General features: G+C 37.1%; 2 protein-coding genes across 4 annotated transcripts; both read left to right on the forward strand.

Annotated features, from left to right (window-relative positions):
• The first annotated feature begins 20,385 nt into the window (after positions 1–20,385).
• LOC131066943 (phytyl ester synthase 1, chloroplastic) lies at positions 20,386–210,527 on the forward strand. 3 transcript variants are annotated; one of them, XR_009358911.1, is made up of 15 exons: positions 20,386–20,933; positions 21,319–21,945; positions 22,993–23,101; positions 23,304–23,359; positions 39,931–40,089; positions 40,295–40,399; positions 68,766–68,872; positions 89,921–90,042; positions 111,281–111,389; positions 140,883–141,016; positions 141,315–141,684; positions 142,422–142,535; positions 185,594–185,674; positions 209,725–209,834; positions 210,131–210,150. XR_009358911.1 is itself a non-coding variant. In XM_059211128.1 (15 exons), the coding sequence occupies exons 2-15, from the start codon at positions 21,492–21,494 to the stop codon at positions 210,319–210,321; spliced, it is 2,226 nt and encodes a 741-aa protein (XP_059067111.1). In that variant the 5' UTR covers positions 20,391–20,933; positions 21,319–21,491; the 3' UTR covers positions 210,322–210,527. The 3 variants fall into 3 exon arrangements, 2 of the variants coding, with proteins under 2 accessions (XP_059067111.1, XP_057857827.2); XM_059211128.1 differs by having other exon boundaries at positions 20,391–20,933; positions 185,594–185,679; positions 210,131–210,527; XM_058001844.2 differs by having other exon boundaries at positions 20,396–20,933; positions 23,050–23,101; positions 185,594–185,679; positions 210,131–210,527.
• A 15,245-nt stretch (positions 210,528–225,772) lies between these two features.
• On the forward strand, positions 225,773–227,384 carry LOC131066942 (divinyl chlorophyllide a 8-vinyl-reductase, chloroplastic). Its single transcript, XM_058001843.2, has one exon. The coding sequence runs from the start codon at positions 225,866–225,868 to the stop codon at positions 227,147–227,149; it is 1,284 nt and encodes a 427-aa protein (XP_057857826.1). The 5' UTR covers positions 225,773–225,865; the 3' UTR covers positions 227,150–227,384.
• The last annotated feature ends 51,030 nt before the right edge of the window (positions 227,385–278,414 follow it).

Here is a 278,414-nt window from a genome sequence, read left to right on the forward strand (position 1 = left end):
ATCTTGTAGACAACGTTACATAAAGCAATAGGCTTGTATTGATCCAAACTATTAGTCATCTCCTTCTTCATAATCAAATCCAAGAAGGTAGAATTCATATTTTTGAGATTTTGTTTATTCCTATAAGATTCTTGAACCACATATAGAAGATCATACTTTATAATCTCCCAAAATTCCTGAAAAAACTCAATAGGAAACTCGCTAGGGCCAGGAGCCTTGCCTTTTTTCATTTGAAACACAACCCCCTCAAGTTCAAACAACAAAATGGGGTGAAAGAGAGCATCATTCATTTCAACATAGACAAGAGGGGGAATACAGTTCAATATGACCCTCTCTTCCACCATAGCTTCAGGATCCTCTTTGGTAAACAAATTAGAAAAATAACTGACAGCTTCCTTAGCAATTTCTTCTTTAGATGAAAGATGAACCCCTTTTGAAGATATGAGAGAGGTAATAGAGTTACCATACCTCTGAGCCTTATAAGAATTATGAAAAAAAGTTATGTTTCTATCACATTCTTGGAGCCAATCCACACGAGACTTTTGTTTCTAGAAAATCTCCTCACGCAACTCCCACTCTTCTAAGTCCTTAATAGGAAGGGACTCGATAATACTGATCTCCATAGTCATCCCTTGATCCCTAATTTGATGTGTAACCTCATCCAACTTGGATTGAGCTACCATCTTGTGTTCATGCAGATTCCTAAAACATTGTTTATTCCACCTCTTCAACATGTATTTCACATGTTGTAATCTCTTCCCAAAGGTGTACATAGCCCGCTCGTGGGTAGGCACCCATTCATACCACCAATAAACCATAAGATCCTTCAATGACTTATCACAAAGCCACATCAATTGGAATTTGAAAGAGGGATTTTTGGAGGTTGTAAAAGATGTAATAGAAAGCTTAATAGGCCAATGATCAAAACCCCTCCAATCAAGAATTTTTGAACTGGTGGACCATGTTGGAAACCAATAACATTGAGAGGGGGGGTGAATCAGCGTTATACTGGAATAGTAGATTTTAGCCTTATTAAAACATTCATACACCAACCTGTATAGAATATTCATACACCAACCGGTATACCGGTACATACATAATTGAAAGAAGTAAAGCAACCAATAAGCCAAACACATAAATGAAAATCATAACACACAGATTTATACGTGGAAAAACTCAAAGAGGAAAAACCACGATGGGATTTGTGACTCACAATATCAATCCACTAGCCATAAGAAGAGATATTACAAAATATGAGGGGCTTGCACTTGCAAGAAGGCTTACAACCTAGAGCACACTGCTTAATCACAATAGGAGCCTCACTGACTACATAAAATTCCAAACAACAATCCGGAGAAGTGTGAACTGCTTAAGATAACATCTTCTATGCCAGAATACAGTTCTGGTTTAAGCTCTGTTTGTTCCAGTTTGAAACCCTAAACCCCTTTACCGTAATAACCCTTACAATAAATTCTTCACATACATAATCTCTTTGAATAATTTCGTATCATATTAAATTTCAATATCCATAATCTCCTATCTCATGTCTATATCTATATATCAAAATGATCTATCAAACTAACCTATATACCCTATACAACTTTTATGCCTTATGTCGGCTTACAAAGATATATACAATATCAGATTACATGTCGGCTAGATAACATAAACATTAAAACAAATTGTCGATGCCAAATCTAAGATATGTCAGCCTCCAATACCAATAACCTTTATTATAGCATGTTGACCTGCATTGCCGGTGACCAAAGAAATCCTCCTGACCTGTCGGTGCCAGTGTAGAATCTGTGAAGTGTCTGCCAGTATACCATAGAATCAAAACATGAAATCAGAACACAAAATCATGTTGCCATTAATGACAACATAGAGAAACCAACCAATAGAGTGTCAATTGCAAACAATCTCCCCCTTTGGCATTAATGGCAACACTCATGTGAAAAATAGTCAAGGTTTCATCTGTCGGTTTCATCCTGCCCTGCTCCCCCTGAGCTGAATAAGAAAAATACTCAAAATATCCAAAACTCCAAAAGTCTACAACTCCCCCTAATGTATGCAACTCTTTTACTCTTGTTCACATCTATACTACTCCCCCTTTGACATCAATGCCATTAAGAATTCTAAAAATAATGTCAAAGAATAAGAACTGTACATTGAATATCCCCAAAAATGTCTTACCGGAGCTTAACCAACTTCAAAATTTCTGGATAAGCCTTCTCCAGCAACTCCACATAAGTATCCTATCCGGTTTTAAATGTGCCAGAAATAGATACAAGTCCACTCAATAAATGTGCCCAAGACTATTTTTCATTTACCTTTGTCGGTGTGGTCTTTCCCACCATATTCATGCATTCTTTCTTGTGTACACAGAGTGAATCCAATCGTGGACTTACCAAGCCTCTCAGACTTCTGGATCTTCGAATTATTTTGTCTCTTTCCTTCTCGAGAGCAGAAATTTGGTTCTCCAAGATCAAAATTTGACCATCAATTGATGTAGTCAATGAAATTAATCCATCAAAAGAGTTAGCAATCCTTGTAATTTTCTCCAGAATCTCTTTTATCTTTTTATCTACATTTGTTGTAAGTATTTCAGTATTACAACATACCCTATATATTTGTACATTGTTTAAAAGAATTTTATATTAGGATTAGCTTCTCCTCAATCTTTTTCTTCTCTGTTTCAATTACCTAATCAAAAGCGCCTCTCTTAGCCTGAGTAAATCTTTCTAGTGCTTGCCGGTTTGAGATTTATTGTAAGGATTGAAAGTCTTTTGATATGTGCTCAATGATTACCTTAAGCTTGTTAGAAGGGATTGCTTCATTTTCAATCTTACATTCTGGGACCAATCTGTGTAGAACAGTGATTGATTGATCTATAATCCCATTGTTTGTGGATCCCTCCTTCATTAGTTTTTGAGTAGTCATCATCATCAATTCGGTGGGACTCATCTTTGTGATGGTTTTCTTTTCTACCTAAGAAGTGTCAATTGACAATAATGATGGACCAACAACTGGTTCCCTTCCAGATACCCCTATTTTCTCTTATGATGTTTTATCCTTTATAAACTCCTCACTTACACCGATGGCTTCACCACTTGGTGCAGTTTGTGTAACTATCGGTTCCTTTGTAGGAAGAGTATCCTCAACCTATACATTTGTATTTGGAGGATAATTGTCCTCAATATTAGTATCGTGTGTAATGTTAGCTTGTTCATTCTCAGTATTAATCGATATCTCAGTATTTGTCCGTACATCTGTATTTATCGGTGACTCAATTTCCACTATCTTAATATTTTTCAAAACTGATGGTGAAGTGCCCATAATCCCCTTTCCTTTTCCTTCAACCGAGGTATCTACAGTGTCTATCTTGGTTTCTGGTGAAGTAAAGAATTCTTTGTTTTCTCCCAAAAATTTGACCCATGCTTTTTAAATTTCCTTTATTATTTTATTCTCTCTCCCTAGCATCAAACTAGTTATCCTATGTTTGCTATTGAAAACTTTTTTGTCTGTTGCCTCAATTGTCTTTTCCATTTCATCAGGAGCTATAGTAACATAGATAGATAATAGTTCTTAAATTTTAATGTGTTTATCTTCTTGTAGAGCTAATAACCTTCTAGCATCTAACATGTTATATAACTTGGGCGGTATTTGATTTTCTATCTCTATTAAGGCTTTCTTATAGATATCCAAGTATAATAGGATTGCTTCTTCTACCTCTCTCTATTCATCATCCTCTAAGTTTTCATAATAAAATTTAACATTCTTCAACATGCCATCTTTAGTGATTTCATCTACAATTTATGCACAAGTTTTAGGTGGTATGATAGTTACATTACTAGTTTCAATTGCTAAGTCATTGTCACTCTTCTTCTTCCTCTTGGCAGTACGGGATGTAGCTGCAGGTGTGGCTTTAAGTGCTTGCTTCTGTGCCGATAGCTTGATTGTGACCTTCCTAACCAGTTGCTTCTTTGCTTATGCCTTTGTTTACTCTGGTTTCTTCCTAACAACCCTCTTAAATGCTAATGGTGTGTCATTCTCTGATTCAGATTCTGTAGTAACAGGCTTAATATGAACTTCCAAATCCTTCCTCTTTTTGCCTTTCTTTGGGACAACATCAAGTAGTGCCTTGATGTCCTTTGAGACCTTCTGCACAAACTTACTTGCTTTTCCTTCTTGTTTCTCCCTTTTCTTCCGGTTGAACTTTGTTTCAACCTCTTGATTCTTCTATTGTGCAGTACCATAGGGCTTCTCTGCCTCATCTATTGGTGCATCAATTAGCATTTTTGGTAGGCATCAACAATTTGTGCATCTACCTCATAGCCCATTTATTCAATCCAAATATTCCAGGGCTTAACTGCTTCCATGAGAGTCTCATCCTTCTTTACCATGAATCATATGTTGGTGGAGTATTTCTCTACAATATGCTCAAGTACTCTTACCCTAGACTTTATAGATTTTTGAAATGCTTTAGAATACCCCCATATCTTATCATCTCTTTGGCATCCTAATGCAACAATTGACTGCTTCAATTGTCTTCCTACCTGAATGTCAAAAGCCCATTGTCTCTTACCAGAATTGGGCGTATCATTCAGAAATTATAGCATCAAGCAGACTAACAAGTTCCCATACCAGAAAGTACCCTTCTTCTCACCCTTAATCTTTCCTAAGTTGATTAACAACTCATCAAGCATCCAACCACATAGATCTAACTTTACATTATCTCTCAGCATTTTGTATGCAACCAAAATGCATGAACTAGAAACAAAATTTAGTTGGTTTGACCGAGTTACCTTATATATGATAATCATGCTACCAAATTTGATGTTTGTGTCGGTGATAGTGCTCACTTTCGTGGATCTTTTGTCAGATGTAGCACCGGTGATCTTCCTCACAAATTCATTTGAAACTTTCTTGTCTGGATGTTTCCCTACCGATGACAAACCAATGATTGCCCAGATGGCTTCCTTGTTGATTTTGTAAGGTCTATTCAGCCATATGAATTCCCCATGTACTTTTCTCGATACATATATGATTATCTCATCCTCAAACTCCAGAATATCGAGAATGTCTATAAATTCTAGTTCTTCAATATGTTGATATATCGGTTTGATCTTTCTAGATTCTCCCATTAGCTCACTCATATACATTCCCTTAATTTTTGAAGTTCCCAAGTCCTTGATATGATAGTGAATATATACTCTAATATCCTCTGCATGCACAACTCCCTCTGGAACGTGAGAAAACATTCTAACCGAGTCTCCTAGGGTAGCCACATGTGGATACCGCTTGAAAATTGGCCTGGGGTGGTCCTTGACCTCTATGATAGTTGGGTTTGCAACAAAAATAGGAATAGAAGATGATCCCGCTTTCATGTTTAAAGATAAATACCTCTTGATTGCTCTCGATGAAAACCTTCAACAAATTCTTCCAAACGTCAGTGAAATTGCTCAAGAAGAAATCTGATTGCCTTCGAATAGCCTCTGATCGCACTTAATCTCTCTGAATCCTTCAAAAATCACTTTGAATGCAAGGTGATTAACAATGAAGTGTATTCAACCTTTTAACCTTTGAGAAAAACCCTAATCATCCATTGACATAAATGATGTTGGAAATTGACACTCTATTGGTTGGTTTCACTATGTTTTCATTGATGGCAACATGATTTTGGGTTTCGGCTTCATATGGTGTACCAACAGGCACTTCACAGACTCTACACTGGCATCGACAGGATAGAAGATTTCTTTGGTCACCGGCAATGCAGGCCGACATGGTATTGGAGGTCGACACATCTTGTATCCGACATCGACAAATTGTTTAAATGTTTATTCATTTATGTTTCATGACTGACATGTAATCTGATATTGGATATACCCTTGTAAGCTGACATAAGGCATAAATTTGTATAGGGTATATAGGGCAGATTGATTAGATCATTTTGACATGATGGTAGGGATATAATGTAATGGATATGTAAATGTGATATGATGCAAAATATATCAGAGAGACTATGTATGTGAGGAATTCATTGTAAGGGTTATTCCGGTACAAAGGTCTAGGGTTTTAACTGGAAGAAACAAAGCTTAAACCAAAATTGTATTTTGGCATAAAGACGATATCCTAGCAGTTCACTATTCTCTGGATTGTTGTCTGGTATGTTATGTAGTCAGTGAGGCTCCTATTATGATTGAGCAATGTGCTCTAAGCTGTAAGTCTTCTTGCAAGTGCAGGCCCATTATATATTGTAATATCTCTTCATATGGCCAGTGGATTGATATTGTGGGTCACAAATCCCACTGTGGTTTTTCCTCTTTGAGGTTTTCCATGTATAAATCTCTATGTTATTATTCTCATTTATATGTTTGTCTTATTGGCTACATTACTTCTTTCAATTCTGTTTATATCGATATACTGGTTGGTGAATGAATGTTTTGTTAAGGCTAAAATCTACTATTCTAGTATAACACTGATTCAACCCCCCCTCTCAATATTATTGGTTTCCAACAACTGGTATCAGAGCCTTATGCCTTGGAGGAAGTTTAACAACTCGAGGAAGATCTTGAAACCGAAATCATTGAACTTGAAGATTACGATGCTGAAAGATTGAAGAACTTAAAGCTACAAGATGAGTTGAATTCTACTAAAGAATTTATTCTTGTCCTACAAGAGAGATTATCATTTGTTCAAGCTAGAAGGAAGGAACTTTTGCAAAATTAGGATGATGAAGAGAAAAATACACTTAAGGAACAATGTCAGAAATTGAGTCAGGAGAACATAGTTATGAAGAATGAAATGAAAGTTATAACTATGAGGATGTCTAAAGAAATTAAGGACAGAAAGAAAAAGCAAGAAAATCTTGTTCTATCCCTGAAGAGCAAATTTGAAGAATGTGGTAGGTTGGTACTTGAAAATGATACGTTGAGAACTGATTTGGTACAATCCCAAAACAATAAGCAAGAGCTTGAGAGACAAATGATAATACTAAGAGATGATTTAACTGCTGCAAGTGAGTACAAAGAAAAATTCAAGATCGGCTCAACACAACTTGATAATTTATTGAAGAGACAGAGGCGGATTGGAGATTCCAGTGGACTTGGATTTGAGAAAGGACAGAGTTCTGGTACTGCTAATGAAGATAAAAACCATAAGGCACCGGTAAGGCAATTCAATGCTTGTAAATTCAATGGTAGATGTTTTGTTTGCAATAGATTTGGACACATGGCTAGGCAATGTAGAAACAGAGCAAATCAGAACCCTGATTCTGCTCTCGATAAATGTTCTAAATGCAATAAAATTGGTCATAAGACAGAAGACTGCAGAATGAATGTAAAATGCCATGCTTGTGGAAAATTTGGACATATGGCTAATTAGTGCAGGTCAAGCAATTTCAACGGTTTTAGCAAGGCAATTCAAAAGAATAATGTTACATGTTATGCATGCAATGAAGTTGGACATATTGCTAAGTTCTGCAGAATAAAAAATCCACCGATTGGCAATGGAGGATCAAATGAAAAAGGAAAAGAGAAGGTTAATGAAATCCGACAAGATCATACTCAGAGATGGGTGAGGAAGATTGAAGAGAAATCATCAGATGGGAATGTCTAGGTTACTTATCCAACAGAAGAGGTTGCTCCTACACTGACAGTGAGCTCATCTAGTAACTAAGGCAGATGCCTTAAGGGTAGGTAAAATTTCATGGAAGATGATGCATATGCCCCTAGAGGAGATTCTGGAAGATGTTCTAGATATTGGAAAGGATTATCCTGCATTGATATGTTCAGAGTGAAATCCAGTATCTTTCACCAGCAGTCATTTATGTCAATGAAAGATTAGGCTTTTCTCTTGATGGATAGAAGGTCGAATACACTTTATTATTATTCACCCAACATTCAAAGCGACTTAGTGCAATCAGAGGCTACACTTCATTATTATTCACCAAACATTCAGAGCGATTCAGAGCGACTTAGTGGAATCAGATGCTATTCAAAGGCAATCAAATTTCTTCTTGAGTGATCACATCGACGTCTAGAAGAATTTGTTGAAAGTTTTCACTTGCAACAATCTAAAGGTATTTTTCTTGAATCATAGAAGCAGGATCATCTTTTGTTCCTATTTTTGTTGCAAATCCAATTGTAGTAGAGGTTAAGGACCGCCCCAAGCCAATTTTCAAGTGGTATCCACATGTGGTTACCAAGGAAGATTCAGTTGGAGCATTTTCTTGCATTCTGGAGGGAGTGGTATATGTAGAGGATGTTAGAGCATACATCCATTGTCATATAGAGGATTTAGGCACTTTAGAGATCAAAAGGATGTATATGAATGAACTCATGGGAGAATTTGGTAAGATCAAACCAACATATCAACACATTGAAGATCTAGGGTTCACAAATATTTTGGATATTCCAGAGTTCGAGGATGAAATAGTCAGATATGTACTAAGAAGAGTACATGGGGAATTCATATGGCTGGACAAACCCTATAAAAATAATAAGGAAGCCATCCGGGCAATTACTGGCTTGTCATCAACAGGGTAACATTTCGATAAGAAAGTATCTAACAACTTCATTAGGAAGATCCCCGACGCCACATCAGACAAGAGATCGATGAAGGTGAGCACTATCACCGACACCGACATCAAGTTTGAAAGCATGGTTATAGGCTACAAGGTAACTCAGTCTAACCGTCTGAATTTAGTTTCCAGTTCATGTATTTTGGCTACATATAAGATGATGAGGGATAATATCAGGTTAGATCTTTGTGGTTGGATGCTTGAAGAATTATTGATCAACTTAGGGAAAATTAAAGGTGAGAAGAAGGGCACCTTACGGTATGGAAACCTGTTAGTCTGCGTAATGCTATACTTTTTGAATGTTAATCCCGATTCTAGTAGGAAGCAATGGGATTTTGACATCCCGGTAGGAAGACAACTAAAGCAATCAATTGCTGAATTGGGAAGTCTGAGAGATGATAAGGTATGGGGTTACTTTAAAGCTTTTCAAAAATCTATGAGGTCTAGAATAAGAGTACCTAAGCATATAGTAGAGAAATACTCTATCGACATATATTTTATGGTTAAGAAAGATGAGACCCTCATGGAGGTAGTCAAGCCCTAGAAGATATGGATAGCAGAAATGGGCTATAAGGTAGATGCATTAATTCTTGATGCATATGCAAAAATTCTACTAGATGCAGAAATAGATGAGGCAGAGAAGCCCTATGGAACTGCTCAGCAGAAGACTCTTGAGGCTGAAATTGAGTTCAACCAAAAGAAAAGGGAAAAACAAGAAGGAAAGGCAAGTAAGTTTGTACAAGAGGTTTCAAAGGACATTAAGGCACTCATTGATGTTGTCCTAGAGAAAGAAAGTAAGAGGAAGGATCCAGTAATTCACATTGAACCTGTGACTGCAAATTCTGAGTCTGAAGATAACACACCATTAGCTTTCAAAAGGGTTGTGAGGAAGAAACCAGAAGAACTTAAAGTGGAAGCAAAGAAACAACTAGTTAGGAAGGTCACCATCAAGTTACCAACACAAAAGTAGGCACCTAAGGCCACATCAACAACTACATCCGGTATTGCCAGAAGGAGGAAGAAAGAGTGACATTGATTTGGCACTAGAGACTAGTAATGTGACTATTATACCATCTATGACTTGTGTTGAAATTGTTGATGAAATTACTAAGGATGGGATGCTAAAAAATGTTAAGTCTTATTATGATATATTAGATGTTGATGAACAGAGAGAGATAGAGGAAGCAATTCTATTATATTTGGATATCTATAAGAAAGCAGTAATAGAGATAGAAAATCAAATACCGATAGAGTTATATAACATGTTGGATGCTAGAAGGTTATCTGCAATACAAGAAGACAAACACATTAAGATGCAATAACTTTTAGGTATTTGTGTTAGCATAACTCTAGATGAAATGGATAAGACAATTGAGGCTGCAGATAGGAAGGTATTCAATAGCAAACATAAAATAACTAGCCTGATGTTAGGAAGGATGAATGAGGTAATAAAAGAAACACAAAGGCTTGGATCAAATTTATGGGAGAACACAGATGATTCTTTACTTCATTGAAGACCAAAACTGAGACTATAGATACACTGGTTGAAGGGAAAGGTAAAGGGATCATGGGTACTCCACCCTCACTTTTGAAGAATATCAAGATAGTGAAAATTGAGCCACCGGTAAATGTACATACAAATACAGAGACACCCATTAATGTTGAGAACATTGTACAAGATACTAACATTGAGGACAATTTTCCTCTGGATACTAATGTATAGGTTGAGGATACTATTCCTAGAGAGGAACTGACAGTTGCACAGACTGCACCAAGTGGCAAAGCCACAGGTGCAAGTGAGGAAGTATTAAAGGTTAAATCATCAGAGAAAATAGGGGAATCCGATAGGGAACCAGTTGCTGGCACATCATTATTGACAATTGACACTTCTCTAGTTGAAAAGAAAACCATCATAGAGATGAGTCCCACAGAACTAATGATGATGGCTGCTCAGAAAATGATGAAGGAGGGAACCATAAACAAAGAGATTATAGATCAATCTATAACTGTTTTGCACAGATTGGTCCCAGAGTGTAAGATTGAAAATGAAGTGAGCCCTTCCGGCAAGCTTAAGGTAATCACTGAGCACATATCAAAAGACTTTTAATTCTTATAGCAGATCTCTAACTAACAAGCACTTGAAAAATTCACTTTGGCTAAGAGAGCCGCTTTTGATCAGATCATTGAGAGAGAGAAGAAAAAGATTGAGGAGAAGCTAATTTTGATAGAAAATTCTTTGAAACAATATACTAATAAATATCGCGTATGTTGCAATACTGAGATACTTACAACAAATATAGATACAAATATAAAAGAGATACATGAGAAAATTGCAAATATTGCTAACTCTTTTGATGGACTAATTTCATTGACAACATCTATTGATGGACAAATTTTGACTTTGGAGAACCAAATTTCTGCTCTTGAAAAGGAAAAAGATAAGATCATTCGAAGAGCTAGAAATCTCAGAGGTTTGGTGAGTTCAAGATTGGATTCACTTTGTGTACATAAGAAGGAATGCATGGATATGTTGGGAAAGCCCACACCGACACATTCAAAACTAATTACTGAGTGGACTTGTATCTATCTCCGACACATTCAAAACCGATTGGGATACTTATGTGGAGTTACTTGAGAAAGCTTATCCAGAAATCTTGAAATTGGTCAAGCTTCGGTAAGACATTTTTGGAGGTATTCAGTGTACAATACTTATTCTTTGACATTCTTTTTACAATTTTTGGGGCATTGATGTCAAAGGGGGAGTAGTATACATGTGAAAAAGAATGAAGAGTTGCATACATTATGGGGAGTTATAAAGATTTTGGAGTATTGGATTACTTTGCATATTCAACTCAGGGGGAGCAGGGTAGGATGAAACTGACACTTGAAACCATGACCATTTTTCACATGAGTGTTGCCATCAATGCCAAAGGGAGAGATTTTTTGCAATTGACACTCTATTGGTTGGTTTTACTATGTTTTCATTGATGGCAACATGATTTTAGGTTTCGGCTTCATATGGTGTACCGACAGGCACTTCACGGACTCTACACCGACACCGACATGATAGAATATTTCTTTGGTCATCGACAATGCAGGCCGACATGGTATAGTAAAGGTCATTGGTATTGGAGGCCGACACATCTTGGATCTAGCATCGATAACTTGTTTTAATGTTTATTCATTTATGTTATATGACCGACATGTAATCTGATATTGTATATATCCTTGTAAGTCGACATAAGACATAAATTTGTATAGGGTATATAGGGAAGATTGATTAGATCATTTTGAAATGATGGTAGCGATATAATATAATGGATATGTAAATGTGATATGATGCGAAATATATTAGAGAGACTATGTATTTGAGGAATTCATTGTAAGGGTTATTCTGGTACAAAGGTTTAGGGTTTTAACCGAAATAGACAGAGCTTAAACCAGAACTATATTCTGGCATAAAAGATGCTATCCTAATAGTTCACTATTCTCTGAATTATTTTCTGGTGTGTTATGTAGTCAGTGAGGATCCTATTGTGATTAGTCAGTGTGCTCTAGGATGTAAGCCTTCCTGCAAGTGTAGGCCCAACATATATTGCAATATCTCTTCATATGGCTAGTGGATTGATATTGTGGGTCATAAATCCCACCGTGGATTTTCCTCTTTGATGTTTTCCACGTATAAATTTGTGTGTTATGATTCTCATTTATATGTTTGGCTTATTGGTTACATTACTTCTTTCAATTTTGTTTATATCGGTATACCTGTTGGTGAATGAATGTTTTGTTAAGGCTAAAATCTACTATTTCGATATAACACTGATTCACCCCCCCTCTTAGTGTTATTGGTTTCCAACAAATGACTATTGGTGAAAGATACCGGATCTCGCTCAGAACATATCCATGCCGGATAATCCTCTCCAATATCTGGAACATCTTCCAGAACCTCTTCCAGGGGCATATGCAACATCTTCATGAATTTTGCCTACCCCTAAGGCATCTGTCTTAGTTACCAGATGAGCTCCCTGCCAGTGTAGGAGCAACCTCTTCTGCTGGATAAGTAATTGAGACATTCCCATTTGATGATTGTTCTCTAGTCTTGCTAACCCATCTCTGAGTATGATCTTGTCGGATTTCACTAACCTTCTCTTTTCCTTTCTCATTTGATCCTCCATTGCTAACCGGTGGATTTCCGCTTCTACAAAACTTAACAATATGTCCAACTTCATTACATACATAATATGTAACATTGTTCTTTTGAATTGCTTTGCTAAATCCGGTGAAATTGCTTGACCTGCACTGATTAGCCATATGTCCAGATTTTCCACAATCATAGCATTAAACATTCATTCTACAATATTTTGTTTTATGACCAACCTTATTGCATTTAGAACATTTACTAGGAGCAAAATCAAGGTTCTGTTTTGCTCTATTTCTACATTGCCTAGCCATGTGACCAAATCTATTGCAAACAAAACATCTACCATTGAATTTATAAGCATTGAATTGTCTTATCGGTGCCTTATTGTTTTGATTTTCATTAGCAGTATCGAAACTTCGTCCTTGCTCAAATCCAAGTCCACTGGAATCTCGAATCTGTCTCTGTCTCTTCAATAACTCATCAAGTTGTGCTGAGCTGATCTTGAATTTTTCTTTGTACTCACTTGTAGTAGTCAAATCTTCTCTTAGTATTATCATTTGTCTCTTAAACTCTTGCTCATTACTTTGGGATTGTACCAAATCAGTTCTCAACATATCATTTTCATGAACCAACCTACCACATTCTTCAAACTTGTTCTTCAGGGATACAATAATATTTTCTTCCTTTTTCTTTTTGTCCTCAATCTCCTTAGACATCCTCATAGTTATAACTTGTATTTCATTCTTCATAACCATGTTCTCTTGACTCAATTTCTAACATTTCTCCTTAAGTGCATTTTTCTCTTCATCATCCCGATTTTGCAAAAGTTCCTTCCTCATAGCTTGAACAAATGATAGCCTCTCTTGTAGGACAAGAATAAATTCCTTAACAGGATTCAATTCATCTTTTAGCTTTAAGTCCTTCATCCTTTCAGCATCATAATCTTCAAGTGCCATCTCAAGCTGCTTCTCCAAAGCCATATTCATGGATTTCGGTTTCAAGATCTTCCTCAAGCTGTTAAACTTCCTACGAGGCACAAGGCTCTGATACCAATTATTGGAAACCAATAACACTGAGAGGGGGGTGAATGAGTGTTATACCAGAATAGTAGATTTTAGGCTTATTAAAACATTCATACACCAACCGATATAGCGGTACATACAAAATTCAAAGAAGTAAAGAAACCAATAAGCCAATCACATAAATGAAAATCATAACACACAAATTTATACGTGGGAACCCTCAAAGAGAAAAACCAAGGTGAGATTTTTTACCCACAATATCAATCCACTGGCCATATGAAGAGATATTACAAAATATGAGGGGCCTGCACTTGCAAGAAGGCTTACAACCTAGAGCACATTGCTCAATCAAAATAGGAGCCTCGTTGACTACATAAAATTCCAGACAACAATCCAGAGAAGTGTGAACTACTTAAGATAGCATCTTCTATGCCAAACTACAGTTCCAGTTCAAGCTCTGTCTGTTGCGGTTTGAAACCCTAAACCCCTTTACTGGAATAACCCTTACAATAAATTCCTCACATACATAATCTCTCTGAATAATTTCCCATCATATTACATTCACATATCCATAATCTCCTATCTCATGTCTATATCTCTATATCAAAATGATCTATCAAACTGACCTATATACCCTATACAAATTTTATGCCTTATGTCGACTTACAAAGATATACACAATATCATATTACATGTCAAGCAAATAACATAAACATTAAAACAAATTGTCAATGCCGGATCTAAGATATGTCGGCCTCCAATACCGATAACCTTTATTATACCATGTCGGCCTGCATTGTCGGTGACCAAAAAAATCCTCCTGAACTGCCAGTGCCGGTGCCAGTGTAGAATATGTGAAGTGTCTGCTGGTACACCATAGAATCAAAACATGAAGCCGAAACACAAAATCATGTTGCCATCAATGACAACATACAGAAACCAACCAATAGAGTGTCAAATGCCAACAAACCACCTATCATGCACCCAATAGCAGGAAACCAAAAATCTATCAAGCCTTTCAGAGATAACCTCAACACCACTCCTCCTATTATTCCATGTAAAAACACCATTAATTGGCTTCACATCAATGAGATTCAAGAGACCAATATTATTCCTGAGTAAATTTGAGGAAGGATCAAGCCTGAATAACCCACCTCAGTCTTCCTCCAAACTAGTAACAACATTAAAATATCCAGCCAAAATCCAGGGGAGAAAAGGATCTTGAGCCCGAACAAGATTGATGTGAGCCCAAAGATGTGACTTACCCATAGGATTAGTAGGAGCATAAATATTAGAGAAGAGACATCTTTCTACTAGAAAACCACCACAAAGGGGAAACTTTCCTCGGGTTCCAGAAACAAGAAACCCTCCCTGAACTATCATGAGAGCTCACTCCCTACCAAAGGCCCTGGGTCTAGACACACAAAGCGCAAATGGCCAAACCATCTCCTAAATAAAAACAACATCAGGAGTCTCAGAGTCAATTAATTTGCAAACAACTTTCTGTCTAGGGATGTTGTTCAACCCCCTTACATTCCATGAGAGCACAATCATTTATGTGGTTGAGAGAAGTGGGAATCAATGGGCTTCATAGACCTTGATTCAAACAAAGTATCACCAATAAGCTTAACCTTTTCCTGATCCGTTTTTTGTCCACTCCTTAAAGGTTTGTCTAAAGAACCCTTTTCGAGGGTCTTCTGCTGCAAGCCTAAAACAGGCGGGGCTTTGTTACTCTTCAAAAAATATGAGGCCACTATAGTGGAAGGAGGAGTAGATGCCATGACCATTGCACCTCCAGGGACCTGTGACCCACTAAGATCTCCGTTGTTCTAAATATGGGAAGGAAAAACCATAACCATTTGAACATCCTGTTGATTCTCCAAAGATAGGGCCCAACCCTCTTTCTTGAAATCCCCATCCAACACCTCATGCTGAAATTAGGCATGCAAGGACATTTCAACTGGAACTCCTTATTCTTGGACCAAATCATCTAGAACATCAAACCTATTTAGGGTGACATCATTTTGCCTATCCAACCAGGTTCGCTTCTTTCCTTTGCATTTATTCTGAGGTTTGACAGGAATGAAGCCATCTTTATCAGCAGGATCATCAGGCATAGGGGCTTTCCCCTTATCTTCCCCCAGAACAGAGTGAGGAGGATCAAAAATGACCAATTTAGAAGATTTATTTCTAGGACATCTCCACTGTAAATGACCATATTCATGGCAAATTCTACATCTAAATGGCAGTGTCTCATAGTCCAAATGTTGGATCCAAGAAGATGTCCCCAAACAAATTTCCATAGAGTCTGGCAAAGGATTATTTAAATAAACTTCTACACATATACGAGCGTAGGAAATTATCTTTCGATCTTGAGTTTGTGAAGCCAAACCCACAGGTTTACCAAGAAGTGGTGAGATTGAGTGAAGAATATCTTCTCTCCAAAATTCCAATGAAAGCCTCGACAATCGGATCAACACAGGCACACGAGAGGGAAGCTCCTCAGCAAAATTAAAGCCAATATTCAAAGGTTTGATAAAGAGTCACACTTGGTTGAAAAAATAAGGGCCACCCTCAAAATCCTTGTTCCTGTCTGTCAGGTTGGAAAAAATAACCAGAAAATAGTTATTGGCTTCCATAAGTAGTTCCATATCTCCTTCAGGATTCCAGACACGGTGTGCCCAAGACTCTAAAACAAGTATAGAGAGGCAAAGACCAATAAATTTGCATATGAGAGCATGATTACATCAATATTTAACATCCTTCAAAATTTGCTCAGGTTGAATAACTAGAACTGGACGATCTTGGGATCTCTCCAAACAACCATTCACCTTTTTCATGCAAAAAAGGGTCTTTTGAAGAAGAGATGCCTGCCCCTAATCGAGAATTACTAATGCGTTTCTTTCCACATGCATGCATCAAATGAGACGGATCCGCCATATCCAGATCTCCAGAGATCATCTGAGAAGAGGATAATCCTCTATTCTCCATGGACCCAAAGAAAATTCCAAAAAAAGAAAAAGAAGAGGGGCAAAAAACCCAACCCCAAAACCCCGCACATCCCCAACGACAACTCAGAGAAAAAGAAACATAAAAGGGTTGCAAAAAAAACCCTGCCACAACCTAGAAAACTTGACCACGAGCAAGCAAAAACCAACCCCCAACAAGCAAGGAACACCCCCGCAACGAAGCAAGCAGAGCGCAAGACATAGGCTAGGGCATGTCGGCCCTAGCACAACACCCACGCAAACACAGAGCCATCCTCCCAATCAGTGCCATCTTAGCAGAACCAAAACCAATCATTATACATAGATTTAAAATATTTATATCTATTTATTTTTATACAATAATAATGTATCATAACGAAGTATTTTAAAAAATCATCAAAACATTATATATGATGATGTTAAAACATAAAGTAGGTGGGTATTTTAAAAATTATGTACTGTCTAAGATTTTTTTAAAATTGTTTATTTAATTTTTTTTTAATCGATAATGTTTAATTTTATTAATATAAAATAAAGTAGTACATCTTCAAAAGGAAACATCTTAGGTCAAAAAATAACCAACCACCTTCCCACCACACCACTGTTTCAAACAAACCACTACCAAAATATAGAGTTGCAAACCCACCCAAAAATCCTATTGTATCAAACTGCTTATCATACAATTGATACATATACAGGATCAAAATTAAAAGTTTAACTCTAATGAGCAGAAATAAAAGCCTCAATTGAACAGAGGCAAGAAACCGGGAACAAATTAACTAGCACTACCTGGAAGAATTGCCAGAGGCGCGCTCACTTTTGCCATCTCTGCAGTCACGTGTCTGGTCCTCGGGCATAGCCTTCTCCCACTTGCTTCCACATCCCCTGCTTCCTCATGGGCCTGGCTTATAATATCTTCCAATTCCATTATCTGCATGTACATTTTCAGTGCCTCCCACCCTCTTCTCGTTGTCTCTCTAAACCTGGTCTTCACCGCTTCTCGCCGTCTGAGTAAAGGAATATGTCTACCCCTTAGATCTTGGTGGTACTCCAAAATATTATTAGAGACATCAAACCCCTGACTCGGTACCGCCCACTACAACAATGACTTCAAATTGTTCAAATATTTTGGTGGCACAATTTTCTCCATTACCCTGCGAACTTCTGCACACGAAGAGTCCAATTCGAGCCCCCACGCCATAATAAGGGAGTAAATATCCGCCCTTGTCCGATATCTGTGGCCAATTACCTCCACATCTTCCCCCAAAACCAACTGCACATGAGCGGAACATGCTCTTCAAGCGTCTCTCCTAAATCGGCTCCAAGAATGTCATCAACAATTTGGTAGTTTTCAACGTGAAGTTGGCCTCCATTGCACTTGCCAAACATGAAACCAACCTCACTTTGTTGATAATCCACTTTCGGGGACCACAAAAAACTCCCACCAGACACATTGAATAGACACTCATTCCCATTACTTTTATTAATGGGTTCGTCCCAGCCTCCACCGCCACTGCAGAGAAAATCAACATTAATTGGCAATATCAACTGAGCCAACCTAATGTCTCGGGCAAAGAAATAAACACCCTTCTCACACACTTCATCTTTTCTCATAAGTACAAGACAGTATAGATCGTTTAAGCTTGCTATTGTATTATGGCATCATCTCTTCCCCACCACCTCCTCACACACTTGTCCAAAGCGCATGCTAGGTTTGATAACACATCCACTATCGCATTCCCACCCCTTCTAATATGAGATATGCAAAAATCTTGAATGTTATTTAATTTTGAACAAATCAGTGCTATGAATTTATTTAATTTTCAACTCGGGGATACACCTTTCATAATTGCGTCCACCACTACCTTGGAATCTTCTTCCAAATGCACCTTTGAGACATTCATGTTAGCGGCCAATTCGACTGCTAGTAAGACGACCTACACCTCTGCTTCATTATTAGTCCGACCATGTAACCTCCACATTCCCTTGAAAAGAATTATCCCTTCCTCATCACGAGCAACACATCCTACCCCTGAGATGCCCGAGTTACCTTTAGATGCCCCATCAAAATTTATTTTGATCCACCCCTCCTCTGGATTAGACCACACTTCCTCCTTTTGCCTACGAACCTCACACAAAGGATGAACCCTTGAGAACCCATGAACAAGTAAATTGTATATTTAATTGAATAGATATGACAATGTAATTTTATGATGATGTATAGAATATTTACAAGGCATTACTTAACAAAATTTATTAAAAAATAAACAATAATTTAATTTTTTCAATGACTATTTCTAACATGAATTAAAAGAGAGAAAAAGACAAATGTTATTTTTAAAATTATTAAATGAAAAAATAATTATTGACTACTAAATCGTTACTCAAAATTTTTAATTTTATATTAGATGCATTAATTAAAAAGTTAGTTTTAATTCTATATTAGACATACTAATTAAAAAGTCCATTTTAATTCTATATTGGATACACTCAAATTGTGGGTGGCAGCATGTCAAATTGTGGGTGGCAACATGTCAAATTGTGGGTGGAGACAGTCAGAAAGAATTCAAAAGCAATTGATCACAAACAATCTCAAAGTTAAAACTTTAGTGCCTTATGATATGCTTTTAGCTGAAGCAGGTACTTTTCCGTTGGAGGCATCAACTATAATCCGGTTAATAAGTTATCTAAAGAAGGTTGAAAACATGAGTAACCAAAGGTGGCCCAAGATTGTGATGGAAGAAGGTCTTAACCGTAGGAAGAAAACTTGGATGAAACAAAACAAAAAGTGGTTGAACAAATGGAACATCCAACTGCACGAATGTCCTAATACTAATGAGGAAATAAAGAAGTTCGTCATTGAAAAGTTTTAAACTGCCATGTGGACTAATCACATTGGTCGTAAAAAGACGTATTACATCAAAGAGTTTAACCCAATCGGAGAACATGACGAGAAAACATACTTAGGGACAACTATTAAAGGGAAGGCAAAGTTGTTACTTGCTCAACTAAGGACTGGTTCACATCATCTCAGGGGTGAAACGGGTAGGTGGCAAAGACCCAAAGAGGTCTGGGAGGAGAGAACTTGCTTGTTCTGCAAGGTGGGTGCTATAGACACTGAACACCACTTTCTCATTGAGTGCACTGCTTACGATGATATACGTGCTCAATATGAATTTATCTTGAAAGCCGACATGTATCATTTATTTGATGAAGACAATATCAACCCAACTGCTAGCTATCTGATCAAGATTCATAACAAAAGATCTGACATAGAAAAGAATTCAAAAAGTCTAGTGCTGTGATTTTCTTGGTCCCATAGACTGATCAGTCTTACAATCATTCATTCATTCACTCATTAAAAAGTTGAATGCAATCTGTTACAAACTAATTAAAAATACCTTCCCAATTATTGAAAGAGGCTTATGTGGCACTTCACCCAAGCAGCTTAAATTAAAAAATTATTTGCGACTTCCTATCGAAACGTGGGGACACCTTAGTACCATGTGACCGCTTCAATAAAACATCTTTTTCCTGCAAGTCTGCAGGTTTACCGTGTTTATCACCCTTAAATGCTTGGGAGGTTCTGCAATGTCAAGAAGATATGAGAACAGAAAAAAACTGGTGGCACGGAAAGTAGAAAAAGAAGCGGCAGATGCACCTCTGCCGTACAGAGGAATGGTAATTGCATTTTTTGACGCAACCTTAGGGTGGGAGGGGCGTGTTGCAGAAACAATAAATGGAGTTACGTTCATAAGATTGGAGGTACTCGCGGACGGCGATAATGGAGTACATAATGCAGACATGGCGGGCCCGCCGATTAGATTGGGAGAATGTTCAAATTCGTAATGTTCAATGGCGAACTAACGATAGTTACTCATGAAACGTGGCTTATGGGCGTCGGGACAACTTTGAGCTTAATGCTTGTCTTTTCTGTGTTCTTCTCGTGGTGGAAAATGAGTCGTAAGGAATCTCTCATTCTTCCGGAGTGTTTTGGTTCATGCAGTTGCAGGTCGAAATATTACCAAATATGCACATTTAAAGTAGACTAGAATGTGGGCGCAATTTAGAAAGCGCTTTTGTTTCGACGATGCTTTGGTCAATAAATGTTATGATAAAGGGCCTTCATTTATTGAAATCACGCTGAATAGTTTGTTCAGTGCTGGCCAGTCCTAGGAAACTTCGGGCAGGAAGATTCTGAGGTATTATCATGAATGTGTGATCATTGATTTTTGAAGTCTGTCTGTACATTGCAAAGGTTGAGTTCACTGTTTCTTTTAGAATAAAATCTGCAAATACATGCTTAATCGCTCTCAAATAGTATGATTTCTGATCAAATATCTGACACAAAGCATCTTCTCGAAACTTCGGGCAGAAAGAGTCTGAGTTATTTTCATGAATATGTGATTAGTGATTTTTGAAGCCTGTCTGTACATTGTAAAGGTTGAGTTCAGTGTTTTTTTCAGAATAAAATCTGTAAATACATGCTTAATTGCTCTCAAATAGTATGCTTTATGATCAACTAAAAAGCATTCTCTCGAGTTTGGTCTGCCGGTTTGGTTTTTAGAATTTGTTGTTCGTTTGCAGTGGCAGCTGTGGTATTGATGAAGAATATATGCCAGTCGAGGTTACAGGAAGGCGTTTCTAGCGGAGACTGAAGTCGGACGAAAAATTGAAAAAATTGAATCTGTCAGAACCAAAAATCACATCAAGTTAAATATATCGACTTTGGGAATTAAAAGACAGCGGTTAATTTAAAAATGAGGGTAAATAAGCATTTCTGCAGTGTTTCTCATGCTTGCATTCCATCCAAATCTCAAGCTTTAAATTGCGGGTCGAGATTATTGGTAGTCTCCGGCACAGTGGACCATAAATATTCGCTGAGCGGAAAATGTGGGAGAAGAAGAAGAGTTGTTGCGAGTGTTGCAACGGAGCAGTCTGTGGATAACGCAGAGGGAACGTTATCCACGGAGGGAGAAGCCTTTCTCGCCGGAAGAAGTGAAAATGGGAGCGTTCAATCCATCACGATAAGCTACAGGGATAAAAAGGTGGGGAAGCACGTGGAGGGACGGAAGTACGAGAGCGTGAGTGTAAAGGATTACATGGACAGGTCACGAGATTTTATTGTACCAGACGGCGGACCTCCTCGCTGGTTTTGTCCGTTGGAGTGCTCGCACCCTCCAAAGGATGCGCCCGTGCTGTTTTTCCTACCAGGTATGCTCCTTCATTGCCACAATCGCAACATAATTAGACATTGTTGAAAATGATCTGCCACACTCTACAGTGTCATTAAACAGCCCGTGAGTAGTGGTCAATGCACCGCCTGTTTAAGTGGGGACTCGGTTCCTCTCAATATTAGCTCTCCCGTTAAGGGCCTAAATTTGACAGGCAAATTTTTCATGACAATTATAGTCAAGCATTCCTTTTTAAAAAGAGGAAATAATATAAACTAATTGTATATGCCACAACCTTCAGAATTTTGGGCAGTTTGCAAAAAATCTTTCCTCTCATGCTTATGGCAAAAATGCGTAAATACGCTATAGTACATACAGTCATTGAATTTGGGCCCTGCATAAGTTCCCCACTTCTTACATCTTGTTACTCATACTCAGTGTTGTTTCTGATTTGAAATGGTTTCCCATGTATATCGCTGCATGATGCACCGTATTTTGGCCTTACTTTTATGAACTGATTTCCAATGTATATCACTGTATGGTGCACTGTGCTTTGGCTTACCTTTTTATAAACTGAAGTGCAATTTCTGTTAGAAAAAACAGGTCACATCTGGGCAGGTAACTTGTTTAGTCGTACCCAACATGCCAGGTCATTGGTTTAACTCTAAGTACTATTCAGTCCATGGAAATTAACACTGGTGTCAGAGTCAGACTACGACTCCAAGTTCAAGAGTATGGCTTCAGGAGGTGGTCACTTAACTGCGAAGGGGCCATGAGCATAGTCATACGAGTTCTATCTGGTCCATGTAAATAACATTTTGCTTCAAGTTGGAAATGCAAATAAGTTCATACAAAATCTTAGAAAATAGATTTGTCACAATTTAATTGTTAACGCACAAATTATAATTGTATTTTGCAATGGAGAAGCTCTGCTTCCATTTCAGCTTTGGACACATTTTTTACAGCATCCTACGCAGGAGAGTGGTAGCTTTTGGCTTCTTATAATATTTTGCAATCAAGAAAGTTTCAAAACAGAACAGAAAATTGAATTATTAAAATATTCATTTATGGAAGTTTTGGTTCTCAGGTGTTAGGAGGATTTCTTTTACAGTTATTTTTAACATTCAATTGGAAACATACACAGGAATGGATGGGATTGGGCTGGGCCTTATCCTGCATCACCAGACTCTCGCAGAGTAAGTCGTTTTTAAAGGACATTTCCTTATAGTAAGAAAATATTATTTGAATGACTTAAGTTACATATTTTTTACATTTTTCAGGTTTCATTTCATGGTTTATGCATGCCACAAATATTTATTGTCATTATTAGGTTTAGAATTCAAACAATGTTACTTCTCATAATTAGCTATTCTGTACTTCTAAAATATTTGAATGCAGCCTTTTTGAAGTTAGATGCTTGCATATTCCAGTTATGGATCGGACATCATTTGAAGGTAATTTCTTTATCATCCCGAAAGCTTCTATGTACCATCTTTAGTTATGTATGCAAGAGATTGGGGAGAGGAGGAAGACAGAGGTGACTATAATGATGCAATTATGTTGATAAATGCCTTTAAACAAACTTATGTGATGGCCTACTGGGATTTGACATTTAAATATTCCATGGAAAGATAGCAGCTTAAGTGATGCACAATAATCATGTTCAGTTGACACACATGAACCAAAATTAATTAGAAAAGTATGCCAGACTTTTTTCTTACAGATGATTAACTGTCTTCATGAACTTTGGGGACTTCAAACAACTCATTTTTGTGAAACTTCATTTTGTAAAGGAATGCGCTAGATAGTGTTTACTACAGGCTAGCGAGTTTCACTTTTGTGTATTTATTGTCACCTATCACAATATCCTCTGTACTGTTTTATCGGTTTTGAGAGTGAATACCCTAGGAAATCATGTGCTAAACTATTCTATCAAAATGCTGTCATAGAGGCTTAGTTTGCTGGGCTATATGTGCCATTGTTTTGTGGCTAAACGATTTAATTTATCATCAAAGATTCAAATCTATTCTTTATTTTTACTGTACACTATGGCCTTCTAAATCACATTTTCAAGAAGGTGATGTATTGATTTGAATTTATGTCTTCCATTGGTGTTACGAGCAGTCATTTCTGTTGCTTCTACAAGGATAGCTTTAATTATTCAAGAAGTCCACCTGTTGAGCCATATTGTGATGGCTATCCAATCATGTTCAGTTTACACAAATGAACCAAAATTAATTAGAAAAGTATGCCAGACTTTTTTCTTACAGATGATTAACTGTCTTCATGAACTTTGGGGACTTCAAACAACTCATTTTTGTGAAACTTCATTTTGTAAAGGAATGCGCTAGATAGTGTTTACTACAGGCTAGCGAGTTTCACTTTTGTGTATTTATTGTCACCTATCACAATATCCTCTGTACTGTTTTATCGGTTTTGAGAGTGAATACCCTAGGAAATCATGCGCTAAACTATTCTATCAAAATGCTGTCATAGAGGCTTAGTTTGCTGGGCTATATGTGCCATTGTTTTGTGGCTAAACGATTTAATTTATCATCAAAGATTCAAATCTATTCTTTATTTTTACTGTACACTATGGCCTTTTAAATCACATTTTCAAGAAGGTGATGTATTGATTTGAATTTATGTCTTCCATTGGTGTTATAAGTAGTCATTTCTGTTGCTTCTACAAGGATAGCTTTAATTATTCAAGAAGTCCACCTGTTGAGCCATATTGTGATGGCTATCCAATTATGTGATCTGATGACTTTGATGTTGAAATTGTAGCTAGCATGCTGCAATGAGGCCAAGAAAAAACAGTAAATTCCTAGATTATTAGATGAAGCAATGCATTGTTATACACAAAAGGCTGCGACGATCTTGTGTATAAACAGTCATCAGGCATCTGTCCAAAGATAGAACTACCAAAAATAATCATGGCTAAAAATACCAGTTTAATTCATAAATTCCCCCTGTAATTCTGATGTAGCTCCTTGTTCTAAAATTGTGGATCTTCTGAAGAATTCCGAAACCCTAACCTTTTGATCCACACCAACTTCACTAACCATCTTGGTGACTCGTATCTGATGCCTCCTGTCAAAAAGCAAATTTGTCAGTGACTAAATCTTTATGAGATGAAACATCCTTTGACGGCAATCATGCTAGGAAAAAATGATAAGATTTCTTCTTTGCATTTGACGACCACAGTCGCTGCTTCCACACCATGGCTGAATGATAACCAAACACCTGTAACAGACCCCGCTGAAAATGAAAATACTGGAAACTGTGCATGAACTGCTGCTGCAACCCTCAGATAAAGACTGAAGACTGCTCTTTTGCTGAAAACCCTAGGTTCCATCCACCAATCAGCAGCACAAATTAAAAACCCTAAGTGTTTGGTTCAATCTGCCAATGGAGAAATACTGTTGTAGAGTTGCTAGAGCTAAAAATCATTGTTCAAGCTTTCAGATCACTGAAAATTGTTACTTGGTAAACACTAAATAGTGATGAAATCCTAGGATTTTTACTTCAAATCTGCTGTACACCCTGCCTTTACAGCGATTGAAACATGATGAAATTCACCGCAGATCTTTGCAAGAAAAGTCCTTGCAAATCTTCAAAATCTAAAACCACCTTGCTGAAAACTATTCCTCTTCATAAATCTGAAAACCTTCACTATGAAATCCTAGGATTTGCATACAACAAACTAGCAACAGCTTCTTCCAGCTCCGTGTGCTTCAAACTGTAACATGAGACTCCATGCTGATTTGAAGAAGGGATGGGCTACTTTCCATGGCCTCAACCACTTTAAAAGATGATGAGCACACTTTTACATGGCTTCAGCCATTAAACATAGGTCAAAACAGGTCCAAATGCTCTTGTTCAAGGTGGTTACCGCTTAGATCTTGACAATAATAGTCCAGGCATTTTCCTGCTACCATTGAGATTTTGGCAATAATAGTCCAAGCATTCTCCAAACCTGATGCTGCCACTTAACACTTGGTGAATTGAGCCGAGGTGTGCTTCTAGTGTATTGCTGCTACTTGATTGATTACAAACATAAAAAAGGCACATTTCACAAGTAACTTTGCCCCCAAACACTTAAAAAGACTGATTTAGGCATGATATTGCAAGGTATCTGTTGGAATTGGTAAATTTCCAGGGTTTATTTGCATATTTTGTTAAATTTGAGGCTTAAACCCTACGCCCTAGAAGTCTTCATTTATGGTTCTTGCTTTATCTGTTAATTGGTTGGTGACTTGTTTGGCCCATTCCTGGTCGCGTAAGTTGTTTACATGAGCCCTTTAGAACATTCATCGACTAGCCCCCTTGGCCTAGTGATTGCTTATAGACATTTATCCGTGTGTAAATTAAAGTAACTTAAAGGCCTCGTTGCTTGTCTGTATGGTGGTCCCCGCTTATGTCTTAGCTGGCGCCAAATGTTGTATTCTTGCATCACATGATTTATGTCTTTCACATGTTCTCGTTTGTTGCAAAATTTTAACCTACGATCATGCAATATGCTGTCATGTGTCTTGGCCCGTGTTAGGGCATCTACCAGTTATATGCCATATTGGTCTTTGTTGGCACCTTTTCATTGTTATCACTTGCTCTTTGCTTGTTGTAGGTTCGTGAAAGATGAAACAACCCAAAGCTGCGATGTTGTGATGTGGTGACACTTGTTGTTGAGTTTGTGTCAGCCAGACATATTTCTTTATTTCCTCTAAAGAAATTGTCTGTTGAGTGTTCTAAAGAACTGAGCTTGACAAAGTTGTGATGGTGCGAAATGGTGACATGTGTCATTGTTAGATCCACATGTAGCTGGATGTCCATTTCCATTTGAAGGCTCTATGTTGAATGTGGGGCCACTTTGATGACATGCAAAGTTTCCTTTGCCACGGTTGTTCGTGATTGATCGAAATTTTCAATACATGATTTCATTTTCAAATAAATCAAAAGGTTGCGACTGTCGTAGATTGAATCTGCATCATTGGATGATCAATGGCTAAGATTCAAATATGGAAAATGGTTAGTCACACACCCTCTTTTCTTGCGTATGAGCAGTAATGGTGGAATTGATTGATATATGCCAGATTTCTTCTGATTTTTGCATTATAAGTATCTAGTTGAGTTAGCGAACGTCCATACAAACATCCAGCGTGAAGAATTATGGATTCTCAAGCTCCAACATTTTCAAAAAGAATTAGGGTTTTCAGTCATCCTACAAGTACTAAATTTTTGGCTCTAATCAATAAAAAATTCATCAATTTCGTGTGCTTTTGTGTTGAAGAGATTATTTAAGAAGTTTGAGGGGTTTTGAAAGGATTATAGCTTGTTGATTTTTTTAAGTCCCTTAAGTATTACCAAAACCCTAGTTGCCGAGAAACCCTGCGATGAGTTAGTACAGTTCACAACCTTCACGACCAAAGAGGGCATTAGATGAAGACCTTATGGTCCATCTTCTAGGTTACTCCAAAAAAGCTTTGCATGCCTAGGGTTCTAGTTTTTTGTTAGATTTGATAATCCCATAGATTGTAAGGATACCACAATCCCTATTAATGGGTGGGCACTCTTTGAACATTGGTATAGGAAGAGGAATTCTCATAGTCCTCTCTCAAATGTTTGGGTACGAGACTTGGGAAAATTAGTTAGTTGTCCCAAATGTCTTTGTAGTTGTGAATTTTATTAGTATTGTGGCACAGAGTTGTGATGAACAAAGTAGAATGGTATTAGGTAGCAATGGGGGCGAGATGGTAACAATTGACAAGGCTTACATTTTTGAGGTTTTAATCTGAATTTAGCCCCCAACTATGTTATTGACTTTGATTCACTTGCCAAAGAATATTAGAATGACAAAATCAACTATAGAATTAATTGGCTTCCAAAGCATAGAGTTAAGGGCATTGGTAAGAGATTTGTGAGAATATCTCAATTTGAGAATGAGCCCTTCAATATTGATCAGTTTGAAGACTATTTTATTAAAACTTACCACACTCTATGCCAAGTATTAGGAGTTGATTGCAAATGGGATTCTCAAGTAGTTGGTGACAAGAAAGGATAACAATAGGGTAGTTCATTTCAAGTGGTATTCAATATTGTGTCACTTGTTTCTATATGTATGGAGGAGTGTGTGGGATAAAGCCTTGAAAGTAAGACTCAAGGATGACAAAGATGTCCCACTCCTTGTCCAGTGTTGGACATATATTTGCAGAGCCTAAAGTGTAGGTGATGACAATTGTGAAGTTGTCTATTGTTCGTTGGCCAATTACTTGAAGTCTTTGACGATTGCAATTAGCCATTCTTTAAAGGATTTCAAGCAATCAGTTTGAGGAACCTATAGTATCAGCCACTTAAAATTGTCTTTTTGATAGAGGCATGCTTTATGAAGGACTTAGCCACTTAAAGACACATAGGTGCCCTTTTGGGAGTTTAAACCTTTTCAAAGATTACAGAGGCACATACTTCTTTAAAACATGGCAAAAGAATCATAGGTGCATGTGTGTTATGTCTTTGCCATATAAGTCTAGACTTTTTTCATGTTTGACATGCTTCTAGGTTTATAATAACCACCCTTGGTTCAAACCCAATTTTTTTGCAACTTTTTCCGTAGTTGACTATGAAGGCATTTCGTCAAATAGTTTACATGAGGCTGTTCTGAATTGTTATTGAAGAGCACATAGATATATTGAGAGGTGGGGGAGGATGGGGGGAGGGTGAATCAGTATATCTGGCAACTTTTACCTTTTCAAACTTGATTAGATGCAATAGCAATACTTTATAAAGCTTAATCAACATACATGCAAGTTAGAACACAAAAGAACACAATGTTTACGTGGAAACCCTAATGGGAAAAACCATGGCAACTTAATGCTTTTTATATAATACTTCTTTTACAATGTTTTTAGGCACCAACCCCTAAGTTTGTGAGCACCAATCCATTGGAAGCACCAATTCCCACTTTTGAATTTGTAAGTACTAACCCACTGGAAGCACCAACTCCCACACCTGAGTACCAACTCAGCAAGAGACACCAATCACTTATTTGATAGGCACTAACCTCCGAATTCTTCATTGGATGATATTGTTCTCCCTTCCTCACAAATCTGATTACAACTTCTGATCTTGAATGATTTATATTTTTCCTTTATAAATCTGATCCAAGCTTATTCTTTCTTCACAAATCTCAACGCACACAATACGATATCCTTGATCAAAACTGATCACATTCCAAACAATAACTTCTCTCACAAATCTGATCACAAAATGTGACTTTGAAAGATGCAAATCTTTCACAATGCAAGTCTGATAAAAAACATGACAATATCTTCCCTAAAATTTATGCTCTCTTATAATGCATCATTTGGTCTTCCCTTCACAACATTAATACTTTCTTCATATCTGTTGATATAAATCTGAATTGTTCTTCATCTTCTCTTCTTGAATACTTAATGATTTTCATTACTTCTATAAATCTGCTCTTATATAAAATATTTATTTTTATTACTTACTTGCACCTCTCTCACTTCATTCATCTACGTGATGATTTTACATCTCCATACACCCTTTCAAGAAGGGTGTAAACCTCTTTCAAAGACTCAAAAGACATGTCCTATTGCAACATCATAATTTGCTTAATAAAATCGTTGCTTTTTCCTTAATGAGGCGGTCCCTTATAATCTGTTTTCTTAATTTTCTTAATTTTGAAAATTGATAACCCCAATGAATCTTTCTTTAAAATTCATAGTTCCATTTCTCTTAGGTATGTTTTATGAGGTATAAACTCGTATTGGTTTGTGTCTAATTGTGCGTGGGTGTTTTTGTCATCTTTGTCCAAGTTTTGGTCATTTTTGGTTTTCGTTCTTCCTCTTTTTTGTGCAATTTCGGGTTTTGAGTTGGTCTTTGCAAGTAGTAGGAACTTTCGAAAGGCATTACAAGTAAATGCACTTCACTTGTAATTGGGTCTGTAAAACCCGATTACAAGTTACTTCATGATTTAAAAAAAAATAGAGTTCAAATTTTTTTTAATCGGATATTAAGGGCCCAACTTCAAGTTGTTTCTTTTATTTTTGCTTTACTTGCGATTGGGTGTTTGAGACCCGATTGCAAGTGTCTCTCAAAAAAGCCAAGAAAGACATATCTCGCATTTGCGTTGGGTTTCTTAGGATCTGATTCCCCTCTTCTTGCATCACTATTATCTAGTGATATTAAAGGGGATGTCTTAACTGCATTGTTGTTGTGTAATAGGATTTCTCTTCCTAGTTCCCCTATTTGAGCTTGTCATTGGGGTTTTGAAATCATATTCCAACTCTTTCATTTGGAGCTTCGTTTGGAGATTGGGCGAGTTTTCTTTCCAAATTTTAGGGTTTTCGTTTGGAGGTAAGTGCGACTTTGCGTTTTTGTTTCTTTCATTTTTGTTTTTGTGATAATATAGGGAATGCGCCTTTGCCATCGTTCTTCTCCTTGCATCGCATGTATAGTTCTCTTGAAATCGAATGCATGCTTTCCTTTCGATAAGAAGTGTATGATGCATTTTGTTAAGTAAATATCGATTTCTCTTTGCCTTTCGTCACATGTACACTTGTAATCGATCTTCAAACCCCTAATCACAAGTGTCTTGGCTGAGTTTGTTATTTACTTTGCAAGTGATCCTTTCTTTGTGTATTGCCTATGCACACCTGCAATCGGGCTTCAAACCTCCGATCGCAAGTTGTATTTCCATTACTTCTCTTTTTCGCTTGCAATTAGGGTTTTGGGACCCAATTGCAAGCTGGTTTCTTCACTGTTTTATTTTTGCAAGCCTACACATTTTATGCAAGACTTGTTTACTTGCATCTAGGTCTCCAAGACCCGATTGCAAGTGCAAGTATGAAAGTGTTTCCCTATCTCGCATTCATCATTTCCATCTATCCAAGGTCATTACACTTGCAGTCCACCCCTTGAGATCCAAAATCCTGCCCTTGTCACCATCAAAGTCTTGTCTGTAATGCATCGTTCAAGCTTATCCTTTCATTCTTTCACTTTCTCCATGATAAATATCATGATGGGTCTAAAGTCGGTCATTGTTTTTCCAAGCTCTTTCATTTAAGGAAGATATCATGGCTTCTATAGTAGCTCGTGAAGATGTCTTAACTCTTTGGAGTTTTCATTGGAGTGTTGCAGATTCTTGTTCAATGACAAAAGAGCCAGCATCTCCTTCCAACAAGAAGATGAAATATAAATATGACAAGTATCAGAATGAAATTTCCCCTTCTCAAGTGAGCTCTCCTGTTGATGAAATCAAAGATACAGACATCGAGCATGTTGACATGTCCGAATTCTTTGAGAGAGCGGAAGGATCACCAAGTCATAGCATGCTGTTGCTCTTGAATAGCCATATTCATTTGGTTTCCACTTTTCCAATGGCTGCCTTGGAACCAAAATTTGTCCTTGCTTGTGCTGCTCATTTTGATAGAGGATCCTGGATGATCAAGGATGATGATGGCAATCTTATTATCAGATTAGATGCAGAAACCATCGATAAAATCTTCAAGGTTCTTGCTGCTCCAGTATATATAAATATCTCCATGAAGAGTGCTTTAGATCACTGCAACCGGAGAAGATCAAATTGCATAAGGCATATCAATTCAAAATGGCTTAGGACTCCTAGAACCTGATTCTCTCGATGGCCTAAATTGCACCGTTCTGATTTCATTGAAGAAGTCAGTGATATGATCACACTTCTGAGCAAAATAATGGGGTTGAAATAGTCTAATGTATTTGAGATCTAGATGTATAAATACATTGTGGTCATGAGAAAAGCTCAGTCTCATATCTTATGGGGTGAAGTGATCAATGATAACCTGTGTGAGCAGCTCTCATAAGTTTCGACCACTCTCACTTTCTACATGAATTCCTACCTAGGTACATAGCAACGTCACTTAGACAATTTCCTGATCGTTCTACCAAAGGTGATAGGTCTCTGGTACTAGTATGGAAATATTATGTTCAACTTGCTTTGAGACCTAGAAGGATTCACTATAGGAGAGTGCAAGATGTCTTATTTGGCCACTTCATGTGTTTGTTTGATAAGACACTTAAGAACAAAAGAGTGTCTGAGGCAGCCTAGAAGAAGGTGAATGAGTATGGTTGCCTGTTCCTTCAGTTCCCAACTTTCACTTACATCAGAGTTGGATGTTTTGGAGGTCATCCATATATGCTTCTGAGATAGCCTACTGACAAAATCATCCTAATGGAGTTGGCTAGGCAGCTGATGATAGTTCATGCAGTTGAGTTTGCTCAGCATAAGTTAGGTATCAACATATCCTCACATAATCCATTGCAGATTGGCCGGTACTCTTTGACAAAATCAACAAGAGCCAAAGCAATGGAGACAAAACTTTAGGAAATCAAATTGAAGAAGTTCAAGGCGAGAAAGGATTTTGATTATCGAGGGATGAAAGACAAATCAAGAGAGCCTTCACTCATGTTCATCGCCTTGAGGATATCTGGGTTGATCTTCGTTCAGAGGAAGACATCAAGAAGATGGATTACAGCAGGCTCACTTTGGAGCAAATTGTAGATTTGGATCTAACCAAGATTCCAAAAGGGATGGTAGATGATGGGAAAACTCTTGACCCAGAGTATACGAAAGAAAGGATTGTTGAGGCTCCTCTTTCATCTGTCCAATGGTTGCATAAAGAATGTACCTCAATCTTTGATAGATTTCAACCCATCCTTTCCAACACCAATGCTTGGCTGAAAAGCAATAATGTTAAAACCATAAAGATTAAGGTTGGGGCAGAAGATGATTTAACAGGGCTGGTTGGGCGCAAATTTGAAGTGAGTCAAATCTAAAGAGGGTGCTTCTTCCTCCAGTACTAGAATCAAGCTAAGAGCTATTAGGGCTTTGGTTATTCCTCTAGAAGAGGTATCCTTGAAAGGAGAGGAGAAGCCTCAAGTTTAAATTTAGGCCATTGACCTCGAGGATGAACCACATGAGGATAACGCTCCAGAATCTCCTACTGCTTTGAATGAAGATTCTCCTCATATGGCCATTCCTCAATTGTCTTTGGATGTTCCTATGTCTCCAGTAGACACAAATGTGGATTCTTTCTCTACAGTTTATGTTGATTCTGTTGAGCTAAGTGTATTTGTTTGCACTAATGTGTCATCATCAGTTGCAGACATACCTATGGAAGTTTCACATGGCAACTTGGAGAATGTTTTTGATGTAAATCCTTCATATGCCATTCTATCAAGTGTGTCACTTCCTGAGATTGATACCTCTGTTGTAAGCTTTGATAGGTTCATGATTGAAGCTTGCCATGATTTGTCATTTGAGCAAACACTCGTCGTTGTCCAGACTGAGGCTTCACGTAGAATTACAACTGTGGTATAGGCAGAGCCTGTTTCTACACAAACTGCAGTTGCTATTACAAATACAAGCTCATTAGATTTACCACCATGGTTGAGCTCAATGACTCCTAAGAGGAAAAAGCAAGAGATTTCTTTTGATGTTTTTGACTTTCAACAACTTAGAAAATCCAAACCCAAGGCTGCTAAGAAAGCCAAAACAATGTCGCAAGTGGTTGTAGATAGTAACAAGATGAAGTATGCAGAGGTAGTAGAACCTGTTGCTGATAAGCCACAAGGAGAAATGCAGCTATCTGATTATAGGTTCACGAGGGTGGAACTAGGAAAGCAAACACATGCCGGAACGATGCATGATGCTCAGGACTCAATAGCTTCATTGTTTCAAAGTTATGATGAGGTCCTAGCAAAGAAAGATAACCTCAAGGAGGAAAATGCACAACTCATCTCAGTGATCCAAAAGATCACTAATTCTTCAAAAAAGTTTGCTCCCTTGACTTCCTCTACTTCCGAAGAGTCCATCAAATGAGTTGAGAAAGCTTCTCAAAAGGCCAAAGCTATTGATTCTTGGGTAGATCAACTCGCAAATCGAAGTGCTCAAGTGGTGAAGAAAGCCTTACTGGTGCTGGGCAATGTAAGGGCACCAAAGATAAAATTGAACCAGACTTTAGAATATTTTAAGCAAAGTTTGAAATCTACAGAAAGAGATTTGAGAATTTGGCATGAAATGGATCAAGTCAAATTGGAAATCCTGTGCAATCACATTGTGATACCAAACCGGGAAAGGAATATTGAGTTTGAAGAACTTATGATCAAGTCATTAGTTGTCAAGGACTTGATTAAAGATAGTGAAGCTGCTCTTGAAATGAATGCTGAAGTGGAGCAGGATATTATCTCCAATTTTGAGAAAATGTCTAGCAAGATTGTAAATCAAGATGAAGAGTTGCTTCCTAAGCATATGATATTTTCTAAGTTGGTGACCAGGCTTCATCAGGAATTGGAATCTAGGCAATTTATAGTGACCTCAATCAACAAATTTGTGGATTGCTAAGTTTTCCTTGACAAGACGTAGACTGTTCTTGAGGAACATAGAGTAGCAACAGTGAGATATTTTGATGTTATCATCAAAACTGTTGCCGTTGCAAGGCACCCCCCCCACTGGCACTAAGGTGTATTTGAAGTTTACCCCGCATCATAAGCAAGCTTTCATGGCCAGAGAAAGAGAAGAATAAGTAGTGTCTCATGACATTTGAGTTTTATTTCTGTTTTACGTATTTTCCTTTAGACAAATTACATGTAGTATCAAAACTTGTAATTACAAGTATCTCATTACTTGTAATCTTGTAACTTGTAATTACATGTAAACAAATTACAAGTTGAAATGCAGTAGGACTGAAATTTGGAATAAGTCATAGTTAGTTATAGTGCTTGTGGAAAAAGTTTGAGTTGGACTTCTCTCATTTTTTGCTCTCAGCCCCCTCTCCTATATATATTAGAGGGTGCTCTATGTAATTTTTATTTTTTTAGCTAGCAAGAAAACTTTGCAGAAATTTATAGTCATAAAGACTTTGTGTTTTATACTTGTAAATTGATTTCTCAAGTATTATCAAGAAGGCTTTTGACTTTCAGACTTTGTGTTGAAGCCTTGTTCCTATATCCATTGTGTTCTTATGTCATAATGGAATATTTTTCTGCATATACTTGAGATTCTGGTGAGATTGTTAAAAGGAGCTTTAATCTGATTTCTTGTAGACTTTGTGCTGCAAAGGATTAAATTATCGCAGCTAAGCGTCATAATAGAGAGAGATTATAAGACTTTGTGCTTGTAGTTGTTCTTATTTATAGCAGTCTAGGGGTGCATCATACCAACAGACTTTGAGCTGTTGTAAGTTGTACATTGTTCTCATATTAATCATTCTGGAAGGTAGATAGGACAGTAGGAAAGTAAAGACTTTGAGCTTTGGTTTCTACATTCCCATCCCGGGGAAGTGACGGAAGACTTTGGGCTTTCACGGAAACTTCACTTCCTTTTGTATAAGCATCTTTGTTTTTGTTAAAGTTTCTTAAGTTGCTGTATTTGTTTCTTCATTGCAATTTCTTTTCTGAAAAGAGAAAAGAAAATCATCTTTTTTGAAGAAAGAGAAAAGGATGTTGTCCCACCCAAGTTAGATTAGTGCTTATATATCATAGTTAATTTGTAATAGTAGAAAAGGGGGAGCCTTACCTTAAAATTAGGAGAGTTTTTAACTCACAGGCTGTGGCTGAAACCACAATTTGCACGCCTCCTGAGGTGTATAGAATTTTCAATCAACATAATCTTTGATAATCGCTGCTTGTATTTAATCTTTAAACCTTTGTGAAATGCCTCAAAACCTTGGCGGATATGCCCTAAAAATCCTAACCTTTCTGCTGTCGAATTTTTGATGAACTTTTACAAATTTTATTAATTTTTTATAGGTTTGCCGAAATTCAAACTTGAAGCCGAAAATTAGGCGAATGCGGTGAGTAAGGCCATATGGAAGTCTAATTTAAACTTTAATATCTCTATTCATATCTCTATCACAATTCTTTGGCATTAAATTACACCACATATGATCTTGCTTATGTACCTTGACATTAATGACGATGACTTATTTCATCTTTGATGTTAATGATAAACATTGTTCTTTTTACGTTTGACATCAATGACAACTTCGCTTTCTCACATTTGACATCAATGACAATATTTCCATCAATTGTTCTGCTTATAGAAACATTAAGAATAACAATCATACTATTGATTTTCATTCTCCAAACATTGACATTCTTTCACCAAATTTATTGGAATATATTTTCAATGGTTTAATTACAGATACAAACAATAGCTCCAAAAGGAACTTATAGAAATTTACAGTCATTAGACCTCAAAAACATCAATATTTTTATATTCCAAATGGCTGACCTGCTTAAGGTGCTTGCTTATCTTCTATTGACTAGTCAAACATTCATTTTGTGCAATGTTTAGGCCTGTTGATGTATTTAATTTAATTACAGCACCTCCTTATGCCCCCCTCAACATGTACGGTTGATTTCAAGAGGATGCCTATCTCTTGATGATAGCTATGAGTCAACCCTCATAGGTTGTGTTGACTTGAGAAGGCCCTTTAAGCGCCGATTCCTTCCTGAAATATGTGTACGACTTTTTTCATATGCTGCAACTCCCTCCTTAGAAGGTAAGGCTATTATAATGAATGATATGACAGGTTGCATAGAGGTACAACACCCTAGGTTTAGGTGGAATAACTCCTAGCAGCTGTGTGGACCTCAAACTCCCTCACAATGCTACATTGAATATTTCAAAGGCTTTAAAGCCTTCAAGCCAAAGCTTCACCCCCTTTAAATATTATTGGATTGGTACAAACCCTTAGGAAAAATATTGTATATGGCTGGAAAAGAAATTCAAACTAAAATAAATATAAACTCCTTCAATTCGTTCAACTCCCTCCAAATGTTAACATAGAGGTTGTGGTTAAGAATAGGCTATTAAGGTCATCAACATATTGAGTCACCTCTTACAAGAAAATGCATTTGCTTAGAAGATTGCTAATGGTATGGCTGGGTAAAAACTAGTGAATAAAATATTATTAATTAATTTGGTGTCCATAGCGCAAACACTGTCACAAAAATATTTTTGCCTGTAACCTGATATAAGTTCAAACCTGTTTGCAAATTGGAAAAGTTGTATACATCGTTTGCTCCAAATTCTGCAAATCCTTTCTGTGCAATCTCTAGCTTTGTTTGAGCCACATCTTAATAACGAGGGAAGATCTTTCATCACCGTGATTAATTTCCTGAGATGGGTTTTGTCCTCAAGGAGGTTGAGATGAGCCCAGTTCGATCCCACAAAACCACAAAGGGTTTCACCAAAAGTAATAGAATAATATTCTTAATGCAAATGACCTCCTTGAATCACCTTATATACTATTCGAGCCGAACTTTTCAGAAGGTACAATTTAAAATTCACCTTTTTAATTAGAACTCCATTTTGGCTCCAAAAGACTTTTTATCAAAATAATGATATTATTTGATTCACAAGGTCCCAATATTATGCATCCATGATTTAAAACTTTTTATTCATCTTTCAACAGGCTATAGCACTAAGGTGCTTTTTAAATTGTTTTAATAAAATTAAGAAACCTTAGTAAAATAATTAAATTAAAGCCAATAATACATACACTTGAGTTGCGGAAATTGTCAAAAAGCATTGGAATCGAAATTTAACTGCACTATAGTGAAACCAATGATGAATAATGAAAATTGGGTAATGATCAAGTGACTTACTTGAAATAGATTGTCTCTTCAAGAATCTTGGAGAACCCACTAAAAGTCGGAATTCATTTCAGGAAGTGGCATAGTAGTCCTCTAGACCAATTGTGCTCATTGCCAACATCAAACATCCTCTTAGACAAGGCTGATGATCATCGAGAAAGCTGAAGCCAACTACAATATTTAAGTGACTGAAAATGGGGACGTTACAAGGTTGTCTATGCCACCTGAATGATGATAAATCTTCCTTGGACATTCTTCTTGAAGGTCTGTGCCACTAACACTTATTAAATGCATGCTCAGTGCATTCTCCATGGGTTACTGCACTTACACTAGGTTGAAAGACTCCAAAAACACTCCATGATCATCCTTGCTTCTTGAGCCCTTGGTCAACATCTTGGAAGAGTCCTTCACCTTATCCTTTGCCATGGCAAATTGCTCAAATAATGTTTTTTGAAGGAGTCATGTCACTTTAAGTAGTTCTTCACCTTGCCCTTTGCCATGGCAAATTTCTCAAAGAGTTTTGCCTCAAGGATTCATGTCAGTTCTCACAGACCAACAACACATCCAAGATCACAACTTCCTTTCACTTGATTTGTGCATAGCTTAGAAAGACAAATTGTCACAATCTTAAAAATGACAACCATAATTTGGACAAGAACAACCTCTAAGAAAAAACCACGACACTTAGATTTAATCTGCAACAATTTTTGACAAGTGAGCATGATGAATGCATGAAAACGGCTTCCAAAAGATGGGTTTTATAGGGTGCAGTATGATTTCAACATGGTTTAGAGTTAAGGGGATTACTCCTCAAGGTTTATCAAGATCTTGAGAGGTTATAGAAGAGTTGATAATGCTCACAAGGTGGAGTTTAGGGTTTCAATTTGCTTGTTTGAGCTTGCCTCCTGGGTAAGGAATACATTTTTTTCTTTTCAAATTTTGTGAAACTTCTGGCATATTAGTTTTTTGAGGGTGAAGGTGAAAGTTGAGGTACTTCTATTTGAAATTGAGGTCCCGACTCTTTGTTGTGTGACTAAGAGAAAGATTATGGATTTTAATGAATACCTAATATTAGGAGTTTGAGGTAGGGTTTTGAAAACTTTCTACAAAAATTGATTCCTTGTGAAACAATTGTTAAGGATCCATTTCTTGTACTTTTTCATGGAGGCTGGATCTGTGAAGTTTGTTAAAGAAGTTCTTGAGTTTCTCATTCTGTTTTTATAACGCTGATGTAAAGGATTGAAGAGGATAAAACTGAAAAATGTAGATCAACTATTAGGAGAAAACACATTAAATATGCTAGCTCCAAATCTGTAAAACTATATCAAGTTATGGGTAGTTCCATTCAACATTTCATTTAATTGAGTCTTCAATTCTAAAAATGCTCCTCCAAGACTAAAGATCAAGTGTTCCTTAACCCTGTCAAATGGAAATACAACAATTTGAATGCTTAAAGTTAAAATTGCAAATGAAGAAGAAACATAGTTATGTCCTTTTCTGTTCTTTTATATTGCATTTTTTATTTCTGCCTCCAATGGAGGTTGTTAATTCTTATGCTTTAAAGGATACATCATCCTCACTACCTCATAATCGTGATAGAGAAATTCATTTGTGATTTTTTCTAGGACAGAATATGTGGATTCTGCAACTGTTGTAAGAGGAAACCCCACTCCATGCTTGCACCATAAATCAATTATAATCTCTAATTAATTATCAATAACGTCAAAAGATTTGCCAATGAAAACATATGTAGGAAAGAATTCAGAGATAGAGTACATTGGCCCTTATTATTGGAGTCAATCAGAGAATGGCCTCTTTCTGTTCTACTAGTCTTCAGTATGCAAAGACAATTGATATAGATGTCTCACCAAGTGAGTTTCTGGATAAAATCCAAAGTTGATAGGCCCTAATTGACTGAAACTTGCTTTTTTTTTATGCCTGTATGTGCATTAATATTATTTGCAATGCTTTTGATTTTAATTAAGGGGATTAATATCTTGAAAAATATCCGACAAGTTTTTTTCATCATACTTAGATTGATTAAGGCTCTTTAAGAATAGACAAGGGGGAGATTAGTAAGGGAGTAAAGTGTTGTTAATGCCAGGGAACAAAGAGTTTTTTGGGATGATGCTTTTGAAAAGCTCTTATATAACCAATAATAAATATGTTTGTTTCCCTAGAAAAGGTAAATTTAGTAAAGATTTTCATCTCCCTGCGTTTCCTTGAGAGGTTTACTTCTAATACATTTACTATGCTATTCTCTTTTATTATTTCTCTATTATTCGTTCTTGTGTGAAAGTTCTATTTGGTACAAACTATTTAGTAGCATAGTTCTTTGTAGAAGCTTACCAAGCTTTTTTGATTGAAGGGCTTGTAAAGTGTGTAGAAGAAACAATCAGGTTGGAGCACAAGGTTTCACCCATGAAACCAATCTATCTTGTAGGAGATTCCTTTGGAGGATGCCTTGCATTAGCTGTTGCAGCTCGCAATCCTACAATTGACTTGATCTTAATATTGGCCAATCCAGGTAAGTAATGTTAAACTTAATCTGAACCTATTACATTTGAAGAATTTACAAGAATTTGAAGTTCAAAAGTATGTTCACCAAGAAAGGGTTTTTAACCATATGCTCAACATGCTTTGCAATGACCTTAAATGTTATGATTTCGTGTTGATTCTGTATGTCCTTTTTAGGGATAGCTAATTTTTATATCTGTTTCTTTTCTTGCTAGCAACATCTTTCAACAAGTCACAGCTACAACCTCTCTTTCCACTGCTAGAGGCTATACCTCCAGAACTGCATGGCACTGTTCCCTATCTTCTCAGCTCTGTTATGGGTATGCTATCTATTTGACATATTATTTTAATAATATGAAAGCTTCTAATGTCAATTCAAATATTAGGGGATGGCTCTAGCTAAGGATTGGGATATAAAACAATTAGCTAAAACATTTTGTTGAATATAAAATATTCAGAATGATTTAGTAATATACAAAAATATAATATGATAATAAGCAGTTATTACAAGAGCGGTTGTATAAAAAATCTCTTTAATATTTATAAACCTTAACCATATAGATTATACAATGTCCAATTTATAATTAATTACGTACTCTGTTTATTCAATGGCTGGTTAAGGTTGCACCAAAGTCAAAGCACTACAACAATAACAAATCTTGCAATCTGCTATTTTTCTCTACAATGTCTGCTATAGACAGCTTCTGTTCCTTCTTCTACTCCCCCCACCTCATCTCTACAATGCTCTCCCATCTATTGTATACATTGTCTCTGTAATTCTTATCTCTCATGGTTTCCATGTCTTCTGTGGTGTGTTCTGCACACACACACCCTGTTCCAGGGGACCCCATGCCTGCAATCGTCCCGTAGGAAGGAGATAGAGGCCCGTGTTTAAAATCATGTTTGCAAAAGCCGGCAAAACCCCTGCAAATGCCAAGTGAAAATACTTCTGAGAAGAATCGTGCAGAAACCCCTATAAACCCGAAATTTGTTTTCTGTCAAAAGGGCACGCAAACACCAGAAATCGCATGAGTCATCTAACATAGCCAAATTTCAACAAGACTGAAGTCGTGCATTTCTGTCATAGGCCCAAATTCTTCCAAACAAGGGGCAAAAGAGTGTTAGAGTTATCTTGTATTAGCTAATAATTATTTATTTAATTATTAGTCTATTAAACTCTATGCTTAAGCTAAACTTAGGCATTTAATAAATATTGTAGGTATTTAATAATTATTCTAATTATTAAATACACATTATCCCTTTAGGGCTGCATATCTTTAGGGTTTCTATTATCCTTTTATAAGGATTGTATTGTACTTGTTCATTCAATTGATTCCCTTTCTGAATGATAATTTTCTACTTCAGAGCATTTATGCTTTTTTGCTTTATGTGCCTCCATTCTTCTCTTGTGACAGGTATTTGCATGCAGGTGTTCTTGGGATCTCTGAAGTTGTATTTCCTCAACTTCTTCAAAGAGAACTCGACGTTTTACCTAGTTTTGCAAGAAATCCAAAAAATTGCAAATCTAAGTTCGAGGGCGTGAGGAAGTTTGGCGTTTTTCTCAGATTTGTGAGTTTTACAAACAAAGAACAAGGCGTGAGCCCTGTGAACTTCATGAACCATTGGAAGGCGTTTTTAAAAAAACAAACCACAAATCACACATTTTCTTTGAAATGCCCGAAATAGTCCCAAGCATAATGTCTTCGTATTTGCCGAAGAAAGCCCCCGAATGCCAGCGCGAAAATAAAGGAGAAATCTCGGGCATTTGTGGTGTTTGGCGATTCACGACCTTGCCAAGAATGCCGAGAATAAACCCTCGATATGCCTCCAAAAACACTGAAATAATCTCGAGTCTGCAAATCGCCCAAAGATCCCCACGTTTTGACAAACTCGTGCATTTCTACTCTAGAAGCTGAATTTGTAAGAGCGAAGGAGTTAAAATATAAGTCGTGCAATATGTCCCAAAATGCTGAGTTAAGTGAGAAGAGGACGTTTAATAAAAGCGCACACTTCATGGTAAATGCCCGAACTTTTTAAATGGAGTTTGGAATTTTAAAAGAAATTGCACAATTAACCCCAAACAGCATTAAAAATAAAGTCTCACGCTCCAAGGTGATAAAACCGAAATTCCACAGAGGAGGGCGAGAATTAAGTTTGGTGACTTAAGGAAAAGTCGCACATTCCATTTAAAAATCGCGAATTTCATCAGGCTAGGGGGGTGTCGAAATAAAATAAAGTTTGACGTGCGTGTCATGAAAAGAAGCCGAGTTTTCAAAGTGCCTTCAAAGGGCCGAGTTCTGCTAGGGCATTTTAAATTGAGATGCAAAGTTCGTTTTTTCACTCTCAAAGCCAAGTTCTCTTCAACAAGGGACATTTAAAGGTTAAATTTAATATTTGTTAAAATTATTTAATTTTTAAAAAATGATTGATTCAGGATCAAAATTGATTGTTTGTAGATTGACGGTGACCTGAAGCTCAAATTGAAGACTTGGGCGCAATCAAAGTCGCAATCAAAGCCTAAAGAGCAAGGATGTAGACGTGTAGGATCAAAACAATAGTCCCAGGCACTGCCAATGAAGAACGCACCGCAAAGCTTAAAATGAAGCACGAAGAAATGGGCCACCACTTGAACCACAAAGTTGAAGTCCACCAGCCAGATCGAAGATAAAGGAACATTCAGAATGCAACAAGTGTATGCATTCTTACAAATACACAACTGGAATTAATTCTAGAAAAGTAGTTGCAAAACTGAATTGTTTAATGTACATAACTACCTATGGCCCTGTCTAACGAATTTAAAGTGAAGGGGGTACACAGGTTAGTTATCTCCAACTACCAAATTGACTGAATTAATGCCAAACTGTGGTCGGTAGCTGAAAAAGTGGTTGGGAGGATAACTAAGGATTAACCAGGCATGGGTTAAAGCTGCCAAGTTCTAGAAGGTAGATTGGGGCCCTTCGATGCACTCAATCCTGGCCTTTGGTTCAATTTGTAAAATCTATTAAAGGTAGGATGCCTCTCATTGTAAAAGGTTAGAGTTTTTGTAAAAGGTTAGAATTAGTTAGACTATTAGGGGTAGAATAGAACTGTAGAAATTGTTGTAATGGTAGCTGAAGCAAATATATGAACATTGAAATATGATGTTTGTTTTTGTTTTCTTCTATTTGCATGGTTTCCCTTCAGTTGGTTAGTTAGAGTTCAATGGTTTAAATGGCGAATTATGGGGGGTATTTGATGCATTTCAAGTTCATACCATTGGGGACCTCCTGATTGTAGGTCACTAGGCATGGTTAGTTTGAACCCAAAATTGTGCTTAGTTCAATTGTAGGTATTTGTTTTAGGTTGCGCTAGAATTGGGTGCCTAGATGAATCCCCATAGTCTGAAAATCTATTTATCATTTGGAGCTTGCACCGTTCTTGTCGAGTTGTGAGGATGTCTTTGGCAAAACAAGAACTGGTTTATCGAAATCTGTCTACCCGTTGCATTAGCTGTTATCATCATTGTCCTTAGGTCTCCCGAACCCTTCCCTTTTGATTTTATTTCCCAATTTGAGAATTGTAGCATCGTTGGATGCAGACCAACTTGTTGTAAATGTAAGGCCCCTTGTGTTACCAGCAAAACACATCAAACCGCTGAGTTATCCCGTAGTCATGACCTGACATTTGGAACCTTGAGGTTGTCCCCTTTGATCACTTAAAACAGTATTAGGGATTCCTTTTTCAAGAGAGCATAGAACACTCAGCCAGAACATTCTATTTGCATTGATCGGATAGAGTTGTAGCAATACTATTTTAGCCACTTCAACACCTTCCTATTTCAATATCGGCCCATTTGCAGTGCATTGTCTTCACTCATCAACCATCCACTTCTGTGCTCCATTCCAAACCTATTCTCCTTTGATAGGAAAAATAAATTTCTATGTAGAGAAGGATGCGAAGTATAAAGTTTATAGAACTTATGTCTGCTAGTTCTGCAATAATATTAGAACGTACCCTAGGACCAGGTTGCTTATCAATTTTTTTCCCACTTCTGTTAATTTTCCGAAAACCAAAAGCATGTTGGGGACATCATTCATTTTTCTTTTATGTATACATCCGGATTACAAAAACTACCAATAATATTATATCTTGACTCCATACAGTCAAATTGCGACCTAAGGAGACTGGTACAGCAGCTTAAAGAACATTATAGATCGTTTTAGATATTGCTTGTAGCTGTAAAGTTTGGTCTCTTTTCCAGACTATCTCTGAACACTCATTGGCTTTTGAATTTTGTATGTTTGTTCATATCCAAAATAGCTCATTCATTGCCATTCTTAAAGTGATAATGCTTTGATCCACAATCCCCAAGTTTCTTAACTCTGAGAAATAGCTGTTAAAGTGGGTGAAATGTCATGTTAGAGTAATGCCAAACTATTGAATGCTCTTGTTGGCAAGATATAGAAAGCTGTGAGGCACATTACAAATGTAATTCAGGTCAATTCTAGACCCAGATATTCATTATATACCACTTAAATAGTCTTAAAACACCCCTAACATGCTCAAATAAGTTGTAGAAGTGTATACTATCATAAAAGAAAAGGTAAATTGATGAGATAAGATAACTAAGTGTTATTATGTGAGGGTATGATAGAAAGGCATTATGAAAAGGCACTAAGAGTCTAAATAAAAAAGTGTAAAGTGGGAGATAAGAGAAAGAATCATATGAATTAAATATATGTGAGAATAATGAAAATGATAAATGAGAGTAAAACATGATGAGTTAATTATAAGACATGTATAAGCCATGAAAGTATATCAATGTAGCGTCCTAAAATTGCGACACTTGCAATTTTGACTGCATTTGGGTCTTCACGATGGCGGCGCAACGTTGAACCTGAATGGAGACCCCGAAACCTGTTTACAACATCAAAAACTGCATTTTTCTACACCTTGGCCTGATCCCTCCTTGCACCCTGCTGTCCCGGGAGGTGGGACCAGGGCGCCCAGCGCCCTGGTCCCCCAGGACCATGGCGCCCAGCGCCCTGGTCCCTGGCCCTATTTTGGGCCCGGTCTCTTTTGGGCATCGGGTCTTTAAGTTTGCAAATTGGAAAATAATGTTTCCTGGTCGGCCTAAGGTCGGGAAAATCAGTCTATCAGCCCTAATTGACAAATATATAAACTACATTTCCTCTCCCATTTGAGGAGGGAGAAAAAGGGAACATAAGCAAGAGCAAGACGCGGAAGCGATATTCAAACATTCAAACATTCAAGCATTCAAGCATTCCTTCAAGCAATTGAGCATTCTAAGTCTCCATTCAAGGCTAGGTGTTGCATTCAAGACAAGGATTCAACCATTGAAGAGGAGATCACATACAACATACAACATACTACATACATTACACCTTCGCATGTAAGAATACAAACATTCTTACAACAAGGTATCAGTACTTGTTTACATTACAAACATTTGCATTTACAACATTCTCATTTCTTGGTTAATTCCAAAACCGGGGTTTGACCTAAAGGCAAACCCCTCATCCCTAACCCCCCAATCGTCCTCTCTTTTCTGTGTGTAGGTTGCAGGTACGCGGCTGTAATTGAAGATTTGGAATCCTTGTGCAGAGACGAACAGATCTCCCTTCGTTTAGCGGATTTTTCGGAGGACCGTGTGCACGCCGGGCGCCATCGTCCCGTCGACTTTCACTCAAATTTGCAGAACAGCACCGTCTCGACATTTTACTGCTAATTCTAGGTCCGCAGCTTCATCCCATATCCCTATCTCTGTTTACAAACGAATCTTTCCTACTTTACATGCATTCCTAGTTCAATCTTTCTATCTACATTCTTTACAAAAGAGGGTATCCTTGATGTCTTAACCCTTGAAACTCATTTAGAATCCAATCTTGCATTGCGTGGGATTGGATCTTGTGGGTTTCAACCCCTCTTTTGAATGTAAAGTCTCTCCTAAGTGAAAACTATCAACCCTAGTGACTCTCCCTTCTCTCTCCTTGGAGTTGGGGAGGGGAGAACAACTAGGGTTCGATTTTTCCGCTTTACATTTTGGTGAACCCGACGTGAACATCCTCATTCTGATTATTCATGGTTAGATCTGAAATTTTTGCTTTCCTAATTATATTTCCATGTTTGATCTTTTGCAAATTTTAGAGGTTGATTGCATAAAAACCCTAAAATTTTCTTTTTAGTAATTAAACTTGTGAAATGTTTAATTGTTAATGCTTGTTTCAGATCTACCCTTCTATTGCAAATTGTCAATTCATATTTGTGCTTTAATTCTGAAAATTAAGTGGTTAAATGTCAAAACCCTAATTTTTAAGACCTTCTTGATTCAACCTTTGACTGATAATTTCACTAATCAAAACACTTCCAAATCGGCTGTAACTTTGGATTCCGCAATAAAATCACAATATCTTTCATCCCTGAAAATTTGGAAAAAAGTTGCGAGGACCGTGTGCACCCCGAGCGCCATCGTCCCCGACATTTTTTCCGAAATTTCGGGAGCTAGATCTTACTGTATTTTTCTGGTAAAATCCAGAATTTTGGCTGATTTTATTAATTCTAACACTTTCAAAATTAAAGTCAAAGTTGGTCTAGCGATTGCTTGAATTGAGGCTTCTAATCATTCAAAAATTGTTGAAATTAAAATTCATATCAAAATTGTGTTTTTTACAGTCCTAAATCTGAAAAGTGTGTTAGCATTCATTCGAAATTTCAGTGCTTTATTCAAATTTTTACAATTTGTGACTTTTGAAATTAAGGGTTTAATTGCAACAACCTTGATTTCCACTTTCAAAATCGAATTTTGAATGAAATCGAGTCAACTTTTAAATTTCGAAACTTGCATTGCTTTCAGCATTCCCTCTAAAATCATAAAATTCAAAATTTCAGTTTCCCTCTCTTTTCCAAAATTCAAAATTTACATTTTTCCAACAATCTTGGTAGGGTTCAATTTTGAGATTGCAACTTTAATTTGGCCTATCTACAGATCGTAAAATCACTCAATTTTTTCAGATTAGCTTTAAAATCATCATAACTTTCATCCCTGAAAATTTCGAAAAAAGTTGCGAGGACCGTGTGCACTCCGTTCGCCACGGTCCCGGACATTTTTTCCGAAATTTCGGGAGATTGTCTTGATTGCATTTAACAGCTTAAATCTAGGAGATTGGCTGATTTTATTGAAATTTGCTACCTCTAAAATTCAAAATCTTCTCTCTTTCTTTAGTGCATGAGTTTTACAACAATAAGTCCTACTTACACTATTCCCGTTAGACGAAGCCTTAGAATTAAGTCTTTCCAAGGTGTAGTTACCGAGGAGATCGAACCTAATTTGAATGGCCTTTTTAACGAGGACATGGGTAATTCCTCTAATCCTCTTAATGATGAAGAAGCTCTCCATGAGGTTTCTGTAGAACAAGTTTCAAAATTGGATAACCAATTTGATGATTTTCGACAATGGATGTCTCAGGAATACCCCGATAGTCAAGCTCTTTCATTAATTGAGGGTCTAAAACGTATGGTTCAAAGTGATAAGAATGGAATTGATATTTTGCGTGGTATTGCACACATTGTGGATTCGAATGTGATGCCTATGAAAAGTTGTGCCGAAACCTTAGGTTATACACAACCTCCTACTCAAGTTAATCATTCTATTCCTTTGACAACTTCTATTGCTAGTATACCTACTTTTACATCAAACATAATGACTACTTCAATACAAGACATTCCTCCTATGATCACTAGTCATGGGGGCAATCCTTCTTCTTCAATCAACCCTCTTCCTTCATTCAATCCAACTTCTTCATTCATTCCTTCAATGAGTGTCCCTATTATATCTCCACAAATGAACATGACGCAAGGGGGCAATTCATTTAACCATTCCATTCCTCCTTGTAGTGTTCCTCCTTTCCAATCATCTCCTATGACTAACTATCATAGTGTCCCACCACCTTACTCTCAATCAATACCTTCTTTCAATAACATAACACCTCCATCACAATCTAACATGTCTAATATGAACTCTTCGACTGAAGCAACCATTAACAATCTTGCACAAACTGTCTCTTCTTTACAGCAACAAATTTCCTCTATGAATCAATCTAAGTTTAGTGTGCCCACATTTGATGTTGCGAGCCCACTTTCTCTTGACATTGTTCGAGCTATCCCCCCTAAACATGTTGAAATTCCGCATTTGGAGCTTTATAATGGTAAGGGTGATCCTCTAACACATGTTAAGACCTTTCAAACAATATGTACTGATTTTGCTTATGACCAAAGGTTGCTTGCAAAACTGTTTACTAGAACATTAAGAGATAAAGCCCTACAATGGTATTGCTCGTTGTCTTCTTATTCTATTACTTCTTTCGAACAACTTGCAAATGCTTTTATTCAACAATTTCAAAACAATATAAGTCCTAAAGTTACTTTGATTGATTTAATGCATTGTAAACAAGGTGTTAAAGAAAAAGTGACTGATTTCATTGGTAGATATAAGCATTTGTATGCTCAAATTTCTTTTCCAGTACCTGACAATGATATTCAAAGAATCTTTATTTCTAATTTACAAAAAGATATTAGAGAAAAACTTCTGTTTTCTGAGTTTACTTCTTTCCAACAGTTGTGCGCAACTCTTCACAATTATCAACTGACTGTGAGTCAAATGGAACAAGCAAATCCTATGGCTCCGAGTGATAAGGGTGATAGTAGTCAACAACCATTTGGGAAGTTTAAACCGAACAGAGAGTCCATTAAATTCAATGAAAACATCATCAACAACAATGTGAATGCAGCATCAGGTGTGCCTCCTATTTCTAAGTTTTTCAAGAAAGAAAGAAAGTTTACTCCTTTGAATGAATCATTGCATAGTATTATGAATAAGTTATTGGAACAAAATGTGCTTACTCTTCCTCCTATAAGGCAAATAGATCCTGCAAAGATTAATTCACCCTATTTTGATAACAAATCTTTTTGTCAATTTCATCGTCATCCTGGGCATGATACTGAAAAATGTTTTGCTTTAAAGGGTAAAATTCAAGATTTGATTGATAATAATACTATCTCTGTTTCTGGTGTGAATGATAAAGGCAATACATTTGTAGCTCCTCCTAACCAAAATATTCAGATTTTTACTGATCCATTACCTTCTCATACCTCTAATGTGGTTGAGACTAATGATTCCTCTTTCTCACCTGATAGTCTTGTGTCTATGACTCCGAATGTGATTAACTTTGTAGAGCAGCAGAAAATCCCTAAAGAACTTTCCATCACCTTTGATTCTAGTGAAACTATCAGGGCACCTGATGGTCCTTTATATATAGTTGCAAAAGTAAAAAATACACCTTGCCGTGGAGTGCTTATTGATCCTTCTTGTATGGTTAATATCATTACTGAAGAATTTCTTTTTACTTTGCAATTGAATCAAGTGATCTATGATGAAACAAATGTGGTTGTGAAATTATTTGATGCATTTTCTTCTCCTGCAATTGGTTCTATTACATTACCTATTGAGGTCCATAACAAATCCCTTGATGTGGACTTTGCTATTATTCCATCGTCCGAACAATTTCGTGTGAAGCTAGGCTATCCTTGGCTGTTTTCCATGAAAGCTATTGCTTCTCCTATTTATAAGTGTTTGAAATTTCCCCATAATGGTGAAGTTGTTACTGTCAATCATAGTCTCTTTAAACCAGCTGAAAGAACTTCTAACGTTCCTATTGATTACTTTTGGCCTAAATAATTCCAATCTCTTCCTCCGCGAAGTGATCATCTTTTCAAATCTTATCAAAAGTGGAAAAAAGATATGATCCTATCTCTAAGTGAACCTAGAACACCCAAACTTGACATTCCTATTGTTCTTGAGAAGGAAGTTTTTCCTTTGAAAGATAAAACTAATGTCTTTCCTCAAGAAGATTCCCAACCCATTCCTATGAATGTGACTATGCCTATATCTAATAAACTTCCTAAAAGTAGACCTATACCTCCTCGTCATGATGGACTCGGTCTCCTTCCTAAACCAAGTATTCCTCCCTTATATGGAGCAGTTCCTCCTCCTTCCTCTTATGGAGAGAAGAGACCTTTGTCTTCTCCTATTATTCAACCTAAGAGACCACAACCTAAACACCCAAGTGATAAGGATGAGAACATTCCTCCTCCTCAATCTTCTCAACTCCCTACTAAGACTAGACAAAATCGTTCTGCACGTGAACGCCGACGAAAGCGTCGTCTTAGAGCTCAAACTTTGCAATCCCAAAAAACACCTTCAGCCAATATTATTCCATTTTCTCCTCAGCCAACGATTGAGCCGAAATCTCCTAAACATAAGATGCATGATGGTCTTGATCCTGTGCGAGTTAAAGATCCTATTTTTATAAATCTTGATGATGATATAGATGAAAATGTTATTCATGATGAAAATGTTATTCATGATGAAAATGTTACTCCTGTTCATTCTGATAGTGAATATGAATATGTTGATGTTGATAACCATCTATCTAACGAATTTTCTAAAGCACTTATCCTAGCTCCTAGACAAGAACACCGTGGCTTGGGGTATGAACATAGCCCTTGTTTGGATCTTGTGATAGCTCCATCTGCTATGTTGGATGTTCCGCCTCTAGCATGTTTCCTACCTTCCCGAAATATTGATCAGCAAGATCGGGGGGTAGATGACGTGCTAGACTAGTTCATTAGCATAGCAGACTCTCTCCTCCTCTCTTGATCTCTTTTGTTACTTCTTCTATGTGTTATTCTCATTCTTCTATTTGTTGTCCTTAGTGTTGTCTACTTGAGGACGATGCAAAACATTGAGATCTCTTTTGGTCTCTCTCATGTTGACTGAAAAGACACATGTGTTCCCTTCTTCTAGGTGACCTTCCTTGATTGGGGAATGAAGAACAATTATGCATACATACATATGATATACATGAATTATCATACAGCATATCGACCCCGAGGAAAGCAAAGTCACCTTGTGCTTTGTGTCTATTATCCTTGGGCTTATCTCACACTTGGGGGCTAAATCCTTGTGATAACGTGCTCCTTTCTCATTTCTTATATGTATCACTACCTTAAAGCAATCACCCCCGGTGAGGCGTGTGCGATCGCTTTAACGTAGGGGGGCATACAGCCCGTTCATATCTTTTCAAGATACTTGAAAATTTCTTGACAAATTTAGCTTTGCCTTGAAAATTTTTGATATCTTTCTTGCATGACTCATAGTGAGGGAACCTTACTACTGACAGTCATGGTTCTCCCTCGTGATCTTCCCTTTTACTTTGGCAATCAAAGTCGTAAGATCCTTAGTCCACTGGGGGCTTGGTGTATCTTGCCTCCTTGACGTGGTGAATGTCTCTCAATGTTGTTTCCTTGTACTTTACTGGAAGTATGAGCGTACGCTTATACTCCCGCTAAAGTGGGGGCTAAATGTAGCGTCCTAAAATTGTGACACTTGCAATTTCGATTGCATTTGGGTCTTCACGATGGCGGCGCAACGTTGAACCTGAATGGAGACCCTGAAACCTGTTTACAACATCAAAAACTGCATTTTTCTACACCCTGGCCTGATCCCTCCTTGCACCTTGCTGTCCCGGGAGGTGGGACCAGGGCGCCTAGCGCCTTGGTCCTTCAGGATTAGGGCGCCCAGCGCCCTGGTCCCCTAGGACCATGGTGCCCAGCGCCCTGGTCCCTGGCCCTATTTTGGGCCCGGTCTCTTTTGGGCATCGGGTCTTTAAGTTTGCAAATTGGAAAATAATGTTTCCTGGTCGGCCTAAGGTCGGGAAAATCAGTCTATCAGCCCTAATTGACAAGTATATAAACTACATTTCCTCTCCCATTTGGGGAGGGAGAAAAAGGGAACATAAGCAAGAGCAAGACGCGGAAGTGATATTCAAACATTCAAACATTCAAGCATTCAAGCATTCCTTCAAGCAATTGAGCATTCTAAGTCTCCATTCAAGGCTATGTGTTGCATTCAAGACAAGGATTCAACCATTGAAGAGGAGATCACATACAACATACAACATACTACATACATTACACCTTCGCATGTAAGAATACAAACATTCTTACAACAAGGTATCAGTACTTGTTTACATTACAAACATTTACATTTACAACATTCTCATTTCTTGGTTAATTCCAAAATCGGGGTTTGACCTAAAGGCAAACCCCTCATCCCTAACCCCCCAATCGTCCTCTCTTTTCTGTGTGTAGGTTGCAGGTACGCGGCTGTAATTGAAGATTTGGAATCCTTGTGCAGAGACGAACAGATCTCCCTTCGTTTCGCGGATTTTTCGGAGGACCGTGTGCACGCCGGGCGCCATCGTCCCGTCGACTTTCGCTCAAATTTGTAGAACAGCACCGTCTCGACATTTTACTGCTAATTCCAGGTCCGTAGCTTCATCCCATATCCCTATCTTTGTTTATAAGCGAATCTTTCCTACTTTACATGCATTCCTAGTTCAATCTTTCTATCTACATTCTTTACAAAAGAGGGTATCCTTGATGTCTTAACTCTTGAAACTCATTTAGAATCCAATCTTGCATTGCGTGGGATTGGATCTTGTGGGTTTCAACCCCTCTTTTGAATGTAAAGTCTCTCCTAAGTGAAAACTATCAACCCTAGTGACTCTCCCTTCTCTCTCCTTGGAGTTGGGGAGGGGAGAACAACTAGGGTTCGATTTTTCCGCTTTACAATCAATATATGATTATTATGTATGTATTTGAAGTTTGAACGTATGTGATTTATTATAATTTGGTTCATACTTATTACATATCTAAGTTCTTCCTTTTAGTGCATCACACTGAGGTTTATTACATATAATAGAATAGTAAACCTTGGACTTCAATCAAGGTATTTTTTGTCAACATTTGGTTCCATTGTCAGGAACTAGGTTGTCGTTGCATAATGAAAGAGATCATACCAAAGAAAGAAATTAGTGTTTAAAAGTTGAGAAATGCAAATTTTGGATTTTAAAAAAATTTATACATGTTGAAAATATATATTATAAGGAGGTGTGGTAATACACAATAAGCACTAGCCCTCAAGGAACAAGACAATGAAGTGATGGCATAGAGAAGGGATGAGATCCAAAAAGACATGATTGCTGAGATTAATTAGGGACAATGCTTGGTTAATGAAATGAATAAGGGATGCAGTATAAATAAAGTAGTAAAAATAATGAGTTATAGAGAATAAATTAAAGGGAGAAAAAAAGAGAGAGAAAAGGAATGAGACAGTTAGCAAAAATGTTGGGAGATCACTAGTTGGGAGAATCATTGAGGCCATGGTATAGGGACTTGTAGAAGATGAAGTGTTTGAGATTGACTTAGAGCTGCACAAAATGGAGGAAAAGCTAAAATGCACCAAAGGGGCTGCAGCTAAAAAAATGTGAAGGAAAAGTTAAAATGTGCAAGAGGGGCTGCAACTAAATGCAGGTAGAGAAAAGGAAAGATCCATGGAATTGATGGATCATGATGAAACTATGGAGATACCCTAAGGCAACGTATTATATATTGGAGATATGAGGTTATGATATGATAGTGGAAAGAGAAACATAAATAAGAGAGAAAAAGTTGAAATAAAGGGAGGAGTAATATAGTCAATTAAGATTAGAAGAGAAAAAAGAAAAAAATAATCCCAAAGGATATGATCCCCCACAGTAATATTACGCAAGTAATTGGTAAATATACTGAATTAATTAAATGAATGATCAAATGATCATTTATAGAGTTACAAGATCGATGTTTCCATTATGAAACAATCCATAACTTGAAACAAAATTAGAAACATCTAATATTTACAATAAGATACAATATTGACCATTAATAATTAATAACTAAGATATTATTCTAGTACCCTCCCTTAATGGTTTGTCTACTACACCAAGTTGCCCCCTGAACTTAACAAACTTATTTGGATTGAGAGACTTGGTGAGGATATCTGCAGTGTAGTCTGGTCCTTAGTAGGAATATACTGCAAATCCATAGATCCATCTTCAACCAACTTGCGGATGAAGTGACAATGAAGCTCAACATGCTTGGTTCGCTCATGGAAGACTGGATTTTTGGCGAGTTTGAGCACCCCTTGATTGTCACAAAAGAGGGGTGTAGGGCCTGCTTGAGACAACTAGATGTTTGAAAGCATCCTTCAAAGCCAAACTGCCTCACAAGCTGCTTTGACTGTTCCTCGATATTCAACTTTTGTCGTGGAAAGAGATACAACCTACTGCTTCTTACTGGTCCAAGTCACAACACCTGTGCCCAAACTGAAGACATACTCGGATGTGGAGTTTTTGTCATCAATAGAGCCTGTGCAATCCAAATCTGTGAAACCAATGAGTTTGGGATCTTTGGTTCGTCCATAGAGGATACCAAAGTTTGAAGTGCCTTTGACATAGCGCAAGATTCGCCTTGCTGTAGCCCAATGATTTGATGTGGGAGTTGTCATGAAGAAGGATATGTAACTCACTGCATGGCTCAGATCAGGTCTAGTGGCAGTGAGATATATTAAATTGCCCACTAGTTGCTTGAAATCGGATTCATTCTCAACTGGAGAACCAGATTTGGCCGACAACTTCAGGCCTTTCTCCATAGGTGTAGATGCAGGTTTACAGTCCTACATTCAGAACTTGTCTAGCAGAGCCGTGGCATATTTAGACTGAGAGATGAAGATGCCATGAGACTGCTGCCAAACCTCAACACCAAGGCAATAGTGTAGAAGCCCAAGGTCGGTCATGTCAAAAGACTGGCATAAATTTTGCTTGATTCCCTGAATCAAAGATGCCAAACTGCCATTGATGATCAGATCATCAAAACATTTAACCAGAAGGATGATATCATTGCTAGTAGTCTTGACATATAGATTTGAGTCAGAAGGACTCCTCTTGAAACCCTGATATGTGAGGTACTTATCAATTTTCATGTACCATGCTCAAGGAGCCTATTTCAAGCCTTGGAGTGCTTTCACTAGTTTGAGCACTTGGTGTTCTTTTCCGACAACCTTGAATCTAGGAGATTGCGTCATGTAGACCTCCTCCTGTAACTCACCATTCAGGAAGGCACTCTTGACATTCATCTGATGGACCTTCCAACCACATTGAGCTGACATGGCTAGGACTAATCTAATGGTGCTCATCTTTGCTGTTGGAGCAAAGGTCTCGTAATCAATTCCTTCACGCTGAGAGAAGCCTTTGGCAATGAGACGAGCCTTGTACTTATCCAAAGTACCATCAGCCTTGTATTTGACCTTAGAGACCCATTTGCATCCAATGGGTTTCTTCCCGGGAGGAAGATCTGATAGAACCCAAGTGTTATTCTTCAACAAGCTATGGTGCTTTGTTGTCATAGCTTGTTCCCACTCATGTATCCCTTTCGCCTCTATGCATGTTTGAGGTTCATACACACAGTGAATGTTGGAAATTAACATAATTAGGTTGTTTACTCTTTTTCTGAGCAATTCTACCCTCAATGAGCTCATCATCATGAAGATCAAGAATCATCTTAGCCCACCATTTTGGCCGTAGAGTAGAAGTGCCAACATCAGATGTAGGAGGTGCAACAGGATCAGGTTCATCAAATAGAAGATTGGATGAATCTTGAGGAAAGTCAAGTGGTGCAGTTGTGTGTCTAGGTGATCCTACAGGAGAAGGAGCTGACATAGGTGTAGGAACTGGAACCGCTGGAGCCCTCCCATTAGGTGGAACTAATGGAAGACGGACACCCAAGTCTCAAGCCTTGAAAGGCTGATCCTTTGAATCCACAACTGGAGGAGAGAGCCCAAAAGGCCCTCGTTCCTCATCAAAAACCACATCACGATTGAAGATGAGATGATATGTCTCAATGTCAACCAATCGGTAGGCCTTGTGAGTATCACTATAGCTGGCCAACATAAGCTTCTAGCTCTTGACATCCAACTTGGTGCGTTTAGTATCAGGGATCTAGACATAAGCAATGGAGCCAAAAACTTTCAAATGACTGGTTCTGGGCTTGTGGCTTGACTAGGCCTCTTTCAGAGTCTTCTTCACAGCCACAATAGGATACCGATTCAGAAGATAGACTGCAGTGTTAATTGCTTCAGCCCAAAACTTCTTTGGAATACTCTTGTGTTCAAGCATAGACCGAGCCATTTCGGTTATCGTGCAGTTTCTTCTCTCAATGACACCGTTTTGTTGAGGGGTGTAAGGTGTAGTGAGTTGGCACTTTATGCCATGTTGTTCACAGAAATGTGAGAAGGCAGAAGAACACAATTCTCCCCCATTATCAGACCGAAGAGTAACAATATGTTGACCAGACTCTTTTTCTACTAATGCTTTGAACTTTTGAAACAAAACAAACACCTCTAATTTTTGATGAAGGAAATACACCCACATTTTACTACTGAAATCATCAACAAAATGTAAGAAATACCTGGGCCTAGTAACAAAAGGAGTAGCCATAGGTCCACATATATCAGTATGGACCAGTTGTAGTACCTTAGAAGCTCTCCAGGAGTTGCCATCCAAAAATGGATTCCAATGCTGCTTCCCAGCCTGACATGCTCCGCAAACTCCGAGGTTTTGGGTTTGTATCTCTGGCAATCCAATGACAAGATCTTCCCGAACAAGCTATAAGAAGGTGTACATTTAAGTGCCTATAATGCTGATGCCAAAGTGTACTATTAGAGGAGTGCTTGGCTGCCATGGCAAGCTCTTGAGAATCACCAGAGTTAACTAGTCTGAATAGACCATGATCCTCAAGACCCACAACAACTATAGACTGAGTCTCCTGATCAATGATACTGGAGGTTTTGGGTTTGTATCTCTGGCAATCCAATGACAAGATCTTCCCGAACAAGCTATAAGAAGGTGTACATTTAAGTGCCTATAATGCTGATGCCAAAGTGTACTATTAGAGGAGTGCTTGGCTGCCATGGCAAGCTCTTGAGAATCACCAGAGTTAACTAGTCTGAATAGACCATGATCCTCAAGACCCACAACAACTATAGACTGAGTCTCCTGATCAATGATACTGCATTGATGTGAACTGAAGGTCACGTTGAGCTGTCATGCCCCCTCCTTGATCATTATATATAGCATAATGAAACACTTATTATTATTAATGAATATAATAATTATTAACGAATGATTACTTGAAATTTATCTATTAAATATTATTTAACTAATATTTATCATTAATAATATTCTTGAAATACTTAAATAAATTAAATTTAATATTGCTAACTGATGTTATACTCCCTTATTAGTGCAAAGAACAGTGACAAAATATTAAGAGAGCGATAAGATTTATAAGTCATAGAGCAGTAAGATAATGATTCTAAATTAAGCAGTAATAGACAAAGCGATTATTGGATAAGGAGCACGTCATAATCTAAAGAAAAGAACAATCTCGATTATAGTGATTGAAGGCATTGGTTATAATTGTTTAGAGCAATGATGAAAGATATAATATAAAGAATAATCAAAATAAAGGAATTTGCATCATGACAGGATTACAAGAACCACATGTGATAGATCAGCAATATGTTCTTCTCCCAAGTGCTTCGAGATAGCAATAACACAAATAGAATTACAGATTGTACAAACCTCAACAATAAGTAAGATATTGAAAATTAGAAATTAACCAACTTGTTAATAATCAATATTCGATAAGACAAAGGAAGAAGACTTTTTTATTAGAAGAATGTTTTAACGTGGCATTTGAATAAACCGATATCTATGATTTGTTATTATCAAATGAATTCTTGAATGAACAGTTCTTAATTTGGTTTTATAAAGAAGTTTTATTATCGGTTGAGATAACCGATAGCAATATTAAACAAGGCATTGATAATCGATTTAGTAATCAAAGGATATGATTATTATCACAACCTTTGGGTTACGAAAAGATGTAACCTTACTATGAATGATTACATAAAAGATATATAAAGGAAAAAATCAGGATAAGAAGGATATAGAAAAGAGAAATAAGGAGGATATATTGAATGGATAGGAAATGACTATATATAGTTTGTGCCATCGATCAGATCATATCAGAACTGTTATTAGATTATAGGCAGTAACATCCTTGTTCCTGGTCGTATGCATGGGGATGGCTTAATACGCATGCTTAATATATAAAGTCCGATAATGTTTTCAGGCAGAATTTAATACTAATATTAATATTGACTGCAATACGAATGACAATCATTCTCAATTTTCATATGCAGTGGCAGACCAGATCTGACGCATGTCAGATCTGTCTGCCCTCACAGTCATTATGTATAATATAGTAGGCAAAGGGTATTAATAACTTATATAATAGGTAATATATAAATATTTGATAATATAATTTAATTTATTAATTTATTTATATTCAAATCAGAAAATAATAATAGATTTATATATGATATTGATATCAGCAAAATATATATATATATATATATATACTTGACATTTTATCAATAAGATTATGTTTATATATTTACAAAAGCATAAATTATAAATATACATATTATTATGAATATAATAGATGGTTTTCAATAATTTATATAACAGAATTGAATATGATATAAGAAGGGAATTATATGAAGACAGAGGAATAAATCAGATAATATATATATAAAATCTATACACCAGACTGAAGACTAACCTATAAGATCATATGTAGCGAGAATTTATAACATTAAGACATGTGTGTCAAGAATTAAAATCAAGGGAAGTTATCAAGATAGGTTCTATCTTCCAAACTAGTCTTAGAATCTTAAGTTTAATATTATAATGAATAGTACTTAGTTTTGATAAAATTATATTCATTAATATTTATAACTCTCACATTAAGTTAGAATTGTTATCCCAAGACTAAATTAGGTAAATCCCAAATAGGGGACATTACACGAGCCGAGGATAATGTCTTAGAATTTGACTGATTGAGAGAAGGTTGAGTTCCATTTCTAGAACATAGTACACATTGAGGAAAATCAATTTCCTCCCTCCAGATTGAATCTGCACATTGCCCTTTCCGACAACGGTGTACTCTTCCCCTTTAAAAATAACTGAATTTGAGTAAGGCTGAAAATCAGTGAACCAATTTCGGCGATGAGTGAAGTGGCGGGAGGCACTTGAATCTATATACTAGGCAGAAGACTTCACATGGTTTGTAGATCTTTTAGCCGTGAAGGCATAAAAGGCAGACTCGCTTTGCTCAGTGTGCTCCGCAACATTTTCTATAGGCTGTGAACCACTTTGCTTGGCTTGTGCAGCCAAACATTTACGACACTCAAGTTTCATAAAACCAAACTAATGACAGTAATTGCACTGAATGCTTTTCTTCTTTGAGCCTTCTGACGACGAAGCAGAGGGTTTCTGTTGAGAAGACTGAGAAGAGTGAAATTTGCCTTTATCATTATGAAAGGATTTGGCTGTGAATGCTTGTTTTGTAGAGGACGAGCTTGTTCTGTTGTCGAACTGCTACTTCCACCGAACCTGCTATAGAAGTTTAGTGCAAAGATTAGCGAACTTCAGATCAACACCGGTTGAGGTGATGTCGAGTGTTTCGACAAAATGCTCATAGGACTTCGGTAAAATCTTCACTGTGATAACTACCATGTCCTCCTCGTCCATATTTCGACCAATGGCTTCTAACTAATCACGGATGCCTTTGTGGTGCAGTCACGACAAGAGAGTCCTCAAAAAGAACAGTCCGGACCGTGCAACAAGAGTTAAGACAACAAAAGCAACACAATGTGATGGAGGCAATGCAGAACAAACTTGATTATATCATGAAAATCAATTACAAACTACCGGCAACATGTGGGCTTATAGGATTCGGCTCATAAGCCTTATTACATACATGCTCAAATACAATATCCGAGCTCAAACAAGATTGCGAGCCAACTCCGGACCTCCTAACTTTCAGATCCATCTTCAATGTTCTGATAATTGACTTCTACATGCTTGATTACATTGATTTGTATGATTAAGAATGATCCGCGTCGGCCCAAGATGAAAGAATAGCCGATGAATCAAGATGTAACGTGTAAAACAACCAGGTCGGCCTCCGCCAAAGAGATCTCTCCAGAAAATCCATAGAATGAAGTGTGGACCTAAGGGAAGGTTGGCCACAAGCCAAGGAACATTGGAAACAACTAATTGAAGCTCCACAAGCTACATAAATGATTCGCAAGATTCGCCAAAAGCAAATAGGTCCAAGCGGTTCTGGTGCTCCAAACTAGAAAACTGTCTTAGATTTTGGAGGCGATAACTTGCCGGAAAAAGATCCAAACGTCCCGCGGACTTAGGATAAGGTAGAACATGTCCACAATCAAAATCCAGCTCCGCAAGATCCGATGATCAAATGCAAAGAAACGCAGAAAGAAATGTTGAACTGCAAACCATGAAACAAACTGAAAGAAAATGTTTTTGGTTGATGCAAGATTGCCAAGAACCAGGGATGCTCTTGCATCACTTTGATCCGATTGAGATGCTCCTAAAGGGATTTTCGCTCATCCATGACTATAGAGAAGACCATATTTTTCAAAAAGAAGGTTCTACTCTTATCAGACGTCTCATGCAGCATCTTGAGATGCTTCCATATCTCGGCAACTGTTTTGCCAGTAGGTATTTGAGAGCTTGATGAGCATGACAACTTCATGATTTTGCTCATCAAACTTGGTCTGATCAGGACCAGCTACAGAGGGACGAGTGGCCTTTCCAAGAACCAACAATCGATGACACAATACTCGAAGATAGTGAGCATCAACTGCTTCCAGGTATTGTAGTTTTTGACTTTGAATTTTTTGACTCCCCTTGAGCAAAATATTTGTCAAAGGTGCCATCACAAAAATTGAGGTCAAAGTTGGTTGACCGAATGATAGCACAAATATAGAGGCAAGAGAAAGTCAATGCATGAAATCACGTAAATGCAACGCGTGAATGAAACTGAGGTAGAAAGATTGCACTGATTTCGAGGCAGAATAAAGAATTTCTGGGCATGGATCCCACTATATGGATTTCTGAGGACCCAGAAAATTCTGAAAGAGACCTAGAAATCTGCCAAAAAAATCTAGAAAACTCACTCATAAAATGTTTTTCTGAGAAAGAATTTCGGAAAAAAAAACCTAGTCGCTGAAAAAAATACTAAGGGTCCGTAAAAACCCTAGGTGGAAGCAAGAGAGAAGAATTTGTAGAAACCCTCGTTGTTGGACATGCAGATTTAACAGAGGGTCACATGCATATAGATCACAGGCGTTGTGCAAAAAATACGAACACAAAATCGCGCAGAAACACGATGTCCCGCAAAAATATGAAGAGAAAATCACGCAACATAGAAGAAAGACGGAGTTTGAAGTCGCTGCCGAATAGAAGAGACTTCATGCATAGAAAGAAAATCGTGTTGCACCAAGGAAAAACCCTTGTTCACAGAAAATTGCTGGAAAAACAATGCGTCACGAATTTAAAAAAAAAAAGCGCAAAGAAAAGGCACTCAGGTCATGGCACCCAGAAGAAAAATGACGCCGGAAAACGGATCCGAAAATGTCCGATGTCGGATGAACGGATGCGACAAATAGAGATCGCGTGTGTATTTCGCAAAAAACGGAAACCCTTCGAACACAATTTTTTTTTGTTGGTATCGTCAGGGTATCCCTGCAGTCCCAACCCAGTGAGCCGACCTTACCCTAGTTCAGGCGGGGGGCGAGATGGGGGGTGAGACTAGTCCCTGCGACCATGGTGCAATCATCACTGCCCCCAGGTGTTCGCAGCAGAATAATTCCGAGAGAGAGAGTCGAACCCAAGACCTCGGGGAGCAAACCCGAGACTTAAGACCAACTACTCTAACCCATGGGGGCCCTTCGAACACAATTTTGTCTTACAAGAATAAACTGGAATTATTTCGAGAAAATTTTCACTAATATTAAATTCGGATTACAAAATTTTCCGAAAAAATTCTCTGAAAAAATTCTCATGTGGTCTGATACCATATTACGCAAGTAATTGGTAAAAATACCGAATTAATTAAATGAATGATCAAACAATCATTTATAAAGTTACAAGATCGATGTTTCCATTATGAAACAATCGATAGCTGAAACAAAATTAGAAACATTTTTACAATAAGATACAATATTGATCATTAATAATTAATAACTAAGATATTATTCATGTAAGTAAGATACCCATGAAGAAATGATCCTCCTTGATTACATGTCATTCCTAGTGCTATTTATGGAAAATTACAAGGAGAAGAAAACAAAGGACTTGAGAAGATATTTTGTAAGATGAAGAAAGACAAAAGTAAGAAGCATGAGAAAAATTCCATTACTACATGAAGTTTATTAAAGAAAAATCTAAGGAAAGAGTGAAAGAAACTATTGATAATGAAGATGTTAAAGAAACTAAGTTTCATAAAGAAGACCAAGGTAAAGATGAAGATACTTCCCTTAATTTGGAAGTAGAATAGGTAGCTGATATTACCAATAGTCAAATAACCCTATTTCAGACCCATACATGTCTGAAAATATTTACCAGTCTGATATAAATATATTTTAGTGTGTTTGGGTGTGTTTAGTAGCAGTTTGGAGTGCCTTGTCAGTTGTTTCAATTTTGGGTGCACTTCCTTCATTTTGGGGATTGTGTATCAGCATATAGTGTTGTTTGCAGCGTGTTTCAATTTGTATCAGACCTGATTTGACAGTGTTATCAAAGGTCTAGTGGCGTAATCAGAGTTATATCAGATTCAAGCATCATCTCTTGAGTTATACTTCAGTTGGTTATGTGTTTGGCAATTGTGGGAGTGATATTGCACGCTTAACTTGCATTTTTTGGGTTAATTTGTGTTTTTACAGCAGTCTGTTCTTATAATCAAAATATTATATCAACTTGCTTCAGCAATGTATTTCATATTATGTTAATTTGTAATTCAATCATATCTATCTTGTAGACCCTAGATGGCATCCGGATCATTTACTTGTATGCATTTGATATTGTAAGATTGGATGGGAACTGTCAATCCCTATAGGATATTATTTAGCCTGTTTTGGCATTGAACAAGATAGCATTATCGATTATTTTGGTCTGAGTGAAGCTTAGACATTTTTCTAGTGGCTTGCATTGCATTCACGTAGTCTGCTGAAGAGGTGTTGATAAGGCTGGCTCTGCTGCTTGCATGTCATTTTATGCAGTCTCCCAAAGAGGCGTTGATTAGGTCAGCTCAGTCACTTGTGTATTTTGAATGGTTTGCCACCATAACATTTTGTAATTGCATTCATTTAGAATAGTTGTGTGGTTGGAAGCTCCGTATGTTCTCACCTTTCCCACTGTGGGATCTAGATGATCAAAGATTGTTGAAGACATTGCATATACATTTACTATATTGCAAGAAAAAAAAAAAAAAAGTAGGGTGGGTTGTTACATCTCTTATTTTAGGACAATTGTCTATTGACTTTGTGTTTAATCTCAAGTTTTCAAATTATGGTTAATTGGCCATTTGGCTATTGACAACTCATAGAATAATTGCATCTTTTAGTATCCTAGCTAAGGTCAAACTAGAACATAGCCATTTGTCTTTTAACTTAACCGTTCCTCTTTGTTAATGAGATTGACAACAAAACATGCAGTCTTGAAGGCTTCAAGAAAACTTCAATAATAAATTCCTCACTTAGATATTCACACCAGTTACTGAGACATAAGCAAATATCATGGCTACATCATCATTCAGGACCTCTCTTAAATGCCAGCACATGACTTGCTATGATGTCTAGATGAGTAATGCAGGCTCCTCTGAGCCATAGACGTATATGTTTAGTTTTGATTTTTGTTTTGGTGCCATGGATTTCATATTCCATGAGTTTTGTATACATTTGACAATATTTATATATCTAAATGTGTTATTTCCTTCAGTTTAAATTTGTATCTATACTTTTTTATTGATGTATACTTGTGTATGTGATCAAAGTAGCTTCTTTTTGATGAGGTTATTGCATCTTTAGGGTTTATTTAGGAAAGGGTGCATGAAACAAGTTTTAAATCCTTAAATATATTAGAATTTATTGAGCTTTTCAATTTGCCAAGTCTTTGTCAAGTCTGTGCTGAGTCTAAGTCCAAGTCAAAAATCAGCTCGCCAAGTCTGTGGTGAGTTTGAGCCCTGTAACACTGCTCTCCACTTCATGCACATGTTAGATAATTGTCATATTGAAATTAATAATAAAAAAAATTTACTTTCAATAAATTTAATCTAGATCATTTAATTGCAATATTAAATAATCTCCAAAAATCTATGATTATGTAAAATAACACGTCTCTCAATTCTGCCCACATGCTATAATAATTAATATATTAATTATCCATTTCTTCTCAATAACCTCAAACCATTAATTTTATGCAAACTAATTTCTGGCAATACAAAATGAAGTGTGACATTAGAATCGGATTTAAAAGTATGCCTTAAACTTTGTATTTAGGATTCAAGATCTAGTGATCTCACTCTAAGAAAGTTATCCAAAATACAGATTACTGTGTAATCTAGGAGGCTAGTTGCACATATGATGATTGGGATTCAATTTTTGGCTACAACCAAATTAAGTCTTCTAGACAACTAAATTTGGGATTTTTGATATCATATTGACTTGCACATCCTTTCCATATTTGGCAGGGGTTAAAGGTAAAGGTGTATTTTAGGTCCAAATGTTGTCAACACCCATTCAAGGTGTATGAGATCCATTTTGTGGGAATAAAAGCACTTGTTCAACTTTCTTAACGTTTCATCAATTTTGTACTCCTTTGATTTTGATCTTATGACCAAGCCAAAAAGCAAATTGAGCTTTTCCAATCTACCTAAACCATTAGTAGATATAGTAAGTGGATATGCGAATTTTGATTTCGTCTGGTTTTTATTTCTGGAGAAATGCATTTTAGATTACTTCAAGGAAAAAGAATTAGACCAATTTAAGAATAGGATTACGAAGAAATTCTTCTAATAAGAAAACAAACATAATTATTGCTGATGTCCCAAGATGTATAGACTCAATCTCTCAGCAGAAAAGCATAAGTTTAGATTTTGATCAGCAGAGACATTTCCTGCTTAAGAATTTTTAACTCTACTAGACTTAGAGGTGAAGTGTTTATTGAAGGTGTCATTAAAATCTGAATTTCCATAGGAATCCAACAACGATCGATTGATGTTAAACCATAGCAATTTGAAATTGTCCTTAATCATCCTCGTACCCCCAAGGATTGGACTTCCCTAAGAGAGGGTACAATGGACAAATAATTATGTTTCTTGGAAGATGAAAATTCTGAGATAAATGTTCTTCTTTTTCTTTCTTAAGACAACTTACAGGAAGTATCTTTAACAACTTTTTGTAGCCTTGACTTGAATGCTGATCCTTGGTCAAGCCTTAACTTAAAATTTTATGCCTGTAAGAAGATTGTGCTTTGCAAATAGACTAACAGTTCCCTTGTGACTGCACTAGTGGATTCTTTACACCACATCATCTATTCAAATGTGGATTTATAACTTTGTAGGGATCCTCTCTTGTAATGTCCCCTTCTCGATGATGTGCTTTTAGTGGTCCATTGGCCTATTCCTGAGATCTGTAGGCTATGTGGAATGAAGAATTAGGGTTTCAAACGTTGGTGAGGCGAGAACTTACTATTTTTAGTAAGTTAGGGGTTGGCTGTTTGGATGATGCTGTCCTACTGAGCTTTCCATACTTTGTCACTGGGTGCGAAGATCATGCTTTTCGGAGCAGTAATTCATGACTTACTATTTTTAGTAAGTGGCAGTATGGAGTATTTCTATTTTTGGCAGTGGACAGGGTCTTGGTCCTGCAACAATTCTTTGGTCTTATTTAGTCCACTTCATTCTGGTTTTTGTTAATGATCAGTATGGGAGTACTAAGTAATTTAATTAAATATTATTTCCTTGTCAAAGGTTTAATATTTAAATATTTGCAGTTACTGATTAAATGTTGAGGATGACTTAGGGAAAAATAATTAATTGATATTCATGTATTATTTCCCAAGTCAAAGGGCGAATTTGTTGGTGGCAATTTAGGAGGATTAAACATCTTTTGTTTAATGTTTAATATTGCAAAAAGACGCCACCATAAGGCAAAGTTCGAACTTGCCTAGGAAAGGTAAGTGGGTGCCATGTTGGAGGGAGACATAAGGCGAAATGAAAGTGAATTTGAGTGGAGTTTGGGTGCCATTTGCATTTGCATTTGCATTTGGGGAGGCGTGAAGTTATAAATATGAGCCTTGGGCTCTCATTTTGGCATCTTGAAAATTTGCATCGTTATGCTGCCGGATTGGTGTATGAACTTTGAAGCTTCGGAGTGCGGCTCCCTAGTGTTTTCTAGTTTCGTACTTGAGATATAGTACCTAGTTGCGTGCTGTAATCTATGATACTTTCATTGCATATTTCAGTGTTTTTGGAGTTTGGAGTGATTTCAGGAGTTGCTAGTTTCCCTGTGGCTGAAGCACGTTTTTGATCACACCTCTCTGCTTGAGTGATTGGTCATTTTGGGTACTGGTTCAATCTTCCTTCTTGCTGTTGGCGATTCATATTGCAAGTTTGTGGCACTTTGATCTGAGTATTGAATTTAATAATGCAAATTGAAAATATCTAGCTAGGCGTGGGTTTTAGAGGGTGCATTGGGATGCGTGCAAAGTAATTTGTGGTGTTTTTGTAGTTTCCTTTTGGTTTGTCTTAGTTGCTGCTGGTCTAGTGTTGGTTTGGGAGTGATTTGGGGTGAATTGAGTGAGATTTGAGTGAGATATGAGTAATTTAGTGAGTTTATGGGTTGCTGGTTATGCATGTCCAGCTTGCTGTTTTTGATGTTGAAAGAGTTTCATGATCATTATCTCTTATGCTCAACATTATTCTTCTACTCTCACTTCCCTTTTTATTGTAAGGTTAAGTAGTAGTACTACTAACCCATTCTGGATTGTAATCTCTTATCCCGCTGAAAAGTGGAAGAGGCTGGCTTGCCGCTTACATCTGATAATTTGTAATTCAGTCCTCTCGCTGCATAAGCGGTCGAGTGATGTTGGTTGTAATGGTCCTCCCGCTGCATAAGCGGTTGAGTTGTGTAATTTAGTAATTCAGTCCTCTCGCTGAAATATTGCGGTAGAGTGATTTGTGTCTGCAGTATTGTTCTCTTGGCTAGTTCACTGCTAAGTTCCTTGCTTTCCCGCTGGATAAGTGGAAGGGGCTGGCTTGCCGCCTAGTATTGTATTTGCTTTATCATTTCTAGCAGATTCGTGAGCTAACGAACCCCTTATCACTGTATGCTCTCACCTTCCCACATTGAGCACTTGGTGATCAGAAAGTGGAAGGGCTGCATTTTCAGCAAGCTTTGAGATTATGTTTTCTAACCTTAACGGGTTATGTGTTTGTTGGTAATTCTTATTGCACTTAAAAAACATAAAAATTTATCCGGGATAGTACATCTCTCACATAATTTTAGAAGGCCTTCCTTCTATTCCACAATTTCTCCAAATAGCACCCATCCCTTAATGTTGCATTATAAAGGCCAACATTTGAGGACTATAAATGGTACGGCTCTTGTTGAAGGGTAACTTGGTATATTTTGTGGGCTATTAACAACACCAACCTTGAAATGTATAGCGAGAAATTCTTGCAAAACCATATTTAAATAGGTGTACATAAAATTTGGATATCATAAACATTCATATTGCTATGAGAAAGTAGTTTAGTTAAGTAAATAAGAGACCATGTAATAAGATGGTAGGAAAGTATAATTTAACTAGAACCAAATGATTATTTATTGGCTATGAAAAGCATTTTTTAGTTCTGTATGCAGGTTATCTCAAAACTTAAGCACATGGGTTATCTATGAGGTGACCTCAAAGGAAAAATAACTTTTCTCAAGAGATAGTTAATTCAATGGATGAAAAATTGCCATGTGGAAATGCTACACAATAAAAGCATTTTATTCGCTATGAAAAGCATTATTGAATTCTGGATGCAGGCTATCTCTAAAATAAAGCACATGGGTTATGTATGAGGTGATCTCAAAAGAAAAAGAAAAACTTGTTCTTAAGAAGATTTTTTTATTTAATGGATGAAAAATGGTCATGTAGAAATGCTAAAGATTATTAATTGTAAAGGAAGCAGTTAATTGTATGAATTTATTAAGGAGACAATGAAAGGAGCATATTTTGGATGAAATGGACTGACATATGCTTCAGAATACTTAAGTTCATATTTGCATCAATTTTTTCAACCAGGCTATCTATAATTAGTTTGTTACTTTGTATTGAAAGTCAGGAGCTCTATATTAAATATGGGGGAGGTTTCCTACAGAAAACTGGGACAGCTATGAATAACAAAACTATGAGCGTCTATCATGCCAATGTGCATTAAAATGAGCTTTATATCCACATCAGCCTGTCCAATTTAGAAAGAACAATTAAGAAACTTATGGGAGTATACATCACCAACAACATTACAATTTTAAGAAGTTCAGTTATTATAAAACTAGGTATCTATAATTACTTTAATATCAAGTACAGTTTTTGAAACTGAAGAGATGACACAAGTGACAATAGCAGAATTTTCCACTGCTTTTTTCAAGCATATTCAGTGATATGTTCAATCATGGAATATGTGTATGCTTCCTCAAGCTAATGTTATGAATTAATGTGCTTCTTGTTGTTAGTTAACATTTACACCATGTAAATGTCATCCATACAGGTGATCCGGTTCGCATGGCTATGGCTGATATTAATGATGAGCTTCCATTGTTGGATACTGTTCAACAGTTGTCTGAAAACCTTGAGGCTTTGTTGCCACGACTTTCGGTATGGATACCTGTTTTAACTTGAAGATGGGAACTATTGTTTTTCATACTTGTTTTGATGCCTTTTAAGTGGAAGAACATTGGAATTTGATGCTTGTGATGATCCTTACATTCTATAATGAAGCTGGTAAGAGTTTAACATGCTATTGTAAAATATTTTTGTTGCCTTTGGACTGTTAGGAAAATATTTATTCACCTTCATAAGTATTGACTCATACAAAATCCTGAATTCACACCATGCTCCCTTCACAGTGACACTTATCTTTTACTTTTTAAATTTAAGCAAGGGCACAGTCAATGAGAACATCAATCATCCATTATTTCATGAAGTTTCTAAAGACTGTAGAGTTCAATCCAAGAAGATTTCCAAGTCTCATTTCACAAATTTTGCATCGTAAGAGCTGAATGGAACCAAAACTTTATATAGAAACATATAAACTAACTTATAAAATATGAAGAGCTGATCTTGTGAGAATTTACCTACTTAAGCTTATTCATTTGAAGTAATAATACTACATAGAACAAATGCTTAGCAGTAAACACATTTTCCCCTCAAATATGTACTACTTTTTTTGGAGCAGATCAACTTTCTTTTATATAGTAAATGCAACAAAACATAATGGAGCAGCAGTATTTCAATTACAAAAATCAGGAAAATTGAAACAGACTCTTAGGAGGATTAGTGTAATGTCTTTTTTGTCTTTAACACTCTGTTTCTTTTCTCTAATGTATCTACAATAATTATCTAGTAAATTGAAAATTGTGGAATATGGGGCTTTAATAGATTACTTATACCTCTTAGGGAGTTAACTATTTTCAACCACTTGTTCCAATGTGTCTGTTGTTCTCAATGTTTCAACTTATATCTCGTTAGTCCTAGCTTCTTAATTGGTTCTGTAGTTTCTTTGGATTACATTTGGATTCCTGGACATATTTCTGTCTCCTCAATCATTGAGCCATCTGTAGTCATTAAAACATAATGAAGGTTGTCATAATTATTTTTCGCGATTTTAATATAAGCTTTCTAAGGGATATTATATACTGTATGATCCAAATTCTCGTTTTGGGAATGAGGAATTTTGTATAACATATTTCTCCAGCTTGAAGAGCTCATTGATCTTATTGAGCATTGATTACTACATAAAAAATCTTTACGAAACATTCTCCATGGTCTATACTCTATAGACAAGGCAATTAATCATTCTGACTGAAAAATGAGCACTACTCATTTGGTCTGTTATTATTTTCTATATCCACCTTTCAACAAAATTAGTTACTTCGATTGTTTTACCACAAACTTGGTAAATGCTTGGAGTGCACATTGCTACCAGAATCCTAGGTATCTACCATGATACTTGCATTTTCCTATTGTTTCCTGGAAATTTTAAACCTATTAAAACAAGAGAACAAATTCATACATTACAATGGACAAGGCCTAACTTCTTCTCATGGAAGTATATAGTCCTTCCAACAACATAGTAAATATGCATAACTGTAGTGGATCCACATTATATCTGTAAGAGTTTCAACAAGCTATTTTTTAAGTTAGCAAGTTACCATATTGTACATTCCTATTCTTTGTAGTCAAATAGAATATTTTGTGTTTACAGCTTTATTTTTTTAATTTTTATATTAATCAAATATTTTTTTATAGCGCAAAACTCATCTTGTTAGTTTCCTTTTAGTTATTGGTATTCGTACAACATTGGGTTATGGATAGCTTGCATGTGTGAATATGTAACTTACATTCAGAGTAAAAATTTGTGACTTGGCAAAAATTAACAAGACCCAATTTTGACTTCAAACTTGAAATCTCAGCTAACTAATATTCAAATTTCTTAAATAAACATTAATTTCATGCAAATAGAATTATAATACATATGAAATGAGCCAATAGAATGTTGGGAAAGTGCTTTCTATTGGATTGGAATTAAAAATTAAGTACAATATCACATCAAATACGTTAGCCGATGTAATGTCCCTACTAGTTAGAGATCACTGTCCTGCAAAACAGATTGTTAGAACACAACAAAATATATACATAACTACTCTAATTTGCAATTAAAGTTCAATTACTTAATTAACACTAATCTCAGTTGTTAAAAAGGATACGAGTGCAGCACTGGGACATGTCCTTAGGTGGTTGTGAAGCTCGCCTTCTTGGAACCCATCTTGGTTCCAAGCCATACCGGGAAATCGGAGTTTAATTCGATTCCTGTCCTGGATGTAATTTCTTACACCCAAGCCATCCAGGATATCGAAGGCTAATTTGATTCCTGTATTGGATGTAATTTCTTACACCCAAGCCATACCAAGGAGGACCATCATATATGATCCATTCCTTGACTTGGATGATGCATCTCATCATCCAAGTCTACTAGAGAGGACCGGTTAGATCCGTCTCTTCTTGGATGAACTTTGTCAACCAAGCCATAACATATATGCATATAGTTATTCAGTATATACTGCCTTCCAGGGATTATCATAATCCCTGAATTAGGCTACGGGAATTTCTTCCCAATAGCCTCCATCATATAATCATATTATTGCCATTCATTGATATACAACATTTCATAACAATTCATATTATGAATGTCATTATAATTCATATTATCATTATTACTTAAATTATAATCTTGTGACATACAACGTTATGCTAAAATTCTGTAACATACAACCTTGTAATAATGATGACATATTTCTATACATACATATTATAATAATTATGTCATAACTATTAAAAACACATTATAATAATTCTGCAACTATACATTATAATAATAATGATATAACTATTAAAAACTAAACGTATATTTATATGTGTGTGTGTGGTATACACATCCACACACATATACGTACCTGTGGCCCTCTGTTGTTTTCTTCTTTTACTCTTTCCTTTTTTAACGTAGCTGTAACTCCACTGGTCCTCCCTTATACCATGCGCTGATCTTCCTCTTTGTTCTTGCCTCTGCCTAAGCAGTTATCCTTTCTATCTCCTTCCTATCCTCTGTGTCTTATAGCAAGTCCGATAGGCGGCATGCTGATATGTTTTACTGGTAAATATACATATAGATGTCACGTCTACTTACTCCGGTGAGCGAGTCCACAAAGGAATGAGAAACAAGGTATCCGATTTGTAAGTGTCGGTGATTTCAGATATTCATATTTTATGGCTTATGCCCTCCATTCCCCCTTTCGTCTTCAAATTCCATATCTACATATATCTTTTCCCAATAAGGTTCATACCCTTTCTAATAGTTTCTTTATTTGAGAGACATGTCTTTTCCTTTACAAACTAATTTGAATCGCACCTCTTGATTAGGAAGGACTGATCATTACTAAGTGTGTTCTTGTTTAGACAAATCGCCACTTAGATCTATTAAACATTAGTCTAAGTTCTTCTTGGAAACCGTTGCCTTTTTTTGAATAATAAGCAATCCTGATAACTATATTATGTATCTTTCTTTAGAGTCGGGACCTTAGAGGATCGGGGCCAATTACTGTTTTATATTAATATTAATTTATTTCATTAAAAATTTCATTAATAATTATTAATCAATTAATCATAGTTTCAGATATTAATAAATAAATGAATATTAATTAGTTGATAATAATATTAAATAAACATTGATTAATTAATTAATAATAATTGTTACATTTATTTCATATTCGAATTAAATATATTAAATTAATAAATAAATATTTATTAATTAATAATTTAATTGCTACATTTAGGTTATATATATATATGAATCAAATAATATTACCTATTATATAAATTATTAACACTACCATTGCCTAGACACTAATTATTAGTCTATCTAATGGCTGTAAAGGCAGACAGATCTGCCACTATATATGATATTATATATGACTGTCATACGTATTACTGTCTATAAATATTACTATATATGATATTATATATGACTGTCATACGTATTACTGTCTATAAATATTACTATATATGATATTATATATGACTGTCATACGTATTACTGTCTATAAATATTACTATTAATATTTTATATTAATATTCATGTATTAATATTACTATTAAATTCTGCATAAAAACATTGTCATGCTTCATATATTAAGCATACGTAATAAGCACATCGTTATCCATACCACCCAAACAAGAATGTTACTCCCTGTAACTCAATATCAGTTCGGATATGATTTTATTGGTATTATTTGATTTATATATATATATATATATATATTTTTTTATATCCTCTTGTATTTTAATTGTATTATTATTTATTATTGAATATATAAATTATGTTGATAATATATAATATTTAAATCATAAATAATATTTAATTAATGAATTTTAAATAATCATTCATTGGTAATCATTATATTAATTAGTAATAATAATTTCTTCATTTAGGGTCTCTCCCTTTCTCTCCGTATATATATAACCAATGTTACCCCGAGTTTCCGGGACGGGGACGGCGGGGGACGGCGGGACGCGTTTCCGGGACGGCAAATTTTTTTGCCAAATTTGGGGACGGCGGGGGACGGCAAAGCGGACGGCTATTAAAATATAGGAAATATTTAAAATATATAGGAAAATTTCAAAATTCTAAATGTTCATATGAAAACATGGATAAAGCATGCATACATACATTATATTCATATGAAAACAATAAAACATGGAAATGGCATGTGTATGATGCTATGAAAAGTTGAAGACATTTTAGAATGTAAATTCTGAACATACAACATTGTTAATACTCAATAGACAATATGCAATTATGCATTCATAAATCAGAATTTCAATTCATTCACATTGTCAATATGCATATCATAATAGATATTAAAGAAATAACATACAAAATGTCAAAACAAAGAGGTTAAATTTTCCCTACTTCTATTGACGCGGTTTCCCCCCATATTTTTCAACGGGGGTTTGGGGGCAGCGCCCCCAAGGTGGGGTCAAGGGGCATCGCCCCTTGCGGGGTCAAGGGGCAGCGCCCCTTGCGCGCTCCGTGTCACGATACAGGGCGGGGTCGAGGGGCAGCGCCCCGCGAGGCCAAAAAAACTTATTCTTTCATAAAGGTGTTGGGTGTTATTTTTCTATTAACTCGCTGAGTTTGGCGATTTTTGGGTGATTTTCTAATCTCTGTGTCAAAATGCCCAAAGGCTACACTGCTGCCATATAGTTTCATTGTCAAAATTATGAATTAAATTAATGTTATCTTTTAATTTTTTTATTTTTACTAACAATTTGAATTAATAAGGGGCCTATATTAGAAAATTTTAAAAAAAATTTGAAAATACAACTTTTTTTAGTTTTTTAATTTTTTTTAATGGCCTTAGATTAGGGGGACGTCTAGCCGTCCCCGGGACGGATTGGGGACGTCCCAGCCGTCCCCAGCCGTCCCCGGGACGTACGGACGTCCCCCAAGGCTAGGGCAGGCGTCCCCCCGTTTCGGGGACGTCCCCTAAAAATATAGGGCAATTTGGGGATGGGGGGAAACGTCCCCTGGCCGTCCCCAAGTCCCCGAAACGTCCCCGAGACGGGGACGGGGGTTTCAGGTCGGGGACGCGTCCTCGGGTAACTCTGTATATAACAATCCAGGAGGGGACATGACAACTGATAATCTGATGTGAATCTCAATAAATGTTATGGGACTTTTTCCCTAAAGTGAAAAGAAAGGATAATATGATACCTCTATTAAAATTCAGATTAATAAACAAATTTATAAAAACCCTTTTAAAAGTGAGGAATAATTATATTTAGTAAAGGATAATTAATGGCAACCTTTGTAAAGGGTGTGATGGTTTGATTACCAAGCCTTAAGGCTTATATAAGTCATTTATGTGTGACTTGGAAAAAGGGGGCATGGAGATAATTGGAAGACAGATAAACAAGGAGAGAATAGAGTAATCAGAGGGCACAAAGGAGTGAAGGTTGAGGTCATTGGTTGGCATTGGGACATTTGGAGAAGGGGCATACAGCATGTGTCCAACTTGGGATACAACGTACATTTGGGAGTGTCCAGGCCAGGGTTGTGTTATTTATGCTGTGAGGTAGGTTGGATTCCTATGTAAGAACTGGTGGGTTTTATGTAAGAACTAGTTTCCTCTGGGGGTGCCTCCTTGCCAAAGACCTTGGACTTGCAACTATTCCTCTGAGTGCTAGATAGCAGTCTCTTTGAATTTCACACACACATATATATATGTGTGTGTGTGTGTGTGTGTACATATATATGTGTACACGCACACACACATATTTGCAGTTATTGATGTTTCATTGGTTAATTTATTGTTGCAGATTAATGTTCTTAAAGTTCATTGCTTAATTATTTTACTGCACAATGATTATTATTATGTTTTAATTTTATTCAAAATGACCAAGTGGATTAATGTATTTGTAATAAATAATTTACTCTTGATTATTTTTTTTAACAATACCCATAAACATTATAATAAATAATAAATTGTCAATCTTTGAGTAAATAAATTTACTTGGGAAAGAGGAAACAACAATAATCATCATAAAAAATGATAATTCAATGAGGTTACAATAACATAATTTAATTTTCGTTACATATACCAATACAATGGATGTCAGTGAGGTCCTACTCGATCTAGAAGGTAATGACTCCTCATCTTCAACATCATCATCAGCTGCTATGCCATCCAATCCAATGCATATTGCTTCAGCTGCACCCTCCTTTACTTGCCTTTCAAAACCAACAATTTTGTCTTAAATAAACATGGAGTCTTCTTGGGAATTTCAATCACTATATGGATCAAGGTCATCAAAGTCAATGGTCTCATGACTATTTGATTCTTCCATCTTTTTTAGTGTGAAGGTGAATGTTGTATTGCACAAAGAGAAGGTCATTGAAAAGCTTTTGTGTTAATGTGTTGCTCTTGATTATGCAAATGGCATCAAATAAACTCCAATTGCACTCACCTCTAGAAACACTCAAAATCTAAAAAAATTCAGAGGGCTAGCTTATGACAATTTGGATTTTTTTCCCTCTAATCTTCCCACCAAACATTTGCAAAGAAGATATTCGCAAGTTTGTAAGTAAGCATAGTTGCACACATCAAATTTTTAATTGAAATGAAGTGAAGATTGTGATTTTTCATTGTGGTGCTTGGGTGGTTTGGATAGCTAGTGGTGAAGACAAGAGCGTCCAATTAGCTTGCTTGTATCTTTGCAATGCTCCAATAATTAGGTTTTCAGACTCAACCTTAAGCAACTTCCTCTAAATGCATGTTGAGAGGACCTCCACAACCTTCCCATCAATATCTTTGAAGTCATTTGCAAAGAAAAAACTGAGTCGAGGTAGTATGCTACCGCATGAATGTGTTGGTGGAGTTAATTGTTTGACCTCTTATCAATAATGTTTCAAGTGGGTTCAAACCTTTTTCTATCTCTCTTGTAATATTTTTGGATGGTCTCTTTGGTCTTGACCATGTCCTCATATAGTCACTCCATTGGGTTTTTCTCTCCATCTCCCAAACATAAAATCTTTACTAAAGGCTTTGAGACCTACACAAACAAATTTAGGTTGGAATTAAATATAGAACTTAAAAAGACTGAACAATGTCTAGTAAGTAGAATTTAGTAAAATTCAACTTAAAGGATATAATTTAAAATTTAAATATAATTTTGAAATTAACTTGGTGATCTCATTAGCACTCTTCGTGAAGACATCATTGAAAACTATCTACACAATGAAAAATATCTACATGACCCTGTATTTGTCTTCTTCAAATAAGAAGAATCCACCTATTGTTGGCTCTCAAACATGTTCTTCAAAGTTGTTAGCAAGCCATATATGCTCTACTGAGTGATGATGTTAGATACAAATTGTGTGGTATCCACTTGCACAAGATCCCCCCCCCCCCCTTATATGATCTCTCATCAAGCTAAGTGCCCAAGGGTGATTGTAGGTGTACTTGGTATCCATGGTGTTTTCTACCGTGGATTTCACCCAATCAAGTTTTCTTGTTTCCTCCAATAGAAAATCAAGGAAATGGGTAGAGAAAGGGGTCAAAAAAGCTGTTGAGTGCCTCTCCTTAAGTAGTTTCCCTACTGCTACATATGCTGCTGCATTTTCTATCACAACTTGGACCACATTTTCTATGCCAACCTCTAATACAACTTCCAACATTAGACTCAAATTATCAACTTTCTTGACTTTGTTTGAGGTGTTGATGGACCTCAAGAACACCATTTGACCATTTGAAGCCACTAGAAAGTTGTTGAGAATTAAATTCTTTCTAGTTGTCCACCCATTTGATAATATGGTGCATCCATAATTGATCCAATATTTCCTTTGCTCTTCCTTAATTGTTTCTATATTTGCTATAGTTTTCTAGACCAATGACCAACTTAAGTCTTGTAAACTAGGTTTCTTGAAGCCTTTCCATACAATGGTCAAGACTCCAACCAAATTCTCCCAACATGGGCTTCTCGTCACATTGAATGAAATGTTGTTGTCCACATTTTGTGCTTCTTGAGTCATGCTTGTCCTTGTTCCAACCTATAACTTAAAGAGAAGGTTGTAAACATGGAACAAAAAATCCTTGTGACTTCATTTGGCTAGAGCACGATGAAGCGGATATGCTATGAATTAATAGGCCACAAATGGAGCCTGCAATTTTTGCTGTATCTACCTTTGATTTTGACAACATGTTTGGTTCATCATTGCTACAATGGTTGCATATTTTGTCATGTTGTTTTTTACATCTATCATACAATATTTGGTTCAATGTTTAGACACAATTTAACATTTTTTGACCAACAATCCATGCAAGGTGGTAATTAAGATAATTGATGCCTTCACTCATCTTCAACCTACAATAGTTGCAAATCATGACATGCTTCCAAGCAAGATCCTTGTTGTCAATGCTTCCACTTCTACTTGTTGATGCCATTGACAAAAGGTGGAAATCCTAGCATTGAAAAAATAAGAAAAACAAATTTAATCACTACAAACTTTAGCATTGAAATATAAAAATGTTGTAGATCCTTGGTTTTGAAAAAAGAAAATATTAAAATTTATATTCAAAAACTCTAGATTAATCAAAATGGATGTGAAACACAAATAAAAATGTAAAGGAAGAATTCACAAATATAAAATTGATTTGGAAAAACTTAAAAAAAAAAATAAGAGGGAAAAAAATCCTACGATAACCTTAAATTGCGACAAGAAGAGCTCAAAGGAGATAAAATGTTGTGAGTCTAATAACACCCCTGGTTTTCCCTCATGTTTAATTTTAATACATTGTAACAAAAACAGATAGCTTATGTTTTAATTTTCAAGCTTACGTTCTGATAGCTTAACATTGATTCTTCATTCATAAGTTTGACATTAAGCATGGAATGATAAATAACAGCAAGGGCTTATTATACAACAATCACAGTGACTGCTGTCACAGCAGAAATGCTCCAATCTGACCAACTACTTATTATTTTGAATAATTAATGTTGCATAAAGTTTAAACAATGCAGACATAAGACGTATAATCAAATATGATTATTTTAATTCCATATGGAACCTGATTATGACTGCTGAAAGCCTACTCCTCTGTCCTCTGGGATTCAACTTGCCCACAGACTCTCCCAATGCTGCAGAACAACCACATGGGTCTGTCACACTGCTGTATCCACTTGGCTGGCTTAGAAATTCCAAATCATTATTTTACAATGATAATATATTAATATTGACTGGAATAGGTGATATTTCTGCCTCATGAAATCAGTAGCCCATTCCAATATACTCATGCCAGCTGGGAATCCTTCATTTGTTCCTTTGAAAGTTGATTTCTGCAATCCATCCTTTAATTCACCTCACTCAAAACAATGGATAAATAGCACCTGGCACAAGAAAATGAATCCAGTCACCTCACCTTCCATCACGCCAACTCAAGAGCTATACAAAAAACAATGAATGGAATGTCTCTAGTAAGTCATCCAATGAATGTCATGAACATATGCATCAAACTGCAACTTCTTGAAGATATGCTGAAACAACATCAAATATGATATCTGATCCTTTAGATGCCAGTGATCTCCCAAACACCTCCAACGTCCCTTGGAGATATCAGTGATCCTTCCCAATCATCTGCAAATGGTCCTCTGTTTAAAGCGACTAACTTGAATATTATGGCAGCTTCAGACGACCCCTAAAAGACTTGTATTAATTGCTCTTTGAATTGGCCAATATTAACCCCATCTTTCCACACTAGCAAGATTGAAGTGGTCAATGCTCAACAGTCCAATCGCCTAACAAGGACAAAACCTAATGCCACAAAAGGCTCAAACCAAACTTTAGAAACAAACTTCAACTTTCACCTGGTAATAATGATATATAACAATGGCGCCCAACTCTGCTCTTAGAAATCTTTAAAAATCTCCAAAAACCTGCAATAACTGTAAAGCTTCCTGCTTCAGCTATAACTCTGAATGAGCCACACTGCATCAACCAGGGGGGATCTTTCACCACCATGGTCAATCTTCTCTAAGAGGGTTTCCGTCCTTAGGAAGGCTAAGATGGGCAAAGTTCGATCTCTAGAACCACAAAGGTTTTTCATCAAAGGAAAAAGACATAATCTGCATAATACCAAATGGGCTCTTTAATTGCCTTATATACTTTTTCCCACCAATTTTTTTGGAAAGAACAATTTAAAACTTCACTTGTTTTAATTAAAAATCCATTAAGACCTTTTTATTAAAATAATGATAATTTTTGATATGTAAGGTCCTTGTTTTATGTGTCCAAGATTTAAAACTTTTCATCTTCTTTCCAATGATCTATAACACTAAGGTGCTTTTAAAATTATTTTAATTAAATTAAGCAACCGTAGTTAAATAATTAAATTATATCCAGTAATACACCCTCATTTTGTGAAAATTGCTGAAAGCATTGAAATCGAAATTAGACTACACTAGAGTGATACTGATGATGAATAATGAGAAATGGAGCTGACCAAGTGACTATAAGTATAAATATATGTTCTCTCCAAGAATCTTGGAGAACACACCAGTCAAAAAACATTTTGGAAAGTGGCATAAGTGTCCTCAAGACTGATTGGGCTCATTGGCTACATCAAATAAGCCCTCTAACAAGGTTGACACTCATCAAGAAGGTTAGAGCCAATCGCAATGCTAGAGAACTCAAATATAGAGAACCCAAATATAGGGGCATTACAGTGAGAATTGAGGGTGAACATGGTTCAAAACATAGTTACAAGTTTTTGTTAGTACTGTTGACGTGTTTTTTATGACCGTGTCTAACACAAAATAAAGTCGCCAACGGTCACCTTATCCTCTCTTGATCAAGATTAGTCCGTATGCTAGGATTGCTTAAAGTTCAAACGACTAATTTCAAGGTTCCTTCAGTGCGTGGACGTGACTTAGATGTTTGATGGGTTTGCTGATAACCCAAGGGGCCTTACGCGTGTTCAATTGAAGAAAACTCATGCAAGCTCGAGGATTTCTGCACGGATGATTTGCAATGAAAGCTCTAGTTTTAAATCTTTTGGATTTTTTGAATTATGCAGAAAGTAAATGAGAGTAGGGTAGAGAGAACTATGCTAAAGCTAATCTAATCCTAAGAACAGGAGACGGGGTAACTCATGTAAAATCAAACCACGCTTTGTTTCGCCAGTAGAGCACAACTACACGAAGGCGGTGCAATCTTCAAAGGGTGCGTGCAAGTTTTTCAGATCATCAATATAGACCATCAGATTGAACAATCTTTACTGATGATTGAAGTTAAGCGTATACACATCAAAAGGCTCAGACTAACTTTGCACGGTACACAACAATCGGCTGCACACCAAAAGTATGAGCTCGGATTCCGCAACAAGCAATCCTATCAAATTCAGTTCTCCTAACAATATATGTAATGGACATCCCCTGTTCGGCACTAAATTTATGTCCTTTTTACTTAGTGTAATTTTGTCAAACAGTTGGCTTGCAAGTTGACTACTGGATTTTTTGGTTCTTGATTTGCAATAGGATAAATTGGATAAATTGATATTTATTGTAAAACTTTCAAAGTTTATTCAATATAAAAAACAACCAGACATATCAAATACCAAAAACAAGAAGATTAATGCTGATGGTATTTATTTAATTCCAACCCCAAGCATACAAATCAGATTTGAAGAATATTACAGACCATATGATAATAAACAAATTCAAACCTGAACTCCACAAGTATAGAACCTGCTGAAAACACTGTTCACACACTGTAGCCACACTATTCACGGCACTGTTCACATTACCGTTCACGTTACTGTTCACGACACTGTTCACGGACTGTTCACGTTACTGTTCACGGCACTGTTCACGCACTGCTCACAGCAACTCATATATCTTCACTATCACCTTCAAACTGCTCCAAAATCTTCTTAAATCTGCCCTGTGAAAATCTAATGAACCCAGTGTGTTTCCTAAATGAAAACACCATAAATTCTCCTGACTGTATCTCACAACAACGAGAAGAATGTTGACCAAGAGGGATTTCGTCCTCCAAGCCCAACGAGTCAGATTTCTCAAGAAATCCAACAACAAGATATTAAATCTTCTCCAAGCATACCCCAAAAGGGAGCTCTCAACCTCAATTTATATCTTCTTCCTGGATGCAAACACTTCATTTCCTAAATGTGGGATAATACATTTTAGAATAAAATATTATTTCCCACAATTTATGCATTAAAGGGAACTTTTAATATTTTAAACATTACTTTATATTCCCAACCTTATAATATAACGATAAAGTTAAATATTTAATTTAACTTTACACCTTATCATTAAATATTAAAACATTGTTGATAATCCCTTTAAATCATTGTCGCCTTCAAATATATTTTTTTACTGATAATTATGCCAACCAGGGAAACACTAAAAATTTCAAGTCACTGCTTGGAGACTAACTTACTATAAATAGTAAGTGTCTAGAAACCCTGCCAGAGCAGCATCGATTGGCCTGAAACTGAAAACACCTAGGCCAAAACACCTCAGGATCCCACCAATGTCCTTGTTAGCCTTCGGGACCGTGTTAGAATAGGCTAACGACACCCCATGTCATGTTGCGCTAAAAAGGGGACATCACAATATATAAGCAAATCTAATCTAATTGAAGAGAGCAAGACCATGTAGGTTGCCAAAATAGAACAAGAATACACCATCGAAATCGAACAATGTATTAAGTTGGCTACTTCACAATCCTAATGCAACAATCTTAGATAATCTCCCCTCCTTTACGAATGAGGGGGGCCACCCCTTTATATAGGCCTTAGGCCATGCAAATCCTAATTAGGGTTTCACCCTAGAAGATTCTCCACTCAAGGTGCAACAAGGTGGGAATCGGCAATTAATGACCCATTATGCCCATATACAATTAATTCAAAGCCTAGAATAGCGCCCACTAGTGCATTAAATGCGCCCCATGATGTTGATTATGCTCAGAATATAGCGAACACTCTCATGCAAGAAATAAATGTCCATCATGCTCTAGGTGACGGCGACATGCAAGGAGAATCTGTCATAAAACCATAAATGAGGAGGCTGCATGCAAGAAGATTCCTCATCCGACGACGACATGCATTGACTAGACCCACACTTAGTCAAAATACCTCCAACAGTAAATACGCCACTACTATTCAACCAAAAGATTCTCGTCCAAGAATATACGACCATTATCCCGCTCATTTCTAGCGTATGCAATGAATTTGATGACGACAGCTTCCAGCTCTCCGATGGAGACACGTGGCACATTCTCAATGTCAAATTCCATCAAGGTAATTTCTTCCTCGCTCTTGGAAAAGAAGCTCTCCCACTCCATCATGACTTCTTGTGTCTTCTTCATTATACCAGAGAATGAAGAAACATTTGCAAAATGCTCCTTGGGGAATGAACCTACGAAGAAGAATTCGTGCAACTGAGATTTCAGGGAGTTCACTGTTATTCCACCGTCATTGAGTTTCGTCATGAACAATGCCTCAATTGCACTAATGATTTCCTCCTGCACCCCTCTGATGGACTCTTTCAAAGTAAAGGAGTTTACACTGAATTTATCGAAGGTGTTCTTTCTTGAGCAGACGATGTAGAACCATCAGAGAAAGTCATAAGCTTCATTTTCCTGAATCACTTTCCCGTCAACCAGAATTTGCCTTGGAGCCTTTGTTAGAGCCCTGAGTCATGGAATGGTTAAGTCCTGGTAAATGTGCACATCCTCCCATAATCCTTCTGCTGTCTCTAATCTTCTCAGGAGGGCCACGAACTTTGAATGAAGCTGAGCTAGGTCTTCAATGAATTTTCCTGCTTCGGTATAAACATCCTCTATCCATTCCCTGGAATTTTGCGCCATTGCTCTAATAACCTCTGCATCATCAACCACATCCTTAGGAAGGGAGGAAGGAGGAGTGAATGAAGGACCTGCCTCCCTGAGGGGTCTTTTGAAACTCCGGACGTACTTGCATAGGGCTCTATTTTCTTCCCTCAGCCGCTTACATTTCGCCTTTGATTTCAGCATCTTCTCTTTCATGGCCAAGGAAGATTCTTCAAAGTTTCCCATTACTTGACCTGTGGAGGCATGGCCAAGATCAATCTGTCTGATAACATAATCCTCCTGCCTGATTTCGCTTCTGTCTTTATCTACTGTAGGCTCAGCAATGTGCAGGGTTCGAGATCCGGATTCTTCCCTAACAACCTTGGAAAATTTTCGGGGAGCCTTCCTTTTTGTTGGTTGATCCATCCTTTTCAATAATTCTTCCAACTCCCGAGCAGGATCAATTTCGCTTTCTGATTCCCTTGTCAGGCTTCCCACCAACCAATCTAGAACGGGGATGGAGTGAGTATGATCCTCTACATGCTCCTATTCCTGTGACTCTTCCTCCATTTCACCAAGGACGAAGCTATCCTAGCGAGCCTCTTGTTGATGTGGGGGACTTTCTTGCCTTTGACTTCTTGGCCTATGGTGTCCCTGTGAAGCGTTAATGCTGAGTATATCTGGTGCCAGAATGCTCTCTGGAAGCGGACCTGTGGTATGTGAAAACATCTCTACCTCTTGCACACTTGAGGAACTTGTTGGTGAATGCTCTCTTTCTGTCCTTGCTTTCTTTTGTGGAGGTTCTTCCTGTAGGACTTCCTGTTGAACCTCCTGTGGGATTTCCTGCTGGATATCCTTCTTCTTTACTGTCCTTGGTCTCTTTTGGGCCTTTTTTTCTATATCCATCCAAACTTCCCTTCCTGCCTGAACCTGCGAAGAGCCTTTGGTTGCCTCACTATGGGAATCTAGACTTCCCATTAGCTGACATGGTAGATGAACATTCCCTTCCACCAACTTTCTTATCTGCCTATCAATCCAGTGCTCAGTGAATTTCAGCACTGGTCTAGCTAAGATACTCAAATCATCCATCTCGGGCCCTGACCAATCTGGCAACTGAATAGGCTGATCGTTTACTTTCTCAAATTCAGGTTGTATCAAATCTGCATCCTCCTTCCCCTGATCTGGTACCTGATAAGTTTCACTTATCTTGATGGTGTCGAGGGGCAATCTGGAATGCATTTTCTTCCGGACCTCAAGGTCGTCCTCGACACCTGCCCAATAATCTTCTAAGTGAAACTTTTGTATGAATTTGGCGCCAACAACCTTTCTGATTTGGCGGTAAGGATCATATTGGGCCCTAGATGTATAAAACAGTAGGCGATAAAATGCCAATTCCCCTGCTGCACTTTTAGCGGCTTCCAGGCTTGGGCATATTTCCATGAAGTCACCCAAGACAATTGGGAATTCAATTGATTGCTTTTTCTTCTTCTGCAATTGATCATAGGCAGTTAACTGTCTCATGAGCTCTAGCAATACGAGCTTGTCTGATGGATATCTTGGCAATTTGTATGTCTGGAATGAGAATCCTTGCCTCTTGATGTAGCTGAATTTAAGAAATTGCAAGAACGCAACTCCATACTTCTGGACCAAGGCACTTGCTTGCGGTGACACCCTTACGTGCAACTTCTTTTGCATAAGCCGTGTCAAGTATATGGTGAAGGTGCCATTTGCCAACCTGTAAGAATTGACATTGTGAAGATGCAGCTGGGGATAACACTCATGTACTTTCAGCTGAGCTGGTTCGCAACCCATAATTCCTCTTGCTGGTAGACCATCAAATCCTCCCCTTCGCGCAAGCATATAGAACAGGTAGGAGCTCATGAAAAAGAACTGGGACCTTTTTTCTTTTAATTTTTTCAACTGCTCGTGCAAGTAGTGACTGATCAATCTGGCCCAGTTGATTAGCCCATTTGAATTCATGATCTCGCCTATGTAGAAGAACATCCAAGCCTCAAAGTTCACAGAATGTGAACACCCCATTACTCTGTTCAGCATCTTTATCAAGTCCACATACTCTTGCTTGAACTCGAAGATGGTGAGAGTTTTTGACATCTTGGAGGCATGCACCCTAGGCTTCAGCAACCACTGCTTATTAATCAAATCAGCACACCTGGCAGAACCTGCTTCATATACTGCCTGAGCTCCGCTGCTGGTCCTGTATGTCATGGAATAGTGCGAAGGAATTCTGAAAGCCTCACCAATTGACTCCAGAGTCAATGTTGCCAGCAGCTTGCCATTAGGCATTGAGATTGTCTTTCGCTCTAAATTATAATGCACTGTACATTCGTGGACCAAGTCCGGGCACTAAATAGCAGGAGGAAAACCAACTGCCGCAACAATTCCAATTTTGACATCTGTTGGTGATGGATTGTGCCCTGCTGTCCCGAATATTCTGATCTTGAATGCAACCAAATTGAATGTGCCTAAATTAGTATCATTGATTTCTTCCCATCTTGAATTCAGCTGGGAATGGGGAAGGAAACCTTTCATTTCTGCTTTGATCAATGCCTGCCTGGAGAGGGTAGCTGCCTTGCTTGATTCCGACATCTGGGAAGCACCTTGGAGATGATGAAAATAGAGACTAAGTATGACCACCCTTCACTTCTCCAGCTCTTCTTTCTTGAATCCTGCACGTGAGAAATGAAATACCTTTCCAAACTTATATAGAATTCTTCAAAACGTCTTGCTAAGTTAGGAGGCATTTAAATTAGCAATTGCATTCATGATGCATCATACTTTCTCCAATTACTGCGCCATGCAAAAGAAACTTCCCATGCGAGTGAGTTTGAATTTAGAAATTTCCTTAAATGCACTAAGTCATGCGTCATACTTGGAAGATTCTCTTCGCCAACTCATTGATTTCCACCTTTTACAATTTTGGAGGGAAATTGAAGGATTTTCTCAAGATTTGCTTGATTCCATTCTAACTTGTCGTCTCCTGCTTTTGCAGGAATTTCCACATCTCTTTTCAACATATACGGAGAGAAAGAGAGAGAGACCCTAAAAGAAGAAATTATTATTATTAACTTATATAATAATTACCAATGAAGGAATATTTGAAATTTATTTATTTATTAAATTTTATTATTTAATTAACATTATTAATAGTTATAACTAATAATATTCCTTAAACGATAAGGATGGGTGAAAAGAATACATACAAAGTAATCATATGCTTTTTCTCCAACAAACAAGAAAAGTATTTAGACTAATTGACATTAACATTTAATTAGGGATATTACATCAACAAAAGATTATTTGAAATTATTAAATATTATTTTCTAATTTATTATTCATGTGATGAACCTTATAGTGTATCTCTATCTTATAATACTACATCTTAGTGTTTTATATTATAGACATAATTTATATATTTTAAATCTAATTCATAAACACAATTTCTTATAATCTAGTTCTCACGATCCTCACGATGAATTCTTGAAGAATACATTATGTGCAAGTAAAGAAGACCGTGAGAGAAAAGGCAGATTGAACAAGACACATATTGGAACAGGTCAAATAGAGCAGGCCGCACAAGACAAGATAATAATCATTAGTGCCACGATTTGATAAAATGATAAATCTGGTGTTAGATAATTTAGTCAATATATTATTATCACCTTTAAGTGATAATTTAATCAGTTTAAGATGCCACGTTTTGTTAATAATAAAACATATTGTTTGAATAACACGTCTATTTGGAAAATCATGTACTCATAAAGAGAAATGGCCTTCCAAAGTAAACTTCACGTATTAACTAAAGATATGATTCATTTTCGGTGTTGATTAGAAATAAGATCCAATACGCTAAGGCAGAGATTATTATTAAGGAAGAAAAAGTAATTATGAAAAGTCACAATCGGTTGTTATGAGAAGATACTAATCTTCTTGAATGGGCACACAAAATCTCACTGCAGATTATAAGAAGGCTTTGATGCAGATTATAGAAAAGGAGCGGAGGAGGGTGAGGGGGAAGGAAGAGTGGGAAACAACAAGGAGGAACCGCAGACCGGAATCTAATACTGCGGGTGCAGACAGGTAAGGATATCACAAGGTATATATGAGGGAGTGTAGTTAATAAATATTCTAATATACATATTAACGAATATCAATAATGAATATTAGAATATATATATTAATGAATATTATTAATAAATATTTTAATATATATATTAATGAATATTAATAATGAATATTAGAATACATATATTAGTGAATATTATTAATAAATATCTTAATATGTATATTAATGAATATTAGAATATATATTAATGAGCATTATTAATAAATGTTTTAATATATATATTAATGAATATTAATCATGAATATTTTAATATATATATTAATGAATATTAATAATGAATATTTTTATACATATGTTGAGGAATATAAGTAACGAACATTTTAATATATATGTTAATGAATGTTTCTTAGGAACTGATGAATATGTATGAACATAAGTAATAAATACCTATCAATGAATAGTAGAAATATATGTTAAAGAAATAAATGTGAATATTTATTAATGAACATTTTATGAATATATGTTAGGGAATACATGTTAATTCGGGAATATGTACATGTGGGTTATGGAATAGGGAAATAGTAATAAAAATGCAAAAAATGTATTATAAATGTAATCACATGATGGAGGCTATAGGGAGGAAACTCCCTTAGTCTAAGGGAGGGATTATGATAATCCCTAGGGCAGTATATACTGAACATTGATATGCATATGTATGGCTTGGTTGATTAAGTTCAACCAAGAAGAGACGGATCTGGCCGGTCCCCTCTGAGGACTTGGATGATGGGATGCATCACCCAAGGCAAGGAATGGACATAGGGTTTTCCTTGGATGGCTTGGGTGTAAGAGGTTACACCCAAGACAGGAATCGAATTAACTTTCGATTTCCTGGATGGCTTAGATGTAAGAAATTACATTCAAGACAGGGGTCGAATTCACCTTCGACTTCCTGGAGGGCTTGGAACCAAGATGGGTTCCAAGAAGGCGAGCTTCACGGCCGCCTAAGGACATACTTTCGTATCCTTTTTATTTGATAAACATTGCGATTATGTTAATTAAGTATTTTAAAGTTAGATTGCAATTTAGATTAGTTATATATATATATGTCTGTTGTATTCTAACAAACTATTTTGCAGGACAGTGATCTCTAACTAGTAGGGACATTACACTTATTGGTGAAGCTAGATCTACTTGATTGAGCTCATACAAAACCTTCCTTGAATTTTTTATGAAGGGTAGTTTAATTGCATGTTTTGGACACTCCCATGTAGATAGTCTACTTTTGACACAAAAGGATACCATCAAGTAGTAATCTGTCACCATTTTTGGCGATATCTTCCGATCTTTGCAAACTTCACTAAGGAGAGCATCATACATTTACTCACAATTTTGCATCTCTGTTGAATAACATACTAAGTCATCAAGACACATTACTAATTTTGCCTTGAACTTGTATCTTTTTTACACTTGGTGAGTATGCTCACCAAACTTCATGATGATTGTCAAGATGATTAGAGGTCTGAAATTGAGCTTTGTTTCTCCCCTTTTATGGGCCTCCTCAATTGCAATCATTAGTTCTTGTGTCAAAAACTTGGGGAAATTGAATGTTGTTCCCATTGGGAATCTACTAGTCATGTTTACCCCTCTATTATTGATGAATTGATGTGTTCTTTACTGCAAAATCCATGTCACCATTAGATGAGCTGATACTCTTCTCTTTCGGTTTAGAACTCCTTTGATGTTCTTGTGTCAAAAACTTGGGGAAATTGAATGTTGTTCGCAATGGGAATCTCTAGTCATGTTACCCCTCTATCATTGATGAATTGATGTGTTCTTTACTACAAAATCCATGTCACCAAAAGATGAGCTGATATCCTTATCTTTCGGTTTAGAATTCCTTTGATCCTCCTCATTCCTGTATCTTCACTGAATTTCTTTATCTATTGATCTCTTAATGTGACACTATACTACTATTAGTTAGTTACATGGAATTTCTGTTTCTGTATGCATTGCCCTCACCATTTTGAGTTTCCGCGACTCATAAATTTTTCACAAGAAGCATGAATGTTCAGCAAGAACTCTTTTTGACAGGAACATTTTCTCATATATTAAAGCATTTGGTGATAATATTTCTGGAAAGATACAATTTACTAGCTCAAAAATACACAATATTCAGATTCATCATCATTTTTTGGTCATGAATCGTTTTGTAGCTATCCTTTAGGAGATACACATGCGAATAGATAACCTAGTTTCATTATTGAAATTTTGTTTGCTTGATGGCTATTCATTTGAGATATTTGATTAGAATTTACTAGTTGAAATCCCATTCATCATCATCATCTCTTATGTATTTGTGCCGATCTTTATTTGCAAAATATAGCTACAAATGATGATCAATTCATTAAATATATTGTAGTTGGTCTTTTTGACAATAACTTGAAAGTGTTTTGGTTTTCTTTGTTCTGCTGATTTTCAGTAGTTTGTTGGGCCACTTTCATGGAAGTTTTCACTTGTACAATTATTATAGTTGTTGATTTATGTTTCTCCTTTGGTACTAGAATTTAAAATCCCAGTGGTGGTTTTTTTTTTGTTGTTGAGCAAAGCATGGATATGAAGTGGATCTTGTATTAATTAATATATGTTTTTTTGACAGAATCTGGCAGATATTGTACCAAAAGAGACACTTTTGTGGAAACTGAAGTTACTTAGATCAGCTGCACTCTATACCAATTCCCGTCTTCATGCTGTCAAAGCTGAAGTATTGTTGCTTGCAAGGTTTTCTTTTGCATATCTAAGTAAAAAATGATGATTAGCTTCATAATTTAAAAGAAACAATGAATGTTTATAGAGTTCATGTAAGATTTACAATCGTTGCAAAGTAGTTGTTTTGAATTACTTTAGTATTTTTTAGCTGGATATGTGGCTTTTAGAATTTATGGATTCTACATGATTTGTACTATGCTTATATCTAGACATTGTACTCTATAAAGATCATCCACTTCTTCAATGCTCAAATGGAGTTTATTTATCATCATAGATGTTCATACTTTAATAGATAAACCAACAAAAAGAATGCTCAAACACACTGCCCTTTTGACCACCGAAGAATAGTGTCCTTTGGTGAAAGTTGCAATCCAAGTGTAAGTAACAGAGCCATACCTAAGCAAAAGAAGGAAAGAATGCCATTGCAAGAATTATGCAGAGATGAAACAGGGAACCATTATATTATTTAGGGTCACCAATGGCATTAAGTTCATTGGTTCATTGGCTAAGTTATATAGAGCCTATTACAAAGTATATCCTGACACCAATCACTGATTACTCCTCCTTAGCATCTTGTCCCCCTTCCCTTGGTCTTTTGACCAATTTCAATTCCCTTGGACTTGACTTGGGCAAACCCTCAAGCGCAATTGTACTCTGTGTCTACAACTCCTCCTTACTCTCTACTTGATTATCCACCTCACTAACTCTTCTTATCATTAATGTTTGTACAGGGGGTGTTTATATGCATCCCCTAGGGATAGGGCTTTCCACCGACATACTCAGATTCATACTCCAATTGAAACTAGTCTTACTCTAGTTTTCTAGTGGATGAGGTTTGCTTTTCTAGAGCATGGGTACTTTCTTCCTGCTGAATGGAGTTTGAATGTCTTCTATTGTGTTGCCATCAATCTGTGATAATTGTTGCCTTGATGTTCCTTTGTCTTGGATTGCCAATCTGTGATACTCCTTATTTATTTTCCTGCGATAGGGAAGTTGATGATGATATGAATTAGCCATTTTTTATGCCAACATTTCCCTTAGACAAATTTGATTCTCCATTCTCAAGAAAGCTTATTCCTTGAGGTATTGAACCTAGAAACATGGCGATGATATCGGCTGCCAAGCAATTGATTTGCATCATGCACCTGCTCTTGTATTCTAACTTGGCTGCTTAGCGTTTATCAATGAGGGCTTCCATTGTTCCACTTTGCCATCCATCATTGCATCAAATCTTTTTAGATGACTTTTGGAATCAGCTTCAAACCTACACTTGATGTCTTCATCTAATTTAACAAGGTATCTACCTTTGCAGTTGCTTGTGTGGCCTCCTCTTCCAGATCAACAATTGTTTTTTTGGACTGTGCATGACCATTGCCTTGGCTGACTTTTGCTAATTCTCAACATTCTTTGTGTCTCCAAATTCTGCCTTTCCTTTCCCTAGTTTGGAATCAACTATCTTATTTTCCAATGCCATTTCATTTGCTTTTCTAGACATGTTGTTGACATGTCCCTCAAATTATTTGGCCTCTTTACCAATTTCCTATTTTGCATTGTTAAATCACTTGCTTCATTTGAGAACTTTGGCCCTTCAATCTAGTATTTGATGAGAAGGCCTTTCACATATCTCTTCAATAGTAACTTTGGCTTAGTTTCTCAAACAAAGAGACCTCCTGTTATATTTGACATTTGTGTCTCAACTCTTGTGACCATCTTAGATACTTCTTTCCTATCCTTTCCGATTCATGTTCCTTTTCCTCAACCTTTTTTGATGGCTTGTAAACCTCATTGTTGTAATGAACCTTACCAAAATTTTTCCACAAACTTGCAATTGTTTCAATTTTCGCACATAGTCATTTTGTCAAACAGCTAGTAGAACATTAGCCTAAACATCAAATATGAGTTTTTAAAGAACAACTGCTTCTATCATTAGTGACTACAAACATTTTTGCAAACATTTATTATGCTTTGAATGAGAAATTGACATTTCATCAAACACTTGTGTAAATTAAACAAGTGTACATATAATCACCTTTTAAGACCTTTTGCAATATTATTTAAGCTGCTGGTACACAAGACACTGGCAAAATATTAATAGAAATTACTTTTGACCCTTACAAATGCTTCTGGATGCTTCACTGGAATTTTCTACCTTAACTAAAGTTTGAAATCACAGTTGTTGCTGCTCCAAAACAGCTGTGTCCCAAATAAGAGCCTCACAAATAATGGAAAGATGGTACAGTAGGTCTTATTGATCTCTACTCCATTGCATGAATGGTGTGATCCCTTTATACCTTCACACTTGTGCCTTGTTGCAAGTGCGGTGGCCAGACTAGTGGGCCTCACTAATTCCTATGCCTCCCATGTCTCCTTGAACATGCTACGATTAGGCACTGAGCCTCCCTAATATGAATCACACTTTTTTAAAGATGGAGTGTGTCATGTCCCCTCCTTGATCGCCATATCCTAAATGAATCAACTATCATTATTAGTTAATATAATAATTAACAACGAATGATTATTTGAATTAGTTTATTTATTAAAATTATTATTTAATTAATATGTATTAATATTCATTACATATAATATCTTTGAAATATTCAAATAAAAGAAATATATAAATATTATATTATAAACATAATTAATATATTATAAATTGTAAACATAAATTACATATTTATGTATATAAATTAAATGAAATAATAAATTAATTCAAAAAAAAATATATAAGAAAGAATAATTATTGACTAATCATATTTTTAGATTACCGCTGTGTTAAGACGATTCACGGTTAGTGCCAAAATGAATCTAATACCTTTTAAGCATCCACCGCTTGGTATCTTATGAAATGGCACAATATTGATTATGTCTAATCACTGACAAAGAGTGAGTTATATTAAGTAAAGGGATGCCTAAATAATAACATTATGATCAAATTATACGATTGTGATTAGGAAGAAGGCTAATCGTAAACCATATAGATAGCTAACCAATTACATATTGGAAGAGGAAATTAACACAAGGTTAAGAACATCGGTTAGTATAATGAAGCGGTGAGATTATAACCTGTGAATGAAGCGGTGCGATTGTAATCTGTAAATATATATTATTAATCATTCCATTGCCAAAGGTCATGGAATTGGTTTATATATGGTTTTCTATTCCAGAGGGAAGAGAATTATATATATATTGGAACTGATATAGAATGTGTTAGATCAGTTAAGGAGTGATATAATAAGTATGGTATGGAAGAGGAAGATCTAACGTACATACACCAGCAAATCTGCATATAAATTATAAAGAGAATAAATCATTCAAAGACAGATTTACAAAGGGGATACATATATGGGGAACCGCCGATCAGAACACATCAGAATAGTATTAAGCTACGGCGGTAGCATCCTTGACCTTGATGGTATGCATGGGGATATACTTTTACTGTATGAAATAATGTTTTCATGCAGAGGTTAATATTAATTTAAAGATTAACATAGAGTGCAATATATTTAATAAGGATATCAAGACAGTGGCAGACCAGATCTGACATGTGTCAGATCTGTCTGCCAATATCAGCCCCTAAACACATTACTAATTAGGATTGTTTTACGTGGTAATAGTATAGTAATAATATAAAAGGATACTAGTAAATCCATAAATAATTGGCAACACTATTTAATTCATATATATATATATATACTCAAATCAGAATAAGAGTAATATAATGATTTGTAAATATAGATATTGATATTTATTAATAGAATAGTTATGGTTACATAATACTTTTAGAAATTACTTTGTAATATCACGTAATAATTCATACAAATAATAATTAATAAATGTGTAAAGGATTTATATGAATCAGAATAAGATTAGTTATTTAATATGGTAAGTTAGCAAGTACTTGATAGACTAAAGAAAGATCGAATATCACAGATTTGACTCGTGTAAGATAGACTTGATTCTTAATCAAGTTAGTTTAAGTCATTAGTATTTTGAAAATAGATTGATTATGGTTAAATTAGACCAAATCCGATTAGGGGACATTACAGAGCGCTACTTCTTGGAAGTAGGGCCTGGGGTTTTGTTGTGACCATTTCACACATCACCCCATTAAAATGGGGACCCCCTCTTTTTTGCTCAGTTTTGCCCATTTCTCTCTCTGCTTTTAGGGTTTTGAGTAAGTGAGTGAGTCGTCTGGATTAGGGCTAAGCCTTAGGGTTTCCTTTTTAGTATTTTCAAGCCGAAGTCCAGTCATTTTTTTGGAAGTTTATTGAGCATTCTCGCATGGATTGCAATTTTGAAATAAGACGAGTCTGTCAGGATGTCAGGTGTGTCCGTCTGGGTCCAGTCAGGATTTTGAAAGCAAGTTCAAATTTTGCCTAAGTGTTAGTGATGGAATTGTGCAATTTTGTCCGGGTGAATTTTGACCAAATTTTGGAAAGTTTGATAATTGACCCCTGGCCTTGGAGATGACCTAATAATGCCTTGTGAAGTGACTAAAAGCCTAAATTCTTGATATTTTGGCCTATAGGGGTAAAATCGCTCCTGTCCTTCAGTCAAGGACCAGGGCGAAGTTGGTATTTCATACCTCTTGGTTATTAACTTGTTTCATTTGTCTTGTGTAGGGTCACCAAGAGATGCAGTCGAGCGTAAATTGGAAGTTTTGAAGATTTTGGGACTCGAAATTGGTCAGTTTTTCAAGGTATAAGGCCAAATCGCTCCTGTCCCTCTCCCAGGGACCAGGGCGAAATGGCTTACTTAGACCATTTTTGGTCTTAGTTGATCAAATTAAGGCATCAAGGACGCAATAAGAGATGAAATCAACCTAATGGAGCATCCAGACTTAGTCATTTGCAATGAAAGTTGAACATTTGGCCTTAAGGACAAAAATCGCTCCTGTCCCTCACTAAAGGACCGGAGCTTGTTTCTCAAAATTGCACTGTCTTTGCAGGACCAAGACGATTTTTGGATTGGAAGAGATCAAGGAGGGCATCTTTTGTCCATTGAATATAATTTGAAGTAATTTGCAAACAAGGAATGTGCCAAAATGACAAAATCGCTCCTGTCCCTCACTGAAGGACCAGAGCTTGAAATCCAAGACCGCCTTATCCTTGCAAGATTTAAACGATTTCGCGATTTGAGAAGAACAAGGAAAGTATGCTTTATCCATTGAATATAACTTGAATGGGCCACCATGGAGAAAATCTATCCAAATTGGTCAAATCACTCCTGTCCCTCTGTCAGGGACCAAGGCGAATTTTAAAGATAGCTCCTGTCCCTCTCCAAGGGACCAGAGCGATTTTCTTAAAGGACAAGTTTTTGGCGAAGGTGAGGTGAGTTTTAGGTTTGAGGCAAATAAAAGAAGGCATAACCACTCTATTGAAGATAATTTTGAAGGTTGCAAGACGCAAAGTGAAACATATTTTGTCCTAGGCGCTCCTGTCCCTCTCCAAGGGACCAGAGCGATTTCCTCATGAAGCAAATTTCCCACAAAGTTAGAACAAGTTTCATATTGGAGATGAGTGAAGGGGAGCATAATGAATCCATTGAAGATAGTTTTAAACGTTGGCAATGAATGACTTAGCCTATAGAGGTAAAATCGCTCCTGTCCCTCTGCTAGGGACCAGGGCGAAATATAGATTATCAAGTCGTCCCTTCCAAGTTTGGTCGGATCCAAGCCAAGGCACAAGGTGGCGAAGATGTTGGAGGTGCTTCGAAGGAAAGCAAGGTTATAGAGACCACGAAAAGTGATGAGAAATGACTAAGGCGCTCCTGTCCCTCTCCAAGGGACTAGAGCGAAATATGCAAGTGTGTCCAATTTTGAGGTGTCACTTCCGTTTCAAACGTTCAAGAAGGAATAAGAGACACTATTTTACATTTTGAAAGCAATTGAAAGTTGATATGATCAAGGATTAGCACAAGGAACAAAAGTTCGCTCCTGTCCTTCACTGGAGGACCAGGGCGATATTCATTGAAACAATCATTTCCTTCCTAGACCACGTCAAGGCAAGGACATGCAAGATCGAAAATGTCTTTAGGAACATGATGAACAAGGGGTTAACGTCGAAAGTCAACAATTTTGAGCTCAAACACAAAGTTCGCTCCTGTCCCTCTCCCAGGGACCAGAGCGATATTGTTAATATTCCAAAATCCTCCCATGATTAGGCACCAATATTTTCGAAATGCATTAAATGCTAAAAATCGATAAAACTTGAAATATTTAATTGAATTAGCATTTAAAAATAGCGCATGAGGCATTTAATGATTAATTTAGCCTTTTTAAAAATTGAAATTATTAAATACAAAGGCATTAAAATTAATTAATTATTAAATTAAATAAAAAGAGAGCCCTTGGGTTTTATTTTAATGTTTTTACAAAAGTCGGCCTCCTCTTTTTATTTAAATTTTGTTATTATTTGCCTTATTTCCAAGTCGGCCTATAGGGATTGCAAAGAGGTGAGCGCCTATATAATGAAGGTATGTGAGCATGTTTTAACTATCATTCAATCATTGTTCATATGCGATTTGGAGAGGCGAATAGGGAAGTGCGAGATCTCATCAAGAGGAGTGCGAACTTTGTTTATGGTGGAGCGAATTTGCCCTCAAGGTGGTGAAGTTAATAAAGGAGACGCATTTGCTAGAGGAAGCTCACGTTGAAGACTTCAATCTTCATTTTGCCTAGGCGAATTTCCTAATTTTGCATCCTTTTGTTAGAGTTAGCTCTCAAAGTGAGGTATGGCGAAGTTCCCTTGTTCAAATTTTGAATTTTAATCGTCCTAGTCTCAGTCTTGAATTTTGAATTTTGAAATTTTGAATTTCCAGTAGCTCAATCGTATTTAGGAAATGATAACTCAAAGACTTATCATGAAGTTTCCTAAATTCTATCTTTAATCTAGTCTATATTTCTATATTGCAAAATCTATTACTCATTATGAAATGTTGTGTAGGTGTCACGATGGCGACCCCAAAGGTAGGAGCATCTACCAGTCGTCCAGCCCTCATGAAGGAAGATCAGAAGAACGAAGAATTGGAGACCAAGATCGTGTCTAAATGGAGCAACATTGGAGATACCAACTTGGGAAACTTCAGTGTGAAGAAGTTTCGAGAGGTCCCTTACATTGGCAAGCCATCACCTGTCGCAAGAAGAATAATTGAAAGTGGCATTATCAAGGCGGCCGGCTTCCCTCCAGCAATCCAGTGCCATGAGTTGATGATCGAGTGTGCTCGCCATTATGATCCACAGTCCAGATCGATCGTGTCCAAGGAAGGAAACACTTTGGCTTATCTTTCAGAGGAGGCTATCAGTGAAGCTCTTCACCTGCCCGAACATAAAGATATGATCTATAAAAGCTTAGAAGGAGCCAGGTCCATGTACGAAGATGATCCAGACACTTGCTTGAGCATCATCAACAAGAATTGGTTACTCAAGAGTCGTCCTCGCCTGAGCAAGATTCCGAACACTCCACATAGGATCGACTTCCAGGAGGAGTATAGAGATTTGATAACATTACTCAACCGAGTTACAGGGGCTCCTCAAGCCTTCTATTTTGAGAAGTGGATGTTCTACTTCATCCAAGTGATAGTTCAAGGAAAAGGAACAATTCATTGGGCTAGAATGATTAGCCATTGCTTGGACATGCAGTTAAGAAGACTGAAGGCTACCAAGTCTTTCTACATGAGTTCATACATCATATATGCCTTGATCAGGAGTTTTGAATATGCAGGACTACCTCACAGAGGAGTGATCGGAAGAGGGCCCGGGGAAGTCAGAGTTTGTGATTCCTATGTTCATTTGCATCATCCACCAGGAAGTGACTACAAGTTAGTCAACGATACCTTCACGATGAACATCACTAGGACATTGCAAGGCGGGATTCACAATCGGCTATCTCAAGATGCACAAGAGCTTGTAAAGAGGTACGGTGCTTGGTTCATCCAATTTCAGAAGTTTACATATATTAGAGTTCATGGATGTCCTTCACCTCCCTATATGTTGCCGAGATATCCAACAGACAGAATTGTGTTACTTGAGGTAACTAGACAGTTGGCAACTTATGCGAAGGCATTCAGACACAGACATGGAAATGGAGTTCCTGTTCCTATCATACTAGGAAATTCAGTTGAGGTATGTCCTAATGCTCTAGCCATGGATGATGCAGAAAGGGAGTTAGCTTTATATTCATTTTCATTCTTTGCCATGAGAGAGAGTTTTGATCCTTATGGGTATATAGAGGAGACAGTTGGTAGAAAGTACAAACATGAATCTCAGGTAGAGGACTTTTGGATGAATCTCTCAGATGATCTTGAAGTAAAAAGAAAGATGCATTCCAGATTGCCTTTAGACTTCATCAGGAAATGCAAAATTTATAGAGTGGCCGACCAAGCTCAGGACAGTGGCAGACATCTCCAATCATCTTATGACCGAGAAAGCAAAGCAGTGAGGCTAGATTGGAATGAACCTGAAATTTTGGATCTAGATACCTTGATGGCTCCAGTTATGTCTTGTACTCGCAGATGGGTTGATGTGCAACATCAAAAGTTGAGAGAGCAGGGCATATCTATGACTTTTACTTTAGAAGAAAGGCCAGGCGAAGGAGGAGCAAGTGTAAGTGAAGGTAATCCTAATCCCAGAAACACAAGTGAGGGCAATCTTCGAAGCGTAAGTGAAGGCAATCCTCATCCTATGTAATGGACACCCCCTGTTCGGCACTAAATTTATGTCTTGTTTACTTAGTGTAATTTTGTCAAACAGTTGGCTTGCAAACTGACTACTGGATTTTTTGGTTCTTGATTTGCAATAGGATAAATTGGATAAGCTGATATATTATTGTAAAGCTTTCAAAGTTTATTCAATATAAAAACAACCAGACATATCAAATACCAAAAACAAGAAGATTAATGTTGATGGTATTTATTTAATTCCAACTTCAAGCATACAAATCAGATCTGAAGAGCATTACAGACTATATGATAATAAACAAATTCAAACCTGAACTCCACAAGTATAGAACCTGCTGAAACACTGTTCACACACTGTAGCTGCACTATTCATGGCACTGTAGCATTATTACTATTCACGCGGCACTGTAGCAAAACACTATTCACGCGGCACTGTAGCAAAAACACTATTCACGCGGCACTGTAGCAAAAACACTATTCACGCGGTACTGTAGCAAAATCACTATCTTCAAATCTGCACTTTCAAAACCCCTGTAAAAACTTCATGCGAGAGCACCAGATGAAGCCCAATGTGTTTCCTGAATGAAAACACCATTAATCCTCTTGACTGTGTCTTTCAACAGCGAAGAGAATGCTAGCAAAGAGGGATTCCATCCTCCAAGCCCAATAATCAGATCTCTACAAAATCCAACAGCATAACATTAATCTCATCCCAGCATACCCCAAAAGAGAGCTCTCAACCTCCATTTATATCTTCTTCCTGGATGCAAAACACTTCATTTCCTAAATGTGGGATAATACATTTTAGAATAAAATATTATTTCCCACAATGTACACATTAAAGGGAACTTTTAATATTTTAAACATTACTTTATATTCCCAACCTTATAATATAACGATAAAGTTAAATATTTAATTTAACTTTACACTTTATCGTTAAATATTAAAACATTATTGATAATCTCTTTAAATCATTGTCGCCTTCAAACATTTTTACTGATAATTATGCCAACCAGGGAAACACTAAACATTTCAAGTCACTGCTTGGGGACTAACTTACTATAAATAGTAAGTGTCTAGAAACCCTGTCAGAGCAGCACCGATTGGCCTGAAACTGAAAGCACCTAGGCCAAAACACCTCAGGATCCCACCAATGTCCTTGTTAGCCTTCGAGACCATGTCAGAATAGGCTAACGACACCCCATATCATGTTGCGCTAAAAAGGGGACATTACATCCTAGAGGATCGAAGAGGAAAGAGAGACCTGAAAAAAAGAGAATCCTCCAAGAAGAAGCAAGAGGCCAATAGAGATCGTTCATCCGGCACATCTTCTCGACAAGAGAAGAGGACACTTGAAATGGAGGAATCTATGGAATCAATGGTACAGAACGATAAACAGGAAGAAGGACAGGCACCTCAACGTTCGTCAAGTCAAGTCAATGAGTTACATGAAGACAAGAATGATGACGAAGCGACATCTCCTCTCAGAGAAGAAGAAACATTGCCTAAGGAGATACAAGTTAGAGAAACAAGATCTGCCATTCCAGATTGGTTGAAGGAGAGACTAACAAGGGTGATTGTGATTGAGGACGAAGATAATGTGATTGATTTAGAGAGCCTTGTTGGAAATTCTCAGGAAGTGACAGAAAAGAGGAAGGCCACTAAGATGTCCAAGATGATCAGAGATGAGACAGGATCCAGGAAATTGCAGATAGCTACACCAGCAGTGGACAAGTATGAAGGTGAAATCCTTGCAGAAGAATATGTTGTAGAGACATTTGAGCTTGGTCCACTCACAGCCGAGCAGACATTGGATGATGCCACTGATTCATTTGAGGCACTTAAGGACAAGCTTAGAGAAGAAATGGAGAAGAATAGAAAGCTTGAGCGAGAGGTCAGTGCTTGGAGAGGCTACTTTAGCCATCTCAATCAGCCTTTGAGGCGTCAGGATCCAGCAGTATCTCCTGCGCAGGCACTTCCCTTTGAATCAATTAGTGAGGCAGAGAGAGTCAGGAGTTTGGTCCAGCTTATGAGTTCTTGGATTGACAAATCCCATACAGTTGCTATTGAATTTGCAACAAGAATGATGCAGACTATTCATCGGGCTATTCAGGTTCTTGAGATCATCCACAACCTAGTGATAACTGTAGTTGCTTTTGCTCATACTAAGGATGTTATCATTCCTGTCCTGCAAGTAATCAGACAAACATCAAGGAAGGTCCTAGCACAAGAAAAGATAATGGATGGAGGACCTCATAGTTTACTCCAATGGTCAACTTTACTCCAGATGAAGGAAGTTCTTTTTGAGGACATCAGTAACAAATGCAATCAAGTTGAAGAGATTATCCATCCGATCCAGGACAAAGTGTTTGAAGTATTATGTACTATTCTTGGCAAGAGGATTGCAGTTGAGACAGATGTGGATTTGCAAGAATTAGAAGATAGAGTCAAGGTCATCTTTTGCAAAGATGAGAATGTTATTACAGATGAGCAACGAGATCAGATGTTTGCTACCATGCTCTTGATTGAGAAAATCAAGGAACTTGAACCTGGATGGGACGCTGCTCTTCTCAAGGCTTTTGATCGAGTATATAGTATGACTTTGAATATAAAAACTAATGGCAATTTGATAAGTAGTAACAATCTCCACTTTTGACATTGTAAAGCGGAAAAATCGAACCCTAGTTGTTCTCCCCTCCCCAACTCCAAGGAGAGAGAAGGGAGAGTCACTAGGGTTGATGGTTTTCACTTAGGGGAGACTTTACATTCAAAAGAGGGGTTGAAACCCACAAGATCCAATCCCACGCAATGCAAGATTGGATTCTAAATGAGTTTCAACCCCTAACTGGAAGAACGAATGAGGAATCTTCCCGAGATTCCAATTGCTGAGATCGAAGGAATCGTGTCTAGATTCATTGCATATGCTAAGAAAGAGCATTGGAAAGGGAATAGGATTCTAGAAGAAAGGTTGTTATAGATGATGTGGCACCTTAATTTTCATTGGTCTATGTCTCCTAGGTTTTTGTGCCAAATTTAATATTTGGCTATGCATTTAATATTGTTCAATAAAAAGGGGGCTATTTGTAATAAACCCTAATTAGGGTTTAGGTGTCATAATCTTGGCCATTGATCTTCTTCTGATCTGGACCGTTCATTGTAATTGAGGATGCTATTTATACCCTCATTCATTTTCATTTTGGGATAGATAGAGATAGATAGATATAGAATTCAGAGAGAGCAATAAGAAATAGTTAGAGTTTTGAGAAGCAAGTTATTTTGTAGCAAGATTGAGCTTTGAAGAAGGAATTTCAAGCAATTGTTGTTCATGATGGCTTTGAGATCAATAAAATATTGAAGTTATGGTGTTTTATTGCAATTCTTGTGGTTATCTTCATGGTTGTTTACTCTCTTAAATCATTCTCAGTCAAAATAGTATTTAAGTTTGAAGGACTAAGTGTTGGGCTTGATCTTTGGTGAGATTCATACTCCAAACCACTAGCTTCTTACTGATTGTAAGGACGCCTTGTGTGGTCGACTGGAAATATTTGGATTGCATAAACCTTCATTCATTATTGAGTCATTGATATGTACCTTCATGGTAGTACTTATGATTCTTGATGATTTGAAAAATCATTATTCACCTTAGAAGATCGCATTAGTTTCAGTAAAGTTGTAATTCCTTGGCGATACTGAAGTTGGTAGAATCTTACCAAGTCCTGCCCGCATTGAGTCATTCTTAGGATTAGATTAGAATTTATCTCTTGCAAACCCTCCCCTTTTGATTTTTTTTGGAATTCATTAGTATTAGGAAATCTTGGTCCTACAATTCGGATACGTAAGTCCCCTTGATGACACAGCAATCACAACGACCACTAGTGCTTATCCACACGTAGAGACCCTACATAAAAGAACATTGGAGTCACCCTGATTGATCCTTTTTTGCGACATCTTCAGCAATCAGAGACTTTATTCAAGAGAGGATAAGGTACCTTTGGGTATTTTATTCTGTGTATGATTGTGTACAAAATACACGTCAACAGGTTTATCATAAAATACTTAGCAATTAGCATAATAATTAATGAATCCTCACCACTTGTCTACAATTCCTCACTGAATTAACTCATACAAATTTTTTATTTGCTTGCAAACCGCTATAAATTTGTTGCCTGACAATCCCATAACTTCGTAAAGTATGGCAATCTAGTTATAAATCTCCGCTTCTCCATTTTAGCACAATTGTGAATCCTGATTTGAAAATACACTTGTTATTGACTAGAAAAAAAATCCTTTCTCCGAAGCCAGTAACTCTTAAGGTTTGAGTTGAACAAAGATGTCCAAACTTTTCAACAAGAAAATATGAAATGCCTAAAGATGTCTAATTTTCTTTTGGGTTAACAAGGAAGCCAATAATTTCAAATTCTTCCACAAATCAGTTGTTGACCAACAACAGAGGAAACTATACATTGACTCGGGCCCTGTTTTCTATGTTTCCCTTCAATGTGATATCTAGAAACATGCCACAGACTATTAGAAGAAACTCCTCTCTATGACCATAAACTCTGCACTCTTTTGGTGTGCATCACATACATCTTTGTGTAATCTAATAGACCAGGGTTTATTCACAAGTGCGATGTGAAATGCTGGGGCATATTTTTAACAGATTACATACAATTTCTTATACAATTGGGCAAAGATATTAATCATGCAGACTTTTTATCAGCAAGGTTTATTTTACTATAATAATATTGCAGTTATTTTACAGATTACATACAATTTCTTATGCAATTGGGCAAAGATATTAATCATGCCGACTTTTTATCAGCAAGGTTTATTTTACTATAATAATATTACAGTTATTTTACACTCCACAAAATCCAAACTTACAAATCTTATTCAGTATAGAAGGAAACTTACTCAGAACTTCACAAGGGCATTCACAATCAATCATTTGATTTATATTTAAGATCTACATTCCATCAACACAGTATGAAATCGTTTGAATAAATTATTGAAATATGATTGTCAATTGAAATAAAAATTGTAATTTTCCTTGCCTAATATGCTGGAATTGAATCTAAGTTTAGATTTAGCAATTAAATTTTCTAACAATATGATTAATTGCAGTTGTAATTAATGGGATGATGCACTTACCTGTAAATGCTTCAATCCTGTTCCCTTCCTCTGTCTTGTTTTCCTCCACCCATAAGTAAACTCTGCCCAGCTCGTGGCCTCCTTGTGGCTTCTTGTGAAAGGTTTCCTTCCCCCCCCAAAAAAATCAGTAAGAGTCCAAAATCAATTGGTGATCTTGGCCATGCCCATCTCTCACTAATATATCTCCTTTTCTGCAATCCATTCTTTCACATACTATGGCCTTAGGAAGAAGATAAGTATAGATTAACTACGCTTAAGGAGAGTTAATCTGCCTTCATTTTCCTTTTTCATCTCCCCAAATTTCATGCAAACTTATGCATTACTCGTGGTGCCTGCAGTCAATTTCCCTAATTTGCTCCTTTTACTGCAAAGTAGGTAAAAATAATTTCCTTAAGGTCATTTATTAAAATTTATAACTATTTATTATTATTATTATTATTTATAATTTTATAGCATAGTGAGAGGGTGGGTCATGATATCTAACATGTAAAACCTCTAATTATTAGATTAGAATATCAGCAATGTCCATTGGTGTAGTTAGCAAGTTGGCATTGTTAGGTCCCCGAGACAACTGAGAGGGGGGGGGGGGGGGTGAATCAGTTGTCAATAAATTTCAAACCAAATATAACTTGACCAAACTTAATGCATAACACCGGTAAACCAAACTTATGCCGGTAGACAATTTTAACAGTTAATTGCAGTACAGGTAAAGTTTAATGCATGAAACAGAAAGACAGATAACATCCACAACACATAACACAGATATTTGTACGTGGAAACCCTGTAAGGGGAAAAACCACGGTGGGAAACCTTACCCACAATCAGATGATACTACTGCAGATAGTATGTGTGTACAAATAGGAGTCTGCACATGCAAAAAGGCCAACTGCCTAGAGCTCACTGCTCCATCACAAAATGGGAGTCACACTGACTACAATTGGATGATTAAATCCAATGATAATGTACTGCTTAAAATAGCATCTTCATGTGTTGGATTTGGTATCGGTTAGGCTCTGATTTGTCTTCTACAAAACCTCCTTGAATCTTGAATGATGTCTGCGTGTATAGCTCTGCTTATATTCGCATATACCTTATGCTCTATCACTTGTTACATTCCCATAACCATTCACACACCAATCTCACAAATGAGATCTTACATATATACCAAAACCTAAGACCAAATGTGTAGGTCAGCTCACTAAAGATATTACAATAAAATCAATTACAAATGAATCAATATACGATGCATCATGTCAGCTCAATGCATTTACAATAATAACAAATCATCTCCATAACATGCCGTGCTGATCTGGAATAGATAATGCTTGCCGGTCCATAACCTAGACCTATTTGCCGGTAACAACAAATATGCAAACTCGATTGTACCAATAATCAAATCACCAAAACCAAGTGTCCAAACAATGTCTTCGACATAACCAAGTAATCTCCAGATGATAACAGATCATCCTCAGTGCCGGTGAACAATATAATCTGTCGGTGAACCAGATACCGGTGATTAGTGCATAAGTCACTGAACATGCCAGTGAACATAACCAAAGATCTCCAAGTGTTCTCAAGTGTTGACAAGTGTTGATAGGTGTTGACATCAATGACAAAACCATACCAACATATCCAAAATACTAACAATCTCCCCCTTTGGCATTGATGGCAACACAAGATGGAAAAACTATCTAAATGCCAAAGCAGAAATGCCAAAAACCAAAAATCAACAATCTCCCAAAGAGATCATTAACCAGAAATCAAAATATAGATAGAGAGTAACAATCTCTCCCCAATGAATAATGTCTCTCCAAAAGATAATGTGTTTTTCCATAGATATCTCTACCCCTTTGACATCAAATGCCAAAGCAATACAAAAACCAGATTCAACAGCACCCATACTTTGGCACTTTCTTATCTTCAATGGACCATTTAGATTTTACGATATCACCCACTTACCTCATTCTATGAAAGCCCAACCACATGGTTTTCTGGTTAATGCCCTTTGTGTGCCCATTCGTTTTTAGGAGATCCAATTAGCTGAACCAACCTTGATTACCCAATTGAAGACCTTCATAAACCCTCTTAAAACTCCATTGGCTGTGTGATCAGGTTCTACTACTTTGTGGTGGTATCATGAAATATACCCCCTTAATTTTTTCAATTTTTAAACACAACATTTAGCACCCATTAGCATTAGCAAAAATTCATCTCGACCACTTATGCAGTGGGAGGAAAGCATAAACAATGAAAGCATTACATGATGGCGGTTTGACCAGCCACTTCCACTGATTTTTAGTGGGGAATTACAAAATATGGAAAGCTTAACAACCCAGAACTTGGCGGTATAACTAGACACTTCCACTTATTCAGTGGGAATTACAAGATTACTAAAAAAACTTAACAATCAAACTTGGCGGTATGACCAGCCACTTCCACTTTTCAGCGGGGGATACAAGTAAACTAAAAAGACTTGAAAATCACAAACTTGGTAGTATAACCAACCACTTCCACTTGCTCAGTGGGATGAAGTTAGCTTCCAAAAATGAGAACAAAAGGTTGTTTAGTACTACTAAACAAGATATTACATAAGCTAACTTTGAAGGGAAATGATAACTTAAATCAGAAGATCAAAGACCATGTTACGGCCCTGAAGTATGAAGAATGAATTCTGATTTTTAGAAAACCAGTAGCTATAGGATCACCAAAATGCTCACAACTCCCTCGTGACACCTCCAAATGAGCTCAAGTAGAATGCAAATGAAGTATGAGAGTTGGGCGACCAAGATAGGACGGGAAACTCGCCACCAAGCAGGGTCATAGCAAGGGCACACATTCCAATGCTGAAAATGGGCTAGGGTGATCAGCAACAAGTTTGATTTGAAACCATAAATCAATCTATCATGTCCCCTCTTTAGCTCTGTCTAGCAGAGACATGTGAGTTAGCCTATTATGGAGTCTTGTAGGTTGGCAATGGTGGATAGAGACTCAGTCAGGATATTTAGTGTTTGGATTTGGTGTTTCTGGCAGTAGTAGACCAGTTTGGAGTAGTTCCTTGATTTTAGGAGGCAGTTCCTACATTTAAGGAGGTAGTTCCTACTTTTTAGGAGGTTGTGACAGCGTCCAGGGTTGGGGTTCCATGAGACCATTCCTTGGTTTCAGTTTCAGGAGATTTGGGTGTGTTTCCTAGTTTCTAGGAGCATCCCTAGATTTTAGGGATGAGACTGCCAGTTGATCCATGATTTCCGACATCAGTCACAGACAGGTGGCAGGCTCCGTTTCAGACTTGTGGAGTTAGATGAGTATTATACGGCTATTTGGGATATATTTTTAATATTTCCTAAGTTAGCGTCTTATTAATTAAATAAAGCTATTTATATAGCTAATTAGAGTAATAAGGGGATTTTGGCTTCTTCTGGTCAGGCACGCATATGTGTTATAGCTCGTTGGAAAGGTCTTGAATTATTATAACTTATTTTCATCATCCGGAGACCTTCTGGCACCTTGAGTTTTGTTATTTGACGAAAGGGGTGTTTTCCTATACATAAAAGCCTTTTTAATTAAGAATATGCCATTATTTAATAAAGGTAAAAGCATATTCTCCCTTTAGGGTTCGAGTAGCTTTGAGAGGGAGATAAAAGGAGATGTTGGCTCATTATTCTATTATCTTTTTACATCTTCAAACTTGGCATTTGTGAATTTGCTCTGAGGAGCGATTTCTGGAGAACTGGGACGCAAACCCCAGGGCTTGGATATTGGGATGCAAACCCCAATAGAAGGTTTCAGCAACTTCATTTTGTTTCAGACTTTGATTGGAGTGCAAGTTCAGCATTGGAAGAGCTTTGGCTTTGGACATTGGGTATATTGCTTGGCACGTGGGAGTTCCTTGGCTGCCTGGACGTGACTGCAGCAGCCGTACGGCCTCCTTCCAGCTGGCACGTGGGTTGTTGATTGGTATTCATCAGCCATCTCTTTTCATTGTGCGTGGATGGTCTTTCTTGCAGCCGGCAACATTATTTTGGTTGGTAGATACTTTGCTGGCATATCATTTATGTATTTTGCCTAGTACGATTTGTAGCTATTCTGGATTGGCTGAATATTATATTATTGCACATTATTTTCCAGCCTATTTCATATTTGCTGCTGTTGTTATTCATTGTTTACCTATATCTGGAAAAATACAAACAAAAACAAAAGACACAACCTTTCTGCAACTTCTGTCTCTCTCTGAAAGATCATTTAATAAACAGGAAGAATTTATTTTAAAACAAATAATTAAAAATTACAGCCTGTTAGCTTAAAAGATCCATCAGGGATCTTTCACAATCTCTCCACCAAAGCATGAGCAAATAGGCACCAAGAACATACGAGAAATTTTCGCCTGTACCCACAAAAATCAGATAACAACTCCAACAAGGATGAATAGAAACGTACTTCAGCTGTAGGGTTTGTTTTGCACCAAAAAGAACACACCCTTATTTTCTCTGAAAACCACTGGAATCTCTGTATGAAATTCATCAGATAGCTAGGAGTTGTCTTTCAAACTCGAAACTGTGATAAAGTTAGGAGAGCACGCAACCCTGAAGCCAAGATTCTGCAAACATTTTGGCAGCACTTCGTTATCAAATTCTAGCATAACCAAATGAAGGAGAGAAGGGTCTTATTTATAAACTTGAGACCCCAGAAATTCAAACTCATTTTCCCTCCAACTTGGGTGCCACACTTAGGTAAATAAAAATAACTTTATTGAATTGTAACCCCCACCTTTGGCGTCAAATTTGAGTTACCCCTTCATGCCAAGTTTGGACGTCAAAAACATGAATTATTTAATTTCTGCAATAAGGTTAATGAAATATTCGCCCAAAAAGCCTTATGAAAAAAATTAAATAAATAACCTTAATCATCTTAAAATTCCCAGAGAAATAATACTGAATTGAATTGCCGGAAAAGAACCATTAGACTGCCAAAAATAGGATTACTAAAAATAGCACTGACTAAATTAGCTACTGCTAAAAATAGTAAGTGGCTCCAAACTTCATTAGACCACATTCTGAGAAGTCGTCTTGACTTACCTAAAATAGCATGTCCATAAATCATCTCTAATAATTTTGCACATCAAACCATGTTGGAGCTCTAAAAACACCTAGAAAAACCCTATAAAACAAGCAACCATCGTAATTTACTAAAATTAGTAAATTCAGAAATCTTCTCTGATTGGAATGCATGTTATACCATCCTAAAGCTCATGAAAAACCCAGAAGGAATCTAGAGAGCAAACTGCAAAACTCCTGCAAACACCCCTTCTTGAAGACAAGAACCCTAATTTAGTCTATGATTAGCCTACGGGTTTCCAAAATAGGCTAAGACTCCATCCATCAGTCTAGAATTGAGAAGGGGACATTACATATCAACAATGAGAAATCACCCAAAAAAAATTTGCTGTGCTGATCCTTTGATCATGTATTCGAGCATTCAATTTGAATCCCAAGCATGAACAATCAATCAAATTTTTAAAGCCATTTCATGCATGTTTTCAAAACATTAGGAATTTCAAATGTGGCATTTCATGGACCAACAAAGTAATTGCTCTTTCACATGACATTATCTTGCTTTATTAGAATCATGTGGGAGATGATGTTAGAATTTCCCTATTAGTATAGAAAACCACACTAACCCCAACTTCTATTTGACCTTAAGCAATTCTTTTAGCTTTGTTTTCACAATCTGCACCTCGAGTGGAATATCCTTTCTTGTGGTAATTACATAATCAGGCCTCTTACTATATTTCATGCATAGGAGTTGACTCTTAATGAAATTCTTCACTACTCCGCTATTATAAAAAACATCATTTGGATCTTCACAAAATCCCAAGCTCATTGTCCTCTAGAATCTTTCCTGATGTGGCCTTCCTCAATCTTTAATTCCTCTACATCTATATAAGGAGGATTTGAGCAACTAATTGGGTCACTTCCATTTCCTTTTTGTACTTTCTTAATTCATTTTATGCTTATCTTCTCAGCTCTTATTAGTCTTTGAACAAAAAATTTGATGAGCGTGATTCTCTTTGGTGTTTCCATGCAAGCTCTCATCTGGATGCTTACTTTCCCTATCCCTTGACTTCTTGTTTATGTTGCTCTCTGTTTGCTTCCATTACAATGTGTCTTCTAGATTAAATGCAAGGTAGAAGAACTATCAACTTTTCCATTGGTTCAATGCATATCCAATTGTCACCAATTTCCTGTGGTATCTTTTATGTGTTTATATATCTTGTTGAATAATATCCTTGGTGGCTATATGAGATCAAGGCGGCAATTCAACATGAAAGATTTTCTTACACACTTGGGCCTTAATCAACATTTAGATATTATACTTTGTTCCTCTTGTGGGGTTGAGTGATAGTGTCCCTCTCTGGGTGTTGAGCAGCATCCATTTGGTGCCAAATATCATACAGATTTTTAATCTACCATCAAAACGTGGCACCAGCACTGATGCATTATATGCCATATCTGTACTCCAGAACCACCACAACATTTATGCAACATGGTCATACTAATTTTCACAATTCAATGCTATGTCAAAGTTGGTTCAAACTATCACGGGGGCCAGCTCCAAACCAGCAGCTTGAATGTGGTACCAACCTTTCTGTAGCAGCCATAAGCTAATGTTTTCCATTTTCCCTTGGCAGTTATTCCTTTCCTAAGTGCACAGTCTGTATAAAAAATGCATTGCTCTTTTACAAGAGACAAATTAGCACAGTTTTTACATTTCTTCTTAGAGATTTGCATTGCATAGAACTTTCATATGAATTTTATTCTGTTCCTTATAGCCAGTAGTCTACTTGTTGTGTGTAAGAGTAGTTCAATGTTCTATTTTTTCTCTCTGATTATTGTTTATGAATGATGATATGAATTCAACGATGCTTATAACACATTAGATTCTGCAAATAGGTAGGTTATGCCCTCTATATTTTCTGGAATTTGGATTAATAGGTTAGAGCAAACTGAAGTTTCTTGTGAGTTCATTCACTCTTGTTGATTCTTCAAATTCAAAATGCCTCATTTTTTTTAATCTTCTCCATATTTGGTCTTAAGAGTGTTGTTATTGCAACACTATGCTGCTTCAACTGTTTCATTTCATATATGGTGTATGGTCAAGGATACTGGTTTGTAACTAAAAAATCCAAGTAATATAGCTGGATAAAGTAGTAGGAAAATAAAATTATGAGAAAATTCATATCTTGATAGTTAATATCTGCATTCACTAGCATACTTCTCTAATGTCAAAAATAGCTTATTAGTTTATTACCGTGTTAGAACTCAATATTTACAGAGGTTCATATCTATACTCAATATCATTTTTTCTTTGCCTTTTCATTATTTCCTCATATGGTTTATAACTTTCACTTTTGCACATATTTTTGTAGTGGGAAGGACCAGATGCTCCCGACTCGTGATGAAGCAATACATCTTTTGAATAAGTTGTCTAACTGTAGAGTTCGCTATTTTAGGGATAGCGGGCACACACTTTTGTTGGTGAGTGTTCATTAATGTGTTGGATTTCCAATCCTTTAAAGTTTGTTTTAAATAAATATATCTTTTCTTAAAATATCATTAGTTTGCGAGATGTCACAATGGATTTCTTTTTCTCAAATAGACACCTACATACTGAACAGACACAAACCATATTTTCTATGGTAAAACTAATAAAGACATTTGATTTCCCAAGAATCATGTCATTCATAAGCTCATATATGTGAAAGGAAAGGTTTTCTCAATGATGTGTGAGTATCAAAAACTGTTGGACTGACAAGTGCCAACAAATGAGAAAAGTGTTTCTTCAATAAAAACTAACTCCAATAATTTTTTTTAAGAATTATATTATATGGTTGATAAAGTTTCTTGGGATCCCAAAGATGAGTTTGAAAACCAGGCATCAACCATATAAAATAATTGACGGGTGTAGTCCATTACAAGGCTACAATAGAGCTGCAACTGGATGAAAATTGATCAAATAAAAACCTGAATGTTTATACTTTACAGTGCTTTGTAAGTAATGAAAATACATATGAAATCACCAAATTTATGAATCTTTGACCATGAATAGTTCTATGCTTAACATATTATATATAAACAAACATGATTATGTTCTATTGTCGGCTCTTTGTTTCTCAAAATTGTAATTTCACTTGTCAACTCAGTTTCATTTGACTGCAAGATGTATGATATCAATTCACACTAGTTGGAAAGATAATGCCGGAATATAGGCTATATTTAAACTATAACTGAGTGTGATTGAGCCTTCATTTGATAGTGCTCCTTTGATTCATTCTACAAAATAATCTGGGGTACAGTGACCTCAATTGAGATATGTTCTTTGTCATTCTGGCACTTTCTATGGTCAACAGACTGTAATATATTTTAAAGAGTGCCATGTAAGTGAACAGGTCCAAAACATCCTTATATGTATGCTTGATCTTAAAGAAGACAATTAAGGTGTTCACTTAAGTGACATTGTACATTTATCAAGTTCAGATATGCCTTTATAAACCACAATAAGCAATTGAGATACATTTTTTAATAAAACAAGTATTTTAATGAGAAACTAGGAGCTTTGTACAAAATTCCATATAATATTATTTGAGATTTGTGGGCTGCAAACCATGCCAAAAGACAAAACAGGAAAACTCCAAGATGACAAGGAGGAGCATGACAGCTTTACATAGGTTTTACTTTGCTTATATAACAGAACAGTTGGATACAAACAGTAGTAGTCAGAAAAGTAAAAGGAATTAAGACATCCAAGAGACATTGATATTCTCCCATAGCCTTCTCCCATGTTGTGTTTGGGTCATTGTTGTTTTGTGTTAATAGCCAAGCTGAAGAAGATGCCCATGCAGTTGCCTTTAAGAGGTTGTTTGAAACTTTGAAGAGTGGTGAGGTAGGGTATTGGTTCTATAGAAATGGTGACAGTAACATGTGTTTTTCAGCCACATGTTTCATTGTCTCATTCAATTGCTTCTTTTGTTTTTCAGAGGTTAAAATAGTCCCAATGGCCTTGGTTTGGTTTAGCAGGTTGTAGTGGATATGGGTAAGATAGTCTATGCAGACCACAAGATTTTCATTGCCTTTTTGAAGATGGCATATATACTTGGACTGCAAGGGTAAGAGGTTAACAACAAATTTCATGGGAATTTAAGAGGCATCTTTATCCTTGGCTTGAATTTTAATAGCCTTGGTGAGTTGCAGGATGTTAGCACTGGTGTTGGAGAGGATAGGATGCATCTGATCCTTAGAACGATCTCTGGGTTGCTGGTTATTACCACTTAAGGGAAGTGGTTGACAATTTGGAATAGCAAACTGGACATTACAATTTATTAGGTCAGCAAGATGGCAGGGGGTAGATTTACCTTGGAATGGGGAGTTGTGGTAAGCCCTAGGATGATTAGAAGCATTGAAGGTATAATCACAAGACTCAGACTTGGCCGGCTGATTTTTACTCAATCTTGGCACTAGACTCGACAAATTGTAAAAACCATGGAATATGGAGATTTTTTTAAAATAATAAGATTTTACCCTTCACTAAATTAATGCAATATGCACCCTCAAATTTTTATTTTTATTTTTGCCAATATGAAACATCAACAAGACATAATAAACAGAGGTTCACTTCTGTCATAGAAACTGATACAAAATGGCTTGCAGATACATTATAGCATGAAAGTACTACTCATCAAAATGATCATAAGGTCGCACACAAGACATCCAATTCAACATTAATAAGTTGTACCATAAAGGCATAGAGCTAGAAGTTCAAGCAAGATTGAGAGTCATAATATATACCACTGTATGAGATGCGACAGGTTTGAAAATGATTGCTATGATGTTGCAGGTCAACAATAATGGGAAAATCTAATGTCCCCATTTTTGGTCATTTCAACATTGTAGTTAGTTCTAGGTTTTTCTGTGACTTTCAGTCATGTTAGAGGGGATGTTTGATGTTGTTGATGAGATCAGTTGTCTAGAGAACTACTGTGCCACTTTCTGAAGTGAATTCCAACTTTGGTGGGTTCTCCAACATTCTTGGAGAGAGAATCTATCTATAGTAAGTCACTCGAATGTGCCCAATTTTCAATATTCATCATTGGTATCATTCGATGTAGTTAGATTTCGATTCCAATGCTTTTTGACAGTTTTCGTAACTTGGGTGTATTATTGGCTATAATTTAATTATTTAACTAAGGTTTATTAATTTAATTATTTAACTAAGGGTTATTAATTTAATTATTTAATTAAGGTTTATTAATTTAATTATTTAACTAAGGTTTATTAATTTAATTAAAATAATTTAAAAAGTGTTGTGACGTTTTCACACATCGTCCCATTCCTAATGGGGACCCCCACTTTTTGCTTGTAGGTTAGTTCTTTGCTTAGTTTGCTTAGCTTGGCAATAGTTTCTTTAGTCTTTAACCTTTTGCTTGTGAGAGGATGCAGTGCCTTGATGGTTGGAAGGTGGGCAAGTTAGGTGATTCTTAGGTGTGATGAGTCTTCAAGTGAGTAGGACACCCTTAGGTATGGATGAAGAGACGAGAATCAATTAAGCCTAAGTGGATGAGGAAGGGGGAAGTATGAAAAGAATACAAGTTATTTTTCTTGGATTTCCAAAGGGAAATTCAAGGATGAAACCCTTAGTGGCAAAATCAACCTCAAAAAGAGATCAAGTTTGAATGCAAGAAGTAATTCCATGAGTGCTCAAAATCCATGACCCATGGAAATCTATGACTCATGGAAATACACGACCTACATAAATCCACGACTTTGGGGTCATAGTAGGCAATTTTGAAGGTAAGTGATGCTATCCAAATGCCTTTATAGGTGATGAATAGGATTGAATCGAGTGAGGAAATCAACACAATGAGGGCAAAGTGAAATGATGATCAAGTCAAGGTGGAGGTCACACTTGCAATGTTTTTCCTTGAGTTGCCAAAATCCACGCCTCAAGCATGGAGATGACAAGATTGAACCTTGAAGTGAAGATGAAACATTGAACTCACTCAACCCTTGCTTGGAGAGAATTGAAGGAAGATCAACATCATATTGAAGGTTAAGTGAATTGATCAACTAACAGATTGAAGTCAGCAAGCTTGAACAACAATGATGACTATCCTCCACTCACCAAAATCCACGACTTGAAGGTGGAGGTGAGCGATATCTTCCTTAAGTTGGTAAAATCCACGACTCAGCAAAGGTAAATACAACATTGAGCTATTTGATCAAGTAAATGACCAAGTGTGATGAAGAGTGAAGATGATCAAGGCGATCAACAACTTCAGGAAGACAAGTGAAATATCCTTGGGTGGAGAAAATCCACGCTCTCCAAGAATCCATGACCAGCAAGAATCCACAATCAGCAAAAATCCATGACCAGCAAAAATCCACGACCTGGGAGAATCCAGGATTTTGCCAGATCAGACCTAAAACATGCAAAAGCAGAAACTCAAATCAGATCAGACATAAAAGAAGATAAATCAGACATGGAAATCAGTGATCAAGTCATCGTTTTACCTTCATTTAGGATGCATACTAGATTGGGAGTTGGTCAAATCTGTTTGTATCATATTTGTTCGATGCTATCTTTGTTTATTTTGCACACAACTGAGGAATAGTGTGAAGGAGCAAGATGCAAGCATTTCAAGGAAGCATTGCAACAAATAAAGAAAGCTCTCCACAACACTTCAGCAAGGCTAGGAGGCGTGAAGGAGGAAACTGCAACATCAAGGATGAAAGTCAAGACATCAATTCCAGTGCAGATCATGATTAGGGCCAGGGATTCTAAGCATTATACAACACTACATAGGGGCCACCTTACAAACATAAGGAGGATTAAGCAATGCAAGAGAGAGGACTTCACAACGGGAGAGATCAAGCTAAGCGAGGAAGTGGATTGCTCTACATGAGGAACACTACAACGTTCATCAACATTGCAAGGGAAGAATAAAGATTCATCATCACAAGATAAAGATCAACATCATGAAAAAGCAAACCTTTGTGTTGATCTACAAGTGGAGCAAGTTGAGGTGGCACTTAGTCATCTTCAACCTAATCACATCATTTCAAGTCATGGTTTCTAGATTCGATGCACTTGACTCATCTAACGAGGAGGATAACCACCACATGTGGAGGCACAAAGTTCGATGTACCTAACCTCATCATTCATTGGTCAGCATTCAAGGAAGGACATGTGTCCTAAAAATGTAATTTTATCATCGGTCAAGCATTAAATGTTATGTAATGGGTGTAACAAACCCTAATTAGGGTTTGTATCTTTCAATCTTGGCCATTGATTTGGATTTGATCATGACCATTCAATTGTATTGAGAGCACTATATAAGTCTTTCTCTCCTTATTTGTAAAGGTTAATAGTTAATAGCAGATCAATAGACAGTAGTTAGCAACAAGCAATTAGCAAGTAGAGTAGAGTAGGACGAGAAGGCATAAATTGTTGCCAAGCTTGTAAATAAATATCCTTTTCATTGAATTCATGGTGGATAGTGGTGTTTCTTCTACATATTGCATGGTTTATTGTTATATCCTAATGTTAGATGAAGTTCATTGATTGTGATGGAGTAATGTGTGGATGTTGATAATTCCTTTGGTTCATACTATTTTTGGTTGGATGATTTTCAATTACAGTGCATAAAAGATTAAACCTTGAAATGTGCTATGTTCAATTGTGGATATGTTTATTCAATACGCGCCAGTGTATTGGGTATTTGGGTGAATGATTCATGATATGAAAACCTTTCATTTACCTTGGAAGATTGCATCGGTTTTGTATAGTTGTTGGTAACATGGTGAAGCAAATCTCGGTTAAGGAATATTTCCATCCTAGCATGATCCAGTGCTACCATTGATCTTAGGAGTAGTGTAGTCTCTCTAAATCCTTATCCTTTTTATCTTTTTATTTTAATTTTTTAAAGTCAATGATCTCAAGTTCTAGCCACATTCAAGCAAGAGTTCATGCAAAACGTAAGTCCCCCTTGTGATTCCAGCAATATCATATCAAACCATTGAGCCTATCTACACCTCAAGACCTGACATTTGGAAGCTTGGAGTCACCTCATATGATCACGAAGTTAGCATAAGAGGAGATTTTGTTCAAGAGAGAATAAGATACCTTGGTATTTTATTCTGTGTATGAAGTGCATAAAAAACACATCAACAAAAAGCACCTTAGTGTTATAGCTTGTTGGAAAGAGGATGAAAAGTTTTAAATCACGGATGCATAAAACAAGAAATTTGTGTATCAAAGTTATCATTATTTTAATAACAGGGTTTTTTTGGAGCAAAAAGGAATTTTTAATTAAAAAGTGATTTAAAAAAAACAGACTTCTGGAAAGTTTGATGAAAAAAAGTATATAAGGGGGTTTGGCGAGCTCATTTGTATTATGCAAACTATTTGTTTTCCAATTTCTTTCTGATGTAGATGAACTAGCAACCTACGAAGACAAAGTAAACAATTAAAGATACACTTACAATTTTTTTAACAGATGTTTCAATTTACAAAAAATAAAAAACTATAAATAAAACCTTAAATACTAACAAAAAAATATTCATTAATTGTTAAACTCATAGATGAAGACTTGCCAAGTCTTGAAAAACGTGCAAGTGTTTCTGCTCGGCAAGTATTTATGTGATTAACTCACAGGGTTTTTTGGGAAAAACTCGTCAAGTTTTTGGTGAGTTTTTCACAAAAACTCGATGAGCCTTTGGCAAAAACTCAGCTGCATAAAAAAGAGGCCCAAACACGTCAAAAAATTATCTAAATTTCTATTTTTCAATTGAGTCTCATTCTCTTCATCAGAATGTATACATGAAATATAACATTTAATTATTATTTAAGTTATATTTCATGTATATATTGGCAAGATGTTTGAGAGTGGTTTCGGATCTCTAGGAGTTATAATGCAAATTCTAGGTTTTAGAAAATCTGTTAAATTTTCAAACTTAGTTAAATTTCAGTAATTAGTTGGCTCCTATCAGCATTCTCTTGCTCTCTTTGGCTCACCCACTTTATTTGCCCCGAATTCTAGACCTATTTATCTCCCTATCACTCTTCCTCTATCCCCTCTCACTACCACTCTCAATCTCACTCTCTCTTCTCTCCCCCAAGATCTAGACCTATCTCTCTACCTCTCTCTCTCTCACCCCCAGACCCTTGCGAGCGTTGTGTTGATGTGTTTTTTATGCACATGCGAACACAGAATAAAATACCCAGAGGTATCTTATCCTCTCTTGAGTAAAGTTTCCCGACTGTTGAAGATCTCGCCGAAGGATCAGTTGAGGCAACTCCAAGGTTCTTGTATGTAGGTTCTCTACTCGTGGATAAGCTCTTTTTGGTATGATGTGATTTTGCTGGAATCACAAGGGGACTTACACTTCATGACTAAACGTCTGATTTGCTTTGAATATTGCTGGAACACGGGATTTCACTAGCCTAGATTTTTTGAAAAAAAGGAAAAAAGGATGAGGGTGAGGAAAGGATCCAATTGTGACACTAAGAATGTAGGAGCAATGAATAACCTTTGATGAAATTCTAACTAAGTCTTGTTTTGACATCCCAAGACCATCTCCACAAGGTTAGTGCGATCTTCGGAGGAAAACTTTATGATATTCAGATCATCGCTACAGACATAGACACCATCAGGCTGATGCATATCAGTGAGGAAGCGACAATTGAAGTTAAGCTTAAACTGAATGATTCCAGTTGACTACACAAGGCAAGTCTGCAATCAACAAACTGCTAGTAGTATGGATATACGAATTTCACCATCAATCAAACACATTTCTTCCACTCATCTAATAACATGAAATCAAATCTGAGAAGTATAGAGACCATGCAAATTGTTGAATCGACCCATAGATTTCACCATTTCTTCAATGAAGTTTTACAAAGTCTTTTACAACAACATCTTGGCAACAATCTTTGCCTTCTCTTTCTATTCTACTTTAATTGCTTTTCTATCAACTGACTATTCACTATTTCTAACTATTCACCTTCTAACTACTGACTAACTATTCTCTCACTATTAACCTTTACAAATGAAGAGCCAAGGCTTTATATAGGGAGCTCTTTACATTTCAATGGCTCAGATTGATTTAGAATGAATGGCTAGGATTACAAGATGAAAACCCTAATCAGGGTTTGTTACAACAAAACCTTTTAGCCAATGAGAAAATTACATTCAATGCATGAGAACCAATAGGAAACGGGGGTAGGTGCCTTCAAGTTTGTGTCATCACTGATAAGTCAGGTACATTGAATCTGGACATGCTGATGTGGACCAATCCGACATGGAGGAGTGATGACTGGGATGCCACCTTGTTTGGTACTTCCTTTGTGATGACTTTTGTCGATCCTCCATCGTCCTTGATATACTTGATGAACGATGTAGCCTTCCTTGACTCTCTTGTGTTTGCCTATGAGATCCTCTTGAAGAGGTCTTCCTTTGACCTTGATGTTGAAATATTCTTCTTGAGATCTTCGTTCCGATCTTCCTCCAACCTGGTCTTTCTGATTTCTTTGTTTTCCTGCTGCAAAACAAACAAATGAACATCAAACACATGATATATAGCTTATACAATCTCTGATTTTATGTGATTTGCAGGTCTGATAGGTGCAGGTTTAGGGTAGATTGTCCTTTTCTTGAGCAGATTTGCTCTTGCTATGATGAATTCAGTCCTTCCTTTATTGAGTTTTGCTGTTGTTAGGATGTACTTTGCGCCTTAAAGTGACTGATCTCTATAAGACCTGAAATTTGCCTCCTCAATCACCAATCTGTCTAATGAAATCTGCTTTTGAAATTCGCCTTGATGAATTCAGTTGCTCCTCAAATTCGCTCTTGTCGAATTCGGCTTGTGAAGATTGTTGACAAATCTGGAATTTGCTTCTTAACTGCTGAAGGATTTCGCTCTTTGAAGAAGAATGTTTGAAATGAATGATGAATAATTTAAGAATCAACCTCCCTTATATAGGCGCCTTTATGGGAGAATGCACTTCTTTGATGAAAGCCGACTTTGTTTGGATGAATAAATCAATTGTATTTCCCTTAAGCTGGCCGACTTCTCTTTAAAAAATTCGAATTTGCTTTTGCCGCCAAAGTGAGATTGGTTTATTAATGCATCAAATGTTTCTAGGTTGACTTGCACTTAGTCTTCTCTTGATCTTTTCGGTTTTTTACCATAATGCAATTGCCTTTAATAGAATTTCGCCTTGGTACCTTAGAGAGGGACATGAGCGAGCTAGGATATAAGTCAAATTTTCATCAATATTTGATGAAGGCAAGCTTAGTTCTCACGATCTGCATGAAGTTTAGGATGCTTGAACACTTGAAACCACCATGAAGAAGACTTACAACCCACTATCATTAGCATATTACTCATCCTCAATGCATTTCGCTCTTGTACCTTTGGAAGGTACTTGAGCGAACTAAGGGCTAATCTTAGTTTTCTCACTCACATACTCAATTTTCATTATCATTAGAAGGCTCATGCTGCAACAAAGACTTATATCTTGATTAACAAAACATTCCTCTTCAAGAGATTTCGCTCTTGTACCTTTGGAAGGTACATGAGCGAATTTCTTCCTCTTGACTCAATTCACGCTTCATTCCTATCACTTTGCCTTAGACTTGATTTTTGAAATTCTCTTCTCATCGTGCTCAAGTCAATCTACTCCCAACTTTGCTTAAAACAAGATCCTCTTAGTGCTTTAGGTGAGATAGGAGGTCCTTCCAAGAGATTTCGCTCTGGACCCTTAGAGAGGGACATGAGCCAAATTCTTCTTTTGATTCAATTCCTTCACCATTCCTCAATACTTCACCTTGAACTTAGCTTTTGAATCCTTCTTCCATCATGATCAAGTCAGTTTGCTCCCTAATAAGATCTGTTCAATTGCTTGAGTGAGAAATTAGGACCTTTCAAGGATTTCGCTCCTGTACCTTTGGAAGGATCAGGAGCGAAATATGCTTCTTGGCTCAGATTCCTCATGTTTTGCTATTTAAACTTGTTTCAATTCAATTTCAAGGCATGCATACATCATTTCCTCTTCAATCATGCCATAGGAGCAAGGATTTTGGTCTAACTTAGAAGCAATGGAGGGCTCTAAGAAAAATTCGCTCCTGTACCTTTGGAAGGGTCAGGGGCGAAAGTGACAATATTGTTCAAATTCTCCAGACTTCATCATTCAACTTGGTTTGAATTCACTTCTAAAGGCACACATAACTCAAGCTTCTTTCAATCAAGCCTCGAAGGCATGAGTTTGGATCCAAGTAAGGAGCAAGAAGGTGTTTTTAAGAAAATTCGCTCTTGTACCTTTGGAAGGGTTGGGAGCGAATTTTATGCTTGTGCTCAAATTCTTAGCTTCTTCTCCAAATTTCTAACTTCAAGCTTGTTTAAATTTGTCCCTAGAGGTAAGTTCAATTTGATTCCTCTCCAATCAACACTATAAAGTGAAATTTCCATCCAAATTAGAAGCACAAAGAGAGCCTAAGAAGAATTCGCTCTTGTACCTTTGGAAGGTACATAAGCGAAATTTGATAATCTAGCCCAGGGTCTCCAATTTTCTCCAATTTTACAGGCTCAAGTCTCAGGAAAACCGGTGATTTTGTCCTCATTTGCCCAAGCAATTGTGCTTAACGAAATTGTCCTAGATTGTGTTGAATTCACCTCTTCCTTGTAAAATTCAGGTTTCCTTTTCCCATAAATCTGTCACTTTCAGATTGATGAAATCCAACCTGAATCTAATATGGACCAGGTCTGTAGAAATACCCCCAATCTGCTCTTCGTTATTCAAATTAAGATTTCTGCCCCAACCTTGAATTAAGCACAGAACTAGGCTTCAAACAAGTTGCTTTTGCTTCATCTCAAGCAGCAGACATTGACCTCAAATCAGGTCTGGTTGTAAATTTAGTGTTGGATGATTATGATGGCTTGCATCTAATTAGGTCTGCTCCTTTTGAATCCTGCCTCCTGAATTAATTTAGGTCTGATCTGCTCTGATTTTCCCGAGTCTTTTATTTTTTCACCTGAAAGTAAAAAAAAAAAAAAGACAATTTCAATTAAGAAGAATCAAACAAAACTTAACAACATTATTAGCTTTATCAATCTGGAAATGAATTATCTCTCGGTACTACTGTCTTGAAATCTAATATTCTTCACCTTCCACCAGATTGGACTTTGAAAGATGACACTTGGTGAAATTCGCATCAACATGATTGAGATTACCTTCAAAATAAGTCTGATTCACCTTTCCCCCATGTTGGAAGTTAACTACCTTTATCTCTGCCTTGTTCAAATTGAGAGTTTTATGCTCTTTTGCTGTAGATCATATTCGAGCCTGCCCTGCTCTTCTTATGATTTGATTTTGAATTTAAATCCCCCCTCATGTTTTGTTTATGTGACACATCTTCCACTTCAGAGGCCAGCTTGTTTATTTCCTAAGTGCCACACCTTACATTGTGTTTCATCGTGGCATGTGTTGGGAATATTAGGAGCCAAATAAAATGATGAGGTGGCTGCTTTCCTTGTAAACAAATAAAAATAAAAAATGTCTCAAAAACTTTTTCCTTTACCTTAGAGTTTGGTGGGGCCCAATCAAGGCTACGGTGGTAAAGGAAGTCAAAGGAAATACTATGCCTTAAAACAAGCTTTTAAAATCTCCATTTAAGATTTGTGGGGCCCAAGCAATATGTGGCATGGTATTCAAAAATAAAAACACTTAAAATCCCCAGGCTAAAGCTCGGTGGGTCCTATTGATGTGTATTTTGTACACGACCAAACACAGAATAAAATACCTAAAGGGTACCTTATCCTCTCTTGATTAAAGTCTCCGAATGCTGAAGATGTCGCGAAAAGGATCAATCGGGATGACTTCAAGGTTCTTTGTTGTAGGATCTCTACGTGTGGATAAGCACCAGTGGTCGTTGTATATGCTGTTTCTTCAAGGGGCCTTACGTACTTTCAGAGAAAGCTTGTCCACGTTACTTTCTTTCCAAATGCAAGAACAAGATTTTCCTAACACTAACAGATTTTCAAAAAATGTCAAAAGATAAGGGTTTTGAAGAAGGAATACTTGAATTGATCCTAAGAATGACTCAATGAAGACTAGACTTGATAAGATTCTACCAATTTCAGTTTCGCCAAGAAATTACAACTCTACTGGAATTGATGCGATCTTCTAAGTGGATTCAATAGTTTTTCAAATCATCAAGGATATAGATACTATCATAGAGATGCATATCAATACTTCCAGGAATGATTGAATTCTTAATCGATCTCAAGGTTTCCAGTTGACCACACAAGGCGTCCTTACCATTAGTAAGAAGCTGGTGGTTTGGAATATGAATCTTATCAAAGATCAAGCGCAACACTTCGTCTTTCAAACTTAAAACTTAAATGCTACTTCAACTGAGAGTGATTCAAGAAAATAAACAATCATGAAGATAGCCACAAGTATTGCAATAAAACACTATAACTTCAATATTTTATTGATCTCATAGTCAAATGGACAACAATTGTTCAAAATTCTTTCTTCACTACTCAATCTTGCTACAACAATAAATTTCTAACTTTCTTCTCTTTAAGCTCTCTCTCTCTTCTCTAACTTTTCTCCCTTCAAAATGAAATGAGTGAGGGTATATATAGCATCCTCAAATACAATGAATGGCCCAGATCAAAAGAAGATCGACGGCTGAGATTTTGACACCTAAACCCTAATTAGGGTTTGTTACGAAAAAGTCCCCATTTAGATAAACATCACTAATCCATAGCCAATAAAGAATTGGCACAAATATCGAGGAGACATAGACCAATAGAAATTAAGCTGCCACATCATCCTATAACAACTTTTCATCTAGAATTTTGTTCCCTTTCCTATGCTCTTTCTTAGCATATTCAATGAATTTGGATACAATTCCCTCAATCTCAGCAATGGAAATCTCAGGAAGATTCTTCATTCGTTCTTCCAAGTGAAGGACTTGATCAAAAGCAGTGAGAAGAGTTGTCTCCCATCCAGGTTCAAGTTCTTTGGTCTTCTCAATCAAGAACATAGTAGTGTACATTTGATCTCGTTGCTTATTTGTGATGATGTTCTCCTCTTTGCAAAAGATGACCTTGACTCTCTCCTCCAACTCTTGGATGTCCACATCTGTCTCAATCTCGATCCGCCTGTCAAGAATGGTACACCACCTCAAACACCTTATCTTGAATTGGATGAATGATACTTTCAACTCGACTGCATCTGGTGTTGATGTCTTCAAAAAGGACCTCTTTCATCTGGAGCAGAGCTGACCACTGTAGGAGGTTATGGGTTCCTCCATCCATTATCTTTTCTTGTGCCAAAATCCGTCTTCGTGTTTGTCTTATCACTTGTAAGACAGGAATGATAACATCTCTAGTGTGAGTGAATGAAACTACAGTTATCATTAGATTATGGATAATCTCAGGGACCTGGATAGCTCGATGAACTGTCTTCATCATTCTTGTTGCAAATTCAACGACTACCGTGTGGGATTTATCAATCCAAGAACTCATAAGTTGAACCAAGCTCTTTACCCTTTCTGCCTCACCTACTGATTCAAGAGGGAGTGCTTGTAAAGGAGATACTGTTGGATCCTGACGTCTCAAGGGCTGATTAAGGTGACTAAAATAGTTCCTCCAAGCACTAACCTCCCTTTCAAGCTTCTTATTCTTTTCCATTTCTTCTTTGAGTTTGTCTTTAAGTGCTTCAAATGAATCAGTTGCTTCTTCCATCGCTTGTTCAGAGGTAAGTGGACCAAGCTCAAATGTTTCTAAGTCATACTCTTCTGCAAGAATCTCATCCTCATATTTGTCCACCACTGGTGTAGCTACCTGCACTTTCTTGGATCCTGTCTCATCTCTAATTACCTTAGACATCTTTGTGGCCTTCTTCTTCTCCATTACCTCATGAGAATTTCCTATAAGGCTTTCCAAGTCAAACACATCTTCTTCCTCTTCAACCATAACTACCTTTGTCAGTCTTTCTTTCAGCCAATCGAGAATGGCAGATCTTGTTTCCCTCACTCATATTTCTTTAGGTAGTGGCCTATCTTCCCAGAAAGGAGATGTTGCTTCATCATCATTTTTTTCTTCGTGTTGCTCATTAGCATCAACTTGGGGAGATTGACTTGATGAATGCTGAGGTGTCTGTCCTTTCTCTTGTTTATCATTCTGTACCATGGACTCCATAGACTCATCAACTTCATATACTATCTGCCTCTGATCTTCCCCTTGACCGCCTCCTTTTCATGCCTAGAAGATGTGCTTGGTGGGTGATCAAGGTTTGTTTTCTGCTTCTTCTTGCAAGGTTCTTTCTTCTCAGGTCCTTCTTTCCTCTTTGAGCCTTTGGAATGAGAAGTATTCTCACTCACACTTGCTTCTCCTTCTTCTGGTCTTGCCTCCAAAGTAAATGTCATTGATACATTCTGCTCCTTCAACTTTTGATGCTGTACATCCACCCATCTGCGAGTGCAAGATAAAACGGGAGCCATCAAAGCTCTCAAGTCTAAAACCTCGGGCTCATTCCAATCTATCTTCACTTCTTTGTCCTCTTTCTCATAGGACGACTGAAGGTATCTACCATTATCCTGGTCTTGATTGGCTACTTTATAAACTTTGCATTTCCTGATGAGATCTAAGGGTAGCCTGGAATGCATCTTTCTTTTAACCTCTAAATCACCTGGGAGATTCATCCAAAAGTCCTCCACCTGAAACTCATGCTTGTACTTCCTACCGACTGTCTCCTCCATATAACCATGAGGATCAAAATTCTCTCGCGAGGCAAAGGATGCGAATAAGTATAAAGATAATTCCTTCTCTACATCTTCTGCGGCTTGAGTATTAGGACACACCTCAACTAAGTTCCCTAGTATGATGGGCACGGGAATCCCATTTCCATGCTTGTGTCTGGATGCCTTAGCATAAGCTGCCAACTGTCTAGTCACCTCAAGTAGTACTATCCTGTCTGTTGGATATCTTGGCAACATGTAAGGAGGTGAAGGACACCCATGAACTCTGATGTATGTGAACTTTTGAAATTGGATAAACCATGCGCCATACTTCTTCACAAGCTCCTGTGCATCCAAAGACAGTCAATTGTGAATTCCTCCTTGCAATATCCTGGTAATGTTCATCGTGAAGGTGTCATTGACTAACTTGTAGTCACTTCTAGGCGGATGATGCAGATGAACATAAGAATCACAAACTCTTATTTCTCCGGGTCCTCTTCCAATCACTCCTCTGTGAGGTAGCCCTGCATACTCGAAACTCCTGATCAAGGCATATATAACATATGAGCTCATGTGGAATGATTTGGTTTGTCTTAACCTTCTCGACTGCACGTCCAGACAATTGCTAATGATTCTGGCCCAATGAAGCATTCCTTTTCCTTGAACTATCACTTGTATGAAGAAGAACATCCACTTTTCGAAGAAGAAGGCTTGAGAAGCACCTGTAACTCGATTGAGCAAAGTTATCAAGTCTCTGTATTCCTCCTGGAAGTCAATCCTATGTGGTGTATTGGGAATCTTGTTCAGACGAGGCTGACTTTTGAGCAACCAATTCTTATTGATGAAGTTCAAACAAGACTCAGGATCATCTTCATAGATCGACCTTGCTCCTTCTAAGCTTTTGTAAATCATGTGTTTATGGTCCGGAAGATGAAGAGCTTCGCTTATAGCTTCCTTTGAAAGGTAAGCTAAGATGTTCCCGTCTTTGGTTACGATCGTCCTTGATTGTGAGTCATAGTGGCGGGCACACTCGATCATCAGCTCATGACACTTGACTGCGGGAGGGAAACCTGCCGCCTTGATGATGCCACTCTCGATTATCCTCCTTGCAACAGGTGATGGCTTGCCAATATAGGGGACCTCTCGAAACTTCTTCACATTGAAGTTTCCTAAGTTGGTGTCTCCGATATTACTCCACTTGGACACGATCCTGGTCTCCAATTCGTCACTTCTCTGATCTTCCTTGATGAGAGCCTGCCGGCTAGTAGATCCTCCGGGTTTAGGGGTTGTCATTTGATGCCTACACAAAAATTTAAAATTAGTCTTTAAGCATCATACCTTAAAGTATAGAACTTAAGACTTTTCAAGGGAATAGTTCAAAACATTAATTTGAAAATGACATGATAACTCAAGAATTATGAATTTTCAAATTATGAATGAAAATCAGATTGCACAAGACTTAGATTTTCAAAGGATTGCTGTGAAATCAAAATAAGTCTTGAATAGAAACTTCAAAAGGATTCTTCATACCTCCTCCTTGAATGCTTAACTATGAACCTTGGAAAATGGAAGAAAGAAGATCAGATTTTGCTGGACAAAAAATTGAATTTCTGGCCTTCTTTTGAATGAACTACACCTCAATTAGCCTTTAAAAGAACTTCGCCTTCACTAGCCTCCAAAGGCCTAGCAAATTCTGGAATTTAGCTTCCAATTTAGTAAAGAATTTGCCTCCAATCTGCTAGATTTCGCTCCTCTAATGTGCTCCTCAAATTCGCATAAGAAGGAATGAATGAATGATTTGAATTTTGAAACAATACTCCTTCCTTATATAGGGTGCTCACCCTAATTCTTGTTGAGGCCGACTTGACAAAAAGGAAATAAAATGAAATAAAACCCCCTTTTTGAAGGATGGCCGACTTGGCAAATAAAGACAAAATAACAAATATTGAGCGCTCAACTTAATTTTTTCATTTTTTGAATTAATTTCAAAGCTTTAAGGGTGGATTTTTACATTTATTTTAAGGCTTGAAAATTAATCAATTCAATTACAAAGGCCTCAAATTATGCGAACTTAATTTAACCTCCCCAAATGTCTTAATTTTAGCAAATTTGGTGAAAATTTGGGAATATTGAGGTTTGGTTGAGGCTTAATGGAGCTTCCTTTCTCCTTAGGCTTTGAAATACTCAATAGTGATGAAGGTCTAGGTTCACTTCAAGACCTGTTTGAACCCATCCAGGCTTGTTCACTTGATCAAATTGAAATTTTCTCAACCTACATTTTTGCAAATTTCCATGACTTTGTCTTCACAATTTTGCAATTTGCCTTAAGACTTAATCAATCAAGGTTGAATGATAGGTTTCTTTGACGATTTCGCCTTGGACCCTCTGGAAGGGTCAGGAGCGATTTTTCAATTTAAGACTTGAATACCTCATTCCCTTCACTCCAAAATCTCCCAGAAGGCAAGCTTATGTTTGTTTTGGCCTAATCAAGGTCTTGCATTTCAATTTTTATCATTTCTCATGAGTAATTAGGTGAAAATGTAAATTTCGCCCTGGACCCTCTAGAAGGGTTAGGAGCGATTTTTACATTTTAGGCCAAAATTCAGTTTAGTTTGATCATTAAAATCCTCCAAGGCAATCTCCAGAGTTCACTTATCTCCATCACTGGTTTAGCTCATCAATGTTTTGGAGGAAATGCCACCTTTTGGGAATTTCGCTCTGGACCCTCTGGAAGGGTCAGGAGCGAAATTCTCTCCTGAGCTCAAAATTCTCATTTTTGTAAGTCCAAAACCTCATCAAGGCATTCCAAATGGCATCTTTTACCGTAGTTTAGGCTTAGTTTCACTTGAATTTTGGAGGAAAAGGTGTCTTTAGTGTTTTTAGCCCTGGACCCTTTGGAAGGGTCAGGAGCGATTTTTCTTGCTTAGGCTTACTCCTCCATCATTTTAACTCCAATCCACCTCACAAGGTTAGGCAATGATCCTCTTCATTCACTTCACACATGCTTGGTTTGTTATTGCAAGGCAAATAGGTGTTTGAAGGATTTTCGCCCTGGACCCTTTGGAAGGCTCAGGAGCGATTTTCCTTCTTTGACCTAGAATCATCAAATTTTGAAACAAACACCTACTCACAAGTGGTCTCAAAGGCCTTTTCTAGCTTGGTTTAGCCTTGTCCTAGCACAAACTTGAAAGGAATGCACTAGTTTTGGATTTTTCGCTCTGAACCCTTTGGAAGGGTCAGGAGCGATTTTTAGGTTTTAGGGCAATTCCTTCATCCTTTCATCTTCGAATCATTTCCAAGGCATGGAACATCACGCCTCACTCCCATCCAAGTCATGAATAGCAAAATCTTGTCTTAAATTTGCAAGAAAAAGAGAGAATTTGTAAATTTCGCTCTGGACCCTTTGGAAGGGTCAGGAGCGAATTTCCCTCTTGGATTCAAAATTTTCATCCTTAGCAATCCAATTCCACTTCAAGGCAATTCAAAAGTCTTCTCAAACCCATGTCTAAGCTTGGTCTAGTCCAATCTTTGGAAGAAAAGATAGGTTTTAGGATTTTCGCTCTGGATCCTCTGGAAGGGTCAGGAGCGAAAATCATGTTCTAGGCTTGATTGCTTCTTCTTGACAATTTCAATTAGCTTCAAAATGCAAAACACTCTTCCTCACACCCATTCAAGCCATAAAAACTAAAAAGTTGCTTTGACCTTGTAAGGAAATAGGTGCTTTTAGGAATTTCGCTCTGGACCCTTTGGAAGGGTCAGGAGCGAAATTCACCATTTGGCTCAATTCCTTCACTTTTTGATAATTTCTTGCAACCTCAATTCACTCCCAGGGGTAATTCTTTCCATGCTTGACCTTATCCCATACTTGGCTTAGCAAAATTTGATAGCAAAAGGTGATTTTGAGGAAATTCGCTCTGGACCCTCTGGAAGGGTCAGGAGCGATTTTTGCAATCTTGACCAAAAATATTCATTTTTTCACCTTAAAACTTCTTTGCTTAGTGGGATTTCATCTTTTATTGCCCTAGGAACAAGGTTTTCATGTCCAAGAAAGGTTAAAAATGGGTTTACAAGGAATTTCGCTCTGGACCCTTTGGAAGGGTCTTGAGCGAAATTGCCTTTCTTGTCTAAAATCTCCATTCCTTAATGCTATCAAACACTTCTCAAAACAAGATCATGTCCATTCCTCTTTTCAACATGCTTTGGGCATCACAATTTGGTCAAGTAGGGAAGGAAATGAGGTCTAGGGGGATTTTTGCTCTGGACCCTTTGAAAGGGTCAGGAGCGAAAATCATGATTTGGGCTTGATTCTTCCTTTTTCCAACTCAAAATCACCTCAAGAGGTAACTAAACAACATCCTTCACCCAATGGATAAGGTCTTAAGCCAAAACAAGGTTAAAAGAATAGGCTTGCAAGGAATTTCGCTCTGGACCCTTTGGAAGGGTCAGGAGCGAAATTCACCTTCTTGGCTAAAATCCTTTATTTTCATCACTTCTAAACATACCCAAGGGTTCCAACATGCTCATTCTTCCTTTCATCATGCCTTTGACACTTCAATTCAACCAAACCAAGCAAGAAATGCCTCCTATAGAGATTTTCGCTTTGGACCCTTTGAAAGGGTCAGGAGCGAATTCCTCAATTTAGGCTCAATTCAATCATCATTTCAAGTTGATTTCACCTCTCAAGAAAAAGACACTACTCCTCTTTCATCTATGCCAAGCTTGACTAGATTTTTGCAAGAAAAATAGAAGGATTTGAAAATTTTCGCCTTGGACCCTTTGGAAGGGTCAGGAGCGAGATTACCCTTCTTGGCCAAAATTCTTCATTTCTCAACGCTTCCATATCTTCAAAGGTATCAAATGGTGTCCAATCTTCATTCCAAGAGACCCTGCACATCACAATTTAACCAAAGTTAGTGAAAAATAAGCTCTAATAAGATTTTCGCCCTGGACCCTCTGGAAGGGTCAGGGGCGAAATCTCCATTCCAGGCCAAATTGCTCATTTTTCATGTTTCAAACTACTTCACAAGGCAGAGTTAGGTCCTTTTCCAAGCTAGGGACAAGTTTGCAATTCCATCTAAGGCAAGAAAGAGTTTTGATGAAATTCGCTCTGGACCCTCTGGAAGGGTTAGGAGTGAAAATCCTCTTTCAGGCATCATCTTGCTCTTCAAAAATCCATTAATTCCATCTCCGGGCAAAACATATCAATTCACCTCCAAACATGCCTTAGAAAGTATCACTTAGTCAAAAATGAGGAGAAAAAGAGCTTTACAATGATTTTCACCCTGGACCCTCTGGAAGGGTCAGGGGCGAAATTTCCCTTTTAGGCCAAGTCTTACCTTAATTCGCTTCATCCTCCATCAAACTTGATCAAACCTACTCCTTTTCTTCACTGACTCTGCTCAACTGATTCAGACAAGGAAACAAGCAGGACTCTGACAAGAAAACCCTCAATCTAGACCTATCCTAACCTGAGACCTATTCTCTCTGCTCCTTGATCTAACCAACTTGACTCTCCTGAAAGGCATGCTTCATTGTGGCAATCTTGAGGCTTCAGGTAGACGACTAACAACCTCCCCAAACAAGACTAGACTTAGCTTGAAAGAAACATTAAAATGAGCTTCCAAGGTTTAGCCCTAATCTAGCCATCCCAGGCAGACCACTCACTCACTGAAAACCCTAAAAGCAGAGAGAAAAACAAGCAAAGAGAAAACAAAACCTAAGGCAAAAAGAGGGGGTCCCCATTCTAATGGGGCGATGTGTGAAATGGTCACAACAGGTCCCAACAAGAGTCTTTAATAAAATGTTAATTCAATTCTCCATTTTGAGTTTAAAGTGGGGCCCCAAAAGGTGATGAGAGGAATGTGAGGGAAATGGTAAGGGAAGCTGCTACGTGGAGAAAGAGGGGAAATGGGATGTTGGAGGAAAGGGGGACATAAGGGATATAAATGATGGAAGTAGGAGAGGTGTCGGGTTAGGAGGTATAAGAGGTAGTGGATGGAGTTAGGGAAGCTTAGGGAGTAAAATGTAATGGGAGGTATGAGGGGGTAATGAAAGGGTAGAGGGGTGTAGGTTATAATGGGATGAGGTTTAGACTAGGGGAAGGAAAGGTGGGATAGATGGGTAAGAAGGTTAGGGGTAGGGGTAGATGTAAGCTTAGGGAAATGAAGGAAGTGAGACTTATGGGATGTGGGTTAGAATAGGTGATTTCAGGGGAATAAAGGGGGAAAGGAGGTTAGTGTGGATTGTAGGCTAAAGGGAGTGTGAGATAGAAGGTATGAGGGGAAGAGAGATGTTAGGATAGAATAGGGATAGGGGTAAGGTGGAAAGGAAGTTAGTGAAGGGAGGTGAGGGTGTAAGATGGAAGGGTAGGTTTAAGTTAAGTGAAGGGAGGTGAGGGTGTAGTGGTAGGACTAAATGTAGGTGAAGGGCAGTAGATGAGTATGTTAGGTGAAGGTGATAAAAGATAAAGAGAGATAGAAGGTAAGGGATATGGAAGTGGAAAGGGTAGGGTGAAATGGTGATGGTAGGAAAGGGGAAGTGGAAAGCCGTTAAGATGGAGGGTAATGGAATGAAGAGAGAGACGAAGGATGAAAGGGTGGAATGGTGATGGCGAAGGCGAGGAATGGAAATGAGAGTGATCGAGCCTGGGCACCCATGGGCAGTGTTGGGAGAAGTGGAAGTGATAAAATCTTGGCTGGGTAAAGGAAGTGTCGAACCTCGGTTCATCTTAAAGAGACAAACTTGATCAACTTTTGACTTCTTGACCCACTATACCTCTTCAATGCAAAGGTTCATAGCGAAAGGCTCAACACTAACCTAGAACTAAGCTAAGAGGACTAATCCTAGAAAGCGAAAAGTAGGGGTCCCCATTCGCAATGGGGCGATGTGTGAATACGTCACAACAGGTTGCTACCCTCAACTTTGTTTTGGTGAGGTTAAGGAGCCACATTGGACTCCTAGGACTAGACCCTCTAGTTCTACCTCTCCCCTAGTTTTTACTAGAGCTGGGAAGAGGAAGATGTAAAATGTTTTGATGTAGTATTTACTTTTAGTTTTACAAAAACAATTTGCTATTTCATTTTGTTTCAAACTATTACCATCAGCATCCCACATGATGCCATTTTGTAGGCAATTGCATTTAAATCAATTGAATATATCTAGACTTAGCTTGTTTCTTTTGCATACTCATTTATTGACTCATTGGATGCATCTTCTCATCGAATTTTGTAAAAGAAATGCATTTCTAATTAAATTTAAACAAATTTTTAAGCTGTCATGTTTTTGCCAAGTTTTTTTTTTGAATCTTGGCTAGTAGCTCAACTATGCTAAATCTTGTGATAAAATTTTGATTGTGAGGGGCTACAAGTTTTGGAAGTATTGGCCATGGAAGTACCTCCAACTATGAGCATCTTTTTTATACCTATCCCAAAGAGCCTCAACACTTTGACCATTTATGTGCACAAAATCTATGAACTCATTTGTAATTAAATCTCACACATCATCTTTAGGGAAGGGTCTAAGGAATGCTGCCTTGTACCCTTCAAACACTACAAAATCTCTATATGGGGCAAGCCTTCCTAGCATATCAATATACTAATTTCTATAGTATTTTGGAGTCAATGCATAGGGAAGAAGATGTAATGGAGGGGTCATCTTGTTCCACCTTTTTTCAACAATTGCATGCAACTATTTGAAGAAAGTCTCCTTTGGGTTTTTCTCTTTTGCACTTATGATGCACTTCATCTTCTCAAGCATTGAATTGATGCCATCATACACCTCTCCAATGCAAGGCTTATCCATGCAAATATAACGCATCATGCTCATAATGGGCTCGGTGAAACTAAGGAGATACTCCACATGATCCCACCATGAGTCATCCAATAACCTTTGCTTAATTTTTGTTGCCCTCTCAGTGCTGCTTTGCTTCCATTAGACCAGTGTTGGCTGTTCACCATATTACAAAGTGCCACTTCAACTTTCTTAAGTCGTCTCAAGACGATTGTGTTAGAGGCGAAACAAGTCTTTGCAACCTACAGTAGAAATTAAAGCCAAAATGATTAAAAATTAAATACAAACTCTAAAGAAGAATACACATTACACAATCAAATTATGAAAACCCAAAAATCAAAAAATGTAAAATTTAATACTACTTCACTTACCTTCAATAGCTCCAAGTTTGAAAATGATCTAAAAATTCCTTCAGACATGTGGTGGTTGGTGATAAACATTTGGATGTCCTCAACCTTTGCATACACCTCTTTGATCCACTCAATTTTATTCCTAATCTTTTGTAGCATAAGATTTTGTGAGTGGACTACACAAGGTGTTCAAAAGATATGCTGATATCATTCCTCAACTAACAAACTAACACCTCTATAATTCTTTGTGTTGTTTGTTATGACTTGAACAATGGTATGAGATCCTACTATCTCAATGGCAGAGATGAGAACGTCAACAATAAATTGTCCATCATTTACTTGCCCCCCACAATCCACGACTTTGAAAAACATTGCTCCTTTATGGGACACTGCTATGACATTGATCAAGAGATAATTTCTTGAGTCTTTCCACCCATTTAAAACAATGGAAACACTTGTCTCAATCCTTGAATCCCTTATGGGCTTCAATGCATCTTCAACCCCCTTGACCTCGCTTTCCAACCAGGTGCCACATACCTTCTCATAACTCGGGCCCTTATACCCCCTTGGAGCTTCATTAACAATTTTCAACATTTTTTTTCCAATATGGGGAGCGAACAACATTGAAAGCCATTTGCATATATACTTCTCGCTACGTCTTGGTCAGCAATGTCTGGACTCTCATTTTGAAATGCACTTTCCAAAGGTCCCTTTGATCTTTTGCATACAACGGATTCTTCACTTTCAGCATCAGTTGTGGTAAAAAATGGGTGGTCTTCTACCACAATATTGGGGTTATATGGGGGCTGCATTCCCATTGATTTTTTTGAAATGGGCTGATTTAATTTACATGCTTCTCTCATTTGCTTTATCTTGCTCCCTAATATATTTTAACATTGTCTGTTGTGGTATCGGTACACCATCTTTTCCAGTTAACTTTTGATTCCTCTTCTTGGTATTCCACACAAATGGCCTTTCAATTGATAATATGAACTAGAATGTTGTGCATCACATCCCCTGTATTTTCAAAGGAATCCCCTGATGAGGTTTCCTTTAACTCTAAAATCTTCATTGGGCAGATTTCCTGCCAAGATTTTCTTTGCCTGTGGATCTTGGTCATATTCCTTAAGGATTTCTTCCTTCCAGTCTTTTGAGATACTGGTAATGGTATTGAGATGAGCTCTCCGGGATAGTTCATCTGCTGCCCCGTTGTTCACCCCTTTTACATATTCTATATCAAAGTCGTAGGCTTGTATTTTGCTCACCCATTTTCGTTGTCTATCATTGAGATCCTTTTGGCTCAAGAAGAAGCGTAGACTGTTATGATCAGTTTTCACACCAAACCTACCATAGACCAGGTATTGGCGAAATTTGGCCAAGGTGTGCATCATGGCTAGCATTTCTTTGTCATAGACAAAATAGTGTCTTTCTGCATCGGTGAGTTTACAACTCTCAAAAGCTATGGGATGTTTCCTTTGCATGAGTACGGCCCCAATTCCTTCCCCTAATGCATCACATTGTAGTTCAAAAGGAATAGAGAAGTCGGGAATGGCTAATATTGGACAAGAGCTCATGGTTATCTTAAGTTGTTCAAAGGCCCGTTGGGCCTAGTCATTCCATGCGAAAGCCCCTTTCTTAGTTAGATCGGTAAGGGGTGCTGCAATCTTGGAGAATCCTTTTACAAAATGTCTATAGTAGCTGCATAGCCCCACAAATCCCCTTAATTGTGTTAAGGTTCTAGGGGTGGGCCATTCCTTGATGGCTTTGATCTTTTCTTCATCCACACTTACTCCGGCCTTACTAATTTTGTGTCCTAGGTAGATGATTTCTTTCATCCCAAATTCACACTTGGAGGCTTTAGCATATAATGACTCTGACTCAAGAATATTTAATACCTCTTCGATGTGCAGGAGATGCTCTTCCCATGTCTTGCTGTAAATAAGTATATTATCAAAGAATATTAGAAGAAATTTCCTAAATTGTTGCCTGAATGTATGATTCATGCATGACTGAAAGGTGGCCGAGGCATTCGTGAGACCAAATGGTAGAACCAAAAACTTGAAATGTCCATAGTGACATCTGAATCTTGTTTTGGGAATATCCTCTTCCCTCATTCTAATCTGATGATATCCTGACCTTAGATCGATTTTAGAGAAATATTTTGCTCCATGGAGTTCATCCATTAGTTCATCAATTCTTGGGATAGGGTATCTGTTTTTTTATAGTCTTTTTATTCAAGGCCCGGTAATCTATGCACATTCTCATTGTCCCGTCTTTCTTCTTGACCAATACTACTGATGAAGCAAAAGGGCTGCTTCTTGGTTGGATGTGTCCCATTTCTAATCATTTTTTTATGGTTTTTTCAATCTCCTCTTTGAATTTGTGGGGGTGGCTGTAAGGAGTGGTAATGACAAGTTTTGCTCCTTCCTCTAATTCAATGGAATGGTCAAATCCCCTTTTTGGGGGTAAACCCGGGGGAATGTCCTCGAAGACCTTTGAGGTTGTATATCATTTTGAATGATTTGACCTTCAGTTGGAGATTTATCCAAGACCATTCATTGGGTGACCCACTCTCCTTTATCGTGTCTAAGGATTTTCTCCATTTTATTGCATGATACTATTTTTGGAGAGCCGTCGGGAATTCCCTTCAATGTTATCTCTCTCCCTTCATGTTGGAAGCATATCTCCCGATTTCGACTATCCATGGTGAATCGTCCCAATGAGTTTATCCATGGCATTTCCAAAATGATATCATTCTCTAGGTTTACCACAAGGAAGTTCCTTGTAATTGTATGTCCTCCCAGGGTGACTTCCAATTGGGGTATAACTTTAGTGCACCTGTCTATGATTCCGTTGCCCATGATCACTTCAAATCCTCCAAACTCTTGAGTTTTTAATCTTCTCTTTGCTGCTAAGTGTTTGCTAATGAAGTCACGTGAAGCTCCGGTGTCCACTAATGCGATTACTTTTTGTCCCTTGATAGTCCCTTTGAGTTTGAAGCATCTATTCTCACTTCCTTGAGTGATGACTGCCAAGGTACTTGGTACATTGTTTTCAAATCTGGCTCTTTTATAGGCTCTTTCCTCATCCTGTATTTCTTCTGTGTTATTTAACTGTCCTCTTTTACATTCATGGCCTCTCCCCCATGGAGCCTTGCATTTGAAATATAACCCTTTCTCCACGAGTTCGTCTCTCTCCTTACATTGGTGATTGAAACTCCAAGGTTTTTTGCACAAGCGGCAAGGCTTTTCTCGGCGGTCCCTTTGGGGTCCCTCATTCCTATGTGGAGTTTTGGTTGAGGTATTCTTGGGAGCACTAAATTCGACCATCCTAGTTTTCTTAATGGCTTCTCCTAAGTTATGTGGTTCTAGGGGTTTAACAAAATTCTTAATGATGTCTTTCAGGCCTTCTAAGAACATGTAGGTAAGCCTTTTCTGGGATAGGTCGGGGACCATTACTGACAAGTTTTGGAATTGGTCTATATAATCTTCAATGGTCCCTACTTGCTTAAGGTGTGTTAGCTCTTGGAAGTACCATTCGGAGTCTTTTTGATTGAATCGGCTGATGAGCCTTTGGATAAACTCATTGTAGGTGGAGACATTTTTGTGTCCTAGGGTAATGAGACCGTTATGCCACCAATTATGGGCGGTTCCGGTTAAATGTAGTATGGCAAATTTTATAGCATCTCCTTCGGTCATGGGGCTGTATGAAAGGTAGGTGTCTAGTTTTTGTACCCAAGCTTGGGCGACATCCTTCCCTGACCCATCAGAACATGGTAGGGACATTTTGTTGACTTTAGCTTTGAGGTCATTACCCATCGGTTTCCTCCTACTCTCATTAGTCTTGGACTCACAGAAGTCCCTGAAGGACACCACCCTCTGAACTTCTGGTTCCAATCTAGCATAAATTTGGGTGATTTCTTCCACCCCAAGTGTGGCTGGTTCCTCTTCCTCCCTCACATGCTCTTCTCTAGGAAGAAATTTGGGAATTGTTTGTCTAGAACTCTGAGGCGATCGTTCGTTGTCAGCGTGATTAGAGTGTGTCTCTCTTCTAGGGTTTAACATCTCTCTATTATTGCTGTTTGTACTTGGGAGGATTAACTGGCTCATACTTTCGAATTTCTCATTGGTTTGCTCCATGAAAGTTTGAAGCTGTTTGGCCAATTGATCAGCCATAGCTTTTGCTCCTTTCTTTCTCTAATATGTGATCATAAACTAAGAACCCTTCCCATAGGATGACAGGATTATGCTCTGATACCACTGTAGTGTCCCTACTAGTTCAGGATCACTATTCTACAAAATAGTTTGTTAGAATATAACCGACATATATATATATATATATATAATTTATCTAAATTGCAATCTAACTTAAAAATACTTAATTAACATAATCATAATCTTTATCTAATAAAAAGGATATGAATGCCATACCAAGGTATGTCCTTAGGCGGCCGTGAAGCTCACCTTATTGGAACCCCTCTTGGCTCCAAGCCCTCTAGGAAGTCGAAGGTGAGTTCGATTCCTGTCTTGGGTGTAACCTCTTACACCCAAGCCATCCAAGGAAGACCCTTGTCTATTCCTTGCCTTGGGTGATGCATCCCATCATCCAAGTCCTCAGAGGGGACCGGCCAAATCCGTCTCTTCTTGGTTGAACTTAATCAACCAAGCCATACATATGCATATCAATGTTCAGTATATTTTGCCCTAGGGATTATCATAATCTGTCCCTTAGACTAAGGGAGTTTCCTCCTTATAGCCTCCATCATGTGATTACATTTACAATACATTTTTTGCATTCTTATTACTATTTTCCTATTCCATAACCCACATGTACATAGTCCTGAATTCACATGTATTCATTACATATACTCATAAAATGTTCATTAACCATTATTCACATGTATTTCTTAACATACATTCCTACTATCCTGATATGTATTTACTATTTATGTTTATAACCATTCCTTACATTTAAGAACCCTTCATTACATATGCATACAACAAGTTCTTATTTATATATATATATATATATAAAACTATTCCTATATTCATTAATATATATATACTAAATATCATTGCCTATTTTTATACATTTATATTTATTAATATATATATATTAATCCATTCCTATATTCATTAATATATATATATATATATATATATATATTATTTATTATTGCCTATTTTCATACATATATCACAGACTTCTTACCTGTTTGTCCGCAGTCTGGTCTGCAACGCCTCCGTCCTTTTTTCCCTGTCCATATCCTTTGCCTCCCTTGACCCCAATGGATTGATTGGGTTTAATACCCGTGGAAGGGAGTGGTCGTGTCCCTTCACGGGCACCCTCCCGTGGGAAGGGATGTGACGGCCCGTAGCCTAAGCTGCGGCTACCGTCACGCCACTTGCCTTCCGAAGGAAGGGGTGTGACGGTAGTCACAGCTTGGGCTGCGGCTTCCCGCCCCACAATCCCCCATCTCCTAGAAGCGATCGCATAATATCAACTCTATTTCTATAGAGGAAAGTTTGGATCTATTTTGTATTTTTGTTGTTCACTTGTGGAGGTAGAGCTAGTTGCCATTGTAGTTTCTATGGCAAGAAATTTTATGAACACATTCAAAACAAAAATAATTTTTAAAGAATAGAAAAAAGGAAAACAAAAATGGAGAAAAAGAAAATGAAAAAAATCTTACCTTACAGCCAATGGAAGGTTGCAAATGTGTAGGAATGAGGGTGCAACGCTTGATGAAGCTTCACTCTTCGATCTTCAACTCTCTACCTGGATGTAACAAGCAAAAAATTTATGCAACTCTCCATGGGATGAAATTGTTGTTTGCAAAAGAAATGACTCAAATGAGCACACCTTCTGACGCAACTTGTCTAGACCCGCAGGCAAGCGGAACCGGGATTTAGACTAGGTTCGAACCAAACCAGTACCTAGGCTACCAGGGGTTGGACCTTGCGACGTGGATAAATTTAAATGATAAATGGAATTTTTATTAAAAAAAAAACAAACTTCAAAATACAAACTTACCTCGTAAATCTTGCTTGAACTCAATGGTGAGCTCTTCTCAATCCTTTGTAGACTCGTCTAGATGCAGGAAAAGTAGCTACAATTCTTCCCAAATTTGATTCGACCATTGATTTTTTCTCTATCTCCTTGCTGGTTTTTGTTCAATGCAATCTGATTTTGGCTCAAAACTCTCTTTTTTCCTTCTCCTCTGGCTTGAAAATGAAATAAAGTTTCTTTTCAGGGTGTAGGAGGAAAATATAAGTTAAAAAAATTGAGTTGTTTTTATGTTTATTTTTTTCCTTCCTGCAACGTTGCGACCGAGTGTATTGGTCAAGATGCACCTAGACTTGGCGAGTCTGGCTAGTCTACTAGACTTGACAAGTTTGTCTTGGTGAGTACTCGATTGCCACAATATATATATATATATATATATATATATATATATATCCCTCTGCCATTCCCAAAAAATTGTTCCTCACATCCCTTGTCCTAGAAATTCATAGAAACACTAATTAAAACGAAAATACATATAAATAATTTTTTTTAAAATTACATTCTATGCCCTCAGATGTATAAATAATTGAATATATGTATTTTTTTTTATAATTGTTGTATATAATGGTATTTCTATTAGAATATCTTCAAAATTCACTATATCCATATCCAATTCCATATTTTCTTTTAAAATAAAATAATAGAATGCTTTGTTTTTTCTTAGTAGGAAACAAGAATCCTTCACTTTCTATAAATAGTTTGGTTTCTTTGAAAAATTGACCCTTCTTTGCAACATGCAAAATTATTAAAAATGCATAATTAGTTTTTGTAGTTTAGACACAGATTGAAAATTTCCGAATAAAACTTTATCTTACTTTTATAATCTTAAAAAGTATATGGTTCACTAGTGTTTTTAGAATATATTCTACTTGCTGAAGATGAGTCTCTTTTGCATTAAATGTGAAGAAAGGAAAAAATCTATTGGTTCAGATCAAAAGGTTGATTTTAACATATCTTATATACACATTTTATTTTGCAATATAAACTTTCTCTTTTAACAATGATGGTAATTACTACAGGAGGGTGGTATCAACTTAGCAACTGTGATTAAGAGCTCTAGGCTTTATCGTCATTCAAGAAACCGTGACTATGTTTTGGATTTTGTTCCACCAACCCCACAAGAATTCAAAGAGGTCTATGATAAGAAAGATTGGTATGTATATTTAATTAGTGGTTAGCATATTTAGACAGCACATATATTGATTTTGTATCACAATTCTTACTTGCATCCCGGCTTTAAATGGATTTGATGATTGCATAAAATTCTGGCTATGTTGAATACTTTGAAATTTGTTCATTGATTTTGTTCCCTCCAATTTAGTATTGAACATAATAGTTTATTGAGAATATTTACTGTAATCTTAAATGGACTGTGGAAGCCTTTTCCAGATTCCTTTTAACTTTTAAGCCTTAAAATACTTACACCAATCTTAATTTTAAGAACCGTGTAGGTGGTTTCGCGTAGCAACTGGCCCTGTATTATTTTCTACTTTAGAAGATGGCAAGATAGTGAAAGGGCTTACAGGGATTCCTCAGCATGGCCCTGTTCTGTTAGTTGGAAATCACATGTTGATGGGCTTAGAGCTAGTACCACTGGTTGGGGAATTTCTCAGACAACGGAACATTTTTGTTCGTGGGATAGCTCATCCGGCTTTGTTTTCTAAGAGGTCAGATGAGGGACTTCATCAAGAAAATCAAATTGACGATGTTAGACTTTTTGGCGCAGTTCCTGTATCAGCAAAAAATCTTTTCAGGCTTCTCTCTACAAAATCATTTGCTCTGTTGTACCCAGGAGGTGCACGGGAAGCTCTCCATCGAAAGGTGTATAGCATAACTGATACTGCACTGACCTACATCCTTCAATAATTTATTTTTCCATTTTCTTTATTTCTGCCATTTATAAGTAAATTTACTTGAAGAAGATGAAGAAATATACTCTATCTATTTGTGTGCACCATGCGTTTGTTGATAATATTTCAAGGCATTTCAAGACATATTAAGTGCTTGATTTTGTTTGTCAACCAATTCTGAAAATTTCTCGACTCTTCAGGACCATTGAAATTTCATTCGAAAACAGTGAAAATTTGTTATATCTTAACTGTACAAAATTTTTAAACTAACAAAAAAGGGCAAACTTTGGCATTTAAATTTATAGAAATTTACAGACTCACTTATAAACTGAAGAATGACATGCCAATCATCAAAATTGTACACTTTGTGAATTGTCTATGCATGAACAGTAATTGCTGTCATAAATGACTCAGTGACACTGTGATAGAATATCTTAGAAAGATATAATCTTGATGTAGAAAGGGTGTCATATTTTATATCTTTCTCCCTCTCAACCCTGCTCCCTTGTTCCTCTCCCCACCTCCCCACTTTCTCTTATTGTCACATCTTCTTGTCATGGAACCCCCTTGTCTTAATGTCGACTCTTTGGAGGATTTTTTTTGTTAGCTATGTTTTCAGGATATTTTAAATAAAATATTTTATTGATATCTAATTTCAACTTCATTTTTATTGGCAATAAGCTAATCGTATGGTATCTATCTTCACAGGGAGAGCAGTACCAGTTGTTTTGGCCAGAGAGGTCAGAATTTGTTCGAATGGCAGCCAGATTTGGGGCCACAATTATTCCTTTTGCAGCAGTTGGAGAGGATGATATTGCTGAGGTAACTTTTTGAAGATTAAGTTAAATTTGTGTATTTTTCTTTTTTTTTTTCTCTATTTTGTAGTATGCAATCTTGCAATGCAGCTTATTTTTTAAAGCAATTATAACATCTGTAAACTTTCCTTTTTGTGTTCTTTAATTTGTTTCTTATCATCTTATATATGTAATGGTGAATACTATTGAAGTTAAGTGAGAATTGGTTAGTTAGGTACAAAGTGAGCAGATGAAATGACAATGAATATATTGATTTAAAGATGAATGCCACATAATGTGAATAAACAGAGTCACATCAGGTAAATGAATAGAAGCAGTTCATGTAAGTGAGTCTTTTTTTTTGATGAGGGTAAATAATATATATTATTAAGAAAAAGTAACAAGTCCCACAATTACATTCTAAGTCACTAGGTTCGGCCGAATTTCATCCTTGAAGTTCGAAATTCGCTGAACAAAAAAAAAAAAAAAAAAATTTAATTTTTTTTTTAATAAATTTTTGGCCTTCTTCTTTTGTTAATATTTTTTAAACACATATTTAATCTGTCGTGAGTCGCGGCCTGCAGGAGAAGTAGTCACGAACCCGTGATAGTCACAGCCTGCAAGAGAAGTTCGCCTACAATTTTTGCCTGTCGTTCGTGCCCTAGCATATGTTTCCTATGGTTTATAATTATATTTTATAAATATGTCATCTTTTTGTAACAATTTCAAATCTATTTATCAATGTTAAACTATTTAGGCAATTTTATAGATATATTACATATATTTATTAAAACAATTTAAAAATTACATATGGCGAATTTAATTCGAATTTTATACATTTCGAATTTTTCCCTCATCAAACTTCATTCGAATTTCAAAGTTGTCGAACTTCGAATTCGAATTCGAACGTGGTGACTTAGATTACATTGATAGGTGTGTATCATATTTACACAACTTTGCTATTGAAGCAAAGGACCTTATGAACAATGCTCAAAAAACAGCCATATGAAATGGGAGCCAATGGGCTGGCCAATTCAAACAAGGAAATAATAGGCAGCATCAATAACCTCAATAATCCTCAAGGCTCTCAGCTCATGCGAAAGGTCTAGGCCTAAAAGAAGCAACAAGAATAGCTTCCCCACAAACCCGTGGTATGATGAAGGCTGTAAGGCAGCAAAGAAAATGGTCAAAATATGGGGTAATAGCAAGGAATATGCAAAGCTAGTGGAATGAAAAAAGAGGATTACATGCAAACAAGAAGAAAAGAGTTGATTTCGCTTGGGAGGCACAATCCAAGAGGCTTTTGGAAAGAGTTGCAACAAAGAAACACAATCAAAGAGAATAATATCACAAATCTTCAATGGCTAGAATATGCAAAGTAGCTATATGAGAGAGCTCCAGGTAAAGATACTCCTCCGGTAATCAATTCAAGAACTAAACTTTTCTCTTCAGACAATATTAAAGAAGGAATTAAAAAGCTTGTGGTGGGTAAAGTTTGAGACATAGATGGCCTACAATCATAATAACTAAGATGGGGCTAGGAAATCCTCATGCCTCACATCAAAAGAATATTCAATGGAGTCATTTAAAATGGGTTTACAACAAATTGGACAACTAGTGTTTTCATCCCCTTGCTCAAAAGTGGTGACATCAATAAATCCTCAAACTTCCACTCTATAATGATCAATCCTCTTTTTGGTAAACTTTTTGGGAGCATGATATAAAGACGAATTAGTATTTGGGCTGAAAAGGAGCGAAAGAGGGCGAAAGGACAAGTGGGCTTTAGGCCAAAGCATTCTACCATTGATCATTGCATTACACTTAGACACTTGATTGAAAAGGTTTGGGACAAACAAGGAGGGGATGTCTTTTGTTGCTTAATTAATTTCAAGAAAGCTTTTGACATGGTACCTATAAGCAAACTGTGGAGTAGAGTGGAAGAATAGGAAATTTCAGAACAATATAGGGCTGTTGTTCATAGGTTGTATGACCAAGTTTGGGCCCAAATCCAAACCAAATAGGGATTATGGTAATGCTTCAAAAGTGTCATTGGGGTCAAGCAGTGCTGCCCATTATCTCCTAGTCTATTTGGGATATGCATTGACAAATTAGATGAATGGATAGAGAAATTTGGCGGTGGGGGAGTTCATTGGACCAATTATGTAATAAAGTTGCTTCCATATGTTGATGATTTTATCTTAATGGCATAAACAACACAAGATTTGAAGGAACACTTGAAAGCTCTAGAAATTTTTTGCCATGAGGTGGGGATGCAATTGAACACTAGCAAATTCAAGGTCATGATCTTTACCTTGAAGAGAAATGAGGTTCATAGGGAATTTGTTTTTCAAGGGCAACCCCTTACAAATGGCCAATGGATATAAGTACCTATAGGGAATTTGGTTTTTAAGGGCAACCCCTTACAAATGGTAATGAATATAAGTACCTTGCCCTTCACTACCATAATAAACTCAAATGGGAAACATATAGAGAAAAAAGGATTCAAAGGCACATATAGAGAAAAAAGGATTCAAGGGCGATGGAAAGCTTTATACTCATTGCAAAATAGATGTAGAGGAGCTTAACTATGGGACTAAAAAACTAAGGAAACTCTTTTTGGGCTTCTTGTGGTTCCAGCAGTACTATATGGATGTGAGGTATGGGGTAGCAGCACTTCAGCAAGAAAATGGAAACAAATAGACAGATTACAAAAAGATTTAATCACAAATAGACACTGGCATTTGGGTGGCAGTGGCGGGGGACGTCGTGTCCCCGTCCCCCCGTCCCCGAGATGTTTTTGATGGGAGGACATGCCCAAAAAAGGGGGGGGGGGGACGCGCCCAACTAGCCTCGAGATTAAATCAATGCCTACTACTTTGCCTGCTAGGGCAGCACTTCAGGGCAACCAGAATGTGCCACATACTTCTCATGCTTCGCAGATGGGAGGAATGATGTTTGGATCTCCATCCACTTACACTTCTACTGCCGCCAGGGCTGAGAAACGTAGGTTGCAGACACCACAGAGCAACCCCATTGCTGACATGTTTAATGTGCAGCTGAGAGATGAGATAGATGAATCCATTGGCAAGTTCTTCTTTGCCAATGACATTCCATTTCATGTTACACGGTCTCCTTATTATAAGGAGATGATGGCTATGGTGGCCAAGGGAGGACCATCTTATGTGCCACCAGGGGAGACGAAAATGAGGACCTCGATCTTGGATAAATGCTATTCCAAGATCAATATTTTGATGGAGAAGATGAAGGCATGTTGGGTGGCATCGAGGTGCAACATAGTTATGGATGGGTGGACGAACATTAGCCATCGTCCACTCATCAACGTCATGGTCACATGTGCAGAGGGCCCATACTTCCTTAGAGCAGTTGATTGTACAGGGCATCGTAAAGATGCTGATTTCCAGTTTCAGGTCCTCAAGGAGGCTATTGAGGAGGTTGGGTCACAAAATGTGGTCCAAGTAGTGACAGATGCAGCCCATGTGTGTAGAGCAGCAGGGAGACTCATTGAGCCAGCCTATAGACACATTTGGTGGACCCCATGTTGTGTGCATGCCATGAACAATGCACTCAAGGACATGGGGAAGATAGACTGGATTAGAGGAGTGGTCACTGATGCGAGAGATGTGCAGATTTTTATCTGCAACCACCACACTTCACATGCACTCTTCAAGACCTTCGCGAAGGAGTTCTTGAAACCAATTGAGACTAGATATGCATCCTATTTCATTCTCTTGGAGAGAATGATTGAGTTGCAAGAGGCATTGCAACTCATGGTTATGACTAATGAGTGGAATAGGTGGGCTGAGGCCAAGACAGAGCAGGGGAGAAGGGTGAAGGAGATAGTGAAGAGTGATGTGTTTTGGACTGATGCGAAATACATTGTCTCCATCATTTCTCCAGTATTCCAAGTGATCAGATATGGGGATGGGGATGCACCTAACCTTGGAGAGGTGTCTGAGTGCATTGACTCTATGCTTGACCAGATGAGGGCTGCTGTGCGAGTGAAGGACCCCTCTTTAGCATTCTATAATGAGAAAATCCAGCCTATCATTCAGCGTAGATGGGACAAGTTGAACACTCCTTTGCATATGGCTGCCTTTGCCTTTAATCCTAAGTGGTACAAGGCTAGATCGGGTAGATTGACACCGATTCAGGATGATGAGGTGAAGGCGGGTTTCTTTAGGTGCATAGAGAAGATGTTTGATTCCAGAGATGCCAGCACAATGCGCATTGAGTGGGGAAGATTTGCCACTCTTAGAGGTTATTCAGATGCAGCAAAGATGGATATAGACACTATGGCACATGAGGACCCACTTTTATGGTGGAATTGTCATGGCCCGAAATCTTTGACCACCACTTTAGCCATTCGTCTGCTATCCCAGGTTTCCATTTCTTCAGCTGCTGAGAGGAACTGGTCTACATATAGCTTCATCCACTCTCTTAAGAGGAACAAACTTACCTTTAAGAGAGCAGAGAAGCTTGTGGTTGTACACAGTGCTTTGTGTCTCATGGACCACAAGACACTTGTGTACAAGGAAAGTCCAGCGATACGATGGGATGTAGAGCCAAAGGAGCCTTCATAGATTGATGAGGATGATCCTACCACTTCACATGCAGGGCTAGTTGGTGTGAGCTTGAGGGACCTTGATCTTCATGAGTCCAGCAGTTCCAGTGAGGAGGAGTTTGCAGATGATTAGAGGCCTCCATTAGCTAAATTTTGAATTTTGTCATTTTGTCTTTGACTCTAGTCTCTTTTGTAGTGCTATTGCTACACGTATTTTGGTATTTGTATTTGGCTACTCATTGTAATGATGAATCATGTAATCATCTCTATTATTATAGACTTTGCAATGGCATCAGATATTCATATTTTTCATTTTCCTTTTTCGATATTCATATGATAGAAATGAGAAATCTCCAATTTGACAATTTCATTTGTCAAATTTTATTTAGCATTTAGCAATTAGTATTACTAATCTTAGAATCTAAGTAATCTTGGTATTTCCTATAGTTTCATTTGAAATATAATTCTTCTACTGTTATACATCTTTTAAAAACTAGTTTTTCAAGTACTATATATATATATGTATAAGTATATGAGCACCACCACCACACCCCCCCCTGGCCGCTGTTCCCAAATTTAGGCCCTTGGTCCCCCCGTTCCCAACGCCCGTGGAACACTGGTTATAATGTTTTTATGTTGCAAAGTGTGGACCAAGGGAAAAGTTCGAACTTGAAGACTAGGTGGTGGATTTTCATCTTGGGCGCCATATACTTGAAGGAAATGAAATGAAATAAATCGCCAAATGTGAGTGGAATGAAATGACATGTGATTTGGGCGAATTTGGAGGCATTTGAATTTGAGCCTTCAAAATCTATAAATGAGAGGGTAGGGCTTCTCATTCATCATCTATGAAGAAAATTATAACGAAGTGCTGCCAAAATTTGGAGTGAAGCTTCCGGAAATGCATACCTCCTAGCTATCGCTTGGTTTCTTGCTTGCAATACAACAACTAATTGAGCTTGTGACTGCTCTTCATCCAAAGGAGTAGATTTGAGGAACAATGTTGCAGATTTGTGTGTCAGTTTCAGAGATTTTGGAGTTTTTTCTGAGTGTTCATGTTGCTGGTCGCGGTGTGTGCTGAAGCGTGTTTTCGTTCGTAGCTCCTTGTGTGTGCATCAGGTCATTTTGGGTATTCGCTCATTCATCTCCTATGTCATGGACAATTCATCTTGTAAGTTTTTGTTGGTTTTCTTGGAGTATTAAATTTTATTATGCAAGTCGAAGTTTTCTGCTGTAAACGCCTTATGCTGGGAGTGCTTTGGGTTGCGTGTTGAGTGTTTGGGGTCATATTGCTGCTGTTTTCCAGTTCGTACTTGGTCGCTCAATGCTTGTTGTTGGTTTGGGTGTGTTCTTGGGTGATTTGAGTGGGTTTTGAGTGAGTTAGGATATTTTTGGTGTGGATTAGTGTTGCTGGTTATGCATTTCCAGCCTGTTGTCATATATATCAGATTTTTGAAAGTTGGATTTTGGGTGTGTTTTTGAGAGAGTGAGTAGATTGGGTGGTTAGGTGATGACTGGAGGTGTTGTTGCAATTGTCAGCTTATAATAAACACTTGATTATCAAATTTCATATTTATTGTAATGCTGGTTAGTAGTACTAACATCAACATTTTGGCTTTCTGCTGTCCCACTGCATAAGTGGAAGAGGCTGGCTTAGCCGCCTATCTTAGATTAGTAATATTTCTTATATTTAGAAGTGATTGCATTCTTCAGTTCTTTGGCTTGTCTTGGCTGGTTTACCACCAAGTGATTGCATTGTTTTAATATCCCGCTGTATAAGCGGAAGGGGCTGGCTTGCCACCCGAAGATTGTAATCATTTTCAGATATTGGCATCTAATGATCCCCTTAACATTGTATGCTTTCACCCTCCCAGATTGGGCTCTCAGTGATTAGAAAGTGGAGGGTTACTTTCAGCAGCAATCTGTTTTCATTTCCTAACATTAACAAGTGTTGTGTTGAATGTAACTTTGTGAAAACAATTAACGGGGATATTACAAAAAAGGAATACTATATCAAACATTTCAATCCCACACATGACTATACACAAAAGAACTACATAGGAATGAAAATAAAATGGAAGCAAAAATGTTAATTGCTCATATAAGAGCCAACTCATTTCAACTCAAATGCGGAATTGGTATATGGATGATAACTAAAGAGGGGTGGGTAGATAGAAGATGTAGATATTTCACTCAAGGAGTAGTGGAGACAGAATGGTATTATATCATGGAGTGTCCAACCTACAAGGATATTTGGATCGACTATACGTAGACACTAAATGTAAACACCTTGAGTAATCTATTTGAAGAAGAAAAGATAACAAGAGTTGCAGACTACCTAATCAAGATACACAGTATCTAAGATCCAAGATGTAGAAGGAAATGAAGGTTTAATTGGCACAGTGTTTTGGGCTTTGCATGGTTTTCTTTGTTGGCTACCCGTGGGTCCCATAGGTTGTTTAGTAAAGACCTACGTTACCCCAAGTTTCCGGGACGGGGGGACGGGGGGACAGGGGGACGAGTTTCCAGGACGGCAAATTTTTTCGCCAATTTTGGGGGGGGGGGGGACGACAAAGGGGACGACTATATAAAATATAGGGAAAATTTAAAATATATAGGAAAATTCTAAATGTTCATATGAAAACATGGATAAAGCATGCATCTATACATTATATTCATATGAAAACATGGATATAGCATGTGTATGATACTATGAAAACATTTTAGAATGCAAACATCGAACATACAACATTATCAATAGACTCAATACTCAATATGCACTCATAATTCAGAATTTCAATTCATTCACATTGTCAATGTGCATATCATAATAGATATTAAAGAAATAACATACATAATGGAGCCTAATCAGACTTGGAGGTTAAATTTTCACTACTTCCATCAGTGCAGTTTCCCCCTATATTTTTCGACGGGGGTTTGGGGGCAGCGCCCCCAAGTTGGGGTCAAGGGGCAGCGCCCCTTGCGTGCTCCCTGTCGCGATACAGGGCGGGGTCGAGGGGCAGCGCCCCGCGAGGCCAAAAATACTTTTATTATTTTATATAGGTGTCGGGTGTTATTTTTCTATTGGCAAAAAACCCTTCATGAGATATTTCACTCCCTCAATTACGCAAAAAACATCATTAAAAGAAAATGAAAATACGACTTTTTTAATTTTAATATTTTTCCCTAGCCCTAGATGTGGGGGACGTCTAGCCGTCCTCGGGACGGCTGGGACATCCCCAATCCGTCCCCAGCTGTCCCTGGGACGTACGGACGTCCCCCACAGCTAGGGAAGCCGTCCCCCTGTTTCGGGGACGTCCCCTCAAAATTCTGACAATTTGGGGAGGGGGGGGGACGTCCCCTGGCCGTCCCCAAGTCCCCGAAACGTCCCCGGGACTGGGACGGGGGTTTTCAGGTAGGGGACGCATCCCCGGGTTTCGTAGGTAAAGACCCTTCTAAATTTGTCCTAAAATTTCTAGTTTAATGTTCTTACTGATTTTTATCTCAGGGCATGGCATCAAACACTTGGCTAGTTATTTGTTTGAATTCTGATTACTGTTGTGAGTTCTGATTACAGATTCTGAATTTGTTTGATAAATGTTCCCTCTTGCCAAAACATAAATAATTACACTAAATTGAAACAACATACATCATTGCTGAGAATTTTCACCATAATATATATATTATTTTCCAAGTATCTACATGTCCAAAACATTCTGTATTTGATTATGATTTTATTTCATACAGTACAAGGAGATACGTACAATTCTGGAAATGTTTCCAGTTGAAGGACTAGAGTTCACTTTTCAACCACATATTCAAAATCCTATTCATTTGCAATTTTGGCAAGGACATTGCTAAATGCAAGTAAAAGTGTTTTAGCATCCCAAAAGTCATAATTGATATCATTGTTAGAGATTTCTAGCTGTACAAAAGCATATTCCCAAACCTGAATTCATAGCTGGTGATTGTCCATTGAGTCAAAATTGGCACATATCGCACCAAACATCTGCAGCACTTGATAGCAAACCAAAGATAGTCTATTGGGGAGTTCTTTCAATCCCTTATGCATGCCTAGGGAGTTTGATATAGGGGCGCCCTTGAAGTGGCGCCACTAGGACCCTTCCTCCCATGTTCAACTAAAGACATCCACCTATAGTCTTCACTAGACCAACATTCCTCCACATTGATAAAGGATTAGGGCCGTTCGAAGAGAGAAACTCGTTATGCTCACAAACTTATCGCCACAGTCCTAAACAAGTCGCAAAATGCACAAATCGGGGTTGAAACCCTATCGAAATTCAATTCAACCAAGCACAGAAGGTGTTTCAAACTACTCCCACACACACGCTGTGGATTGGGGCTATGTCCAACCCACGTCTTCTCTTAGGGGCTGCGTCCTCAGAGAAGCTTCTCGTATTTTTTTCCTTTAGAAAATATTTATCATCCATAAAACATGAAAATGTGCTCCTAGCAAGAATATATAAGGCTGTGAGAGCTTTCCTCAAAAAACCAAACTCAAAATTTTATAAGGTAAATATTTTTCCATCTCCATGCCAAGGACGCAAGCAAAATTCTTAATAACTTGACTTTATTGAATTCCCTTACACTTAAATTATAAACTTTATTTCACACAGTCACTTTATAAAGTTTGGACTTGATAAAGTGACTTATAAAATGAAGTTATCCATAGGTAGTTAAAAATAATCTTCATGAAGTCTCCTTAAGCCAAAAACACATTCGCTAACGACGCATAACCCACGGGAATGTGGAAATGGGTTAATCTTGCCCCTTGAGTGATCACGAAAAAGAAGAGGACATTACATGTTTGGCCTTGTGGACATTATTAAAAACATTTGTCCATTCATTCATCCTAATCTGTTAAAAAAATTGAATTAAGTGTGTGAATGTTTTACAATGGTTGCAAGACAAGCAACATGATTTTGAAATTGCACAAGTGTTTCTTTGGTCTTTTGTAATGCCTCTTTTATATATACCACAGGCAAATTCTACAACGCACACCCAATTTTTTTTATCTACAAGCCTCGATGCAATTAAATGTGTAGGTGTCGCTGAAACAAAAGGATGCTATAATTGATGTGCACTCTGAGGCAAGCACTATTGTGTATGGTACTTTGGTGGAATATGTTAGGATTAGGTGTGCTATTCACTTTGTACATCCTGTTGGTTGAAAATTTTGTACACTTGGGGGATGTGCAAAATTGTGGTTTCAGCTGCAGTGTGTATGATACTCTCCTAATTTAGGGAAGGCTCTCCCTATTTACAAACTAAACTAATCTAATATGGGTGAGACAACAATCTTTCTTCTTCTTTCAAGAAAAACTATACTCTTTTCTCTTCACAGAAAAGTAATAGCAATTGGAAATAAGTAACAACAAATACAAAAATGAGACTTTTTTGTAGGATTTGGAACATAATGGGAAGCAAAGTTTCCATGAAAGCACAAAGACCTCCCTCACTTCTCCGGGATGGGAAAACAAAAAGAAAGCTCAAAGTCTTCAACTATCTATTCTCCTATCAACCTTTTTAGATGATTTTCTGGTAACCAAGCACAGTATGTAGCAGCTCAAAGTCTAACTACATGATGCACTTCACCTTACATGCACAAGTCTTAAAAATAGAAGCAACCCAAAGTCTACAAGCTATCTTCCCACTTGATCTTTCCACACTAGCTTCAAATATGATAAGCAGCTCAAAGTCTGCAAGACCAAATCTGAAACCAAACATATAACTCTAAATACAATTAGCAGCTCAAAGTCTGCAAGATTGAATTTAAATCCCTCTTGCACAATAGAACAAAAATCACAATCAACTCCAGAAAATGTCGTCACATAACAACTTGAATTGGCACAAAGTCTCAACACAACTTGCCTCTTTTATTGAAAGCAATCTGATTTACATCTAAGCTCAAAGTCTTAGAGTGCACATACAAACTGGCAGAATTTTGTTGGATTGCCAAAAGAAAAAAATTACAATAGACCCCCTCAAGTATATATAGGAGAGGAGCCTTGAGAAAAAGGTGGGAGGTTCCTAACTAACTTGAGAAATTCTCTCAACCACCATGACTTATTCCAATGATAGGCCTAATCTAATTCAACTTGTAGTTGCTTTACATGTAATTAAATTTTACGAAAATGCAAGTAAAGTGACACCAATTACAATTTATTACATGTAACTTGTCAAAACAAAATTGCAAAAACATAATTGAAACTATTTTCTGTGTTCAAAGACACAACTCTAACTACATCATCCTCTATTTTGAAAATCTTCATGCTGCTTCAGGATACTAGAACTTGAAGTATTAAGGATTTGTGAAGACATCTCAAACCAGAACGGGAATTTGTATCCTTAATGTTCTTTGTGTTCTTTTGCCAACGAACTTCAATCTTATCTTTTTGCTTGGGGTAGTACTGGCTTTTCAGGAGGGAAGTTCTTTGCAAGGCTGAAGTAAGAAGCCTATCTCTGTCTTGAAAGCATTCTATGCTCTCAACCATTCATATCACTTATCCATCTCTTTGTGTGGCTCCATCATGTTATTGTTCTTTCTTTGTATCTTCCTCCAATCTTGGAATCTGCTTGCAGAATAAGGCCCATTCCTTAATTTATTGATTTGGTAGGTTGTGTGTGCAAACATGACTGACATGGGAAGCGATAAATTAATGCAAAAGTAGGCTCACAAGTGAATGTCGGGTTCTGGAAACTTCATTACATCTGTGGAAAAACAAGAGCATTAACTTGCAATTATGGAGAACAAACATGTGACTTCTTATGTGTAATGGGAAAATACAAGTTTGCACCTGTAATTGGACCTTTAAGACTCATTTTAAAGTGTTTTTGAGTGCATTTTGGACCAATTTCGGGTTCTGGAAGGTTGACTGCAAGTGAAGACACAATTACAATCAGGTTTTAAAATTTCGACTGCAAGTAGACTTTAAATGGGAAAAATGGATGAAAGTGAAATGAATGGATGAAATGGTGAGAAAGGGATTTTGACATGAAGGAGAAGATGGCAAATTTGGACGGCCATGTACATGTATGGGAAGGAATATTTTCAGCTTTACAACTTGGAAAAAGGGAAAAACTTCAACTTGTAATCAGATTTGTAAAACCCGAAATCAAATGAATGAGTCTCGTGGCAATTCTTCAACATTTGTAAATTTTGTAAAAATAAGATTAACTCTTTTTACCAAAGGGGGAAGGTCAACATTACCACAGTTACTTGTAATCAGGTTTTGAAAACCCAAATACAAGTAAATTGGAAAAATGAAAGAGGGGAAAATCTTGCACATTTACAACTTGCATTTAAGATTTTAGCAAAATGGGAAGAACTGAAATGCTCTATAAATAGATAAGGAAGCCACCACATTATGATTGCAATCAGCAAACAAAATTGGTTTTGCCTTTAAACCCTTCCACAAAAAAAGGGTTTAGAAGGAGAGATATGCTTGACTTCAAACACTCATTAATGGAGGATGTGCAAGACGTGTTTGCAATGTGGCAAGAAGGCGATTCTCATGCTTCAAAATGTGGTAATAACCAGCAAAGGGTGTATTCCAAAAACATCTTCAAAAATGTTTTCAAAAATACCTTAAAAAATGCTTCACGTGTTCATCCAATCCGTTTTTGGTGAAAAACGTGGCAACCAACATTGATTCCCAAAGATTTTACATGAATGTTGGACGGATTTTGTGGAAGAAAGCTACAAAAGACAGATTTGTGAGAGCAAATGTGCAGGTCGGGTTCTTCCTTTCAAACTACAAGCAAATGTGCCCTCCAAAGATGCAATCGGGTTTTTAAAACCCCTTTACAAGTTTTAAATTGAATTACTTTTTCTTCACTTGAGCGATTTCGGGTTTTTAGGGAAGAAGAGCACAAAAATAAAGAACAAATCGACTTGCAATGGGAAAATAAAACCCCTACAACAGACTTGTAATAGGGAAATAAAACCCCTTTTACAATTTAAAAGCACAAAGTAGGAACTTTTTTGAGAAGTTACAAGTTCTCATTAAACTTGTAATTTTAATTTTTCTAAAAAGTTTCTACAAACAACTTAAAAGACAAAAAGGGGAAAGGGGAAATAAAAAGCAAGTTACAAGTTACAAGCCTTTTAAAAAGTTCACTTGTAATTGCTAGGAAAAACCCCTAAACACTAAAACAAAAGAAAACTCTTAACTTGCAAAAGAAGACTTGCAGTCGAAAGAATAAAACTTGATTTTGAAGGAAAAACATAGCAAACAAACTTGAAACGCAATGAAATTTGAAACGCAGATTGAAAATTAAACAAAGATTAGTCTAGTTCAACAAGAAGCAAAAAGTTTGCCTTGGGAAGTGTGCCTTAAAGTAAAATCTTCAACTTGTAGTGACTGCTCTGAAACCTGAAATTGCACAAAAAACTAGGAAAATGAAGACCAAAACTCATCAAAACTTGGACAATGATGGCAAAGACACCCCCCAATGATTTGACACTAACAAATGTGAGTTTTGCACTGTAAAACGTGCCTTGGCGACAAAAACGATACATTTAAACCAAAATTTGGTAAGGGTTGTCACATTTTTTAAAATTCAAAAATGAGGACAACACATCCTAAGGTCTGTTGTAATTTAGTTGCTGGTAAACATGCAAATAATTTATGTATCTACAATTATCATGGAGTGGACAAAATAGGATGCGCATGTGAGGTTGGGGACATATGTAACTATTTTATTATTCTTTGTGGACTAAAAAATATTGTTATAATGAAGCAATGTAGTGGACTTGGAAGAGCATCTTCCATTATTAGTGGGTGTAAGATGTTATTAGTGTTTTATGGGGGAGTGTTTGAGAGTTAAATATTGCAACTTGAGTGATGGAAGTCAAAAATGCTTTTGTAATATTTTTTTTCTATTCCATGATGGTGGAACATGGTATTAGGGACCTTGTTCAAGCCCATGTTATGTTTTTGTGTGGTTGTCTAGGCCTCCTTAAGTCTAAATATTGGAGGTGTGGGATAGAGGATGTATGGAATTTATTTTACATAGTTATGTTGCCAAATTTCTACCAAAGAAATGGGAATGTTGATCTCATTGAAGTTCACATGGATATCCTATGAATGTATTTGTTTCTAGCCATTGATGTGTTGAATCATACATTAGATAGTGTTTCAAAGGTTGAGTTTTTGCTAAAAGGGTTTTTCTAGGGTATTGAAATGGAGGAAATGGGATCCCTAGACTAATCAATGCATCCTAGAAGATCTCAATCCTTCATGACATTAGAACACAAATAAGCCTAGGTATTGTCCTCAAGGAAGAGCTAGGTGTTGGGATTATGTTCCATTGTTGCAAAAAGATTGAGGTTGTGAAATGTGTATGAATGAACTGTGTTAACAATGGCTAAATGACTAAGTTTGACAAAATACAACATATACAAAATGAAAACACAAAACACAAAAGATTTAGATACAGAGAAAAACTTGGAACTAAAATTTGGAGTTGGTTGTGCTGAACAAAAGCATTGAATGCCTATGTTTGATGATTGTGGATGCTTAGGAGGCTGCTGAAAATGGGATTAGGACCCTTTGTACACTTGTCTCTTGAAAACTAGGTAAAAATTGGTAGGACAGAGGCATTGGGTGCCCAATGCTTGAGGTTTTCATCCGTTCGAAGTTTGAAAATGTTTGTCAATGTCTTTTTTGCTTTTCTAGCAACTTCTTGTTGTTGGATTTAGACCTATACATACAAAAAATGGGGAAATGGTTGTGTTTTGTAAGGGCTTGCCTAAGTCAAACCCCATGTTGTTGTTTACACCTCCACAATAGTAATGGTGAGATAAAGTGTGTTCCCTCACAAGGACAAAGCCTAAATCAATGATAAATGCTGAAATGTCAAGATTATCTTAGGTATTGTTGTGACGTTTTCACACATCGCCCCATTGCAAATGGGGACCCCTGCTTTTTTGCTTTTTAGGGTTTGTTTTCTAGGTCTTTTAGGGTTTTGTCAGTTAGCCTTTGCATTTTGAGTGTCGCCAAGGGGATCACCTGGATAGAAGGTTCTGCTTGAGTTAGGTCAAGTTGGTAATTGATGAAGTCTGAAAGTCCTGGTCCTGAAATTTGGCTAAGTCTGAAAGTCCTGATCCTGAAATTTGACTAAGTCTGGAAACTGAAAAACCTCCAAAAACTAGATTTTGCAATATAACTCCTGGAGGTCTGAAACCACTCTCAAACATCCTGAAAGTATATATGGAATATAACTTAAAGTTTAAGTAATACTTAAATGTTATATTCCATAAAATTATCTTGATAGAGAGTTCAAAAAGTCAAATTTCGCTGTTGACCCTCAGAGAGGCCCCAGGGCGAGATTTTGATTTCCTTCATTTTGCAATGAAAAGAGACCAAGTTTTGATCATAAATGGAAAATAAATGACTTTCTCCACTCACCTAAGGAAGTTTTGGCTACAAATGATGAAGGACCTTGTTGAAAACAGAAAAGTCGCTACGGACCCTTAGAGAGGGCCCACAGCGAGAAATCTTATAAGGATCATTGCAAGTTTTATTTGGTCAAGAGCATGATGAAGGATAGAATGAACATAATGAAGTATCCAGACATGATCAAAGATGATGAATTGAAGGAGTTTTGCCCAAGAAAGGAAAAATTGCTACGGACCCTCAGAGAGGGCCCACAACGATTTTCTTTGTGTGCACATTTTTGGACCTTTCTTGAACATGAAATTTTATTCATAGCAAAGCGCAAGATGATATCTTCCTTGGCAAAGTGATTTTTAGACAAAAAGTGAAGCATTTTGGTCCAGGTAGCAAAAATCGCTACGGACCCTCAGAGAGGGCCCACAGCGAGATTTTCAAATATGCATTATTCTTGCAAGATCAAAGTGATTTTATGACTGGAAGGGATGAAGGGAAGCATGTTCTATCCGTTGAATATAATTTGGAGGATCAACACAAGAGGAAATCAACCCAAAATAAAAAAATCGCTACGGACCCTCACTGAAGGCCCACAGCGAGAAACCTAAAATGGGAAGTTTTCATCCAAGTTTGAGGAAAGCTAAGGTTAGGCATGGGTTAGAAACGATGTTTGAAAAGCCTTGAAGTGAAAAGAAATTGTTGAGAATCAATATTTTGAAGGCAATTACAAAAATCGCTACGGACCCTCAGAGAGGGCCCATAGCGATTTTCCAGTTTTCTCTCCTTGGTTTGAAGAATTGAGATAAAATCTTGCTTGGACAGGAGGAGAACATGATGTGTCATGCCTTGGAGGTGATTTGAAGATTAAAAGATGAAGAAATTTGCCTAGAATCAAAAAATCGCTACGGACCCTCACTGAAAGCCCACAACGAGATTTTCAAAAAATGCATGTTTTCTTCAAAATGGTGCTAAGGCAAGGTTAGGATAAGGGGAAGAAACCTCCAAAAGCGTGATGAATATTATTTTGCCTTTAAAACTTGATGATTTTGGTCAAAAAATGAAAAATCGCTCCTGACCCTCAGTGAAGGCCCACAGCGAAAAATCGCTCCGGACCCTCAAAGAGGGCCCATAGCGATATTGTTGAAAATCCTCATTTTACCTTGCAACAACAAAGCGAATTTGGTTGGAGTGGATTAAGGGAAGGCATTGCCAAATGATGAATGAAGTTTTAATGAAAAATGATGAAGAATCAAGCTCAAAATCAAAAAATCTCTACGGACCCTCACTGAAGGTCCACAGCGAGAAACTTCAAAAACCCATCTTTTTCCCAAAATTTGACAAAGCTAAGTTTGCAATTCCATGAAAGGACCTAGTTGAAACATCTTGAAGAAGTTTTGGAGGTTGAAAAGTGCTAAACTTGAGCAAAAAATGAAAAATCGCTCCTGACCCTCAGTGAAGGTCCAGTGCGAAATTTGCATTTTCACCTATTTTTCCTGATAAAAAATGTCAAATTTGAAGTGCAACACGTTAACGGGATATCAATTTACCCTCCAGGAGATTTTCAAGTTGAAATGTGGAATATTCAAGGCTAAAAATCAAAAGTCGCTCCTGACCCTCAGAAAGGGTCCAGAGCGAAACCCTCATGAAATCTCATTAAGCCTTGTTTTAAAAAATTAATATTCTCCAAATTGCATTAGGCCGCTAAAATTGCTAATTTGAAGGCATGTGGAAAATTAAGATTAAATTCACATTAAATTTTGGCATTTAATAAATTAACTTTAAGCCTTAAAAAATCGAACTTCTATCTTGGAGGCATTTAAAATTAATTTTTATTAAATTAAAATTAAATGTAGAGCGCACAAGGCCTTATTTTCACTTATTTTGCCAAGTCGGCCCCCCTTTTTTGGAAATTTATTTATTTTTAACCTTTTTTTTGCCAAGTCGGCCTAGAGGGAGCAAAGGGGTTAGCGCTTTATATATGGGTGATGCTTTGTTCAAGTTTAATCATTCATTCATCCTTTCCTAAGTGCGAAATTGGAGAGCTATTTGAGGGGCAGAATCCAGAGGTTGAAGTGCAATTTGGAGGAGCGAAATCTAGCTAGAGTGGAGCGAATTTCTGCTGAGTGTTGAAGATCAAAGAGGGTGGAGTCTATTCTTTTTGAAGCTAGAGGAGGCTCAATTCATCCAAAGAAGAATTTTGATTTAAATTTTGCCTAGCAAAATCCATTTTTTGCATCATTTCTTAGAGTTTAATACTCAAGAGGAGGTATGGCGAAACTATCCTAGCATCCTTGTTCAAAGTTTGATTTTTGGACATTTGTTTTGGAAAAATCTAAGTATTGCATGGTTAATTAGGAAATGATAACTCAAGATTTATCATGAAGTTTCCTAATTAATATATTAAATCCTTCTTTTTGAGTCTTATTTTCTACCCTTTAATGATCAAGGACTAACTTTATATATTTTGTGTAGGCATCAAATGGAAACCCCGAAGTTGGAAAATCAAGCTAGATCAAGGACGGTCTCCTCCAAGAAGATCAAGCAAGGATAAGGGCGACCTCCTCCAGTCTAGCATTGACAAAGACGGCCTTCTTCGGACTAACATCATCAGGAATAACCTCTTCCAATCCAACATTCCAAGGTGAGGTACATCATCATCCTGCACATCAAAGACAAAAGAAGTTAGAGCAAGGGTTCGTTGAAGAAGCAAATAGTTTCAGAAGAGTTAATTAAAGCTAGCTTCTCAACAACATCAAATTGGCATCAACCAAGTGTCAGACGAGGTGGCATTCCAGTCATCACTTCTCCAGTTGGTCCACCTCAACATGTCCAGATTCAATGTACCTAACTCATGGAAGGTGGCACAAACTTCAATGTACCTACCTGTTGACGTGTATTTTGTACACAATCATACACAGAATAAAATACCCAAGGGTACCTTATCCTCTCTTGAATAAAGTCTCTGATTGCTGAAGATGTCGCAAAAAAAGGATCAATCAAGGTGACTCCAATGTTCTTTTATGTAGGGTCTCTACGTGTGGATAAGCACCAGTGGTCGTTGTGATTGCTGTTTCATCAAGGGGCCTTACGTATCCGAATTGCAGGAACAAGATTTCCCTAAACTAACAAGTTCTCAAAAAGATCAAAAGGTAGAGTTTGCAAGGGGTAAATTCTAAGCTAATCCTAAGAATGACTCGATGTAGGCTTAGACTTGGCAGGATTCGACCAATTTCAATATTGCCATGAAATAACAACTCAACTGAAATTGATGCGATCTTCTAAGGTAACAAATGATCTTTCAATTCATCAAAGATCATGGACACTACCACAAAGGCACATATCCAAAGTTCAATGACTATTGAAGGTTTAAGTAATTCAAGTCTCTCCAGTTGACCACACAAGGCGTTCCCACAATCAGTAAGAAGATAGTGGTTTGGAACGTGAATCTCACCAAAGATCAAGCCCAACATTTAGTCCTTCAAACTTAAATACTACTTCGACTGAGAATGATTCAAGAAAATAAACAACCATGAAGATAGCCACGAGAATTGCAACAAAACACCATAACTTCAATATTTTATTGATCTCAAAGCCAAAATGAACAACAATTGCTTGAAATTCTTTCTTCAAAGCTCAATCTTGCTACAAAGTAACTTTCTTCTCTCCAAGAGCTCTAAACTTCTAACTATTTCTTATTGCTAACTGTTTCTAATTACAAAATGAAAAGGAGTGAGGGTATATATAGCATCCTCAATTACAATGAATGGCTCAGATCAAAAAGAAGATCAATGGCCAAGATTATGACACCTAAACCCTAATTAGGGTTTATTACAAATAGCCCCCTTTTTATTGAACAATATTAAATGCATAGCCAAATATTTAATTTGGCACAAAAATCTAGGAGACATAGACCAATGACAATTAAGGTGCCGCATCATCTATAACAACCTTTCTTCTAGAATCTTATTTCCTTTCCAATGCTCTTTTTTAGCATATGCAATGAATCTAGACACGATTCCTTCAATCTCAGCAATTGGAATCTCAGGAAGATTCCTCATTCGTTCCTCCAAGTGGATGACCTGATCGAAAGCCTTGAGAAGAGCAGTGTCCCATCCAGGTTCAAGTTCTTTAATTTTCTCAATCAGGAGCATGGTAGCAAACATTTGATCCCGTTGCTCATCCGTAATAACATTCTCATCTTTGCAAAAGATGACCTTGACTCTTTCTTCTAATTCTTGCAAATCCACATCTGTCTCAACTTCGATCCTCCTGCCAAGAATAGTACATAATACTTCAAACACCTTGTCCTGGATCGGATGGATAATCTCTTCAACTTGATTGCATTTGTTACTGATGTCCTCAAAAAGAACTTCCTTCATCTGGAGTAAAGTTGACCATTGGAGTAAACTATGAGATCCTCCATCCATTATCTTTTCTTGTGCTAGGATCTTCCTTGATGTTTGCCTTGTTACCTGCAGGACAGGAATGATAACATCCTTAGTATGGGCAAAGGCGGCTACAGTTATCATTAGGTTGTGGATGATCTCAAGAACTTGGATAGCTCGGTGGATGGTCTGCATCATTCTTGTTGTAAATTCAATAGCAACTGTATGGGATTTGTCAATCCAAGAGCTCATAAGCTGGACCAAACTCTTGACTCTCTCTGCCTCACCAACTGATTCAATGGGAAGTGCCTGCACAGGAGATACTGCTGGATCCTGACGTCCCAAAGGCTGATTGAGATGGCTAAAGTAGCCTCTCCATGCACCTCTCTCTCTCTCAAGCTTTCTATTTTTCTCCATTTCTTCCCTAAGCTTGTCTTTTAGTGCCTCAAACGAATCGGTTGCCTCATCCAGTGTCTGTTCGGCTGTGAGTGGACCAAGCTCAAATGTTTCTACATCATATTCCTCTGCGAGGATTTCACCTTCATATTTGTCCACTGCTGGTGTAGCTATCTGCAACTTCCTGGATCCTGTCTTATCTCTGATCATCTTGGACATCTTAGTGGCCTTCCTCTTTTCTGTCACTTCCTGAGAATTTCCAACAAGGCTTTCTAAATCAATCACATTATCTTCGTCCTCGATCACAATCACCCTTGTTAATCTCTCCTTCAACCAATCTGGAATGGCAGACCTCGTCTCTCTAACTTGTATCTCTTTAGGCAATGTTTCTTCTTCTCTGAGAGGAGATGTCACTTCATCACCATTATTGTCTTCATGTAGCTCATTGACTTGGAGAGATCGACTTGATGAACGTTGAGGTGCCTGTCCTTCTTCATGTTTATCGTTCTGTACCATTGATTCCATAGATTCCTCCATTTCAAGTGTCCTCTTCTCTTGTTGAGAAGATGTGCCGGATGAACGATCTCAATTGGCCTCTTGCTTCTTCTTGGAGGATTCCTTTTTTTCAGGTCTCTCTTTCCTCTTTGAGCCCCTAGGATGAGGATTGCCTTCACTTGCGCTTCGAAGGTTGCCTTCGTTCGTGCTTTTGGGATGAGGATTACCTTCACTTACACTTGCTCCTCCTTCTCCTGGTCTTTCCTCCAAAGTAAAAGTCATAGATATGTTCTGCTCTCTCAACTTTTGATGGTGCACATCAACCCATCTGCGAGTGCAAGACAAAACTGGAGCCATCAAAGCATCTAGATCCAAAATCTCAGGTTCATTCCAATCTATCCTCACTGCTTTGCTTTCTCGGTCATAGGATGATTGGAGATGTCTGCCAGTGTCCTGAGCTTGGTCGGCCACTCTGTAAATTTTGCATTTCCTGATGAAGTCTAAAGGCAATCTGGAATGCATCTTTCTTTTTACTTCAAAATCATCTGAGAGATTCATCCAAAAGTCCTCTACCTGAAACTCATGCTTGTATTTTCTACCGACTGTCTCTTCTATATACCCATAAGGATCAAAACTCTCTCTCAAGGCAAAGAATGAAAATGAATATAAGGCCAACTCTCTTTCTGCATCATCCATGGCTAGAGCATTAGGATATACCTCAACTGAATTTCCTAGTATGATAGGCACAGGAACTCCATTTCCATGCCGGTGTCTAAATGCTTTCGCATAAGCTGCCAACTGTCTAGTTACCTCAAGTAGTACTATCCTGTCTGTCGGATATCTCGGCAACATGTAGGGAGGTGAAGGACATCCATGAACTCTAATATATGTAAATTTCTGAAATTGGATGAACCAAGCACCATACCTCTTTACAAGCTCTTGTGCATCTTGAGATAGTCGATTGTGAATCCCGCCTTGCAATGTCCTGGTGATGTTCATCGTGAAGGTATCATTGACTAACTTGTAGTCACTTCCTGGTGGATGATGCAAATGAACATAGGAATCACAAACTCTGACTTCCCCGGGCCCTCTTCCGATCACTCCTCTGTGAGGTAGTCCTGCATATTCAAAACTCCTGATCAAGGCATATATGATGTATGAACTCATGTGGAAAGACTTAGTAGCCTTCAGTCTTCTTAACTACACGTCCAAGCAATGGCTAATCATTCTAGCCCAATGAATTGTTCCTTTTCCTTGAACTATCACTTGGATGAAATAGAACATCCACTTCTCAAAATAGAAGGCCTGAGGAGCTCCTGTGGCTCGGTTGAGTAATGTTATCAAATCTCTGTACTCCTCCTGGAAGTCGATCCTATGTGGTGTGTTTGGAATCTTGAGTAACCAATTCTTGTTGATGATGCTCAAGCAAGTGTCTGGATCATCTTCGTACATGGACCTGGCTCCTTCCAAGCTTTTGTAAATCATGTCTTTATGTTCTGGTAGATGAAGAGCTTCACTGATAGCCTCATCTAAAAGATAAGCCAAAGTGTTTCCTTCCTTGGACACGATCGATCTTGACTGTGGGTCATAATGGCGGGCACACTCGATCATCAACTCATGGCACTGGATCGCTGGAGGTAAGCCGGCCGCCTTAATAATGCCACTTTCAATTATTCTCCTTGCGACAGGTGATGGCTTGCCAATGTAAGGGACCTCTCGAAACTTCTTCACACTGAGGTTTCCCAAGTTGGTATCTCCAATGTTGCTCCATTTTGACACGATCTTGGTCTCCAATTCTTCGTTCTTTTGATCTTCCTTCATGAGGGCTGGACGACTGGTGGATGCTCCTGCCTTTGGGGTCGCCATCGTGACACCTACACAACATTTCATAATGAGTAATAGATTTTGCAATATAGAAATATAGGCTAGATTAAAGTTTAAATTTAGGAAACTTCATGATAAATCTTTGAATTATCATTTCCTAAATATAGCTATGCAATTTGGAATTCAAAATTCAAAATTTGGACAAGGGAGATCTTGCCATACCTCTCTTGAGAACTAACTCTAAAAAAGATACAAAATTAGGAAATTCGCTAGGCAAAATGAAGATCGAAGTCTTCTAGCAAAATGCGCCTTCTTTATTAACTTCACCACCTCTTAGTTTTAATGCCTTGAGGAAAATTCGCTCCAACTCTAGCCTCCAACAAAGTTCGCACTCTTCCTTGGACCAGATTTCGCACTCCTTTATTGCCTCTCCAAATCGCATATGAATGAATGATTAAATGATGGTTTAAAATGCTTCAAAATACCTCTCTTATATAGGGGCTCACCATTATACTCTCCCACAGGCCGACTTTTGGAAATAAGGCCAATAATAAACGAAATTCAAATAAAAGGAGAGGCCGACTTTTGTAAAAAACATTAAAATAGTATCCCCAAGCGCCCCAATTTTAAATTTAATTTAATAATAATTAAATTTAAATGCCTTTGTAATTAATAATTTTGATTTTTAAAAGGCTTAAATTAATTATTAAATGCTAAGCGCACTCATTAAATGCCAATTTAATCAAAATATTTCAAGTTTTTTAGCGAATTTGGCAATTTAATGCAATTTGAAGGATATCGGCGTCCAAGCATGGGAAGAATAATGAATATCAACCTCATCGCTCTGGTCCCTTGGAGAGGGACAGGAGCGCCCATGCATTTTAACCTTGTATGTCTTGTTTTTCACGTTCAAAGTCCCATCTTGGCCGTCCAAAATAGCATTTTAATTGGGAACCTTGAGCTTAATTCATTCCTTTTGTGGAAGGAGTGTGCCTTAAAGTACTTTTGCCCTGGTCCCTTGGTGAGGGACAGGAGCAAACTTGTCTTTTATCCTTGATCCTTGTCTCTTTAATCGCCAATTCATGTTACACGGCAAGTGATGATTTCATCCATCCATTCCATACATGCTTAACTTGTCCTTTGCAAGGCAAACTCGATATTCTAGGGATTTTCGCCCTGGTCCCTTGGTGAGGGACAGGAGCGATCCTTACCTTTTGCCTTTGGTCTTTGTCTCTTTAATTGCCAAATCGAGTTGCGAGGTAGGCAATGATCTTTATTGTTTGCTTCATGCATGTCCAATTCGCTTTCTTGAGACTAAATGAGCTCCTCCAAGGATTATCGCCCTGGTCCTCCAGTGAAGGACAGGAGTGAATTTTATACTTGAGCCAAAAATTGTCAATTCTTGTGGATGTTTCCTTGTCCATCGTTTTCCAAAAGGCGTTTCTCATCTCGTAAAACCTTGCCTTGGCGTGATTCTGGAGGGAGATACTTGATTTTATAGAAATCGCCCTGGTCCTCCAGTGAAGGACAGGAGCGATTTTTAATCCATGGCACAAATCCTCAATCATATCAATATCAAATTATCTTCGAGGCGTAAAACGTTGTTCCTTATTCCATCTTGAGTCTTGCGAACGGAAGTAGCACTCCAAAATATTAGGCAATAAGGCAAATTTGAAGATTTCGCTCTGGTCCCTTGGTGAGGGACAGGAGCGGCTTAACCATTTACATCAAGCTTTTGTGGTTTTTGCAACCTCGTTCTTCTTAGAGGCATTCCAAATATCATTTTGACCTTGTGTCTTGACTTGGACTCGTCCAAATTTGGAAGAGAAGACTTGATAATGCATTTTTCGCCCTGGTCCCTGGGTGAGGGACAGGAGCGCCTTGGCCAATATAGGCTTCACTTGTGTTTCGCCAACTTTCAAAATTATCTTCAATGGGGTGATCAAGCCTTCCTTCCTTTATCTCAAACTTAAAACTCGCTTTTCCTTTGCCAAAAACTTGTCTCTTGAGAAAATCGCTCTGGTCCCTTGGAGAGGGACAGGAGCGCCTTGGTCATCATGAGATCATTTATGCATTGCTAACTTTCGAAACTATCCTCAATGGGTTGATTACGCCCTCTTTCCTTCATCTCAAGCACGAAACTTGCATATCCCTTGCCAGATATTTGCCTTGAAGGAGAATCGCTTTGGTCCCTTGGAGAGGGACAAGAGCTTCATTTGAAAATCGCCCTGGTCCCTTGGAGAGGGACAAGAGCGAATTTGTACCTTGGGTCGATTTTCTCCTTCGTGGTCCATTCAAGTTATATTCAACGGGCACAACATACTTCCCTTGTCGTCCTCAAATCGTGAAATCATTTAAATCTTGTGAGGACAATGCAAATTTGGAATTCAAGCTCCGGTCCTTCAGTGATGGATAGGAGCGATTTTTGTCTTAAAGATCAAATCTTTACAATCTTCATCTCAATTGTCCTTTGCTGGGAAAGATATCATCATTTTGCAAGCTATGAACAAGAGCCCAAATCCAAAAAATGTCCAAGAAGGTGTGTTTGAGGAAAATCGCTCTGGTCCCTGGGAGAGGGACAAGAGCGAACTTGTCTTGCTAGGCCAAAATTTCAACCTTTCATTGCCAACGACCAAGTCTGGATACTCCTTCATGCTCATTTCATCCTTCATTGTGTCCTTGATGCTTCAGTTTGATCAACTAAGGCCCAAAAATGATCTAAATAAGCCATTTCGCCCTGGTCCTTCAGTGAAGGACAGGAGCGATTTGGCCTTAAACCTTAAAAAACTTGTCATTTTTGAGTCTTCAAAATCTTCAAAACCTTCAATTCACGTCCAATTGCATCCCTTGGCGACCCTGCACAAAATAATTAAGACAAGTCAATAACCGAGATGCACAAAATATCATTTTCGCCCTGGTCCCTGAGAGAGGGACAGGAGCGATTTTGCCCTTATAAGCCAAAATATCAAAAATTTAGGTCTTCAGGTCACTTCATCATGCGGGGTTAGGTCGTCTTCAAGTCTAGGAATCAGTTACCTTGCTTCCAAAATTTGGTCAAATTTACCTAGACAAAATGTATAATTTAATCATTAAACTGCTAACACTTAGACCTAACTTGAATTTGTCCTCGAAATCTAGACTGGACCCATCCTGAGACACACTTGACTTCCTGGCAGACTCATCTTATTTCAAAATTGCAACCTTCGGGAGGAGGCTTAACAATCTTTCAAAATTTGACTGGACTTTGGCTTGAAAATATCAAAAGGAAACTCCTAAGGCTTAACCCTAGTCCAGACGACTCACTCACTTACTCAAAACCCTAAAAGCAGAGAGAAGAACAGGCAAAACAAAAGCAAAAAAGAGGGGGTCCCCATTTTAATGGGGCGATGTGTGAGATGGTCACAACACTACCCCAGCTATCTATTGGTCGAATTTTCCGGAGACGACATGTGTCATAAAGATGTAATTTTATCATTGGTCAAGCATTAAATGTTATGTAATGGTTGTAACAAATCCTAATTAGGGTTTTCATTGTTGAATCTTGGCCATTGATCTCAAATTCATCTGAGCCATCGAATTGTATTGTGGGCACTATATAAGCCCCGACTCTTCATTTTGTAAAGGCAGTTGGAAGCAGTTAGAAAGGAGTTAGTGAATAGAGAGTAGTTAGAATAGTGAATTAGTCAGTTGATAGAATAGCAATTAGAGTAGAGTAGAGAGAGAAGGCAAAGATTGTTGCCAAGATGTTGTTGTAAAAGACTTGTAAAACTTCATTGAAGAAATGGTGAAATTTATGAGTCGATTCGACAATTTGCATGGTCTCTATACTTCTCATATTTGATTTCATGTTATTAGATGAGTGGAAGAAATGTGTTTGATTGATGGTGAAATTCGTATAACCATACTACTAGCAGTTTGTTGATTGCAGACTTGCCTTGTGTAGTCAATTGGAATCATTCAGCTTAAGCTTAACTTCAATTGTCGCTTCTTCATTGATATGCATCAGCCTGATGGTGTCTATGTCTGTAGTGATGATTTGAACATCATAAAGTTTTCCTTCGAAGATCGCACTAACCTTGTGGAGATGGTCCTGTGATGTCAAAACAAGACTTAGTTAGAATTTCATCAAAGATCATTCATTGCTCCTACATTCTTAGTATCAGAATTAGATCCTTTCCTCACCCTCATCTTTTTTCCTTTTTTTCAAATCAAAGCTGGTAAAATCTTGTGTTCCAGCAATATTCAAAGCAAATCAGACGTTCAGTCGACAAGTGTAAGTCCCCTTGTGATTCCAACAAATCACATCATACCACAGAGAGCTTATCCACACGTAGAGATCCTACAACAAAGAACCTTGAAGTTTCTCCGATTGATCCTTTTCATGATATCTTCAGCATTCAGAGACTTTACTCAAGAGAGGATAAGGTACCCTTGGGTATTTTATTCTGTGTTTGGCTGTGTAAAAAAAACACGTCAATAGGTATGAAGCTCACTCAAGGAGGCCCACATAAAGGTGGTGATGCAATGCTCTTTTGAAAGTCTTGGAAGTGTTAGTGCAATAACCTAATAATGATAATGGATATGAAAACAACAATGAATAACTTCGTTGTAATATAATAACAAAAAATATGCTTGAGATTCGCTTATGCCAATAGTCCTCAGAGATTCATTAGTTAAATTTGTTTGCTAATGATCCACTTTTTGTATGCTATTTTGTGAATGAGAAACGATGTCCTTATATATGAGTTCATAATGTTTAAACATGATATTTTGAGCTAAGGCTAATAAACAAGATTGAGTTCTGGGATTACCAAAGGCCGACAATTGAATTCCAAAATTTTGGAGGGAAATGTTGAGACATGTTCCTTGGGCGCCTTAGTCTAGGCATAACTCATGTTTCAAAAGGGCCCAATAACCAAGAATTTGATAAATTTTTCTAATCATGTCCCCAAACGGGCATATTCAAATACAATCAAGCATATGCACTAAAATGAGTGCTAAACACGGTGTGAAATCGTTAGGGTCAACAATTTACAACACTACATTTAGCCCCCATTTTAGCGGGAGTACGAACTTACTCTCATATGTGCATTAAAGGAAAGAGTAGTTGAGGGTAAGGCACTTAAAAGATAGGATGGCACCAAGCTAAGGGATGCACTAGGTCCCAAACTTAGTATTCTCATCAATCCACAAATACACACAAGACAAAGACATACACAAGAATACACACAAGTCATACACACAAGACATGCATGAATTAGACAATAAACACAAAGAAAACAATAGACACAAAGAAAATAGTAAACATGAAACATGCATGGTGCATTAGCAAATAGGAAGAAACAAAGAAGGAACACATAAAATTATGTTAGTACTAAAGAAAACAAAGGTTCCAAGTCAATTAGGTGACGAAACCTTTATATAAAGGTTGTTTCAATCACTAAGTATCATTCCTAGAATAATATCGCAAACACACAAGAAAACTTTTTAAAAGAGGCAAGAACATACACGAATAAACAAGGTTCCATGGTTGACAAACTAGCAAGTTGTGTTATGCCAGTGGTCATGAATATTCCAAGCTACACGAATTCCACGGATCAACAAGTTGTGCTATATTGGGTGATTCATATATATCTTAAACGGTGTGGATTCCATTGGCCAACAAATTATGTTATGTTGGTTGATCTATGTATCACAACACTCCACATGACTAACTTGCTTTGTCACTAAGTTCATGTAGATCCAAACACATTTATGAGCTAGGAAGTTGCATTACAGCAAGTGGCCAGGAGAAAAGCATACAAACTAGCAAGTTGTATTGTGATAGGTGGCTTACAAGGTAAACATAATCACTAGCAAGTTGCATTATGCCAAGTGAATGTGTACTAGTCACATGAATTCCATTGGCCAGCAAGTTGTGTTTTCTTGGGTAATTCATAGACCACCAATGCTTCAAGGAGTGTAAACCAACAACAATCACAAACAAGTAAGTTGCGTTATATTTATGCTAGGTGATTAAGGCGAGTCATGAATGCCATTGGATAGCAAGTTGTCTTATGTTGAGTGATTCATAGACCACCAAAATTGCAAGAGATAGGATATGCCTCTGGGGTATTATGAAAACAACACCACCAAAAGGGAGGCACATCAATGAAAACAAAATAAAAGTAAAAGAAGGCCATATGCCCTCCCCTCTCTTAAGATGTTAGCATATTGCTATGCTAATATCTTAAGGAAAAGAAGGGGATCCTTAGGAAGAACACACATCTTTCAAACAAGGGGAGGGGATCCTCATCAAGGATGCACATCTCCAAACAAAGAGAATGGATCCTCATAGGGACATACCTTCCAAACAAGGAGAGAAGATCCTCATCAGAGATACACACCTCCAAATAGAGAGAAGGGATCCTCATTAGTGATACACCTTCCAAACAAGGGGAAGATATCCTCATCAAGGATACACACCTCCAAATAGAGAGAAGGTCTCCTTATTGTGGATACACCTTCCAAAACATAGAGAAGAGATCCTTAAACAAGGATACATATGTGATATCCCCACCGCACCACATGATGTAAGGCCTTTTTTCCTAAATAAAAGACAAAATCAATTATTAAATAAGGTAATAATGTTAAACACCATAGAGGAAACAATATTAACAAAGCATTAGAAGAGAATTGATTGTTAAACATTGATATTCAATTAATTTAATATAAGTAATAGGCTTAAAGTATATTGATATTTAATAATAATCAAGGTGATTATTAATATACTAAATAGGATTAATTCATTTAATAAACTAAGTAATTATTAAATATATTAAATAGGATTAATTCATTTAAATAAATTAAGTGATTATTAATATTAAATAGGATTAATTCACTTAATACATAAAATGATTATTAAAATACTAAAAGGAGATCATGCATTTAATAAAGTGTTTTATTAAAAGCCACCCCCCCCCACCCCCGCAGGAAGCGGTGGGACGAGAAATGCAGCCAGGCTGCGTCTACCGCCACACCCCTTCCTTCGGGAGGGAAATGGTGTGACGGTAGCCGCAGCCTAGGCTACGAGCCGTCACCACCTTTCCCAAGGGAGGGTGCCCTTGGAAGGACACGTCTACTCCCCTCCACAGGTATTTAACCCAGTAAATGCAGGGGTCCAAGGAAATAAGGAGGGCCGCAGAGGTAAGAACGGAGCTTCTGTGGGTGATAAGAGGTAAGACAATTATAAGAGGTAAGAGGCTATAAAAATTATAGGAAAATGATTGTATCCAACTCTGGACATTGCTTTTAAGGAACAATAATAAAGAAGCAACCACTCTGTAGAAATAATGGAGCAAAACAGTCTGACTTGTTGTTAGCCCTATTTTTAACTTGCAAAATTTTAAACGTTCATGTCAAACTCCTCATATTGATAAGCTCCTCACTAAAAGTATCTTCCATCATCTACAAGCTCTTGGGGTTTTAGTTGCGAAATGCAAAGGCACGAACTAGGCATGTGAGTTGTATAACAGGTATCTCTCAAGGAATGTCATGATTGCATGATATACCATAATGGTAAAGCTCTAAAAAATGACAAACGTGTTCATAAACATATCATTTAATTGATTTTATTGTCAGATATTCTCATCGATATGTCATGCATAGGCATTTTTAAGGAGGCTCTCAAATGTATAACAACAAGTACCAAATGAAGCGGTTATTAAAACTTGATTTGTCACTTCACATAATTACCCAGGTCGTCCAAGTTTCCAATGAAATAAAGAAGTTAAATTGTTGAAGATAGAGCTTTTCATCAAATTGCATATCAAAATGATATTTATGGGTCAATTTACAAAGATTTGAAAGAGACTGATTCACTCCACTTAGTTCTTCACTTGTCGGTGAGTTGTTCAAGTTTCGAAAGATGCCGATGCATTACAAGTATGAAAAGTTAGTTATTATAACTCACTCATCTGTCGGGGACTTTTTCAAGTTTCTTAAGTTGCCAAAAGCTCAATTCTTTAAAATCATCGACAGGTTGTTGCAGTTTTCAAAGATTCTGATGACATAAAGTAGCCATCATCACTCACAAATTATCAACTCTATCGGCAACTTACAACATTTTTGCAAATTACCGAAAGCGATGCCCTCATTATAATGATTCGATTTGAGTTGGCTCACATAACTAAAATACCGATGCATATATTCATCTCATCGATGAAAAACATATCGGTAAGTTTGTATTCCGAAAGAAAAGTGTGAAAGAAGAGTTAGTTATTATAACTAACTCGAAGATAACGTTATGAATCATTCTTTAGCAAGAATTGGAGTTCCAGGATAGAATATCGACATTCAATTAAGGTTCATAGGCTTGTATACAAGATGTGGAACAAAAACATAAATGTGCACAAAGATTAATGGTGTGTGAGCCACTCAAATCGAATACCCGACATATTGTCCCATGAGATGCAATAGTTGTAGACTCCACAAAATGGAGATGTTGAAAAAGCTTTCGAAACTTTCAAACAAATGCAATTTGTAGGAGTAATGTCGCGTTTCCCAACCATTTCCCAGGGCTCTTCACGTCTTCACAACAATGTATGGTCATGCACTAAAGCACCTTCAAAGGCAAAATTTTGTCAAATACTATAATTGGAAAAGCTTGGTAGACGTGCATGCAAATGTGGAATTATAGCCAAGCAGCTTGAACCTATGATAGAATGCTTCGAAGAAATGTGGTCTCACAAGAATGCACAAAATACATAGGATGAAATGCGCACGAAATGTGAAGTATTGACAAGGCACATGATTTGCTTGATAGAATACCTCGAAAAGATGTCACCTCAAGGATAGAATGAAATGATAAGCGAAGTAAAAAAGGACAGTGCATACTTCAATCAAATTGATTTGCAACATAGTTGATCGATGGGCATCAATAAATAGTGGTTGTTTTGAAGGCGCCTTGAGACATATCATCAAGAGGCAAGATCAAACTATAGCAGTGGGTCTAAGGATGTGTTTTCTTGGGGTCTGAAGATCATGTATGAATATGAGTTGGTCATAGAAATAAAGCGCCTGAACAGTTTGATTGGCAATCTTTTAGAATGTGGAGTCATCGACATATTGGTTTATTGAACGCTACAAAGAGGTGGTAATGTTGCATTATGCATGGAATTGTACGACATGAATATGAGCGAAATAAGGTTATATTCATTCATGGACACAATCAATTGTATCATTGAGAAGATGCCTCAATGCACCGCTTTTGAGTATGCCATGGAGACTTGATGGTCATTACAACAGCAAGGAATATCGGTGTCATTTGGAATACGCATACAAATCTCAAGAAAGATGTGGCTCACATAGTGTTCCGTAAAGACCAGAATATTCATGAATGCGGGAAGATACTTTGCTACTTCGACTAATCCAATGCCATATTCTCTTTATAATGTTGTGTGCTTCAATTTATCTTTTTGTAAAAGTGACTTATGTCACTCATGTAACCACAAGTTAGAATTCAGGTTTAGCTTTTGTAAAAGTTAGTTATCCTAACTTGTTTCCAAAAGGTAGTTACTAGAAGTAGTCACTTAGGTAGTTATTCTAAGTGGGGAACTAGGGTAGTTATCCTAAGTAGTTACCTGAGGTGGTTATTCAAAGTGGTTATGAGTTGGTTCTCAAGGTAGCTGTTCTCTCAAGTGCCTATAAATACAAGGCTCTGGCATTGTAAAAGGGGAGATACTCTAACAGAGGGGAGACTATGGAGAAATTCTTAGAGAAATAGTTTGATGAATTTTGTGTTTGCACTTTGTATAGAAGAGATCTTGAGATTGTATAATTTCATGAAGATAATAAAGGATGCATTTAGCTTGTATGTGCTAGATGTGCTTCTTGAGTTATTATTACTAATCTTTCATATGTCAAATTAGTGATATCTTTTGTCTATGTGCAAATCATTTGTCATCTATTGGAATGCTTACAATTCATGCAATTGATGTAATGAAACACAATCAAGCTTTGTTATCTTGGTTTGGATGTGCTAGCGTCACGCATCTCTTCATATGTTGAGATATTTGCGAGTTAAATCTTGTTTTGTGCTTAAATCCCCTTTGTATCAATCATCATTTGTGAAATCCTATTTGGTGTTCCTATGTTTGCCATTGGGGTTTCCGTTATTCTCTTTTCTTTAGGTTAGTTTTGTCTCCTTTTTGTACCTTCAGGTAAAAAGTACACAAAAATCCCAAAATCCCCCATCATACGAGGGAGCTGCCCCTCTCAAATGCAGAGCAAGATTGTGGCCTCACCACAATCTCTCCAATTGTTGGGACGGTTGTCACTGCTCTTCGGGCGAACAGGGTCAAGTTTGAAGGAGAATTCACAGTGAGAAAATTGTTTACTAACACTTGTATAAGCTCATTCCCCACCCTTCTATCAGTCCAAGTATAAGTAGCTCCATAAAGATCTAAATCAATGAGACACTAATAAAAAATGAAGTCTGCCAAATCCTGTTTGATGTCCATTTGGATTTGGAATCCTCCAAACTTTTCAGACTCTTGAAGAGGAATATTAAAATCCCCCATAATAAGCGAAGGAGTATTAGAGTAGTTTCTGCGGAAAGAAGAAAGACTCGCCCAAAATCTCCTTCTAGAAACCTTATTATTTGGCGCATAGACATTAGATAAAATCCAAGAAAAACCATCTCTAGTATGCTTAAACAAAGTGGCAACATGGTTACCATCATCACTAAGAGCCTAAGAGGATCACTTTGAATAAAATGGAATTCCAAAGGGTAACAACACCCCCAGAAGCTCCATCAGAGCTACTTCCTTGAGATTCACATAGCTTAAAAAACTTAAGTTTTTCAAACCTATCCTTAGGCATCTTAGTTTCCTGAATGAGAAGAATATCCGGCCTATGATCCCTAGCAAAATTCTGAACTATATCTTGTTTATGGCAACTATTAAGCCCCCTAATGTTCGAAGAAAGAATTTCCATTTCTTACCAGGAGAGTTAAAAGGACTTTCATGGATTGTCTTCTGCGACCCATCAACAATATTTTGCAAGCATTCCTGTTCTCTTTGCCACCTATTAGATCTACTACCCGCACTTCGAAGAGGCCCACAGTCCGCTCTTAACCTATTGCGAGTTGCGACATCAAATTCAGGCTTTTGCTGAGTTTTCTTCTTCTTCTTTTCCACTTTTGTGTAGGATATATCTTCATCAAAGTCAATCTCTCAAGGCTAATATTCTCTTTCTCAAATCTACCCGGTTCATCCTTTGGAGATTGCACTATTTCCGATATCATAATATGGTGATCTAAAGCTAATATAGTACCATTGGAGTTCTGGGCATTCAGGAACCCCAAATCCAGGCCAAGAAAAGACGAGCCCAGAACATGATAGGATTGATGATTGTTGAAGGTACAGATGGGGCCATTCTCTTCAACATCAAAATCCAACCTTCTACTATTTTGAGAGATATAATGAGATCCTGAATCAATGGAAATGATCAGCTCTCCGTCCTCAAAATCTTCACTCTTCACCATTGCGACATTGCCAATCTTATCGTCATCCCTATCCTGCTCAGGAGCATCCTCCTGAGAAACTATCATAGCCCAGTCCTTCTCTATAGAGTCACTTATATTATCATCCTTATCCTGCTCAGGAGCATCCTCTTGAGGAGCAATCACAGCCTAGTCCTTCTCTATAGAGTCACCCTTCAAACTATTGTCAGCTAAAACCTGCTTAGGAACCTCCATCTGAGGGTAAATCACATCTTGCACATTCTCATTGGAGTCACCCTTCTTACCTTCTTGTGGATCCATAGCATGACCAGAGGAGACCTCATCCACCTTGTTAATGTGCATGTTTCCCTGATCCTCAACCACCTTTGACTTAGGCTTCCAAACCCTAGAGCTATGAGTTTTGGGCACATCTTTCTTACTGTTCTGAGGGCATTTCTTTGCCCAATGTCCAACTTTTTTGCACAAAAAGAAGACAAAAGGTAGCGATTCATATTCAATAGTCTGGATAAGCGACCCCAACTTAGAAACAAGATCAACTGAGGTAGGAATGTCCTTGGATCGACTAATCCCTGCACATAAGCGGGCATACACCATTCTTTTCCTAGCTGCAGTCATAGGATCGATCGAGAGGAGTGCACCAAAACCTCCAGCGATACCCTACAAGATATCCTCATGCCAGAATTCCAACAAAAACCCCGGAAACCTAACCCACACCAGCACAACTTCAAAGAAAGCATCAGACATATCCATATTGGGAGTCCACTTTTTTAGGGTGAGAGAAGATCTCCCAAGGACCCACGGACCCCCACAGAGAATAGTAGGAATATCCTCAGCACAAGAGAAAGCAAAGGAGAAAAACCTCTCGGAAGAGAAGAAACTTCAACTTGTCCTTTCAGCTTCCATCTTTTGCTAACAAAAACCCTAACCAGATCAATGTTGGGTCTCGGTCCAGAAAACTTACCAACAAGAGATAGCTCCATCAAAGACACGTTATGGTCAATCACTTGATTCGGAATCGAAATAGCTAACTTCCTGTTGTCCTTACTAGTGATAACTGACACAAGAGGGAGGGAAGACTTTCCTGTCGGTTTGACCCCAAACAAGGAAGCCCAGTGACTACTCGTGACACTCGTAAGAAAAGCATGCTTATTAGCCCCCTGTAACCGGTTGATTAGAATGAGGACCCCATGAATCAACATTGTCACAAGGATTCTTTACGGTCAATACCGCATTAGGGGCCCATCTCCCGAGTCCACCTGAAACCTCCTTTTCGGGTCCCCGACATCTTCAGAGTCATCCTCCCCCAACTTGTCCACTCCACCAGCTGGAGTAAAGGCGCCAACTCCAAGTTGACCCTAGGGAAAACCAACACCAGCTGAGAAACCCATCGAAACCCTTCTGCGGCCATCTTAAAACCCTTGCTCCATCTCCACTCCGTTCAATTTATGAAAAAAAAATATATATATTGGCATTGTTAGTAGTAATTGTTTACAATATAAGTGATTTGATCTTGACATGTAAAATAAATTGAATATGAATGTATGCAAGTTAATTTAAACCAAAAAAATGTGGATTTTTTTCTTGTTATTTGAAATGCTTTTACAATATATGTTTACAATAAACACGAGAGGTATTACATTGAATCCATTCTTGCTATTTGCTCGAAGATGTTGAACAAATGCTTCATTGAAATCCTCTACAATGGCAACATTCCCTATAAGAGGTTAGCAAGAATTTGTGAACGAAAAACAAAACACAAAGATAATCATCAAAGTTGAAACGTAGTTTCAAAGGTCCTTATCCGCCCTACTTTCCTTATTTGGTTTGGATTTTGCTTTATTTAACAGTTCAGCCCTTGTCAAAAATAGCAAGAGGAGGTTGACGGAAAATTTGAAAATGTAGTTTCAAAGATCCTTATCCACCAGCTTTCCTTCCTTATTTGGTTAGGATTTTGCTCTATTTAACAACTCAGTTGTCAAAAATAGCAAGAGATTGATGGAAAGAAAGTTGTGATAGCGAATAATATAATATTGTTTTAAATGGAATAATAGAGAAATAAAATAATTTTATGGATAATGATATGGCATTTTTAACATATTTTTTTTCAAAATATAGGTATGCTACAATATATTCTTCTTAACTTTTTAAAAAATATTTTTAAATATTTATTCATTTTTTTAAAATTTACATAAATGATTTGATAAATGGATAAATTTTTTGACATTCATAATATATAACCATCCCATGTAATGCTGATTTTTGTTTTAAGGCACCACAAAGTTTTAGAAGAATTTAAAATATTAGAGATAAAAAGTTTTTTTGTTTATAATTAAATCAATAATTTTGAATTTGAAAATTCATCATATTTATACAAGTTTGTTAGCTCTAAAATAAACATTATAATAATAAAATTTAGAATTAATTTTTATGAGTTTCTAGGAGATTCATTTAGTATATTAATGGTATAGTATGTGTATTTATAGCATAATAATAAACATTCCTAACAACTTCACTTGTTAAAATAATTCATATTACATTGACTAATCTACTTTATATCAAAATCAAATTGATTAAATAATCTTTATTATTTAATTAATATAAATAAATAATTTCTCTCAAATATTCAGATATTAAAAATAAATCTATTATGGAAACAAATAATTCTTTTAATAAAAATTATAATAAATCAATAAAAAATAGTTAACAATCTCAATCACTCAAGTTACTCCTTCAAAAGGGAAAAATCAGTTAACTATCTCATCCATCTCAGAAAAAAATCTCTAAATCAAGTCCGAATTCATCCTCTTTCCTCATCTTGATTTTAAGCAAGTAGATGCTAATCAAGAGAGAAACATACATTCAACAATGTTTACAAAAGCACATCCATTTTTCAAAAGATATGATATTTTTTTATTTTAATTCATTATGTTTATGCAATTTTTCTTTCCACTTTATTAGAGGTGAGCGTTTAATTCAATATGAAACTTTCATTTTATTTATTAGGATCTTTCTTCTATTTTTGAATTTCATACTTACAATTATATTTGTAAAATTACAAAAAAAAAATGATCAATCAAAATAACTATTAAATCATTTTATCATTTTGTAAAGAGAAATTAAAGAAAATTGTATAATATTTATTTTACAATTTAAAAATTAAAAAACTTAAACAATTACATTGTTTAGAACTTTTATTCTAGTTAATCTAGAACTATAGTACACCGAAAACATAATATCATTGTTTTACGTTTAAAAATTTAATTATTTTTGTAAATTATCTATATGTATAATTTAGATAATTAAATTATTAAAATTTCTAAAAAGAATTAGAAAGATTTGAAGTCCTTATTTTAAATTTCAAACTTTAAGCTATATATTGATTATAAAATTAAAAAAAATCAGAAGGATGTAAGCCCTAAAATTTACGATGAAACCAATGTTTTTGATATTAGTAAGCAGCAAAACAAGGGTGTTGGCCCTTACACAAAATGCCCTTAGGCAGAATTAACAGTAACAACACATTAGCACAAAACTAAAAGAGATAACTAAAGTACCAAGAGTATAAAGTCTTAACAGCAGATATAAAAACCAGTATTAAAAACATTGAACTAGAGTTTTAGAACTAGCAAGAGACCACAAAAAGACCATAAAAACTAGCCTAATTATCCTACTTGAGCACGTTGCTCCAATCTTCAATAAGGAACTCAAACAATTCCTTATAGTTCCCTTCAGTATCTGCAGCACGTAGAGGTGGCCGAGTTGTGCATCACTTACAGACTGAACTTGGAGATACTCACCATCTTCTATTCCAACTCCGTCACCTTCTTCTTCAAGGCAACCAAATCCGCTGCCATAGACCTGCACGTTGGACAATCATTAGCATCCACCCCTTTATTCTCCACCTCAAGCTTCACTTCCTATGTAAGGTCCAAGAGTTTAGTCCTCTTACTCTGATTTGAATCCTCATTAGATGATTTAGTTTAACTGCTAGTTTTCTAGGTACCATTCTCAATCTCCTCAATTTCCTCCACATCCTCATTCTCAGTAGAGTCGTCCTCATCAAAAATCCTCCTCATACTCCACCAAATTCCACTTCACAACATTTCTCATCAGGCGGTTAGCCAATCTATTGGAACGCCTACAACTAGCACTAACACTTTTACTAACAACCTCCCCAACCTCCATTTCAACCTCACTATCGACCTCAAATATTTGTTTTTCGATAGGGGGTGTGGCACCTTGGGTCTTCCTCTTCTTCTTAGCCTCAAAGAAGGTGGCTTTTTGCGGGACAACTATGGGGTCAAGATTAGGGGTCGTCAAGGAGCCGAGGTGAGATGGATTTTGATAGAAAGAAGCAATTTTAAAAGTTTCTTTCAACTACCCCCGGGGGAGACAAGGATAGTAGTTGCAGGGGGGAAACAGAGCCAGGGGCTTCATGCTTAAGAGTTAACAGTTGTCTGGGAGGGCTAAGAGCAAGATGAAAATGGTACAAACAAAAAATTAAGCCTTGATAGAGCATAATAGGTTTCCAACCTTGGGATCTGGCCGCCTCAAAGGCCTTGAGCACAGAGTTTTTGAGAGATGTAAGCAGGAAAAAAGGAAGTGAGAGCAATTCATGATTGCGAAAATGATTTAACGAAGGGAAGTGATATAAATAGTAAACCTTAAACCTACCCTCTAAAGTAAAAAACTTCATAATCATAAGGCACACCTTATTCCATGGCTTTGGCAATTTTGCACGAGCAAAGTCCCCTACAACTTCACCGATTCTTCTTTCTCCCTAAAGAACTAAGCCAGACTCTCGTTATCCAAAACATGACTCTGCCTCTTCCATTTTCTACCCTTGGTGGAAAGGCTTGTAGCAGCAGCAATGGCATCCTCAGTAACTTCAAATGAAATACCACCAACTGTAACTTTCCTCTCATCCCAGGATTTAGCAAATTGAATTGATAGATTTTCATCATATCCAATAATCTCCTGCAAAAACTCTGCAAACCCTCCTTCAATGCAAACATGCCAAACAATAGGTTCATTTTTAATTCAGAATGCAGACTAGGCTCGATTTGAACCTTGTTCCCACTCATCATGGACGAGGCAGAAAGCACAAAAACAAGACAAAGACATGCCAAAGACTTAGTAGCACTTACCACACTTAGCAGGTTAAAATAAGTCACTAACAAGGTATTTAGGGCCTTTGAAATGATCACCTTAAAAAACGGAGAAGTGTGTAAGCTATAATAATTAAAAATCCATTCCCAGATATTCAAAACATGCCAGTCATTTTTGGTAGCACCCAACGGCAGATTTTGGCAAGATTTTTTGGGTTGCACACTCTCACCCCAAGAGAAAAACAATTAAATGTGATTATCTTTAAAGGCTCCAGTCATATCAACAATAATCTTACATGAAAAATAATAACAACTAGTTATCAGGAAGCCACCTTTGAAAGAGCTACATAAGCTTGCCATGCACATGGGAGCTAACTCATCTTCGTGAGAATGCAAGGCTCCCACCAAATCTTAGAGCCACCCCCACCATCCCTCGAAACCTGAGTCCACATCATTTGTATCCCAAAGGTAACACAATAATTTTACATGATCCACCACGTCAGCATCCTTGTCAACAAGAACAACCTTCGCCGCCAAGCCCAAAGCCAAGTATAACTAGGGCCCCACCTACTACGCCCCCTCATCATCAAGACCCACGAATCCTGGGTGCACAACATCAACATCTCAAAGGTAACCTATGTGTACCACCCACCCCTCCACCTAAGTGTCCCCATCAGTATAACCTCCTCAACCACCAAGCCGTAAGCGAAGTGTAACCAAGGCCCCCACCCACTTTGCCACCAAGGCATACCCAAATACCTGGTGATAGACCCCACCCCACAAATAGTCATTCCACTAATTTGAAATATTTAGCAATACAAATCCCCTTCCCACTAAAGGATATTCAAATTTAAATCTAGATACCCCCGCCTCGGCCACAAAATAACTAGGCCAAGGAAGGCAACACACAACCATGTACACCAATAACTAGTCATTTGATATGAAGATTAATCCTTCTCTTCTCCAAGAGGAGTTTTTTTGGATATTATCCGGTAAGCAACTCCCTTTCCTCCAAGATCCAAGACAATCCAACCCCAGACCTAGAGCCGCCATAGCATCAACCACTGTATTACCCTCTCTATAAGTTTGTTTTAAAACATAAGTATCAAGGCCTAACAACAACTTAGGACTATCTCTTATTATTCCATCAATCAACCAACCAGCCATATTACGACCATTAACTGTGTCAATAATGAGTTTAGAGTCACCCTCAATATCCAAGTTGCGAATACCGATAGAGAGGCAAACTTGAAACCCCACAACAAAGTCATTATCTTAGCTTGGTTCCTAGTGCTGACCATAATACTCCCATAGTAAGCAACCACTAGAGTACTTGTCTCAAACCTTATGACTCCAATATCAACAGCCTCTGCCTAGCAGCACCATCAAAATAGAGCTTGTGTCTCCCCTCTATAGGAGGAGCCCATCTAGTATTTTGCCTCTTCAGCTTCTTAGAATTATCAAATCTAGCATTGGAATGGGGAAGATTCCAATTCTTAGCCATTCTATCATCAAAAGCCATAGGGGAAAGAGGGACAAGGCCAATTGCAAACTGAGATATTCTCCAGGAGCAGCTTGGAAAAAATACCGAACACGTCATCAACAAATCTTTCTTCACCCCTAAATATTCTATTATTCCTCTACTTCCAGATTCTCTACACGAGATGCTGGGGGATATGCCTCCAGAGTTCAACAATGAGGGGGTGATAGGAAGGGCAAATCCAATCAAGGGCATGAGCTTGAGGGTCATGGAAGGAAATGTGGGAGATGGATTCTTCATCAAGTTTACATAAGACACATTTGTTTGGGAGTTGAAAGCCCCTTTTAATAAGATTATCTTGTGTGAGGATCTTGTTATGCATCACCGTCCACCAGAAAAATCTGACTTTTGGGATGAGATGGGGGATCCAGACTTTCCTCCAAAGCTCATGGAGAGTACCTTCTTTCAACAGCAAAAGGTAAGCTGATTTAACAAAGAAATTTCCTTTTGAGTTTTTTGGACTAGACAAGCATGTCTTCCTTATTGAAGATTGAGATTTTGACACACTGCAAAAGCTGTTGTAACTGGATGGCCAAATGGAGAAGGTGGGGTTGGGATTGACAGCATTGCAAAATGTCTGACCAGGCCTTATGTGGAGAAATATAGTCAATCACGTAAGGATCAAAGAAGGCCAAAGCACTATCTTTAATAGCCCTAAGATTAGGATGAGATGACAAGGGACCAACTTCCAACCAATTATCCTCCCAAAACCGAATATTTTGGCCATTACCAATTTGCCACCTTAAACCCATAGAGAGCAGGCCTCTACATTTGATAATATTGTTCCAAATTCTAGAGACACTTGGGAGCCTAGTACAGCAAATGGTTCTGAAAAAACTATCCTAATTCAAGTACTTGGCTCTCATAATTCTATACCAATCATTCTCATCCAAGGAAAGAGCATCCCAGTTTTGCCAAAAGTGCCTTATCAAGAAGGTTAATTTTTCTTATTCCCAAGCCACCAAATTTCTTGGGGCAGCAAACCATATCCCAATTAACCAGGGCCATTATTTTATTTTCCTCCATCCTTGTCCATTAAAAACTTCTTTGGATTTTCTCCAGTTTTTCAGTAAAAGAGGCAGGGATCTTGAAGAGGCCGCTAGGAGTTGCAGTTTTCCAACTTCACTTAGAAGCTTACCCTTCCACCACACGAGCTTCCTTTGTAGTCTTTCTAAAATAGAGTTCTAGAAAGAGGGGACCACCTCCTTGACAGTTAGAGGGAGGCCCACATAGGTGCCCGGGAGGGAGATGCACTGGCAGCCTAAGATATTCCTGATATTGTTTTGAAACCCCTCCCTAGTATGGAAAAAATAAATACGACTCTTCACATAGTTAATATGCTGACCCAACACGTTAGCATACTTATTTAAAAAGAGCTTCCATTTTCTAGCCTCCACCACACAAGCCGCCCTAAAAAGAATAGTGTAATCCACGAATTGTTGAAGGACAGAGGGAGATAAGGAAGAGGCAATGTTAACCCCTTGCAGAGTGCCCCTATCCACCATGTTCAAAAAATTACTCCCTAAAATTTTAGCCAACATTATAAAGAGGTACAAGGATAAAGGATCCCCCCACCTTAGACCTTTTTCAGCAACAAAGAACCCCCTAGGAGTTCCATTAACCAGATATGAGAATTTAATAGTGGTTATGCATTCCTTGATTAAGCCGATCATCTTGTCTTGGAAATCTAATTTCCCCAAGACCTTGAAGAGAAAATCCCATCTAACTCTATCATAGGCCTTGGAAAGATCAAATTTTAGAACCATCCTCGGACGGCCACACCTATCCATTGAATGAATAATCTCATGAGTAGAAATAGTACCATCAATAATTTGCCTTCCCGGGACAAACCCCTTTTGAGTGGGGCTGATAAATTTATTAAGCAATGGATTGAGTCTGTTGACCAAAATCTTAGAAAACATCTTATACACAATGTTACAAAGACTGATAGGTCTGAAATCTAAGAGGCATTTTGGCTTAGGGACTTTAGGAACAAGAGCAATAAAAGGATTATTCGGTTTTTTAAGAATCTTACCAGTACGGAAGAAATCTCTTGCAGCCATCATTATGTCAAACCCCACAATATCCCAGAATTCTTGAAAAAGTGTCAGGAGGAAGCCGTCCAGACCTGGGGCTTTGTAAGCACCCATAGAAAAGGTAGCAGCCTTAACCTCTTCCTCTGAAACTGGGGTCAACAATTGTGCATTGTCAACCAAGGTAAGGGACCCCGGCACACAGTCTAACAGCTGATCCTCCAAGGTAGGAGGGATAATAGAGCTTTCCTCTTTGTAAGTATTATAGAAATATCTGGTAGCCATTTACCCCAACATGATATCATCAGTGACAGTCTGGTTATCATCATCCACCAAGGAATGAATAGAGTTCCTTTCCTAGTGTTTCAAAGGCATAGAAAAATGTTCAAAGTTTCCATCTCAAAAGAAATTTTCATCTTTAGATTATCAATAGCACTCACCACTGAATCTGTAACACATATTATGAAGATTGATTCAATTTATATATTACTTGTAAGTATATAAATTTTCATGTCATGGAAAATTATATATATATATAACAATTATATTTTTAACTTGTTTTCAATAATATATTGTAAGGTTTATAACTAGATACTTATATAGAAGAAACGACATTACAGGTATGTTTATCACAAGGTGGAAAGTTCTTTCATGTCTGACGTGTAACATTTATAATTATTTGTCCAAAAAGAAGATTTCTCTATGCTTTTTGGTGACATAATAATCTGAAATTCTATCTAACTTTACTTAGCAATTTATTACAGTTCTTTCTGAGTAGAGGTTAATTATTTATGATACAACACAGCTATTGCTTGACTATAATGATCTGAAGGAGATACCTTACATGAGTAACTGGATAAAACAACTGAATCAAGATGTACAAAATGTAAGGTATGTTTACAATTGCCATCTCATTAAGAGCTGTACTAGTTTCTTTCCAAATAAATCATTCGTTTAACCCTCTTGTTGTGAGGAAAAACATTATGCAATTTCTGATTAGCACTTTAGAGTTAGGGTTTTAGGTTAGATTATCAATTTATTAGTGTTTTTCATCTTTTGTAAATGTTATTGCTTTACTCAAGTAGTTTTGGTGCTCCACTGAGTTTGTAGTTTTCTTTAGTGCAACTGATATTAGAATTGTAGTTATTACAGCAAAAGAAGATGCAATTAATAAGCAAATATTAAGATGGAAAACATGATATATAAATCAATAAGTGAGCAGGGTGGAAAGAAACAAAAACAACAAATACTAGGAAATCTTATAGGAAAGTGTATTTTAAAGAATAATTAAAATAGATCCAAACAACCCTTAGAAACAGCATGAGACTCCTTGAAATACACTGAAAATGCTTGGGAGAATCAACTAAGTAGACTATAGGAATTGGACAAGGATATTTTGGTCAGGGTTAATGGACTAAAATTATAAATACATAATGAATGTAACCTGTAAATTGAAAAAGTCAATTAATAAAGTTCAACCTTGTGAACTTTCTACAGCTCAAACCATTATGGCATGCCTCATGTAACAACCCATGCTTTATTGATTCTAGTTAAAATAATTCAAATTTGGAGGGAAAAAGCATATAAAAGTGAAAAAAAGACATTATTTACATTTATCCCCTGAAGAAATAAATAAAATAAGAAAGGAAGAACTTATATTATTCTCCGTAAATGGTCAAAATAGGTCAACGATACACAATGTATAACTACTTACACTAGCAAGTAGGAGCGCCTAAAGGAACTCGAACAACTAAAAAATAACTAAAATCATATCAATTAAAGGTCCTAACTAGAGGTAGTGAACTCAAAATAGATAAAGCCCAGGGAAGGCATAGAAGACAAAGCCATATTTGCAACTAGCCTTTTGAAAGGAAGGTCCATTTCCAAAGAAATATCAAATGAGTCCAAGAGAAAGGGGCCAATTGAGACTAGGGGTAAATTCAAGCATAAGAGATCGTAACTGTTGGAGGTGTTTTTTAAAAGGAGATAGTACATGCTGTCCTCATTTTTGTTTTAAAAAATGAAGGACCATTACATGAATTTTTAGTCAAAAAATGAAAAAAATTCTCTATGGCACGCTTCCCGAGGCATAAATTTCACCTTATCCTTGGACTGGCTTAATCCTCATTCCATCCTCGAACCACTTTTCGAATTTCATCGCATTCTGGGTTTGTTTGCTGTCTTTTTTTCAATTTCGGGTTTTTTTCTCCCTGACTGCAGGTGGAAAATTTTCCTTGAATTGCAAGTTTTAATTTGTTTTGGTCATTTTAGGGAAATTTTTGGCTAATTACAAGTGCACTTTATTGAAAAAAGAATTTGTAACTTACTTTTTTTTTCCCCCTTATGCTTTTTGGCTTTTTAAGTCATAATAGGGATTTTTTGGATAAGTTACAAGTTAATTTTAGATTGTATATTTATAAATAACTTGTAATTCTTTTCTAAAACCCCTATTTTAATGTCTTTTGCTTGTTGTAGGGATTTTAAACCCCTATTACATGTGTTAAGTTATTAAAACTTGTTGTAGGGATTTTATTTTCCCTTTACAAGTAATTTGTAATTTGTACATCTCTCTCCAAAACTCGATTTTGCCTAGAAAATGAAATGAAGTGACATTTTAAACTTGCTATTTTGCCCCAAAAACCCCGATTTTCTCCATAAAGTGCAAATTGGGGAATTTTAAACTTGTAATTGCATTTCCAAAACCTGATTTTGCCTTGTTGAAGGAAAAGTGACATTTTAAACTTGCAATATGGGAATTAAAACGCGATTTTCTCTATTGCATGTAAAATGAAACTTGTATTTCCTTTCCAAAACCCTGATTTTCCTCTCATAAGCCAATTTTGCCACAAATTCTTCCCAATTTTTTGTGGAGAAATTCATGCAGCAAGGAGGCGTTTTTGTTGCAAAGCGATTTGTGTGAGCTATGGGACACGTTGCTGCTATTTTGGTGAATGATTCAACCCTTATTTTCTGCCAAACAGTTTACCACGTTGTTGTTGTTTTGGGGGATCCAAACTCCATTAAGTTGCAATCTCCTAGGTCGTTTTTGCTCTTCATGCCAAGGCGTTGAGGTTTGATGGAGGATTGGCCACTTCTTGTGCCATTTGATTTGCATTTGGTGCCACGTTTTGCTGCCCAAGGCGTTTTTGAAAAACGTGGCAAGGGTTTAGAATACGGTTTATTCTCTATTTAAGAGATCTTCTTCCTTCTTTCAAAGCTTGATCATCTTTTGAAGAGGCATTTTCAGTTTGAAGCAAGGTATGATTTCTCTTCTTTTCATGTTTCATTTTCTTGTTTTCTTGTTTTCTTGTTTTTCCTTTCTAGTTGTAAATCGGTTTTGTGAGAGAGATTTTCCCCTTTGTAAAGCAATTTTTGAATTGCATTGTTTTTCCCCATTTTCCCTCTTTACTTGTATTCGAGATTTTAAATCCCGATTACAAGTTGGATGAAAATGATTGTTCTTCCCTTACGGTTAAAAGAATTTAACCATCTTTTGTTGAAATTCCAAGTTGTAAAGATGAAAATTACCCATCCTTCTAAAATCGGGTTTTTAGAACCGGATTGCATGTCCAAAGTTCTTCCCATTTTCTTGGAAGTGACATTCCCAAAATCTTCCCATTTTTATCCATCCATATCGCCTATATCCTTACTTTCCGTTCACATCATTTCCCGCAAGTCTAATTCTCATTTTTCACTCATTTCTCCATTTTCCGTTTTACAAGTATACTTGCATTCAGGTTTTAAATATCCGATTGCATGTGCATTCTTCCCAACTTGTATACTTGTAAAATTTTCCCCAAAATCCGAAATTGGTCAAAGTCAAGATTCCTAGCATTTCCGATTTATTTCCCATCTTTCTCTCACAAAATTGTGAAGTGCAAGGGTTGGAGTTCTTCCCTTTTGAAGAAGGAAAAATGTTAGTTGCAGCTGATTATGATGTTGCCTTAACACTTTCAAGTCTTCATCGCAGTATACCAGGTTGTCCTTCAATGTCAGATTTACCATCCTCTCCTATTCCAAAGAAGATGAAGTCTAAATATGACAAGTACCAGAATGAAGTTTCACCTTCGCAAGTTTCCTCTCCTTTGGACTGCATAAAAGACATGGAGATAGGGCATTTGGACATGTTAGAATTTGTCAAGAGACTGGAGGATCCACAGGATAGTAATATGCCGCGGTTGTTGGATAGCCACATCCATCACGTATCCTCTTTTCCAGTGGCTGCCCTAGAACCTGAATATATTCTTGCTTGTGCCCATCGCTTTGACAAGGAGACGAGAACCATTAAAAATGATGATGGTGAAGCAATAATCCGCTTTGATGCAGATACAATTGAGAAAGTCTTCAGAATACCACCAGCACCTGTTTATATGGAAATTTCAAAGGATAGTGCAGCCCAGTAGTATGTCAAGAGGGAAAAGGATTGCAAACGTCATATTAACAGGTGGATTCATGAGCCACGAGCCGCCTTCTCAAGGTGGGCTAAGTTGTACCGCTGTGACTTTAAGTGGGAAATTGGAGACATCATAACTCTCCTCAGTAGGATGATGGGTCTTGAACACTCCAATGTTTTCGAACCCTGGATGTATCAGTTTACCATGTTCATAAGGCAATCCCATCATATATCATGGGGAGAGATTATCAGTGATGCTTTATGCGAGCAACTTGCAGCAGTCCTGTTGTGCGTTGCACACGCTCCCCGTCACCGACAGGGCCCCCCTTCCTTTTTTTCGGCCTTTCTGTCTTCGCCCTGTTGAGTTTCGCGTAGAACCTCTCGAGCGATCCTGCATTCCGTCCGTAAGATGATGATTGAGCAAAAGAAGCCGGTGATTCCATTAGGCTAGTCTAGCCCTCGGGCACGAATTCCAAGAGATTGTTCAAACTTGTGAAGTTGCCTTTAATAAGCGTGTGATGATGAAGCATCCGAGGTTCGCCGAGTAAAAGAACAGCGCGTCCTGAGGTCGCATAAGGACCCAAAGTCGCCAGTTTTCGCGTAGAGCGAAATTAGTATCAAAAATGGCAATCACAACCTTCTCTGCTTCAGGCTTTGTAGCATAAGGACTCCCCAACCATCTTTCACTCACGAACATCCGCTTCAGGTTGGGCAATGTAGCAAGTATGCTCTGCAAGGTGAGGAAATTGGTAGCAAAGCGTGTGACCCCCGACCGCACAAGATCCTTACCTTCAGTGTGCTCTCTCATAAGATTCAGGACCCATGTGTGATTGTAGATGTATTTGGTGATATTCCTTCCATCTTCAACCACTTTCTTTACCCAACTTAGTTTCCCTATGTCCTCAAGGAGCAAGTCAAGACAATGGGCAGCACAAGGGCTCCAAAATAATGTCGGATGTCTAGCCATTAGAAGTTTGCCGGCTGCCACATATGCAGCTGCATTATCAGTCACAACTTGGATGACATTCTGCACTCCCACATCCATCACCACTTCATCCAACATGTTGCACAAGGTCTCCGCATTCTTCACTTCATTGGAGGCATCAATTGATTTTAAAAATACTAACTGTCCTCCTGAAGCAACTAGAAAGTTGATGAGTGTCCTGTTCCTACCATCTGTCCATCCATCAGAAAGAATGGTGCAGCCATTCTTTTCCCAAATAGTCCTTTGCTCTTCCACTAATGCATGAGTGTTTTGGACCTCATCCTACAATAACGGTCCACTTACCTCGTAACGGCTTGGGGATTTGAACCCCTTACCTGCCACAGTCAACGCGGTGACCAATTGGTCCCAAGATGGACTAGAAATAGCATTGAACGGAACATCGTTGTAGATAAAAAATCTAGCACACGCCACCTTGGCTTGTTGGTGAGCCTCTTTATTCCATGCAGTGCCAAGCAATCCAGGTTGTGCACCAGGAGTGTTACGTGGAATAAAGAAGTTTTCCATGTTGCTGTCCAAAGTTCCCTTTGCTCGTATCCGTGGCCCAAGGGAAGAACCAGATGTCCCCACATCTGTATGTGACCCCATGGAACTCAAATCTGCCCTTGGGGCTGCCATTGCCTCTGCTGTTCTCTTTTTTGTTGCCTTCCTTTGATCATATGCTTCAAGCGTTGCTATTGCATCTCTCGTAGCCTCTTCAGTACATTCCGTACAGCTTGTGGTATCTCGGCATTGAATTTTTGCAAGGTGATATTTGAACCTATTAATGCCACCTTTTACAATTTTTTTGCAATGGTTGCAAAAAACATCTCCTCGTTTTGGACCTGGTCTCCCATGTTTCCAACAAGGGTCTCTCTTTTTGCCACCAACTTTAACTGTAGAAGCTGAATCCATTTTCTTTCAAAAAGATGTGGAAAAGAACCTAGCAAAAGAGAGGCAACATTTAGAGATAAATAACATTGTTACCAAAAAAAATCACAAACATCCAAAAATTACAATGATTGTATAACTGTATTTTATTTATAGTCATCTATTAATAGATGACTCTCTAAAATTAAAATTTTTAATTGGTTGTGTATTTTTTTAAGTTTTTAACTTCAAATTTAAATTTAAATGAAATACTTTAATACACATTGACATTACACAGTTGACAGTCATTTCAAATGACTATGAGTATTTCACAATTGACTGTGTATTACACAGTCATTAATTACAATGTACATTAATGATTAATGTATTACACAGTCATCAGTCATTTGAAATTTTGAAATGACTGTAATGACTGTGTATTACACAGTCATTTGAAAATGACTGTGTAATACACAGTCATTTGGAAATGACTGTGTATTACACAGTCATTTCAAATGACTGATGACTGTGTAATACACAGTCATTTGAAAATGAATGTGTATTACACAGTCATTTGAAATGACTGTGACTGTGTAATACACAGTCATTTGAAAATTTGAAATGACTGTGTATTACACAGTCATTTGAAAATTGAAATGACTGTGACTGTGTAATGATGACTGTGTAATACACAGTCATTTGAAAATTTGAAATGACTGTGTATTACACAGTTATTTGAAAATTGAAATGACTGTGATTGTGTAATGATGACTGTGTAATACACAGTCATTTGAAAATTTGAAATGACTGTGTATTACACAGTCATTTGAAATGACTGTGACTGTGTAATACACAGTCATTTTCAAATGACTGTGTATTACACAGTCATTTCAAATGACTGATGACTGTGTAATACACAGTCATTTGAAATGACTGTAATTACTAATGATTGTGTATTACACAGTCATTTGAAATGACTGTGACTGTGTAATACACAGTCATTTGAAATGACTAAGACTGTGTAATACACAGTCATTTTCAAATGACTGTGTATTACACAGTCTTAGTCATTCGAAATAAAACAATACAAAAAGATACCTGATCGTGCGTGCAAATGCAAACAATACACAGTCATTTTGATTGTGTAATACACAGTCATTTCAAATGACTGTGTATTACACAGTCAAAATGACTGTGTATTCGAAATAAAACAATACAAAAAGATCACGAATAAACAAGTAAAAACCTGGTCGCGCGTGCAAATGCAAACCCTACTGCAAATCGCGTGGCGTTTTTTGCATTCCGGAGTTGCACGAGCCACGAAATGGAATAAAGACTTCGGTTTTTTTTTTGCCTGCGACTTAAGTCGCGTTTTTCTCGCATTTTGTGCCGCGTTTCGAGCGGGTTTTGGCCATTAACGGCGAGTATTTGCCAAAAAAATCGTGGCGAGTATATAAAAAAGTCGCCCCGAGTATTTCCGCGATTAACTCGCGCGGCATTATGGATCGCGATTACTCGCGAGTTTTTGAATTGCTCGCCGAGTTTTGCAAGTATGGTTTGAAGCACGTGGACAGTACCTCTAAGGCATGCAATATAAAATTCGTCATCGTCCTATGCCTCCATTTAGTCCGCTATTCCAATTATGCATCAGGTTCCAAGAGTATGTTCGTGAGGAACGGCAGCAGGTCGTGATCTTTGGCAGGAATATTTGCATGGTGAAGATGAGTTCTTGGAAAAGGAATCTACAAATGGAAAAGAGAAAGTGCTTTTTCCTTTTAAATCTTGAAAGTGCACTTTTTGGCCAAAGGGTCATGTTTGACTTCCAAGTCAACTAAATGTAAAACTTTATGTATGCACCTTTTGGATTATTTTTGGATATGTTCTAATTACCTTTTTGGGTAGTTATCACTCCCTTTGGGGTGGTTGTTGATATTTGCCTCCCATTTATGGGTATGGGCAGCCATGTTTTATGGATGAATCTGGGCCACTTGTTTAGATTAAATCTTGGCCATTCATCCATTTTTGGAGCCTATTTAAGGGACTAGCTTTCCCTCATTTTGTAAGAAGTTCCTGGATTGTTGCAGAAGCTCTGGCGAAATTTACTGGATTTAATGCAAAGTTAAGACTGTTTCAAGTTTCCTTGTGAGTGCATGGTCTCCTTCTTCACTAATTTAGAATTTTTCAGTAATGTTCCTTTCCTTTTATATAGCATTTTCAGATAAATGTCCGATAGAATCCTCGTTGTTCACACCATTAGGGAATGGCTGATTGTCTTTCCTTCTGCATGGTTAATTTGAACCTTTCATATGCTTAGTTCAGCTATTGAATGCTTACTGAATGAATGTAAAAGTTCTGATGTTGTATTTGATAACATGAAAACTTAATTTTCCCTTAAAGATTGCACTAGATTGATGCAAGTATTGTACTTAAATGGCTGGTAATGCTTAGTCTAGTTATTTGGAGGTGTCTGTCTATTTACTGAATCTGTTATCTTAGTTAAATTTATATTTTCTCTCTCTCTCTCTCTCTCTCTCTCTCTCTCTCTCTCTCTCTCTCTCTCTATCCCTCCTTTTTCCCTTTTTTACCAAGAAAATCTGCAATCCTACTGAAAAACAGTATCGACCCGATTGAAACCATTTGATAAGAAAGACCATTAAAATTCCAGGTAACTCATCTAGCAATTACCTATCTTACCGTAAGTCCCCTTGTGTTTCCAGCAAAAACACATCAAACCACTGAGCAATCCCGCAGTCAAGACCTAACAAATGAAACCTTGAGGTTGTCCCCTTTGATCAAACATAGAAAATAGCACTAGGGATTTCCTTATCTCAAGAGAGGATAGGATACTCAGCAAGTTTATTCTATTCTGCGTTGGCCATATGGTGCTTGCAACAATGCGACTTTAGACACGTCAACAAGTTCCTACCGCCATGACTTTCTACATGAATTCATACTTAGTATATTTAGCAGCATCACTCAGACATTTCCTTGGTCTTTCTACCAAGGGTGACCGCTCGCTTATACCTGTATGGGAATATTATGATCAGCTGCCTTTGAGACCCAGCAGATTGCATTTCAGAAGAGTTCAAGATGCATTCTTTGGCTACTTCATGTGCCAGTTTGACAAGACTCTAAAGAACAGAAGGGTGTCAGATGAGGCATGAGAAAGAGTGAATGAGTTTGGGTGCTTGTTTCTTCAATTCCCGACCTTTACCTATATGAGGGTCGAATGTTATAGTGGGCAGCCATACATGCTCCCTAGATACCCGACTGATAAGATCATACGTATGGAGTTGGGAAGACAGATCATGGTTGTGCACGCTCATCAGTCTGTCAGACATAAAGTCGGAATGGGGATTTCTACAATAAACCCATTGGAAATCGGCCAATATTCTCTTGTCACATCCGTCAAAGCCAAAGCTATGGAGACTCAGATGCAAGAGATTAAACTCAAAAGGTTTAAGTCTAGGGCAAATTTTGATTACCGGGGTATGAAAGAAAAAATCAAGAAATCCTTCATACACGTGCATCGTATTGAGGATATCTGGGTAGATCTCTGTACAGAAGTGGAGGTTCTCAAGATGGATTACTACAGGCTTACTGTTGAGTAGGTTATTGATTTGAACTTGGTGGATATTCCACAAGGGATGATTGATGATGGGCATGTACTCGATCCTGAATATATTTCACGAAGGGTTGAAAAAGCTTCACTTCCTTTAATCCAATGGTCGCATAAAGAATGCACGTCCATTCTTGAAAGATTTCAGCCTATCTTTGGTAACACCAACACTTGGCTCAAAGGTAATGGTGTTAGACTCATCAAGATTAAGGTTGGGAAAGAAGATGACTCTATGAGGCCTCTTGGACGTAAGTCTGAGATTCAGATTGACAACAAGGAAGGTGCATCGTCTTCTGGCACCAGGATCAAATTGCGGGTTAGTCGGGCAGTAGTGCTTCCTCCTGAGGAGGTGACAGTTCATGGAAAGGAAAAGTCTCGGTTTCATGTTTATGTGATCGATCCTGATAATCCAAAAGAAGGACAACAATCTGATGGTGCTCCTAAGTCTCTAGCTTCAGACTCACCTCATGAGATTCCTTCCTCAGTTTCCATTGAGACGCCTCTTTCTCCTCCTGACATAATAGTGGAAGAGTCTCCTCAGAATGTCATTCCTATTTCAGCATTTGAGCCGCCTCCTGATCATCAACAAGAGGGTGTGCTGGAAATTCCTGAGGATACTCCTGCATGTATCCAGTTGTCAGAGATTGATACCTTCACTTCTGGCTTTGAAGAATTTATGAGGCAATCTTCCTGCCCATTGGTTACTAAGCAAACCATGGTCGCCATCCAAACAGATACTCCTCCTAGGGTGACCACGGCTGCTCAAACAAAAACTACTTCTCCTTCGCTTTCACCAGCTACTCAAGGAGAACTAGTTGCTTTACCTCCATGGCTTAGTTCTTTTACCCCAAAGAGGAAGAAGCAGAAAATCTCTCCTGATGTCTTTGACTATCAGCAACTCAAACGGTCTAGGCCCAAGGTTGCTAAAAAGGCCAAGACAATCTCAAGAGTGACTGTTGATAGCAATAAGATGAAAATAGCAGAAATTGTTGAGCCCCTTGCGGATAAGCCATGTGAGGAAATGCAAGCTGCTGATTACAGGGTTACAAGGATAGAATTGGGCAAACAAACTTATGAAATGGTCAAACACGATGCCCAACAATCTGTAGCCTCACTAGTGTAGCGGTATGACGAACTTCTAGCAAAGAAAGACAAGCTAGAAGAGGAGAATCGGCAACTTGTTGCAGTTGTTCATAAAATTACAAAACCTACTGGTGAAGGGAGTAATCCTACAAGTTCTTCTGGTTCCCAAGAACCGATTCGGGGAGTTGAAAGAGCTGCTCAAAAAGTACAAGAATTGGATTCTTGGGTGGATCAACTTCATGATCTATGTGCACAAGTGCTAAAAGACATTTTCCAAATGATGTCTAAGTTGGAGGCCACTGAAGAGAAATTGAATCATACCTTCGACACTTTCAAACAGAATCTAGAAAAGGTTGAAGATAGTTTGACAATCTGGCGCACCATGCCCCAACAACAGTTGAGCGTTCTTCAGGAGCATGCCATTATTTCTTCTAGGGTCATGTACTTGGAATTTCAAGAACTTTTGGAGAATAAAGCCCTTGTTCTCAAATCCCTCATTGAGGAGATTGATGATGCAATGAGATTGCGGGGTGAAGTATTTCAGGGTATTATTTCCCATTGTGAGAAGGCTTCTTGCAACGAGTTAGAATGGAGAAGAACAACTCCATGCTTCTTCGATGTCATGATACCATTGTGAAGGCCATGGTTGTTGCCAAGAACACCCACGAACCGATTCCCGTTGAGCTACAAATGATCATCCAGAAGTTCGAAGGATTCATGTCTTCACATACTGCAGCTTAAGTGTTTTTCAACACATGATGTATTTTTCCAGATTTGTAATCTCTAAGTTGTATTTTCGTTTTGACAAGTTACATGTAAAAACCTTTTATAAATTATCAGTCAAGTCTTTCCTTGCACTTTTGTAATTACATGTAAGGCAACTACAGGTTGAGTTCAATTAGGACTGTAGTTGGAATAAGTCTTGGTGGTTGAGAGAATCTCTCAAGTTAGTTAGGATCCTCCCACTTTTTCTCAAGGCTCCTCTTCTATAAATACTTTAGGGGTCTATTGTAATCTTTATCTTTTGGAAAACAAACAAAAACTTTGCCAAATTGCAGCAAAGAAGTTTTTGAACTTTTATTTGTAAATTGAAGAATTGAAAGGAATAGAAGAAAATTGCTCAAACTTTGAGTCTTTGTGCTACATTCTTGAGTTTGTGTTCCATATTACCTTTCTTGCAAGTGTTTCTTTGAGAACTTAATCGAATCTGATTTGCAGTCTTTGAGCTGCAATTTTTGGAGATTAATTTAGTTAAAGTAGAAGTTCTATTGGGAAAAAATTTGTAAGACTTTGTGCTTACACTTTTTCTTAACAAAGTTTAGAAGTAAGTAGATTTTATGAGAAATAGCTGTGAGTCTTTGAGCTCACACTCGTTCTTGTTGTCTTGCATAGGAAGAATAAGATATTTCAGTCTTTGTGCTGTTATAATTTGTTCTTAATAAAATTAGTATAGAAAAGTATCACCGATGTAAATTTATTAAATAATGTTAATATTCTAAAGAGGAAATAAATCATTAAATATTGTTAGTTAAATAAGGTTAATATAAATTAACGATTAAAATGTTAATGTATTTAATATATAAAATAATAAAGAAAAATATTATTAAATTAACGATTAAAATGTTAATGTATTTAATATATAAAATAATAAAGAAAAAGTATTATTAAATTAAAATATTAATACAACACTATAGACTAAGCTACAAACTATGCAAATTACAAAAGGAGGCCCCACGATTACCCCCCTCGCACGAAGTGGTGCGACGATAATCGCGGCCTAGGCTGCGACCACCGTCGCATCCTTTCGTGCAGGGGGGTAATCGTGGAGGGATGCAACCCTTCACGAGGTATGGGGGGGGGGGGGGGGGAGAACATAGGAAAAGAGGGGGGCCACTGAGGGGTAGACAGAGAAAGGAGGGGAAGAGAGGTCTGGAAACGGCCACGGCAGATTGCAAACAGCAAAGGACAAAATATAAACGGGAAACTACTACTGCGGATTGTGAACAGGTAAGTGGTGTCACAGAGTGTATATATGTGTGTGGACATGCGTGCCACACACACACATATATATGTAATGAATATTTTAATATATAGGTTAATGAATGGTTTTAAATATATATTAATGAATATGTGTAAATATATATTAATGAATATGTGTAAATATATGTTAATGAATACAAATTAATGTATAGTTCTGAATATACGTCAATAAGTAAATTGTGAATATAGGATAATGGATATTTTCGAATATATGTTAATGAATATTCTTGAAAACATGTTAATGAATATTTTTCTGAATATATGTTATGGAATACATGTTAAGTTAGGAATATGTAAATGTAGATTATGGAATGGGAAATGATAATGAATTGTAGAATGTAATAGGAATAATAGGCTATATGATGGAGGCTATTGGGAGGAAATTCCCTTAGCCTAATACAGGGATTATGATAATCCTTGGTAGGCAGTATATACTAAATATCTATATGCATATATGTTATGGCTTGGTTGACAAAGTTCATCCAAGAAGAGACGGACCTGGCCGGTCCTCTCTGGTAGACTTGGATGATGAGATGCATCATCCAAGGCAAGGAATCGATCATATATGATGGTCTTCCTTGGTATGGCTTGGGTGTAAGAAATTGGAGATTAATTTAGTTAAAGTAGAAGTTCTGTTGGGAAAAAAGTTGTAAGACTTTGTGCTTACACTTGTTCTTAACAGAGTTTAGAAGGAAGTAGATTTTATGAGAAATAGTTGTGAGTCTTTGAGCTCACACTTGTTCTTGTTGTCTTGCGTAAAAAGAATAAGATATTTCAGTCTTTGTGCTGTTATAATTTGTTCTTAATAAAATTAGTAGAGAAAAGGGTAGATAGGACTTCACATAATCAAGACTTTGAGCTTGATATATCTGTCCCGTCCTGAAGGAAGCCTTTGAGCTTTCAAGAAACTTCATTTCCTTTCTCTCATTTCATTTCGAAAGTTGTTACTGCTGTTTTATATCAAATCACTATCACTTTTCTGTGAAGAGAAAAGGATATTGCCTTTCTTGAAAGAAGAAGAAAGACTGTTGTCCCGTCCTATTTTATTTTTAAAGTTGTAGTCAGATAGGGGGGGCCTTCCCTTAATTAGGAGAGTTTTACTCACACACTGTGGTTGAAACCACAATTTTGTATATTTCCCCAAGTGTACAAAATTTTCAACCAACAGTACAATAAGTGAAGAAATGCATCACATGTACAAGTATAACATTTGAAAGAAAAGTATGCACTGAACTCAAACATGTTTTTTCATGGAGATCGCTTTCCCATATCAGTTAAATCATTATTAATTCCTCGTCAAGATTTTGTAAGGATGCATACAATATTATGCAGTCGCTTTTTAATAATCTTATGAAAAATCACTGATTCATTTTATGATCTACGGTAATTTAATCTTATTTGTAATTACCCTTCTTATAAGAATATATGAAAAATATAACAATATGAGGGGTTCTATTTTGAAAATATTCTTAAACATTATTTGCTGAAAGACTTTTTGAATTCATTTACTTGTGGAAAGAGATGGTCAACTCAGTCACAAACTCTGTTCTTGGGAATAAATTAGCAAACCAAAATATAAAGATTCTTTCAAAAAGCTGTGATTTAATTAGGAAAAAATTGGGTTAGGAATAGAATTTTTGAAAAGAGAGAAAGATTCATGCAATAGGCAAAAAAAAATCATGATTTTTGGTGAGTAAATTGTGAAAAGAATTACAATTAAATTATTTGTGTGGAGTTTATCAGAAAATTGTGAGTTTATCACCAAAAAAAATGTTGAGCAGCCAAAGTCCATGAGAAATCACAAAAAAAAAATATTTTTTCACAATTTATGCTTCCATGGGTAAGCCCAATGTCTTTGTAGGTTGGAGTAGAAAGCAATTGATTGCAAAATAAATATAATCCTTAGTTTTTCTTGACAAGCCTCGATGATAAACATATTGAGATGGGAAACAATATCTCTCAGATACATGCAAAATGGGAAGACCTTCCATGTTACTCTTATTAAATAATGTTTTAGATGAAAATAATAAGATGAAAAGCTAAATCTTGAGAATGTATACATAGACACTTTTTTTATCAAACAACAAAATATATCATAGGAGATAAAAGACATTACAATTTCTCAAGCCATACTCTGGCTTTTAAACATGGCATTGGCTTTTAAACATGGTTTTGTGAAGTCAATTGTGATAGGGAGATTTCAGCCTTTCGGCAATGATTTTTAAGATGATATTTGATGTGGATTCCAGCTAGTTCGAACTTTGGGGGACAATCCTATCTTACTGAAAGACAAAATTATAGAATATGCAAAGTAAAAGGAAAACATGGTTAACTATTACTTATTCAAACGTGTTGAAAACTTTAGCAAATGTGTCCTTCTATTCAATGAAGGAATGGATGTGTACAACGGATGTATATAGATAGCAAGGCAGTGAAAGGGGTGAACACATTCAATTGGTTTGTCTAGACATCTATATCTCTTGGATTGTCATGATCTTCAGTGTGAACAGTTGAATGTTTGTATGCACAAAATATATGCATGAGTGTTACAATGAAACAATTATAAGAATAGTTCATATTCCATAATTGTTGATGGTTGGCTTTCCAAGTTTGCAGGCTTTAGGTGAAATGGTGTGTATCTGTCACGTGTAGGGTTGTAGACTACGCCGGTCATTGTGTGTAGCCTGACTTATGCCATATTTTGCATGAATAATTGCCAAAGCTTGCATGTTAGTGTGATGCACTAGATGTGCTTCCGCACTTGCATGAGATGCTACAAGTAATCATACACTTCCATAAAGTAATATTGACATGTGCAAGGTTCTCTAAAGGTTACATGACCATGCTTGGGTAATTCTCCCATTCTTGAGAAGTGATGACCCCAATTGCATGTTTGTTGAGTTGTGGAAATTGAACACATAGTTTCTAAATATTGTACAATTTTGCATGATTTGCATAGTGCCTTTCCTTGACCACTTTGAACAAGTGGTATGTACCTCGATGAGTGTTAGCAGTGGTTGTTTGAATCATTTGATCTTGAAACAACTATGCACAAGTTCTTAGGATCCAAGTCTGAAGAATTTTGGGCTTATGCTGCCTCCACAAGAGAAGGGAAATATGACTTGAGGAGTTCCACATTAATACTATATGTAAACATAGGTATTGAAACAGATGGAGAATGAATGTGCTTTCACCAACTATGTGCAGAATAGCATATGGACCACAACATAGAGGTTTCCTCTTCTTGCATGGACCTTTAAAGTGCTTTTTTTTTGTAGATGCAACTAGTCTTTGTCATTGATCTTGAGTTCATGAGGTGTGTAGTGCTCACCATGATGCTTTGCTTTTTCATTGGCATGGGAGAAGTCCATTGAACCTACTAGTGTATACTTTAAATATGCTACATAAACTTTTGCTTTTTATCTACTTACTGTTCCAATCTGTGCGACCTTGTAGTGGATGGTGCAAAGTAGGATATGTCCAAGGGTATTGCTAGATGGAACCCAAGACATGTCTAGAAAAGACTATGCCTCATCAAATTATGCAAAGCTTTATTTTAGGCGTGCTAGATGTGGAGAAGGCTATCATCTCATGTGTGGGGATGCATGTGATTGTAATGCACAAAAGTTGCAAGAGTGTGATTGACCACCTCTATTTGGTCATTGTTTGCAAATGGAGAACTATGGACCAATCCAATTGTGTATCTTGTTACATCCCTCTTTCTTGACTTTGGAATTATGCTTATTAGGTTATTAAGATTGGATAATCAAGGTCTAATATTTATTTTCTCATATGGAAGAAAAACTCTTAAAGAGTAGGAATTGGTTGAAGAAGTAATTTTGATAATTGATATTTCATCTTGAAAAGCTATTACTGGTTAAGATCTGACTAACTGATTTCTTTCATGCAACCAATCGGATGCAGGATGCCCATACCCTCAGGTGGGAGGGAGAGTATCATCAAGGAGAGGGTCGTAGATATTAGAAATGAGCATTGCCAATGAGTCCTGGGTCCGGTTAATCGGACGTACATTTTGAACATCTCGGCCTTAGTAGAATAAGGACCATATCACTCTTCTGATGTCAACCTTGAGTTAGTTTGTTACCCTTGTTTCGTCAGGTAGTCAAAATTTTTAAGTCTGAGTTTGGTCGTGTTGTGATGGATATTTTATTCATGTCTCTCTCTTTTGATATGGCTTATTGAGGATATATATATATATATTACTTGGGATCTTCGATGGCATTATTTTGAACCCATAGCTTATGAATATATTAATACCCAGACATGTACGTTGAAACCGTACGTGTATGGATATTAAGATATCCATCATTGTGATATGCTTATTCTATGGTAAGCATTGCTTAATTTATTGCGCTACAAGTTTAGACCACCGACAGTGGATGTGGAGACCACCATCTTGGTGGCTGAGTTTTCTTGCAACTATAGAATGTTTTGCTAAAGATGTCAGTGCTTGGCCAGCGCTTGATAGGAAGTTCTTTGTTATTAATATGGCATTCAGTGATGTCGTGGGGTTTGCTGTTCTGATTTTCAGAAGAATTGTGTTTTCCTGCATTGAAACTTTGTGCATTCTGCTCTGTAATATTGTATATTGGGAGAGTTTGTGGTGATCGTATTGCTCTTGGTGATACTGATATTTTCATTACTTTGCGAAGCTCGTGAGGCTATCGATTAATGTAGTGCTTGGGCAGATCTTTGTGTGCTGCCGTTTGGTACTTCGTGGGGAGTTTGTTGTTTGTGAAAGGAGCCAAGCCGAATATCTCGAGCCCGTAGAAGACTTGAGATGTTTTCTCCTTTGTCATCTCTCAAGCAAGAGATGTTTTCTCTTCTCTGTTTTAAAATCGTTCTACTATATGTCTTTTGGCATTTGATGTTGCTTTATTTTGGAAAGAAATATGCTCGTATATGCAAAGTTGTTGTTAATGTTGTTTTTCAATACGATTGTTATGAATTATGCATTGTATAAACAGTGAAAGAAGGCTCGGATTTCAATTTCTTTTCAGCATACTAAATCATAGTATGGTTGGAAGGAACTCTACAAATTCCATTCCAGCCATGATTTGATCGAATGTGTTTATCATTGTGGGTAAGCTGAATGAAACTTGCAGAGTTTGAACCCTCTATTCTAAATTGTAACTCTATATTAGCAGTCTATTCTAGTGTAGGCTTGTTCTTTCTTAACTGATTATGGACGAGACAGATCATGTCCTTGGTATTTGTTGTTTTGAATGTCATTATGCATGTGGTCAAGTCCATTGTGAATGTGGGTTAAGGCAGACCATTTACCTTGTTAGTTTTGTTCTGTTATATCAGCATTTGATATTTGATCAAGGTAGACCGTTTATCATTGACGGTTTGGTTTTGTAGAATTGGTGTTTGATATTTGATTAAAGTAGGCCAACTTCTGTTATATTCGAGGACAAGTAACCATGAACAGCTCAAGCTAGTAGGGAGAGAACCCTTTGCAATGAGGCTTAAGAAATTAAGAATAGCTCAAGCTAGTAGGGAGAGAACCCTTTGCAATGAGGTTTAACAACCTTTATATAGAAAACTAGTCATAGAGGAGAGACCATTGGTCAAGGAAGAGAAGCCTTGACCCTTGTGTGTGCAGAGGAATGTCAGTCAGGGAATGCAAGGAAGTGCATGGACCTGATATGGTGTACATGCAAGCAACCAAGCCATACCTTGATAAGGCAATCCCAAGAAGAAAAGTACTTCTAGAAGGTGGATTGTCTGACATTCCAAAGTCAGAGCATGCGGGCCTAACATGGAGGCCATGAAGTAACCATAAAGAAGCATGGCCCTGAATTCCACTTGATGACAATCGTGCAAAAACATTAAATGCGCCCTTGTAGCTCCATGAATGAAAGTGTACGAGTCGCAAGAATTGATGGAGTGTTAAGAGCTTTGAGTGTTGATCACACCATCTAGAAGTGTCGCAAGTCGTAAACTTGGGATTCCAGGATTCCAGGGTCAAGGAAGGAAAACAGTGATAACTTTAAGAAACCCCCCCTTAAAGAAAGATATAAAATATTGGCAAATTTTTATTTATTTTGGATAAAAATAATACTTTTTATTGGCGAATCTTTCATTTTTGAAAAGAAAAATATTAATTTTATTGGCGAATTTATTTACATCAAAATGTTTTGGTAGAAAATCTTGGCGAATCTTTAGAAAATAATACGAGTATGCATTAATTACTATTGCAAAAAAAATAATTTAAAAAAATAATTTCTTATAGAAAAGTAGAGGCCTAAGGTGGAAATCATTAATGAGTTTAAAGGGTAAACACTACCTTATTTAGTTACTGGCACTAATTTAAATTAATCTAGTACAATAGCCCTCTTTGTATTTCGTCAAATAAAATGTACTTAAAATTTGTAATACTCATGGGGCCCAAAATTATTTTTAGACCATTGGTTTTCATTGAGGCCAACAATTGAAAACCAACTTAACCTCCATGAGCATTACAACTTGTAGGTACAATTTACCTCATGGAATGCAATGATGGTCATTAGATTATATTTTGAATCAATGGTGGCAACTAAAGATTGTTGGTAGAACCCTAAAGTAACTAATAATTATGATGCATTATTGGCGAATTAATTTAATTTTTTACAATAAATTATAAAATTTTGGCAAATTTGATCCAACCATGTATCGAATATTTTGGCAAATCTTTGAGTTAAAAAATTTAATAAAATAAATTCTCTGGCGATTTAAATAAAGATTGAAATAAAATTTTGTAAAAATGTGGCAATTTAGGTCACCTTAAAACTTGAACTATTAGCCAAATTTTAATTTCCAAATTTTAAAAAATAGCCAATTGACGAATATTAGCCACTAAAAAAATCACTGAAGGAAAAGGAATGGAACTTGGAAAATTTCGGGATGCTTGGGTCAAAGAAGGCAAAGGCTTAGGAACTTGGGAATTTCAGGATTCCGGGGTCAAGGAAGGAAAAGGCATGGAACTTGAGAATTTCGGGATTTCGGGATTCCGGGGTCAAAGAAGGCAAAGGATTGGGAACTTCGAGATCACGGGATTCTGGAGTTTCGGGGTCAAGGAGAGCAAAGGCTTGGGAACTTTGGGATCATGGGATTCCGGAGTTTCAGGATTAAGGAAGAAAAAGGCTCAGGAACTTGGGAATTTCGGAATTCTAGGGTTCCAAGAAGGAAAAGGCTTAGGAACTTGGGAATCCGGAGTTGGAAGACTTGGGAAACTTGGGTTTCTGGGGTTGAGGAAGGTTAAAGCTTGGGAACGTTTGGATCACGAGATTCCGAAGTTCCAGGGTCAAGACAACACTTCACACTTCATGATTCCATTTTTTTTTCCTTGATCAATTGGGGTAGTGTTGGTCCATAAACATATCTCTAATTGGTTCTAACTGATGGACCAAGGGTGTCATAAAAATGACAACAATTCCTATGGAAGGATTATGCCTCTACCCACCTTGTTTTTAGTTTCAAAGTTTACCATTGATCAGATGGACCCAAGGGTAAGTTGCAAGCACGCAATTCTTCATTCCTTATGCTGAGTAAGGTCGGTGGACATTGATTGCACTCCTATGTGCTTATAATGAAATCTTGACCAAGGCAGCACTGTAGTCTGCATGCATCCATCAATTCTCTAGAGTTAGTTGCACCAGTAGCCATAGTGTCATGCAAGTTAGGTGAATACCTATAGTGTATGATCGGTTAGTCAATGTATGTTCTAAACACCAAGTTCAGAGGCATATTGGCATTTACTCTATCTTCTATTTGCCTTCCTTGCGAAGGTTCGGGCCCTTCTAGTAGGAAGTGGCACAAGGGACTTATGTCCTTGGTTGGGCAGAAAATCCCTTGGTGATGCTCCCCATCTCCCAATTGTAATGAGTAAGCATTTGTTCATTGGAAAGTTCATTATTTTGTAAACTCTTAACCATTCTCTTTCTTTTCTTAAGAATATAAAGTTGATGAGGTGTTAGCTATTTTCCTTCCTGCTGACATGGATAGCTAGTTGAAGTGAAAGTTAGTTATTAGCGATTTTCATTTTCAGCTGAGCATGTAATAGATGAATTTCTTTCCTTAGAATTAGTAAAAGATAATGTAATTTTCTATTTTAGAAAATTTTGATTGTTACATATCTAATCTCTTTAACAAGGATTGCTAGAAATGTCTAACAAACCTAGTGTCATGGTTAGACACAATGGATGGTGATAGCCCAAAATGAATCCAATCATGATTGAAGAGAAAGTGTGAGATCTCTTACACGATACTTTTCTTGCAAGCAACCATGATGGGCTTCTTTGAAAATATGCCTATTACAACATAGAGTTATTTTTGTAATGAACTAAAATACTGAAACTAAACAAGAATGAGAAAATAACTTTCCATAACAATCTTTAAATTGATAAAAACATAGAACTGATTTTTTTTGTGTTGTACATAAAAGTAAAGGAGTATTTAACATTTTTTTAACATAAACATAAACATCAACTAATCTTGTATGAGTGGAAAGCATATAAACATAACAAGATCTATTTTAACTTGAGTTCATTTCTTTTCAAGTACAAGAGGGGTTTAGAAATTACAGCTAAAGTGTTGGTATTTCTTTATGATCCATATTATTTGATAAGAGGGAAAATATCATTAGGGTGATTTACCACCCAACCATTGACTTGGCGGTCACCCGCACATCTTCCTATTGGAAGTGGCCTTACCCTTTTCACGAGGGTGTAACCAATATAGTAGATCTATGCCATCTGAGACCGGTGTTTTGACCCTACACTACTCTATTCGATCACGCACCATAGGATCCTCCTAACTAGCATGACCTCTGACTGGGTGGTGTATCTGGACCATGTGAATTGATAGACGCTTGCTATGCATAGCATCATCTCGGCCAAAGGTTTTACACATTTGCAAACACAAATTAACGTGTAGTCAATGTTCACCACCCTACTCGGCTAGAACAATATTTTAAGGTTTGGTCATTCTGACAAACTTGATGTTCTCATGTGCTTAAGAAAACTTATGAGGATCAAGAACGCATTCAAAATAGAACAGAGGAGCGGAGGTGCTAAGAAGAGAAGAAGAAATGCTTGGGCAGCTTTTGGAGAGTGGATTATTCAGTGATACAGGTTGTTTTAGTTTTAGGATTCAGGGGCACATTGATTTAGGTATCAAATATGATCCTGGTATTTATGGTCTGGATGAATTATATACCGTAGGACAAAGAGGTGAATTTGTTTCTGATCATGGATTTATGGGTGATTTTGTACCTATAAAAGTTGTAAGAGAATATATTCAGCTGTTATTTTTTTGTGTGTGATAGAATTTGGAGAAGATTAATTTGCAATGCCCTTCAACAATCTTTGACGAAGTTAAAATCTTCTAAAGGCTTGGTTGAAATGTGAGATTTGAAGTGGAAATGTAGGGGATGTCATTGTTCATGGCTGTACTAGTTGGAATTTGTAAGAACCCTGCTGGTTCTAACTCTCTTGAAATGCTAATTTTGATTTGTTTTTGTGTTTTTCAATAGTTTTGAATAATATAAAGTAAAAAATAACAAGTTTGCCAAGCAAGAATTGCACATAAAACTGAATAGAAACGGAATTGAGAGCAATTGCAACTATATTATGAATAAGATAACTAATACAATTAATTCTACTGCTAATTGCATACCCGTAGGTCCTTAGCTTATTTAAAATGAAGAACTTTGGTGTTTGCCAACCAAAACTGGGAAATTGACCAAAATAGGTGTACAAGTCTAGAATACAATTTCTCCAGGCCAAAAAGTAGATGAATCAACCTATCAAAGCTAGGCGTTGAGGATGGTGTCACCAGAATGCAAATAAGGGAGGCGTTTTAGCCTCCAGTCAAAAATGTCCTTCCTAGAACCCCCACATGGCAAGCTGAAAAGTGTACGATCAGCAAAGGAGAAGTGTACGGCTGTTTTATTGAATTCAAAATGCTGCAAATGGGACGTCTAAACTTGAATGCCCCTCTTCTTATTCAAAATCTGCAAATAACTGAATACATTAACCTCTGATGAAGCACATAAAGAACTCTTGAATGAAGCCCTCCCAGTTTGCAATAATTTAGGTGATCTTTTATAGCCTCAGAATCACAGATCCATGAAGAATTTTCGTTCTTCAATAGCAAACCCTTTGAAACCCTTGTCTCGGAAAATCCACAAGCAAAGCAAAGCAATTTCAAATAATCATCAATAGAGTTTTAATTGCCTTTTTCCCCCTTATAACCTCAAAGGCGCAAATTCCATTAAAGTATGCCCAAATGCAATTTTAAATACATTAAATGTATTTAAATCACTTTTCAATAGTTTAAATTCATCTTGGACGCACTTTTTTCATTTAAATGATTTAAAATCACTTTTAATATTTTAAGTGCCCTTTTAATGTCACTTTATAATATTTAAGTGGCATATAATTTTAATAAAGTCACTTTATGACTTTATAATATCCATCTAAGTTAAATAAATAACTTAACCACTAAAATATTAATATCTCCCTCAATATTCAGTCTTTTGACATGTCGTAAGAAGTTGGGGTCAACACTGAATAACCCCCATGTGTCCAGGTGCTCCAACTAAAAATATCACAACTGTCAGATTGACTTAGTAAGTCCCTCAACTAAGCCCATACATTGACTGCAAAGGTCTTGGAACTGAAACCAAGACTGAAGTGAAGAAGTGGAACTGTCACTAAGACTCTCTATCTCGAATGTTAGCCTACGAGCGTCCAAAATAATAGGCTAACCCATCAGTCACTGAAAGTGACTAGAGTGGGGACATCACAAACTTCAAGTGGGAGATTGTTGGGAATGTGAAATCCAATGATCACTTAACTATTTGTCTTCTCGTCTCTTCATTTGAAGAGCTAAACATTTGTATAATTAAATGAGTGCAGATCACGTATGGTGTATTGGTGTAACGGTTAATACAAGATTTTCCCTTCTTCCCGTGGATGTAGCCATTAATGGTGAACCACGTAATTCGTTGTGTAGTGTGTTTGTCTCTAATTTTCCTTTCTGTTGTTTTGTGTTATTAATATGTTTTCTCTGCTCATTTAAAATTAACAAATGCAAACAACCGGCTTCTATCTTAGGAAGTAGTCAATAGACTTTTAAAAATTGGGGCTAGAATAGGATATCTGTACCATTGAGCCCGATTTTTACTATGTACTTCTTTTACTGTTTAATTAAAGGGAGCTACCCTGTAGTATTTATCCTTAAAAAATATATATAGTGCAGTATTGGTTAGGTGTTTTGTTTCTGTTGGAATTTTTACTACTAGTCATATTGATTACAATTTTCCATGAGCTCTGGTCAATTATAAGGCTAGGCGATCCACAAAGCACATTTTTTCTAGCCTCTTTCCTTATCAGAAAAGGTTTTAGGTATTTTGATTTCGTAGGATTTTTCACTATATGAGAGTTTTAATACTTTAGTCATCACCACAATGTTCACCATAATAACGTTGTCTTCTTTGTAGGTTTTGTGGTTATTCACCAGTGTACGTAAGGGTTATAGAGAAATGAATTCCCATGAAGTTTGTCATCATGATTCACGATGATGTGTTTCGAGTCTAAAAAATAATCCTATGTTGTGAAAATTTTTACTAAAGTAAAATATGCTATAAAATGTTTACTTTCATCTTGGTGATGGTTCACCAAGGAGATTCGAGACATCTATGTCCTCTGTCTGCCCAATTGTCTCGCAAACTTTCCTTAAATAACTACTGGCCATGGAAGCTTTAAGCTGTTAAAAGTACAGTCATACAAGAAATAACAAAAGAAAGACATAGTCTTAGCTTAAATATGTATTATGAAGAAAATTTGGATTGGAGTATTTTTTACGTGCAGATAAGTGCAATTATTTTTTATTGGTTGGAATTTATATTCTCTATAATTAGTTTTTAATTTTCATGAGCAGGAGTGACATGCCTGGGGAGGTTGCAAACCAGGAGGTGCATATTCCAGGGATGGCCCCAAAAATCCCTGGAAGGCTTTATTATTTATTTGGCAAACCCATTGCAACTGCAGGTACACGAGTATTGTTCTGGCAAGTTTATTAATTATCATTAAAAAAATAGAGCCTCAGAAGCCAATCTGATCTGAATTTGGACCCCATCTTGATGCCCAAAATGAAGGGCATGACGAGTAGACTTGATATTATCTGCGTCTCCATTATTGTTTATGGTCTGTTTCTGTATTCAACGGAAACTTATGATTTAATCCTGATTTTAGAGTCTCCCTTTTTATCACTTCTTTCAATTGATCATTGCTGTAGATTGTGTTATGAATGCCTTATAAAAAGATTTGAATTTCTCCGTTTGCAGGAAGAGAGAATGAGCTGAAGGACAGGGAGAAAGCGCATTCACTGTACCTGCATGTTAAAGGTGAGGTAGAAGCAGGTATGAGCTATTTGCAGGAGAAGCGAAAAGAAGATCCTTACAGACAGATCATACCAAGGCTTTTATATGAAGCAACCTGGAATTTCACACGTCAAGCACCCGCCTTTGAGCCATAGTTTGTGGCCTCGCTAGCTTCTATCAAGACGAAGAAAAGGCTTGGCCAACCTCATTATATGAACTCTGTTTTAAATTTAGCTCTTGGAAAACTTGAAATTGGTTAAATTATTACCAAGTCTGTGCAAGATATCCTGCAGTAGCGATCTTGTATTTTTCAATTATTTAGCTTTATAAAGTAAATAAAAGTTTGAGTCCAATTCTTTTCTGTAGCCGTTGGCTGCTCTTATCAAAGAGAAAATTCTAGATTATTCTATTTTCTCCCAATTCTGTATTTAGTTACGCTTTTCATTTTCTCAAGTTCACTTAAGCTCTCTTTGAATGCTATATCTTGACACAAATATATACGTTAATATAGTGAACAAATACAGTTCAATGAGCATTAATACATTATAAATGTCATTACCAAAAAGTCCAAAACACCACTCTAAACCAAAATTGAGAGCAAAAAGATAACTGTCACCAATACAAAATTATATACTTTTAATGCCATAGAGCATAAGATAACAGGATTTTTAAAATTTATTATTAATAAAATGTGGGCTTATGAGTTATATATGTTGCGTGATAACAAATAGAATAGAGGAGATGGTCCAATAGTGTGGGGTGGGGCGTGATTTTTTCATTATGGGTCCAGTTCATGTAATTTTTTACCCAATAAAATAATTAAAATATTCTATCAAACTCAATTTAAGATTCAATCAATCATCACAATATAATATTGTTACTGCTAAGGGGATTCCAGTAGACATAAGCAATAGGATAATTTGGAATGCGATGTGACATACTTGAAAGCCTCAACTTTATTATCTGCCACTCAAGTGGAGGTTTAATTTCACTCGGGTGGGGGCAATTCTAGTTAGACCTCACATCTGAGTGGGGGGCTATGCTCTATTTAATAATTGAAAAAGCTTGGGAGAAGAAAGAAGAAGTCTTTTGTTGTTTTGTTGATTTCAAGAAGGCTTTTGACATGGTCCCTAGAGATAAAAGTTTTGGAATAGGATGGAAGAACTTGGTATTCCGGTTCATCTTAGAGCTGTTGTTCATAGGCTTTATGAAGATGTTAAAGTGAAAATCAGAACTTCAGATGGCATTTCAAACAGTTTTAGAAGTAATATTGGGGTCAAATAAGGGTGTCCTCTTTCTCCTACTTTGTTTGGCTTATTCATTGACAAGCTTGAAGAATGGTTAAACATGCAAAATGGCGAAGGTATTCAATTGGGTGAATTTGTTATAAGGTTGCTTTTTTATGTGGATGACCTCATTTTGGTTGCCAAATCTACCCTTGGTTTGCAAGAGCATTTATTTGCCCTTGAGCATTTTTGTAATACAGTGGGAATGCAAGTTAACATCGGTAAGACGAAAGTCATGGTTTTTTCAAATAAAAGGAAACAAAAGAAGCATAAATTTTACTTTGAAGGCAACACTCTTGAAGAAGTTCCAGATTACAAATACCTTGGGATTGATTTGAACAAAAATCTTAGTTGGGAAGGTTGTAGGCGGAAAAGAACTTTAGGAAGTTGGAAAGCATTGTATGCTTTTCAAAATAAGTGTAGGGAGGCAGAGCTATGGGACTAGAGCACTATCCAAACTCTTTTTGGGCTTTTGGTGTTGTCGGTTGTTCTTTATGGATGTGAAATTTGGGCTAGCAGTACTTTGGTCTCTCGATGGAAACAAATAGAGAATTAAAAAACGTTTAATCACAAGCAAGTTCAAAATTAAAAGTACAGTTTTATATGATATCATCTCAAGTGAAGTGGGAGTTGTCCCTATTGAAGCAATTGCTATGGTGCCTCTCATTAGCTATTTAAAAAGAACCGAGCAATTAGGAGGAGATAGATGGCCTAAGGTTGTTGTCAATGATGTATTGTGCGAAAGGAAGAAGTCATGGATGCAGCAAAACATTAAATGGTTGAAAAAATGGAACATCTATTTGAGTGCATGTCCCACAAACAACGAGTTAAAGGTATTCATTATGGATAAATTCTACAAAAAAATCTGGGGTATTGGGTTAGGTAGAAAGAAACAATACTATATCAACGAGTTCAACCCCACTTATGATCATATCCAAAAACTCTATATAGGGGCTAATATATCCCGGAGAGCTAAAATCTTCATTGTTCAGCTTAGAACCAACTCTCACCAACTTCGATGTGAGACCAGGCAGTGGAAAAGACCAAAAGAGACTTGGGAAGAAAGAGTTTGCCTGTTTTGCAACACCGGGAGGGTGGAAACTGAAAAACATTTTATGTTGGAGTGTGAAGCACTTAAAGACAACAAGGATAAGTTTGTCAATATCTTAGCTAATAACACATGGTATAATTTATTTAGCAAGGAACGTATAGAGAAGTTGGGCGCACTCATCATCGACTTGCATAGGCAGAGATTTGCTCTTCAGAAGTTGGCTCAAATTGGAGAGGATGTCCCATAGGCTATTCTTGGCCTCGTGGACGTTAAAATTCTCTCTCTCTTTCTTTCTTTCTTTCTAATTACTTAACAAAATACATGTCAAAGATAGGACACATAAAAATCCACTTGCCAATATTCCAAAATGATACAACTTGTACATATTTCTTATTGAAAAGATATCATAGTTTTTTTCCAATATTAAGTTCATAAATGGGAAAGATATAGTTTAATTGTCTTGGATACATGACACTTTAAAACATAGACATTAATTGTCCAACTACACAACCGACTCGTAATAAAAATAGTGTTTTGCTAATATAAAGTCATTTATAAACAACATGGTTTACAAAGTGTCCCATCATACAAACAAATATGTACCATATCTCCTCATCAACTAAATTCTATTATGAGATAACTAACCAATTATTGGTCACTTCGTGAATAATTAATACTAGCACACTCAAAGGTGTAAGGTTTACCAATCGGGTTACCAAAATAAGATGACACGCATTTAAGATTTTAGACCAAATCAAGCAATTGGCAAATCTGTTACCAAATTCAAAATTTTAACATCCATTAAATCTATCTATTCATTTCAAATGAAATGATCCACATTAATTGAATTGAATCGACCAAATAAAAGTGCATAGATCAGCATGTCCTTTCACATATTCCAACAAGACATCTATTTTTTTAGTTCACTTTCTCTACAACTCTTCATAAAGAATTCCACACAATTCAAATTACGCATTGCTATCTATTCAATCAATTGTAAGTTCACACTACTCTTTAAATGCTTATCTTCTTTATATAGTACAAAGTATTATCTATTTTATGTTTTAAGGTAAATTTGGGTGGATGAGTAGGACTAATGTTCAATATGGATGGGGGATTAGGATAAAAATTCTTTAGGCTTCGAACAATGTTTTATGTGGATGAGGTGATTAAAATAAAAAATTGAAGGTTTGGAATAATGTGAGAATGGCTAAGAATGTGATTAGAACATAAGTCCTAAGGTTTGTAATAATATGAGGATGGTAGTTTAGGTCCTAGGGTTTAGGATAATATGCTAGTGGATGGGAGCCAATGTGAAGGATGATGGGTGAGGGTTATGGATTATGGATTTAAAGTTTGATAAGATAATGGATGAATACCATGGATAAGGACTAATATTTTGGAGGATAATGGGTATTGATTATGGATTGTGAAGGTAAGATGGGATGAGGAGTCTAGTCTATCCATAATGGTCCAAGGTTTTGACTAAGGTTATGGTGAGGTGCTCAATGGTTTTAGGGACTAAGTTTTGGATATGGTTGTATATATAGATTAAGGATAATGAACTACGGGGAAATGGTCTATGGATAATGATTGAAAAGACAGTGAATAAGGAATATGGATAGTGGATTTGGAAGACAGTGATATGGACTAGGGATAATGGATTGAAGTTTGAAAAGGTTAATTAGGATGAACTATGGATGATGAGGTGAAAGGGGGGCGGACTTGTTTAGACTATGGACAATAGATTAAGTTTGTAAGGATGTGAGGGAATGTGAAATGATTTACTAACCTTGGCTTCAAAATCTTGTTTCAAGGATACCACTTTGGATTATATTTTCAAGAAAACAATTAATTTAAAAAAGATTGACTTGGTTTGAAGGATTACAAACAAGCACTTGGTATTCATAGCAGTCAATAAAAAATACACAACATCAAGACAAAATATTCATTAAAGGATTATCAATCCTTATGGGCCCACAAATTACCATCTACCAAGGGTGTGGGTAGTTGGAGATTCCAAGGTCATTGACTACCTATGCACCCTTTGTCATGGAGGCTAAAGCCTTACATAAATTTAACTCTACCTCTATCACTTGGAGGTGTGATGTGGGTAACTTATTAGGCCTAACCAGAATCCAATGCACCACAAAGAAATATTGTATATGGTTTTATTCTAGGCTAAACAATGCTTCCTAAGACATTTCCTATATACCTCAAAGGTACATGAGGCCTAGATCCATGAACTAGAGTGATGTCTAAGAAGTTTGATTCCTCACTTTACTCTAGTCCCACAAATTAGGTTTATGCCAAAAGTGATTGCTCCTTTGGGGTACAACTTTCATTCCCCCTCATTATATACCCCATTTGATTGATGTGGTCAAGGTCATTCTCTAGGGTGATAAAATCCTTATGTATGACTCTTAAAAAGAAAAAAATGATGATACTTTTGACCCTCGAGAACACCCTAAGGCATGAGAGGAGAGCATGCAAAAATATCGCTTTGAGATTTAAAACACTCATAAATTAACTAACCCAAATTGAAATCTAAAAGTAAATTTTAGTCCCAATTTTCAATGTGAGAAAAATAATAATGAATACAAAGCATTAAAAGAATGAAAATTGTCAATGAGCAATATTTCAAGGCATATCCTATAAAATCACAAATTTGGTAGTTTAGATGAATATGTCTTTGAATGACATGTATATTTGCACAAAGTGTTAGTTACCAAAAAAATTATAAGAATTATTAGCCTCTTCATCTTAAAAAGTTTTAGGTTCTTCAAAATATTGACATCAAAGGCACGATTTAATGGCAAAGTCCATGTTGTAGGCATCTAGGTGGTCTTGAGTTCAAATGTTCTTCAATACAAAAAAAGATTGACATCAAAAGCTAATCTACTCTAATCATTGAAACGAAAAAAAATAACTTCCTTAAAAAAAATGATGATTTGCTAAAAGAGAATTAGAAACTCATGTAAATTTGTAGTGGACAAGTTTCTCTTATATTCCCAATCTATTGGGAAAGCACAACAAATAATATCAATAGAAAATAGAGATGTTCATTATTCTTCAATCTACTAACGAAACCATAGTCAACAATAGATAGAGATAATTGCTATCAGAACACCATACACAACATTTCTACAAATAAGTAATTAGTGTTAACACATTTTATATTTTCTTCGGAGAATGTAAATCTTTAGCTCAAATAAATTTAAAGCCTAGAAAGATAGTAGGTTTGGAATAAGCTTAGATGAAAGACAAGCTATCTTCACTTAGTGTAGAGCATGAATATGGAGGGCTACCAATTCACTTATGTTCCATAGTCAACTAAGGTTGAGTACAAAACTAACTCATTTAAAATCATGTTGAACAAGTTGTGTATGGTAATTTTTTGGCATAAGAGGATTTTGAAGCTTGCATAGATTAAAGCAACTTTTAAAACTATCGAACATATTTGAACATGAAAACTTTTTTTGTAGACTAAGAAAAGGATTGTACAGATCAACATTCTATTATAAAGAAAGATTAGGATAACATTAAACATCTTTTTTGTATTGAAGGAAATTTGAACTCGGCACCATCTAGGTGCTTACAACATGGACTTTGCCAATGAACCAAATATCTTTTGGGCAAAAGCATGGAGTTGTGTCACACTTTGGGCCAACTGAGGGAAGTCTGACTGGACTACCCCTGGGCCACATGGCGTCGAAATGATGTCAGAAGTCTAGTCAAACTCCCTTAGTTCAAATGCTTTCATTAAAAAAAAATCATTTTTTTTATTGTTAGAGCTAAGGTTAGTCCAGTTGGACTATAGCCTATGTGTCATGTGATGTGGCACAAAAAAGGTGAAAAACTCTGTATTTCTGAAACTTTTCACTTCTACTCAATTTTTCTTCAAAAAGAATATTTTTTTTACAAAAATCGAAAAATACCCTTTTGTAGCGATCGAAGTCACGAAGCTAGACATATAATTTTTTTAGTATTTTGATTAATTGTAATATTTTTTATTAATTAAATATTGCAAGTAGTTTTTTTTAATTAAAAAAGAGGTTGATTAGAAATTAAAAAAAATATTTAATGATATTTTAAAAAATTAAAAAAATATTTTTCACTAGATGATAGAATCTTCTCATAAAGGATTTTTTTTCTGGTTAATTATAAATTTAGTAGTCAAAAGGTGACATCGAATGAAAATTGTCAAATTTAGCTATGTTGGACTTCAAAATATTATAACGAGAAAAATATACATCAATTTTTTATTTTTTTAAACACTGCATATATATATATTCTCTATGTAGGAAAAAAATCAGAAAAAACAAAGTCCGTTTTCATTTTTTTGGTGACGGCAACTAGAACCCCTGATTTTCAGCAATGAAAAATCTGTCTTTGAATTTATAAAAAAAATAATAAATTAAATTTCATTAATATTTCTATATTTGATCAGTTTACATCATTTCAAAATTCAATTTAGAAATGTCACTTTTATGCGGTCGAAGTTAAACAGTTTTAGTTGTGTTGGTTGATTCCTTTATAAAAGTGTGACATGGGTTTGTGCTTTTACTCTTTTGACATAACATTAAACATTAAATTCAAGTATTTATAAAAATCACAAAAGGCTATTTTGATATCATAGTAATTATGCAAGAACTGAAGAATATTTTAAATAATATTCAACAAAGAATGAACAACCTGAAAAATTGTATACTCTTGTTTGCAACTAGGTCAATGATTTTGTGTAGAAATGGTCCACCTCTAGGGGACTCTACTACATTTGCTTGTCTAAGAGCATGTTAATTTAAAAAGCACTAGGAGTTAATATTTTTCTCAAGCACATGCCAATAATATCTTCCAAATCAATAACTACAATTTTTGAATAGATGTTCACTAAATTTATGGTTTTAAATTTTGCTAAGTATAAATTATATTGTTATTCATTCAAAGAGTTAGGAGGTTTTTAGTAAGCATTGTGGTTTGGGTATTAATAAATATATTTATGATTTTGAATTTATGGTGTATTAACCAATCATTCTTAGTTGTTAGTAATTTTTATTTTATTTTTAATTTACAGCGGAGTGTCATTATATAATAGGATTGCAAAAATAGTTGGTTTAGCATAATATTCTTAAACAAGGAACATTGGTATAGTTGACATTAATTTTTTTACAATTCATTAGATTGAGATGCATAAGTTTTTGGTTTAAACTGTGTATGATTTTTTGCTCAATGTTTTAGACCGCAATCCATGATACATCATCAAAAAGAGGAAAATGTGTAATAGGATTGCAAAAATAGATATAAAAGAGAGAAGGGAATTGGGAGGAGGGAAAGGATTCAAAAAAATAAAAATAAAAATAGACAAAAGAGAACACATAAAATAACATAAAATGTCAACAAAAATAAAATATTAAATTATTAACTGTATAAAAACTTATAAAGATGAAGTCATAGAACATAAACATGAAGATAAAATCATATGAAATCATAAAAGTAAACATAAAGAAAAATCAAAGAAAATGTCAAGAAAGGAAGTATAAGGAAATAAACAAAAGAGTAAAGAAGGATGAAATAAACATAAAGATAACCAAATATATAAGCACTAAGATAAGAATAAATAAAGATAAAGATAAAAATGAACTTAAAAATAAAATAAGTAAATGCAAAGATAAATTTATAAATTGCTTGCTCCTTAGAATATTTTCTCACGGTTTTTTTCTTGACATTTTTTAAAATTTATCTTTGTATTTATTTATTTGTTTTCATATGATTTTATTTGTATGTTCATTGTTATCTTTATCTATATTGGGGTGAAAGATTCCATCATTTTCTTTATATTGCAGGTTCTCAAATGTTGGACTTAGAAGGGAACACATCCTTCTCTAAAAGCCAATGAAATACAATGGAATCACCTATGTGTTAGAGTGTTGGGATCGAGAAGTTGGGTATGTTAGGGAAGTAATATGAGATGGTAGAAGGCCAAAGAGGGAACCTTGAAAAAGAGGAGGATTTTGAATGTTAGGACAAAGTTAGGACCAAGGTTTAACTTGGTACTAAATTAAGAGATGGTTGAAAGTTCAACTTTCGTAAATAGTATAGAGGAGATCAATAGGGCTTTGGATTTTGGGGGATCGGAGAAATGGATGTACCCAATTAACGGTAAGGTCAAAAATTTGATCATGAAAGGTAATTTTTGAAATATGACATATTGGAGTTCGGAGAATGGTAGTGAACTCTAGAATTAGTACCAAGGGATGAGGAAGTCTAAAAGTTTGAAAAGGGGGAAAAGGACTTAAACTTTTAGGAAGAATTTTGGGCTTCAGGACATGGGAATACAAAGGGAATGGTGTCAAGGAAGAAGAAACTTTGACACCTTAATAGAATATGCAAACAAATTTATTAAGGAGTTAGGTGAGTTGTCATTGGATTAGTAGACAACGCTAAATATCAAAATGATGACAATACAAGAAACATCTTAAGAAAAATAATAAATAAATCTCTAACATGGAATTTTTCATGAGTCACTACACCTTTTGACATTGATGGGACCCATTTAATATTTCTCAAATCAATTATCAACAAAGGGTGGATAAGGTCAAGCACATAACATGGAAGCAACAAAGAAAGTGTGAGACAAATCAAATTATGGTGCCACTAGATTCATTTTTCAAGTCTTCTAATCTTTCCAAGCTATATTGCACTAAAGTAGTCACTAGGGACATGTTCTCCTAGGTTTAACTACTAGAAACTTAGGAAAACAATTAAAGATAAATCCTAGCAATGAAAATGCCTAGGATGAATTTGTAGATCTAGGTCATCACATATGATAGCTACTCATATCTACAAGGATGCAATCTAGCTTCAAATATTATGTTCAAATGTTAGGTTGAGTCAAATAAATATTAAGAAATAACTATGAGAGTCAAGGTGTCATTAGTTTGGAAAATAACCCTAGTTTTCACATGTGAATATAGGATATCAATGTGCAATACTATTTTTTCGTGACATGGTGAAGGATGGGATGACTATGCTAGAATAGGAGGATGGACATTGCAAATTCTTGATGAAGCTTCTGAACATAGAGAATTGTAGATGGTGAAATGAGTCTATGGGTATTTCTACCCTTAGTAGGTTGTTAATTTTGTTGTTGATGTTCCCATTTTATTGTGCAAGGTATACAACAAGTGAAAGAAGGTTGGTGTTAGGTGCTATACATCTTGCAAATATTAATGTTTTATGTAATTAATTACTTTGTATTATTTATGTGCTTCATACACTTGTATTTTGCAAGGGGTTATGTTGTCAAATTTTCTCCAAGTCCATAGTTGGTGATTGGGATTACTCTATTATTATATTGTGACCATGGTATTGGATTTTACTAAATAATATATCAAGTGTTCCTTTGTTGGATTTTTTATTGAAAGAGTTTTTCTAGGGTACATATTATGTCATATGTGATTTTTTATGTTGCATGTCTTAACATGTTGTTGCATTGTTTATGAATGTGTTTGCATGTTCTTGAATGGAATGGAAGAAGATTAAATGTTGAATATTCTTATTGAAAATGTTAGATTCTAGAGCCTTCTACATTTCTCTCATCTAAAATATTAAGCAAAAGGTTATTCTATTTTATCTATTTTTTTCCAATTATGTAGAGAATAGTTCACCTTATAAAATTATATCTTAAAATTTTTGGAAACTAAAAAAAATATAAATTAGCAATAATATCAACAAAATATCTTGAGATGTGTATAATTAATTTAATATTCCAAAATTGTGACAAGTGAAAAGATGTTTTTGATATTGATAAAAATCCATACCTTGTAAAAACGAGATGTTAAATGTTGCCTCTTAAAAATACTAATATTTCACAAAGAGCCATTATGATTAATAATAATTATGAAAAACTTTCAATGAATGTGATAAATTTGTATATATAGTTTTAATTTAAATGAAGTGAACATGAGACTCTTCTACTTTAAAGTAGAATAATTTTTGTTTTATTGACCTCTATTTATATTCATCCCTTTCTCTCTTTTTTTTAAATTAAAAACACTTATAATATAAAAAAATGAATCATAAGAAAATTTGAGAACATTTAATCTCTTTCTTTTGTTTATCATTATTTATCAATATTGAATGTGTTCTATATGTTTTTTTTTTTTTTATAAAAGTGGATGAACCACTGAAATTATATTAAATCTTTATATTTTTTACATAGTGTCTGGTTCAATGAGCACTGAAGGGAAAGAACCAGTAAGAAAACCCTTCATTATTGCTCAAGAGAACAAAAGCCTATCTACCCATTACAAAAGCCCATAGGCAACCCAAATAAAACCCCCAGTTACATAACCAATCACATTAGATATAAAGAAAGCTTGAGAGAAGCTTGTAAGAACCAGTGAAGAAGATATCATCCCAAAATGAAGCCACCACATCCTAAACATAATCAGTGCCATCATCCCAAAAAACCAATCTGTCTATGCACCACATGAATCCAAGGCCCTACAGAGAATAAAACACAAAGCCATAAGGGAACCAAGAAAAAGCAATCCTGCACAACATCCTGAATATGACAAAGAATAGGATAACTGGTGCATGATTATCTTATCATCATAAGATAAAATACCGAGCAAGAAACCTCATACTTAATGAGGAGCTACTACCAGAAATAGCTACAACAGAGATGCTGTAGAGATGTTGCCATAAGGCAAGACAACATCCCTCCTATAGCCATATAAGGAAGTGAAAAACCACACAAAGAAAGGAGATGGGAGAGGACAATCGAATAAAGGGAAGCTCAATCCAAAAAATAGAAACCACAACAAACTCTCTCCTGAATGAGGAGATTCTCCCAATAAATGTCAATAGCAAAGATATTGCCCCAAAGACCAACATCTTCATCATAGGCACTTACAAAAGAACAACCACACCAAGAGTAGGGAATGAAGGAAGCTTATGAATGGAAGGTCTACTAAGAAAGAAGCTTCATTCAGGAGATAGGAATGTCCGAAGGAGCAACTTCTATATAATCAACACCCTCAGCAACAACCTTGTTTGCTAGAAAATCCGCAAAGATGTTGATCTCTCTGAAACAGTGAGAAATAGAGAAAGTGGAAAAACCTTTTAGTTGTAGAAGAATGTGATCTAAAAAATACTGCAAGTGCCAAGAGAGACACTTTTTGCTAGCAACCGCTTGAAAGACCAGCATTGAGTCATCTTCAATAACAATATCTTTAATGTTTAATGAAAGAGCGAGATCAAGCCCAAAGGATAAAGCCTGAAACTCAGCCACATTATTAGTGCCATGCCCAATATATTTACCCACTGCTTTGATGATCTTTGAAGAGTGATAGAAAATAATTACCCCAATCCCAGACCTCCCTGGATTGCCCTTAGAAGCCCCATCGAACTGAAGTTTGAATGAAGGGAAAGGAGGAGGACTCCATTTAGCCATCTTGTGATTAACAAGCAAAAAAATCCATCTGATATAACCCCATGAGAAGGTATCAAATGAAGTGAAGACCATCTCCAAGTGACCTAATTATCCCAATGAGAAAAAGACCTGAGGTGGTCTAAATTTTAATGAATGAAAGAAAGCACCACTTCACTAATGGAGGCTTGGATTTTACCAATTATGTCTGCCAAAGTCACAGATTTATGTTTGAAGATTCTTGAATTCCTTTCAAGCCAAAGATTCCAAACCACCAGAGATGGGGCGACACCCAAAGAGATGAGTAGAACAAAGAGGGAAACAACAAGGGCCAGGACATAAACTGTGAAAGTAGATTTGAACAAAGAGCAGAAGACCATCCTAACATATCAAACAACCAATACCAACATTTAGAAGCAGAAGGACATAGCAGAAAAAGGTGATCCACTGATTCCATACAATAACCACAGAAAACACAAGGAAAAATTGTTGTAATCCCAAGCCTATCCAATCGCATCCCAATAAGGACTTTATCTTGGACTATCAACCAAGCAAACGCTCCTGCCTTTGGAAGACAAGCAGGATGCCAAAAAAGATTAGTAGGCCAACAAGAGGGTAAAGGGGGTTGAACCAAAGAATTGTACCCATATTTTACTGAATAGGAGCCTGCAACATTTTTAACCCAGACCAAAGAGTCCTCCTTATTATGGAAAACTAGAGGTCTTTTACAAAGTTCTTCTACAAAAGCTAAAATAAGATCATTATCAATAGACAAGGGAGGGATATCCTTCCATTTAGCCACTAAACATGGACCTAAGGAGACAATGTTAAAATAATATGCAATAAGAGGCCCCCAAAGATCCGATAGAATATCAGGCAAAGGGGACCAGTCACGAATAGCTGAAAGAGCAGGATGCCCATTCCAAACTTCATCCCAAAACCAGGCCTTTTTCCCACTATGGACAACCCAAGATAAATGTGGTAAGACCACCTCCCTACAAGAAACCAAAAAATTCCAGAACGCAGAGCCCTTTGGAAGAGATGTTGCAGTAAAAATCCTTTCTCTGGATGCTCCCCTTAAATACTTGGCGAGCATGATGGAAGCCCAATTACTACGAGGGTCTGCATATAACTTCCAAATCAATTTTGCCCCCAATGCTTTATTCTGAATAACTAGGTCACAGATACTCGCACCCCCCATCTCCTTGGGACGACAAATTTTATCCCAAGCAAGAAGAGGGATCTTCTTTTTACCTCCTAAGTTATCATTCCAAAGGAAGGTCCTAAGGGAAACCTTAATATCCTTAATGACTTGAGAGGGAGCCTGTAGGATAGACATCAAATATGTAGGAATGACATTCAAAACTGATTTGATTAAAAGGATCTTACCAGCCATTGTAAGCCACTTATGATTCCAGGAGGAAATTATGGAGGTTATTGAATGAACAACTTTATCCCAAAATGAGGTCTTTTCCAACCCCAAAAGAAAGGAATGCCCAAGTACATACATGGAAAGGTCCTAACTTGAAAACTCCAAAAGCAGGCAAGTTTGTCCCTAACTAGAGTGGAGACATTCACAAAAAAAACTTTGGACTTCTGATTATTAACTTTTTGTCCCGAAAAAGCAGCATAATCAGAAATAATTTTCTTAATAACTTGAGCTTCCCTCAGAGAGGCTACCCCAAACAGAAGCGTGTCATCAACAAATAAGCAATGTGATTGTGAAGAGGGGAGGCCATCCATTCTGATGCCTAACCATAAACCAGATGACATAGCATTAGAGATGGCCCTGCTTAATGCTTCCACCAAAAGAATAAATAAAAAAGGAGACAAGGGATCTCCTTGCCTAATTCCTCGGGAAGAAGCAAAGAACCCCGAGGGAGAACCATTGATCAAAACTAAAAAGCAAGTAGAGGATATACATGTAAACACCCACTTGACCCAGCATCGCGAAAATCCTAAACGATACAAAACCGTCATAAGGGACTGCTAGTTAACACGATCATAAGCTTTAAGCATGTCTAGTTTCATAATCATGGCTGGGACCTTTTGCTGAGATATGGAGTGCAAAATTTCATGAGCTACAATGACACCTTTGGATGTCTCCAGACCAAGCACAAAACCACCCTGCTCCAAGGATATTATTCGAGGAAGGAGCCTAAAAAGCCTAACCGAAATTGCCTTAGTAAAATTTTTATATAAGGTGGTACACAAGGCAATCAAACGAAAGTCCGAAAAAGAGGTAGGGTTATCCACTTTCAGAATAATAGCAATAAGAGTGGAGTTAAGTTCTCTCAATATCGTCCTATTTCTTCTGGATTCCTCCAAGGCTATATGTTGTTTTACAGTTAATTTTTTTAAATAATTGAAAAGTTTATTTATTTTTTAAATTTAAAAAATTATAGTAATTATGTTTGTTTAATGAATTTTTATTGTTATTTATCTATATTTTATTAATATATTGAAAGAGTTTAAAATGTTTATTTTTAATTAAATTCTATAAAAATATGATTTATCATAATTGTTATTAGATACACAATCTAGAATCATATTGTTCTCTATATGTGATTCAAGAAAATAATAATTAATTATTTGTTACAAAGTGTAAGTGTGTGTTTTGAACTCATTGTGAAAGAATTGTCTCATATACACTAACTAGTATGCAAGTGGAATGCTTCTACATAAAAATAACAAAGTAAGTTGAATGTATCTTTACATCTTCTAAGAGTCTTGAACTTAATTTGCAAATTACCTATTCGTTATCTTGGGTTGATTTTGCAAGGGTGATTATGACCTTAAATCGGAACCATGTCGTAGATTTAACCCCATGATTTCTAGGCTCAAATTTAATCCTAGGACCAAGTCAACCCCCTTCTTACAAGCTATTACAAGATGACTTGAATGCAAAATATTCAATTACACAATGTTGTATGTAAGGACAAGCCCTAATTTTTTCAATGAAATCATCACCTTCTAATTCAATCATCATCATCATAGCATTATCCAAGTGTATCATAATATTATCAACTAACATTAGTATTTGTGTGACAAGGACAAATGAAATATATTGCATAGTTGCCTAATGTGTCTTGATTTTGTTCACTTCAAAATATTTGAGTAATGCAAAATTCCTTCTCTTAATATTCTTCAAGGCCATCCTCTCCGATAATTGTTATTACACTTGTAAAAATAAAATATGAAAAAAATAAAAAATAAAATTATTTTTATGTACTTTGTGTACATGATAACTATTTTTAATACAAAATAATTTCACTTTGTCACAACAATATCATCTTATATTATTTTTCTTTTTATAGACTAACAGAGCAATAGGTTGCACCCATTTGTATTAAAATAATCTTATATTAACTATAAGAACACTATATACACACGGCAATGATGATGACGATGATGATTGAACTAGAAGGTGATGAGTTCATTAAATAAATTTGAGCTTGTTCTTTTATATAACACTGTAATTGAATATTTTACTTTCAAGTCATATTTCACATTCAAATCATCTTGTTATACATACATACATATATGATGATGATTGAATTTAAAGATGATGAATCTATTAAATAAATTAAGATTTATCTTTTTATACAACATTATATAATTATTTCACATTCAAATCATCTTCTCATCGAGATGATTTGAATGCAAAATATTCAAGTATTTAATAGACTGAGCACCTTCTAATTCAATCGTCATCATATATAGCCTAAATCCAAAAAAAAAAACATTATCTTTAGGAGTCTATAAACCTTGTGTTATGATTGGTTCCCCCACTTTAAAAAATCCTCACCCAAAGAGGTTAAAAACTAGTGAATGGTGTGCAATGATCGATGATAGGATAGAATGTCGAATGGTGGCAGAAAATGAGAGAAACGGCATATCTACTGTAGGTGCAGAGTGTACCAGAAGTGATGATGGATCATGCATTGTTCCTTTCCCATGATTCTCCAACTCTCTTCTCTTCTGGGGGATCTCAAAATCGCATTTCTTGTGCACAATTTGTCAAAGTATCAAAATGCAAGGGCTTTCCCAATAAAACTCATTCTGGTAGACTCTCGTTGAGAGCAGGAGAGCGCCCGTTTAATCTTCTAGGCAAGCGAGTTTGTGATAGAAGAGGGCTCTACAGCAGTAAGGTGATTGCTTCAAGCACACAACTGCCTGTGCAAGAATTCAGGAGTAAAACTCCCCAGGACATCAATGTTTTAGTAGTGGGATCCACTGGCTACATTGGCAAATTTGTTGTTGTGGAGTTAGTGAAGCGAGGGTTCAATGTGTTTGCCATTGCCAGGGAAAGAAGTGGTATTGGTGGAAAACTAGGGAAGGAGGAGATCAAGAAAGAACTGAAGGGCGCCCAAGTGTGTTTTGCAGATGTAACAGACATAAAATCTCTGCAAATAGCAATTGCTGATCTGGGTATTTCTGTTGATGTAATTATATCCTGCTTGGCTAGCAGGAATGGTGGTGTAAAAGATTCATGGAAAATTGATTATGAGGCTACCCGCAACAGCCTTATTGCAGGAAAGGCAGCAGGGGCATCACATTTTGTTCTGCTGTCGGCAATTTGTGTGCAGAAACCCCTACTGGAGTTTCAGAGGGCCAAGCTTAAATTTGAAGCTGAATTACAGAGAGAAGCAGAGAATGGGGGGCTTACTTACAGCATTGTTAGACCCACAGCCTTCTTTAAAAGCTTGGGTGGTCAGGTGGAACTGGTTAAAAGTGGAAAGCCCTATGTGATGTTTGGAGATGGAAAGCTGTGTGCTTGTAAGCCCATTAGCGAATCAGATTTGGCTTCCTTTATTGTGGACTGTAGTTTAGACAGGGATAAGATCAATAAAATTCTTCCAATTGGTGGCCCCGGCAAGGCCATGACTCCTTTGGAGCAGGCAGAAATACTGTTTAGGCTTATGGGAAAAAAACCCAAGTTTTTGAAAGTGCCCTTGGAAATAATGGACTTTGCTATAGGATTGTTGGACTTTTTGCTAAAAGTTTTTCCATCTTTGGAAGATGCAGCCGAGTTTGCAAAGATTGGAAGGTATTATGCAGCAGAGAGTATGCTGGTTTGGGATCCACAAACAGGCAAGTATGATGCTTCTGCAACACCCAGTTATGGAAAGGCCACCCTTGAGGATTTTTTTGACAAGGTTCTGAGAGAAGGAATGGCAGGCCAGGAGTTAGGAGATCAGGCTGTGTTCTGAGGAAAAGCTTTCCTCTTCTGAATGCTAACTTCTACTTGTGGATATGGGCTCTCAACTTCAAAGTAAATCCCTAGCATGTTGTTGGTTATTTGGATGTGTCAAATGAAAAACAATGTGCCATTGTTTAAGCTCTTCCCTCTTAACCAATATTTGGATTTGTCAAATGAAAAATAATGTGCCTTGTGTTACCATTTTTCATAAGAAAGCTTTTATATGCAGATTCATTCTTTGTTTCCTTCCTCTGGTTTTTGTTTCTTCTCAACTCTCATGTTTTACTGCTATAGTTTTTCTTTCCCAAATCCGGTCTTCCAAAATGCTTATAATAAAATTACTGTTCTAGTTGTTGACATAAATTTTCAAGTTTGTGATGTTCTTATTGATATGATGTGATCATTTAAGTTGTGGTTAAGTTGTGTTGTTGTTGTTCTCATTATCAAGATTCAAATTTTATTGAAATGTTATTGTTGAATGTTTGTATTGAGGATGGGGTCCCCAATTTGTGACCTCACTGATTCATAGCTCCAAATCAGAAAGCATATACTCCTTCAAAATAATAAAATTTACAATTTATGATATTAACATACATTATTGTTGAATTTGATAATTTACGAAATTTTTTTATTCTATCATCTCTGCACTAACAAATTGGGTTCCCCTGTGACTTAATCTCCTGGTCCATTTGAATAGCGTTAACTGCATGTGATTTTTCAATTTGCAAAAATTCCATAAGATATTGAAATCCGGCAATTTTACTATGAATGTCTTAGAAACATAAAGTAGGAAGAACCCAGAATTCAAAATTAATTACTGTATAATCGGAATATTAAATCAAAGGGATTGACAGGGAACCTCATTTTTCAAGAGGACTTTCAACATCTGAAAAAGAGTCTCATTAAAATGAAACCATGAATAATACAGAAGAAAAAGGCCTCTCAAAACCTCCAGACTGTCAGGTTGCTTGCTTTCACCAATACTACCTTTTAGAGGCAAATCCTGCAAAGTTACCCCGAGTTTTACGGCGGGATGCGTTTCTGGGACGGCTATATAAAATATAGGAAAAATTTAAAATATATAAGAAAATTTCAAAATTCTAAATGTTCATATGAAAACATGGATAAAGCATACATACATACATTATATTCATATGAAAACAATAAAACATGGATATAGCATGTGTATGATACTATGAAAAGTTGAAAACATTTTAGAACGTAAATTCTGAACATACAACATTGTTAATACTCAATAGACAATATGCAATTATGCATTCATAAATCAGAATTTCAATTCATTCCCATTGTCAATATGCATATCAATAGACTCGGAAGTTAAATTTTCCCTACTTCTATCGACGCAGTTTCCCCCCATATTTTTCAACGAGGGTTTTGGGGCAGTGCCCCCAAGGTGGGGTCGAGGGGCATCGCCCCTTGCGCGCTCCCTGTCACAATACACGGCGAGGTCGAGGGGCAGCGCCCCGTGAGGCTAAAAAAAATTATTCTTTAATAAAGGCGTTGGGTGTTATTTTTCTATTGACTCACCGAGTTTGGCGATTTTCTAATCTCTGTGTTAAAATGCCCAAAGGCTATACACTGTTGCCATATAGTTTCATTGTCAAAATTATGAATTAAATTAATAAATTTAAAATTTAATTAATGTTATCTTTTAATTTTTTTATATTCAATAACAATTTGAATTAATAAGGGGCCTATATTAGAAAATTTAAATAAAAAATTGAAAATACAACTTTTTAAAAAAATTTAATTTTTTTTAAGGGCCTTAGATATGGGGAACATCTGGTCGTCCCCAGCCGTCCCCCAGAGCTAGGGCAGGTGTCCCCCTGTTTCGGGGACGTCCCCTCTAAATACAGGGCAATTTGGGGACGGGGGGAAACGTCCCCTGGCCGTCCCCAAGTCCCCGAAATGTCCCCGAGACGAGGACGAGAGTTTTCAGGTCGGGGACGCATCCCCGGGTAACTCTGAAATCTTGCTAAACAAAATAGAAGTGCTCTGCCAGCAGTAGTAAGTTTATTATCTCCACTTTGTGGTACTTGGTACTGCCAATCAAATTTGGAGTTGGTATGTATATTTGGATATTATAGTAATCAATAATTATAACTAAGTACTATTGTAAGGTTTTTATTTATATTAATCAAAAATTAAAATTATTAAAATAATAAATGGTTAGAGATAAAGGAGTTAGGATTGATGATGAAAAATTAAATAAATAAAATTTACGGGTATTTAGTTGTGTTTTTTCTTTTATAAAAAGTTTTTTTCATGTATTGGAATCCATTCTTTAACATTTTGAAATTTTATCTTTTATTAATGACTTGGATATTTGACCATGTACTATCAAATATCGTACTTTTGATTATGGAGGTGATCTCTATGAGCATGGACCTAATCTAATGTGAGGGAGTGATCCTACAACTTGTTAAAATGATATGGTAATTTGTTTCTCAAAATGATACTTCAAGTTTTAGACAATTGAACTTCATTAGAGTTCATTTTTTGATGTTTGAATGCATGTAAAGATTGTAGTTTTAATAAACACCTTAGTAGAATCTATTTGATTGCAAGGTTCATGTTCTCTTAGGTTAGACCACTAGACAAACCAACTTTATGGCTCTAAGCAAAAGATTAAGGTTTACAAACAATCATACAGTATGTTCCTATGAGGATGGTACCATTCTAATGTAATTCACTTGTACTCCAATATAACAGTGTCTTCTTTGATTGTGTCATTTATGTGTGATGAAAAATGTGTGTGCGACTACTAAGGACTAAAAAGCAAACTATTTAATCTAGCAACACAAAAACATCATACACCTCAAGATTAGAATGATAAAACTAAAACGGTGAACAAAATGATAAAACAATGCAAAACACGATTCCCGCATTAATTTGTTTATTCCTTGATTTTATGTGCGCTCAATGGTGGATGCTCGATTGCTCCATGATGTGATGTGATGATAAATGGATTGATGGATGAAAATGGTGAAGGATGTGGTTGAGTAATGATTTCTATAGAGTAAGGTACGGTTGAAAAAAAGTGGGTCATTATTTCAGCATTATGACGATATGGTTATGAAAGTGGATCATTATTTCGGCATTATGACGATATGATTATGAAAAAGTGGATCTTTTTCTATGAAAAAGAAGGGGTTTAAATAGGAAATGAGAGGAAGGATAGGGGATGAGAGAATGCAACATTTGTCCTCAAGAAGGACAAGTGGCACTCCAAAGAGAGCCAAGTGGAAGGAGATTCCACACTTGTCCTCAAGTAGGTTCAAGAGGGAAGACAAGTGTCCCAAAGGAGGGACACATGTCTTGGACTATTAGAGGAGTAACCACCCAAATATAGGATATTTTCCAATATTTGGAATATAGGGAATGTGCACACTTATGAGGGGAGGTTAGAAAGGATAGGATAAGGTTAGTTTGGGAGGATAAGGTAGTTAGAACCCAAGGGTAAGGATAGGGGGTAGGTTAGATGGGGGTTAGGCTAAGTGGTTAGAATGTAGGAGACATGTGATCAAAAGGGAATATTTGAATTTTATTAATTCAAATAAAAGGGATAAAAAGGGGAATTAATTAATGTAATTAATTCATGGAATAGAAAGAGAGGATTAATTAATTCAAGGGATTGGAAGGGGAGAATTAATTAATTAGATTAATTAATTCAAGGGATTGGAAGGGGGGAATTAACTCAAGGGATGGGCTTAATTAATTAAGATATTTAATTAATTAAGTGGGTAAAGGAAATAAATTTGACTAAATTGATCAGCGAAATTTAAGTGCCTACATTTTGCCCCTCTTCACGGTGGCGCTAGAATAGCATCGGTGCGAAGATAATAAGACACTTGCGAGAGAAGAAAAAGGAAGGGTGATAAAAAAGGAGTGAGAAAATGCCCCAGGTGGACGAAGGAATGGGTAAGGGTGCCCCCTCAAGAGGGTGCACGGGGAGAAAGGACCAAGCGACATCTCGAAAGAAACATTGCCCCAGCGGACATGAGGGAAAGTAAGAAGCACGAGAAGAGGAGATAATGTGAATGCAGTGGAGATGAAGAGGAAAACATCATGCCCCCAGGCAGACGAAGGAATGGGTAAGGATGCCCCCTCAAGAGGGTGCACAGGGAGAAAGAACCAAGCGATGTCTTGAAAGAAACATTGCCCCAGCAGATAGGAGGGAAAGCAAGAAGCACGAGAAGAGGAGATAATGTGAATGCAGTAGAGATGAAGATGAAAACATCATTGAGTGCAACCGCCTACAAAAATAGGACGTCATGTAGCACTTATTTTGATTTAGCAATGTCTGTGAGTCACCAAGGTATAAGGAATCAAGGTGGAATTTCATAACCAATGCATGGAGTGACACAATAAATAGCACCACATAAAGTTATAGAGACCTTGTAGGCAACAGTGCTAAAAGAACCTCAAGCAGAAGATATGCCCCAGTGTAACAAGAGATAACAGAGACCTCATGAGAGTACAACAAGAAACACATCCAAAAGGCAAGCCAAGCAAAAAGAAAAAGCAACAAGATCACATCATGAGCCTTGTTATTCCTAGTGCACCATGATATAAAGGATAGTGGCAACCAAGAGGAAATAGGACCCAAGGAGCTTAAAAAGAAAAAAAAGAATCAAAGCCAACACAAGTGTCTCAGATATCTTTTGTCAAAAGATGATGATTGATTTGGAAGGATACATCCCAATGATATTGTTTGGTTTCAGGAAGGATATGTCCTGTATAAGACAAAGATGATCAAGATGTCTGGTTTCACAAAGGATACATCTTATATAAGACTAAAATAGATCAAAAAAGCCTGGTTTTAGACAGGATACATCCTGTATAAGACAAATGATGGGTGTTGGTGAGAAGGATACATCTCAGAACAACACCACGATAAAAGATTAATGATGCTCAACAAAAGGATCTGATAGGATCATGATGACCAAGACGCTCAAAGATGATTGTTGAAGATCCAGCTGATAGGATACGATCTTGAAGGACTGGACCGACACACGGCTATTTACAGTGAAACCTACATACAAGATGTACAAGAGATATGGATGATGGAAGAAGACCCAGGGACAAGCCTGATGTTTCCCCAATCAAGAGGTAAAGTGATGAGAGATTGAGGATGATGATTGGGAATGATACATCTTGATGATGATGAGAAGACTGCAATTGAGTCCTGCAGCAAGGCTATGAACAAGACCAAGGATGTGATTGGATGATTGGATTAGCGATCAAGGCTTGCAGCAAGGCTGGGAATGAGACCAAGGAAGCAATCAGATGATTCAATTAGCATTTGACCTTGGATAGCTGAGGAATGTGGATAAGATTCGCACGAGATGGTGGATTGTGAAGAGCAAATAGATTGATAGGACGGAATTGCATTGGATTGTGTGGGGGTAGCCTAGAGATAGATACCAATGACAAGGGATGAAAGAGGCTATGGAATGATATGATGGGAGGAATGAAAGGGTGGAGGATAGGCTGAAAAGGATTGGGAGATGGAAGTATTGTGGATGGACCATGTTTGGAGATAAAAGGATGAAGGATAGCTAGATGGAGGTAGATGAGGATTGGGAGAGGAATCGATTATGGATGAAGGGATGGAGGAATTGGGAGATAAGGATTGGGGGATGATAGAATAAGATGACTGACAGGAGGATAGGAAGCTGAGGGAAATGAATGGAAGATAGGTGATGGGTAAATAAGGACTATGAAGGAAAAGTGTGATACAGAAATGGAAGCCAAGAGGTGTCCAAAGCATGTATACACAGTGGCCTTTTCTTTTATCAAGATCCAAAGGAGGATGGAAGAAGTGAAATGGATCAGATATGATGGATATGATAGGCAAATGGAATGGAGGAGGAAATGGCTAGATGGCTAGAAGAACTTGCCCCCAAGTGTGGAGAGAAAAAGAATGATGGGAATTATGCATGATGCCTATTTGCTAGGTTGTCCAAGGTGTCTGTTTGCCAAGTTTTCACCATTGGACGAATTTTTCTCTTTACTCTTCTTTTTTTGGATTTTTGGGAGGAAATTCATGGATGGAGATAGACAAGGATAAATGGATTTGGAGGATATGTGATAATGGAGATGGATGCGGATAAATGGATTTGGAGGATAGTTGATAATGGAGATGGATGCGGATAAATGGATTTGGAGGATAGGTGATAAGGGAGATGGATGGAGGACTCAAGCATCAAGTTCCATATCAAGGTAATAGAAGCCCATTTGGAGTGATCACTAGATGTTGGTAAAACTTTATTAGGAATGAGTGGATTATGCAAAAGCTTGGATTAGATGGTTTTGATGGGGAATGCATGTCGTGGAAGGGATATATGGTAGTGGAAAGTGTTTGGATGGAATGAGGGAAAGTGAGTGTGATGGGGAGATGTTTTCAGGACCAACATTGGCACATGTTGCAGAGGAAGTGGGATGAGTGGAGAGGAGATGGATGTAGCATGTGGATATGATGGAGGAATTGTGATAGGTATCTTTGGGACATAGGGACCCAAAATAGACTTAGGAGATGGAGGGGGAGAATGTTTAGCTGGTGGATTAGTAACTTTGGATACCATTGGGGATTTTTCTTTTAGAATCATTGCTTCTTTTTTCTTGGGATCCACATTGTTTTTGCCTTTGCTTTAGTGATCCTTTGTGGCCTTTGAGATTCATTAAATTTTTGTATCATCTTTTGCATTGTTGGAACATGTCTTTTTTAGTGGACATGGCCATCTTTATATTGTTGTGGATGTTTAGCTTTATGCATTTTTTATTTGGCATCCAAATTTATGCTAGTAGCCTTGGAAGGAGTGTGCAAAGGTGTAGGGGATGGAGGAATTATGGATGAAGTGATGGATGTAGGATATTGGATAGAATGTGAGGACATGCGCCTTTGTTGATCCTGGCTAGGGATGAAAGGAATATGATGTTTATGATGGGTGATGGAGATAGTGGATTTGTGTATGTAGGGATGAGTAGGAAAAGATGGAGGATAGGATTTTGGGATATAAGGGCCCAAATGGATTTAGCATGTGGAGGATATATGAAGGTAAATTTTGGGATATAGGGACCCAAAATGGATTTAGATGATGAAGGAGGAAGATGGACGGTTGTTTTAGTTTTATATGATGGGGGAGGGGGGTTGACGATAAATGATTTGGAGGAACAATGGGAAGAGGCAATAGTGTGTTTGGAAGCATACTTGGATTTTGCATTAGTTGTACCAACATTTTTGGATGAAGTATCTTGGGATATGTAACCGAGACCATGAGATCCTAAATGTGTTTTAACATGGATGGGCTCCAAATTACCCTGCTCGTATAGGCCTAATCCTTTACCTTTATAGTTCATTTTTTTGAGCATTTTTTCTAAAGTAGGATACTTGTTCTCTGGGTAACAAGATGCGAGTCCTTTATCAAATGGAGGAGAATGGGTGGTGTAAATGAGATGTTCTTCTGTCGCGAGGGAACTGCTAGGGATGAGTGTAAGTGAACCAAGGGGATAGAGTGAAGGTGGTGGGATAGTTTGGATAGGAGGAAATGGAGGATCAAGAGGTGAAGTATGTGAGATGGGAGGATCTTGACTTGGTGGAGGAAATGGTAGAGGATGTTGAGATGGAAGAGATGGAATGGTAGGATCTTGACTTGGAAGAGGGGATGATAAGGGATCTTGAAATGGCGTAGGTGGAATCGTAGGATCTTGACTTGGATCAATAATGTTTTCAACATGCTCTGGAACAAGAGTTTGGCATGAGGAGATTGATGTTGATGGTAGAATGAGAGGTGAGTGGGTAGACTCTTCAGATGGAATGGAAGGTTCAATGACTTGGGTGGATGGACTCAATGGAAGGATGGGAGAATCATCGAATAGGGAAGATGGTATAGATGGAAGGATGAGAGGTTCTTCAGCTGGGAGAGATGGACTAGATGGAAGGATGAGAGGCTTTTCAACTGCGATAGACGAAGTGGATGGAAGGGTGAGAGGTTCCTCAACTGCCAGGGTAGATGAAATTGATAGAGGGATAGAAATTTCGTCGACTAGGGTAGATGAAGTGGATGAAAGGATTGGGGATTCACCAACTAGGGTAGACAAAGTGGATGAAAGGATGGGGGATTGATCGGATTGAGTTTTAATGATGCTAGGAGTAGGTGATGGGGATTGCGGTTGAACGGTCTCAATGGATGGGAGATTTTCAAAGGTGTAAGGAGGTGGGAGAGGAATGATAGTTGTGGGCGTTGGAAGTGAAGTTGGTGGATTGGAGGAGGTAATGGATGGTGGAGGATTGTGGTAGGATGAAGTGGATGGTGATGGATGGAGGTAGGATGAGGTGCATGAAGGTGGACTAAGGTAGGATGGTGGATTGTGACTGGTGTCACTCACTAATTGATGAATGTTTGTTACAACATTGGATGAAGGCAGTGCTTGTAAATAACTGAATTGCAGTTATGAAACATGAGGTTGCAATATCACTTGAGGTTGGTATTGGAGGGAACTGACAACTTGTGGTACTGATTAGATGGGTGGGCACACATATGATAATGACATTGTATAATTCATGCCCCCAGTCATAGCTTGTGTGACAGATGATGATGGATTAGGATTAGATGGAGGAGTGAGATTGGATGGAAGATTAGAATTGGATGGAGAATTTAGATAAGATGGAAAATTAGAACTAGATGGAGAAGTGAGATAAGATGGGAGATTAGAACTAGATGGAGAATTTAGATAAGATGGAGGACTATGATTAGGGATTGTGTAATGAAATGATGGATTTGGATAAGGGATGTAAGCAGAAGTAAATGAAAGATGACCAAACCCATCATATTAAAATTGCGACATGACTTGGACATCTGTCTCATCAGGCTGATCAACCATACCCTCATCATCGTCGACATAGGGTGAAGTAAAAGAAAATGAGGGACATCCATACTCATCAAAGTAGAATTGAGACATGACTTGGACATCTGTCTCATTAGGTTGATCGACCATATCCTTGTCATCATCAACATAGGATGAAGTAGAAGAAAATGAGGGACGACCATACTCATCATAGTAGAATTGTGACATGATGATTAGTTGATGAGTTAGATAGAGATGAAAGATGAGAATGGATGATAGACCAAAGCTTAGAATGAGATGAATGACAAGATTAGACTAGAATAGGGAATGGCTTTGAGGAAGTTGGGAAGAGGATGAAGTTTGATGTTTGATTTTGGATGTTTGATGTTTGATCTTTGACTCGGGAAGAAGGCAATGATGATGCAAATTGGGAGACAAGGAATGATGATGGATGATAATGATGCCACAAGCTAGAAATGAGAATCGAGATTTGATTAGCGATTTTGGATTGGAATGAGGCACCAAAGTTATAACTTTTAATTGAGATGATACAAGTTTGCTTATGTAAGTCAAAATCCTTAGAGGATGATAGTAATGATGCAAGATTTGGAATATATGACAAGGTAATGACTTAGCAATTGTGATGATGAAAGTTTGATTTTGCGAGTCAAAGACCTTAGTAGACGATAGTGACGACACAAGTTTGATACATATGACAAGGTAATGACTTAGCCATTGTGATGATAAAAGTTTGATTATGTAAGTCAAAGACCTTAGTAGACGATAGTGACAATGTCAGATTTGAAATGAGACCAAGATGAACTGATTTGACACTTGACCTAGGTAAATTTTGACAGCGTAATGAGATGACTGACACAAAATTGATAGATCAAAAGGACAAGTGTTGAAGGACGAGACCAAGCTAGGACCTAGTGATGTGAGATTGTTTGATGTTTTGAGTTGATATTTGAAAAATATTATTTCGACACCAAACACGGAAAACACACAAGTATGATAATGAAAAGCAAATAATACTTGTTGAATCCCCTAACCATAAAATACCACATCCAACAGGATAGATAGAATCTTGGGAGCACTGGCTCCACCCTTGGCACACACTTCTCAAGCATGCCAAGCTTCAAATTTCTAGAGATCTGAGGATCTAGAGAAATTTTCTATCTCCAATTGAGGGGTACATGAGGGGTGTCTTTGGCATGTATGTATCATAATTCCTGAGCCAACAAGTAGAAGGATTGGTGCCACCATAACATTGGTTCGTAGTAATTTTTTGATGGATCCAGTCCAACAACAATTTCGCGAAGCAAGCCACTTAAGGCTCTAATTGAGCTTATCGGTGCAGAGAAGGCCTCCACATATGACGAATTCACTCAACACTTTGATCGTTTGACCAAGTATTTGTATAGCGGCTCAAAAAACAACACTTGAGGTCGTGTTGGAAGAGATGTTATCCCCAACGTGCCCCTGTTTTGAAACACTCCCTTGAGGTGATGAGGGCCCCAAGAGGTGATTCTCTAATGAAGATAAAAACGGGCGTCGTTAACCACCTTTCTCATCACCCAAGTTCTGTGAAGGCGAGGAGAGAGGATAATAGGTGTAACTGTCGGTCCACCCTACGAGTGCACAAGTGTGCCAAACACGAAAAACACAAGATTCATTCCATATAAAAGTTGTTTACTCTAAAAAAGAAAACGCACTCCTAAGTTACCCCTACAAAACAAACTGTTAGAAGTTTTCAGATTTGTCTTTGACCGCTCGAAACACCCCTGCAAGCAAAATGATTAGAAGTTTCAATGTAAGTCTTTGGCTGATCGAAACATCTTTGTTATCCTTGCCACATGCTACAGACAAACCATTAGTAGCAGAAATCAAAATTACAACATCAATTTTTTTAATTTTTAATTTTTTTAAATTTTTTTCTTCTAAAATTGGAAACCTATCAGATTTAGAAACCTACTAAAAATGGCAACCTGCTGAAATTAGAAACCTGCCAGATTTAGAAACATGCTAAAAATGGTAACTGGCTAAAAATGGAAACTTGCTAAAAATAGCAACTTGCTAAAATAGAAACCTACTAAAAATAGAAACTTGCCATATTTAGAAACATGCTAAAAATGGAAACCTGCTAAAAATAGTAACCTACTAAAAATGGAAACCTGCTAACTATCAAATTTAGAAACTTGCTAAAAATGGCAACCTTCTAAAAATGAAAACCTGCTAAAAATGGTAACATGCTCAAAATGTAAACCTGCTAAAAATAGAAACTTGCCAGATTTAGAATCTTGCTAAAAATGGCAACGTACAAATATGATTAAATCGACCCATGAAGTGGGTCCCACCGAGCGTGCCAGAAAATGTGCGATGAAAAATGTGTGTGCGAATACTAAGGACTAAAAAGAAAGCTATTTAATCAAGCAACACAAAAACATCATACACCTCAAGATTAGAATGATAAAAATAAAACGATGAACAAAAAGATAAAGCAATGCAAACCACGATTCCTGCTTTAATTTGATTATTCCTCTATTTTATGTGCGCTCAATGATGTCTTTGGATGCTCGATATTGCTCCATGGTGTGATGTGATGATAAATGGATTGATGGATGAAAATGGTGAAGGATGTGGTTGAGTGATGATTTCTGCAGAATAACGGTACAGTTGAAAAAAAGTGGATCATTATTTCGACATTATGACGATATGGTTATGAAAGTGGATCATTATTTCAACATTATGACAATATGATTATAAAAAAGTGGATCTTTTTCTATGAAAAAGAGGGGATTTAAATAGGAAATGAGAGGAATGATAGGGGATGAGAGAATGCAACATTTGTCCTCAAGAAGGACAAGTGGCACTCCAAAGAGAGCCAAGTGGAAGGAGATTCCACACTTGTCCTCAAGTGGCTTCAAGAGGGAAGACAAGTGTCCCAAAGGAGGGACACATGTCTTGGAAATGAATGACATGTGTCCTTAATGACACGTGTCAATTTGAGGAGTAACCACCCAAATATAGGATATTTTCCAATATTTGGAAAATAGAGAATGTGCACACATGTATGAGGGGAGGTTAGAAAGGATAGGATAAGGTTGGTTTGGGAGGATAAGGTATTTAGAACCCAAGGGTAAGGATAGGGAGTAGGATAGATGGGGGTTAGGCTAGGTGGTTAGAATGTAAGAGACATGTGATCAAAAGGGAATATTTGAATTTTATTAATTCAAATAAAAGGGATAAAAAGGGGAATTAATTAATTCATGGAATAGAAAGAGAGGATTAATTAATTAGATTAATTAATTCAAGGGATTGGAAGGGGAGAATTAATTAGTTAGATTAATTAATTCAAGGGATTGGAAGGGGAGAATTAATTAATTAGATTAAGTAATTGAAGGGATGGGTTTAATTAATTAACATATTTAATTAATGAAGTGGCTAAAGGAAATGAATTTAACTAAATTGATTAGCCAAATTTAAGTGCCTACAATTTCAAACTCAAATGCTAGATTCCAGATCCTAGATGATTTGTTTTTTATTAGGAAAAAATAGATTTTGAGGGGACCAGAAACCCCTTACAAAAGAGAATGAGGGACTGGAACCCAACAGATAAGTCTGTCCAAATAGATAGACATTAAACACCACCAGCCCAAACCAACACAAGATAGCAAGAAACTATCCCCATGGATTTACAGGCACCCTATACCAGGGGAAGGACAACACACCCTAACCAACAAGGCGAGCCTCAAAAAATTGCTAGCAAACACCAAGGAAAGCACATAATAGAGGGTTTTAGCTGGCTCCCTCAACTAGTAGAGGACAAGCAACACATTACTTCTTCCCTTTATGGGAACAAAGGGTCATATCAAAAGCATTCGTAGATTTAGATTTTTTCCTTTTCACCGATATCCACCCTTCTTCCACCTTCACAACGGAATCCATCCAAGAAATCGGGTGCAAAGGACCCGAGAAAGAGCCAACCCAGCCCAAAGGACTAGCAGCATCCAAAGAGCCAGTAGCATCAACTACCTCCCTGTCAGCAATGGGAAGAACAACCTCATTAGAAGAAACACCAACCTGCGACCCACAAGCCCCAGCAGCCACCAAAGGCCGTGAAGAATCCTAACCACCCTCCCTAGAGGAAGCCTCCCCATCCGCCAGAGGAGCCGTAGAAACAGTCGGGCTATCTTGAGCAACCACCTAGGAGAAACTTTGTTGTGAAGATTTCTTCACAACATAATAATGTTGAACTGAAGCATTGTTCCACCAAGACATGAAACGTTTCTTAGTAACACCAAGATCACATTTAGCAGCAACATGACCCATTTTAAAGCACTTTCTACACCTGAAAGGAATCCCTTCATAGTCCAAAGGCTGAATACAATGGCCCTTAGAAGACATAAGCTTAATCTCTACAGGTGAACCCTTCGACGCATCAATGTCCACCAAAATACAAGCATAGGTAGAATGGCGAATATTAAAAGAATCAGCATCGAACATCAAAAAGTTCCCAAGAGCCCCACCCACTTCCTCCAGAAGAGAATCCACCCAAAAATGAAGTGGGAGGTTAGGGAGCCTAACCCAAATAGGCATCTTGTTGAAATTTTCAGAAGAGGGATTGAAATCTTTGTGCCAAGGCTTAACCATTAACACAGAACGATCATCCCAGCTGAAGAAATGATCACACATAATACAGTTTTTGTCCTCAATATTGTCAAATTTTGCTATGAAAAACCCTTTAGCCAAAGGAAAGATATGAATTGTACTAGACATGATGGGCTCCCAGTGCATGGATATCCATGCATGAAGATCAGGAAGGTTAGGCCAAAAACCTCTAAATCTACAAATAATACCATGAGCAACAAAAACAAAGGCAGCATGATCAATCTCAGCCTCAGTATCCTCCTCCAGAGAAATAGAAATGGACCTGTAGATAGTATAAGGCTCGGCCACAGTAGCAAACTTCTTTGCAACCCCAGCTTTGGAGCGGTCAGGAGGCAGAGCAGCACCCACAACCAAAGCGGGAAGAGCCTGCGCAGAAGGCGGTGGACGAGCACCCGAAGCAGAAGGAGAAGCCAACGGGGAAGAACCAGTAGCCCCCAAACCACCCACTAGACATTATTCTAGATGATTTGTTTCTGATTCCAATGAGTCTTTAAATGCACCACACTAATGAGTTATTTAGCACAATTCACTCTTTATTTAGCTCATAATGGCTAGTTGAAAGAGATGAGTAAATTTTAGATTTGAGTTTTTTTAATTTATTTTTTTGAAACCTTGGGGTCCAAATTTGAGGGAGAAAGCAAAATTTATGGAACAGAGTGACATTTAGAAATATATGATGGTGGTACTTGAAAATAGATGAGGTTATTTGTCATCTTCCATGCAAATTAGATTGTCTAACATATTACTTGATGCATTAAAAACAACCTAATCAAAATGGTCTAAAATGCATGGGTATACAATTTTTACCTTTAAATTTTTTGGCCCACCACCCTTGCACTTTGACTTGCATGTGATCTACCTTGAAAATGCATGTCAAAGTTAAACCAAACAAAATCCATGAAATTTAAATATTTCCAAGCACTCAAATGATACTAATTATCTTTGTAAAGTGACATCATGAATATGTATCGTGCATACCCTCATGGCTATGAGTGTTCTGTTTTGAGCATCTACAATAACAAAATAAACATTTGTAATACTTAGTATTTATTGAGTATTATGAGTAAATAGAATTACTACTCGTTAAATAGTTGTCATAAAAAAAAGAAACTTTAGTAGGGTGAGAGATTCCACCTATTATAGAAAATGATAAAAAGATTTCAACTATGCATAAATGTTAAAAGCCTTTAACTATCTGGATGAACATAAAAAGCCTTTGTCTTGATATAGGTAAGATGCCAAAGGTCATTGTCTAGATGTGAAACATGATTTGACTTTGTCGATGGTGTGATAAAAGGTTTCCACCTTCTTACAATAACTAACCTTTACCTAGAATTAAAAAATTATCATAGTTATCACAATTGCTTTACAAACTCATGACAAATATCGATGATAATTAATTTCCCCCTCTAATTGGTTGCAAAAATTGAATGCAAGGAAGTGGGGAAAATGAATAAAATAGAGAAGCATTATGAAGCATTTAATAATGCAAAAGCTACCATCATATGATAATTATGTAAGTACATAAGCTAGAGATAATCATCTAAGCATGTGCAAAAGGTTGTCCCCACTAAAAAAAAATAATAAGGTCCAAGGATAGTTGTAGCTCCAGTAAATGCATCACCATCTTCCTTCTCAAACTCGGAATCATAATCAAATTTCTTCTTTTCTTCTTTGCAATCCTTACGAGTGTGTCTTGATTTATCACAATCCCAACAAATTACTTTGGACTTTCTAGGAGATTTTGATCTCCCTCTAGACTTAGATTTGTCACGCTTCTCATTCTTCTTGCCTTTTTCCTTAGGTCTTCCATGAAAAATTAGGGCTTTCTTCAAACTAATGGATACCTTCTTTTGCATCTCTTCACCAAGTAAGGCACCCACCACATCTTCAGACTTCAAAATAACAGAACTACTACCGATAGTCACAGTAAGAGAAACCCACGAATTGGGAAAAGAACAAAGAAAGATTTGGTATTTCTCCTCCTCATCTATCTTAACACTAATTAACGCCAATTGAGCCACCAACGTATTGAATGCTTCCAAATTATTTTTAATCCATCCACCCTCTTCCACTCTCAAGGAATACAATTTCTTCCTCAAGAAAATATGTTTCAATAAATATTTGGCTTGATACATCTCACCAATCTTATCCCTTAGCTTCTTTGCAAAGGTCTCTTCATGGATTGATTAGAATATAATCTGCCAAGAACAATCTTATTAGACCCTTAGCTTTACAGTCCATAACATCATACTAAGAAAACGCAGTAGGATCTAAAGGTCTTGAGACATTTGTATCAACAACATCACACAAATATTGATCTATTAGTATATCTTCCATCTTTAGCTTCCACATCTCAAAATTACTTCCAAAAAATTTATCCACCTCTATCCTCCTTGACGAACTTGCCATCTGAAAATTCTTGCAACAAGAACAAAAAGTATATTCTGCACAAGCTCCCACTCAAATTTGGATTACTTAAAAAAACCCAACAACCCACAACTGAAACCAAAGGTGATTAGGCTCTGATACCACTTGTAAGAAAGTTAAGTACTGGAAAAACTTCCTACACTAACCTTGAGAGGTGGGTAATGCAAAATTTTTACAGATCTTTATATCAATTATAGAAACTTAACAGAAATAAACATAATAATATGCATACCACAACACAATGATTTGCGTGGGTAAAACACTTTCATGAGAAAAATAACCCCACACTCAAAAAGTCACCCAATATATTATTTAGAAATCAACAAAATATCACAACATACATACATGACAAGCTTATTATAGGAGTATCAACAACGGAGATCCAAAGGCACCTCAATAGATATCAAACTCTTCAAATACATCATACTGCATAGTTGTAATGCAATGCCCTTATAATATAGGGTTGCCTTTTAGAGAAAAAAAAAAGAACACATAATAACCATCATTAGATCTATGACCTAATGATAAATGGTCAAAATTTACAATGATAAATTAACCCTAAAGAAAAATTTGAGGGTGTTACCCTCAAGCCCTCGTCATCACATATCAACAGTATCCTTTAATCATCCTTTTTATCACTTCAAGTTTGAGACACTATTTCCTAACACCATCTCCCAAAAGAGGAGATGATGATCACACTGCTTGATGTCTATTGCATTCTCGAACTCCCCATTTGAGGGGAGATAGTATCTCTCGACAAGTCATAGACAACTCGGGATGCTAGAGATGACCATTTGTATTGTGTTGGTTGAGTGATCCCTATGGATACAACAAGACACATATACTTATGATTGTTGGAGCAAGGGCAAGTTAGAGTGTCCCTAATGAACTGCATCATGTTCATGGAAGTGGCACTCCAAGTTGTAACTGATGGGCGATGATCCCACTTGTAGGAAGGTTGTATCCATTACATCAAAGATATGGAGGATTAGGGCACCATATTTGCATGGCGTCACAACATGCTAATGCACCTATACCACGATGGTATGTCCATCACAATTACCAAATCCTCATTGCATGCACCCTCCTTCAAGTGTGAGCATTTGAGCACATCATTTCCATAAGGCAATGAGAATACCCCTACCAATTTGCAGGTGACATACCATGAGTGCACACATATCTAGAGTGGAGTAGTGGAGATTTGGAAACTTTTTTTTGCACCATATCATGGAGAGACTTAGCATTGGTGATGTGGTATGGTAGTTTTACTGAGGGATGTCTAGATGGGCTATCAATAGGGTACAATTTCCATGTATGAAACACGATCACTTATTAATTAATCATTATGGCCATATTGTTGTACCTTACTATTGGTGACGTTGTATGTGTCAATTCAAATTAGTTTAGATGGTTCCCAAGGTAGTGATTACATATGTTTGATCTATCAAGAGTCCTAACAGGCCCTAGGACCAAGCATGTCCTACACTTGTATATATTGAGCACAACAATGGGGGTAGTGATGATGACGATCTTCTTCCCCCATTGGACATCATCGACGTCAGTGTCACAAATGGGTTCACATGATGGTGGGAAATGGTAGGTTTAGCCCCTATATTTCTAACTTGTTCCCTTGGAGGAGAGCTAGGTACACATGGGTCATATGCAAAGAAAGTCAGACATGAGGAGTCAATTCAGGCAACAGACTAGATAGTGGCAGAGAGGCTCTGGATATGGTGAAGGATTCCTCCCCAACAACCATCCTAGTCATCTTGGCCATCCCACCAACAGGTTCCAACACTTGTGTTCCTCTCATATGTGTTCCACTATAGGCCATGCACATCAAGATGTCCCCAACTACAGTGGTAGGGACATTGGGGGCCTTGAGTAGCGGGGTTATATCCCAATTGATCCAAACTAGCAAGTTGGTGATCCAATTATGCATTTGATTTTTAAATAGACATGATATAGATGTGTTTCATTTTCAAATACATATTTTGATTATTATTATGGTGTAGCATTGTTGTATACTCTCTTCTCTATGCTTGCAATGTTCACATGAGAGTGGCTCCTATATTTTAGCCGAGTACTAGCAGAGATGGCCCTGAACATTTAGACATGGGGACCAGTCCTGGATGCATATAGGCCATTGAAGATAATCAGGGGGTATCTTCAATTGTTTAAGCCTATATAATGACTAACACAAATTTGAGCAATGTGATGGGCCAAAAGGACTAGGGGTTTGTAGAGCTTCTAACTATCCTCTCTAAGAAAGATGACGCCATGACAAGGGTAGATAGTGTTGAGGATGCATGTGATACCCTTCGAATCCAAATCGATGACCTCATGAGACATGTAGAGGTTGCACATAGTGGCACCACTAATGACTATGATCATCCTTGAGTGCGATATCTCATGGATGACATGGTAGCAAGGAGGCAGAAAAAGGAATATTTGTGCAATCAGAATGTGACTCAAGTAGAGAAAATCACTACCCAAAGAGAATAGCTCACAAAATTTAGAGGGAATCTTAGAGGATGTCATGCATGGAGTGCATCAATTTCCCAATCATAGTCACATCTCTCTATCTATCAACCTCCCCCAACCTAACCAGTTTCCACCTACTGCAAAGGGCTCAAGGATTCATACTCCTAAAGCTTAGCCTTTTGTATAGATTTTTTATGTAGATATTTATAATGTATAGCATTTTTATGTATCTACTTATATACATGTATAAAAACATCACATTTTGTGATAGTGATGGCAACACATATACATTGAGACATTTATACACATATATGAGATTTTGATTCTACCATGATTTGTGCTGAGATATATGCTTTTGTTTCATGTATGTTATGGATGCATTATGATGTGTGGTCAGATTAGATAATATCACGATTTAAAAAAATACATGTAAAATATATGCTTAGTCAAATACTATGATGATCTAATGTAATAGGATGATATAGATATGCATAAAATGAAACATGCTAATCTAACTAAAGATATTGCATATAATGAAAATGACTAATCTACTAATGAGACATGATAACAAACATTATAAAAAGAAATTAACTAAGTAGAATAACTTAATGGATTGGAAAGACATAAGTAATAAAATGTAAAAAATTGAAATACATATACACTTAATTCCAAATTCAAGAGACTAACCATAAATGTGTACGTCATAACATAATGAGAAAGAACAATGTGTTTATGAAAGAATGTCATAACACAACTAACTCAAAATCCTAAGAGGAATTAAGTAGCATGCACATGACACATATAGAAATCCTACGCATAGTATTGATGCAAGTGCATAGCATTGACAAGTTCTTTTAGCAGTGTACCATCCATATTAAATAGATGGTAAGCACCAAAAATGTAAACTAAGGTGATTACGTAAGGACCTAACTAATTAGGGTTGAATTTTCCATTTCAGTTGAGGGGGGCATTAATATTTCTCTGGTTCTCATAGAGAATGAGATCACCTTTGTTGAAAGTGCAAGAAAGAATGTTTTGATTGTACTACTTTGATAAAGATTTTTAGTAAGATTGAAGATGCTTAAGGGCCTTTAGTCGACACTCCTAAAGCAACTCAAGTTGATTTAGACATTATGTACGATAAATGTTATCATCACTCAACCCTCTAAGGGAAACTCGCAATGAAGGAATTTCCAACTCTAGAGGCCTAATAGCATCCACACCATGCATGAGGTCATACAGAGTATTACCAATAACCATATGAACACTCGTGCGATAAGCCCACTATGCATAAGTCATTTGAGTATGTCAATCTTTACCATGTGTGTTCAATGTCTTACATAATATCTATTAATCAATGATCTTATTTGATGCTTCAACGTGGCCATTAGATTGAGGTTAATAAGGTGTAGAAAGCCAATGTTGAATGAAATTTCTCTAAGAATTGCTTTACCTCCTTATTCTTGAATAGTTCAAGCCATTATAAAATACATGAATAGAAGGTAATCCAAATAGAGAAGTTATACTTTTTAGAAGAAAGTTGTAGATCTCTTCAGCGGTAGCGGATTGAAGTGGAAAAGCTTCAACCCACTTCGTAAAGTAATAGATAGTTGTTATGATGAAAGTGTGTCATTTAGAAGAAGGGGGGATATCTTTCCAATGATATCCAAATCCCACATTTGTAAAGGCCAAGGATAATTTCGAGCTTGGAACTCCTATGTGAGAGCTCAAATAATATTTCTATGGTGTTGACATTGAGGATATTTCTTGACAAAGGCAAAGAAGTCTTTCTCCATTGTTTTCCAATAGTATCCCATGTGCATTAGTTTGTATTTATCACCAAAATGTCCACCCCTAGAGCCTAAATGAGCTTCTTGAAGGGCATGGGGTAACTCATTCATAAAACATCAAAGAAGAAGACCATTATAAGACCTACATTAAAGAACATTAGATAGGATGATATAATGAGCTGAAAGATTTTAAATTTGGGTACAAGTATTCTTACTAGCGTCATAAAAAAAAAATTCAGTCTTTAGATTGTTATGGATATGTGAATACCATTCCCCTAAGTCTATATGCACACACATAAAACTATCAAGTCTAGGTTTAATTGAGACCTCAGGAGAGCGGAGAATTTGAACTACAAAATCATACTCATTTGCACTATAGTCAATGTGTACAAGGGAATTTGTGCTTGCCATTGCATCCACTCTCCTATAAACATTGCCAATGGTGTAAAAATTGAAGCAACTAAGAAACTTGATAAAGCCAATCTCGATACTGAGATAGCTTACACTGCTTAGCTCGATACATTTTTGTGATTTGATTTATGATTAATTTAGAGACCATGAATTTGGATATGTTTTGTTTTTTATGTTATCACACACAAGACAACAATAAGTGCTTCATACTCAGTGATATTATTTGTACAATGAAATTCTAATCGAGAGGAAAGAGGAACTAGCTTTCCCTCAAGTGAGATTAAAACTACAGATGATTCGGAACTAGCTTGATATCTTGATCTGTCAAAATACATTTCCCACATAGGCCCATGATCCATGGTAAGCAAATTTTCATCCAAGAACAAGTTTAGAGTAGGAAAAGACTTGGGTGAGGGAGCTTCTCCTAATTGATACGTGACAACTTGACCTTTGATTGCATTTCAAGTTATGAACTTAAAGTCAAACTCAAAGAGCAACATCACCCATTTCATCAATCTCCCAGAGAGATCAGCTCTAGAAAATAGATGTTTAAGAAGATCATTGTTAATGATTACATGAGTCTCTACATGAAGAAAATAATATCTTAGATTTTGCATTTCAAAGACAATAGCAAGACACTTATTCTCCATTGTAAATTAATGAGTTTCATAATCAGATAGAATACAGTTAAGGTAATAGACTTCTTTTTCATTACCATCATTGTCATACTGAGCTAATAAAGTTGCTAAAGCATGAGGCAATGTTGAGATATAAAGCAAAAAGGGTTTATTTTGCATAGTGAGCATCAAGATGTGAAGATTAGCCAAATAACTTTTGATAGACTCAAAAGTTTCTTGGCATTCATCATCCCATCGAAAGCGTACATCTTTCTTCAACAATTGGGTGAATGGAAGGGTACAATTGACCAATTGAGATATGAATCTATGAATTGCCTAGATCTTCTCTTGCAAACTACAAAGTTGTAAGATGTTCTTAGGTGGAGACATGTTAATGATTACATTGATCTTATTTGTGTTTGCTTCAATTCCATGATGAGAGACAATAAACCCCAATAGTTTGCCAACATCCACATTGAGAACACACTTAAGCAGACCTAGTCTCATCTTATAGAATCAAAGGCTTTCAAAGATAAGGTAAATATTCTTAACATGACCTTGATGAGTTACAAATTTAACCAAGATGTCATCAATGTAATATTCTAAGATCTTATGAATGAAATCATTAAATATAAAGAGTCATTACATGTTGATAGGTTGCTCCAACATTGTTCAACCGAAGCGGCATGAATACATAGCAAAAGGTCTCCCAAGGGGTTGTGAAGGTTGTCTTGTACTAATCTTTTGGATTAATGAGAATTTGATTATAACTCAAGAAACCATCCATGAAGGAGAGTAAGGCATGACCTACAATCGAATCCACAATCATATCAATATTTGGTAACATAAAATCATTCTTAAGAGAAGCCTTAATAAGATCATGAAAGTCAATGCTAACATGAATAAAAATATTAGGTTACTAATAGTGACGATATTTGAGATCGAGGTGAGTAGTCAACAAGACCGATAAAACTAGCTTTTAGAAGATTTTTAATCATAGTCTTGACCAACAAAGCAACCTTGGGATTCATTTTATAAATCTTTTTTATTGATGGGCTTGGCATTGGGACATAAAACGATATTATGAACCACAATGAATGTATCAATATTGGGCACATCCTCATATGACCAAGCAAAGATATTAAAATAAGAATGCAAAGATTATAGTGTGATTTAGATTCAAATGAAGAAAGGAATCTCCCAATCTTAATTACCTTTTCAAAGGAGTTAGGATCCATCAAGATAGTATCTCCCTTAAGGAGAGTACTACAGTCTTCAGGATGTAGCATAGACATGTTCTCCGATAAACAAGCCATCTCATCAGGACTCATAATAGGCTCTCCAAAATATGTCTGACTATTCAAGAAATAAAAGAATCAATGCTTATGGTGATAAGAAGGGAGATCATAATGGACACCCGAGAAATCTTCCAAAGCTTCCTCTATAGAGATAACATCTAGAGGAACTTCATTAGAGTATACCTCACTCACAATATGTTTAGGATAAACAAGCTTAAGAAGAATAGGCTTAATAGAAATCATGTGAACATTCAACCATGGTTTTTTGCCTTAGAAGTTATGGGGTGGTATCCAAGTCCATTTTTTTATCCATGGGGATCATCCTCTAAAGGGACTTTAATACCTTTCTCATCATGATAATCACCTTTACTTCCATAACCGAACTTAGAAAGAATATCAAATCCTAGCTCATAACATAATTGTAACTCCGAAGTTGTAAAGGACATAATCAAAATTATAAGTTTCACCTTGCTTTACAGAGGCATAATCATCCTTTTTAGTAGAGGTGAATGAGATTTTTGGAATATTTAGGTGGATTGGATCTACTTTGTATTCCCCGATGTAAGATTCAGTGAAGTCCAAAGACCCCCAATTGTCACCCAAACATGTGTTTTGGTTAGGAGAAGAAGTAGGAGACATATGATTTTCCTCTTTAGGAGGATCTTGCTTCTTAGTAGAGTCTTCTTCACGGACATCCTTCTCAAGGGTGCCCTTTTCAAGGGGTACCGCAAGAGTAGATGATGCCACATTGGAAAATAGTGATGGAATGTAATTATAAAAAGTAGGTGTAATCGAAGTTTGACTAGTTGTTGCCATTTGACATAATGTATAGTATCAAGGTCAACCTTGATCGTAACTACTTGATTGTTAGCAACAAAATTTACAAAACCATGAAAGGTGAAAGTGAGTAATCCTAAAGCATGAATCCAAGATCTACCCAAGAGAAGATTATATGGAAAAGATCTTAGCATAACATATACCAAGGTAGGAACGATAACTAGTCCAATATTTAACAGCAAAATAACAGTGCCCAAAGCTTGTCAACTAGTGTTATCAAAATCACAAATGAATAATGAAGATGCAACAAGAGAAATTTAATCAATGTTGATTTTAGGCAATAGATTGAGACTACAAACATTGAGTGTCAAAACAGTATCAATGATAGTTTTCCTAATGTCGATGTTATTAACAGAAACAATTATCATCACTAGATTTGCTTGCTTTTGAACTTCAGAGGCGGATTTCATGTAGATAGAAAGTAATATTTAGAAAATCCACACAAAATATGATCTATCAACACATTTACATCCATCAACCTAGTAGAAGGCAGTAAAATTTTCTAAAGAGCTTCTTGAAGCAAACCTTGATAAACAAAAGCAATTTGATGCAAATCCTAGAGTGAGATTTTAGTGGGAGTAGTGCAAAGTTTCTCAATAAGATCATACACACTTTGTTATTTGACTAAAGATTTAGGAGCTTGAGGAGGGTCTCATTGAGAAGGCAGTAAAGAAGTAAGTTGATCATGTTCATTTTATTAATTCCTTTTAGTATTATAAGTATGAGCTACTACATTATAAGAAGAAGCTTTAGATTGCATAAACTTTATAAAGAGATCTTGTGAATCATCTTCAAATGGAACACCATAAATAGAATAGACTTTCTTTGGAGAAGGACTAGCTAGTCACATAAATGATTGGTCTCTTAGGCATTTCAAGAGCAGCAGAGACTATAATTACATTTATGGACTTCTCATCCTGCAAGGAAGGAGATTCGAGGGTGGAGTTTGTTCAATAGCTTTATGAGTATAAGGACATGCGTCTAGAAAGTCATCCAAGGCATCCTCTAGCATATCAAAATTGTACTCTAAAACGATTATCAAATGCACTGAAAATATTGAATAAAAAGATCCAACATGAGGCATTCATGTAAAGTTCACCAAAATGTAAAGGAAGGGATTCACTACTCTCAAGATGATGAAGTCTCAAGGAGAAAATGACTCTTAACTACCTCAATTGACATGACTCAAGTGAACTAGAAATGAAATGCTAAAATTGGAATTTTAAACCATATAAAAATATGAATTTAAATTGAAAATGTTGAATAACTTGAAAGTATGATATGCTAAAAATATTTGGTTTACAGAAATGGATAGTACAAAATATAAAGATTATTATACTAGATGGACAAAGTCTCATCCTCAGACACCAACATGTTGTGAGGATGTCTATGCAATTGTGGTGTTGTCTATATGGATGGATCTCATAAAGTACCATAGAAATATGATGTGCTTTGTTTGTCGAACCTATACATCACCCACACACATAAAGATAGGAAAAAAATGTTGGGGTTGTATAGGGGTTTGCCTCAATCAAACCTCCATTTTGGCATTTCCACCTCCACAGATAACCAAGTATGATTGAATAGAGACTAAGAAATAAAGCAAAGAGATATGTGATAGAAACAATCCCCGTTGAGGAGGAAAACCCCTATCACGATAAATAATAGTTAGCAAATGAGATCATAAAGATTAGACGAGATTGTAAGATGCAAAGCAAGAGAGAGTTTCTAGCAAATGTGGCTCCTCTCTTGACACAATGACGTGATAGACAATCTAAGAGGAGTCTTGATTGTTGTGAGAGTCCAAGAGTTGAGATAAATTTGACATAGCTTCATTGTGAGAGTAGAATGATGAAGACAAGCTAAGAAAGATTGTTAGAGAAAGTTGCCAAATCTGTTAGAATAACAAAATGAGCAAGATTGAAAGTTGTTTTTCTTGGAATGGGGGAGAGTAGTTGTTACAAGCATTTTTGGGAATTGTGGCGTGTTAGAAGAAATCTATGTGAAATATGCTCGTTTGAATCTCAAAATTTATTAGCTCATTTGCACGTTGCATAGACATATGTGTGTTGTGCTCCTATCCAACCTTTTTCTCCCCAAATTCAAACCACAAGTTGCTAATGATTTGTCTTTGCCATCCATAAAGTTGGAATCATGAACTTTATTGTAAATACATCAAGTGCAATGCGTAAGTGTGAAATTGGCATAGGGTGCAATATGTGACACTACAATATGAAAATAGAATTTAACAGCTTCCTATGATAAGCAAATAAAATATATATATATACACTATGAAATACCACAATATCCTTCCTCTATTGAGAGAGTAGGCCCTTGCTCTACTTTTGGATGGGGATCAACTTGCTTAAAAGACTCATAAAATTGTTCATGAATTCAAATATTTATTCAAAAAAAAAGTAATTACATAAAGTCAAATGTACTATGATTCTTCTCTAAATCTAACTATACATGTTCAACTCTAAACTATTATCTAACTAACTTCCATTGGGGTTGAGAAGCTTTACTTATATCAAAAAGTTTAGTCACTCCTAATATTAAACTCCTAAAACAATTCAAATTGGGCTTAACTAGTCCTTAGATTTTAGTGATCATACTATCTCAGTGAAATTGTGATATGACCTTTACTTTAATGATAACTCTTAGGAGAGCATAGCCTATCAATCCCAAAAACATAAGGGACGCCAATTTTGCAAGTAAAATTTCTCTCAATACTCTTATAATAAAAATTAGCATTGAGCATGTAGTAATACATCTTCCATTAAAAACAAGCATCATTGTACAAGTAGAAAGAATTACAACCTAGAAAATGATAATCTAATTCTAAGATAGAAATGTGTCTTTAGCAAACAGATTTTTGCACCTACTCATCCAAACTAACTATACATTGTTGATTAAAAAACTTGCAACATTGGTAATAAAGGGAAAGAAAAAACATCATATATTAAGTTTGAACAAAAAAATTGAAATCCTTACAACTTGTATAACTCGTTGGTATATTAACTAACAAATAGTGTGCCTTGTTGATGAGAACTTCATAGCTCCATACGTTCTAGTATTATCATGCTATGTCTTTAGCATAATTGATTTTAAAGAAATATAAAAAATTCAAAGAATGGAACCATGGATTATGATGTAAAATTCATTCCCAATTGTTCCAAATCAATTGGATGAGATTGATGTTAACTTTATAACTCGAAGAACACTCCTTTTTTTTTTTTTTTTGAAAATTCAAGCTTAATTTATCATAAATATGTATGTTTTGTGATTCCAACTATCATTTAAAATTGACAATATGGATAATGATATGTTTGTATCTCTCATATTACTTAAATAAAATATATATTTTTTGGTCAATTTGTTTGAATTTTAAATATAAGCACTAAGTATAGATTTATCAAGTCATTTCCCCTACAATTTGAATCAAATAATCTTTATATTTACAATTTCTAATAAGTTGATGAGTTGTCAAGATCAGTAAAGGTTGTCACAGTTTAATGTGTAAGAAGTTGCTAAGGATAAGAGGCATTTCAAAAGGCTTCGTTTGTAGATTTACAAGAGCCATTTTTTTTTGCTTTGTACACCCAAATTCTATATTTATTTGTTTGCTTGGGAGATTTTATTGAACTTTTTATATCATCCATGAGTTAGTTTTATTATTTCATACGGGATACAAGTTTATGCTGATATTTTGTTGGAGTCAAGGAATGAGGGGTATTCATTATGCCAAAATCATTTGAGGCATGAATTATTGGAACAAGATCCCAGCCTTATATAATACTTCAGGAGCGTTGAACCTTGATAAATGAGTGTAATTAAAGAACATACCATCACCCTTACCAATTATACTCAACTAATTGAACTAAAAAAATAAAATATCTATATTACCCAACATTCTTTCTAATTGAAATGGAGAGTTTACCCATGGAAAAGGCAATAATTATGAAAAAAATTAAACATTGAGATTTCCATACTTGGTAAGTCCAAGACATAACTTATTTTAATAAAAAAGAATTTATGGGTCATTGTTTACGGGAATACTTTAAAGTCAGTCTATTGATGAAGCAACAAAATGGCCTATCATATATCAAAAAGAAATGGTCGTTAATGGCTTGGGATTATTTGATGCACACCTTCATCATATAGATCTGACAAAATCTTTTAAGATGTCTGGATGTTATAGAAGTTCGTTTTGTTCACTGAAAAGTGAATAGCTGTTATAAATATGAACATAGATGATGTTAATGTCAATTCTATTTTCTTAGATAGTATGCTTGTTAATTATACATATATTAATAAAATCAATCTAAGTCGGGAAAACATTCTCTTCATTAATTGATGAACAAAGTCAATTCGCGAAAAATGATTAGAAAGAATTATACTACTTGCAAAGATTCTTCCATTTTTGAGATGGGGACATTTCTGGGACGAGGGGATGTTTTCAAGATGTAAGGACACGAGAGAAATGTCGCCCCTCTGCACCACCACCACCACTAGGACATTGCCAAGTCTTCGGGGACGACAAGGACAACGAGACATTCCATAGACTCCTAGGGGTCCCCTAACTGTCTTGGGGATGCCTAGGAGTCTCCTACAACCCCTAGTTAGAAACTCCAACCCTAAACAAAATTTGGTGAAAATTTGTGAAAATAAGATTCGTAATGAAGGTTTGTGAAGTTTTGGAGGCCTTATTTGTGCTCTGCCCCCAAACCCCCACAAGGGAGGTTGCCCCTTGACCCTATTGGGGGCTCTACCCCAAACCCCCACAAGGGGCACTACCCTTTGACCCCAAACCTCGACCCACCATTCTAATTGTTAAAGTAATCATTGTCATATTTTTTATGTTTATTACTTTAAACTTCACTTAGTATGTCAAAGTTTCATCTACAATTCTTATACTTATTCTTAGTTCACTCCCAAAGTTCTTAAATTTTGTCCACCATTGTTAATGTTTAAAATTCAATGCAATCATTCTCATGTTTTTGTTTATTAGTGTAAACTTTACACAATGTGGCAAAATTTCGTTTACAGTTATCTTTACACATCTTTTTACAACTAATTTTTCAAGTTCTATATCCATATACACCACCCACCCATCCATCACCATCCCCAAACTTAGGCCCTTGATCCCCCATCCCCAAAATCTATCTCCCTATCCCAAAACTCCATGAGACCTCCCATAGACTCCCAGGAGTGCCCTAATTGTCTTGGGGATGCCTAGGAGTCTCCTATAGCCCCTTGTTAGAAACTCCAACCCTAAACAAAATTTGGTGAAAAAATTATGAAAAAGACATTTGTAATTAAGGTTTGTGAAGTTTTGGAGGCCTTATTTGTGCTCTGCCCCCAAGCACCCACAAGGGAAGTTGCCCCTTGACCCCATTGGGAGCTCTACCCCAAACCCCTACAAGGGGCACTGCCCCTTGACCCCAAACCTCCACCCACCGTCCTAATTGTTAAAGTAATCATTGTCATATTTTTTATGTTTATTACTTTAAGCTTAACTTAGTATGGAAAAGTTTCATCTGCAATTTTTATAGTTATTCTTGGTTCACTACCAAAGTTCCTAAACTCTGTCCACCATTGTTGATGAGGCTAGGATGTGTTATTTCTTTTACCCTTAATTTGCCACTATTTGTCATTCCTATGGTATCCATGTCATTCCTGTCACCATTTGGCAAGGAAGGAAAGAGGGAATTCAATAAATATGAAAGAAAAGTCAAAACCAAAATTATGAGCGAAAACTGTGGTTATTTACTAACTCAATTGTTTAATTGCCATAACAGGGGATCTATAGGTGGACAGGTACTTGGAAGAAAGGATTGCTTGGCACATGGATCATGTGAATGAGAGAATGACATGAAAGTGATCTATTTTTGACAGATAGTTTCGATATAATCTTGAAATGGCATAGACTTGTTGAAGTTGTTATATTGTTTTGATTCGGTGACCTGCGGCCCTAGATTAGTTGATGGCTGTCATTTTATTTTGTATAAAACAAGTTTCATGGTTACAATCTCGTAATCAGTTAGAGACAATATTAGTAAGCAGTGTTATATAAATATGTATGGGATTGTTCAAAAGGATAACCAGATAATATATGAAAAACATTGTTGTTCCAATTATTATTCTCTGATTGTGAATGCATGGTTTGAAGTAACAAGCGTTGATAGTTTCAGCACTTGGTGATCGAGAAGGCAGGGCCCCCTTACTCTCGTTATTAGGTGACTTCGTTATAAGTGTGAAGTGAGTAATTTTATGTTTTGTTTGCATGATTTGTGTTTATTGTTTATAATGATAATTGTGTGATTCTGTAAATAGCTTAGTTTAGATTCAACTTAGTATTGTTTGAAGGAATTGTGAGTTTGCATAATATTTAATAATCCACACAGCAGGACATCTTTTTGTTCGATTTGTAATTCACAAGTCTAATCGGAAATTGTAGGATAAGGAAAATATCTTAGTTCAGAAATCAAGTTATATCCATTTGAACTTATGTTTGATCTGATTGAATGAGCTGTGATTTAGAATTTTGATACTCGGACAAATACACATTTAAATCAACAGGCTGTAACTCATAATTCTGGTATTCTTCCATACTGTTCCACTTCCTGTCACTACCGTGATAGAAAGCGAAACCATATTATTTTCACTCCTAGATTGATAAGCAAAACACAGTTGAATGTTCTAAGTTGGTGTTTATAAGGTAGGTGTTTAAGTAAAGAGACTTGATTGAAAGTGTGTGACTTAAGTTTAAATATTTTAAGTGTGAGATTTAATTTGTTAGTGAATGAGCCTTAGACTTGTTCTTGGAATAAGCGTGTAAATTAGAAATGCATTCATAATCACTTAACATACTATCTTCATCCCTTGAGCAAATAGCTGCTATACCTCTCATCAGTTTACGAATCCCGGATTGACACATTTAGGTGTAGCTGAGGGTGCTTGCATCAAATTATTCCTAAGTTAATCCAAAGAATCAGAACACAGTTTTACCCTACATTTTTGGCGTTGTTGTCGGGGAGAGGTATTAAAGGCATGAAGTTGTAGTAAGTTAAGATAGGAACAGTGCGCCTTAGTGAAAGCTTGAACAATTGTCGACCTTGCTTGAGCTAGTACCTTAGGTTTGCATTGTAGTAATTCATCTAGGTGCATGAATAGAGCTAGAGATAGTAAAGGTAGATTTGTTAAGAAGCAAGAGTCAACTTCAGAAAAATCAAAAAGTAAGTCCAAACTTTTGAGTCCTCAAACATCTTTCAAAGGGAAACAAAAACAAAAAGAGAACTCGCAACAAGAAATACAACCGAAAGGGGAAGTCAAAGACAATAAAGAAGTTGATGGTCCATTGAAAGACACGTCTAGTGAACCCGATCTAGAAAAATGCGCCATTGAGTCTACTCTCGTAGAGGCTCCAGTGGAGCAATCTCTAGAGTCCTTAGAGGAAGCATATCAAAGGGTTTCCAGACAGTTCAACGAGTCCTACGACTTAAGAGCAGGTTCATCTTTGGTAAATAACAAGCCAACTATAGTTGTTTATACTCCTTGGGCAATAGACATCATGGGTGATGCTAATAATAATGGGGAAAACTTGGGTGGACACTTGAGAGGTCAAAACCAAGATAATAATAATGAAAGGGCATTAGTAAACAATGAACCTATTGCTTTCGAGTTCCCCATTGAACACCCGGATGAGGACACCCCCATGAAAAACATTCCTCATTCTGCATTACCTATTTTCCGTGGTTTATCTATTGAAGATCCTGATATATTTTTGTTTGAATTTGAAGTCATGTGTAACAGCTATGATTACAGGCATGATGCTCAAAAGCTTAAACTATTTCCAGCTACACTCAAGGATGCAGCATTGCGATGGTTTATGAGCCTGTGAAACATCTGAACTTGGGATGAGATGAAACGGTTGTTTATGGATAAATATCAAGATTACTGCAAAACCAAAGACATGTGGGATGAAGTCTTTCACATGAACCAAAAGGAGGATGAATCCGTGGAAGATTACCTGGAACGTTTCATATTCAGTCTTCAATGATCAAGACAGCCAGGACTCACTCCTGACACTACTAAAATGTTATTTCTTAGAGGGATAAGGGATGAGACTATGGATGCTTTAAATTTAATGGGTAAAGGAAATATTTCAAAATTGAGTTTTGATGATATTATTGAAATTTGTAGGAATTACTCCAGATCTCAACGTCCCCTAAGGAGTCACTCCAGTAGGTTGCCAACTTCAGGAGGAGTATCAGGTATTTCGAAATGCGAAATAGGTAATCTACTTGAGGATCTTAAAACCGATTTATTAAATCATATGGGAAAATAGATAGACACTTTGTATACCCACAGGAAACAAGAAGAAGTAGAAAAGGCTTTAGCAGTATATTGTCCTACATGCCATAAAAAGCATGGTCCTGAGGATTGTCCATATAATAGAACGAATATTTCATCCCTAGAGGAGGCAAGTAAGCATTCTACCTTAAGACCTCTTCCAGAAGGACTAGCTAGTATGGAATATGCTGAGGAACCTATATATTTTATGGCCCCACGATGTCCTTTTCCGCCAAGAGCAATGCAGCCAGGTTTCCCTAATGAGTATTTTCCTAGTCAAAGTCAAACCTTTCCCAATTCAAATAAATGAAATGGGGGCTGGCAACAACCTTCATCCTATCCTCAGTGGTCCCAAAATTACCAGTTTAGAACACAACCGTGGCAATAGGCATGGAGGCCGCATGCACCACCACCTACATCATATCCACAACCATACCCCCAACCCTATCCACCTCAAACTCAATTTCCACCTCCACCTTTAATAAATCCTTATCAACAACCACAACAATTCCTTCCACCTATTCCATCATCCTCCTCTAATCCGCTACCTAACCCACCACAACCACCAAAGCCAACATCACTGCCCACTCAACCAAATCCCAATCCTAATAATAAGCCATCCCAACCTGTGTATAATAATGAGGTGGCAAGTTATCCCACTGTGTGGGAGAAAAAGTGACACTAAGCAAACATGCCCTAATCTCACTTTCAACCACACACTTGTGGAATACGAAAGAGCCTAGAGGTATCACACAATTGGCTACTTCTTCTTGTGGAAGAGAGAGCCACGAGCTACCTATTAGGATTTCTATTCCTTTGTTGTAATTGAAAGATGGAATGATGCAAGTTCAATCCCTAACCCCAAAGTGCAAGTATGAACTAATAACAAGATTGCAGAATTGAACTTAAATGATGGAAAGCTATAAACACAAGGACAAGACAAGAATGCAAATGCGTACCCGGAGTTAAAATCTGACTAAAAATGTTCGGGACGGGGGCGCGGGCACCACTGTCCTGATTCTGCCCCTGAAACTGCTCCGGAAACTGTTGTTTTGCACTCTGGAAAAGCTGTCAAAAATGCTGAAAATGTTGTCTGTCAGGAGGACCAGGGCACCCAGCGCCCCTGTCCCAGGGACCAGGGCGCCCAGCGCCCCTGTCCTGGCAGGACCAGGGCGCCCCACGCCCCTGTCCTGGTCTTTTGCTTTGAGATTTGGTGTGTTGTTCGGTCTCCGTCTGCTTCTTCCGGATCTGTAACTTGCGGCGTCGTCCGAGTCCTGAAACCTGCACTTATATCTGAAAAGGTGTTTGGGTGGCTATATAGGGTTTTGCCTTAGTCAAACCCCCGCTTCGGTGATTTCCACCTCCACGAATAGCCAAGTTGTATATAAAAATGTATTGTGTGTGCAGACCTAGTGTGTGTGCAAGGTCCTTAAATGCAAGAAAGAAAACTAGAGCAACCTAGAAAGTAAACCCTAATTGCTTGTAAATGATAATGTAAATGCTCTAAATCAAGATGCAAAGTGATCTAAAGCATGAATAAAGGATATATTGAAGCTTATGCAAAGACATGAAAACAACATGAAATCATACCCAACCCTCAAGGGAGGAGTACAAGCCAATCTTCAGTCGGTAATCTCCTATTGTTCTTCAATGTCTTTCAAGCCCTAAATGGATGAATGAAATTGATAAATGCTTGATAGAAGGAGGTTGAATGTTATTGAAGTCTTCAAAGATCTGCTCTTTCGCTGCATAGAAGGTCCCTGAAAGCCAAAATTCCGATCCTTTCAAATGAAGAAAGAGAGCTCTTATGTATGAAACCCTAGGTCGCAATTTCGTCTTTTGGCCGACCTAGAGATTGAATATCCCACCAATTTCTTGGGGTTAAGCTTTATTTTATGATTGGATCGTGCTCCTAAAATTTCGGGAAAAATGTCCAGGACCATGTTGCACTCCGGGCGCCATGGTCCCGACAACTTTTCACCAAATTTTCAGGACTATCGGATATGATGATTTTAGAGAGAATCCCGAAGTTACAGGTGATTTCGAGATGTTTTGACCCCCGAAATCAAGCCCCCAAGTTCAAAATAGGACCTAATTAGGGTTTTTGATTAAATGATGTATAGGAGGAATAAAATGAAAAGGGCACACTTTAATGAAAGGGCCCAACTTTATGATATGGGAGATGACAAAATAGGACCTTAGACCTAATTAATTTAATTAATTAAGTGCTAAAGGGGAAATGCAATGCAAAATACAAAATGCGCCAAGGCGGGTGCTAAACTAGGTGTGAAATTGTACCACCCTAGCAAGTGCGTACAATTTACGACGCTACATTTAGCCCCCACTTTAGCGGTCATATGAACACTACGTGCATATGCAAGCTAAAGTACAGAAAAGTAAACATTATTTGAAAAAGGATATATCCATAAGTCTATCGAACGAAGCCCCCAGCGGTATCTGCAGTACACAGTTAGGAACCGCACCCTACAAAACACACGTTAGATCACAAAATCACCTAATGCTTACTAAGGAAGGTGATGAAAATTCGAGGGTAGCTATATGCCCCCCCCTGTTTCGGCTTGCTAATTTTAGTGAGTTGAAACAGGGTATCATGTTTACCACTTCGAATTGTTAAAGAATATTGATGACAAATGCTCACAAGAAGATTTGATATGAGATCAAAAACTAATGGAGAATCATTTGGTAAGAAAGAGGACTAAATCTCAATTCCAACACAACAAAGAGTGTGAGGATTTGAGAGTCAATGGAAACAAAATGCAAAGAGAAGAAAAGAAAGGAAAAAAGAATGAATACACACATTGGTGATCCATGAGAAGAATAGTGAGAGAGAAAACATGAACTTCTCGCCCCTAGATTTTGTCTAGGTGATCCATGGGAAAGAGGACATGGAAAACTAGCCCCTAGAGTCTGTCTAGGTGATCCATGTAAGGGAGGAGAGTGAGAAAGTCTAGCCTTATGCCGCTAGTTCCACTCAACCTCGTGCATGTGTGTGTAAGTGAGGTTAGAAGCACCTCATAGGAGTCTATGCCCGAGTATGCTACAACCTGTATATGTATAGTACAAAAGCGTGACATCTCGCTCTAAGAGTCTGTGCTCTGGTTCCGAGAATAATCACCCTGCATAAAAGAAAAATGGAGACATCTCGCTCTAAGAGTCTGTGCTCTAGTTCCGAGAATGACCCATTGCTCAAAAAGTGTAACGTTTATGTCATAACTAAAGTAGAACAAGGATACCTACCTTTATTACAAAAGAAGATACCCAAAAAATGCAACAATGTCATAGATCCAAGCAAGAGAGTTTTGCACTCTTTAAGCAAGGATAAGATAGTTGAAAAGGGATATCTTGTAATATGTGTAAAGGAGATCCTTAGAGGAGAAGAGATCTTTGTACAAAAAGACACCTATCCCCGAGAGGACAAATATAACATCTTCTAGAATAAGACAAAGAAGAGAATAAGAATGCAATACTTCCTTCTTTTGCGAGGTGAAAGTGATTCTTAATAAAGGATGACGCTCTTTTTAACCCAATTGGGAGAGTGAATTCATTATGGATGTATTTTACCAAGTGCAAAAGAGGTTGTAGTCAAGGACTTACACCTCTTGTAAGAGAGAATCCTTGAACAAACGACAACAAATGCATACAAGGAATAACATCAAGTAATAAAGTCCACACCATCCACAAAATAGGAAAAAGTGGATCCTTAGATAAAAATAAGGAAAGATCATTGCCTCCCAAGGATAAGGACAATGAGAAGGACTTACACAATCTTCTAGGGAGAGATTTGGACATAAGCAAAAGAAGAGATGTATAAAATCACTCTTGTCCCCATAGGGACAAGAAAATTAGGCTATTATGTTGCTTCAAAAAAAATAAAAAATGATTGCACTTGAAATTGTACCATCATGAATGACAATGAGCCCCCAGTAAATGAGCTACCAATGTCACATAATGATGAGCAACATAATAGCCATTAATGTTATTTAAAGACATGATAGATTGAATAAGGTATTTGAATATGACATGTTAAATGCTCAACTATAAGTGAGATCAAAAACATGTATAAAATGATAAAAATTGAAGAAGAAAAGTCACATGAAATCTTAGAAGAGGAATGAGTGTAATTTATTAGAGCCTTATCCCTAGAGGAAAGGACTTTATGATGAATAGGAGATAAAGATTCATAAGTGGATTTAGAAATTTGAGGGGATTCATAAAGAGATTTGTTCATTGCCAAGATTTCCTTATGAGGGGAATGAGAGTTGATAGAAGTAGAAGATGATTTAGTTGAAGTGAGATCATCATCACTACTAAATATAGCATTCACATTGAGAGATGGTCTTTTAGATGCTTTAGTGCGTTTGCAGGGATTGTAGCCAAGTCCAAAGGCATAATTGTGAAAATTAGTCTCTAGAGGAACCTTCATCCCTTGTTCATGAGCGCCACAACCATTTCCATGATACCCATGCTTAGCAAAAATGCGAAAACCACGACCATAACGATCAGCCATTTCAGGAAGAGAAGGTGGTTTTTCATAAGACAAAGAATCAAATCCTTCAGAATTAGAAGTGTGAGGAGAAGAAGTTTGAGAAGCGGCCACAAAATTATTGCTCATAGGTTCAAGTAAGACTGATTGATCTCTAGTTTCTTCCTTCTTTTTACCTTTAAGATCTCTAGGAGGAACCCTATATTCACTTACAAAGGTGGGATTAAAATCAAGGGATCCCCAATCGTCTTCTGCGAGAACCTTCTCAGGATCAAAAGCCTTTTCATGTGTAGACTCAAGTCGAGAAGGATCTTCTTCAGGAGCTTCAGACTCATCCAAAGAATTTTGATTATTAGAGGGTGATGATTCATCCATAGGTATCTTGTTCAAAGAGTCATTAATAGAAGAGGAAGGCTTAGATGTTTGCAAACAAGCTTGAAGATTAGTGTCACCTATCAAGGTATATGTCTTATTGTTATAAATGAATTTAACTTGTCTATGCAATGTAGAGGGGACAGCTTGCATACTGTGAATCGAAGGCCTCCCTAATAACAAGTTGTATGTTAGATTTCTTGACATAACATGGATAGGAGTAGGCAAAGTAACAGGTCCCACTGTGACGGGTAAGGTGATAATACCTAATGAAGACTTAGCAACATTATCAAAGCCTCGAATGGGGCGAGAGTCAGGCTCAATAAGGGATGTATCCACATTCATCTTATGCAATAGATTGATGCTACACACATTAAGGCCAGAACCATTATCTACCAGTGTTCGTCTTATAGCAGTGTCATTTATGATAACCACAATCATCAAGGGATCATATTGATGTTGAATTTCACTAGTAGGCAACTCATCTTGAGTAAACACAATTTGAGCTTTAGGATTCATCATAGAGTCAACCAAAGACACTATATTACTAGATGTATTAGGTGGAGGAACATTCAAATCTTTCAAGGCATCTTGTAACATCCCATGATGAGCGGAAGAAGTTTGGATCAAATCCCAAAGGGATATCTTAGAAGGGGTAGCCTTAAGTTGTTCTATGAGATCATATTCCTTACCAAGAACTTGTGAAATACGTGGAGCTTGGGGAAGAATAGGTTGGGAAGGAGGAAGTGAAGTTGGGATAACTGGAGGAGGATTAGGTTGCCTATTGTTTCTAGTATTATAAGTATGGGCAACCGCATGATAACTCTCTCTAGTCAATTGCTTAGCATACTCATAAGGGCTCTTAGAGGAATAACCTCCTTGCACAGTAATAACAGGTTTCTTAGGAGTGCAAAAAGAATCATTAGCATAACCACCTTGAACCACTAAGATAGGCTTATTTAAAGGTTGAGAATTTTGAGAAGGACAAGCACCTTGGATAGTGAAGAGAGGTTTGTTAGGTGTTTCATTCACATGTATCAAATTGATTGAGGATGGTTTAGAGGAATGAACAAAAGTGTTGGAAGAATTATTGATAGTCTTCTCTTGCACTAAAATCTTATCACAGATTAGATCAATTTTAGGAGAGAGACAAGGGATAGGCATTGATGTTCTAGTAGGAAGAGTAATACTAGGAAAGGTCATATCATCCTCTATCATCAAAGGATCTACATGGGGAATAAACTCTCTAGGAGAAGGATCAACATTACTCTCTAAAGTCTCACTTTTGAGAGAGAGATCTTTGAAAGAGATGTTAACCATCTTGCTTTGAACTAGGGTTTCCTTATGAGTAGAACCAAGTTGAGGAGAGGGAGATGCTTTATTTTTAGAGGGAGAATAATTGAGATTCAAGGAAGGGGAGAAACTATCAAGGGAGTTTTCAATCTTGATTTCATCCCCTTTGGCTAGGGGTAAAGAATAATCTATACCTTCTTCTAATGGTTCATCCCAAATAGTGAGGTTGTTGAAAGGAATGTTTGAAGTATTGTCAATTTCGGGAGAGGAGATAACATTGTTTATTAATTCCTCATCCTTAGGAGGGAGAGCATCAATAGATGTGTTAAACTCATCCTCTTTCCTCAAAATATGTTCAATATGATCTTTAGGGGAGAGAAAATTAAGGAAATTGCTTATTATTTCATCTTCTTTCTCTAAGGGATGCTTATGGGTAAAACAAACTTTAGGAGAAGGGTAAGCATTCATCATTAATTCATCATCTCTAGTGGGAATTTTGTTGGAAAATGAAAGGCCATCACTAGGAAATGTAGGGATAATGTCATCTTCTTGCACAAAAGGGTCCTCATGAAGGGAGTGTTTTTTAGGAGACACAAAGTCATCAAGGGCATCATCTAACAAAGCATGATCATATCTATTAAAAGGTTTATCTTTTGATTCAAAAGGAGATATCTCTTCATAGAGGGGATCATTGAAAACAACCATGTTACTAGATTTAGTGGAAGAGTTGATAGGAATGTACTCTTGAAAGGAATCATTCGACTTATCATTCTCATCACAACGAAATGGCATAGTAACAATGTTTATGAGTTTTTGGTAAAATGAAGGTTTGGTATATTTAGGTTTCAAAAATTCATCTAAAGCTTCATCTAACTCATAATCATCACAAATATGAACATCTTGCAAATAAAAATCTGACATTTTGAAATTGCATAAAATTTTAAACACACAATGCAAAGAAACACACTTTTTTTTTTCTTTTTAATGAAAATGAAATGAAAACACACTAAATCTAGATCTAGATCTAACAAATGCAATGCAAGAGGAAGCAATGATAGGAACATGTCGGGTTCACCAAAATGTGTGGGAGAAAAAGTGACACTAAGCAAACATGCCCTAATCTCACTTTCAACCACACACTTGTGGAATACGAAAGAGCCTAGAGGTATCACACAATTGGCTACTTCTTATTGTGGAAGAGAGAGCCACGGGCTACCTATTAGGATTTCTATTCCTTTGTTGTAATTGAAAGATGAAATGATGCAAGTTCAATCCCTAACCCCAAAGTGCAAGTATGAACTAATAACAAGATTGCAGAATTGAACTTAAATGATGGAAAGCTGTAAACACAAGGACAAGACAAGAATGCAAATGCGTACCCGGAGTTAAAATCTGACTAAAAATGTTCGGGACGGGGGCGCGGGCGCCACTATCCTGATTCTGCCCCTGAAACTGCTGTTTTGCACTCTGGAAAAGCTGTCAAAAATGCTGAAAATGCTATCTGTCAGGAGGACCAGGGCGCCCCATGCCCCTGTCCTGGTCTTTTGCTTTGAGATTTGGTGTGTTGTTCGGTCTCCGTCTGCTTCTTCCGGATCTGTAACTTGCGGCGTCGTCCGAGTCCTGAAACCTGCACTTATATCTGAAAAGGTGTTTGGGCGGCTATATAGGGTTTTGCCTTAGTCAAACCCCCGCTTCGGTGATTTCCACCTCCACGAATAGCCAAGTTGTATATAAAAATGTATTGTGTGTGCAGACCTAGTGTGTGTGCAAGGTCCTTAAATGCAAGAAAGCAAACTAGAGCAACCTAGAAAGTAAACCCTAATTGCTTGTAAATGATAATGTAAATGCTCTAAATCAAGATGCAAAGTGATCTAAAGCATGAATAAAGGATATATTGAAGCTTATGCAAAGACATGAAAACAACATGAAATCATACCCAACCCTCAAGGGAGGAGTACAAGCCAATCTTCAGTCGGTAATCTCCTATTGTTCTTCAATGTCTTTCAAGCCCTAAATGGATGAATGAAATTGATAAATGCTTGATAGAAGGAGGTTGAATGTTATTGAAGTCTTCAAAGATCTGCTCTTTCGCTGCATAGAAGGTCCCTGAAAGCCAAAATTCCGATCCTTTCAAATGAAGAAAGAGAGCTCTTATGTATGAAACCCTAGGTCGCAATTTCGTCTTTTGGCCGACCTAGAGATTGAATATCCCACCAATTTCTTGGGGTTAAGCTTTATTTTATGATTGGATCGCGCTCCTAAAATTTTGGGAAAAATGTCCGGGACCATGTTGCACTCCGGGTGCCATGGTCCCGACAACTTTTCACCAAATTTTCAGGATTGTTGGATATGATGATTTTAGAGAGAATCCCGAAGTTACAGGTGATTTTGAGATGTTTTGACCCCCGAAATCAAGCCCCCAAGTTCAAAATAGGACCTAATTAGGGTTTTTGATTAAATGATGTATAGGAGGAATAAAATGAAAAGGGCACACTTTAATGAAAGGGCCCAACTTTATGATATGGGAGATGATAAAATAGGACCTTAGACCTAATTAATTTAATTAATTAAGTGCTAAAGGGGAAATGCAATGCAAAATACAAAATGCGCCAAGGCGGGTGCTAAACTAGGTGTGAAATTGTACCACCCTAGCAAGTGCGTACAATTTACGACGCTACACCCACTTATCCAGTTAATACAGTAGAACTGGAAGGAGTACAATTGAGGTCGGGAAAAGCCCTCCAAGGTCCCACAATCATAGAAATAAATGAAGAACCTGAAGCGGAGTCTGAAAAAGAACCTCCATTTCCTAATTGGTTGCTTTCTAAACCTGTACAAAAGGAACCTATGCAAACTGAATTCGATCTCATTAATGAACTCTGCAATGTTAACATTAAGATTCCTTTGTTGTAGGCTATCAAGGATATTCCAGTGTATAATAAAACAGTTCGAGAGTTATGTACACGAAGGCAAAAGAAGAAAGAAGATCCAAAAACTGTTCAAGATATTGGGCAATTGGCGGATCTTATGCTTGGCAATTTGACAATACCCAAATATGCAGATCCCGAAAGCCCAGTAATCCAGGTAAGCATTGGTAAGATTACTATTCCTAATACACTTGTGGATTTGGGTGTTGCAATTAATGTAATGACTAACGAGACCAAAACAAAAATATCTCTTGAAGGACCTAGGCCCACACCTACAGTTCTCCAGATGGTTGATCATTCACTGGTCAAGCCTGAAGGGGTTATTGAAGATGTGGTCCTTTCTATTGATTCATGGGATTTTCCAACTGACTTTATGATCTTGCAGCCGAAAGTTAAGCTGGGGGGATATCCCTTAATCTTAGGACGACCTTGGCTAGTTGCTGCTAATGCTTTTATCAATTGTCGGTCAGGTAATATGGTTATCTCTAATGGAGAAAAAACTAAGCAAATAACATTGTATCCACCTGCTCAACCCCTACTAGAAGTGGAAGATCCTACTTGGATTGATAGTGACTTGGAAGATTCCTTACCAGTCCTAACTATTGAACAAGCATATGATTTTGAAGAACCCACAGAGGATAACCTTCTTGTTAATTTTCTTCAAAATAGGTATGGGTCAAATGACATTTTGGACAATTTGGTTCTTCCTTTGCAAATAACTACTAGTTGTCCTTTTGGCAGTTTCCCTCTAGTAGGTGGTTCTCAGTCTATTCGTCACTTTTTCATATTACACCAATTGTTGCCTCATCACTGTTTGTATAGTCCATTACTATCTTTAGAAAGTCATGATTCATCACAAGTGTTAGCTCTGGATTCCCCTATACAGTCGCAACCTATGGAGATTTTACCGGGTCGCACACTTAATATTAATACACAGTTAAGCCCAGAACAGATTAAGGACCTTATTACCATGCTTAGGGGCAATAAAGTCGCATTTGCTTGGGAGTACCAAGATATGCGTGGTATCCATCCTGACACTTGCACACATCACATTTACATTGAAGAAGGGAGTCGTCCCGTCAGACAACCACAACAAAGACTTAACCCTGTTTTGCGGGACATAGTCAAGGAGGAGCTACAGAAATTGTTAAATGTTGGTTTCATCTATCCTATTTCGGATAGCAGGTGGGTATCTCCTCTAGTAGTGGTACCAAAGAAAAATGGTAAGTGGCGTATTTGTGTCAATTACAGAGCTTTAAATAAAGCAACTAAAAAGGACCATTTTCCATTACCATTTATTGATCAAGTTTTGGACACTCTTGCAGGGAAACAATTCTTCTCGTTCTTGGATGGATTCAATGGATATAATCAGATCCGAATAGCACCTAAAGACCAGGATAAGACCACCTTCACTTGTCCCTGGGGGACATTTGCCTACAATGTGTTGCCATTTGGATTATGTAATGCCCCAGCTACCTTTCAGTGGGTTGTGCTAAGTATTTTTGTTGACCTTGTGAATGATTGTGTAGAAGTTTATATGGTTGACTTTACAGTTCACGGCAATACTTATGAAGAGGCAAAAGAAAACTTAGAGAAAGTGCTTAAAAGATGTATAGATACTAATCTATCTTTAAGTCATGAAAAGTGTCACATCCTTATGACTGAGGGCATTGTGTTAGGACATTTCATTTCTTCCAAAGGCATTCAAGTTGATCCTAAAAAGGTCTAGATAATTCAAGACCTACCTACACCATCCAATCCAAAAGATGTTAGGAGCTTTCTTGGCCATGCTGGGTATTACCGATGATTTATTCAAAATTTTAGCAAGATTGTCTCTCCTTTGTTTGCTCTTTTAGCTAAAGATGTTGTCTTTTCTTGGACGCTTGAGTGTCAGGAGGCTTTTGAAACTATTAAAACCAAGCTTGTGACCACCCCAGTCCTTAGGGGTCCAAATTGGGAATTGCCATTCCACATCCATACCGATGCCTCTGACTCTTCTATGGGCGCAGTGCTTGGACAAAAAGAAGACAATCTCTTTTATTCTATTTACTACGTCAGCAAGAATTTCACCGGTGTAGAGGTAAATTATACGATAACTAAAAAGGAATTTTTAGCTCTTGTTTATGCTATTAATAAATTTCGTCATTATATTACTGGATATAAAGTGTTTGTTCATACAGACCACTCGGCAATTCGCTTTCTAATGAATAAGCTAGTAGTCACTGGCAGAGTCATTAGGTGGTTGCTTTTATTAAAAGATTTGATGTCACTATACTTGATAAGCCTGGTCAAGAAAATGTGGTTGCAGATTTCCTATCCAGGTTGCAGCTGCCGGACAATGAACCAACTCCAGTTGATGACACCTTTCCAGATGAACACCTCTTTTCTATCTCCGCAAAGAGTCCCTGGTTTGCTGATATTGCCAACTACTTTGTCACATGCAAGTTTCCTCCTCACTTCTCACCTTGTGAACGTCGGAAGTTGGTGGGCCTTAGTGGACAGTATACTTGGATTAATGGTCTCCTCTTTCGCATTGGCATTGACAACATCATGCGTAGATGTGTACCTGAGGAGGATGTCTTTGACATTCTTCAAGCTTGTCATACTAAACCATGTGGAGAACACTTTGCTGCTCAGAGAACTGCTCAGAAGATTCTCACTGCTGGGTATTATTGGCCTACAATTCATAAGGATTGTAAGCAGTATGTTAATCATTGTGATCAGTGCCAGCGGATAGGTCATCCTACACACTCCGATGAGATGTCGTTACACCCTCAGCTATCTCGGGAACCCTTCGAGAAGTGGGGCCTTGATTTCGTAGGTCCTATCAATCCACCTTCTCGGAGCAAAGAATATATTCTTGTTTGCACAGATAATGTCACCAAATGGGTTGAAGTCATTGCACTCAAACATGCACGAGACACTAAAGTGGCCGACTTTCTATATTCAGAAATTTTCACTCGCTTTGGTGTTCCTCGAGAAATCACTACAGATCAAGGACCCCAGTTTACTTCAGAACTTATTGTTGCTCTAGTCAAAGAATATGAGATCCATCACCGGAAGTCCACTCCTTACCATCCCCAAGCTAATGGACAAGTTGAGGTCACCAACAGAGAGCTTGAGAACATTCTTACCAAGACAGTTGCTCTTCATAAGCGTGATTGGGCCATGCGGCTTCCTAAGGCTGTATGGGCCTACCGCACGACGTGGAAGACCACTACAAGTCTGACCCCTTACGAACTTGTTTATGGTAAGAAGGCAGTTCTTCCGATCGAGTTTGAAATTAAGACTCTATGAACTATGTCGCAACTCGGCCTAAGTCTCTCTGATGCCCAGAAGGACCGCATTGCCCAACTACACTCTTTAGATGAGCTCCGTCAGGATGCGCTCTTTCACACAGAGGTCATCCAGAAGTAGCGGGCTCTATGGCATGATCGACATATTCGCCAACGATCCTTTCAACCTCAGGATTGGGCACTCTTGTATGACTCCCGATTTCAGGATTTCAAAGGCAATTTTCATACAAGATGGCTGGGACCTTACGAAGTTGAGCATGTATATAATAACGGTGCTATTCAACTATGCACTGTGGATTCTGAACGGCGCAAGCTCCTCGTTAATGGTCATCGCTTGAAGCTGTATCAAAAACCTCTTTCAAAGGAAGCCTTCTTTCTTGATGTGGCTAAGGAACTCACTATGGTTCCCTTTGGCCTCCTTCAAAATTGAATAAAAAGATTATTAAAGAAAAAAAAGATCCAATAGTGAAAACCTATGGGCGCTATTGGCCAGTTGGCAGCTGAAAACCGGCTTCCTGGCAGCTGTCCACTGCTAAATAATCTTAGGGGTGAAAATCGGTTTTCTGACGCCCCTAGGAGGCGATAGACTGAAAATCAGGTCTCCGGCGGTTTATTGTTGAAACACAAAAAAATAAATAAATAAATAAATAAAAATAAAAATACAAATGTCTGCTCAGAGTTGGACTCCTACTCCTTCCTGTAATTTTTCGGCTAGGAATGTCCTCTCTTCTTCCTCTCATTTTTCTGGCAAGAAGTCCTTCTTGCCCCGTCCACGTCCGTGCCATGCTGGCCTAGTGTCTTCCTTAGGCACGTTTCCCATCCTCCACGTGTTGGGTCGTGCCTCTCTTTATTTCGCCTGCGGATGCAATCTTTCTTTATGATTTGTGGCTACTTGCTCTCATGTGACGTCTAATCTACTGGCTCCACTTTAGCTTCCGGTCACATCCTCTGTACTTGGTGCTCCTTACCATCTCTTGTCTTCAATGGCCTCGGTATTCAGTAATGGTTTTTTTTTGTTTTTCTTTCGTTTATTTATTTAATTTCCTATTTTATTTTCCTCTACCCTATGGTGACATGCCCTGTGGACGGGTCTGTTGCTTAGCTGGGGGGACGTTGTGTTGTCTATGTGTCTCAGCCGTCATAATATCTTCATCATCCCTTAAAAGCCTTTCCTTGTCATCATTGCCTTGTCTGTCTTATCTCACCCTCATGATTGTAACTTTCCGTCACTATTTCTGACACAGTGGTTTTGGTAAAGTTTTGAAAAAACTCTGTTACAACCCCATCACCATTTTCCTACACAGTTAGCAGTTTGGGCAAAGGCGGTTTCCACAGGACTCTGTGTTACAATCATGGCAGGAGAACGGCGTCCTCGGTATGAGCCTTCAACAATGGATGAATTAAGGGACCCGAAAAATGCAGAGGAGTATAAGGTCTTTAAGCAAGCTAGATGGGATGTGTATTTTAAACGGCTATGGGGTTATGATGAACACACTGCTCGGGAATTCACAAAAAAAATTTCCAAAGGCCGAGCCATTATCCGCGGGTTAACTATTTCTATCACAGTGGATTCTATAGCTGAAGTTTCAGGGTTACCCATTAGTGGTGAAAATTATTTTCTTGAAATCTCAAAGAAAGTAGTGGCTCTTAAGCCGCTTTGGAAAAGGTTTTTAGATAGAGGGGAATCCGTTGTCGTTGTCTCAGGCCAGGGCACTAAATTGCTTTCACTTCCAACTCATTGGAAACATGTGGCCAAATTCATCATCCAGTATATCACATGCGAAGGCAGGTATGTTTATGTGTATGCCCACCATTTCCGCTTACTGTTACATTTGCGGAGAGGAATGCTTGTTAATGTTCCCTATTTTCTTTACTCATCTCTGCAACGTATGAGTCAAAATGTTCAAGAAGGTTGTGGTCATGCCCTAGCACATCATGGGCTCATCAGGTTACTAGTTATTAGGGAATTGCAAAAACTCTCTCCCCCTAGTAATTGGGACTCTTTTGTTAGTTATGATTCAAACCAGGAACCTTCTGATAGGGAAAATTTTGTTGAAGAACAGAGGAGTGACAGCTCTGTGAATGAAGAAGAAAGTAGTCCCATGAGTAAGGAGGAATATAGTCCTGTTGAGGAAGAACATACTTCCAAGAATGAGGAAGAACAAGTAGAGCCAGAACAAAACCCTAGTGTTTCCCCTAGTGTTTCAAAATGAAGGGTGTCTGAAAAATGTGCCAAGCATTCTTCTGAAAAATGGGCTAAGAAATACTCTAAGACTGTTAGTACACCAAGCCCCTATCAAACTCGTAGCTCAGCTGCTAAGGCTAAGGCGGCTTCTGAAAAATCCTCTGGCTCTGGTCACAAGAGGAAGTTGACCTTGGAGAATCAAGATGATCCCTCCAGTCCTTGCGGTGACATGAATGAAGCTCTGCAATCGAAGCCTGAAAATCGGCTCCAGAATCTGGCTCATATAGCCTCCACTCACGAGGATTTGCAAGTTTTGTCAGAAGTATTAAGAAACAGGGTAAGATGCAACGAGAATTGAGACACAGCAATCGATGGCGGAAAAAGGAGAAACAATCTAAACAGTCTGAACCCCTTAGTCCTACTCTGGTAGATACCCAAGAAGGAGAATTCCCTCTCGATGGTGGTGAAGACATATTTAGTGAAAATTTGTTTGAAGAAAATGTGATCAATGAACCCATGGGGGAAGAAACAATTCCCGGAGATGCTGGAATTAATACATCCACAGAAGGGTGTACTGAAATACTTACGGAAAATCCAATAAATAATGATAATCCTTTACTAGTTAAACCCTTGTCCATACGCAAGGACCAAGGAAATTCAAGTGATACCGGAGGACAAGAAGGGTTAACTGAAGAACAAGAAGAAAATGTTCACCAAATCATACAGAGTGTACAAAAAGATCCCAGTCATGAGAACTTTGATCCCCAAGATCTGCAAGATTCAACTAATGTTACTCTCATGACCTACGTTGACAAGCATACAGATAAAGAGGGATTGTTGATGAAACAGAGAGAAGAGATTTGGGCATTGAGGGATTCTATTGCTCATCTAAAAATAGAGAATCAATCACTTCAGAAACAGCTACAGGATGCACAAGCTTTTGTTAAAATACAAGCAGAAGAGTTGAGTAAACTCAAGGCAGAGGCAAAACAGACAGTTGCTACTTCAGAACCTTGTCTAACGGTCAAAGAACATGAAAAGCTTGTAAAGGAACTAAAACAACATTGGGTTCGGCAGGTTACCAGCAATCTACAAAAACTACTTCCTTCATCTGGTTTGTATTTATATTCTTTCTTTTGCATGAGGACATGCAAAACCCTCAGTTGGGGGGAATGATGAGGCTAGGATGTGTTATTTCTTTTACCCTTAATTTGCCACTATTTGTCATTCCTATGGTATCCATGTCATTCCTGTCACCATTTGGTAAGGAAGGAAAGAGGGAATTCAATAAATATGAAAGAAAAGTCAAAACCAAAATTATGAGCGAAAATCGTGGTTATTTACTGACTCAATTGTTTAATTGCCATAACAGGGGATCTATAGGTGGACAGGTACTTGGAAGAAAGGATTGCTTGACGCATGGATCATGTGAATGAGAGAACGACATGAAAGTGATCTATTTTTGACAGATAGTTTCGGTATAATCTTGAAATGGCATAGACTTGTTGAAGTTGTTATATTGTTTTGATTCGGTGACCTGCGACCCTAGATTAGTTGATGGCTATCATTTTGTTTTGTATAAAACAAGTTTCATGGTTACAATCCCGTAATCAGTTAGAGACAATATTAGTAAGCAGTGTTATATAAATATGTATGGGATTGTTCAAAAGGATAACCAGATAATATATGAAAAACATTGTTGTTCCACTCTGATTGTGAATGCATGGTTTGAAGTAACAAGTGTTGATAGTTTCAGCACTTGGTGACCGAGAAGGCAGGGCCCCCTTACTCGCGTTATCAGGTGACTTCGTTATAAGTGTGAAGTGAGTAATTTTATGTTTTGTTCACATGATTTGTGTTTATTGTTTATAATGATAATTGTGTGATTCTGTAAACAGCTTAGTTTAGATTCAACATAGTATTGTTTGAAGGAATTGTGAGTTTGCATAATATTTAATAACCCACACAGCAGGACATCTTTTTGTTTGATTTGTAATTCACAAGTCTAATCGGAAATTGTAGGATAAGGAAAATATCTTAGTTCAGAAATCAAGTTATATCCATCCGAACTTATGTTTGATCTAATTGAATGAGCTATGATTTAGAATTCTAATACTCGGAAAAATACACATTTAAATCAACAGGCTGAGACTCATAATTCTGGTATTCTTACATATTGTTCCACTTCCTGTCACTACCGTGACAGGAAGCAAAACCATCTTATTTTCACTCCTAGATCGATAAACAAAACACAGTTGAATGTTCTAAGTTGGTGTTTATAAGGTAGGTGTTTAAGTAAAGAGACTTGATTGAAAGTGTGTGACTTAAGTTTAAATATTTTAAGTGTGAGATTTAATTTGTTAGTGAATGAGCCTTAGATTTGTTCTTGGAATAAGCGTGTAAATTAGAAATGCATTCATAATCACTTAACATACTATCTTCATCCCTTGAGCAAATAGCCGCTATACCTCTCATCAGTTTACAAATCCCAGATTGACACTTTTAGGTGTAACTGAGGGTGCTTGCATCAAATTAGTCCCAAGTTAATCCAAAGAATCAGACCACAGTTTTACCCTACAATTGTTAATGTTCAAATTTCAAAGCAATAATTCTCATGTTCTTGTTTGTTAGTGTAAACTTTAAACAATGTGGCAAAATTTTATTTATAGTTCTCCTTACACATATTTTTACAACTAATTTTTCAAGTACTATATGTATATGCGCGACCACCACCCCCCTCCCCTTCCTGCCCCCCTCTCGATCCCCTTCCACCACCACCACCATCCCCCTACCATCCCCAAACTTAGGCGCTTGGTCCCCCCATCCCCAAAACCTATCTCCTTGTCTCGAAACTCCATGGAAAACTACTATGAAGTTTTTTATTTTCAATTCACAACTGTCAATTTAATTGATGACATATCTTTCATCTAAGATAAAAGGGTCAACTTCATAACTTCTCCAACCACCATGGTAGTGACAACTCACATCACCACTTGTTCTTGCACTAGAAAGTGATACGGTCTCAATGTCAAGGTCATTCCTAGACTCAAGCCTAAACCTCAAGGGTTCATTTGTGATGACCCTACCATATATGTGCCAACGATGGAGAAAATTCATTGTTTTCTCTTGCATGTGTTGGAATCAGGGATCACTGAGAGGGGGGCGGGGGCGGGGGCGGGGGGGAATCAGTGATCTACCGGTTATTAAATTTTCTGACTTAACTTTAAACCACCGGAAACATAAGCATGAAACCGAAATGCAAAGACAGAAAATAACCAACCACAAAATCATAACACCGGGATTTTTACGTGGAAACCCAAATAGGAAAAACCACGGTGGGATTTGAACCCACAATATTATTCTACTATGGCCAGTAGTAAAACAATATTACAATATGGGGAATGCACATGTTACCCCTTATTTATCCGCTTATAGCTTATCAATTAGGGGGCGTTATTTTATTAAGTATTGCAAAGCTTAAGTCTTCATCAATTTGAGTTTCGTACTCGTCCGTTGAACTCTTTATAAAGTTCAGAATTCTGGTTCAAAGGAAATGTGGTCTATTAAGTTCTAGGTCTTCATTAGCATAGTTGTTGAACTTGAACTTTGAACCTTTCGGGTTCAAGGTTCAAGGTTCAATCGGTCTTTTGTCTTATGTATTGCGGTTGTCCCTTTAATGTCAGTCCTTGTGGTCGTCTTGAACTTGAACCGTTGAACCACTCTTGGAATGGTTCAAGGATCAAGGTTCATTTTCGCATCATTGAAATTTTCTTTTGTTTCCTTCTTCTTTGCCGCAAGTGTTGATCTTTTGTCTTTGAACTTTGAACCAATGAACTTCTTTTGAAATAGTTCAAGGTTCAAAGCGTTGTTTCAAATCAGCCCGATGGTGTCTAGGAGATAAAGGCGACGCGATGGGAACAGAATATTCCTCGTTTTCCATGTTTCAAACTGTAATTATGGAAAGCAATCATGAGAAAGCATGTCGACCATGTGGAATTGATTCTTAATTAATGAGCATGTCAGAACTATATCAAATCATGGGAAGTTTTACACGGATAGATGAGCTAGGGCGAAGCATGCTTTGGTACTTTTCAGTGTTTTCCGTCCTTAAATATGATGCTTCTCAGGTAAGAAAATCATTGTTGCTGCTGGTGAAGAGTAAGGATGCGGAAGGTAATTTAGCTTAGTTTTTATGAGGGTTACACAGTTTGATGGTGAAGACGGGTGAGTTTAATCACTAACCTCCCCTACTCTATTTTAGCTCTGAAATTGGTTAGTGTAATTCTTTGCCTCGAGGTTGAATGTTGTCTGATTGATGCAATTTTGAGCAAACATGAGACCAATTCTTCCGAACTTGGGTCGAACATCATGTTTAATTAGTACCCTTCCAGAATTAGATGATACAGCTTTAGCTCAGGATGAGTTAGAGAATTTTCTAGAAAGGGCTAAGAATCCAAAGGCCAATTCCATGATGGAAAAGATAGTTCACAACAGATTGGTTGAAGCCGCTGCTTTCCCAATCGTTGCCCCTTGCCCAGAATTAGTATATGCATGCATGAGCAAATATGATGCTAGTAACAGGGGTATTAGGGCCAGTGATGGAGACATTTTAGTGCGGATTGACAAAGAAACAGTAATGGCTGCAATTGGGATCCCTCACAAAGAGTTGTACGAAGATTGGTCCATAGGAACCTCATATGCATTTTTCTCTAAGAAGAAAAGTGTTTATCGGAGTGTCATTGCTAGAAATTGGCTCCTTAAAATGCAGAAGGGAGGTTCTAGGTTACCTAAACCTTTGACAAGGGAGCATTTTATTACAGAGGTGAGGGATATTGTAATTCTTTTGAACAGGCTCAAGGGGAATTCACATGCCTTCTATTGGGAAGACTGGATGTATTTCTACATTCAGGTGTTATTATCCAGCAAGAAATACC

Source organism: Cryptomeria japonica, chromosome 9 (assembly GCF_030272615.1).
Source record: "Cryptomeria japonica chromosome 9, Sugi_1.0, whole genome shotgun sequence".
In the NCBI taxonomy this organism is placed as follows: Eukaryota; Viridiplantae; Streptophyta; class Pinopsida; order Cupressales; family Cupressaceae; genus Cryptomeria; species Cryptomeria japonica.

What these genes read in the sequence shown, in the direction of transcription:
- LOC131066943 (XM_059211128.1), top strand. Translation starts at nt 21,492, where the DNA reads ATGAGGGTAAATAAGCATTTCTGCAGTGTTTCTCATGCTTGCATTCCA. An exon ending in GCGGGCACACACTTTTGTTG is followed by an intron (nt 111,390 to 140,882) that starts GTGAGTGTTCAT and finishes TAATTACTACAG; the next exon opens with GAGGGTGGTATCAACTTAGC. An exon ending in GTCTATGATAAGAAAGATTG is followed by an intron (nt 141,017 to 141,314) that starts GTATGTATATTT and finishes AGAACCGTGTAG; the next exon opens with GTGGTTTCGCGTAGCAACTG.
- LOC131066942 (XM_058001843.2), top strand. Translation starts at nt 225,866, where the DNA reads ATGATGGATCATGCATTGTTCCTTTCCCATGATTCTCCAACTCTCTTC.